Source organism: Halictus rubicundus, chromosome 2, assembly GCF_050948215.1.
Source record: "Halictus rubicundus isolate RS-2024b chromosome 2, iyHalRubi1_principal, whole genome shotgun sequence".
NCBI lineage: Eukaryota > Metazoa > Arthropoda > Insecta > Hymenoptera > Halictidae > Halictus > Halictus rubicundus.
Window position 1 is genome coordinate 26,166,478 of NC_135150.1, and position 280,574 is coordinate 26,447,051.

The 280,574-nt window shown below is 41.9% G+C and overlaps 16 protein-coding genes, 2 long non-coding RNA genes and 1 other non-coding gene across 30 annotated transcripts; 11 read left to right on the forward strand and 8 right to left on the reverse strand.

The window, feature by feature from the left end:
• Positions 1-1,090: 1,090 nt before the first annotated feature.
• Pigeon (gamma-secretase activating protein pigeon) lies at positions 1,091-5,893 on the forward strand. 4 transcript variants are annotated; one of them, XM_076806255.1, is made up of 11 exons: positions 1,091-1,222; positions 1,368-1,469; positions 1,586-1,722; positions 1,786-2,095; positions 2,176-2,438; positions 2,581-3,734; positions 3,919-4,260; positions 4,337-4,551; positions 4,631-4,834; positions 4,917-4,988; positions 5,057-5,893. In XM_076806255.1, exons 2-11 carry the CDS (start codon positions 1,412-1,414, stop codon positions 5,125-5,127), a joined length of 2,826 nt encoding a protein of 941 aa, XP_076662370.1. In that variant the 5' UTR covers positions 1,091-1,222; positions 1,368-1,411; the 3' UTR covers positions 5,128-5,893. The 4 variants fall into 4 exon arrangements, with proteins under 4 accessions (XP_076662370.1, XP_076662369.1, XP_076662368.1 ...); XM_076806254.1 differs by having other exon boundaries at positions 1,107-1,222; positions 1,364-1,469; XM_076806253.1 differs by lacking the exon at positions 1,091-1,222 and having other exon boundaries at positions 1,243-1,469.
• Positions 5,894-6,021: 128 nt separating this feature from the next.
• Positions 6,022-8,120, reverse strand: LOC143365768 (acyl-protein thioesterase 2-like). Its single transcript, XM_076806257.1, has 7 exons — positions 7,926-8,120; positions 7,567-7,598; positions 7,419-7,484; positions 7,299-7,346; positions 6,935-7,181; positions 6,688-6,852; positions 6,022-6,624 (listed from the first exon to the last, which is right to left on the reverse strand). The coding sequence occupies exons 1-7, from the start codon at positions 8,094-8,096 to the stop codon at positions 6,577-6,579; spliced, it is 777 nt and encodes a 258-aa protein (XP_076662372.1). The 5' UTR covers positions 8,097-8,120; the 3' UTR covers positions 6,022-6,576.
• A 1,462-nt stretch (positions 8,121-9,582) lies between these two features.
• Positions 9,583-13,451, forward strand: Akirin (akirin). The gene is made up of 5 exons (XM_076806423.1): positions 9,583-9,760; positions 10,725-10,924; positions 11,047-11,209; positions 11,302-11,358; positions 11,469-13,451. The coding sequence occupies exons 1-4, from the start codon at positions 9,583-9,585 to the stop codon at positions 11,310-11,312; spliced, it is 552 nt and encodes a 183-aa protein (XP_076662538.1). The 3' UTR covers positions 11,313-11,358; positions 11,469-13,451.
• Positions 13,452-13,816: 365 nt separating this feature from the next.
• On the forward strand, positions 13,817-16,406 carry Arr2 (arrestin 2). Its single transcript, XM_076806389.1, has 7 exons — positions 13,817-13,974; positions 14,241-14,362; positions 14,434-14,733; positions 14,817-15,044; positions 15,118-15,306; positions 15,393-15,561; positions 15,652-16,406. The coding sequence occupies exons 1-7, from the start codon at positions 13,908-13,910 to the stop codon at positions 15,792-15,794; spliced, it is 1,218 nt and encodes a 405-aa protein (XP_076662504.1). The 5' UTR covers positions 13,817-13,907; the 3' UTR covers positions 15,795-16,406.
• A 78-nt stretch (positions 16,407-16,484) lies between these two features.
• Positions 16,485-18,660, reverse strand: Tfiiealpha (transcription factor IIEalpha). The gene is made up of 8 exons (XM_076806388.1): positions 18,525-18,660; positions 18,244-18,410; positions 17,984-18,150; positions 17,758-17,886; positions 17,441-17,667; positions 17,161-17,365; positions 16,859-17,087; positions 16,485-16,777 (listed from the first exon to the last, which is right to left on the reverse strand). Exons 2-8 carry the CDS (start codon positions 18,368-18,370, stop codon positions 16,602-16,604), a joined length of 1,260 nt encoding a protein of 419 aa, XP_076662503.1. The 5' UTR covers positions 18,371-18,410; positions 18,525-18,660; the 3' UTR covers positions 16,485-16,601.
• Positions 18,661-18,740: 80 nt separating this feature from the next.
• LOC143365842 (rab-like protein 3) lies at positions 18,741-20,031 on the forward strand. Its single transcript, XM_076806416.1, has 5 exons — positions 18,741-18,880; positions 19,153-19,362; positions 19,443-19,591; positions 19,661-19,774; positions 19,837-20,031. The coding sequence occupies exons 1-5, from the start codon at positions 18,835-18,837 to the stop codon at positions 20,014-20,016; spliced, it is 699 nt and encodes a 232-aa protein (XP_076662531.1). The 5' UTR covers positions 18,741-18,834; the 3' UTR covers positions 20,017-20,031.
• LOC143365875 (uncharacterized) lies at positions 19,836-20,810 on the reverse strand. The gene is made up of 2 exons (XR_013084609.1): positions 20,686-20,810; positions 19,836-19,887 (listed from the first exon to the last, which is right to left on the reverse strand). It is a non-coding gene; the product is annotated as an uncharacterized LOC143365875 (long non-coding RNA).
• Positions 20,811-21,015: 205 nt separating this feature from the next.
• LOC143365823 (putative ATPase N2B) lies at positions 21,016-23,374 on the forward strand. Its single transcript, XM_076806380.1, has 7 exons — positions 21,016-21,403; positions 21,707-21,892; positions 21,967-22,208; positions 22,284-22,452; positions 22,531-22,671; positions 22,752-22,871; positions 22,933-23,374. Exons 1-7 carry the CDS (start codon positions 21,017-21,019, stop codon positions 23,053-23,055), a joined length of 1,368 nt encoding a protein of 455 aa, XP_076662495.1. The 5' UTR covers position 21,016; the 3' UTR covers positions 23,056-23,374.
• Positions 23,375-23,608: 234 nt separating this feature from the next.
• On the forward strand, positions 23,609-25,201 carry Dera (deoxyribose-phosphate aldolase). Its single transcript, XM_076806405.1, has 5 exons — positions 23,609-23,818; positions 23,938-24,116; positions 24,223-24,355; positions 24,445-24,824; positions 24,906-25,201. The coding sequence occupies exons 1-5, from the start codon at positions 23,794-23,796 to the stop codon at positions 25,068-25,070; spliced, it is 882 nt and encodes a 293-aa protein (XP_076662520.1). The 5' UTR covers positions 23,609-23,793; the 3' UTR covers positions 25,071-25,201.
• Positions 25,202-25,413: 212 nt separating this feature from the next.
• Positions 25,414-27,696, forward strand: Rps4 (ribosomal protein S4). The gene is made up of 6 exons (XM_076806407.1): positions 25,414-25,540; positions 25,997-26,255; positions 26,666-26,763; positions 26,854-27,025; positions 27,123-27,252; positions 27,517-27,696. Exons 1-6 carry the CDS (start codon positions 25,538-25,540, stop codon positions 27,641-27,643), a joined length of 789 nt encoding a protein of 262 aa, XP_076662522.1. The 5' UTR covers positions 25,414-25,537; the 3' UTR covers positions 27,644-27,696.
• Positions 26,287-26,427, forward strand: LOC143352184 (small nucleolar RNA SNORA16B/SNORA16A family). Its single transcript, XR_013081873.1, has one exon. It is a non-coding gene; the product is annotated as a small nucleolar RNA SNORA16B/SNORA16A family (small nucleolar RNA).
• Positions 27,697-27,772: 76 nt separating the features above from the next.
• Positions 27,773-35,053, reverse strand: LOC143365810 (putative tubulin polyglutamylase TTLL2). The gene is made up of 10 exons (XM_076806359.1): positions 35,002-35,053; positions 34,759-34,902; positions 31,062-31,184; positions 30,727-30,830; positions 30,518-30,650; positions 29,526-29,802; positions 29,224-29,426; positions 28,876-29,139; positions 28,459-28,760; positions 27,773-28,384 (listed from the first exon to the last, which is right to left on the reverse strand). Exons 2-10 carry the CDS (start codon positions 34,834-34,836, stop codon positions 28,264-28,266), a joined length of 1,605 nt encoding a protein of 534 aa, XP_076662474.1. The 5' UTR covers positions 34,837-34,902; positions 35,002-35,053; the 3' UTR covers positions 27,773-28,263.
• A 7,441-nt stretch (positions 35,054-42,494) lies between these two features.
• On the reverse strand, positions 42,495-120,586 carry LOC143365785 (PDZ and LIM domain protein Zasp). Of its 5 annotated transcripts, none has more exons than XM_076806289.1 (15): positions 120,107-120,585; positions 79,474-79,625; positions 77,964-78,132; positions 75,724-75,860; positions 75,548-75,648; positions 73,719-73,935; positions 70,224-70,409; positions 68,920-69,019; positions 65,875-65,928; positions 64,209-64,347; positions 52,551-56,331; positions 47,812-47,998; positions 46,947-47,067; positions 46,725-46,840; positions 42,495-44,708 (listed from the first exon to the last, which is right to left on the reverse strand). In XM_076806289.1, exons 1-15 carry the CDS (start codon positions 120,209-120,211, stop codon positions 44,631-44,633), a joined length of 5,643 nt encoding a protein of 1,880 aa, XP_076662404.1. In that variant the 5' UTR covers positions 120,212-120,585; the 3' UTR covers positions 42,495-44,630. The 5 variants fall into 5 exon arrangements, with proteins under 5 accessions (XP_076662404.1, XP_076662405.1, XP_076662406.1 ...); XM_076806290.1 differs by lacking the exon at positions 73,719-73,935 and adding an exon at positions 74,381-74,588 and having other exon boundaries at positions 120,107-120,580; XM_076806291.1 differs by lacking the exon at positions 65,875-65,928 and having other exon boundaries at positions 120,107-120,586.
• LOC143365858 (uncharacterized) lies at positions 66,389-177,481 on the forward strand. Of its 2 annotated transcripts, XM_076806439.1 has the most exons (4): positions 66,389-66,401; positions 66,458-66,814; positions 66,986-67,488; positions 177,399-177,481. In XM_076806439.1, the coding sequence occupies exons 3-4, from the start codon at positions 67,144-67,146 to the stop codon at positions 177,429-177,431; spliced, it is 378 nt and encodes a 125-aa protein (XP_076662554.1). In that variant the 5' UTR covers positions 66,389-66,401; positions 66,458-66,814; positions 66,986-67,143; the 3' UTR covers positions 177,432-177,481. The 2 variants fall into 2 exon arrangements, with proteins under 2 accessions (XP_076662554.1, XP_076662553.1); XM_076806438.1 differs by lacking the exon at positions 177,399-177,481 and having other exon boundaries at positions 66,986-67,661.
• Positions 70,418-72,471, forward strand: LOC143365868 (uncharacterized). The gene is made up of 4 exons (XR_013084601.1): positions 70,418-70,590; positions 70,857-70,985; positions 71,640-72,240; positions 72,371-72,471. It is a non-coding gene; the product is annotated as an uncharacterized LOC143365868 (long non-coding RNA).
• LOC143362077 (signal recognition particle 9 kDa protein-like) lies at positions 124,834-124,993 on the forward strand. The gene has a single exon (XM_076801920.1). The coding sequence runs from the start codon at positions 124,841-124,843 to the stop codon at positions 124,991-124,993; it is 153 nt and encodes a 50-aa protein (XP_076658035.1). The 5' UTR covers positions 124,834-124,840.
• LOC143365794 (uncharacterized) lies at positions 128,269-156,266 on the reverse strand. 3 transcript variants are annotated; one of them, XM_076806322.1, is made up of 11 exons: positions 155,003-155,141; positions 153,511-153,662; positions 152,651-152,717; positions 150,608-150,852; positions 149,513-149,828; positions 142,867-143,341; positions 140,709-141,014; positions 137,111-137,169; positions 131,601-131,773; positions 128,718-128,880; positions 128,269-128,637 (listed from the first exon to the last, which is right to left on the reverse strand). In XM_076806322.1, exons 1-11 carry the CDS (start codon positions 155,099-155,101, stop codon positions 128,581-128,583), a joined length of 2,112 nt encoding a protein of 703 aa, XP_076662437.1. In that variant the 5' UTR covers positions 155,102-155,141; the 3' UTR covers positions 128,269-128,580. The 3 variants fall into 3 exon arrangements, 2 of the variants coding, with proteins under 2 accessions (XP_076662437.1, XP_076662436.1); XR_013084590.1 differs by lacking the exons at positions 128,269-128,637; positions 137,111-137,169 and having other exon boundaries at positions 128,836-128,880; XM_076806321.1 differs by lacking the exons at positions 128,269-128,637; positions 128,718-128,880; positions 131,601-131,773; ... (1 more) ...; positions 140,709-141,014; positions 142,867-143,341 and adding an exon at positions 155,908-156,266 and having other exon boundaries at positions 147,966-149,828; positions 155,003-155,113.
• Positions 156,738-159,694, reverse strand: LOC143365769 (gastrulation defective protein 1 homolog). 2 transcript variants are annotated; one of them, XM_076806260.1, is made up of 2 exons: positions 159,543-159,694; positions 156,738-158,948 (listed from the first exon to the last, which is right to left on the reverse strand). In XM_076806260.1, the coding sequence occupies exon 2, from the start codon at positions 158,933-158,935 to the stop codon at positions 156,944-156,946; it is 1,992 nt and encodes a 663-aa protein (XP_076662375.1). In that variant the 5' UTR covers positions 158,936-158,948; positions 159,543-159,694; the 3' UTR covers positions 156,738-156,943. The 2 variants fall into 2 exon arrangements, with proteins under 2 accessions (XP_076662375.1, XP_076662374.1); XM_076806259.1 differs by lacking the exon at positions 159,543-159,694 and adding an exon at positions 159,101-159,508.
• A 32,264-nt stretch (positions 177,482-209,745) lies between the features above and the next one.
• LOC143362841 (uncharacterized) lies at positions 209,746-211,086 on the reverse strand. The gene has a single exon (XM_076803324.1). The coding sequence runs from the start codon at positions 211,084-211,086 to the stop codon at positions 209,746-209,748; it is 1,341 nt and encodes a 446-aa protein (XP_076659439.1).
• Positions 211,087-280,574: the final 69,488 nt, after the last annotated feature.

Sequence of the window (280,574 nt, forward strand, 5' to 3'; positions counted from 1 at the left end):
TGTTCAGGAGACATTTCTGCAACCATATCATGCACAAAAAATGTATTCATAGTAGGAGAAACAGAGAATATTGAGTATTTCCAGAGAGGATATGAGAGTGCTTACGCCCGAAGTTTCGGCGTTCCCGATACAATGCTGCCCCCTACTCTGATTTTTAGCATGGAACAGACCCATGTCACTGACGAGGTACTGTTACCTCGTCGGTGCCATGATTCTGTTCCATGCTAAAAGTTGCCAAGGTTCTGTTCCATGCTAAAAGCTACTCAGGTTCTGTTCCATGCTAAAATGGCGATGTCAGAAAAGTGGGAACGCCGAAACCCCGGGCGTGAGCACTTTCATATCCTCTTTGGTATCTCTTTTAGTTGCAAATGATTCTTGCTAGTTTAACTATATGCCGCAACGTACACAGCGGCAGGAATCACTTGCTGCGTAAAATTTGAAAATAGCGGCAAAATGATCAAACTGTTAGCCACAATCACCGACGAGAAACAGTATCTCGGCGGTGCCACAATTACTGACGGGTCAAATTACCGATCGCAATGTTCACGCCATCTAACGGCGTATGTTGAAACCACAGACAGGAGGGATTTAGAGAATCAAAGAATGGTTGGGACCTATGGAATTTGTCGGATACTTCCTTGCACATCATGTAATGTTACTTTTTCGGTAAATATTGCGTGTAATATTTATTTACACTTAATTCCTACCAATTCCTATATACTTCCTTAACCTTCTTTTCATTCTACTTATGGCGTGTTTGGACTCATTTTCACAGAAAAATATTTACAATTCATATTAATACCATAATTATATTGTTGTATAAAACAATATACTATTGTTTACAATATTGTTTACAATATTGTTTACAATATTGTTTACAATATTTACAATATAATATTGTTGTGCCCGGTAGCCGTTTGTCTGACAATGAGCCACTGAAATGGTTCAGTGTAGATGGCACCACTAATTTAAATGCAGGTCTCACCGAGCAAATGAATCTTGCCAGAATTTGAATTGTATCTTACCGTAAAGAAGGCAAGAATCAATTGTCACTCAAAAATTGATATCATTCAATAATAGTGATTACGAAGGAAAAAGAAGGCAAGGAGAGATAAAATAGATCAGAAGAAGATGAATCAGAGAACATAATAATGGGATGAAATATGTGATCACAATTTATGATATCTTTGTCTATTTTTTCTGCCGACGACTCTCAGATTCAGTAAGTAGCTGACATCTATTTTAATTGTCCATTTTATGGTGGCGGCCATAATAATAGCAGACGATATGTCAAATAATGTCAACTACACGTAAGATTTCTGTTTATTGACAAATCAAAAACAATCGAACATTGTTGCCGAAGAAAGACACTGCAAATTATTAGCCAGTGACCAACAGTCTGTCGATAGATATGGTAGAAAATCTTGCCGCAAAGTTATGCTTACTTTTACCGGAAAAAGCACAGTCAGGTACACACCACGATTTCATAATTTTTTTGTAATTGTACGAACAGTTGATGAACGCGTTGATTTTTACGTCTATCATAAATGAAATGTACTTTGTAATGCGAAAAATTGATTTGTAGCGGAACAATGGAAATTATTGGGACAAGAGAAGGATGGATCTCTGTTGGTTGGATGGACAGAGGAAACCGTAGAAAACGACATATCCACGTCGTATACTGTTGTAGGCCATTACGACCGGATTAACGATAAGTTACAGGTGTGTTACATGTATAAAAAATGTTATTATCCATTTGAAATGACTCGTATTCGTATTACCCAGGTGTTACACAGATTCGGCGAAATGTTAAACATAGTGCAAGCAACGATAAATCAAAGTCGAACAGTTTTTGGCTACGTGATAAAACAGAAAATATGTCCAGATTCCGGCGTGGAATCAACGACAGAAACAGAAGAAAATATATCAGCCGACACTGAAGCGTACGAAGCATACATCGCCGAATTACAAGAAGACAATGTAACAATTCATAACTTAAACACAAAAAGGACCAAACAAGTACGCATACAGTTTTTATACAGAGAAAAAGATGACGGACATCTGGACAAATTTTTATTATTAATTCATCAAGAATGTAAGCATAAGAATGTTTTTGTTAATCGCAATGGAACGTCTTCTGCTAATCGTTGTAAAATAAATTGTATCGTGGTACAGGTATCATAATATATACTGTACTGTTCGATGGATCAGAATCGAATCTTCGAACGATGAAGGAATTGAAATCGGAGCCGCTGGTGAAAGCTTTTATTTGGGCTCAATGGGACATGGTGAATCAGGTTTTATATCATATACATTATCGAAGACTTCCGGTGAGCGTCGTTTCCGAAAATGAGGAAGAGAAGCAGAATAAATGTACTCGAAGTAATCCGACGCTCAGCGGTCTCCAATTTCACGACGATTTACCGCACGAAACAGTGGTAACTAATTTATTAACATATACATACTAACTTGTGTGTCCCAAAGTCGCACGGAGGTCACGATATTATTGGTCGTTGAATTCGACTTGACCTTGACTATTACGCGACGATATCCAAGACTCTGAAGCTTCTTTCATTTCAGTTGAACATACCGCTGAATCTACCTCAATTGTCAACTTCGTCCAACTGTGGAACTTACGAGGACGACGTTATACCTTTAAGAGTTCACGATTGTTCGTTAGATCTAATCGTGGTCTCCGATTCGAAAGGAATGGTCTGTGTCTGCCACCACTATCTGTATCGCCCGGTAAAGCCGCAACAGCATGTGCTTAACTCACTGAGCGAATCTAATACAGTGCACTTTGCATACTCCGTAACGCTTCTTCACCACAGCTGTGTGATCCATTGCGTGATACCAGGCATACCGTGGTCACGTGCCAAACTCATAAGACCAACGTTCGCGATCTACGAACATCACCACATGATCGTTCTGGTGCAAGGTTTATTTACTCACATGCTCGAGATCGGAACGAATCACGAGCCATGCTGTCACATACTCTGTGGCCCGTTAACCTCTATCACGTCGCGTTCTTCTTACTTGGTACCGTTGCTCGAATTCGAGAAACCTAACAAGGGGCCAGGCAAAAAGAAATACGACGCGGCCTCCCTCGAAGGAAGCAACGCGACTACTTGTCCTAATACGAACATACTAACGATAGATCTACCTACGCTAGACTTGGTACAACTAACAATCCCTTCTGACTTCCTCGTCGAAGTGTTTCGCAAAGAGGCGTCGCTCGAAGTGCGTTTGGGAATACTCCACTACTTTCTCTGCCACAGAAACGACATCGACATTATTTCGGAATTAATGTGCTCGATCGCAGAGAAACCGAGATCGTTGGAAATAGTAAGATACATGCAAGAGATTCTTATCGGCGGTTCGTACGCGCTGGTGCAAAAGAATTTGCTAGTCGACGCTGTACCCTTGCTAGCGTTGCTACCTGTCACGACTATGGAAGAGTACACGAGTTTCGAGATCAAAGTGAACGATTTAAGTATAACGCTTAGCCACGAGAAACTCTGGAACACATCGGTAATGTTGCTTTCGCCCCAGCAACGGCTGGTCCCTTACCGTAGCGACTTGTGGACTAGATTGTGGGATCAACTCGGTAAAAATAACGGGGACAAAACGAGATTCAAGCCGAGCAAAGTTGCAGAGAAATTGTTAGTTTCCTTAGCGTGTTACCAACCCGAAGCACTGTCTAGATCCAGTACTCCAATGTCTCCGAGCGGAGGGTAACGCTATTTTTTGTGTTTAACGTTGATTAACAATACTAGATTTGCATGTTCTTCAAACAATATCTATGTTCCACGTTTACCACTACCGCAATTGAACTCGATCGTCCTATATACAGAGAGAGAGAGGAATTGTAAAAGACTGAATGTACATCCTAATCGACTAGAATGAATAATGTTGCAGATTGGTTGTGGCTACGGTATCGCTCGGCGAACTCACAGGTGGTCGCAGCAACAAACTGTTGGATTCTAGTCTGCCGTTCAACGAGACCGAGAGTTGTACAGCTTCGAAACAGGAACACGTCGTGTCCGTGAATTTAAGGGAGTTGTCGATGTATTTACTGAAACATGGTACACAGACATCCGTGATACACGTCCAAGGGTCCTGTACGCCGCTGCATGTTCATGCTATGGCAACTAGACACGTGGCAGCGCAACTAGAAGCGTCTAGAGCTCTCTGTCAAATGTTGTGCAGAGCTGCGAACGTTGATCCCCGACTGGAACAGGAGCGGGGTTTTATATTAGTGTAAGACGACGCATAAACGAATTCAGTTTTTCCATTCTCCTTTCGTCACGCTGTAGGATTGTGTCCTTATTTTTAGGGATCAATTGGACGAAGCGAGGCGGTGGTTATTGTTCATACTACTAGAACGCTACAGGTGTGCGATAGAAGGCTTAGCGTTTCCTGCACCGCAAGGATTCACGTCGTTTTTCACTTACCTCGGCTACAGAACTCTAAAGTATTCGATGTTCCTGCAATATATTAAACGATCGGTATTCGAGTTGCAAGTGGACGTGACCAAAATCATCATGGCTGGTACAATGTTCGCTTTTACATTTCGAGTAACATGCTTATTACTCGGAATTTGTCTGTAATGGTATATTCCATTTTATAGACATCAGCGACACAAAAGAGAACGCTGTTCGTAAATTGACTTTGTTATCTTTGCTACCAAGATCGCGAGCCAAGAGGCTGTTGAATCAATGGTTGCACCCAGTCAGCTTTATGATAAGAGCTCGCGAACACGCCGCAAATATATTGTCCGGCGAAGTTAGTCAAAACCGAGGTAGAACGTCACAGCACAGAAATCATCATAATGGTAATGATACATTATTATTGGAACAAGAAAGAAAATTATATGTAAAATATGCACGTAGGTAAACAAAATAAATTCTTTGCAGGTTTAGCTGCATTTCCCTCAGCAGATCGTTTATCTCCACTAGATACCTTCCTCGATCTACTTACAGCAAAAGGTATGAGTTTATGCTAATCTATCTTGTGATTTTTACATGTAACATTGTGAAATAATATTATTTTACAGCTAGCTTAGCCGAATTAGATTTTGGACTACTTATAGAAGCTACAGTTACGTCTACAGAAGATTTTTTATAGGTAACTGTATTTTAGTCGAATTTTAACTAAACTGAACCGCAGCAGTTATATCTAGAACTTTTTTTTACAATCAAAAATAGTAGTACAAGTAATGTTTTAAACGTATCAAGTGCCATTGCTATCTTCCAAGGTATCCAATGTATGAATGTGGTCGTAATCCGTATTTTCTAAATGTGTAGGTGTTCTGTTCTTAAGAATTCTATACGGTAAACGTTTTTGTAATTTTAATATAACTTTGTACACGGTCGACAACTTTAACCACAGACTCTTTTTATACTACTGCTTTAAACAGTTAAAGTCTAGTGTGAGCCAGCTTACGAACGTTGTAAGTTTGGATTTTTTAATGAATTCTATCTTATATTTTGTTATACATTTACCAGAGCCGTATCCTTGTTTCTATTAATCTTCTATTATTATTACTATTACATTGTTATAGTTTCGTATGGACGTTGTTAATTCTTCTATGAGACGATTATTTATTATAATGTTGTATATTTACCTCTATCCATATTAATCGTAGATAATTTTAATAATTTCATGTGCAATATTTGTGTAACTTAAACGATTTTAAGTTGTTTTAACGTTTGTCGTACTTTATAAAGTCACAAATTTCCGAAATTTGTACCCTGCTTTGTCTTTACACGAACGCATACTATATTGTTAACGAAAATACATATCAGGAGATATGTACAAAAATGCAGCAGTATTAATTTTTCTGTAAATGTGAATATAACGATTAAATAGCAATTGCGTGTTCTTAATCTTCCCCATCATTGTATTATATGTATGTAGTCGTTTTTAACATAACATTCATTGTTTTCAATGTTGTTTCGTGGAGAATATGAAATTATTCGAACAATATGAGATCGGTATTCAGAGTTATAAGTTATAACATCCATCAAAATTATAAAGTTTATTGATTCCAGAACAAATTGAATCGTAAACACAAAATTATTGTTCATATTACAGTTCCTTAAACAATATATCAACATTTGTACATTAGTAACATTTGTACATTAAATGTAACTTACATTAAATGGAAATAGTACAAACGATACATAAATGCTTAGAAACATCATAATGTATAAATTAAAATATTTATATCAAAATATTATTGAGATTGTATTTTATAATGGATATTATATTCGATTAAAAATAATTATTATTTGGCAATAATTATGAACATTCATTGTTGAATGGAAGACAGGAAATATTACATTAATTTTGGCATACGAGGGTAAAGAATATTAAAACTAAATTAGCTAATCCCACAATGGAATATGAATAAATGTTCCACCAAAACGTTCGTTACCATTATCGTTTCTTCCCTTGAGATTTTAAATATTTTTACCTATTTTTGTATTTATTCTATCACAATGTGTTAACACTTAAACATTGTTTGTAACAAGGTTAACACTTAAAACAGTGATATGTTTTTTAGTAGGACCATCACGGGTGCAGTACTTTCTCGAGAAATTTTTTCATATCGCTCGTTTCCTGCAAAAGTAATAATCATTATCGATTAACAATTTTTGTTAAACAACTCGCAGAACGTCCTACCTCATCACAAAATGTATGCATCAGTCCTCTATATGTCTTAAACTCTGTTTGTGTCATAAATTGTTTTAGAAAAGCTGCAGTCATTTGTCCCCACTTATACGGTACTACTGAATCGAAATCGCCGTGACACTGTAGCAATGGAGTGTTTCTATTTCCTATTGCTTCCTGAAAAGTACAGAATCTTTGTGTTAGCAAGTAAACATGATTTCACGTGCTATTATATTTTTTATTATATTTTTTCACATACACCAGGGAACTTCTGATGAAGAGGAAGCCAACACGATAAAGCTACAACACCAGCTAGGGGTTCTGGATATGTAAGAGCACTATATATAGCTAGAGCACCGCCTTGACTAAAACCACCAAGTACAATGCGCTTCGTGGGTATTCCTGCAGCAACTTCTCCTGCAATTAACGAGTGTACCATCCCTGCAGCTTTTTTTATGCCTGCCTCATCCTCTGGGCCATTTGGTTCCAATGTTTGCAAATCAAACCTAGATTTTCCAATACATAATTTGTTTTGTTGATGTTGCTATACAAATCCTTGTGCTTTATTATATCATGTAATAATGCACTGCCACGCGTCTTATAGGATAATTCTATACACTTACCAACTTGGCATCTGTAATCCAAAGTTTAACGTCACTGGCTGCTTGGGCCTATCATAACGAGACTATATTATCTATTTAATAGGTGAGCATAGAAATATTTTATAATACAACTATACATACGCGGAAGGGCAGATTACTTTAACATGAGGTGATCGTATGGCGCTCAATGGACTGGCCCAGCCATGTCTGTGAAACCAAATGGAAATTATATTTACATGTAACGCAACTGTGAACTGTTGCCATAGCATTGCATAATTCATTATCTCACCCTGTATCACCCAACCCATGGAAGAATATTAGCTGCAACAATGGAATAATAAAATTGTAGTATGCAAAATTATGTAAAAAACCCTATTAGTATACGAAAACGCTTTTTACATACTTATTGGTTAACACGTCCCATTAATGTATACATATTTTTTTAATTAAGATGACGCGTTACAAATCTTAAATGCAGAATACGAGCCACTCTAATTCGAACCATATGTTTAAAATTTGGATAACGATAGTGCGACAGAATTAATTAACTTACGGATAATCGAAAATCATTCTGCACTACATAAATAGATAAATAAATAGATAACCAAGAAAAAAACACGTTGCGCAAAGATATACTCTTTTTCTTACCGTTGCCGTATGTTTGGCGGTAGCCGCAATTACAACAGGACTCATCGATGTCATTATTTGTCGTGCTTTTGGACGGGCTGTGCGAAAAACGAGAATGCGAAAAATGAGAATACAAAAATTGCGAATGCAAAAGCTGTCATCAGATATGCAATAGGTGGAAGTCGTGCGCATGCTTTACAAAAGGCAATGTATTTTCAAATCGGAACCAAAGTACAAAGTTAGTTAGCACAAACCTGTTGTACTATTGCTCATCATCAATACCTTAAATGTTACGTACTTTATTACCGTGAAAAGGTTCATGATGATATTCGCAATGTTAATATCTACTAATGATAAGTTGTGGAATCAACTATACTTAGAAAGCTAATAAGAATATATGCTACATAGAAATTTGATATTTACGCAACGATGCTTGTCTAGGATCATACGATTTTAAGAGACGATGTAATTTTACATTTTATTTCTCGAGAATTAAATAATAATCGATTGTAATTGTACTTTTAAAATTTCTAAGAAATGTCGATCACTTTTCCGAGACGGGCGCATACAAATTGTTTATAATTTCTGACTTTTCGATTCTGAGAAGAGAACCAAAGGCTTGAATTAAATTCACCAGCTTTTTCATTCACGATAGGGTACGTTTAATGTAACAACTATAATTAAATATTCGATTAACCTGAAAATATTTAAATATTCATTGACATTAATCGTCCTATCTAGAGAGTAAAGGGTACTCGATTTACATATTTTAATTTGGACATTATAAATGCCCCTTAGCGTCCTCTTAAAATAACCTCCATAACCGGACGCTTCTATCCCCACCACAGTTCATTGCGTGCCCGGTAGTGCGCAAGCCTTAATCATAGTGAAAAAGGAACGAGCAAGAGAGACGGAAACAAAGCAACCCTATGTATAATACTCATTTCGTATTCGTATGAATCCGTATTTTTGCGTCACGTTTCAATGCAAGATTTAACTCGGTTAGTAAACCGAGAGCTTGCAAGAAGAGTATGCGCAGACAAATGATAAAGCGAAACAAGTTGAACCTATGTCATTTATATATCCTTGGCGTTGTCCTTCTTTGTCATCGACGGGAGGCAGCACTGTCGCGGTAACCAGTGGTTAGCCAATGAGAGGCCAGGTAAAAACAGGTTCTCCTGTTCCCGAGTGTATCTCGAGCGATTGGACGGTATAGAGGGTGTTCCCTGAAACAAGTTATAGAAAGGAAATGCACAGGGACACCATCGTGCAACGTCTCGGCCAATCAGAGGCGAGAAGCCAGTGTTCGGTGGCGAGTCTGCGACGTATACATTTTGGAATGCAGAAGCGGTGGCCCAGTGAAAAGATGGTGTTCTGAGGGCTCGAGACATTCGTTCCATGGTCGTTCCTAGCTGACGAACTGTGGTGCCGTGGATGCCAGCCATATTGTTTTACCGCAGTGTTTGTTTTGGTGCAGCCTTGTCCGAGTCGAACGAAATCCGAGGAGATCGGCTCGAGGGAAGCTAGAACAGTCGGAGTGCACTCGAAGAAATTGTTCAGGCGGTGCGCGTACACGGTGGTTTTGCTGTATTTTTCGGCATAATCATTCGTTGCTCGCGGGCTAAGCCCATAATAATCCGTGGGTGTCAGTCGTGAGCCAGGACGGTGAACGGCAGAAATGGCCTGCGCCACTTTAAAGAGATCTTTGGAGTTCGACCCGGTGCATAGTCATGGTCGTCCGAGTAAACGACGAAGATGCGTGCCGATGTGTGTTTCGCCCGGTACATCGACGCAAGCCAACTCCAGGCCACAGAACCCTTCGCCTTTCGGCGAAGTAGCTCACAAACTGACGCCTGGTAATTAACTATACGCTACGGCCATTTTTCTTTTTCTTCCTCTTCTTTTTTCTCTTTCTTCCTTCCTTCCTTTATTTTTCTCTTTCTTCCTTTCTTTCTTTCCCTGTCTCCCCTGCCCCCCTCCCACCCCCTCGTTTCTGTCCATTTCCTCGTTACAATGTGACAGCAGAGAAGGGGTGGTTAGGAGGCCATTCCAGCGATTTAAAACTTGAATTCACGACGTTTGTAAAGGGGGGGTGCGATGAGGTAGGGCGTTTTGCCTAGGGAGGGGAGGGGACGCGTAAATCATATGGTAATGTAGTAACGGACATCGGGGAATCAAACTTATTCTTTTTTTTTTTATTTATTTAGCGCAACCAAAATAAGACATGTTCAATCGAAAATATAGAACATAACTTCTTCGTTCTCGAGAAAATTGAATTCAAAGATTTGTCGAGCACACGCCAGTAGATACAGTAAATCATGAAGAGACGATGGCCATTAGCACGCATGCTTCGTAACTTTTCAAACTCGATTTCCTTGAAAACGGAGCTGCCTACGAAATAATTTCGTTCTATATTTTCAAAATTTTTTTCCAGAGAATAGGCTCCTTTGTCGATTTCCTTGAAAACGGAGCTGCCTACGAAATAATTTCGTTCTGTTTTCAAATTTTTTTCCCAGAGAATAGGCTCCTTTGTCGATTATAATGCTGGGATGTCCTGTTCATAACTCTTTTCGACGTTATTTTAAAACGAGTTTCGATTTATAATGTCGTGCCTTTAAATTTACTCTCATGCAAATTTGTAGTGTAGTATATGGTAGTTTTCGTTTCTTCGAATTTATATACTGAAAAAATTTAAACATTCAATTAGTTCTGGATGTCGCGTTAGGTAACTGCTTTATAAATTCATATGAACTAGGTTAAGTGGAATGACTAAGGGAATAAGATATTTCAAGCGATAACAATTTTGTTTTGTATATATAGAAAAAATGGCCGCGAATATAAGAGAAGAAATCCGAAGACTGCATCGACGCAAACAATTACATTTTAGTCCACAAACTAATAACGGCGACTCTTCGGACATGGAAGGCCCTGCTAGTCCTTCAAGCTCATCTGCGTGCGGTTCAAATTCATATAGTTATAGTCCTAGTGGAAAGGAAAAACCCTTATTCACGTTCAGACAGGTATATATATATGTGATATACAAACAATTTGAGATAAATAAATATGAAGCGCATAGGACTTCATGTTAATAGTGTTAGTATCGTTAGTATGAAATTGGATCTAGTAATTAATTATGTTCAAGGTTGGCTTGATTTGCGAGAGAATGCTTAAGGAACAAGAAACACAGATTCGAGAAGAATATGATCAGATTCTAAATATGAAGCTGTCCGAGCAATACGATGCTTTTGTCAAATTCACCTATGATCAGATACAAAAGAGATTCGAATCTGCAGCAGCGCCAAGTTGTAAGTGAACGATTACATGAAAATATTTCCGAGACAAATATTTATTGTGTTTTAAGATTATTTGTTTTATTTTGATTATTCCTGTGTTTCAGACCTATCCTAAAACAAGATTCTTATTTATAAGAACATGTTTCTGTGAAGAATATTAGGTGAGATACACATATACGCGCAAGCTTGCTTGTTTCTACAGAGTAAAATAAGTTGATCGTTTCTTTAATTACCGTTATACGATTTTGTATTGTTTCACTTGTTATTGTAGATTTCTACTGTGTGAGACAAATTTTGCTTGAAGTTTCAAATGAGGTAAGCAGCATCGCCTCGTTCAAGAAAATGTCTTTAAGAAAATTCATATTATAATTTACATCTAAAAAATCTGTCTGGTAAAAACGAAAAAAAAAAAAATTAGTAATGTAAGTTTAGTAGGTTTGCAACAACAGCAATCATACTACGAAAATCTACAGTGTATACTATTGAATTTACATGAACTAACAATATTTGTACTGGCTGATATTAGAAATGCGCTGGTATCAGGGAACTGTACCGAGATTCTAGTTATGTACAAATGTTAATACATATAGAAGTTGCACACGGTGCGTAACTATGCTTGAAGTCGGGAGCCAAGAAACGTCTTTTACTTGCCCAGGGTTCTGCAACATCACACGCAAATGTTTGGAATTAGATGATTGTTTATTTCTTACAAATTATCGATTAGTCTTACGAACTATCGAAGAATAACGATGAATTACTCTTTGTTGTTTTAATGACACATTGTATTACGTACCGCTCAACTATACGGAATGACAAATACTCTTGTAACGCAAAAATGTGAAAATGTACATGCAAGTATTCGAAGGAGGAAGCACTTTTTACGGAAAGAAAGCTTACGAAACTTTATTTCGGGGAAAGTTGTTTCCGTGGTTTTTTTAATTATACTTTACACGGTAAAGTAAAAGATAACACAAGCACATGCTACGTATTTAGATAATTTTATTTTTACCATTACGAAACTTTTTTTTTAGTTCGCGTGTACGACTTAGTGCATGCACAAACTACCACTGCAAACAACATTCCCCTAAATATTGATATGTTCGAACTTCGCAGAATAAAATTATCAACAAAGCATTTTAACTCGGATACAAGAGACTATCTTAATTATTTCTCTGGAGATTGAACGATCGAACTGTAAAATCTTAAGAACAATTTCACATGCGTCATTTGTTTGCCATAGAAAAAAAGTAACGTTTATTTAAACTTTTGTACGTACCGTTAATTTCTCTTAGTACAATTTTTTTTATTTAAAAAAATTCAAATACGAAGATTTGTAAAGAAAGGGAAAGGAACGTATGGTATATAGCATTGTACGAACCTATTGTCAAGAATGAGTATTTGAAATAAAGATTTCATAAAATTTTGCTAATATTTCTGTTCCCTGGTAGCAACGACTTTCTGTAGCATAATAAAGCAGTAAACAATGAACATATATACCTACACTTTAACTGTGCCTATTATTAGACATATTTATCGCGATAATTCTAGTATATATTACTTAACTGTTATTGACCTTAAAAATTGTTTAGTTTATAGTCATTCGTTTTTATATTGTACCTCGTTTTTCTTGCGTTTAATTTTGGTCTTTTTCTCTTCTTTTTTACTTCAAAGAAACCAAATAGGCTGTATTTAAGTCGAATCAGGTTTTCTTGATTGCTGCATGTATTTTTTGTTATGGCATGAAATTATTCATATCGAGAAAAAAAAATGCATAAACATGAAGAAACATTAATCCGAAGAAGCCATGTCGGCATCTTGCAAATTCGTTTTATTACTATTTAAGAGACGTATATCCGAAAATCGATTGTTTCTCCATTTATAAAAAATACATTTCGAAGAAGGGCATTAGCATTTGCCTTATTCATTCACAAAAATGGTGTCTTTCAGTTACCAGAACGATTTTGGGAACACATTACTAAATAGTGTTTGCACAATAGTGTGTAAATAATATACCAAGTGTTTATTGACTACTGAATGTGAAAGAAGAAAGAAATACAAGTGGCTTTAGTTAATTAACGATATAAGTAATACCTACTTGAGAAACAATAGATATTGTTTACCATTAAGAAAAATTTGTGAAAAATACACCGAAGTGATTCCTCAGTCATTCAGGGGATTTTGATTTCAATTAAAATACCTCCATATTATATTATGTAAGCACTTATTATCGAAATAAATATAAGTCTAAGACTGATCATGTGTACTTCTTTATTTTGATCTCTGAGCGTACGTAGATAGATACACATACAAGTGAACAAAATCTTTTTCCATTTTTTAAAAGAATTTCCATAATTTTAGTATCCCGTGATCCGAATACTCCAGTTTTTATAAATAATTACAAAACAACGATCCGTGCACTTAAGAAGAATACAAATAAAATTTTGCACAACTTTTGAATTTTCTTTGAATCACCTTCCTGGTTGAATGTGCATGAGATACTGAATCAGCTCTTCGATGCACGTAACGAACCACTTACATGTGTATTCTAATCTTATTATCTAACTCTGGTAATAAAATAATGCTATTAGTAGTATGGCTTCAAGAAGCCCTTCCGAGACTATATGAAGTTCCCTGTTCATGCTAAGAGACTGTCACTTCTGGGCGGGAAACAAACTTCTGTTATTTCATTTGATTGGAAAAAAAGTGCCAAATGTTTCCTCTCTTGTTTTTGGCTTACGTTGTAGCCATCAAGGTATACAAGAAGACTACTCCAAATGGTAAGCGATAGAATGTAGTGCTGAGGATATATTATAATTAGACAGAGGATCATTTTATGCAAAGTGAAAAGTTTGCGTATCAATTAAGAGATACAAGAGCTAAGTTAAAATTTCTTTCTTTCATTATAATAATTTTACATCAATCTTTTTACAGTTTTAAGTCGCACCTACTCAGTTTTGTCATGAATGCATAAAACCCACCATATAATTATAATACTCGAAAATTTTGAACATACGCAAATGCTATGTCTTTATGCTAATTGTAGGAAAAGTCACGGTTTATCTTGGCAAAAGAGATTTCATCGATCACCTAGAAAGCGTAGATCCCATCGATGGCATTGTCGTTGTCGAAACTGATTATCTTCAAGGACGAAAGGTTTATGGACAGGTGAAAATTCAAGTCTTACAAATATTAATCCGTCCGAACTTATCTATATTTCGAATATATATATTAATTAGGTGACAACAACTTTCCGCTATGGCCGCGAAGAGGACGAGGTCATGGGTGTCAAATTCAGCAAAGAACTCGTCTTATGCCACGAGCAAATAGTGCCGATTAAAAAAGAAAAACAAGACATGACACCTGTGCAGGAACGTCTCCTGAAGAGACTCGGTCAAAACGCGTATCCTTTCTTGTTCCAATTCCCACAGAGCTCACCCAGCTCTGTCACACTGCAACCCGGCGACGACGATCAGGGAAAACCTTTGGGAGTAGAATATACTATCAGAATATACGTCGGGGAACACGAAGAAGATAAGGTAGCCATAACTATTCGAATTTGATTACCTATGTACTTGCATTCAACACAAACCTTCAAACCGAGTTAAAATGATTCGAACAGGGACACAAACGATCATCTGTAGCACTAGCGATCAAGAAATTGCAGTACGCTCCACCTTCGAGAGGACGTAAACTACCCAGTTCTCTGGTTTCCAAAGGATTCACTTTCTCTCAAGGTAAATTGAATCTCGAAGTTACGCTGGACAGGGAAATTTACTACCATGGTGAAAAGGTGGCAGCGAACGTTATAGTTACCAATAATTCTCGGAAAGCCGTGAAGAACATCAAGGTATTTAATCTATAGGCTGCAACGTTGAAATAGTATCGTCTGAATCATGCATTTAATCATTGTGATTTTTCAGCTGTTTGTGGTTCAGCATTGCGAGGTCACAATGGTCAATACCCAATTCTCCCGGCATGTAGCAAGCTTGGAAACACGCGAGGGCTGCCCAATTACGCCTGGTGCATCTTTCACGAAACAGTTTTATCTTGTGCCATTAGCCAGCAGCAACAAAGATCGACGTGGCATTGCTCTTGACGGACATCTAAAAGTAAAGACGAAAAGACATTATCAGAAATCACGACTCTCTATACTTTATAATGTTCTCACTATGCACTTCCTTTGCATTTGATTCAGGATGATGATGTGAACCTTGCATCTTCGACTATGGTTGCGGAGGGTAAAACTCCTAGCGATGCTATGGGTATTGTCATCTCTTACTCTGTGAGGGTGAAATTGAACTGTGGTACCTTAGGCGGTGAACTGGTTACAGATGTACCATTTAAATTAATGCATCCGGCTCCAGGTAAATACTAACTAATAATGTCATTATGAAAACTAATTGTTTAGCTTATATTGTAAATGTGTAATATATATATATTTTTTTGTTTTTCAGGAGCTGCGGAAAAAGAAAGAGCTATATTGAAGAAGAACAAGAGCGTGGATAGAACACGCTATGAGAATTCTTACTCTAACGACGACGACGATAATATCGTGTTCGAAGACTTTGCTCGTCTGCGTCTGAACGAACCAGAATAAATCATCTTCGAAAAGGCAATTATTTACGTCAAAAGAATCTTAGATTCTAAAATAGATGATATGGTCGACATTTAATTCTGAATCAAATAGAATTGTATTAAAATAGGTAGATAGTACAATATAATGTATATAAATAGAACACGTCGTCTCTAGGATTCTTTTGATGTAAGCTACATTGAAATATCAAAGAAAGAGTAAAATGGTACAGCAGGTAAAATAATATCTGTACCGATAACACGAGCGCGCGGCGTCACGCGGAAGTAAATAAATGTTAATGCGAGAAAAAAAATGTGACAAAAAAAGTACAAAAAAAAGCGAAAAGTACCATACAAAAATGTGTATCGTCTTAAAATTTCTATCCGATGGTGGTGGTCGGCTAGAAATTCTCGTGAAGACAAACAAAAAAACAATAATTCAAAGTAAGCTTAATAAATACTTTATATTCGGCTAAGTTTAAACTTTCCCGCCTTACCAGAAGTGACATGTATGCTATTAATTTTGATTAATTGTGATTATAACGTGTCTGTAAATGTTCATTTATTACAAACTGATGACATTATTGAGTTATAATCTATATATTAGAAGAAAAATATAAATACTGCAAGATGCGGATGTCTGAACTTCATTTCTTTTACTTTCAACGAACGTTTCAACCAATACCCAATAGTCCAAGTGAAAAGAACATGAATATTACCAATCCCAGAAAATTATATATTTGATGACTATACAAAATATTACAAGGATCTCAGTAACCACTCAGTCTTAAATAGCATCGTTAAATAGCTAACAACGCTGACTGTATTCTGTCTAGTCATACATATGAGAATAATATTCTTGATATGCTTGAATGTACGCTTCCTTTTCTACCGGAGTCATCTCTGCGATCAATGTATCGTTTACATCTCCGATTGCAACGGTTTTTCCTGCAACTGATACTGTCGGTACCAGATCATCGTCTTCCGAATCCATCGTGTCCACTTCTCCTAAACAATGATTAAAAAGTGTGTGCATTCCCTTGATAAAACACCAACTTGAAAACATATTGAAAGTATGTTTACACATACCTGTGTCGATCGTTTGCATTTCAGCGACTTCCTCGTTATCGCTGCTATCGCTAGATTCTTGAGGCAGCACAGACTTTATAGCGGCTGCGGCGTTCGTTCCTCCTTTCTTCTCATGTGCCAACAACACAGACATAATATCTTCACCCTGCTTATTATTTGTTATGGTTGCATTAGTGGCAGTGGCTGCAGCTTTATCTAGTATATTCTCTTGCATGTGTACTCCGTCCGGCTAGAGATTAGACAAGCTATTAGCAATGAATTCTAAAAAAAGACAAAGACTACTACAACAATCAGAAGTATACCTGTGAATCAGAATTGATAACTGTGCTTTCCATCATCCAAATTGGTCTTTCCTTTCTCCTATTCGCCGCGTTATCATCGGCGGATTCGTCACCGATTGTAACATCTACTCTGGTATCTTCTACCATGAAACCTGACGATCTTGTAGCTTCGCCAGACCATTGTTCACCAGGTGCCCTTAGACTGCTTGGTTTTCTTGTATCGATACTAGAAAAAAGTTATAAATAAGCTATAATACGTATATTTCTATAAAACAGACAATATAATTAAAAAAATACACACCCCTTAATGGTGTTTATGTCGACTGGTTCCGGTTCTAATATTTCAGGAGCCAATTTGATACCTTCTACTTCCCGTAGTAAAATATAAAGGGGCTCTAATTGTTCGTTAAATTTGGCTAACAATAGCCTCGAATCTTTCTTTGGAAGTGCAGATTGATCTTCCTCCACTACTTCGCGACAATAGGTGCATCTAAATTCACCAGTGGTCATATCAAACAATTGATCTGCCTACATTATATTACATTAATAAATATTTCCTGTTTTATTTTCTTTTATGCACACAATAAACAATGTAGGATTCAAGCATAGCGTATTTACCTCTAGGTCAGTAAATGTTTTTAAACAACTTGTACATTTAAAACTTGCCCTGCTTGTAGCATCTCTTTCCTCTGTTTCCATTCTCTTTCTCATTAAGTCTAGCTTATATTTAACCACATTTACAAAAGTCTAAACAGACACATATGTTTGTGTATGTATATATATATATATGATAATTTCTTTAGTAAGTAAATAATAATGATAGTATATGCTATTTAAAATTTACCTTATAGTTTATAAAATAATAGTTGACTTTTTGTGCTTTTCCGTCCGAACCCGTTTCCATTTTTAATCTCACTTGAATGAATTTATCGTTTCTTAATGTAGATATCCTAGCTCTTAACATTTTACGTTCAAATTTCAAAAGTTCACAAATATCATCTTCCTTCATACCTGTTTGTGTAAAATGTAGAATTTTAATAGTTAAAATATGATTTTATATACGATACTACAAATTTGCAAAGATATATTGAACTTTCTACTTACATGGATTTCTGACTAACATATCAACAATTAATGCATCTTCTATTGTATAAAATCCACGTACTACCAAACGTGCTAATTGTTTCAAACTGCTTGGAACTTCTGTAACAAGTCGTTCTTCGCCACTCATTTTTCTTGTTGTTACATACAATGAAATATTATTGGAATTGCTAAAGATTGTAAACGGAGTTGAAATAATTAAATATTATTTAATATTAATTATATCGAACGTACTTCGCGTTGAGATATTACCAATAATATAATTTATAATTTGGAGTACTAACCTTTAAGGTCTTATAAATAATATCTTTGTCAGAAAATATTTTAAACAAGTGTCAATAAAAGTATATTAAAATATACATCATAATACTAAACATATGTTCCCGCAAAAACACTAAAAAATAAAGCTGCGGAATTCATAATTTTATCAATCGTATTAGAATGATAAAACACTGTCCCGACTGACGCTTGTTTATAACTGCTATTATTTGTGAGGTTATGTACTCGTGATACAAAATTGTCAAATGATTACCTGTCAAACGGTAGTACTGTAGAACAAGTACATCTTCAACTACGGTTTAATGAAAATTATTAATGGCAGCGATAGATAAAGTTAAAATTATCGTTGTTGGTGATTCTGGTAAGAATATATTTGAAACAGTTCTATTGTTCTTGACATATTTATTAGTACTGTTATTGATACTGTAACAATTACAATAATAATATTGTAATCCTTAAGATAACATTATAACATGATTTTAGAACAATATTTTTATTCGATTTATCGTTTATGTCGAATCATATACTACATTCTGCCTTTTGTTATATTTCTTTATTAAAATTTATGCGTTTCAAGGCTATTGCATTTATTTATGAATTTCTAAAGAATTCCTTCGATTTTTTCATTTTCAGGTGTTGGAAAAACATCATTGACACATTTAATATGTCAGCAGCAACCTATTCCTAATCCCTCATGGACTATAGGCTGTTCAGTGGAAGTTAAATTACACGAATACAAAGAAGGAACTCCTAATCAGAGAAGATATTTTATTGAATTATGGGATATTGGTGGCAGTCAAAATCATAAAAATACAAGATCTGTTTTTTATAATCCCACAAATGGTACAAATTCAAAATGTTCGAGGTACATGGTACATTTAGTTTAGAAACTTACTAATTAAATATTGTTACCCATAATGCAGGTATAATACTGGTCCATGATTTAACAAATAGAAAATCACAGCAGAACCTTCAAAAGTGGCTCGAAGAAGTTTTAAGTAAAGACAGCAATTACATGAAAGCAAAACCATTCGATGACTTTGATCCTGAAAAATTTGTGGGTTCTACTCAGGTACTAGAAACATTTTAATAGCACGCATAAAGGCATAATGTCATTAAAAATAACATCTTTCTTTTGCAGATACCAATTTTAGTTATTGGTACCAAATTGGACTTGGTTGCAGAAGTAAGATCAAGCGTCCACAGACGTTCGTCAACTATTGCAGAAGAATGTGGTGCAGATGAGATATTTTTGGTATGTCAATTATACTTTTACTTGAAGGGGTTGGATACTAACGATACTATTTTACCGTGCAGGATTGTCGTCAAGTGAGGTCATTGGCTGCTGGTTCTAGTTCATCTGTAAAACTAAGCCGATTTTTCGACAAAGTTGTCGAAAGGCGTTATTATTCGTCGAAAGAAGGAATTAGTCCTGACAAACGAAGATTACCATTATACAATTCCCAATATAGTACCAAAATTTATCACAATGATTAAATGTTTGTAAAATAATTACAATTTTCTGTTACGTCAATTAATATTCCCATTTCTTATCAACAATAAATTAAAAGCAATTATTTGAAAAATTTAATTTAAGAAATGACAACGTAGGAAACTAATATGGTTGGTAATACGGAAAAGTATAGTGGCGCCACCTAGAAATAGCTAACTAAACATTCGTTGTATAGTAATTTATCGTAGATGGTGGCACAAATCTTTTCCTGATTTATCATCGTTGCATATAAAAAAAACCGAATATTGACTAAAAATAGCGAAAGCTCAAATTATTAATCCACAATATCGATTCTGACAGGTTCAATAAACGATATCACACCTTGAGAAATGGTATAGAATCGTACGCTTGAGATCCTTTACATTTTTCAAAGCGGATTACGCGCTAGCGAATGCATGGGATAACAAAGATGGTTCTCAACAATTTTTTTTATTACGTCACACCGTAGCGCGCGATAGTTAAAAATTTCAAAAACAGCTCTTCGCTACGTTCGAAATATCTGTTCGTCAATGGCGAGATTTATTAAACAAATGAGTTATACTGGAATAATATAAATGATACGACGAAATTGTCTATACTTTAGATATATATTTAGATACGTCCCTTAACTATTCGGATTAATATAATATCTGAACATTATGCTTTACACTTACCTTTCTAAATTTCCTGGTGTGCGTGTTCTATTCTGAGGTAGCCACATATATTGGATTTTCGTACGTAATATAAAGGTTAACACGCGTTACCTGGTTGTTTGTCAAATGTGACTTTTCATTGAATACGCCACTATCTATTTGAGGGCGTATTTATTTGAACATTCGATCACGTGTAATCGATCCGATTAGTTTATTTGAAATTAGAAGTGTATTTGCCGTGTAATCTTCCGCAAAACAGTGAGTAGATGTATATTTCGTTGGTTGGGCAATTAGTAGCACGTGCGCAGGTGACAAATCATGACCTTTTCCTTTCAGGACGTTTTCTTTTAGAATGACGTGTCTAATACCAAAGAAATTTCCGAAACAAGGCTATTTCTCCACCTTCCTGACACGGTTTCAACCCGTAGTTTTCACACAAAATCATGGATACGCTCACGGTATCATCTTGGACAAGGGATCGCTTGGACAAGGTCCGATCGCTGATTTGCAAAATAAAATAGCGAGAGGAGAATTAATGAAGGATGTTCATCAGATGAAAGTTGCCGAAACTTTACAAGGTATTTACAAAGAAATCAATGGGTATAAACCGGAGGAATCTAGTCTAATAGACAAATGGCTTGGTAAGAAGAGGAAGCAGCCTCCTAAAGGATTGTACCTTTATGGGGCAGTTGGTGGAGGTAAAACAATGTTGATGGATCTTTTCTATGATTGCTGTCAGGTATCTTGTTTTACATGACCAGTAAGTAATGCACATGGGGAGCCTTGTTACGCTTTAGCCTTTAGATGACTGATACAACAATTCATAATATTTTTCAGAGTTGTTCAGACAAGTAGTACATAGAATCATTGATGAAGCAAAGGGTTTACTTTATATATATATCAGAAGGAATGTTATAAAGAAAACTCTTGGTCTATGAGGAAGGTATTATTTATATAGCGGCTTTCCATATGCACTACAACACAAAATAATCTTTTTAACCCAAAGTAAACCATATAGCTATTCTCGAATATGCTGTTCCAGATCGAACACAAGAAAAGAGTACATTTTCACGCTTTCATGGCGAATGTACATATCAAAGTACATGAGGTGAAGAAAACTTTTGTACGTGATGTTAGTAGTACAAAACTTCAACCGTTCGATCCTATACCGCCGGTTGCTAAGAGCATTACGGAAGAAGCGTGGCTGCTCTGTTTCGACGAGTTTCAGGTTCAGTTATGGAACGATTAACTATAGAAAAAAGATTTGAAATAATGCATATTAATGAAACTGTTATGATATAGGTAACTGATATTGCAGATGCAATGATATTGAAAAGATTGTTCACCGAGCTTTTCAACAATGGTGTAATCGTAATTGCAACCAGTAATAGAGCGCCGGACGATTTGTATAAGAACGGATTACAAAGAGGAAATTTTCTTCCATTTATACAGATACTAAAAAATTATTGTATCATAAATTCATTAGATTCGGGTGTAGATTATAGACTACAAACTGGACTCAGCGACGAGAAAATTTATTTCATGTACGTCTATTTCATAAACACACTACATGATAAAATATTTATGCAGATAAAGTCTGTATCAAATAATTTTTATAGTAAGGGGAAAGATGCGGTAAACGACGTGGACAAAGTTTTTAAATATTTATGTTCGAAAGAAAATGATATTGTAAGGTCCCGTGTTATTTCTATAAGAGGACGTAACGTTGCTTTCAATAGAACGTGTGGCCAAGTCCTGGATTCAACTTTCGAAGAGCTTTGCGATAGGGTAGGTTCCTTTATCTCTTTGTTCCTATTTGATATAGAATCGAATGTTTCTCGTTATACATTATTTATTTATGCGTAGCCTCTTGGTGCCAGCGATTATCTAGAATTAAGTCAAGTATTTCACACGGTTATTATACGAGACGTGCCACAATTAGACTTCAGGCTTAAGTCTCAAACTAGAAGATTTATTACATTAATCGATACATTATATGACAATAAAGTAAGATTATCGACGAATGAGTTTATATAATTGCATGGGCACAACAACAGTTCGTTTTATGAATAAACTTTTTTTTCTAGGTAAGAGTTGTTATATCAGCAGCTGTACCTCATACAAAACTTTTTGTACCAGGAGGTGACAATGAATATTCGGATGACAAAAGAATGCTTATGGATGATTTAAAAATATCTCACGGTTCTGTAAGTCAAATGAACTGAATTTCAAACAGTAGATCGTACTATGATGTTATCTTGTTTACAGGACGATCACAAATCTAATCTTTTTACCGGCGAAGAAGAACTTTTTGCTTTCGATCGAACCGTATCACGGCTGTCTGAAATGCAAACTGCACAATATTGGGAGCAATGGCAACATCATAGATAATAATAACTTAAATTAGCACGAATTCCAATAGTATTTTTTACTAGTATCTACATTCGATCGAGTCATTAAAATATAAGTTCTTGATACAATTTTTCAACATAGAAGAATATTGATCTAAAATGAATATTTTATTACATCCACTTATACAATAGTTATGATACCTTATACAATAATTATGAAAATTTATGCAGAATCTTTTACACAATTTTAATTATCTATGCCGCTATTTATTATTACTTATTTTGTTGCAACATTTATTTATTTCAATGTGGAATTGTAAAATGAATACGCGAATAAAGAGATATTCATATATTAATTACGATCGGAAATTATTACTTTTCACCTTTAAGAGAGTTGACGAATAAATAATTATTTTTTAAATCCGTTGATATGAATTTAATACTCATTAAAATTGGCAAAATTTGAAACTAGAATAGAATTCGATGTATTCTCATGATGTTATCGTTGTATTACGTGTACGTGTGACCAAATACACGATAACAGATAAAGTTTACGTCCCGCGTCATCTTGCGTAAAAATAAATAATAAATCGGACACGATTGGGATGTTATCAATTCTTATTTTCGAGTGATATTGTTCGTATATTTTTAGTACGTTCACTTACCGTTTCTTTCCATTTTGCGTAACGTTTGCACATTTTTGCGTCGTTAAGTAGCAGTCGAGGTACAATAACATATTTTCTTAGACTTTACAATATATTTAATTAACATCACAACAATGGATATCCAAGAACTGACCAGTGGTATGCAATTTGATATTCTACATAAAGTATTACAAATATTTCACTATATATATATCCAGAATTAATTAATATTTCAATTACTTCTCCATTATCAATATGATTAACAATTTTTCTTCTAGCCACAATGAACTTTGACCAATCATTGTTAGATAAAACAATATCTTCTATACGTACTAAACTCGATGCACTGGAAAAAGATACTAAAATAGCTTGGTTGATGAAAGCAATAAGCTTTATAGACTTAACTACGTTAGGAGGGGATGATACGCCAATTAAAGTTAAAGCCGTTTGTGAAAAGGTGACTCTACTATATAGGATTGCATTCAGAATTGAAATAGTTTAATGTATTTCTCCTGCTTTGTTAAATTGTGTGGTTATATCGAAATATTAATAAATGTTTTTAGGCTGTAAATCCTCTTGGTAAACCCACAGAGTCTTTGCATACTGCGGCTGTATGCGTTTTTCCCATGAGACTTCCAGATGCAGTGACTGCATTAGCAGATCTTGACAAGGACCATAAGATTTCCAGAGCTACTGGTTAGTGATCATTCTATAGCATTAATTCTATGATCCTACTTTAAATTTATCGAATGATAATAAATAATAAATTATTATTCGATAAACAGTAGGTGGAGGTTTTCCATCTGGACAACTTCCATTGGAGACGCGCCTCAGAGAAGTTGAAATAGGCATTGAGGGTGGTGCCGATGAAATTGATATTGTGATCAATCGATCATTGGCTGTAACGCGTCAGTGGGAAAAGTTATACGAGGAATTGAAATTGTTCGGTGACATCTGTGACAATAAAATATGTCTGAAGGTCATACTTGCCACAGGAGAATTAGGGAACTTGGAAAATGTGTATAAAGCCTCCATGGTAGCAATGATGGCTGGAGCTAAATTTATTAAAACATCCACTGGCAAGGAGACAGTCAATGCTACTCTACCTGTTGGAATAGTTATGTGCCGTGCGATTAAACATTACTACTCGTTAACAAAGAGAAAGGTACAGGAGTTGCTTGTAGTAAAGAAATATGTACTATCGTATTAATCATTAATATTTATTATTAATTTCTGTCATCCCCAGGTTGGCTTCAAACCGGCCGGAGGTATTAAAACATCCCAAGAAGCTTTGGAGTGGATGATGTTAGTTCGAATGGAACTAGGGGAGGAATGGTTAACGAAGGATTTATTTAGAATTGGTGCATCCAGCTTATTAGACAACATTGCTGAGACAATAAATTCAATGTGACGTTAGCTCACGTTCGTGGTATCATTTGTGATACTTGTTGCATACGCTGTCAAATTCTTCTAAACGTATACTTGTATTTTGTACTATTTTTTCGTATACTTAAATGAATAAAAAAAAATTGCATATTTTTAGCCCTCGCCTGTATTCTTTGAACACGTAGCAATTAATACCAAAATTTTTATGTTACACGATACAATTGAAACTTCTGAAACTGTTTGAAATGAAAAGGTGAGTTTCCAGAATTTACCACAATTTTCGGCGATTATTGTCATTTTTTGCGTAACATTCGTAATACGAGTAACATTACGCGGAATAATTACTAACAGTGTATCTAAAATATTCACGAAAGTCGAAATCCGTTAACAATACACAACAGTCGCCATATTGGCTGCAGTGGCGTCGCATGCAACTTCCTGATGTGGTGAGAAACAGTGCGGGTTTGTGTCTTTTCCGTTTAGAAAACCAAGATGGTAAGTCCGTCGTGCGTTGTCAACAGAAAATCCGCTTGCATCCAGCTCTTTGTGTACCGTATCGTTTAATACTGCATAAAATAGTGAACAACAAGGATTCAAGTAAAGATTACGACAAATATGTTTCTTCGAATCCGTAAATTTTTATTCGGAAGAATTTATGGTTAGGTTGTGCGAGTACGGTCGGTTTTGCTGTAGGAATTTGTTGACACAATTTGCCCATAAAAAAAACTAGCGTCCGACTCGATATCAATTGCAACTACAATTTTTTCTAAATTGCATGCGACGCATCGAATAACGAAAACATTGTGAACGGTAATTTAACCTAACCGTACACATTGCGGTACCTCAAAACTGATTAAAAGCTGCAACATCGGGTTTGAATTTTCGTTGAGGTTTCGTTCAGTTTTGTTTAGCGTTAATGGTACATAAAGTGATTAATTTATTTATTTTCAGGCACGAGGTCCGAAAAAGCACTTGAAGCGTCTTAACGCGCCGAAGGCATGGATGTTGGACAAATTGGGGGGTGTGTATGCCCCACGTCCATCCACCGGACCCCACAAACTCAGGGAATCTCTCCCCCTTGTTATTTTCCTCCGTAACAGATTGAAGTATGCCTTGACCAACTGCGAAGTCACAAAAATCGTGATGCAGCGTTTGATCAGAGTCGATGGCAAAGTTCGTACGGACCCCAACTACCCAGCAGGTTTCATGGGTAAGCAAGCGATACGTTTCATCTACTTTGTTCATGGCCATATCGAAGCTGCAATATCTTTGAATAGAAGATACTACAGTCAAAAATTGGCCAATAGTAAATAATAGTTCTTTTCTAAGGTCACAGATCGAGTAATTATATTCATTCTGTATTACCCAGAAAGTCCACATTCTTTTATGTAATATCTTGTTCGATTTACGCTGACGATAGTGTAAGTTGAATCGATGTAACAATTTAAAGTTTTAATAGACGTTTATTATTTCGCTACATTTTCAATGCTGTTGCAAAAGAAAAAGGTGATTTTCATTCGCCAATTTGGTGAAAATCAATATTCGAATATATTAATCGTGGTAACCGATTCACGAACCGCTTTGTGTATTAGGATTATTAAGTTTGACGTATCGTTGCAGATGTTATCACTATCAAGAAGACTGGTGAATTCTTCCGACTGATCTACGACGTTAAGGGACGTTTCACCACCCACAGAATCACGGCAGAAGAAGCGAAGGTACTTGTTGTTGGCACAAAAATGAAAATAAAGTTTCAAAATGCGGAATATATCAGTTTCTTTGAACACTGCGGTATTGTCTGTTAACAGTACAAGCTGTGTAAAGTAAAGCGCGTTCAAACCGGACCTAAAGGTATTCCATTCCTGGTGACGCACGACGGAAGGACCATTCGTTATCCGGACCCGGTCATCAAAGTTAACGACACCATTCATTTGGACATCGCCACTGGCAAAATTTTGGACTCCATCAGATTCGATTCGGGTAATGCATAGCTTCTTTTATATATATATGTACATTGTTCTGTTCGTATGTATTTCTGAAAAATATACCTACTCATACATTTTGTTCTTTTAAATAGGTAATCTCTGTATGATCACTGGCGGAAGAAATTTAGGGCGTGTCGGTACGGTTGTCAGTCGCGAACGTCACCCTGGCTCCTTCGATATTTGTCATATTAAGGATTCGCAAGGACATACTTTCGCAACAAGGTATGGTTTTATTGTTCGTACTCGTTATAATCGAAAAATTTTGCAGAAGAGCATCAATTGATTCGCGTATCGGCCGTAATCGAAGCTACGATGATGCGTACATTGTACATTGTAGTCAAAAAATTGGCCAAGATGAAATTCCTTCATATTGGTCACTGATTGCCTTCACATAGGCACCTCAGTATTACCCATTTAGGAGACAGAAACAATTCAGAAAGATGTCGGAACTTTTTGAAATTGATAAATGTGAATTACTCTGCGCAGGTTGAACAACGTGTTCATCATCGGCAGGGGTACTAAGCCGTACATTAGCTTGCCAAGGGACAAGGGTGTCAAGCTATCGATCGCCGAAGAGCGCGACAAGAGGTTAGCAGCGAAAGGAGTGAATTAATGTACATTTTCAAAAAAACATTCAATAAACCGAGAACTTCTTGGTGAATAAAAGATGTGCTTCCACCACCACCACCGCCCTCCTATTGCGTTCGTGCAGGACTCGCTGTTGTTGGTACTGCATTACAGTCAAACGGAACGTTCCGTCGAGCGAACCGTGTCTAGCGTAAATACATTCATTACTAATTACGGTCTCTTCATCGAAAGGGGAAACTTGAGATGCATCAACGGTCGTATTAGATGATAGACGTCCTATGACCCACGTATTTCCCGGCAAAAGTAGAGTAGCCATTTACGAGCCCCGAATCCGTTATCTCGAAAAATAGCTTATAACAATATTAACGATTGGCTATCGAAGAGGTATCGACATAGTCGTAAACGAAATGCGTCGGTGTAAATATCACGATCTGGTGAAGTATGCTTTCATAAGAATTACACCGTCCAACGGTAATTTTGTGTTTCAATAACTGGTAGATGATTCTTCATCTCCGGTTATTGAAACCCAATAAAGAAGAAAGTGAAAATATATCGGACAGTGTTATCAAGGCGTATCAGGTGCGAGAGAGACGTCGCTTTAAAGCCGCGGTAAAGGTGAAGAACATCTTTCACCATCTTTTACGATCACTTTCCTGGCAGCCATATTTCGGTATTTAATTCCAGTGCTTTCCGAAGCATCGCGTTGCATTGTTCGTCTCTATACTTCTCGGACTGTTTCTGTACTTGTTTGGCAGCTTTCAGATACCTGGAAGAGAAAGATTATGGATACATAGGACTGCTGCGCGTTCGATAACACGGAATCGTCAGAAGAGCCAGTACTTTTGTATACAAAGAACCGTGTTTTTCACTTCTTTCTCGACGACCCGCGAAGATTCGGTAGTCGAGGATGGCGCGTAGTCTGCGGAATCGCTAGGCTTCGCTCTGGTCAACGGATAAATACGGACCCATCCACCTTCCTTCGTGCAGGGCGTGTTCCAGTCCTTCCCGTTGTCCCAGACCGACGTTTTGTCGTGGTTCTCCGCGTTGGTACCGCGAAAACCGCGAGGAATGTACTTGTCCACCAACAGAGGGTTGTAACGAGCCCACGAATTCGAACAATCGTGCAGAGTTGATTGTCTAAGCTGGTGGATTCGAGCAGAAATTTTGTAAACGTATAAGATAGCTATTTATTTCGTACTGTGGTTATTATTGAAAATTTTTAGCTATAGTCGGATTGGTAACGATGGACACACGTACAGTAGGTTGAAGATCCGTGCACAGGTTGACGAAACCGTCGGTCTCACGGCCGGTTTTCGACTTCTTCTTCGCGGTCCGTCCCTTGGTAAACTTGGAAGACTCTTCGATCTCGAGGTTGGCGCGGCTGGTCGACCATATCGTGAACAGGGAGAGTCCAGTGTTGCATACCGGAAGACCCAGTAAATCGAACAAGTCGTGCAGCAAGGGTTTCTTCACCTCGGAATCGATCTCGCAGTCGTTGCTTAATGCCGGGCTGAGATTGACCTGTTGGAATGCCGGTTTCTCCACGTAACGAACATTCGTCTTGGTTCGCGTGCAAGCCGAGAGCTCTATAGATATTATATCAACCTCGAGTAACCATGGTTTCAGATCCTTGTCGATCAACACGTCGAAGCCAAAGAACTCGAAGCAATTGGAAGATCTCGGTATACCCGCCGCTTGGCTCAGTATCGTCAGGCTCACCAAGCAGGCGATCCTTTGCCAGAGGAACCAATCGCAGTAACCGGCCTGCTCGAAATATCGCCTCAACTGTCTGAAAGTCCATTTACAGCCTACAACGATTTCAACTCCATCACTGATTGCTTTCGCTTTTCAGATTCGTCGGGAGACTCTACGAGGGAGAGAGAGAGAGAGAGAGGATCAATTATTACCAGAACCGACGCGCTCCTTTTTCTCCGCGTACCCCGGACCGAGCTTGTTCAAAGAGAAGTTGGTCAGGTGTCTGAAAGGATCGTTCAGATGTTCCAACGAGAACTTCTCCGTTGCGAAACGCGTCAGGCCTTCCTTGTAGAGATATATGGTCAAAGGCCGGTACGATGGCACGCACACGTACAGCCTCAGGTCGAACTTGTAGCCCCCGATCAGAAGAGGATTCTCGATGTACCTTTGCACCACCGTCGTGTTGTCGTACGTCAGATCGCTCAGTTTCTGCACACCGTGGAAACAGTCTGCAGTTTCGATTCGGTTCTTTCGACGATCTACAGTCAGTCCCATAAGTATTCGCACGCCCTTAAAAATCGGTAATTTTGTCAATATTGGACCATACTACTGGAATTTTTTTGAGAATTGTTAGAACAATTGGATCAATACATAAAGTGAAAAGAATTTTTCACAAAAATTGCAATTGGTCGAAAGTGCAGAGAAAATACTAAAAGTTGTATTTTGCAGCTTTTTTATGTGGTCTTACACTGAAAACTTAGAAAGTACGATTTGTAGATCTGTATGAATTATACATGTTTTGAGAATTTGCAACGTTGCAATGAGCTGCAGATGTTCCAAATGATGAGAAGGCCAAAATTCTGCGACTTTCGCCCTTAAGTTTTCATCGTTAAACGTTTGTAGCAATGTTGACCGATTTAGATGAAATATTCAGAATATATGTAATTGATACAGATGCACAAAACGTACTTTTTAAATTTTTAATATAAGCCCGCATAAAAAAGTAGCAGAATACAACTTTTAGTACTTTCTCTGTAATCACGACCAATTGCAATTTTAATCAAACATATTTCTCACGTTATGTGGTGATCGAATTGTTCTAAAAAAAATTCAAGTAGTATAGTCCAATATTGACAAAGTTATGCGATTTTTAAGAGTGTACGAATACTTATGGGACTGACTGGACGTATGGGACTGATCTTACGCGAAACAGGAAAATCCCTCTTCCCTGGCTCTGGCTGACCGGCTTGCAGATCCAAACTCTGTCGTCCTTCTCGCAACGATTGCATTCCTCCGCGAATTTCGTGTACTCCGACGGCAAGTTGTACCCTGCGGGACTAACGCGATGCATTCCACATTTGATAACGATCAAACACCCGCTCCAACTGTCGTCGTTCGTGTTCTAGATCGTACCTGAAGTCGTAGACAGAGCCGTGCATCTTCTTCATGCATCTCAGGTGTCGGATCAGATTGTCCTTTCTGCAGATCGAGCTCCCCTTCGGAATCCTATTGACGAACTGTGAGAAACCGGTAACTTCCGTTAGCATATTATTTAGTTCTTTGTTACGTCGTCCCGAGACGTTACAAGGATACGATATGAAACCGGTTAGAGGGTAAGAGATCACGTCCATTATCATTTCTAAACTACCGGCTGGTTAGCTACACGCGGCTTGCGTCCTGTTCAGGGGTACGCGTGCATAAAGTTTCGTATAAATTTCAGGCGAATAGAGAGCCGGGTGCGTTATTACCTGCCAGGGCAACGGCCTGTAATGAGGCGACGGGAAACCACCGGACCGCCACCATAAATTCCATCGATCTTTGAATACATTATTATCGCCAGCGTATTCCCTCCAGCCGCGTTCCGTGCAAACCTGCGAAAAGTATGCGACATTCTTGTACTCTGCAACCGAAGTTCGATCGGTCGCGAGAAACCCGAGCCGGTAGCCCGCGTTTAACACTAGGTTCACAGGACAATATGACGGGTTCTAGAATTATTGATTCACAATTATCGAAATTGTAAAGATGCACGCGTGAGAAATTATTCAACAAATTTATTTCTTTGGGTATATACTGTCAAAGAAATGGCTAGAAATTTGGATAGATACATTTTCGTTATTTTTATAAAGTAACGTCGAACAGGCATATTTCGTGCCCTGTAAACCTATTGTTAAGCTACACAAGAAAGTTTAGGAATTGTTTTCTAAAAATCTATTTATCTATATAAGAATTTTGCACAGATACTCGTTTGCTATTTAAAAAGGCACCGAAAGAAGCACCGATTAAACGCTTCGATATTACGCATTTCGCGTTTCGTGGGGTCTCGGTGGACGCACGCGAGGGAGCAACGGGCGGGGAACACACCCTTGATTTATTTGTCGTGTTATTAGAGCATTAAGCACGACTGTCTCTGGTACACCAGAAGCGAGTCAAGGTCCCTAATTACAATTAAATTCGGCGCGGTATCCCCGTTCGCCGTCACGGTAGCCTACTTTTATTATTCGCCCGGGTATAATGGCCGTGCAACATTTTCTTAAAACCTGCCGATCGATCCGAGCCGCGGAAGGACGTCGACACCATTTTACACCCCTGTTACCCACACGATCCGGTGGATCATTTCATTTTGCTGTTCGCGTTTCGACGGACTCCGGAAAGCTAACGTTCGTTCGACGCTTCCGTCGACACACCGTCGTCTTATCGTTCGAAGCTTAACGAAACGAGGGGTGCCTGGCCTACTCTAATTAGAAAACGATCGACGAGCTCCGCCATCGCGATAGCCTGCTCCCTTTACCCAGAATCGTCGGCTAAATAATTGTGTAACACGTTCCGCGGCCGTGTCGGCGAATACCGTCGTGGATTCCGATCGGTGCGGTCGTATCCTCTTTACGAGAAGCCTAGATAGCTATCTACTCGGGCTAGAATCCACCAGGTGTTATCACAGTGGTTCAACGCGAGACTCGAGCTGAGCAAAATTTCTTTCATTTTTACCTCCACTTATTTATCGTCGCTTGTTACTTGTTTCCTGTGTGCAAACAAGCAGGAAGAATTGGACGCATGTGCGTCACTTAGTAGTCTACGATTGGTTTGCCAACTTTTCGGGAACTGTTCCTCAAAATGTTGTCACGATATCTTTTAACACTAGGTTTACGGATTAAAAGTGAGTATTTTACATTACCTTATCAAAATAAGAAGACTGTGTCTATCCAAGTTTTCAGCCATTTTTTAAATAATATATACCTAAGGAAATAAGTTTGTTGAGTAATTCCACGTAGATGGATCTTCACAATCTCAATAATCGTAAATTAAAAATATTAGAACCCGTCATTTCGACGGGTCCCGTAAACCTAGTGGCCGGTCTCCGTAGATTCGCGATAAGGTAGAGTGACTACATTACCGACAAAAAATGGTTTTACGTGCCTCAACTTTTCGTCCTTAAATAAGAATATTTTGTCGCTGGTAAAGGGCTCGTTCGAAAGAGGAAGGTTCAATCTAGTGCGCCCTGCTCACGAGCTGACAAGATTATGCAGATATTTGTTAATATAAGCGTTCGAAGTAGGCCAAAAATTGAACCAAGACTCTGCAGATTCGCGATAAGGTAGAGTGACCACGTTACCGACAAAAATAGGCGAAAAATGGTTTTACGTGTCTCAACTTTTCGTCCTTAAATAAGAATATTTTGTCGCTGGTAAAGGGCTCGTTCGAAAGAGGAAGGTTCAATCTAGTGCGCCCTGCTCACGAGCTGACAAGATTATGCAGATATTTGTTAATATAAGCGTTCGAAGTAGGCCAAAAATTGACGATGCGCATGCCGTGGAATCCGAGCATTTTTATACCATTGGATGAGTTTTCCGGATGAGATCGAGATCAGCGCGCGCTAGAAAATATCTCCAGCTACAAATTCAGCTATAATTTGTCTTGATTCTCTGCGAAATAAAGCCGAAAAACTTGAAGCACGTTTCTGGCAAGTCAGAATTCATAATATCGATAACACAGAGCAACAAAATGTGACAAGTTTAGTCACAGACTTAACACTAGAACTACCGGACCAGTCAAACTGACTGGTTCCTAATTTTTTCTTTTACAATTACGGAAATTGTAAAAATGTTTTCGCACATGAAGCACATATTACAATAAAACTTGTATGAAGTCTGAATGGGCACAGTCTTGTCACTGTTACAAAGCAATATACGTCAGTCGCATTTATTGCACGGTAGTTCTACTGTTAAGACCCGTGGGTTCAAGACCAAGACGGATCTGTGTCTGAAGGCTGTGAATGGAAATTATTAATTAAAATGTAATGTACACCGGGCTGTGTACCGCGGGCCCTTAATAGATCGTTGTGAAATTTTCGCTGATTCGACGAATTGATTGATAACTTTGCACTTTGCAGCGTAGCGCCGCAGGGTTAGGCCAGTCTCCGAGGGAAGAGGGGTCGGTTGCATAACGCGAGAAAGGGTTACGTCTCCGCGGGATCGTCCTCGTAGGTTCGTGCGAGTCAGGAAGGGTCGACCGCCGCTCTATTCTTTGCCCTTTCATTATCATGCATGTCGCACTTACTTAATAGCTGGCCCGGTGCTGTTCTAAAAGCGGTGCACGCAAAAGCGCGTCGCATCCCGCCGGAGACTCTGCAGGTATGCACGTGCATATGTACAACACCGTACGTACCTTGAAAAGTATTCAGTTCAAGGGCACGGCTAAGTTTGCAACCGTGCCCCGAACAAATTCCGAGCGACATAAAAGCGTGACGAGACGTATCGCCGATATTTACGAGCAGCGAGCTGCTCGTGCTCGTTTCCCGTCGTTCCTTCTTTCTCTGGCGTCTTTAACGCTTCAACTGCCAGACGAGCCATCCTTTTTTTTTTTTAACCAGCGGGTCGCGTGATCGCTTCCAGAGATGCGGCTGTTATTATTGGAACCGATCGAGACGGTCCTTGAATTCAAAGGACACGCCGCGACGCGTCGGACCAGTTGAAACGTCAAAGCCGGAAGTCTGTGCGTTCACGTTGGAGAGCGAAGCGTTTTCTCATTTTTTTTTTTGAAACGCTTACGACGACTAGTCTGCGGATTTTACTCATTCATGGAAACAACGCGTTGGCGAACTTTGAAACAGTGAGGAGATTACGAAAATGTAAGGATGTCGATAAGGGATGAAAGATATTTGTATTCGGCTGCGATTTCTCACAATCGATGAAGAGAATTTTTATTTCGCACAAGGATCCGCAGTCTAATCGCCGCTCTTAGGGCCCGAATGTCCTAACATTCGTGTTGCAGCTGCGATGAACGATCAGAGCGAAGCGTAGAGACTCGACTATCACCTTTTACATTAGAATATCGAGAAACAAACAGGCGAATGTTACTTGTACTGTTATCAACGGGTTTTGCTGTCGTAGCTTCCAGCGCAGCGTCAACGTAAAAGTAGTAGAAAGAGTAACGAAACGCGGATCGTACCTGTACGAGCAAATGCGGTCCCGCACCGTTGTCGTTGAGTCTGAAGACGAAGGGCCCGTCCAAGTATTTCACAGCCATGCCGACACATTGTACTCCGGTATTCCGGCGCGCGATTATTGGACGGAGCGTTGACACGGCTCGCTTCTTTTTTTCCCGGTCCGAGAACAAAGTAACAGAGCGTAACAGAGAGGGAACATATCGCAGCAAAACTGCCGCGAATATTTCACCGTAAGAACGGCTCACCTATTTCCAAGCGGAACGCGATCCTTCGAGCTTCCCATTCATGAAACTTCACGGGAATGTGAAACGGACATGAAACTCGTTCGAAAATAACATCCGAGTCCCGGCATCCGTGAGTCGGTATTCAAATGTTCCGGCGATGGTACGCGTATCCTGTTCTCGGGACGAGGTACCATGAAATTCGTTGTACGGCGACTTCCGTTCGAGCCGAGACGCGACGAACGAGCGATTCTCCTCTTCCGTCGGTGAAGGATTTTTCGGTCGGAACCGCACGCAAACGAGCCGGCCGCCCGATTCTCACTGGTCTGCACCGGCGTGCAGGTTTCGGTCTACGCAATCGCTTTGACCTGGTCGCAGGTGCGCAGGTATTGCCCGTGTGCCGGATCACCTCGTCGCTTTCCGGCTTTTATGGGCTTTCGGTGGACACCCGCGACCACGGCAAGGACACCGGAAGTCTGTGCCGGCTCGGTACCTCGGCTAGCTCTCGCTCCACCGCGCCGATACACCTTTACAGATCGTTATCGCGGGCACGCGACTTTCCAGCGGCGCGCAACGCTCGCCGATGCTGATACACAACGGAACAACCGTGTCAGTGTCGACGGTTCAAGTTTAAACGGCCAGATCTACGTACCGACGAGCACGCGTGTCAAGGAAACGATGCACGGCGTACACCCTGATCGAAACGCCGACCAAGGATCGCGCTGTTCGCAGGTCGAACCGATTAACACCGTCTTTCAAATCTCTTCGATTTTCTTGCCGAACCGTTCGGTCGGACTTGTCATTTCGAAAATCAAGTTCCTCGGTGATTAGATCGGCGAGGAAACCTTTCGGAAAGGGCAAACAGGGAGCAATTTACGAAAATGTTCAAGCGTGTATTTGTGTGTCAGAGATAACAGCTTAAGAACGAGAGAAGTAAGGTGTTCGAACTGCCTAATCTCCTCTAGGGAGCTTTGTCTACTAGACTGTTTATATTAGGGGGACCCATAGGTAATCAATTCTTTTGAAATCTAAAACAAACTTTGTAGTAAATTCAAGCTTTTATTTCTTAATTTAATCTGCATCATTATCGAGGACAGTTTGCCATCTTTCCTGCAAATCTTCAATCCCCCTCTTATAGAAATCCAGGGTTCTGAACCAACGTTGACACTTGTTGACCTTCGAGACAGCTCCATAAACATCGCAAATTTTCTTTGTTGTCACCGTTGCGTTAAATCCCGCATGAAAATGAAAAAGTATGCAATGACGAATATGATCCTCGGACGGTACGGACGCCGCCATTTTATTTCAGGGTTGTAAAAAAAGATTTTAGAATATCTTGAACACAGGCTGCTTCACCGAAAACTGTAAAAGAATACGTGTTTGCTCTTCAACGATCTGGCAAAACAAATTCTTTGCAAATCATTGATTACTTTTGTGGGTACCCCTAATAACAACACGTTAATACAATTTTTAGGTGATTTGCCAATCCCCGCGCGTTACTCAACTGCATTAACACTTCGACTGCCAAACTAGAAACCTAAAAAATTCCATAAAAACAAAGTAAGTTATTTAACGAAATAAAAATTGATATTGAGCAGTCCTCCAACTTTCTTGCGTTTTATATAACACAATCAAATTTGGTACAATTAATATATTAACGTAAACATTCATTCTAAAACCTGGACAAATAATTCCGTCACCCACATATGAGTGACATGGCAGTCAACGTGTTAAAAATCCCCATTGCAGAAACGAAGATTGGGTCAAAGACACCGTCATCGGACAAAATTTAAATTATCTTCAGTCCACATTTAGCGAACGGTGGTTGGTTTCCGGTGTCATTCAGAAATTTCGTAGCTCGTCGAACAACCGGAAACGGTTCTATCGGCGCGTCTTCGAATATCTATTCTCGCGGGTGTATTAATAGGTACAGACAAGCGTTCATTGAAGTCCGCGGCGGTGACGTATCCGATGCGAAAAAGACTCGCCAGAAAAATGTCTCGCGTGTCTGGCTTCAGAGGTAGGAGGTACCGCAAGGTTACTTTAATGACAAATCGATGGAACCGTCTTTGTGCCGGAGAACTGCTTCCTTCCTCCGGTTTTATTCACGGGTCTTCACGTGTCTCGAGTCCTCCGCTTCCTTTCGGGAACCTAACCGCGATACGTCCTGACCAATCGTTCTTTGTTTTCGCGCCTCGCTTCTCTCGGTTCGATCATCTATCCGAAAAGTCTGAACACGTTCGCTACAGCGTCACCATGTCACGAGGAAAATCAAATTAACATTGTGCACGATGGCATTTAACAACTACCGGATGAGTCAAAATGGCTTGCTTCTAATTTTTTTTTAGAAATATTGAGAAATTTTTTAATAAACTTCTCCGTCGAAGTAGATATTTAAACTGATACGAAATCTAGACAAATGCAATTTTGTTGTTATTATAAGGCAATGCATGCCAGTTGCATTTTGTGCTTGGTAGTTGTAGGAATTGTGCGAAAAAATAGAAAAGGTACTTTTTAACACTAGAACGACCGGTAAAGTGAAAATGGCTTGCTCCTAATTTGTTCTTTTAGAAATATTGAGATTTTTTAATAAACTTCTCCGTCGAAGTAGATATTTAAACTGATACGAAATCTAGACAAATGCAATTTTGTTGTTATTGTAAGGCAATGCATGCCAGTTGCATTTTGTGCTTGGTAGTTGTAGGAATTGTGCGAAAAAATAGAAAAGGTACTTTTTAACACTAGATCTACCGGATGAGTCAAAATGGCTTGCACCTAATTTGTTCTTTTAGAAATATTGAGATTTTTTAATAAACTTCTCCGTCGAAGTGGATATTTAAACAAAACTGGTACGAAATCTAGACAAATGCAATTTTGTTGTTATTATAAGGCAATGCATGCCAGTTGCATTTTGTGCTTGGTAGTTGTAGGAATTGTGCGAAAAAATAGAAAAGGTACTTTTTAACACTAGATCTACCGGATGAGTCAAAATGGCTTGCACCTAATTTGTTCTTTTAGAAATATTGAGATTTTTTAATAAACTTCTCCGTCGAAGTGGATATTTAAACAAAACTGGTACGAAATCTAGACAAATGCAATTTTGTTGTTATTATAAGGCAATGCATGCCAGTTGCATTTTGTGCTTGGTAGTTGTAGGAATTGTGCGAAAAAATAGAAAAGGTACTTTTTAACACTAGATCTACCGGATGAGTAAAAATGGCTTGCACCTAACTTTTCTTTTAGAAATATTGAGATTTTTTTAATAAACTTCTCTATATTGTATGAAATTTTGGCACTACTATGGCTACTTTATCTGTGGAATATTTATTTAAACTTTCGGCAGCGAAATTTGATGAAGAAGTTGGTTGAATTGCCTACATCTGTTGAAGGCTTTATGTCAAAAGATGTATATGATAAAGCTCGATTCTATTATTTGGATAGATTAAATTTCAGTGGTATTTAGTAACCGTTAATACAATGAACAATTTTGCAAAATTAATCGGGGATTATATATTGTATGAAATAATAAACTTCTCCATCGAAGTGGATATTTAAACAAAACTGATACGAAATCTAGACAAATGCAATTTTGTTGTTATTGTAAGGCAATGCATGCCAGTTGCATTTTGTGCTTGGTAGTTGTAGGAATTGTGCGAAAAAATAGAAAAGGTACTTTTTAACACTAGATCTACCGGATGAGTCAAAATGGCTTGCACCTAACTTTTCTTTTAGAAATATTGAGATTTTTTAATAAACTTCTCCATCGAAGTGGATATTTAAACAAAACTGGTACGAAATCTAGACAAATGCAATTTTGTTGTTATTGTAAGGCAATGAATACCAGTTGCATTTTGTGCTTGGCAGTTGTAGGAATTGTGCGAAAAAATAGAAAAGGTACTTTTTAACACTAGATCTACCGGATGAGTCAAAACGGCTTGCACCTAACTTTTCTTTTAGAAATATTGAGATTTTTTTAATAAACTTCTCTATATTGTATGAAATTTTGGCACTACTATGGCTACTTTATCTGTGGAATATTTATTTAAACTTTCGGCAGCGAAATTTGATGAAGAAGTTGGTTGAATTGCCTACATCTGTTGAAGGCTTTATGTCAAAAGATGTATATGATAAAGCTCGATTCTATTATTTGGATAGATTAAATTTCAGTGGTATTTAGTAACCGTTAATACAATGAACAATTTTGCAAAATTAATCGGGGATTATATATTGTATGAAATAATAAACTTCTCCATCGAAGTGGATATTTAAACAAAACTGATACGAAATCTAGACAAATGCAATTTTGTTGTTATTATAAGGCAATGCATGCCAGTTGCATTTTGTGCTTGGTAGTTGTAGGAATTGTGCGAAAAAATAGAAAAGGTACTTTTTAACACTAGATGTACCGGATGAGTCAAAATGGCTTGCACCTAACTTTTCTTTTAGAAATATTGAGATTTTTTAATAAACTTCTCCGTCGAAGTGGATATTTAAACAAAACTGGTACGAAATCTAGACAAATGCAATTTTGTTGTTATTGTAAGGCAATGCATGCCAGTTGCATTTTGTGCTTGGCAGTTGTAGGAATTGTGCGAAAAAATAGAAAAGGTACTTTTTAACACTAGATCTACCGGATGAGTAAAAATGGCTTGCACCTAACTTTTCTTTTAGAAATATTGAGATTTTTTTAATAAACTTCTCTATATTGTATGAAATTTTGGCACTACTATGGCTACTTTATCTGTGGAATATTTATTTAAACTTTCGGCAGCGAAATTTGATGAAGAAGTTGGTTGAATTGCCTACATCTGTTGAAGGCTTTATGTCAAAAGATGTATATGATAAAGCTCGATTCTATTATTTGGATAGATTAAATTTCAGTGGTATTTAGTAACCGTTAATACAATGAACAATTTTGCAAAATTAATCGGGGATTATATATTGTATGAAATAATAAACTTCTCCATCGAAGTGGATATTTAAACAAAACTGATACGAAATCTAGACAAATGCAATTTTGTTGTTATTGTAAGGCAATGCATGCCAGTTGCATTTTGTGCTTGGTAGTTGTAGGAATTGTGCGAAAAAATAGAAAAGGTACTTTTTAACACTAGATCTACCGGATGAGTCAAAATGGCTTGCACCTAACTTTTCTTTTAGAAATATTGAGATTTTTTAATAAACTTCTCCATCGAAGTGGATATTTAAACAAAACTGGTACGAAATCTAGACAAATGCAATTTTGTTGTTATTGTAAGGCAATGAATACCAGTTGCATTTTGTGCTTGGCAGTTGTAGGAATTGTGCGAAAAAATAGAAAAGGTACTTTTTAACACTAGATCTACCGGATGAGTCAAAACGGCTTGCACCTAACTTTTCTTTTAGAAATATTGAGATTTTTTTAATAAACTTCTCTATATTGTATGAAATTTTGGCACTACTATGGCTACTTTATCTGTGGAATATTTATTTAAACTTTCGGCAGCGAAATTTGATGAAGAAGTTGGTTGAATTGCCTACATCTGTTGAAGGCTTTATGTCAAAAGATGTATATGATAAAGCTCGATTCTATTATTTGGATAGATTAAATTTCAGTGGTATTTAGTAACCGTTAATACAATGAACAATTTTGCAAAATTAATCGGGGATTATATATTGTATGAAATAATAAACTTCTCCATCGAAGTGGATATTTAAACAAAACTGATACGAAATCTAGACAAATGCAATTTTGTTGTTATTGTAAGGCAATGCATGCCAGTTGCATTTTGTGCTTGGTAGTTGTAGGAATTGTGCGAAAAAATAGAAAAGGTACTTTTTAACACTAGATCTACCGGATGAGTCAAAATGGCTTGCACCTAACTTTTCTTTTAGAAATATTGAGATTTTTTAATAAACTTCTCCATCGAAGTGGATATTTAAACAAAACTGGTACGAAATCTAGACAAATGCAATTTTGTTGTTATTGTAAGGCAATGAATACCAGTTGCATTTTGTGCTTGGCAGTTGTAGGAATTGTGCGAAAAAATAGAAAAGGTACTTTTTAACACTAGATCTACCGGATGAGTCAAAACGGCTTGCACCTAACTTTTCTTTTAGAAATATTGAGATTTTTTTAATAAACTTCTCTATATTGTATGAAATTTTGGCACTACTATGGCTACTTTATCTGTGGAATATTTATTTAAACTTTCGGCAGCGAAATTTGATGAAGAAGTTGGTTGAATTGCCTACATCTGTTGAAGGCTTTATGTCAAAAGATGTATATGATAAAGCTCGATTCTATTATTTGGATAGATTAAATTTCAGTGGTATTTAGTAACCGTTAATACAATGAACAATTTTGCAAAATTAATCGGGGATTATATATTGTATGAAATAATAAACTTCTCCATCGAAGTGGATATTTAAACAAAACTGATACGAAATCTAGACAAATGCAATTTTGTTGTTATTATAAGGCAATGCATGCCAGTTGCATTTTGTGCTTGGTAGTTGTAGGAATTGTGCGAAAAAATAGAAAAGGTACTTTTTAACACTAGATCTACCGGATGAGTCAAAATGGCTTGCACCTAACTTTTCTTTTAGAAATATTGAGATTTTTTAATAAACTTCTCCATCGAAGTGGATATTTAAACAAAACTGGTACGAAATCTAGACAAATGCAATTTTGTTGTTATTGTAAGGCAATGAATACCAGTTGCATTTTGTGCTTGGCAGTTGTAGGAATTGTGCGAAAAAATAGAAAAGGTACTTTTTAACACTAGATCTACCGGATGAGTCAAAATGGCTTGCACCTAACTTTTCTTTTAGAAATATTGAGATTTTTTTAATAAACTTCTCTATATTGTATGAAATTTTGGCACTACTATGGCTACTTTATCTGTGGAATATTTATTTAAACTTTCGGCAGCGAAATTTGATGAAGAAGTTGGTTGAATTGCCTACATCTGTTGAAGGCTTTATGTCAAAAGATGTATATGATAAAGCTCGATTCTGTTATTTGGATAGATTAAATTTCAGTGGTATTTAGTAACCGTTAATACAATGAACAATTTTGCAAAATTAATCGGGGATTATATATTGTATGAAATAATAAACTTCTCCATCGAAGTGGATATTTAAACAAAACTGATACGAAATCTAGACAAATGCAATTTTGTTGTTATTGTAAGGCAATGCATGCCAGTTGCATTTTGTGCTAGGTAGTTATAGCGTTGAAATTATAACATATAGCATAATGTTGGAGAACTTCTCACTTTGATGTTTTCTTGTACATTTCATAAGAGGATGTATTATCGTAGACTGCGGATTCGATTTTGATTTGTAAAACAGTAGAGAGATGAAAGGGACTTGAGAAAACCGATAAACTATTTTCTCCTGTTTCCTGTAATCGATGCAGAACAGTTTTATATCGCACAGAAATCCGCAGTCGGTCGAATTTTTCCGAAGAACTGATCGAAACGACGTTGTTTCTTTCCAGGTGGAACGTGGAGGGAGAAAGTACTCGGGACGAGGGAGACTTACATGAACATTTTATTTTATTGTAAGCAACACGTAACACGGATACAGAGGCTCGTGCGGTTCTCAGCCAGCAGTCGGTCCAATTCGCGCTTCAATTCGGATGTCGGATGTCGAATTCTACGGTTGCTGTCTGCCACGAGCCCGCGAAGATGGCACAGAAATCGGTAACCTTGTCTAAAATAATATGGCAACTGCTATCAAAGAGTGCAAGTTCCTCGATCCTCGAAGCCGATTCTCTCGAATCGCGTTTAATCTACGTCTAATATAAGTATTCCGAGAACGGGAGAGAGAGAGAGAGAGAGAGAGAGAGAGAGAGAGAAAGTGAGAGAGAGAGACGATACAAAATATAATCGTTCCCTGTCCGCGTTTTCTGTCCCGACGAAGGTTCGTGCCGGTGCGGAACGATCGGAGACAACGGACGACGGATGATCGAGCGGGAAAAGAAATCGGGCTCCGTTATCTCGAGATTCCGGTTGGAATCGTTCCGTTCCGTTCCGACTGGTTCCGGTCGCGTCGAATGATTTACGGCGGAATTCGCATGCACGAGGGTATCCCGGTGTCCCGGGGTCTGCTCCTCGATTCGATAATGGTAACAAGTGTCCCCGCGGAAAACGCTTGTTAGTCGACGTGGAACCTATTCGTCGTCTAATCACGCGATCTACGACCGCGAGTCGGGCATCCGTCAATTAGTACCGCCGACGAATCGTGACTAGCAACATTCCTATTTGAATCTTCAATGTTTCGGCATCGAACGATCCCCGATTAACGACTCCCGCGCACAAGAGACTCGACGAGCGACCGTCTCTTTGGTAGCGATGGACGCGAGAAAGAAATCAAAAAGCCAAAAAAGAAAGAAAGAAAGAAAGAGAGAAGACGATGAGTTCTCTTCAGCGCGTCCGGTTCCTCCGTGTTCTCGATCGGAGAGACAATCTATCGTTCGAATCGCTCGTACCTTCCGGGCCGACATTTACGTGACGACGCTCCGGATGCACCTTGGCCCTACGAAATATGTGATAACGCCAGTAATACTAATTGCTCGGGCGACCTTTGCGTGATTCGAACCCGCGAGACCAAAGCCAAGCGAGCCGGCGTGCCCGCGTTCCTTGTATCGTTTTGCAGAATTTACAGAATTCACGGACGCGTCGTCTGCGGCAACACGACTTTCCGCCGAAGCTATTCCGAGGCGTATCCGAGAGGTGTAACCGTCTTCGTGACCGGAAGCCGCGACCCGCGGAGTCTCTTCTGCTTCGGTTTCGTTGGCCGTGGAATGTCGACGGTTCTCCAGAGTTCCGTTCCGTTCGCTCGGATCGGATAACAGCCGCGTTCTAAGTGCTCGAAAACTGGAACAGATTGACTCGATAATAATTCGACGACGATTTGTGTGTCGCCCGCGACTCGTTCAAGCGGCCTCGAACGTTGTCGGTACACACAACGATTAGAAACGGCATTGTCCTGAGCACCGGCGCGGCGGCCGATCACGGAATCACGAGGAAACGCGATCCCCGAAGGACGACACGCCGCTTTCTTCTTTCTCCGCTTTCTCTATATATATTCTAATATATTTCTATGTATACATAATATTCGTTGATCGACCACTGTCGCCGACTTCGAGGAGCTTTTAATTCGCGGCCGCGACCTCTCGTCCGATCGAGAGCAGGTCCGGGCCGCGATCGATAAAGACAATTAGTTTTCTATTAGCGTTTTTTGTTTTTCTTCTTCTTTCCATTAGCGTACTCGTTCGTGATAAACGCCGCTTTTCCATCTCTCTTTCGTTGGGTTAGTGCTTTTCTTTTTTCTTTTTTTTTTTCGTTTTCTGTTCCCGGAGACGTTGCGCGCGTCCCGTCGATCGAAAGTCATACAAGAAGAAAATAAGAAGACGAAGAATAGAAGACGAAGAAGAAGAGGAAGACGAAATCACGGTAAAACAACATCGTGCAGAAAGGAATTTCGTGCTCGTTAAGCTAAGGTACGCGGTATTCTTCGCCAATTTTTTTTTTTTCGGCTTTTTCCTTATTTTCTCGGCTGCCACGTCACCAACCCCCACCCACCCCCCCCAACCCTGTCGTTTTCTGCCCTGCCCTGAATGTCTCCCTAGCTTGTCGTGCGTCGGGCTTCAACGAGCCACGGTTCTAACGCGCATGATTTTTGCAGAACGGACGTCCGCCCTTCGCGTAGAAGCTCTGGCCCTCGAGGTTCTTCTTGCACATCTGCAACAGAGAACAGGAAATCCGTCCGAGTATGCCTAAGATGATCTTCATTGCAAAATAGCAATTGTCCGCATACAATTACGCCAGGCAATGTTTAGATAAAAATATGTTTGATAATTATTTAGAAAGTACCACTCTTCTCCGGTTTTGATGAAATTTGAATATGCAGCTACACATTTTCAACAACTTTTTCCGTTTCCAATGTAGGTGGGTCGCTTTTAGTTTTCGAGATATTCGGAAAAAACTAGTGCTAATAGGGTAAAGGACCCAATTACTGTGGGGGTACCAATGACTGTGTCTATGTTAACCCTTAGCACTCGAATGGTGACTGTGAGGCACCGCTAAAAATTGCTGTATCATTATTCAAAATATTTTTTACATTATTGAGTTTGTTTGTCTTTAATAAATTACTAAACATTTCGGTACTGTACGAATAAATTACTAAACATTTCGGTACTGTACGAATAAATTACTAAACATTTCGGTACTGTACGAGTAAATTCCACCATTTTCGTATGTATAACATGAAAAGAAAGTATATAGAAGGTCGATATTCTAGGTGGAAAAAAATCTTTCGTTTTGGAGTTAAAATAGCTTCGAGTGCAAAGGGTTAATTATACTTATTTCTAATGGATATTAAGAAAGAGATATATGACATATATTAATGGATTTTAATGAAGAAAAGTTAATATCCCTTTTTTAGTATTCATTATGCTTTAAAATTATATACAATTAACACTAGGTTTACGGGAACCGTCAAAATGACGGGTTCTAGTATTTTTAATTTAAAATTATGAAGATTCTAAGGATGCATAGATGAGAAATTATCTAGCAAATTTATTTCTTTGGGTATATATTATTTTAAAAGTATTGGTAAAAATGTGGGTAGCACGTTCTTGTTATTTGTATAAAATAATGCAAAATAGTCGCTTTTAGTGCTCCGTAAGCCTAGTGTTAACACGTTGAATGCCACACGTCATCCATATGTGAATTTTTACGTTGATATATTCATTGTACCAAACTTGATTAGGATCTGTAATATGCGAGAAAGTTGGAGAACAGTATCATACATTTAATTTTTTTCAATTTTTATTTCATTAAATAACTCACTTTGATTTTATGGAATTTTGGGGGTTTCTAGTTCGGCGATCAATGTGTTAATATACAATGTAGGCACAGTAACTGGTACCCCCACAGTAATTGGGTCCCTTGCCCTACTGTATTGAATTTTCCGTATTCTTGTACGCTCCGTGGCAACGTAAGTGGTACTTTCTACATAATTACCATATATTTCTTCTCGTAATAATTTCAATAAGACGAAAATATCGTGACGGTAGTCGTTATTTGTTCGAATGTTTTCACAATAATGTCACGAGTGCAGAAAATCCGCAGTCTAGCATAAGTGGCATAGATGTCGATTTCCTCCGCGTTGCATTGCAACTAGTGTTCCTGATTTTTCAACATTTCCATTTCTCGAGAAATGAGAAATAAGACTATATTTCTCGAGAATTTTTAATAAAATAAAAAAATATTGGGAAACTTATAATATTTGGAATATCGTTAATAATATCAATGAAAATTCATTTCCGAAAATATGTTATAAAATAAACGAGATTCATAAGAATTTTCCTAGATTGAAATTTCTCGAAAAGACTTATAATATTTGGAATATCGTTAATAATACAAATGAAAATTCATTTCCCAAAATATGTTATAAAATAAACGAGATTCATAAGAATTTTCCCAGATTGAAATTTCTCGAGAAGTACTGGAATTTCTCGAAAAATGAGGAATAATCAATTATAAAACTCTAGAAATGCTCGAGAAGGAACACTAATTGCAACTTCAAACTGGACACAAGCAAAACGGACGAGAATACGGGTACTCGGGATTTAACGAAACTGTCAATTCTCGAAAACGAAAGGAAAGTCCGCCGAAGAATCGTTTCTTCGACTTTCTTCCCGGTTTCGGATCGATCGGTTTATTTCGAGAAGCGTTTTCGCACTAATTGCGTACCGTGCAGTTGAAGCATTGGCTGTGGTAATTATTGTTCAGGGCCTCTACCCAGCGATCACCAGCCTCGACGGGGAATCCGCACGCGAAACACTTTGTCGTGAACAGCTCGTTCCAATCTGCAACGATGAAACAGAAACGGGGAAAAGAAACGTGATTATTTTGTCGAGTGAAAAGGGGACGGGGAAACGAGTCTCGGTCTCGGTTTCAGGGTATCGAACCAACCGGCTTCGCAGTATGGCAGTCCTTCTTCGAGGAAGAACGGGCTGTTGCCGAACAGTTTGCCGCAGTACGAGCACTTGAAGCATTCAGGGTGGAAGTGCTTTCCAATCGCGTTCAGGCAGTCCTGGAACACCGAAGAAACGATATTATTAACACGTCGACTGTCGTACGAATTTTATGCGATTAGCGTTACCGATAACAATCGTTTGTTACTTGGTAATGAACTTCCCATCTTACTCTATAATCCAGCTACCTTCAGCTTTAACAAATTGACGTTCGGTGATCACTAAACTGCGGATCATTATTCGAAATAAAAATTGTCTGCGTCCGTTGCGAGCGATGGGAGCCATGATGCATATTTAATTAAATAATTACCGATAACAATCGTTAGTTACTTGGTAATGAACTTCCCATCTTACACTATAATCCAGCTACCTTCAGCTTTAACAAATTGACGTTCGGTGATCACTAAACTGCGGATCATTACTCGAAATAAAAATTGCTGCGTCCGTTGCGAGCGATGGGAGCCATGATGCATATTCAATGAAATAATTTTTAATAATATGTAATTAAATAGTTTTACACGTTCAAAATAGTACATCTTTGTTCTTGAATTATCTCAATTTTTCTCCGTTTTAAATTGCATCAACTCGTTTTTATTACAAATTCATAAAATCCGCAGTGTAATGGTCACCGTGGCGTTCAACGTGTCAAGGTACGCGTAGGTGTCTTTTCGAAAATGTCCAAGGACAAGGAAATCGTACAAAGGGTTAGGAAAATTCTGTAAAATGCCGGGAAATATGAAACGAGCAGGGTGAACCTAAGAGTTTCAGCGGTTTGGATTTCGGTTTTCGGATGGAGTACTCACGCCTTTGATCTTGTTGTTGCATTTGTTGCAGCTCGGGGCGATGAAACGTTCGAAACAGTACTCGCAGTAGAGTTGTCCCTTCTCCTCGACGAACCCGATGTCCTGAAGGGGTCGACGGCATTGCGTGTTCACGCAGACAAAGTGTTCGGGACACCAGATTTGTCCCAGAGCGGTGATGAACGGCCCCCTGAGGCACGCGCAACAAACGCCATTACTTTTCGCGGTCGTTCCACGCGGATTTGGCGAGGTAAAGCAGATCCAAGCACAACAAAAACGACAATCGACAAAAGCCAACGGAAACATGTTCGTTCCGTGATCGTTCGAACACGAAACGGAAAACTATATACAGTGATTTATTACCAGACTGTCGGAGTTTATGCGTTTAAGACGAAAACGAGTAAGTGTAATTATACAGTGACGAGCAAACGTGTAAACACACTTCGCTAGTTTTACGTGAAACGTGATAATACAACCTATTTTTCAATTGAATGATAAAGATTAGGTACTAATAATTACGAAGTGGTAAACAAAACACAGCAGTTTATTTTCGTTAATATTAATGATATACGGAATGTTTATCGAAAATAGGGAATGGAGACAATTTTTACAGTTTTGCACTTTAATTGTGCTCGTGGAAATAAAGTTTTAAATTAATATTTTGTCCATTTCACTTTTTTGTACTGCTTCTAGCCTGCGTGGCATACTATCTATTAAATTTTTAATAATTTCCGGATCAATGTTGTACCATTCTGTCCTTTTCCACAATTCATGAACACCTGAAGGTGGATTGTCATATTTTGCTAGCCTTCTTTTCACAATTGACCACAAATTTTCGATTGGGTTCATATCTGGACTTTGTGCTGGCCACTTCGTCACAGAAAACTTTTGATTTCCTAGCCAAGTTTTTGCTATCTTTGCAGTATGCTTAGGGTCCCCGTCTTGTTGAAATTCTACTTCATCTTCAGCAAATTCGATAGAATTAACTACAGAAGGTAAATTATTTTGCAAAATATTTAAATAATGCTCTTTGCACGTGATACCTTCTATCCGAACTAAGGGACCAGCACCCTTATGAGTAAAACAACCCAAACACATAATTGAGCCACCCCTGAACTTCATAGTTTGTTTTATGCTACTCGCTTGATTACTATTTTCGGATGAAGTCCAGTTCCAAGACCCTCCATCAGATTCAAATCTATTAATTTTTGTTTCGTCGGACCATATAACTCTTTTCCAATCTTCTGTTGTCCACTCTTTGTATGTACGAGCAAATTTTGTTCGTAGTTTAATATTTTTGTCTGGAAGAGCCGGTTCTTGAAGAAGTTGACACCCATCATAGGTTTTCTTTATTCTTGCAACAATCGTATGACTTACACCACATTTTACTGCAATTTGCCGCAGTGAAAAACTTTTATCGCACAATGAAATGATACTGTTTCTTTTATCCGCACTAAGTGGTTTCATCTTGACTTAGGCGTGTCAACTAACTTTCAAATAGGAGAAAAACTGTGTAAACACACCAGTCTGAACGTGTCTCACTATAGTTGGCTATCAGTGTTTGTTGACAATCTCATTTTCCTAGCATTTGTGTACTATCTTGACTCTGACGATACATGCAAAACTGTAAATATTGCTTGACATCCTTATTTTTGCAAAATATTATATATATATTGTTAATATTATCTAACATAAACTGTTATGTTTCGTTTATCACATTCAATTATTATTACCTAAGCTTTATCATTCGATTGAAAAATAGGTTGTATTATCACGGTTTATGTAAAACTGGCGAAGTGTGTTTACACTTTTGCTCGTCACTGTAAGTAGCAAAAATATTGGAAAAATTTAAAGCCACTGTTATATTATTTTGAATTTGCTGAACACAATGAGAAGGAAAATATATGTCTATTTCACTTCGGTTCGTTGCAATTCAGGTGACAAATTTTCATTTTGCATAAAGATCCGTACTCTATTACCGATTTACACAGAGTATGTCTCCCGATACAATTGTTGGCATAATCCGAGAATTCACTGTATATAGTTTAGGAAACGTCAATCGCGGTCGAGTGTCTCTGCTTTTGTATTGTATCCCGTATAAATGGATTACAAACCTTGTACACTGTTTGTCGTTTTTACAGCAGACTGGTTTCACGAGGAGACCGTTCGACTTGCGATTAGTATTTTCCCCGTTGGCTGTTAACATCGTGCAAAGAGGGAACACTGTTAATCACGTCGCAACAAAATCATACAGTTATCGCAGGTATTGAATACTTCGATGCGGGTGCCGAGTATACTCGTCGGAAACGGATGGCCACGTTCCTTGTTCAATGTCCATTTATACAGCTAGGCGTGCTTGCTCTGCTTTCGTCGAGTATACTCGTCACCGCTTCGGGGAGCCCGGGACAAGTTGATTCTTCGAATCTTCCTCTGACTAACAAGCCTCAACTATCTAGCCACACATTGTTCCACGTGTCCAGATAACACTGTCCAACACCAAAAAAATTTTGCAATACCTGTTGGGTGATTCTTGTACACTTTGTCATCCTAAAACCGAATCTGAAAGTAGAATTGCTCCATCACGCAACGTTTTCGAAAAATTTTGGTTTTTGTAAAAATGCCCGATTTTGATACGAAACGACGTGTTACGCAAAAACTAAACACGCGAGAAAGTTCAAATTTGAGTCAAGAGATAGAGGGGACTCTCCTCTACATATTCATATAGTCAATTATATTTTTATGTACTTCCTAATAGTTGTAAATGGTTGTTAAAGTTTGAAAATGTGCCGACGCGGGTACTTTGTACGCTCTATTTTTGTATTTATGTGAAAAATCCTTTATCTAGCAGGAATTTACTATACAGGAATGCATTCTACAGACATTTCTGGTAAAGAAACCATTCACGAAAAGTATTTGGTTCCCTTAATGTACGAGAAGGATCAGAAAATGTTAATTGACAGCGTGTGCGCGACGCGTTCGCGCCAGACGGCCATTGCAGCCTTTTCGCGACTCGCCAGGGCCGTCGCTATGCGTAGTCGACGTTGGTACCACTCAAGTATGTCTTTGCTTACTATGCTTAATTAAATACATTTTTTTTTGTCTTTTTGGGTGCCAATCATTACAAAAGATTATAAAAATACGAGTTATATTCACATTTCATTGTGGAAATGCTTAATAAAGAAAATTGACCGCAGCAATGCGGTGACTGGAAAATTTTATTTTCAGTAATTGTTGTCTTATTTTTGTAATTGTAATACCAATGGACATTCAAGATTCTTCCGATTAAAATAAGTCCAAACACTATGTAAATGGGACAATTTTTATCGCTTTTATTGATCGAAGTACATAATTAAGACATAGATCGCTCTATATTAAATCGATAAAATCTCGCGGAAGTGTATAAATCGGCCGGACTGTTTTTGTTATATTCATGACGAAATTATTTTAAAATCAAAACAAGGAATACAATTCCAGCATTAATCTTTCATCAAGATATTTCAACAATGGAAAAACGTTACAAAGGAAAAGACTTATGTGCGGATGCTTGCTGATTACTGCTGGACACTTATTATTGAAAATCGGGATACCAGGAACAAACGTCAAGCAAGGCGGAAACATTTTTAATTTGTTTACATCAGAAATGGGTAAGTTTTTGTATTCAATTTTCTTTATTAAGCATTTCCATATGAAATGTGAATATAACTCGTATTTTTATAATCTTTTGTAATGATTGGCACCCAAAAAGACAAAAAAAAATGTATTTAATTAAGCATAGTAAGCAAAGACATACTTGAGTGGTACCAACGTCGACTACGCATAGCGACGGCCCTGGCGAGTCGCGAAAAGGCTGCAATGGCCGTCTGGCGCGAACGCGTCGCGCACACGCTGTCAATTAACATTTTCTGATCCTTCTCGTACATTAAGGGAACCAAATACTTTTCGTGAATGGTTTCTTTACCAGAAATGTCTGTAGAATGCATTCCTGTATAGTAAATTCCTGCTAGATAAAGGATTTTTCACATAAATACAAAAATAGAGCGTACAAAGTACCCGCGTCGGCACATTTTCAAACTTTAACAACCATTTACAACTATTAGGAAGTACATAAAAATATAATTGACTATATGAATATGTAGAGGAGAGTCCCCTCTATCTCTTGACTCAAATTTGAACTTTCTCGCGTGTTTAGTTTTTGCGTAACACGTCGTTTCGTATCAAAATCGGGCATTTTTACAAAAACCAAAATTTTTCGAAAACGTTGCGTGATGGAGCAATTCTACTTTCAGATTCGGTTTTAGGATGACAAAGTGTATAAGAATCACCCAACAGGTATTGCAAAACTCGAAAAAAGTTTAATTTTGTTGGACAGTGATAATTACAATTGCATTGTACCAACTCGTCCCGGTCTTTGAAGATGAGCACACGGATGCGTACTTACGAAATTCAATAAAATTGTCCGAAGGATTAATCTCGGTGAAAACAAAAACAACACAGGAACAAAACCGATGCAAGATCGTGTCCCGATCTTCCGGTTTCACCTAGTCGTTGGCCCAACGACGTCGCGACAATGGATCACAATCGAGTTGCGATCGTGAGAGCAACAAGCTGGCAAGAAAACGAACCAGGAGATAGGAGGGGGTAGAAACGGACGGAAAACAAAACAAAACAAAACAAAACAAACTGGAGCGAACAAAGAAACAAACGGAAGAACGCAGGCGAGCAACAGGCAACAGGCATAGTACCTGACGTAGGAGTTGCAATGAGCGCAGAGGGGCACTCTCGATCCCGGTCCGCCTGCTTGATTCAGGATGCCTCGTCCGCGTTTCGGCGCGCTGCTGCCGGCGAACGTTCCGCTCTTGGAGCCAAGGCCACCGACACCGGTACCTAGATCCGGGTGGGATGACAAATTTGGTGGGTCTACTAAACTTTGGGTGTTTCTAGAGGGAGAACAGTGGAGACCGTCCTGGCAGTCATTCTGGGTCTCGCATCGCTTCCCGGATTGACAGCGGGTGTTGATCGAACACTGGCTGCCCGACTGACAGCGGGTCTGGGTGGAGCGGTAAGAGGAGCTCTGGGTCTTGCAACAGTAGCTCTTGGTCTCGCAGCAGCTCTTGGTTTTGCACGAGTCGGTCTGTGCCTGACACTGAGACTGCGGCGGAGCCTGAGCTTGGGCCTGGGGCTTGTACAGTTGAACGGTGGGTACTTTGTTGGCAGTTTTGCAGGTCAGTCGCGCGAGCTGCCCACTCAGGTTAGTGCGAGGCTTGTGGATCGGTTCGAACGGGCTTCTCTGCGGACAGGAAGCTGGAGCTGGAGTCGGATTAGGATTCGGGTCATCGTAGGGGAACGGGATCTGCGGGAACGGAAGTTTCTTCATCGAAGGGGGTAAACCGGGCTTGGTGCAGGGCGCGATGCAGACGGAGCCGTCCTCGCACGGCGCCACGCAGACTCCGGAGTCCGGGCAGTTGGCGATGTCAAACTCGCAGGCGGATTCTCGGCCGCATTGGCCCGAGGGCTGCCCGCAGGTGCCCGGCCCGTCGAAGCAAGGAGACACGCAGACTCCGGAGCGATCCGCGGTCGGAACCACGCAGACTCCCGATTTCTTGCAGCAGGTGTTCGGTCCTTCGCAGGGGACCACCACCACTCCGGCCTTGGTACCCTTGTCGGAGTGCGCTTTGCAGGGCAAAACGGTCAAGCCGGTTTCCGGGCAAGACGTCGAAGCAGGAGTGCCGTAGCTGACGTGACGCACTTCCGTCGAGCTGGTGTAGACGGGCTGCGCCGAGGTTGTCTTCGAGGCTAGAGGACACGGCAGCGAGGGCTTCGACGGGCTGGTCCTGCCTATCGCGCACACGCTCTCCGCCGGTTTCTTCTTCGGCTCCGGCAACGGCCTCGCCGGAGCTCTTCTCTCGCACCGCTCGAAGTCCTCGACGACCTCGAGCGACCTCTTCACCACCGACTGCTTCTGCTCGCTGGTCTCCTCGCTGGTCATCAGACGTTTCTCCTGGAACTGCGCGTGAACAGCGTCCGTTGGTCCGCGATCGAGATCGTCGGTCTGCTTCTCGTCGAAGTCCACGGTCTTGGTGGCCGCGTACTCCGCGTGTCTGTGTCCCTCGTCGGTGTCCTCGTCGACCTTGTAAGAGACGCTCTTTTTCGTGGGGAAGTGCACGGCGGATCGTTTCGCCGGCGGATCCTCTCTGATCCGAGGGGCCTGCGCCTTCACGTAGCAAGGAGGCGGCGTGGGTGGCCCCTGTGCCGGGGACTTGCATCTTCCCGGCGTGGGGGTCGGTGTTCTGCTGGACGGCTGGTACGTGTGACTCTCGACCGCGGTCTTCCTCGTGGCCACCAGGTGTTTTTGGTAACTGGGGATCGTGTCCGGCTTTTTCAGAGCGGCGGTGATGCATTTGCTGCTGGGCGTGGCCGGTCGGGGCGACACCGAGACGTCTCTCAGCTTGAAGTCGGGCGGCGGGGTCGGCAGAGGTCGAGGCTTCACAGGGGACGGAGGAGGTTGAGGATCCCTCGGTCTGCCTTCGCCGTAGAGGATGTCCGACGGCGGAAGATGGACGCTGCCCCTGTCGCTGTAGAGCGCCGGCGTCCCCGGTCTGCTCCCCACGTTCCTGTCTTCCGGTCCGATCTCCCGGCTGAGGGGAGTGTAGGAACGCTCGGGAGCGATCATCAACGCCTGCTGGAACGGCGAGATGGGCCTCACGTCCTCCTTCGGCGGCGCCTTCGGTTTACACCTACGGTTCAAGTAGACAGTCTCCTCCGTGTACACCTCCTTCACGCTGGACGACGTGCTCAGAGGCGTGAACGGTCGATCAGGCGCGGTGGTCAACGCGTTCACCATCTCGGACTTCCACTCTTTAGGCGTGGAGTTCTGGATGGCGGAGTGGGGGATCGGTTTCGGGCCCGTGTCCGTCTGCTTCACGAACTGCACGTGCTTCTTGTTGGACTCCATCACCTCCTGCGTCGGCGGGTACTTGTTGCAGACCTGTTTCGACCTGGAGGTTTGCTGGTCCCGCAAGCTCTGGTGAACCTCGACCTGCTCGCGCAGGCTCTTCTTGCGCTCGTCCTCGTCCACGTTCTTTCTTCTGACGCGCTCCTGCACCAGGACCTCCTCGGTGATCTCCTCGTAGGTCTCCTTGATCAGTTTCTTGCGACCCGGTGTGTCGCTCTCCTCTTCCGTCACCCTCTCTTCGCGCACCACGGTTCTTCCCAGAGGTTGCTCTCGAACCTCTTCGACGATTTCCTCGTCGAAGGTGACGTGCCTGCTGCTTCGTTCCTCCTCCTCCTGTCTTCTACGCTCCTCCTCTTCGCGTCTTCTTCTCTCCTCTTCCTCCCGTTTCTTCCTCTCCTCTTCTTCCTGCTTTCTTCTCTCTTCCTCCTCCTCCTCTCTCTTTCTCTCTTCCTCCTCCCGCATGGCCTTCTCGAGCATCTGCTGCACGTCCACCGCGGACGTCACAACCTCCTTCGACTCGACCACAGTTTTCTCCTCGGACTCCTTCACCTCTCTGTCGACGTGGGTCGCCGTGGTCCTGGTGTACCTCTCCTCGGACTCTTCGATCATCGGAGTGGAGGATCTCGCCGGTGACGGTCTTCTCGGATCGACGGTCTTCTCGAAGGTCATCGTCTTCTTGACGTGCACACCGTCGTGGTCCTCCTCCGAGGTCTCGGTGATGAAGTCGTGCTCCCCGATGCCTTTCTCGTCGCCCTCCTCCTCGCCCGCGATCTCGTCCGCGGCTCTAAGATCGGTGACCTCCTTGTCGATCTCGGTGATCTCCTCCTTCGCTTCCTCCTGCCTGATCGCCGGCTGCGTCGGCAACGGCGGCTTCTCGCAGACGGTCTGCTCCCGTCGACAGACTTTCGAGGAGTAGGAACGATGCTCCTCGCGGAACGGTTGGTTCCTCTCGCATATTCGCTCGCGCTGGCAGATCTCCTTCTGATGGAACTGCTTGCAGACCTTCGGCTGCTCGGTCGCGTAGCTCTGCTCGTACAGGTTGCCGCCGGTGGACACGGTGGCCGTCCACGGCTTCGGGATCGGCTGGGCGATCCTCGTCGGCGTCAACGATCTTCGGACGCTGTCGGTCGAGCTCGGCCTCGAGGTGATCTCGCTTCTGGATTGCCTGTCGGCGGAGGTCGACGAGCTCTCGACCAGCTCGACCTTCCTGTAAACCGGTCCCGGACAGCTGATCCGATCCATCGGGTCGTACTCGAAGCTACCCCAATGCCTGGTGACGGTCTCGACCTCTTGGTCGGTGCACTCGGCCCTCTTCTTCTTGTTCAGGGCCCGCTCGCACGCCTCGATGCAGGCCTTCTTCTCTCTGACCGCCGGTTTACCCCTTCTGTCGAGCGCGGGATTCAGGTCGATGTACAAAGGACTGGCGGTGGGATAGGTGATGTCCTCGATCGGTTTCGTCGGTGGCCACGCGAGGCTCTTCGACTTGACCGAACTCGATTGACGAGCGGTCTTGGTCTCCTCCTCGACCAGCTCGTAATAATAGGACTTTTCCTGGGTCTCTATCGTATTCTCTGGGATTCGAACGTGACCCGTATATGGGACACGGTGGGTTGTGGGACAGGGGGATAGAGAGAGACGGCGGACACGATCGAAAGCGGGATCGAACGTACGACAAACACAGAAACACGGAACAACGTTTTTGTAAGGCATGCGACACGTTTCGACGGCAGACAGGCGACAGATTGATATAACGACACAGGGCGTGTTTCGGGTCGTACACAGGGGGTGAGTTAGAAAGAACGACAACAAAAAAAAAAACAAAGAAATCAGCCGTGAGTAAGAAGCACATTGAGCGGCTCGTGCCCGCGATCCGCTCGCGTCTAACGCGAGATCATCGTAACCGTCGATCATCTGTTGCGAATCATGTTTCAGACTGGGTGGGTCGCGGGCACGTCCAGGATGCCTAAATGAAAAGAAGCGCAACTTAACAAGAAAAGAGAGCGATTTACGGCGGTGAACGTCGTCGCGGAGGCGACTGGCTCCGAACGGACAGAAAGCGTCGGCGAAGCGGGAAGCTCGTGGTTGATGGTCGATCCACGCGGTTTTTTCGCAATGTTGTCAAGCGTTACGTGAGCGAGCAGTCGCATCTCTTTCGGTGATCGATCCGGATCGACGATCAACGGTTAAACGTAGCGTCCGATCGACGCGATAAGTACTCGAGCCCAGAAAATCTGGCCACGAGACCTCCGGAGCGTTAGCATCTCGACCTCGAGTTCCCCTCGAAAGCTACGACGCGAGAGAGAGTGAGAGAGAGAGAGAGAAAGAGAGAGACGAGGAAGGCAGCATGGTTTTGATTCGCGACATATCGTATCTCTGTTTCGGAGGAACTTGAAGACGCGTGCGTCGCGGTTGTCACATGAAATTTGGAGAAAAGGAACAACATGTATCGAGCGAAGAGCTTGCTCGGCTTGGCTGTCGCTTTATTTCGTAATTCCACTTCAAATCTCTCGACACTCTTCGAGGAAACACTCGTCGATATGGTTCACGACGTTACCCATCCCGAAACACGTGATTCGGCTGCAGCGGATAAATCGTTCACGCTGGAACTACCGAACGGTCGAAACGACCGGTTCGCGATCGGTCTCTCTCATCCGGAGAACAGGCGTTCTTCGGGGTTTTCAAAGGCGAATACAGTGATTTCTCTATATACAGTCAGTTCCATAAGCACGCTCTTAAAAATCGCATAACTTTGTCAACATTGGAGTATACTACTTGAATTTCTTTTTGAGAAGTTCGAACAATTGGATCACCAAATAACGTGAGAAGAATGTTTCATTAAAATTGCAATTGGTCGAGATTACAGAGAAAGTACTAAAAGTTGTATTTTGCAACTTTTTTGTGCGGGCTTATATTAAAAATTTAAAAAGTAAGTTTTGTACGTCTGTATCAATTGTACATATTCTGAATATTTCAACTAAATCGGTCAACATTGCTACAAACGTTTAACGATGAAAGCTTAAGGGCGAAAGTCGCAGAATTTTGGCCTCCTCAGATCATGTTGAAACATCTGTAGGTCATTGCAACGTTGACCGATTTTGATGAAATTCTCAGAACATGTATAATTCATACGGATCTACAAATCGTACTTTCTAAATTTTAAGTCCACATAAAAACGTTGCAAAACACAACTTTTAGTATTTTCTCTGCGCTTTCGACCAATTGCAATTTTTGTGAAAAATTCTTTTCACTTTATGTAGTGATCCAATTGTTCTAACTTCTGGCAAGACCCGTGTTGTTGGCATATATCGAGAATTCACTGTATACTGTGCGAATAAGTCGTTGTTTTCCTTTAATCCTAGACAATGAAACAGTCGTACTAATAGTCCAGCGACTCCCGTTACTTTTGCGAATTCGAAATGTTCTTGTAATAATTTGTAGTGTACGAGTCGAACGATTAGTTACAGAGCAACACTGATTTACTTATCTAGAGTTAAAGAGAAATCAGAATTCCGAAATTTTTCTAATTTTTCATTTTCTGGGACATTGCCGACGATAAAGAACTTCTGATCGGCGTACCCGTAAAATAGATGGTGGTACAAGTTCCACTGTGAAAGTATTTCGGAAAAAAAAAATAGTTCGAACCTATTACGCTTGGGTTCGAATTGATTCGAACGTTTAAAGTAATTGAAAGCTACGTGCAAGCGACGTAGACGATTAAAACGAGCGAATTTCTTGCGAGAAGGAAGAAACGTGAAACCGGTCGGTTCGAGCAGGCGGAGGTAATTATGGCGCACGAGTAGTGTTCCTGATTTCTCAACATTTTTCATTTCTCGAGAATTTATGTTAAAATAAAAAAATATTGGCAAACTTATAATATTTGGAATATCGTTAATAATATTTATCGAAAGGGCGAAAAACTTTAACTCGGTGATTAGTCCTGTTCAATATGTACAGGGTGTATAAAAATTATATGTCACGACCACCATAGCGTGATTCTACACCTCTGAATCGGTGGAAATCTGTTAAAAAAATGCACCGCAAAATTCACCTTGACCTTGCAAGACAAGGTCAAAGTGTCGACAAATTTTCTTTTATTGCATCGTATAGTACTCATCACTCAAATTTTTCGATACTTTGACCTTAAGTTTTGAGATCAAAATAAATTTTGCGGTGCATTTTTTTCACAGATCTCCACCGATCCGGAAGTGTAGAATCACGCTATGATGGTCGTGACATATAATTTTTATACACCCTGTACATAAAAACAAGGAAAAAATAGACGCTAAATGTAACCGATTTTATTTCTTTAAAACCAAACTTTTATAAAGTGAAACGTTACGCTTTTGTTTTGAAATGGCTTCTTAAGAAGCATAATGCGTCTAATGTAGAATCAGACAATCTACTTCTTTTTTTTGTAACAAAATCTGTAGCCGTAGAAAAATTTCTTTCATTTTGTGTGGACGTTGGTTTCATCGTATACAGAACATCCAAAAGTTGCTGAAGATTGGGTGTACTTTTTCCAGGGACTCAAAAATTTGGAATTCCTTTGTTAGAGTCCGGAATTTATTTTCTTCCGCCGCTAAACTCTTGACACTAAATTCTCGAAGGCTGTCTGCAATTTCTAATTCTAACTGTTTTTCCAGTGATAGTTCCTCGTTCTGAGAATCTGAAAGTTTTTCACTATTTTCACAAGAATCATTGTTATATTTTCCAAAAAGTCTGCTTGGAATTTGTTTCGCCATTTTATACGTATCTGCCTTGGATGTTAAATAAAAAAATGTATCTTCTGAATCTTTTTGCAGAGATTCTGGATTATGCAGATATTTTATAAGGGATAGAACAATCTTATCTCTTCTTTTAGATATTTCTTCTTTAATAACAAGAAGCTCATTACTCAATTCAGTATTCAGTGTTTCTAAAGTTCTAAATAAGAATTTCAGAGAATTTAAGAATTTATATGTTATCAAATAAATGAGATTCATAAGAATTTTCCTCGATTGAAATTTCTCGAGAAGTACTGGAATCTCTCGAGAAATGAGAAATAATCAATTATAAAATTTCTCGAGAAGGAACACTACCCGAGACTCGAAGAACGCTTTCAGGTTTGCGTGGACCGAATCACGATGTTCGGGACAGCGAGAGGGGAGATCGTGAACGTTGAATATAATAATTGTCATATATAGATATAATCGGATATCGTTCGATTCGGCTGTCAGCACAAGGACGACGACGACGGCGCAGTCGAGAGCTACCGATTCATGCGAACGTGAGGGAGAAGGGTCTGGGTTTCGGGTTGAAAGATGGACCGGCTGAAAAAAGATAAGAAAAGAAAAAATTATGACCCAGGAAAGGTATGCTTTGCTGGTCTCGTAGCACGAATTCAAGATTCCCAAACTGTGCTTATGCTCGCCGCGAGATCCGAGATCGTTAAATAGCGTTGCGCTCGGTGATTTTCGTTCGTTCGATGAAAACTCGAAAGCTCGACTCGCGAGAGACAAGAGAGAACGAGAAAATAGCAACGCGGGAAAAGAACAAAATACAAACACGCGCGGATATTTTTACTCAAAGTGTTTTTCTCTCTCTGTGTGTGTGTATATATATGTGTGACGTTCGTTACGTAAGTTCTCGACGCGGACTCGAATACTCGTCCATTCGCTATCCGGGTCTCGACAGAATCGTCCCAATTTCGTTTCGATCGGTCCGCATCATGGTTGCTCGATACACGTCCGCGTTGTATAAATAATCGTCGACGAAACGTGCATCACCGGTTCCCCGATGAGTCGTGCGATCGTGATCGAGAATGATGAGAATGACATGCGAATGTGTGTGTCGCAGCTCTCAGAACCCGCCGTCGACACGTCGCGCGTCGCTCGTCGCGAGGAACGACGATCGGATGATGCGATTCTCCAGTTCCATTGTCAATTATGAGAGAGAAAGAGAGAGAGAGAGAGAGAGAGAGCTTGCAAATCGAAGACAAAGGCTGATGATCCACGATCCAGCACGGATCGAATCGGATCGGATCGTCCTCGTTGGATGAACCGCGAAACGGGAACGAGATCGATGACGAAGGGGGCTGCGAGTAGATGAAAAGAAAAAAAAGTATGCGAGTACGCAAGCCAAATGGAGCGTGTACATATTAGCCAAAGCTCGAAACTCGGTCAACAGGCTCGCATCTATTCGCCGTACCTGCGAAGGGTGTGCTTTTTGGCTTTGGCAGGCCGGAGATCAGACCTATTTGCAACAATCGAAGAGCAAAGTCAGGCCAAGGATAATAGGCTGGCTCGCCGTCAGGATTACACGATCGAGCGGAGATCGTTCCTCTAGATACCACGGAAAACTCGTGTGCTCTCCGCGCTTGTCATCGGCGCGCGGATTTATTTCCCCCTTGCTTTTCTCCTTTCCGAAAGCACACTGGCGTGCCCGGCGCAATTATCCTGCTGATTGGTCGCCGTATCGCGTCGCGACAACCAATTTCGTGCATGTTCGAGACCAGGCACAAGCACCTGCTACTTTGGCGTCTCTACGAGCCTCTTAAACTAGATTCCGCGAGCACCGAGACCGGGAACCATCTCCTACGGTTCTCACTGTACCAAGCTTTCGGGTACGAGCCCTGTCCTTTCGAAACAAAAATCCTATTTAAGGGAGCCGGCAGGCATTTGGCCTTGACTGTCACGCTATGTTACGCTGTGCCTTTTTCTAGACGTTTCACGTCTTAAATAAGTAAGTAATCAATCAAAAATGCATACCACCGTGTTTGTACATGTCTTTGCTACGTCTGTCCAGAGCCTTTTCTTCGATACGAACACTAAATCTCCCGAAATTAAGAGAATCTCTCTGCGGCAGCCATCTTGTGACGTCATACCTGCTTCAGAAAGCGAGTTTTCTGCCGAATATTACAAATTACTCGACGATGAGGCAGAAATTCGCAATTTGGGCTCCATACAGACGTGGATTGGACTTTTGGGAAACACAAGTGACCACTTTTAAACTGCTCGTTGCAATATTGAAGCGTCAATTTGTCAAGATTTTGACCCTTGCGAGTTCATATACGTATATCGCAGAGAGATTCTCTTCGTTTCGAGAGATTTAGTGTTCGTATCGAAAAAAAGTCTCTGGGCAGACGTAGACTTACTTATTTAAGACGTAAAATGTCTAGAAAAAAAGGCACAGCGTAACATAGCGTGACAGTCAAGGCCAAATGCCTGCCGGCCCCCTTAAGGAGCCATCGTCTTCTTAACACTAGATTTGCGGGGCCCGGCAAAATGGCGGATTCTAATACTCTTAATTCACGAATATTGAGATTGCAAAGATGCATCCGTGAGGAGCTATTTGACAAATTGATTTCTCTGGGTATATATTATTAACACTAGAACTACCACACCAGTCGAAATGGCTGGTTTGACAATTTTATTTTAAAATTCCTACTTCATGTTCTATTTTTTCTCCGCAATGATGTAATGACTTTTGCAGGGATAGCTAAAGGAATAATGTTATAATAAACTTTAATTTTGTTTTATTCATTTAAAATGAAAGTAAATTTTTATCATGGCTACTTATACCAGTACCAGTCAATTTGACTGGTGTGAACTTATTGAACCGTATAGTATGAAGGGAAGGACCATAACAACCGACAATTTTTTTACAAGCTTGTTGCTGGCATATAAATTATTAGCCAAAAGAACCACGAAGGATAGCTTCTTTATATATCAAGAAGAAGGATAGCATTGCTCGCTTTTCGTCGCTGCTGTATCGATCAAATGCGATTACACTCGCAATTTATAAAAATGAGCCGAAGAAGAAAGTTTTTATCCTGAACTCAAAACATAAAACCGTCGAAATTGGAAAACGCGAAAAGGGCCTACCTGAAACGGTCGAATTTTATAATAAAACAAAATTTGTGGTAGATATAGCAGACGAAATGGCAAAAAAATATGGCGTGAAGTCGGGATCAAGAAGATGGCCATTTCAAGTATTTTTTAATATTTTAGATTTAGCTGGCATAAATGCCTGGATTTCATGTAAAGAAACCACAGGTGAGCAGATATCCGGAAAAGATTTTATGTTTCAATTAGCAGATGAACTTGCCGCTGACTATGAAAAATCACGGATAGAACAAAGAGCATCTGAGATCCAAAGTACGTCAAAGAACTCACCTTATTCACGCAATTGGTGTCGGATAGGGTACTGTAATAATAATAAGACTACCACCATTTGCAATCTTTGTAAACAATATGTATGCGGAAAATGCACGCAGAAGAAACTTTACGGTTGTAAGAACTGTGACGAATGATAACTTTTGTACCTAATAATTTAAGTTATATTTGTATTTTATTTATTCTATTACGTTTATTATTATTATTATTATATTATACTTCTTATATTTACCAATGAAAATTTATTTTAATATTCTTGTTACCAAAGATTTTGGTACTAAATATTCTTCATTATTGTACTTATTGTTATTATTCTAGTTGTTATTATATAGTTTTCATGATCTCAGAACATGCAGTTCCTTTTGCAAGACAATAATAAATCAGTAAATATGAAAATATTCTACTATTACGTATTTTTTAAAGACCAGTCATTCTGACTGGTTTTGGTAGAGATAGCTACGTCTCAACTGTCGGTAGTTCTAGTGTTAAAAAAATCGCTACAGATTTTGATAGATTCATGTTATTTTCACAAGGAAATGTAAAATAGTCATTTTTAGTGCTCCGTAAACCTACCGTTAAGAGCGTCCGAATATTATGACAAGCGATTGCTATCAACTTCATAAAACCTGAACGGATCCGAAATGTTCTGAAGCTGAACTGGACATTCAATTCGTTCCCTACGGGTTGGGACGACAGACGACGACGAAGCCTTTGGAGAAGCGGGTCAAAATAGACCCGGACACTGTTGGCAGTTTATCTCTATTTTCTTGCAAACACATGACTGGAGGAAATATAAGCATAAATATAAATTTGATCTATTTTTCAGGTAATGACTGAAGAATTCGTCGTAACTACGAAAGGAGTTGCACTCGAGATTCCTATCAAAAGTTAACGAATAATAGGTGCGAACTTTGGGTAGCCCGTTCTGTTCTAAACCGAAAGCAGTAAAATACAGATTTTGCTTTCTTTCAACGAGCCTAACTCATTTCGCGCAGGCCTCTTCTTTCCGGAAAGCGTGCAAACAGTGGAAACCGTAGGGCGTCGCACTTCGAAAATCCGGAGCGGAATTTTCGGAACGTTGTTCCCCGCGGGGAGCAATTCCTCTGGCGTGCGAGACGGATTCTCGTCGCGCCGACGAGGCGGCCAACGAGGTTGCATAACGGAATTATGCAACTATTGTCGGGATCGGCGGGAAACTTCCGATTCGATTCACGCGAGCGGAGAACCGCCGTGGAAATTCGAAACATTCCCCGTGCCAGCGATACGATTTTCTCCGCGAATGGAGGAGAACTTACCGGTCACGGTCTGACTCTGAGGTCGCGGCAGAGTGCTGCTGCCCGAGTTGATCAGCGGAGGAGGCGACGACAGATTCGATGGCAGAGTGCTGGATCCTCCGAACGGCTTCGGACCAATCAGGTTGTTCGAGGTTGGCGCCTGTGTGCGGTACAAAATTACTTGGTTACTCTCTGCGCCCTCGGCGTCTCGTTAGACCGTTCTCGCATCGACGAACGAACCGATTTCGACTTGGCCGTTCCTCTTTCTACCGTGCATTCCAAATCCAGAGTCAATTCCAATTAAATTTCTAACGATTAAATCAAAGGACCAGCTCTGTTACATTGGAAACATCGGAGAGACTGGGTCTGCAAGAGTTACCCTCAAAGATGTACTTAAAGAATTGTTAAATAAAGACGTACATCAATTTTAAGCATCATCGATACTACAGTTGAGTCCATTCCAATTAAATTTGTAACGATTAAATCAAACGACCAGCTCTCTTACATTGGAAACATCGGAGAGACTGGGTCTGCAAGAGTTACCCTCAAAGATGTACTTAAAGAATTGTTAAATAAAGACGTACATCAATTTTAAGCATCATCGATACTACAGTTGAGTCCATTCCAATTAAATTTGTAACGATTAAATCAAACGACCAGCTCTCTTACATTGGAAACATCGGAGAGACTGGGTCTGCAAGAGTTACCCTCAAAGATGTACTTAAAGAATTGTTAAATAAAGACGTACATCAATTTTAAGCATCATCGATACTACAGTTGAGTCCATTCCAATTAAATTTCTAACGATTAAATCAAAGGACCAGCTCTGTTACATTGGAAACATCGGAGAGACTGGGTCTGCAAGAGTTACCCTCAAAGATGTACTTAAAGAATTGTTAAATAAAGACGTACATCAATTTTAAGCATCATCGATACTACAATTGAGTCCGTTCCAATTCAATTTCTAACGATTAAATCAAAGGACCAGCTCTGTTACATTGGAAACATCGGAGAGACTGGGTCTGCAAGAGTTACCCTCAAATATGTACTTAAAGAATTGCTGAATAAAGACGTACATCAATTTTGAGCATGATCAATACTACAGTTAGAAAAGTGATCAGTCCAAAAAGTATTAGCACGGTAAAATAGAGAATCGCTCGATGCGAAAACGCTCTCGGGCCTGACGATAGGAACAAAAAAGAAAAAGAAAAAGAACAACAACGCATACTGTGTGCATCGCATTCCGACAAGGAAAGAATAAAAAAAAAAAACCACAGACACAAACGCGAATATTCGTTAGGCGGTTAATCAGCTCGGAAACGACGAGACTAGGCGATACTTCGCTCCGCTGCCTTGATCGTGCTTCGATACGCGCACTGACACCATCGAGATAGCTCGATTATATACCGCGCACATCGGATAATCCGCGAGAAATCGTTCGCCGCGAACGGAGGAGGCTTCCGAGACCGGGTGAACGATCGATCGGCGATCGGAGGACCGGATCGCGATCGAGTTTTTCGGCGAGATCGAACATACTTTTCCGGAGAACATAGTCTGGTGGTCAAAGCAGCGGGACCGCGGTGCGCGCGATTCTCATCGGATCGGTAAGGACGTACCTTACGGAGTGTAAGGTTTCGAGTTGCGAGAGGCTTAAGACGGGCCGGGCCGGGCCGCGTTGGGACATTACCTGGACTGATCGGAAACTGGGTGGTTCGACGGGCGATGTGCCAAGGCGGGTGGGCTGCAATGCATAAAACGACAGAACGATGTCACGTGGCGGTGGTAATTAAAAAGGGGGAGAGATTTCGGGGGAGAAGCCGACCGCGCGCAGTCAACACGCACGCTCCCGATCGCGCCAGGCTAATTAGTCACCCGTACCGTTCGAAAAATAGATGATCGACGATCAAGATTGCCAGCCGATGGACCGATTGCTACGTCGAGTCAGCGAGAAGGAAGTCCGCGGATTCGAAGGACGACCCGGTCGAATATCATAACGATGACACCGATCGGAATCGATGTCGCAATCGTCCTACCGTCGTCGTCTTCCTCGAACTTGTTTCTCGTATACTCTTTCTTTCTTTTCTTTTTCTATCTATCTGTCTGTCTGTTTATCCGTATAGGCCGCGTTCTCGTTACGAGACGTGTCCGAACGAGATTAAATCTCTGTCAATCTTGCTCGTCGCGTATCAATTGGCCAACCGGTCGACCGAACACGTAAGCACCGTTGTTATGCGACATGGAAAACCTATGTATACGTCTATCTATTGCAGGTACGGCGCGCGGACGAATTCGGTTCGGTTCGGTTCGGTTCGGTTTGGTTCGAAGGTCCGTAGGATTAGAACGGAACGGTTTGGCCAACCTCTGTGCAACCGGTCTGTATGGTGATCGTGCTCGTAAACGTTTTCGATTCCCAGTGGCACTCGCCGTTCGTGATGCAGCCGTTCCTATTCAGGGACGATACTTGAAGATTCGGGGATCCGTAATCTGGACTCGAGCGATTGTAAGCCTGGAAAAGCGATTAGTGCAAAGCGGAGGCCACACACATACCAGGGTTAAGGGATGATATCGTTTATGGCGACTCGAATTTTCGACAGCGTTGCCGGCAGCGTTTCAGGATTCAAATTCGCGTGAGTACACACTAGTAGTGTTCCTTCTCGAGAAATTTTATAATCGATTATTTCTCATTTCTCGAGAAAAATGCCAGTATTTCTCGAGAAATTGAAATCGAGGAAAATTCTTCTGAATCTCATTTATTTGATAACATATAAATTCTTAAATTCTCTTAAATTCTTATTTAGAAACACTGAATACTGAATTGAGTTTCGACTGAAAGAAAGTCGAAGGTGAGTTTGAGTTTCGATTGAGTTTCACTGAATACTGAATACTGTATTGATTTGACTTTCTTGTTGTTATTAAAGAACTATCTAAAAGAAGAGACAAGATTGTCCTATCCCTTATGAAATATCTGCATAATCCAGAATCTCTGCAGAAAGATTCAGAAGATACATTTTTTTATTTAACATCCAAGGCAGATATGTATAAAATGGCGAAACAAATTCTAAGCAGACTTTTTGGAAAATATGACAATGATTCTTATGAAAATAGTGAAAAACTTTCAGATTCTCAGAACGAGGAACTATCACTGGAAAAACAGTTAGAATTAGAAATTGCTGATAGCCTTCGAGAATTTAGTGTCAAGAGTTTAGCGGCAGAAGAAAATAAATTCCGGACTCCAACAAAGGAATTCCAAATTTTTGAGTCCACTGGAAAAAGGACACCCAATCTTCAGCAACTTTTGGATGTTCTGTATACGATAAAACCAACGTCCACACAAAATGAAAGAAATTTTTCTACGGCTACAGATTTTGTTACAAAAAAAAAGAAGTAGATTGTCTGATTCTACATTAGACGCATTATGCTTCTTAAGAAGCCATTTCAAAACAAAAGCGTAACGTTTCACTTTATAAAAGTTTGGTAAAAGTTCCCAATATTTGTTTATTTCATTAAAAATTCTCGAGAATTCTCGAACGTGTATGCTGTTTCGTCGATTTCCTCACTCTTTGTTTCCTCGAGTCGATCGGTTTGGCAAACGAGCGGCCCGATCGTTCGAAGTGTATGGTTTCAGGAAAGGTATTCGTACGGTGAGCTAATTATAAAGAGACTCCGCATAACGGATACAGATGACGTAATATTTATTCTAATAGTCAAGGTAAGGAAGAGTATACTTTATACAGTGACTCCCAAAAATATTCGGACACTAGCTATAACTAACTTTACGACTTGATCGTTCGTTTGTTGATAAAGCAATCGTCCTGGAAATTGTTTCTGATAAACATAAGTAATTTATTTGAAAACTGTACATACATTCCATAATGAAAATTAGTAGAAGAAATAATGTACCATTTGTGGTTCACAAAAATATTCGGACAAAACTGTGTCGCCCCCATATGTCCGACATTGCAGTCAACGTGTTTCATAATTTGCTTGTCATACGAATACTTTTCGAAGCAGCCAATTAGTAATTCGAAATGGAAAGCTTGAGATGGAAGACCTTGGTGCACGAAACCGGGGAAATTCATCTTTTAGTGAAATTCAACTTGTTGAAGTTTCATATATTAGATCGTCCCATAAGTTCGTGCCGTGGATATGTTTGTATTATTCACTATTGAAAAGTATTTCAATGAAAAACCGCAGAAATTTTATAGATGACGGTACGATGTCTTTGCCAAAAAGGTCAGAAGAGGTTGTGAAATGAAAGGGTGATTACATATTTTATTTTTCGAATTTAACACTGACTGGCAAACTAGAAACCTAAAAAATTCCATAGAATTAAAGTAAGTTATTTAATGAAATAAAAATTGAAAAAAATTCAATGTATGATATCGAGTAGTCCTCCAACTTTCTTGCATTTTACAGACCCCAATTGGTACAGTGAATATATTAACGTAAAAATTCATTTTAAATCTAGGACAAATAATCCTGTCAACGTGTTCAATGGTACAATAGTAAACGGCACGAACTTATGGGACGACCTAATATTTCCGCAGATCCGGTTTTTGCATCGAGGTGTTGTAATTGAACTGTTTCTGCGGCTCGAATAGAATTTGTACAGGTTGATGATAGCAATCGTAAATTTCAGGCAATGGGCAACGTGAAAAGCGGAGCTCTGTGCCGAACACGATAAAAGCGGAGCAACTTGTAACCTCGTCGTAAGGATAGCGATGATACTCACAGAGAATGGCAGCGGCGAGGACGTATGGTTGCTCAGGGGTGGAGACAGCGGCGCGTTCGCGAGCGCAGCGGAAATCGTGCTGGCAGGAGCCCTTCCGCCCCTGGAAATTTCATCGGATTTTTATTGGTGGTTGTCACGCGTTATTCCCATCGCTCTCCTCGCGTTCCGTTCCGTTTCGTTCCAGTGGAATTTCCGAGGGCCCGGTCTCCGTAGATACGCGATAAGGTAGAGTGACTACATTACCGTCAAAACATGGTTTTACGTGCTTCAAGTTTTCGTCCTTAAATAAGAATATTTTGTCGCTGGTAAAGGGCTCGTTCGAAAGAGGAAGGTTCAATCTAGTGCGCCCTGCTCATGAGCTGACGAGATTATGCAGATATTTGTTAATATAAGCGTTCGAAGTATGCCAAAAATTGAACCAAGACTCTGCAGATTCGCGATAAGGTAGAGTGACCACGTTACCGACAAAAATAGGCGAAAAATGGTTTTACGTGTCTCAACTTTTGGTCCTTAAATAAGAATATTTTCTCGCTGGTAAAGGGCTCGTTCGAAAGAGGAAGGTTCAATCTAGTGCGCGCTAGTCAGGTGCTGACGAGATTATGCAGATATTTGTTAATATAAGCGTTCGAAGTAGGCCAAAAATTGACTATGCGCATGCCGTGGAATCCAAGCATTTTTATGCCATTGGATGAGTTTTCTGGATGAAATCGAGAGCAGCGCGCGCTATAAAATATCTCCAGCTACAAATTCAGCTATAATTTGTCTTGATTCTCTGCGAAATAAAGCCGAAAAACTTGAAGCACGTTTCTGGCGCCAGAATTCATAATATCGATAATACAGAGCAACAAAATGTGACAAGTATAGTCACAGACTTAACACTAGAACTACCGGACCAGTCAAAACGACTGGTTCCTAATTTGTTCTTTTACAATTACTGAAATTGTAAACATGTTTTCGCACATGAAGCACATATTACAATAAAAGTTGTATGAAGTCTGAATGGCCACAGTCTTGTCACTGTTACAAAGCAATATACATCAGTCGCATTTATTGCACGGTAGTTCTACTGTTAAGTCCCGCCGGATCAAGACCAAGACGGATCTTAACTCTGTGTCTGAAGGCTGTGAATGGAAATTATTAATGAAAAAGTCACGTGACTACCTCGGGCCCTCTTAATTGCCGGTGCTGAACACGGTCCGCGTATACGTTCTCCACGGTTTGCTTATCTTCGTTAGGGTTTCGCGAGCCGGGATTATTGTTTCAGGCGTAGGAGGATTGTCATAGGCGAAGGCTCGAATACTCACGGCGGCACGGTGATTGGAACCATGCCAGCAGGTGCGTTTTGCCTGGCGACCAGTTTCGCGTGAATGTCGCAGTACAGTTTGTTGTTGATGTTGTAGTAGCCGACGTTCTTCAGGGAGGTGCCGCAGGTCGAGCATTTGAAGCACTCGACGTGCAGGTTCTTCTCCTTGATCCTAACGAACACGCCCCTGCGAAACGGAAACAGGCGAATTCGTTCAGCATCCCGTGTCTTTTCGCTCGTGAGCGCGCTCGGTCAGAGTGGACAGAGTCTCGTGAGTGTTTCGTCCAACGTATGTGTTCGAGAATTTGCTCGCTGGAGAGATGAACTCGTCACCTCGACGACGGAGGCCGAGAACACGTTACTTTCGTGTAGGTGGACGTATGAAACGATGCTGTGTAATGTACCACCCCCGACAGAAAGGTTCGTTCATTTTCGTTATGTGAAAATTCTAAAACGATTTAAACGGCGCGACGGAGCATTGGAATAGAGGTTGCCAAAAAAGTTCGGGCAAACCTTCCATAGATCACTGCCAAAATACACGAGGGCGACGATAAATTCGATCCTTTTTCTCAGGGGTGTGCGGTTTGATATGGTTGAAGGTATTGTAACCCGTGTTTCTCTTTGATCGTTTCAGACACAAAAACCCAGCGACGAGGAATGACGAAAAACTGTGGTCGTCCCGGTGAAAAAGAAAAACTGTGCAAAAACGTGTCCACAAAAATACAGTGTCCGGAAAAAGTACAAAAAGCAATCACATCGACATGTATATATATATATATATATATATATATATATATATATATATATATATATACACATACAGGGTGTTCACGCTATTACTAGCCAGCGTTTTTCTTGTAAATAGTGAATATCAGAAAAAAATGAAAGAGGAAGTACTGTTTCTTATACGCAACACAATGGCGTATGTAATTCTTTTGTGTTTATACTATTTTATTAGATACGAAGGTGACCTTCAATTTTTTAAATGGAATGGAATCTCTGACCTTGCATGACCTCGAAGGTCACCGTGCAGTATACGTATGAATTCGTCTAGACACACGCTTTCATGTGATACAAAACAATATACAGCATTCCATCCAAAAAATTGAAGGTCACCTTCATATCTAACGAAATAGTATACACAAAACAAAATTACATACGCCATTGTGTTGCGTATAAAGAACAGTACTACTTATATTGATACTAATATTTACTATTTACAAGAAAAACGCTGGCTAGTAATAGCGTGAATACCCCGTATATATATAAATATCAAAACGACAAAAAATGATACTGGAAAAACAGTGAAAAAAAAAATACAAAAATGTCACAACACCGAAAGCACGTTCTACGTTTTGCTCCTGCTGGAGCAAGTTCGACGAGTACTACACCGAACAGTATATAAGATGCGATCTAGATGAGAGAATGAAAATAATGAAGAGAACGAGAGAAGACTTCTCGCTGGATGAGATAGGCGAGAGAAGCTTGCACGTGTGCTTGCGCGTGTGCGTGTGCGAATGATCGGCGCACGGCTCCCGCGGGACGATGGAAATCATCGAGATCCTTTCTTCGGGATCGGGATTGGTCTTGTTCGATGGAGATATCGAGACGGGGAGCCGTCCTTCGCCGAAAGAAGCGATTACCGACGACAGAGGCGACAGAGAGGGTTGGTGCTTCGACGCAACACACAGCAAGAAAAAAAAAAAAACGTGCAACAACGGGCTCAGAGATACACACACCGGCAATCCCCAATCTCGATCGACAGAGCACTCCTGACACCGACTCGGTCGATCGATCTACGGTCGTTCGATCAAGGGATGTGCGAGCTGCGCGCGTTTTCGTCCCGATCAAAGCGTCCGACCAATGATACCAGGCGACACCACGACAATCGAGCAATCCAGCCGGCCACGATTCCGCTGGGAACGAGTCCGCGACTTCCGAGACAATAATTAATAACATCTCGTTCAACGTTCCACACTTCACGCTCTGGATACGAAAGGTTCCAGTTCAAGTAAACGGTTAGATCATATTTTTCAAATGAAATTGCACAGTATCCAAGAGGTGCGTCAACCCTTAGGTACTGTTTATACAATTGCGACGTCCCAACGCCTATTCTGTGTTTCAATGACCAGTAGACGATTCTTACAGGCTTCGATCACCCTCAATTCTAATCGCTTCAACACCAGGGGGCACTCAAAGCGTTGAAGAGAACTAGACTATTGGTCGGAGTAACGCAAAATCGGTGTGGGACAATTAAATATCTCAATTGTACGATGTTATAGTGGCAAGAGGTTGATCGTAAGAAACATTGGTTCTAGTTTACAGTCTGTTCCACAAGAGAAATTTGACACCCAATACAGCAAAGATTGTGCCAGTCCAAACATACAATGTCTCCCCTAATACGCAACAGCCCGAATTCTCTTAGTATCATTTCTGTCACCGAGAAGTTCAAGTCATCTCGAGACGAGTGCCGTGTACGCTAAACGATTCGAAGCAGTATTCTTGCGCCAGCACCCGAAACGGCCAAAAATGAGTGTTGGAAATGCAGCAAAATATCTGCACGAGTCTCGCGAATTTGTAAATAAGTGGGTGCAACGTTACAAAGAGACAAATTGCGTCGACGATCTCCCCGATCGAGGTTCGATGCGAGCTACGACGAAAAGGGACGATGAAGCAATTCTGCAGCTTTTTTCGAAAAATCCGACACTCTCCTTACGCAAAGCGCGAGCAATGTTAGCGAAAAAGGGCATAAAAATAGGCATGGTAACGATTAAACGTCGGTTGGAAGAAAATAAAGTTGCACGGCGTAGTACGCTTTCGAAGCCGTTGCTTTCAACAAAGCGCGTCGAAAAACGGTTCGCGTGGGCACATGAAAACGTTTGTCGCGATTGGAGCAATGTCCGATCTCGGTCCCCCGATGGCAATCCAATCGAAAATGTTTGGTCTCTCGTGAAGTACAAACTCCGAGGAAAGCGTATTTTCAAATTGAAGACGCTAGTTCGCCGTATTCGAGAAATATGGAGATCTCTTCCTGTCCGATACGCCGCAAAGCTGGTTCAAAGTATGCCCAGACGTTGCGAAGCAATAATCGCCGATGGCGGTGATTGGACACATTATCAAGCAAGTGCGTATTAGTTCTTTGATTGTACTTTCGACCTATGCAACCTTTTTTACAGAAAAGATTTTTTCATGTTCATGTTCTTGTGGAACAGACTGTATCTCCACGCTCGGACACAATGCAGAAATCTTGTCTCGAAGCGGCGAGCTCGTTCCCACCCACGCAACGACGTTCATTTACGACGGACACAGTTGACAGAAGCGGCGGATAGAATCCTCGACAAAAGCTACAGATATTTTCGATCGATCAACGACCGGGGTGCAAAGAAAGATTGGGCGGGTTGGGGGCGGCGAGGGTAGAGAAGATGCGGAAAGAGAAAGAGAGAGAAAGAGAGAGAGAGAGAGAGAGAGAGAGAGATTTCACGTGGAAAATAGTTACACGATCACTCGGTCACAGTTGCTACAACGGACGATCGACGTATCCGAAGACGGAGAAGAGTCCTGTCGTTGCGGCGCACGTATCCACGAATTTTCATTCGAATTGAAGGCCGGGGTGCCGTGCAGTGCATGGAATAGGGGCGTGGGTGACCTCGGCGAGGTGGCCATGCCGCCAACCGCGTGGCTCACCGACGAGTAAAACTCTGTTCTCGGATGAACTACGACATGGAAGTAGAGAAACCGATCTGTGACTCGACTGGACACCGGCTGGGGACTTTTTAATAGACGCGAGAGAGCAACCAGCTATCCCCGAACGGGAACGGTCTCCGTCATCTGTTGCCCTACGCGCGAGCGGATTTACTTGGTCGAACCGGACCTCTATCTTACATCTGGACATCCGATGAAACAGATACTTTCTCTGGAATGTACCGTACCCGATGATACAAGGTACTAGAGAGGGAATTCACAATGTACGCGTATGGATCTTCTCGATCCGATTCGAGCCGAAGGATCCGCGTCCGCGCGAGGGAGTCGCCTCGTTGTTGTTCTAGGAACCCGACGAAAAAACGCTCCTGTTTCTCTGTCTCGTGTCTCTTCCGATGGCTGAAAGAAACAAGGTAACGGGCCGAGAACGTTTTCTGGTATCTCGGCGCGTCAACTTACACGATGAGCCTCTCGCATTCGGCACAAATGTTCTGTCCGGGTGGAAGGCTCGATTGCGGCGTCGAGGGCTGTTGCTGTTGCTGCTGCGGTTGTTGTTGGTGCTGTTGTTGTTGCTGGTGCTGCTTCGTTTCCGGCGAGGACACCGGCCTCAGTCCCGCCAGGGCCGGCGACGACGGCGTAATCACGCCGCTCTGTGCAGTGGGCTCCGCTATTTCGCAAAGAAGTTATCGTACCGGCTGGCACCAGACTGGCGTTCTTCGAGCCAGCTGATCCACGGACAAAAATCACCGGAGAGCGATCCCTCGAAGCCGTTTATTTTTTTTTTTTTTTTTTCACGGTACGAGACACACCCGTCACGCCGCTGCAGAATGCTGTCTTCATTACCGCTTCCGGCCGAGAACCACTCTTCCGGAGCGTTCCCTTCGGCTGGTGCTTCGTTTTCAGGCGAATCCGACAGCGAGGAAAACTCTCCGGTGATTCTTTTATCTACGTCTACGCGAAACACTGAACGGAGTAGAATGGCGGCCTCGATCACTGCCGCGTTTCAATTCCGCCTTCTTTGGCCGCCGAGAGTTTTAACGAACCTCTTAATAGGCTCGCTAATGACTGCGCCGTGTCTGCAGAAGGCTTGATAATTTTTTCTCAACGGTACTCTCGAGAGAAGCGGTTAGACGGTATCGCACGAGACGCTTCGTTGCTTTGAGATGCGCTTTGAACTATTTATCTTTGGTTTTGAACCCGTTGCTCTGTGATGCAATAATTCGATCTTCCGGCAAAATAACGATTGTTTGCATTGATTGCTGGACACAGGAGCTAAGCGCAAAATTCCTTACTTCTTTTAATCATCCTTTCTAGCTGAATACTCTAATGTCCTCAAATATTTTGAATATATTTTTGTCATGAATAATTAAAATCCGCAGTCCAGTAGCAATGCATATGTAATATCGTGTTCGATTGTAAATTCTAATCAGCGTGGCTACAAAATAGATCATGGTGCAAGGGGTCGAGGACTATGGACACCTAATGCTGTCGATGCTTCTCACTTTATCGAGTCCTTAAATTGTTGAAAGATGCGAAAAACCGAGAGCACTGACTGCGACAGTCATCGAGGCAGCCTTGCAAATATGTACAAATGGATGATCGTCGTCGATTCGATCAGCTACTAACCAGGCTCGGGAGTCTTTGGTTCTTTGTCCGCTTCCTGGACCATCTTGAACACCTCGCTGTTCTCGGCGTTGTAGTTCTTCTCGTTCTTTTTGAAGTTCACCCTGCGAACGATCAAGAATGTCAGTTTAACGGAAGGATATCTCCCGGTGTTCGCAGCAAAGCAAAACGGATCTTACCCGAGGACACCTCCAGCCAGGACCTCCGCCTGCGCGGAGAGCGTCTCCGCGATGGTTTCCTCGCTGTAGATACCCACCGGGCTGTTGTACTGTTTATTCACGATGGACTTGATGGAACCGTCGCCCGTTCCATTCAGCTGCAAAGAGAGATTGTACTGAAGACGAGATTGTATTTGAAGATTTGTACTGTTAGGTGAGCGTAAAAGCGATGGATCTCGTTAAATGTAACACCTGTTAGTGGGGCGTGGGAACCCGAAAATGTCGGGACCGGGACGTAGGCTCCCGAAAATATCGCGAATCCCGAGCATATTTGGGACCTCCGAGAATATTAGGGACTCCCAATGCCTTCGTCATTATATAATATTAGGGATTCCCGAGAATATTAGGGATTCCCGAGAATATTAGGGAGCTCCGAGAATATTAAGGATTCCCGAGAGTATTAGGGAGCTCCGAGAATATTAGGGACTCCCGAGAATATTAGGGATTCCCAAGAATATTAGGGATTCCCGAGAGTATTAGGGATTCCCAAGTGTATTAGGGAGCTCCTAGAATATTAGGGACTCCTAACGCCATAGTCCCGATCCGATGCCTTTCGGGATCGGGGCAGGGCCTTGAAAATATCGGAATTCCAGATAATATTAGGGATTCCCGAGAATATTAGGAACCTCCTAGAATATTAGGGATTCCCAATGCCTTCATCATTATATAATATTAGGGATTCCCGAGAATATTAGGGAGCTCCGAGAATATTAGGGGCTCCCGAAAATATCGGGATTCCCGAAAATATTGGAATTCTAATAAAATAATGGAAAATATTAGGTATTCCCGGGAATATTAGGGATTGCCGAGAATATTAGGGGCTCCCGAAAATATCGGGATTCCCGAAAATATTGGAATTCTAATAAAATAATGGAAAATATTAGGTATTCCCGGGAATATTAGGGATTCCCGAGAATATTAGGGGCTCCCGAAAATATCGGGATTCCCGAAAATATTGGAATTCTAATAAAATAATGGAAAATATTAGGTATTCCCGGGAATATTAGGGATTCCCGAGAATATTAGGGGCTCCCGAAAATATCGGGATTCCCGAAAATATTGGAATTCTAATAAAATAATGGAAAATATTAGGTATTCCCGGGAATATTAGGGATTCCCGAGAATATTAGGGGCTCCCGAAAATATCGGGATTCCCGAAAATATTGGAATTCTAATAAAATAATGGAAAATATTAGGTATTCCCGGGAATATTAGGGATTCCCGAGAATATTAGGGGCTCCCGAAAATATCGGGATTCCCGAAAATATTGGAATTCTAATAAAATAATGGAAAATATTAGGTATTCCCGGGAATATTAGGGATTCCCGAGAATATTAGGGGCTCCCGAAAATATCGGGATTCCCGAAAATATTGGAATTCTAATAAAATAATGGAAAATATTAGGTATTCCCGGGAATATTAGGGATTCCCGAGAATATTAGGGGCTCCCGAAAATATCGGGATTCCCGAAAATATTGGAATTCTAATAAAATAATGGAAAATATTAGGTATTCCCGGGAATATTAGGGATTCCCGAGAATATTAGGGGCTCCCGAAAATATCGGGATTCCCGAAAATATTGGAATTCTAATAAAATAATGGAAAATATTAGGTATTCCCGGGAATATTAGGGATTCCCGAGAATATTAGGGGCTCCCGAAAATATCGGGATTCCCGAAAATATTGGAATTCTAATAAAATAATGGAAAATATTAGGTATTCCCGGGAATATTAGGGATTCCCGAGAATATTAGGGGCTCCCGAAAATATCGGGATTCCCGAAAATATTGGAATTCTAATAAAATAATGGAAAATATTAGGTATTCCCGGGAATATTAGGGATTCCCGAGAATATTAGGGGCTCCCGAAAATATCGGGATTCCCGAAAATATTGGAATTCTAATAAAATAATGGAAAATATTAGGTATTCCCGGGAATATTAGGGATTCCTGAGAGTATTAAGGATTCCCGAGAGTATTAATGACCTCCAACAATATTAGTGACTCCAAACGCCTTAGTCCCGACCCGAAGCTTTTCCATCAGGTTCTCGTGCACCAGCAGCACAGACTCAATATTTTTGATTTTCAGGGAAACGGAAAGACCAAGTGGAGAAGTGAGTCAGAGGAAGGCGCGGTATAGAAGGAGAACGAATTTGGATCGAGGCTGAGATTCGTCGATCCATTTAGCTAATTGACACTAACGAATGGTTTTGGACTGAAGTTGTGGCCGCTGCCGATGTGCGCTCCATCCTGTTTCTTCGCTGCCAACGACGTCTTCGTAACTGGAGTAATGTTGCCCATCGAGGTGGGCGATGGCGACGGCATGCTGGATCCCAGAGGCGTCACGTGCGGCTTCCATGTTCCTCCTCCTCTGTCGGCGCAAAGGTAAATTCGAATTTCATTACTTAGATCATTGGCGATCGTCAAACGACAGGGTTGCGACCGTAAATTCAATTCCACAGACTCTACAGAAGTGTGCAACGTTAAATTCATAGACTGTGCAGTCCCCGTTGATGCACGCCGAGTGAAAGTATCCCGACCGTGAATTCAACTTCGCAGACTCTGTAATGCTTCTCGTTAGCGATCGTCAAGGTAAAGGGTCACGACGGCAGGAAAAAAGAGAAGAAGAACGTTAACGGCGTCCTCTTCTGTAACCGAGCAAGTTTATTCTCGATAATCGCCGGTGGTAATGGGACGCGATATTAAATTAAATTTCATAGACTCTCCGGTGGCCCTGGTCATTGAAATCGTCGAGCAAAAGGATCGCGCCTAGTGTTTTATTTCCCGAGAAATTTCAATTTAGGAAAATCCTTATGAATCTCATTTATTTGATAACATATAAATTCTGAAATTCTCTGAAATTCTTATTTAGAACTTTAGAAACACTGAATACTGAATTGAGTAATGAGTTTCTTGTTGTTATTCAAGAAGAAATATCTAAAAGAAGAGACAAGATTGTTGTATCCCTTATGAAATATCTGCATAATCCAGAATCTCTGCAAAAAGATTCGGAAGATACATTTTTTGATTTAACATCCAAGGCAGATATGTATAAAATGGCGAAACAAATTCTAAGCAGACTTTTTGGAAAATATAACAACGATTCTTATGAAAATAGCGAAAAACTTTCAGATTCTCAGAACGAGGAACTATCACTGGAAAAACAGTTAGAATTAGAAATTGCAGACAGCCTTCGAGAATTTAGTGTCAAGAGTTTAGCGGCGGAAGAAAATAAATTCCGGACTCTAACAAAGGAATTCCAAATTTTTGAGTCCCTGGAAAAAGGACACCCAATCTTCAGCAACTTCTGGATGTTCTGTATACGATAAAGCCAACATCCACGCAAAATGAAGGAAATTTTTCTACGGCTACAGATTTTGTTACAAAAAAAGAAGTAGGTCTGATTCTACAATAGACGCATTATGCTTCTTAAGAAGTCATTTCAAAACAAAAGCGTAATGCCTCACTTTATGAAAGTTTGGTAAAAGTTTCCCAATATATTTTTATTGTAATGCTCGAGAATTTTCGAGAAATACAGTCTTATTTCTCACTTCTCGAGAAATGAAAAATGTTGGGAAATCAGGAACTGTAATCGCGCCGCGCGACCGTAAATTCAATTTCGCTGACTCCGCGAGATACTTCTCGTTAATAATCGTCAAGGTAAAGGGTCGCGACCGGGGCAAAAAGGGGGAGGAATGTTAATGGTGTCTACCTCTGTACGGTGATCTCGAAATTGTTGCCGGCTCTGACGATCACGTCCTGCGCGTCCTTGTGCCTCAGGTTGTACATTTCGGTGCTGTTCACCCTGATAACTGCGTCGCCGGCCTTCAAGCCAGCTGCTTCCGCCGGTGAGCCGCTATTCACCTGAAACGCGTAATATCCTCTTAACGATCACGGCTAAAATTACGCTCTCCGTGGAGAGCGAGAATTCCGACGTCCGATCTCCGAATTCTAATCGCATTCGCCTCGCGTTTCAGAAACGGCTTCCTGCGCGTCCTCGTAGACGCGAGGAACATCGAGGAACGACCATGATTGGATCGTGCCACCCGGATCATCCAAGATCCACCAGCGTTCGGATCCGTCATCGACGCGCGTCTATTTTTGCGGAACACGCGGCTCGACCAGGAAATAATTCTCCTCTCCAGAGTCCAGGCTTCGGACGCTGTATTTCAGGGCCCGGGGTAGTCACGTGACTTTTTAATTAATAATTTCCATTCACTGACTTCAGCCACAGACTTAAGTCTGTGACTAAACTTGTCACATTTTTTCCTCTGCATTATCGATATTATGAATTCGGACTTGCCAGAAACGTGCTTCAAGTTTTCGCCTTTATTTCGCAACAGAATCAAGACAAAATATAACTGAATTTGTAGCTGGAGATATTTTCTACTGCGCGCTGCTCTCGATTTCATCCCGAAAACTCATCCAATGGCATAAAAATGCTCGGATTCCACGGCATGCGCATCGTCAATTTTTGGCCTACTTCGAACGCTTATATTAACAAATATCTGCATAATCTCGTCAGCTTATGAGCAGGGCGCACTAGATTGAACCTTCCTCTTTCGAACGAGCCCTTTACCAGCGAGAAAATATTCTTATTTAAGGACGAAAAGTTGAGGCACGTAAAACCATTTTTCGCCTATTTTTGTCGGTAACGTGGTCACTCTACCTTATCGCGAATCTACAGAGTCTTGGTTCAATTTTTGGCCTACTTCGAACGCTTATATTAACAAATATCTGCACAATCTCGTCAGCTTATGAGCAGGGCGCACTAGATAGAACCTTCCTCTTTCGAACGAGCCCTTTACCAGCGAGAAAATATTCTTATTTAAGGACGAAAAGTTGAGGCACGTAAAACCATTTTTCGCCTATTTTAGTCGGTAACGTGGTCACTCTACCTTATCGCGAATCTACAGAGTCTTGGTTCAATTTTTGGCCTACTTCGAACGCTTATATTAGCAAATATCTGCACAATCTCGTCAGCTCATGAGCGGGGCGCACTAGATTGAACCTTCCTCTTTCAAACGAGCCCTTTACCAGCGACAAAATATTCCTATTTAAGGACGAAAACTTGAAGCACGTAAAACCATTTTTTGTCGGTAATGTAGTCACTCTACCTTATCGTGAGTACTGTACTCCATCATTCGCGCGAAACGAGCTCCGAAAGCGAAATCGAAGGATGCGAACGATAATCGTTTTTGCTTCCCGGAACGATCCTCTGTGTTTGTTCTTCACGATCTTTCGAACTGGCTAAATGCAAGATATTTCCTTTGGATACACAATTTGCGAAACTAACAAGCTTGGTCCTAAACTCGCATCTCAATTAGACCAGGAAATTCGAAATACTAGATTCACTCGCTGTCGCTAGGTTCATATTTTTCATAGTACATATTTTTGTGCGACATGCTGCTGTAATATCAACAGCGGCTTCGTTGGTACTTTCAATTTCGTTTGGGAAGCTTCGAAAGAAGCTCTTCGGATATTATCGATCTACGGCGGAGAAAATCGGTTGTTCTCAACAGATTGCAAGATCTGTCTTCCACTGAGATGATCAGAGGGATCGAACGCGTTGATTAGGCTCGCGCGGGATGACGGTAGCGCGGAGTCGCGACGCTGGTGTGTACTTGTCGCGTCGCGACGCTTTATCTTTCCTCGCGTTGCGCGCCGCGCCGCCCGGCAATTAAGGAAATGGATCACCTCGCGTGATCAACGGGTCGCCGTAAATCATCGTAATTTATCGCGCGTTACACCTCGCGCTCGCAACCTTACGGCCGCGTGATTGCGCGCGAGGTTAATTACGCTATTAATATGTTTGGTAAACGGCGCGAGATCGATGGGGAGCAGCGCGGGATCCTCTCCGCGATCTTGCGAGCGCCGCGATCGATCGAGCCGCGCCGCGCCGGGACAAAAGAGAACGCCAAGTAAAACTCATTAAGGAACCACCCGCGGCTAGATCATGCCAGGTTTTATATCCTCCGCGGTGTACCCGACGGATTCGGGGACAATTAATAGATCCAGCGAGATCGAGAGCCGGCCTCGGTCCCCTTCTATAAATACGACCGGTGATTTATTACCGGTATTTTTATATCGGGAGAGATTTCCAACGACATGGAGCCACGCTCGGCTGCCTCGGCCACTTCGAACAAGCGTGCACAGACGCCTAATCATTTTTCCAACGGCCTGGCGCGCCGGAATGTAGGTCGATGCCCCAGGATCGCAGACCAAAACCTTTTCGATTATCAACTTGCTGAAGACGCAAGATCTCTCTCTCTCTCTCTCTCTCTCTCTCTCCAGAGACAGGGGATAGTGTCTGATTATTGCAGGCTTCAACCCCTTGCGGACCCAGCGACTTTTGTCGCTTTTCTTCCAGCTACAGTCCCGGACAAAATGATAGCACACGCGTGCTATTGAAATTGATAAAATGAATTTTTACGTTGATACACCAACGAGCAAAACTGAGTCCACACTATTCGAAGCAACATGACTTTTTAAAAATTAGATCAAATGACTTGAATTTGATTGAGAAGTTAGAAGGATTAGTTTGTTAGAGGAGGTGTAAAATATTTTTGAAAAAAATTTGAATTCGTCGGAATCGCAAAAGAAATAGTAAAGGTTGGTTTTTTTTCAGCTTTCTTATCTGAGCCTGTATTGAAAATTTCAAGACTGTATTTGGTTCGCTCGAATAAATTATATCCGTGCTGAAAATTTCACCGATATTGGTTAAGCCGTTTACGAGTTATAAACGATTAAAAGTGCGATTTTAAGTCGAAAATCGTGAAAAACGGCAATTTTTCCACTTTTACGCGTTTATTACTCGTAAACGAATTAACCAATCGTATCGTATTCATTTATTGTTCCCCTCAGGGTTACAATCCCATTACAACACATCTCCTTCAACTCGCAAAATCGCAGACCACTAATTACACCGATAGAGAGAGAGAGAGCTACTGTCGCTTTTCAATATAATAAGTATAATAACATAATAAAAACGGACCTAAAAATATAAAATAATAACAATATATCAAAATAAAATAAAACAAATCAACCATAACGCTCGCCATAACGCGCGCCATAAATACAATAAAATAAAATAAAATACATTTAATATATTACATTGTGTAAAATAAATACTTTCTTTATAACTCGTAAACGAATTAACCAATATCGGTGAAATTTTCAGCATGGATATAATTTATTGAAGCGAATCAAACACATTTTTTAAATTTTCAATACAGGCTCAGATAAAAAAGCTAAAAAAAACCAACTTTTACTATTACTTTTGCGATTCCGACCAATTCAAACTTCTTTCAAAAATTGTTTACACCTCGTCTAATAAACTAATCCTTCTAACTTCTCAATAAAATTCAAGTCATTGGATCTAATTTTTAAAAAGTTATGTTGCTTGAAATAGTGTGGACTCAGTTTTGCTCGTTAGTGTATATTCATTGTACTAAACTTGATTAGGATCTGTAACATGCAAGAAAGTTGGAGGATTACTCAGTATTATACATTTAATTTTTTACAGTTTTTATTTCGTTAAATAACTTACTTTGATTTTATGGAATTTTTCGGGTTTCTAGTTTGGCGATCGAAGTGTTAAGCAGTTAGGCGCGTTTGACGTGTATACACGTCGGATCAAATCTCTATTGTTGACGGTAACGAATTGTTCATTTCTTGTTGGATAAAAATGTAATTCTTTCTCATTTTGCTTTACTTTTCTCGTAAAATTTATAGTAGCGGCATTTGGCCTGCGTTCGACGTGTATACTCGTCATTGCTTGGTACTAGTTCCGCGTCCGTGAGGGATTTTTAAAATTAAACTCCGCAGTTAATTGGTTAAGGGAGGGTCTAAGCCATCTTTTTCCTGGCGTTCGATCTCTTCAGGAAATACAGACATTTAAATCGCGCAAGTTTTGCACGAGAACGAGCTGCTCGAATTTTGGAATTTTCGTCTACGAAGAAAATTGTTTCTGAATAAAAATAAAATTCTTGTAGTAGATCGAACCTTCTAGATTGTAATAATTGGCTCGATCCGACATATACAGTCCCGGACAAAATGATAGCACATGCGTGCCATCTTTAATTTCTTGAAGATTGCTTAGTATTTCTGAATTTAGTACAGAATATCATAACTGTTACGATCCGGAGAGACGAAACATGTTAATAAATAAGGTTGACCTTGCTAGCTTTCTGAGCAAGCAGAAGAAATATACAAATGCTTGGGGCGAAATGATAGCACACTTGTGCTTTGTGGTGGCATCTTTCAATAGTTTGTGAGTGTCCAAGCAGTTAACAACAAACGTCAAGTTTTAAAGTTGAACGTCGACATGGGAAAAATATTAAGTCAAACTAAACTGGCAAGGATTATTGAATGAAAAAGTCAAAATGTTACCGTTTCCGAGATTACAAAGATTGCTATAAGAAGTCGCAAGGTAGTATATGATTTATTCAGAGATCCTGCAAACTATGGAAGGAAAAAAAGTTGTAGCCAACATTATCAGAACGGGACAAAAGTGCTATTATTCGTATTGCTTCGAACTGAACATTGACGTTACGTGAAATTGCTCAAAAGCAGGCATCACTGCAAATGTCCGAAGTTTTCGTCGTGTTCCTCAGACGTGTAAGTTTATAATAATAATAATAATAATATTGCTTTATTCAGCCTTACGGCCAAGAATTGGACTCGGTTTACAATAACCTATGAATACAAAAAATAACTATCTTATCCACGCATTAATTCTCTCTCTCTCTCTCTCTCTCTCTCTCTCTTTCTCCCCCCTTCCCTCTTCGACTCACCCATCCCTACCCTGACTACTCTACCTATATTCTGCCTGTTCCTATTCTTATTCCGATTATTGCACCATTTCCTACTCTGTTATCTTTGGTTTACGCTTCCTTATATTACCTTTATATTTCTGCTCGCTTATCTCTCTTCTTTCTGAGACGTGTAAGTTTATTCAAAGATTGAAAATAAAGCAGAAACCTCCGTTAACGAAACATCGTAAGGAGCAGCGATGAACATTTGCAAAAGAGCGTATTCACTGGCAGAAGAAATGGAGACGTATTTTATTTACGGACGAAAAGAAGTTCAATATGGACGGCCCGGATGGATTTCCATTCTATTACCACGACTTAAGAAAAGAGAGAATTACGATGACCTCGAGTCATATTTTGCTTGACGAACCCTGGGTTTCTATAAGAGGGGGATCGAAAACTTGCAGGAAAGATGGCGAACTGTCCTTGACAATGATGGAGATTAAATTAAGAACTAAAAACTTGAATTTACTACAAAGTTCGTCTAAGATTTCAAAATAATTGATCACTTATGGGTTCGATCGCAGACCGGTGGCATCACCTATCCTCCCAACGATACGTCACCGTCTCTTACTGGTCCTGCGAGGACGAAACAATCGTAGAAAACACGTTGGAACCGTGTCTAGGGTGCAGTCCTCGTTGGACACCGCACAGTGTGTCGAGTATATGGGAATTCGGGAAAAAAGTCATAACTCTTAAATTATGAAATTTTCGAGTAAAGTACCTTAATACTTTTTGAAATAAAATGCAAGGGCGAATCGATTGGTATATAAAAAAAAATTTTTTTTTTAATTGCGATAACTCTTATGTTTTAATAAATTCTTATGTTTTTTTACTGCATAAAACGTAGTTTACAATTTTAACGAAAATTTAAAAAAAAAGTACAATACTGTATACATTACTTATTCAAATCTTCACAAGGAGGAATTAAAACTTAGGAATCCTTAAGAGAATTCCTTTATTTTACCTAGAAATAAATAAAATGAATAAATTAATTAATTAATAAATTAACATAGATAATATGTTATTAAATAATATGTGTACGTACTATACTACTTCAGCTTCACTATCATCAGAACAAGTGTTTGAGTTGGAATCTGATAAGTAGGATGTTTCATTTAATAATAAATAGTCTCTTATATCTGCAAAATCCTTTTTTTCTTTTTTCGTATGTTTTTTTTTTATAATGCGCAATAATTGGATCCGACTCCAGTAGAAGACGATTTAATAGGTCTTTATTTGAATTTTCTCTTGATGTCTTGCGGGTATTATGTTCCCGAAAATATTTTATATTTTTATGTTGAGCCTCTAGAGCTTCTTCGGATAATTTGCCAATAGGAACAATTGTATTTTTAATAATTTCAACTGCATGGAAAAGTAATTGATGCGTAGTTACCGGCATCACATACCAATTATAATGTTTTAAATATAATTCTCTAGCTTCTTGAATTATTTCTTGGAATTTAATAATATTTATATTTTCTCCGCTTGAGCAAATGTGAGCAGATTTAAACGAATGCGAAATTAAAGTTTAATGTGCCACCAATTACTGTAAAAAAATTCACGGGTGTACTTTGATGTACTTTCTTTAAAACTCTAATCAAAGTTGATAAATGTTAAACATAAAAAATTAGGACAAACTGCGACAATTTAAAAAAACTTTCTGGGAGATTGAAGGTCTAATAATGCTAAACACAACCTGTAAAAATCAAATGAAAAAACCAAATAGCTTGCGAGGGACGCATGTTTTCAAAAATGCGCGGAATTTGACAGTGAAGTTTCAGCCTCAATTTTAATAACAAATTGATTGATTCAGTTAAAATTTAAGGCGGTTTTAGAAACTACGTTTTGTTACGAACATTTCAGGATACATAAATTTGCAGATCTTACACTTTGATTTTCGGACTTTTTTCCATTGGGCGACACACTGTGCACCGGTCAGAGCGGAAAGTCCGAGAACTCGGAACCCATTCGGTCGATGAGCAACGAACCTCTGAACAGCCGGAGGACGGGGCTGTCCCTAGGTCCGCGACCACGTAGGACGTAAGTCAGGGTTAAGCTTGGTGGGCACCGTGAAAGCCTGCCTCTAAAAATAGTCCTGGACCGGTCTAAAAATAAGCGACACACACGTACGCGCCGCCCCGGCCACACGCACATCGCCCGTACACCTCGAACCGCGAGGTTCGGTCCGAGGGATAGAATGCGCTATGCGCCATCAAGGTGCAGCGCGTATAGTCTTCGGCGTATGACATATCTGGCCGGCCGTTTTCATTCCGCGCTCTCTGGCCCAGCCGAGCCGAGCCGAGCCGAGCCGTCGCAGCCGTGAACCGCGATGAATGAACGAGAGTACGCGCACGTACTCGCACGCGTACTCGTCGACGTACGCGTGTTCCGTGCGAGTACACCATGTCTCGCGGTTCGCCGCGCTCCTCGCGTAATAATAGCGTAAGGGCACGCTTATGTCGGACTCGCGATAGAACCTATAACACCGTCGCACAATGTGTCGTCCAATGGAAAAAAAAAGTCCGAAAATCAAAGTGTAAGATCTGCAAATTTATGTATCCTAAAATGTTCGTAACAAAACGTAGTTTCTAAAACTGCCTTAAATTTTAACTGAATCAATCAATTTGTTATTAAAATTGAGGCTGAAACTTCACTGTCAAATTCCGCGCATTTTTGAAAACATGCGTCCCTCGCAAGCTATTTGGTTTTTTAATTTGATTTTTACAGGGTGTGTTTAGCATTATTAGACCTTCAATCTCCCAAAAAGTTTTTTTAAATTGTCGCAGTTTGTCCTAATTTTTTATGTTCAACATTTATCAACTTTGATTAGAGTTTTAAAGAAAGTACATCAAAGTACACCCGTGAATTTTTTTACAGTAATTGGTGGCACATTAAACTTTAATTTCGCATTGGTTTAAATCTGCTCACATTTGCTCAAGCGGAGAAAATATAAATATTATTAAATTCCAAGAAATAATTCAAGAAGCTAGAGAATTATATTTAAAACATTATAATTGGTATGTGATGCCGGTAACTACGCATAAATTACTTTTCCATGCAAAAAAATGACATAAAAACAAAATTTTTTTTTGCATCGTGTCAGCCCCATTTTACCACTCAACTGTGTCCTTACCATATTTTACGTATCTTTAGAAACAACAAAGATATTTCAGGTGCTAACGTTTGGTGACTCACCCTGTATCTCTCTTTGGAGCGTTCGCAGCCGAGCAGCGCTAATAGTACAGCTTCGCGTTCGCTTATTAATTCTCTGCGCAGGGTGTATAAAAATTATATGTCACGACCACCATAGCGTGATTCTAGACCTCTGGATCGGTGGAAATCTGTTTAAAAAATGCATCGCGACATTCACCTTGACCTTGGAAATCAAGGTCAAAGTGTTGAAAAATTTTCTTTTGTTGCGTCGTATAGTACTCGTCACTCAAATTTTTCGATACTTTCACCTTAATTTTCGAGGTAAAAATGAATTTTGCGGTGCATTTTTTTCACAGATCTCCACCGATGCAGTAAACCCTCGTATGACGCGGAGCTAACATTGCGACGGTTTCTATAAAAGCTTCTACAGACCTGAACATTTCTCGGGATTCCCGAGAGCATTAGGTAGCATCCAGAATATTAGGGACCTCCGAGAATATTAGGGACTCCTAACGCCTTAGTCCCGACCCGATGCTTTTCGGGATCGGGACAGGTCCTCGGAAATATCGGGATTCCAGATAATATTAGGGATTCCCGAGAATATTAGGGATTCCCGAGAGTATTGGGGATTCCCGAGAATATTAGGGACCTCCGAGAATATTAGGGACTCCCAAATTGTCTGAATCCGATGCCCCTCGGGATCGGGACAGGTCCTCGGAAATATCGGGATTCTCGAAAATATCGGAATTCCAGATAACATTAGGGATTCCCGAGAATATTAGGGATTCCCGAGAGTATTGGGGATTCCCGAGAATATTAGGGACCTCCGAGAATATTAGGGACTTCTAACGCCTTAGTCCCGACCCGATGCTTTTCGGGATCGGGACAGGTCCTCGGAAATATCGGGATTCCAGATAATATTAGGGATTCCCGAGAATATTAGGGATTCCCGAGAGTATTGGGGATTCCCGAGAATATTAGGGACCTCCGAGAATATTAGGGACTCCTAACGCCTTAGTCCCGACCCGATGCTTTTCGGGATCGGGACAGGTCCTCGGAAATATCGGGATTCTCGAAAATATCGGAATTCCAGATAATATTAGGGATTCCCGAGAATATTAGGGATTCCCGAGAATATTAGGGACCTCCGAGAATATTAGGGACTCCTAACGCCTTAGTCCCGACCCGATGCTTTTCGGGATCGGGACAGGTCCTCGGAAATATCGGGATTCCAGATAATATTAGGGATTCCCGAGAATATTAGGGATTCCCGAGAGTATTGGGGATTCCCGAGAATATTAGGGACCTCCGAGAATATTAGGGACTCCTAACGCCTTAGTCCCGACCCGATGCCCCTCGGGATCGGGACAGGTCCTCGGAAATATCGGGATTCTCGAAAATATCGGAATTCCAGATAACATTAGGGATTCCCGAGAATATTAGGGATTCCCGAGAGTATTGGGGATTCCCGAGAATATTAGGGACCTCCGAGAATATTAGGGACTCCTAACGCCTTAGTCCCGACCCGATGCTTTTCGGGATCGGGACAGGTCCTCGGAAATACCGGGATTCTCGAAAATATTGGAATTCCAGATAATATTGGGGATTCCCGAGAGTATCAGGGATTCCCGAGAGTATTAGGTAGCTCCTATATGTATATAGATAGAATATGTTTTGTATCTATCCTTCAATATCTGCCCTTGCGTACCTATAATATCTAGCCTTCGGTATTTACAGTGCAATGTAACTTATTCGATATTTTTCAAAATTTCTCAAGGGTTGTGAAACTGGTGATAAAAAATCACAATATTCGCAAACACTCCGCCATCTTAAGAAAGTAAAGGGGTCTTTTGTGCACATTTTTCAAAATTTCTCAAGAACTTAGTCGATACATTTAGTGAGACTAAAAGAATATAAGAAAGATAACAAGATACTTTTAGTATTTTCTCTTCAATTCTGTCCGATAACAATTTTTGCAAAATTTCTTTTTCTCTCCGTGCGATGAACTAATTGATCTAACGCCTCAAAAAATCCAAGTCGTGTGGTTCAGTCTTGCAACAGTTATCATCCTTTTACAACTGTCCGAATATTATTGCGAGCCACTATATTATATTACATTCAAAAACCAGAAGCATAGAAATCCTCCAGACATATTTAGCACATTTTCCATCTTCGTAGGACACAGTGAATCAGACGTTTTCTGTAAAATGTTTATGTTAATTTTGCAAAAACTTCTAAAACACAGGTTGAACACCTCGCAAGCTGACGGGAAAGACTATTTTATTATTTAACCTGATGTTGAAATTAATGACGAATTCCTCCGTTTTCTTTTTACACACGCACATCGCCATTTCTCAATTTTGAGTTGTCAGGGAATTTCCCTGTAAATGCAGAAACGCATAATCCGTGTGCGTCATAGGAGGGTTGGTTATCGTCGATAAGATTGCAAATTTTTGATCAGGGCGATAATAGCAAAGAAAACGCGATATCTGGTTCTCGACGCTTATTTCATTGGTCATCTATCAGTCGGTGCAAACACTTGCATTGCAAAACGACAGGTTATATTTCTTTACGCTTTACTTTCGTCTCTGATCGTTCATCGGATTCGACTCTGTTCAACATTCGATTATTCTTCTTTTGGTTCGCGAACACCTCAGAGAACGTGAAATTTGCTGATTCGTAGAGTACCAGGTTGATACCTTGGCAAATATCTTGTCCAAAGTAGTTGTAATTGTAATTGGTACCTTCAATCTCCTTAAAAAGTATGTATCTACATATCTGTATGTACACTAACGAGCAAAACTGAGTCTACACTATTTGAAGCAACGTAACTTTTTTCAAATTAGATCAAATCACTTGAATTTTATTGAGAAGTTAGAAGGATTAGTTTATTAGACGGGGTGTAAAAAATTTTTGCAAAAAGTTTCAATTGGTCGCTTAAAAGTGGAAAAACTGCCATTTTTCACGGTTTTCGACGGAAAATCGCACTTCTAATCGTTTATAACTCATAAACGAATTAACCAATATCGGTGAAATTTTCAGCATGGATATAATTTATTGAAGCGAATCAAACACATTTTTTAAATTTTCAATACAGGCTCAGATAAAAAAGCTAAAAATACCAACTTTCACTATTTCTTTTGCGATTCAAATTTTTTTCAAAAATTTTTTACACCTCGTCTGAAACTTCTCAAAAACGCTAAAGTTATTTGGACTAATTTAAATATACTCTCTCTCTCTCTCTATATATATATATATAGAAGTATGTTTAGGTTAAGTTTACGTTTAACACTAGGCTTACGGGACCCGTCAAAATGACGGGTTCTAATATTTTTAATTTACAATTGTTAAGACTCTAAAGATACATCCACGACAAATTATTCATCAAATTCATTTCTTTGGGTATGTTATTAAAAAAAAAATGGCTAAAAATTTGGGCAGCACGTTCTTCTTTATTTTATAATGTAATGTAAAATAGTCACTTTTAGTGCTCCGTTTCTTTCAAAAATGTTCTACACCTCGTCTAACAAACTAATCCTTCTAACTTCTCAATAAAATTCAAGTCATTTGATCGAACTTTGAAAAAGTTATGTTGCTTCAAATAGTGTAGACTCAGTTTTGCTCGTTAGTGTATGTCTCATTCCAAAAAACACGACTACAGGCGCTTCGTCGTCGTCTTCTTCTTGCAATAAAAATTTGAATATTTAAATATTGTAATCTCGTCCAAAGTAGTGCAGAAAATATATAGAAATATCCGGACTCTCCAGATTCTGGAAAATGACCCATTGCGGAGAATAGATCGTTCTCGAACAGTGAGCAAAAGACGGGCGCGTTCGCGTGTCGTTTTTCCCCAGTTTTGTTCATTGAATTGTTCAATTGAAAGTATTACGTGGTGGTCGCGAGAAAGATTAGTGCGCGCGTCGAAGATTTTTCACGCTTAGGAAACGCGTTCGAGGACGCGGGTGGAGCCACGTCCGGTAGCTAGTTAGGCTGCCGGGCATTATTAATAACGACGCGTCTAAAAATAGAGCCGAAATATGTGTGACGCGGGCGCAAGTAGATGCACTTGAATGCAGTCGAACCGAGAGGGAGAATACGCCAAGGTGTACGAGGTACGCATTCCAATGGGCGGGTTATCAGAGACGGATCCATCCCACATTCCATGCTGGAATGCATCTCTGCTCTTTTTTCTTTCTCTCACTTTGAGGGCTTAAGGCTCCGTTCATACGTGCTCTCTCTCTCTCTCTCTCTCTCTCTCTCTCTCACTCTCTCTTTCTCTTTTGCTCTCCCTTTCGCTCTTTCTCGGTTGATACAGCCTCGAAAAACGTGGACCGAGCAGAGTCGAGTCGCGGCCGGAGGGAACGGGCCTCGGTCAGTGACACCGGTTCGAATCGGACCGAATGAAAGGGAACGCGTTCGGAAGGATATAAGTCACATTATAGTACTCGCTGCTGTCGCGTCTCTCTCTCCCCTGATAGGTCCTATTTCGCCCTAGATTTTATCGGTGGCCCTACCGGTTGCTCGTCTGACCGGTGCAACGCCAGTCACTCCCGGAAAACGCTTCCGACCGTTGTTAACCCTTTGCCCTACAATATCGAGTCAGACTTCTGACTTGTGACGAAGATTCTGAACAACTTTAATTTTAAAGATCCCCCAAGGGCGCGGATTTGAAATCACACGGAGTATACGCATCAGGTCGAATGCCGCCATTGTCAATTTTAAGAGAAAAGTATAAAACAAAATGAGAAAGAATTAGAGTTTTATTCGATAAGAAATTAACAATTCATGCACCGCAACTGAGTTTTGAACTGACGTGTGTACACGTTGGACGCAGTTAACTGGTTAAACCGAGATAAATTTTGTTGTAGTTGATGTGTATATATGTAAAGAAAGTATACCTTCTTTAGTTTTTGAATTTGCCGCGCGTCTCCTATTTTAGTCACCGATAGATGGAGCGGCGCTTGGTAGAAGAATTGAGGAGAGATATAGTCATCACGCAATAGAGCACACGTGCAAAATATAAAGATTAAAAGTTATTATTTCCAAAGATTAGTAGTGTAGATAAAGAAGTGATAATAGTAAACTTTAATTGTCGTTTCTTTGTTTACAGGTAAGGTTGTAAATAGTGTAAATAATTGTTGTTGAATAATGAATAAAGACAAAATTTACTTTGTTTACAGAGAAACATATTTCCGTTTACTTTATCCCACCGAATAATTACTTGTCTTATATATATATATATAGGCATAGAGTAAATATAAACTATCTTTTCTTTTCTATGAAATTCTGAACGATGAAGAGTTTCTAATCATTATAATCACAGAATAAATAGTAGTGCAAGGGGTTAGCAACCGATAGCGATTCGGTATGTTTATTTACACGCTTGTTTAGCAATTTTACTTTCTTAGGACCATTCGCAAAATTGCTATGAAATCTGAATAAATTTGGTCCCGTTGGTATTATAGAGAAATATACACTAGTCTCATTTAGGGCTCCAATGTTAAATATTCATAGAAGAATAGAATTTCAAATTCGTCTTAGAAGGGAGACAAAGCATTCATATTTAGTAGATTGCTGACTCGTTGTTATACGGCGATGGGTTAAAAGAATATTTGTAAAGTGATTTGAAAAAGCTAGTTGGTACTATTGGGTTGTTCGGAAAGTAATTTCGTTTTTTCTCAACAGAGGAGATAATTGTATTTTTTTCGCAGCCGACTTCACGCTTAAGCCGCATTGTCATTATATATTTTAACAGCTGATATAGCAAGGCTTGTTCGTGAAAAAGTTTGTTTCTGATTCTGCGCAAAATAGTTTTTGTTTGGTACCCTATCGAATATGGAAAGTCGAAAGCAGTATTTTCGGCATATTTTAAATTTTTGCTATCGAAAAGGTGAAAATGCTGTTCAAGCAAGAGAAAAATTATTAGAAGATTTATTGATAGAACGCCAGTGCCAAAGCTAGTTTGCAAAATTTCGTTTCGACAATTTTGATTTTGAACATGCACCATGTTCTGGAAGGCCAAAATTGGGTAATTGGGTACTTTGGTCTTGCACCAAAATGGAGAATATGTAATTAAATCAAATATTTATACTTCTGTGTAAGCAAGTCATTCATTAACGAGTTGAGACTTGAGAGTATGGCCAATCATTTGATCAAAACGACACTTGGGCGATGTACCTTGTAGGTCCTCTAAATTGATCCTTCTGTGTAAGCAAATAAAATATTTATACACTGTAAGAAAATCGTCTTGCATTTTTACCAAAAGAAAAAACGAAATTACTTTCCGAACGACCCAATATGATGCAAATTCCGACGTGGAACATCCAGCGAGTAGTGTTCCTGACTTCTCAACATTTTTAATTTCTCGAGAAATGAGAAATAAAACTATATTTCCCGAAAATTCTCGAAAAATATATTGGGAAACTTTTACCAAACTTTCATAATGTGAGGCATTACGCTTTTGTTTTGAAATGACTTCTTAAGAAGCATAATGTGTCTAATGTAGAATCAGAAAATCTACTTCTTTTTTTTTGTAACAAAATCTGTAGCCGTAGAAAAATTTCTTTCATTTTGCGTGGATGTTGGCTTTATCGTAAACAGAACATCCAAAAGTTGCTGAAGATTGGGTGTCCTTTTTCCAGTGGACTCAAAAATTTGGAATTCCTTTGTTAGAGTCCGGAATTTATTTTCTTCTCCGGCTAAACTCTTGACACTAAATTCTCGAAGGCTGTCTGCAATTTCTAATTCTAAATGTTTTTCCAGTGATAGTTCCTCATCCTGAGAATCTGAAAGTTTTTCACTATTTTCATAAGAATCATTGTTATATTTTCCAAAAAGTCTGCTTGGAATTTGTTTCGCCATTTTATACGTATCTGCCTTGGATGTTAAATAAAAAAATGTATCTTCTGAATCTTTTTGCAGAGATTCTGGATTATGCAGATATTTCATAAGGGATACAACAATCTTGTCTCTTCTTTTAGATATTTCTTCTTGAATAACAACAAGAAACTCATTACTCAATTCAGTATTCAGTGTTTCTAAAGTTCTAAATACGAATTTCAGAGAATTTCAGAATGTATATGTTATCAAATAAATGAGATTCATAAGAATTTTCCTAGATTTCAATTTCTCGAGAAATACTGGAATTTCGAGGAGGAACACTACCGACGAGGATAGCCGATGCCGTAAAGCTCCTTCTACGGGTACCGAAGTGCCGAAGTGAATAGTACCGAATACCGATGACGCGATCTCGCCTCGAGAGATTCGAGGATTTTTCGCGCGAGGAAGGATAGCGATGGTCGCGATGCGATTTCGATCTGTCGCCGACTCCGGTCGACCGTGGGTTCGAGCGTGAAAATGGCTTCGGGCGAAAGAGAAGAAGAGGGTCCGGTTGCCGTGGCGCGATTCGCGAATTCGACGGAAGTGGGACAACAGGGAGGTACCATCGGCAACAGGGGACGCGGGCGGTTTCTTCTTGGAAGCGGGCGGAGGATAGTGGATATCGGCGGGGAAACGGAAACGAGCGTGTTCCCGAAAGCGGATTCGATTCCCGGAGGCGCTGCCGATTAGATCCGATGACACACTCGGCCCGGAAGCGCGTAGACGCTCGTCGACGAGCGTAAGCGGCTCTCGGTTCGCCACAAAGAGTCCTTGTGCATCGAGACGATACACTTCGGTCGATGACGCGGCGCACGAATCGCCGGGAATGAGCTCACCTCGCCTCTTCGTCGACTGATAATCACGTAGACGTCGAAGCGCGGTCTTAACGACGTCGATTACGGTTATCGGTAGCACTAACCCCGCTGCTACCGTTTTATATCCGTCCTCTATAGCCTCTCTATCCGCCCTAGGTCTACCTGCAATACTAATCTCCGATTTGGATGATTTTTGGATATCTCGTCGAAACCGGAATTTTCGACAACCTCTTCCTTTGCACGTTTTAGTTTCCGCTTAGTTTCCAAGATATTCGCGTTTTAAGCTTGGGTATTGGTCGTCGGCCATTTTGAAACGAGGATAGAACGAGCTTAAAGGACCCGTGCGCAACTGCATGCGCGAGGCTGAAAGAAACGACCGTTACAACTCGATTAAAAATGCGACAATTGTAACAGATATTTCCCGTGCCTAAACAGAAGATAAGTGAGACGTTCATTTTGAAAGCGGCCTAAGTCCATTTGTCAATTATTTTCTGTTGCCCGTAATTACGTGTACAACTTCAAGTCAGCTATCATAAACAACATATATATATTCAGAGTATATACGATTATTTTGGATACACATAAGTTTTCGCGGTTAGTTCAATAATTAAAACCATCACTTTGAAAGTGGCCCAAGTCCAATCCATTATTGATAATGTCCGTGGGACATTAACAGAAGGTGCCGGGAAGGTAATAACTTTATTCTAAATGAAATGGAATAAGAGGATTTCGTGTCGAGAAAACGTTTGGAGGACGCAGTTTTGAAAAGGGTGAAGAATTCTAACGGGGAAACAATAAATCGGTTAAAAATATGCTGGATGCGTTTTTTGAGAGATCAATCATCAATGGATGAGAATGCAATGTTTAAAATCCTGGACTACCACGTCGGGGTAGACCAAGAAAGTTCGAAAATATTTTATTGGCACCACTTTATAAAAATATAATACGAATTACAGCAGCGAAATACAAGGACATGATGGACTTGCTATGATACATACCACCGGTGCACCATGACTTCTTCAAATCCCTTAGAAAATGTTCTGAATTGCATAAATTGTGTTTTTGAAGTGTCGCAAAGATATACAAAGTAAATTGAGCATTGTTTTTTCAATTTGGAGCATTTTAAATGATGTCGAATGGACTTTTGCAAATTTTACAACGAATCTGGTTGTTAACCCTTTGCACTCGAGTGGTGACTCTGAAGCACCACTAGAAATTGTTGTGGCATTATTTCAAAGAAATTACAAAAAATATTACAAAACATTTTTTACAGTACAAAATTTCAATTTAATAGATTACTAAACATTTAAATATTATACGTAGAAATCAGATCAGTTTCGTACGAATAAAATGAAAATATTGCAAGACGGAAGAAAAATTTAGTTTCAGATTGAAACTAGCGCCGAGTGCAAAGGGTTAACTTTGAAAGTGGCTTAACTCCATTTTTGATAAGAAAACACATATTATTCACTTAATAATTCCCATTATTTTAATAGGAACTGTAAATTTAACTCTTTTGGATACACTCAAGCAGTATCACACATTCCTATCCTACGCGTATATTTCCAATTTTATTGAACCACAAACCCTCAAATATCTCAATTCAAGTATAAGTGGACTTAGGTCACATTCAAAATAAACGGCTCGAGTGGCCACCAATACTGACGCGTGCGCCTACACGGACGCACAAGTACAGAGTTCACTGTACCCGAGAGTTTTTCGCGAATATCTCGGAAACTAATTGTAAGCGGTACACCGTCGTCAAACGTTGAGATTTGTGTCGAAAAATGATCGAGATCGGAGGGTAGGTGGCTGTCGTTCACCCTCCTATCGAGCCGCGGAGCTATTTTCATAGTCCACGGACCGCGACCGAGGATAGATAGGCTCCTCTTTTCTCGAAACGATTATTCGTCTACTTACGCGAAGATTCGGCGAGGAGGGAGTGGCGTGCGCGAGAAACACTCGGTGACGCGCCGCTATCAACTATAACGGATAATGTCGTAATCGGCTCGGCGATTACGAGAATGACTGCGGGGTGTCGTGTTACCCGCGACGTGGATTCACGAGAAACGCTACTCTAGCACACGGCCGGACACACAGCAGGGAAGACTGATTTCTGGTCAGACTTTTGGCAAATTTCCCGCAACTGCCTCCCACCGTCGCCCCCCCTCTCCTCCTCTCCTCATTCCCGAAATCGAATCGGCATTTACGATGGCGCTCCTAAATCTTCGGACCTCGTCATCGAGATACAATTTCACTCCGCCTTGTCTGGCTTTTCTCGGCCGTTCCGCTGACAACCAGGCGGAAACACGGATAAGACAGCGTCCGGGGAATATTCGCGATCCCCCGGATGATCTATCCCGGCAAACGAAACCGCATTCTTTCGACGCCGAGCGATCCAGAATCCCTGGCCAATTTTGCAAAACCACCATTTTCTCAATCCTTGTGGCCCACTTCTCGATTCTTATCGAATTCTAACGGCCTCTGTTTTGCAGCTTGCGAAAAGACGGCGTCTTTACTTCCGTAAAGATGGCCTCCGACGGATTCATTCTTGGGCGTTGCTGATCGGAGCTGAATCCTCCGTAGATCAGAAAAGCACCGACGCAATGTATCACCTACAGTTTCTATCTCCTGCGGTTGGTTGTTACTGATATTCGAATAAACTCTGTTTCACAGATTCGAGGGAGGGTTCTAATCAGTCTTTCTGAATAAACTCAGCATTCTTTGGCGTTGCTGATCGGAGCTGAATCCTCCGTAGATCAGAAAAGCACTGACGCAATGTATCGCCTATACACCTTCTATCTCCTGCGGTTGATTGTTACTGAAATTCGAATAAACTCTGTTTCACAGATTCGAGGGAGGGTTCTAATCAGTCTTTCTGAATAAACTCAGCATTCTTTGGCGTTGCTGATCGGAGCAGACTCCTCCGTAGATCGCAAAAACAACAACAGTCGGCTCAAAACCGGTACGTGAACTCTCTTGTTCCATATATGCGACGATATTTGATCAAAATAATGTAAATGATAATCCTCGAACAAGTCTGACGGGACGAAACATCTTTCATCAATAGACTGCGGATTTTTACGCGAAATAAAAATTCTTACATAACTAATTTTAACAAATTGACAATTTTCAAGTCATTTTAATCCCTCTGCTGTGTTTCAAAACGCGCCCACTCATTTTTGTTGTATTGGGTTGTTCGGAAAGCGATTTCGTTTTTTCCCAACAGAAGACGTAATTGTATTTTTCTCGCAGCCAACTTCACACTGAACACTAGGTTTACGGGACCCGTTAAAATGACGGGTTCTAATATTTTTAATTTACGATTATTGAGATTGTGAAGATCCATCTACGTGGAATTACTCCGTCGTACTTTTCTTCCACGTATCTTTTTTTTTATTACCAAAAAATAAACAGCCACTACGATTACAAAAAAAAAATGTAGAATGCATATAAGAGTAATGCCATAGTTCAGTAAAATAGTGACGTAACAATCGGAATTCTTAACGCTACGTGGAATTACACAACAAACTTATTTCCTTAGGTATGTGTTATTTAACAAATGGCTGAAAACTTGGATAGACACATTCTTCTTATTTTTATAAAGTAATGTAAAATACTCACTCTTAATGCTCCGTAAACCTAGTGTTAAGCCGCATTGTCGTTATATATTTTGACAGCTGATATAGCAAGGCTTGTTTGTGAAAAAGTTTGTTTGATTCTGCGCAAAATAGTTTTTGTTCGGTGCCCAATCAAATATGGAAAGTTGAAAGCAGCATTTTCGGCATATTTTACTTTCTTACTACCGAAAAGGTGAAAATGCTGTTCAAGCACGAAAAAAATTACTCTTATTAGAAGATTTATCGACAGAACGCCAGTGCCAAAGCTAGTTTGCAAAATTTCGTTTCGGCAATTTTGATTTTGAAGATGCGCCACGTTCTAGAAGTCCAGTTGAAGCTGATATAGACAAAATTGGGTACTTTGGTCTTGCACCAAAATGGAGAATATATAATTAACCCTTATCACTCGAATGGCGAGTACAAGGCGCCACTAAAAATGACTGTATCACTATTCAAAATATTTTTCACATTATTAAATTTCTTTGCATTTAATCAATTACTAAACATTTCAGTACTGTACGAGTAAATTGCACCATATTATAAATATTCTATAGCTGTTCTATTATATTATAAATATTCTACAGCTATTCTATTATATTATAAATATTCTACGTCGGAAGAAACGTTTCGTTTTCGAGTTAAAATGGCTTCGAGTGCAAAGGGTTCAATAAAATACTTATACACTGTAAGAGAATCGTCTTTCATCTTCGCCGAAATAAACAAAAAAAAAAACGAAATTTCGTTTCCGAACCACCCAATAAGCGCCTATGCGCTTACTCTATGTCCGCAGTCCGGTTATCAAGTTTCGCGTCCAAGATCGAAGCTGCTTCCGCGCTAATCATTCCGGCTTGTATCGTTTTGCTCGGCGAGCGGAGGAATTATTCTCGGATTTTAATGAACTCTGTTTGATAGGCTGGAAGAAGGGTCCTGTGGCGTGCGAGCGTGAAAAGAAACGGTTCGTCGATGGAGGCCGACTCCGCGCGGCGCCGCGCGAGGAGCACGAGAGAGAGAGAGAGAGAGAGAGAGAAACTTTGAGGAGGAGAGGAAGGACGGGGAGGAGGAGTAATCGTGTAAAATAAAAGGGAGCCATGGCGTCGGGAAAACGGTAAAAAAGACGGGTAGTCGGGAGGACGCGGAGAGAAATAAAAGCGATATTTTTATATCCACGGGTGTAAGCTCGTCGGTGGCGGACGCCACCGGGCCTCGGCCTCTATTAATATCCACGGGCCGGGCTTCCTTTCGGCCTCCGCAGCAATTCTCTTTGCACCGGCGAACCAACGATCGGCCACCGGAAAGATAGCGTTCGATCCGAGGAAAAAAGCAAAGAGTGTTAGACAACGCCCTCGGACTTCCGGCAACTTCCCGAGTTCCGAAGTTTCTAACGAACAGCTGATCGGAATATCGATATCTTCTCTATGGTAATGCATCTTTTCGGGAACCGTTGCATTCGATGAGACGCGTTGACAGCGAACGCGTTCGCTACTGTCAATTAACAATCACTCTTCAAGCTCGATAGACCGTGATCACCGGTTCTAAACGGCGTAACAGCTGTTATTAAATTTTTCTGAAACGATAACCGTGTCCGCCTTGTCTCCGGTTGACGCTTCGACGGTCGCACGTGACTTTGCGCCGCTATTCTCACATGGCGTATCAAAATGATTTCGTGTCAAGGTTTTCGCAGCGTCCTCTGATAACAGCGGTTTCCCTCGATCGCGTCTTTCGATCGTTATTAATCGCTAATTGCGAAAATCTTCCGATTCACATTCTTATCGAAAGACATTTTCACTTTAGAAGAGGCACGTTTCGATCTAACGTCACGGCTGAACAGTCTGAAGATCCACAGCTTAACGCTAGAACTACCGAGGAATAAATGCGACTGACGTACACATATATCGCTTTGTAACAGTGACAAGACTGTGCCCGTTCAGACTTCATGCAACTTTTATTATAATGTACATAAACTTTTATTAAAAAATTTCCGATGAAAACGTTTTTACAATTTCAGTAATTGTAGAAGCACAAATTAGGAACCAGTCATTTTGACTGGTCCGGTAGTTCTAGTGTTAAAGAATTGCTACTGAGCGTTTTCTGAATCGCAAGACTTCCGGCGGGCAAAGTTTAGTGGAATCAAATCTTTTTTCGAAAGTCATCGAACGTCCGATTAAAATGGTGCGAGTGCAACCGAATTCTGTAGAAAGATGAAATTTTCGAACTGCTCGAGCTCGGAAGCTAGGAGACGAAAGCGTCGAACGTCTTTATCGCGAGGCGGTCGTCGGTGCTCGTGTCCGCGAATGCACGGCCGGCCGCTGCGCTGGCCTTGACTGCATTTGCATTTGCGCGCAAAACGACGGAAAAAAGTATATCGCGAACGAGTTTCGTTGCCTTCCAGCCGGACAGCTCGAACAATTGAACTGGTACTGGTGGCCGCGGTGAAAAACTTCTGTTCGTGGATCGGCCGGGTCTCGAGGCGCACGATCCCGCTCGGAAACAGGACGTGGAACACGGGACAAACAACAAAGTTCACGATATGCTGAATCGAAAATATTAGGGGGGCCCATAAGCAATCAATTATTTTGAAATCTAAAACAAACTTCAGGTTTTTATTTCTTAATTTAATCTCCATCACTATCAAGGACAGTTTGCCATCCTTCCTGCAAGTTTTCAATCCCCCCTTATAGAAATCCAGGGTTCAAGCAAAATATGACTCGAGGTGCCTCCTTGCATCTTGTACAGAATGTTTTATTTCTTAAATAATGCTCGAGAGATCTGAAAAGATCAGAGGGAGCAATATCCGGTGAGTACGGGGGTGCGCTAAAACTTCCCATTGCAATTCTTTGATTTTTTCCTGAGTGAGTTTCGCTGTACGGGGCCGGGCATTGTCAATTTGCAGTATTACACCTTTTCTGTGGACTAAAGGTGTCCTCTTTTTCAATAGTTCTGAATACAGCCGTTGTAATTGCTGACAATACAACTCGGCAGTAACTGTTTCTCCAGGTTTCAACAACTCAAAGTGAATTATGCCACGACAGTCCCACCAAATCCACAATAACACCTTTCGAAGTGATAAGCTAGGTTTAGGAGTTGATATTGCGGTTTGATTTTCAGAAAGCCATTGCTTGGAACGCTTTATGTTATCATAAAGAATCCATTTTTCGTCTCCGGTAACGATTCTGCTAAGAAATGGATCTCTACGAAATCTGGATAGCAATAAACTGCAAATTGATGAATATTCTTGTTGGTCTCAGATAATTGATGCGGTACCCATATTCCTTGCCTATATGGCTTTCCCATTTCGAGTAGGTGCCTTTGTATAGTTGACCATGTGGACCCGAGGCTTCTCGATAATTCTTCTATACTTAATTTTGAATCAGCTTCCACTAGAGATTTTAGGGTGTCATTATCAAATTCAACGTCCACTTCGAGGCCTGTCAGGGAGATCATAATCACCAGCAGCAAACCTTCCGAACCAACGTTGACACTTGTTGACCTTCGATACATCTCCATGAACATCGCAAATTTTCTTTGTTGTTACATTAAATCCCGCATGAAAATGAAAAGTATGCAACGACGAATATGATCCTCGGAGGGCACGGACGCCGCCATTTTATTGCAGGGTTGTAAAAAAATGATACTTTTTAGAATATTTTGAACACAGGCTGCTTTACCGAAAACTGTAAAAGAATACGTGTTTCCTCTTCAACGATCGGTACAGAATTAAAGGCAAAACAAACTCTTTGCGAATAATTGATTACTTATGGGTACCCCTAATATACAGGGTGGGTCGCCACATTTTGCCATCTAGATTTACGCCATTATTATTAAGCATAGCAAACAATGTTTCAGATGATGTTGAATGGTTTTGTAGGTGGACGTATAAAGGACATATGAAGGTCATTAATGTTCTTTTAAATGGAATCATATATTTTTTATTGCATCAGCTGATGCTCCTTCATATTCTTTACAAAAAAGTATTAATCTATTTGTGTAAAAAAATCATGCTGATGCAATAAAAAATTGCATCCATGTTGCAATGATACGCATGATATGCATTTTTGATTCCATTAAAAAAAAAACATTAATGACCTTCATATGTCCTTTACACGTCCACCTACAAAAAAAATGTACCATCAGAATGTGCCCCTCTCAAAACCATTCAACTTCATCTGAAACATTGTTTCCTATGCGTAATAATAACGACGTAAATCTAGATGGCAAAATGTGGCGGCCCACCCTGTATAAAGGAGTCAGTCACTTGAATCGTTCGTATCTTTGACACTAGAACTACCGAACCAGTCAAAATGACTGGTTCCTAATTTTTTCTTTTACAATTACTGAGATGATAAAAATGTTTTCATCAGAATTCTTTGAATTAACTTTTTCACTGAAGCACATGTTAGAATAAAAATGGTGTTAGGTTTCAATAGATGCAGTCTTGTCATGATTACAAAGCAATATTCATCAGGTGTATTTATTACTCGGTAGTTCCAGTGTTAAAACTATCGAGTGACCGCGGCTGATAGTTGACACGTGTCGTTATGGACCTCGCCGATAAAAAGTTCGTAGAAATCTAAGTATTAGTTTGGCAAGAAAGTAATTTCGGTTTTCACTAATAGGATGGCTTTATGTTTTGTTTGATTGACGTCTGTTAACATTGCATTTGTTTTCTTTCTGACATTTCATAACTGCATCTTTTAGGTTACTTTTGAAGCAAATTACACGTAATTTTGATTAAAATTGTTAGTTCTGTGTCAATTTGAACATGGAGTGCAAAAACGAACATTATAGGCATATATTGCTTTTTTATTTCCGTGGAGGTAAAAAAGCTGCCGAGGCTCGCAAAGATATATGTGAAGTTTATGGTGTGGATTGCTTAACAGAACGCACGTGCAAGAATTGGTTTAAAAAATTCCGTTCTGGAAATTTCTCACTTAAAGACGACCAACGTTCTGGTCGACCATTTGAAGTTGATGATGACCAAATGAAAGCCATTATTGAATCGGATCGTCATATAACTGTCCGAGAGATTGCAGACAGGTTAAACGTCTCGCATACAACTATAGAATATCGTTTAAAAAGTCTCGGAATCGTTGAGAAGCTCGATATTTGGGTTCCACACGAATTGAAAGAAATTCACTTAACGCGACGCATCAACATATGCGATATGCATCTCAAACGAAATGAAATCGACCCTTTTCTGAAGCGAATCCATCACTGGTGATGAGAAATGGGTTGTTTGCAATAACACAACTCGAAAACGATCATGGTCCAAGCGTGACGAATCAGCCCAAGCCACGCCGAAAGCTGAATTGCACCAAAAGAAGATCATGTTGTCAGTTTGGTGGGATTACAAAGGTATTGTGTATTTTGAGCTTCTCAAAAGGAGCGAAACCATCAATTCAGATGTTTATTGTCGACAACTATCAAAACTGGACATAGCAATCAAAGAAAAACGGCCAGAATTGTCAAATCGCAAAGGAATCGTGTTCCACCATGATAACGCTAGGCCACACACATCTTTGGTAACACGTGAAAAGTTATCGGAGCTTGGTTGGGAAGTGATGTCACATCCACCGTATAGCCCCGACATTGCACCATCAGATTATCATTTATTCCGAAGTTTACAAAACTCTTTGAATGGTAAAACTTTCGCTAATGATGATGGTCTGAAATCGCAGTTGGATCAGTTTTTCACCGAAAAGGATCAGAAGTTTTATGAGCGCGGAATTATGAAGCTACCAGAAAGATGGCAAAAGATCATAGAACAAGATGGATAATATTTTATCGATTAAAGTTCATTGCTTTGATAAAAAAGATTGGATTTTATTTCACCTAAAAATACCGAAATTACTTTCTTGCCAACCTAATGGAACGGTCGGGGTGCTGTCAGTCGAACCGAAAGCCGAAACGCATTCGAGTGCCGTGCCGTGTGCAACCGGTTGGTTTTCCCGCGACCCCTTCGCCTCTCGAAACTTGTATCTCCAAAGTATCTAGGCCAAAACACCCACGGCCACCCAATTTCCGACCGCGTTCCCAACGCTGTCTCTGAGCTAGCGAGCTCGATCGCTCCGAGGACCAGTCCACAGACTTTTCCTCGTACGATTTTATCGTCCAGTTAACGCTCCAACGGCGGAAAGTTGCTCAACCTTTCGACAACATGACGTTCTATTTTTTCCTCAACTACAATATCGACGAGCATCGATCTCTCCGTTGCGCCTAACAGAAGAAAATGCCGACGCGCGAACAATTCATGCACGACTACCGACCCGATAAGATTAATTGTCCGATGTTCGAAATAGACCGCGGATGTTTACGCGAACCTCTATCACAGTGTTCGAGCATCGAGAGTTCAAAGTAAAATAGAATCTGCCGGCGGTGGAGCAGCAGATTCTGGTAAAAGATCCGTTCTATTCTTCGCCGTAGATCTTTTTATAAGCTGCGAAGAGCCACGGGGATCTAGTTGGAAAACGATATTAGCTCTGTCCCCGTTGATCGTGAACTCTGGTTCTCGTATTTCTGACCGACAGCGCATCTGCCGCGGACGCAAACTGTGTCAAGATTTAATGGGATCTATTGTTTGCAGGTCACTCGGATCTATCTCGCGGAGGATCGTCTGCGGTACTTTGATCGCCGCAATTTTTCCCAGCCGTGGATCACGCCGATCATCGACAGGCGTTTCGATCACGCGTGTTGACAGTGGTGCGTTTTAGGGTACAGACACGTCAGTAACGATCTCCGGACCTCTATGCAAAATAAAAAGTTGGTACATCCGTTGCAAGACACAGGAGCTAAAGTATACATTTATATTTCCCACTAATGATTTTAATGTGCTAACGTATTGATACGCTCAAAGTGTATTAATCTTTTCACTGTTTTAAATTGCACCTACTCGTTTCTGTCATAAACGCATAAAGTCCGGAGTCTACGCATTACTATCGCGGCACGTGGAAACAAGCAATTTCACGTGACATTCTCGGACACTGAGCCATTATATGCATTATTATTTCCTGTGTAATGCAACAGGATAGTAATGTGTACCTTCAAATTTTGGGCCAAACTAGCGAATACTCGTTTAAAAATTCAACGGATGCTCGATTGAGATTACATTTGCTGCGATCATTGGGTTACGAGTAAAAATATTTTGTCGAAGCGCGAGGATACCGAGTATCCGCCGGATTGGCCTAAACGCGCCGTAACGAGTCGAATCAGTAAACAGCGTTGGCCGCGACACGGTCGCAGGTGGAATCGGCGATTGGCAAGCGGATCGGTGGAAGGTGTTGCGAATCGGTTGCCAGAGGATTCCTCGGCGACCGTCGACGAACCACCGGCCGATTGATACGAGAATTTATTGGCTAAATGGAATGATTTCGAAGCGAGCCGCCTGGTCGCGAGGCGTCTATCCGCTCGGAGTTATGTAAGCTATGTACTCGTGGTATTTTGGCGAGCAGCGCGTGCAGCTGCGGACGCTGGCGTTCGCCGTCGAGACCGAGCGATCTTAAACAAACCGAGAGCCTGTTTCGTCATCGTCGGCCAATTGTTATTCCGCCGTTGTTGAATCGGGTTCCGTTCGGCTCGCACTTGGCGGCAACGCGCGTCGCAACGTGCCGATCCGGCCACGCGAGAGAGTTCGATGCACAAGTCCCGACGAATCTAGCCTTCGTGGAAACCGTGGCTCCCACCCTCGCCCCCCTTTTTGCTCCCTTTCTATCGTTCGGAATTACGACGTTGCAGCCGGCGACGTTCTGCACCGGATTCGGATTCGGATTCGGATTCGGATCAGCTATCGCCACCCTCTCGCGAGTACAGGTTGCGCCAAAACAAACGTCCCCAGACTAATTTGCGTTTACGATCGTCCGTCGACTGCTCATCGCTCCGTTCGACGTCCATCTATTCAGCTAAGTGGGCCACAGATTTCACGCCCGTTCAAATCGGCGGCAAACAAACCACGCCCATTCGGAAAGGGAAACATTCAGAGTTATTACGATTATTCAGAGCTAGATGGTTAGAGGATGATTGAGTTTAAACACCAAACTCAAGTCTGAGCAACGAAGCCACGCCCATTCGAACAGGGAAACATTCAGAGTTATTACGATTATTCGGAGCTAGGTTGTTACAGGATGCAAAGTTTAAACACCAAACTCAAGCCTGAGCAACGAAGCCACGCCCATTCGAACAGGGAAACATTCGGAGTTATTACGATTATTCAGAGCTAGGTTGTCAGAGGATGCAAAGTTGAAAGGTCAAACTCAAGCCTGAGCAACGAAGCCACGCCCATTCGGAAAGCGAAACATTCAGAGTTATTACGATTATTCAGAGCTAGGTTGTTAGAGCATGCAAAGTTTAAAGATCAAACTCAAGTCTGAGGAACGAAGCCACGCCCATTCGAGCAGAGAAACATTCGGAGTTATTACGATTATTCAGAGCTAGGTTGTCAGAGGATGCAAAGTTTAAGGTCAAACTCAAGTCTGAGCAACGAAGCCACGCCCATTCGAGCAGAGAAACATTCAGAGTTATTACGATTATTCGGAGCTGGATTGTCAGAGGATGCAATGTTTAAACACCAAACTCAAGCCTGAGCAACGAAACCACGCCCATTCGAACAGGGAAACATTCGGAGTTATTACGATTATTCAGAGCTAGGTTGTCAGAGGATGCAAAGTTGAAAGGTCAAACTCAAGCCTGAGCAACGAAGCCACGCCCATTCGGAAAGCGAAACATTCAGAGTTATTACGATTATTCAGAGCTAGGTTGTTAGAGGATGGAAAGTTTGAAGATCAAACTCAAGTCTGAGCAACGAAGCCACGCCCATTCGAACAGGGAAACATTTAGAGTTATTACGATTATTCGGAGCTAGGTTGTCAGAGCATGCAAAGTTTAACCCTTTGAGCGCTGAGTTGTGTGAAGTTAAGCGTGTGCTGTGGACCGCCTACTTTTTACGACGAATCACTCACTGGGCTGCCTACTTTTTACGACGAAGCGCATGCTGGGCTGATGAAAATTTCATTGCAAAATATGTTAATTGTAGCTGAAATAATTTGAGCAGTGACCGCAAAAACCTTAACAGTACCATTTACTTCATTAAGCAATAATAACATGAACAATATAAAAAAAAATAAATGGCCCAAATTGAATGGCTGTGTGAGAACCCATATATGTGTTCATGGCCCAAATTGAATGGCGGTGTGGGAACCCATATATGCGTTCATAGCGCTCAAAGGGTTAAACACCAAACTCAAGTCTGAGCAACGAAGCCACGCCCATTCGTGTCATTCCACACAGAAAGATTGTTCTACGGAAAAGTAACAAAAGAGTTATCCTGCTCTTCAGATTTTCTCTTTCTAGTCCAGAGTCCAATGATTAGGCACACAAATTCTACGCACAGCTCCGACCAAAGTCAGGAGCGAATAAACCACGCCCACTAGAACCACTCTCCATAGAAAGGACAAGACTGTTCTACCGAAAAGGGAAAAATTCCGAATCGATAACGATACTAGTCATCGGTGCTACATTTTTCGAGATCGTAGAGTCTACGGATCGAACACGCACTGCTCCGTGGGGCAATGGCTCCGTTCAAGTCAGGAGTAACGGAAACCACGCCTACTCGGAGGGGGCAAGCCAAGATAGCTTGCTGGGACGTGCTCTAGGACTTTTTAGCGGCCGTTGCCCGTGCTTGTAGTCTAATCTCCGGTTCCGTCGTTCGATTCGAAACAATTACGATCGATCGAGTATTCGGGCTCGATAGCCCCGAGAACCGACGATACCGCGCGGTTTATCGTAAATCGGAAGATATTCTTCGAACGCGGCGTTAACCGTTAAAACGTTGCGATAACTTGGGCCGAATGGAATGGCGGCTTACGCCCGACAGGCTCGACGATTTTAAGCCGTGATTACATTTCGACGCGAAACGGAGCCGCGTGAAATCGGGCCTGCTAGACATAAACAGAATTCGCGAACGGTGACTCGACGCGGCGGCTTATTTTCGATAATGACGAAAATATCGCCGGTCTCGACACCATCCTCTTCCTCCCCCATATGCTCCCCCCCCCCTCTCTCTTTCTCTCTCTCACTCACTCATTCTCTCTCTCTCTCTCTCTTCCCCCGTTCGCGTTTCGTTTTCGGGCGAGGAGGAAAAAGAAAAAAGGAGCGGAGCGAACGTGCAATAGCATATATTTCCCGGCGTAACGACGCTTCTTTTAATAGAGACCGTCCTCCAACAGATATTTACGAAAGTTTGTTTCTATGTTTAGCGGGAATGATGTGTAATTTACTTCGGATTCGTTTCTCGCGCCGCGATACATACTTCATTTTTCAGCGGCGATCCGGTAAATCGCTCCCTTCCCACGCGCCTGGCAGAATCCCAGATGTTGCCACATCCGCGTGTTAACCTTTATCGGAAGGAAGTCCCTGGGGTTCAGGGTGTACGCGAAGGTATTTTCGGCCGAGGTTGAGCTACCTGTTAGCGTCAATCGTTGCGCAATATTGTTGCCGGCCCGAGAACTGTCACGGCCCGGGGCCGCGATTTTGTTCGTTTGTTTTCCAATTAACCGCGCTCTCGATCGTCCATTTTCCATTTTCCGATTTCGACAAAATCGGATTCAAGATCAAGGAACTTTCGATAGGAATGAGGTAGAGCGATGAAATTTTTTTTAAATGGAAGCTGCGACTTTGTAGAATATGGGAAAATAGAGAGATTGTGGTACGAACGTTTTTTAACCTCGAGAAAATTCGTTAAACGCGCACAAATTCAAGAAAATTTTCGTTTTTCCAATACCACGCGCGGAACAAATTCTTTTTCAACATGCTACACACCATTTCCCATAGATTTCTTCACGCTGATTTCAAATCTGGTCTGAAAATTTGTCTACGACCTCAGGATTTTGCAAAAGATAGATTTTTCTGACAAAAACTAATGAAGTCATTTTTTCGTTGAAACGATTGGATGGTAATGATCTCCCTATTTTTCCCATATTCTACAAAGTTGCAGCTTTCGTTTAAAAAAAATTTCATCGCTCTGCCTCATTCCTATCGAAAGTTCCTTGATTTTGAATCCGATTTTCTCCAAATTGCCCACCGTGCGACGCTCCTCGCGATCGATCATCGAATTCGTCGCCTTCGAGACTCAGTTTCAACTGGCACGCGCGCGATGATAAACAAACAATCTTTGTTACTTTTCCTTTGCGCTGTACGATTTCTTCCCCTGATCGATCTTAACCAGTGAACTGCTTTAATTAATTTTAAAATCCCCCACCGGCGTGGAATCGAAAACAAGCAATGACGAGTATACACGTCGAACGCAGGCCGCTACTTTGACGGAAAAAGTAATGCAAAATGAGAGAGAATTACAGTTTTATTCGATAAGAAATTAACAATTCGTCAACCGCACCGCAATAGAGATTTGCGTCACAAGGAAATATGAAAGGAAGGCCTTTGTCACCAAACTTTTTTTTTATTATATTTGACAAGGAAAATTGAGCGTATATATACGCTAATGATGCAAATGAGTTAACTGGTTAAATCATCGTGTTAACACTGGAAAAAAAGCAATTGTTCAATAGCAATTTCCCCTGTATCAGGAATGACAAAATTGTGTTAACTCCTTGCACTATTATTCATTTTGTGATTATAACGATTAGAAACTCTTCATCGTTTAGAATTTCATAGAACAGAAAAGATAGTCTATTGTATGCCAAGGTTTTTTCCAAAGCGTATATACAGGGTGGCCCACATAACTCTTAACAGCTCGTTGTCTAGCAAACTAGTCGGTCTAACATCTAAAAAAAAATTCAAGTCATTTGGACCAATCCTAAAAAAGTTATGCGATTTTTAAGAGTGTCCCCGACTGTACAAATCGAAACTTCAAACTGTTATATCTCATTATGGAAACATCTGACAAAAAACGTTTCCGACAACTTGTTTTTTCCTGTAGAATCTAAAATATGTAACGTTTTATAGTGGGTTCTATTGAAAATTATAAAGGTACCCCGGCCCCTTCAAAGGGAAAGGGAGGCGCCACTTCAGGTTTATGTAATTAGAAAGGCCCTTCAGATCCACGTAATTTAAGACGAAGAACTTTAAAATCGATGGCATAGTTTTCAAGATGAGCTGTTAAGAGTTATGTGGGCCACCCTGTATATCATCTATTGTACAACAAAGTACAATTTTATTTCGGTTTAAAGGAAATTAATAACATATTCATTACACTCAGAATCATCATCGCGAGTGGGACTCGACATTGTATAGCAAAGGGTTGACACTGGAATGGAAAAAGGAATTTGTTTTCAGGCATAGTGTCGCGCGTTTATAGCAAAGGACAGCAGATTGAGATCTCGCTTTAACAATTGTCTTTTGCATTTCACTGCCAGGACGATTCGGGAACGAGAGATCGACTGTTACGGGAAACGTGTTAGCAGGATAACTCGTTGTAACGGGAAACGCGGCGAACGACAACGATAATTAAACAATTGGCAGCGACGACGATGCAGGCGAGGCGTCTTATCGGTGAAGCACGCGAACCAGTTCTCGTTAAAATCGCATTTCGTTCGAAGGGAAATTCTCCGGTCATAGGCAGGCCGAAAACGGTAATTAACCCGCTAACAGGAAACAATGATGAATTTCCTGCGAGTCGGTGGCGCGCGTCCTTGCCGCTCGTTATCCTAGCCGGCAATTAGACGCGGGAGTAGCGAACGCTAACGATGGAAACGCACTGTATCGACGGAACGTTGTAATCGGCTAACGACACGCGGAATTTATGCCGAGTCCTTGCACGAAGCGATAAACGCATGCATCGTACGTGCGACCAAATATCGTGTAACACCCACGTTGCACCGAGTGCATCCAGTGCAAACAGCGCACACGACAATAGCGGAACAGAGGAAATTCTTTTTTGCAGATATGCGATCATGCGACGAGCCCGAGAACGCGATCCGCCTCCATTGTCCTCGAACAGAGAGATCAACTCTTTCCAAATGGATTCTCTTTCGACGGAAAACTGAAAGAGCAATTAGTAGATTGCGAGTCTTGTTGCACTTGCGGTTTTGGGAAGCGTAAGAGATCGTTTAGAGTAACAGTAGATTTACGGAACCCGTCGAAATGACGGATTCCAATATTTTTAATGCTCTTATTATTTTTATGCTTTTTGGGGAAGCATAAGAGATCGTTTAGAGTAACACTAGATTTGCGGAACCCGTCGAAATGACGGATTCCAATATTTTTAATGCTCTTATTATTTTTATGCTTTTTGGGGAAGCATAAGAGATCGTTTAGAGTAACACTAGATTTACGGAACCCGTCGAAATGACGGATTCCAATATTTTTAATGCTTTTATTATTTTTATGCTTTTTGGGGAAGCATAAGAGATCGTTTAGAGTAACACTAGATTTACGGAACCCGTCGAAATGACGGATTCCAATATTTTTAATGCTTTTATTATTTTTATGCTTTTTGGGAAGCATAAGAGATCGTTTAGAGTAACACTAGATTTGCGGAACCCGTCGAAATGACGGATTCCAATATTTTTAATGCTTTTATTATTTTTATGCTTTTTGGGGAAGCATAAGAGATCGTTTAGAGTAACAGTAGATTTACGGAACCCGTCGAAATGACGGATTCCAATATTTTTAATGCTTTTATTATTTTTATGCTTTTTGGGGAAGCATAAGAGATCGTTTAGAGTAACAGTAGATTTACGGAACCCGTCGAAATGACGGATTCCAATATTTTTAATGCTCTTATTATTTTTATGCTTTTTGGGGAAGCATAAGAGATCGTTTAGAGTAACAGTAGATTTACGGAACCCGTCGAAATGACGGATTCCAATATTTTTAATGCTTTTATTATTTTTATGCTTTTTGGGGAAGCATAAGAGATCGTTTAGAGTAACACTAGATTTACGGAACCCGTCGAAATGGCGGATTCTAGTATTTTTGATTTACGAATATTGAGATTGTGGAGATGCAAACGTGAGGAATTATTCAACAAATTGATTTCTTTGGGTATATATTGTTAAAAAGATGGCTACAAATGTTGACGGTTACATTCATGTTGTTTTTATCAAGTAGTGTAAAATAGTAATTTTTAGTGCTGCGTAAACCTAGTGCGCTCGTCGTCTCTTTCCAAAAAAAGCCACTAGAGTGGCTCGTACCGTTCGAACTGATGTTTTCCACGAAAACCACTATAGTGGCGTATAGCACTCAACTGCTTCCGACGTGTTTTCAAAATACCAAAAAAGATACCTTTCAGCCAAGTTTTAGGCAATTTTCAAAGTCTGGACGATGTTTCTCTGAACGTAGGAATGTTTAATGTTACACAATATATTTTTACGATAACTATAAGTTAGTTTGTCACGGAAAAAACGCCGAAAAAAGTGGTTTTTATTTTTTCCTACTATGACGCATCAAACGCAGGAATTTGAAAAAAATTGAGTATAATACTTAGGACAATATCTCATTGCCAAATTAATTCTGTTCCAGTGTCTCTTCGATTTCCATATGAAATCCGCATTTTTTCGATTTTTTTCGTGTTTCTCGATTTTTACAACCAGAGTTTGCAACGGAAAAATCTGAAAACGACTCGAAGTGTGTGGTTTGGTATCCGAAATGTGTCAGATTTTTTTCATTCAATGGGGAAAATGGGTCAAAAACTGGATTTTCGAATTTCCTCTACAACTACCCTTACAGACGAGCTATAGGGCTAAAACTTGGCTGAAAGGTATCTTTTTTGGTAGTCTATCGAATGGGGCAAATTAGAATAAAATACCTTTCAGGGTAGATTTGACCCCCGGCTATAGCCTTTGCTAAATAATTTCTCATGTACGCATCCTTAGAATCTTAATAATTTAAAATTAAAAATATTAGAACCCGTCATTTTAACAGGTCCCGTAAACCTAGTGCTAGGACCATCGATAAATGCAACATACTTTTATTTCGCACAAGAACCACCGATCTCGAACCTTTTATTTCAGCGGCATCAATTCGTGCATTGTAATAAAAATCTAGTTGGTCGCGTTGTTCGCTAGTTTTATCGTCGAGAGAAGACTCGATCGCCAGAGAATAAGGTTCGCGGATCACGCGAGCGGAGCTCGTTTCGAATTTCACGTAGTCCGGAAAGAAAAAAGCGCGCGAGAATCGTCGACGACGAGCCGAACCGAGCCGAGTCCAATTCTTCTTTTCTTCTTCTTTTCTTGTCGTTGCGACGACGACGGCGGACCCGACGAGCACGGAACAGAGCACGTGCGCTCGTCGATCGGTATTTTTATCGATCGACGCGAGATCGCTCCCTCCGGAGGAAAAATTTATTTTCGCGGTGACCAACGCGGCCCAGGAAGCTAGAGCCCGCCGACGACCACGATCGTCGTCGTGGTCGTGGTCGTGGTCGTCGTCGTGGTCGTCGACGGTGCCTTCGTCTTCGTCGTTGTCTTCGCGAGCGGGACTCGACCCGGCTCGCGCGTTTCGCAAAGGCACCTTCTAGAAATAGAACGCCCAAATAATTTGCCTCGGATTACCAGCGACGCGTCGCTGCTACTCCCTCTCCCTCTCTCTCTCTCACTCTCTCTCTCCCCCCTTTTCTCTCTTTTTAAAGCACCGCATCAATTTTTTCAAAAATCCCGTCGATTCCACCGTCCCTTATCTTGGGAAAATTTGGAAAAGGGACATCAATTGCGTTTGCATCGCTTAACTGCCATGTCACATGTGACCGACAGTGACTTTTGATCAGGTTTAGACATTCATCTTTATTCCAGATGAACCGAATTTTATTAAGGTCTTTAGAATTCGAAAGGGTTAAAACAACATCCCCTATACTACAGTCTGTTCCACAAGAGCGTGGACGCGATATCTGAGTGCAAATAAATCTCTTCTGTGAAAAAGATTGTATAGGTCGAAAGTGCATTCAAAGAACTAATACGCACTTGCTTGATAATGCGTCCAATCACCGCCATCAGCGATTATTGCTTCGCAACGTCTGGGCATACTTTGAACCAGCTTTGCGGCGTATCGGACAGGAAGAGATCTCCATATTTCTCGAATACGGCGACCTAGCGTCTTCAATTTGAAAATACGCTTTCCTCCGAGTTTGTACTTCACGAGAGACCAAACATTTTCGATTGGATTGGCATCGGGGGACCGAGATTGGACATTGTTCCAATCGCGACAAACGTTTTCATGTGCCCACGCGAACCGTTTTTCGACGCGCTTTGTCGAAAGCAACGGCTTCGAAAGCGTACTACGCCGTGCTACTTTATTTTCTTCCAACCGACGTTTAATCGTTACCATGCCTATTTTTATGCCCTTTTTCGCTAACATTGCTCGCGCTTTGCGTAAGGAGAGTGTCGGATTTTTCGAAAAAAGCTGCAGAATTGCTTCATCGTCCCTTTTCGTCGTGGCTCGCTTCGAACCTCGATCGGGGAGATCGTCGACACAATTTGTCTCTTTGTAACGTTGCACCCACTTATTTACAAATTCGCGAGACTCGTGCAGATATTTTGCTGCATTTCCAACACTCATTGTTGGCCGTTTCGGGTGCCGGCGCAAGAATACTGCTTCGAATCGTTTAGCGTACACGGCACTCGTCTCGAAATGACTTGAACCTCTCGGTGACAGAAATGATACTAAGAGAATTGGGGCTATTGTATTGGGTATCAAATGTCCACGCTCTTGTGGAACAGACTGCGCATTTAAAATTTCTAGTTTCGCTTTCGTTAATTAAATCACTCTGATTTTGTAAGAATCTCTGGGAACGATGCGTGGCAGTTAACGTGCTAATGAGTTTATGGCTCGTGCTCTGTTCCCTCTGGTACGAGAGCTTTCGAAAATGGCTCCGTCTACCCTCTTGCGATAGAACTGTACTCCTTGATAAGGATGGCAGGCTATCGACGCGTTACACAGCGATAGTTTGAATAACAGCATTGTCCGAATTGTGCTACTTTTGTAAACTTCTGACTTGGAGTGTGCAGTGAATTCTCGATATATGTCAACAACACGGGTCTTGCCATCGTCGTGTATCGTCCAGGAGACATACCTGAGCCGTGTTATGTTTACGCTCCTCGACGTCCGAGGCCTCTCGAGCTTCGCGACCCCTCGCGGGGTATACCCCGCGGTATAGTACTCCCACGTAAGATAAATCCGCACAACTGTTGCCATTAACACTAGGTTTACGGAGCACTAGAAGCGACTATTTTACATTGCGTTGTGAAAATAACGAAACTGTAGTTATTTAGATTTTCAGCCATTTTTGCCGTAATATGTGCTCAAAGAAACGAATCTATCGAACATTTCTTCGCAAGTGCGTCCTCGCACTCTTAACACTAGAACTACCGAGTAATAAATACGACTGATGTATATTGCTTCGTAATAATGACAAAACTACAGCTATTCAAACCTCATACCATTTTCATTCTAACCTCTGCTCCAATAAAGAAGTTCAGTCAAAAATTTCTCTCATTTCAGTAATTGTGAAAGAAACAATTAGGAATCAGTCATTTTGACTGGCCCGGTAATTCTAGTGTTAACAATTGTAAATTCAAGGATTTCGGGATTTCGTCATTTTGAAGGGTCTCGTAAATCTAGTGTTGACCCCTTGCACTACTATTTATTTTGTGATTATAACGATTAGAAAGAAAAGACAGTTTTCTCCAAAGGATATATATCAACTACAACAAAATAACAATTTTATTTCGGACTCTGTTCGGAGTCTTCATCACGAGATTCTGTCTCGACATCGTAGGGCAAGGGGTTAAAGATGTCATCGAAAGGAATCTGCGCTTGTAGTAGATTTCCTATGAAGGTCAACTCGAAGCAACGAGTCCGATAAGCGTCGAACGATGTGATCAATGTGTCACGGGGCCGGAAATGTCGCGGCTTTTCCGCGAGTGTTAGCTGGCCACGCGAGGACGCGATCTATAAATCATCCGGACGGTTACGGCGACGAGATCGCGGGAGCTCGGTTCTCGCAATTACACGCGATTAATTCGTAATCTCGTGCCGGTGGTGGCGTTTGACGTCCGGAGGTCTCGCGTTTCTCTCCTTTCCGAGAAAGCGGAGGTCCCCCTAATCGCAAACGCGACCGGACGTCGCGTTGCCATTCGCGACCTCGTGAAATAAACGGAGCACATGGCAGCGAAGAGGGCCAAGTTCGGGGCGTCGATCGCAGGATAAAACTGATCGACGCCGTTTCTGGATAGGATCCACTGGTGCGTTCGATCGCGAGGTAAACTCCGATCGAGCAGAGCCGCGCGGAACAGATTCGGAGCGCAGCTGCGCGGCTCCGTTTTCTCGAAACTATCGTCGAAATAGCTGGACCGCGGATCTCCGTGAGATCTAGAATCTAGCGGATCTAGAAGTAGACGATCTTTTTCTTTCTTTAACACTAAACCTACCACCGCCGGTCGAAATGACCGTTCCGTATTTTTTATTTTACGATTACTGAGATTGTAAAGATGCTTTCCTGGGAAATGATTCAATAGATATATTCAGGAGAGCATTGTATTAGGTTTATATTTGATAATATTAGGAGAGCAGAGAAGCAAATAAATTCAATCTCGTCGTTTTTATAAGACAACATGTATTGGTTACTTTTGACGCTAGAACTACCGAGCCATAAGCGTGACTTAGACTTATCCCTTTGTAATAACAGCGAGATTGAATTTGCTCAGGTTTCATACGGTTTTTATAGTAACATGTACTCCAAAGAAGAGATATATTAAAACATTTCTCGTGAAAACGTTTTCATAGTTTCAATAATCGTAATCATTTTGACTGGTTCGGTAGTTCTAGTGATAATACACCAACGTTTGTAATTACTAGACTGCGAAGTTTATGCATTTATGACAAAACTGGATACGTACAATTTAAAATAGTGAAAAGATTTTGACTGGTTCGGTAGTTCTAGTGATAATATAGCAACGTTTGTAATTACTAGACTGCGAATTTTATGCATTTATGACAAAACTGGATACGTACAATTTAAAATAGTGAAAAGATTTTGACTGGTTCGGTAGTTCTAGTGACAATACAGCAACGTTTGTCATTACTAGACAGCGAATTTTATGCATTTATGACAAAACTGGATACGTACAATTTAAAATAGTGAAAAGATTTTGACTGGTTCGGTAGTTCTAGTGTTTAGGCTCGGTAGGTTCAGTGTGAACACGTCGATTGTCACGTCGATCATATCTGGGTGACACAATTCTGCGTCCATCTTTAATTTTATTCATAATACAATTGCTTGGAGCGAACCCCATTGAGATTTGCACGATCTCCAAGAGTTCAAAAAGTAATTCCAACGATAATCTTTAATTTTGCACTTTTCGTTACTAGACTGCGCATTGTGCAATTTGAATCAGTAAAAGGATTAACACTAGAACTACCGAGCAATAAATGCGACTGACGCATATCGCCTTGTAACAGTGACAAGACTGTGCCCATTCAGATTTCATACTTTTATTGTAACATGTGCTTGAGTGAAGAGGTTCGTTAAAAAATCTCCGATGAAAACATTTTTAAAATTTCAGTAATTGCAAAAGACAAAATTAGGAACCAGTCATTTGGACTGGTCCGGTAGTTCCAGTGTCAAACAATTATGCTAATCGCAGTCTATTCGGTACAATGACTAATATTACTTTGGTCGCATGGGATTTTCGAGGGGTGTCAACGCGTGAGTAGTGAAAATTTCACCTACTCTTGTCGTAAACGCACAAGATCCGTAATGACCGGTCTTTCTGCGAAGTTACTCGTCGATCCAGCGTTTGTTCGTTATTGTTGTTCGCGGAGAAGCGAGAAGAGAGGAGCACAGTGTGCGGAGATAGGTGGCTACAGACACGGTATAAATATCGCTCGGGACAGACAAAAGGCGACTGTGAAGCACAATGTAAGAAACGTTTTACTATGTCTGGCGATTGAAGGCGTTCCAACCCCTTGAAATACATCGGCCGAAAGATCGCGTGCGTTTCTCCCCCTCTTTCTCTTTCTCTCGACGAATAATAATAAACATGGCAGTGAAAACAGATGGACGGCCAGGGGAGCGAAACATCGACCGCGAAATTCGACGTAATAGACCGCTCGAGATTTCGTAACCGGTTGCGCGTCCCGATCGAGGCGAATCCGCGCGGCCGCGCGAAGAAAGTTTGAAAATCCGCTCGAAAGCCGTGGCCCGAGGGTAGCCAAAAGCTTCTCGTGTTACAGCGCGCCTCGTCGCCAAAACACGCCGGCGACGACGAGCCGCGCGTTTCGCACGTAGTTGGCAACGATTTCTACCGATGCGCGTGAAATAATTTGGCGTTCGCCGTGGCCTCCCCGTTACGTAACCGCGGCTCCGCAGACACCGTCGGAGCTCGTCTCGATCGGATCCACGGTTCTCTCCAAAATCATCCGGACGAGCCGCCCCCGCTCAAACCTCGCGAACGATCCGCGGAAATTCCCTGTCAGCGGATCAACCTTGAAATTTGATAATTCGCAGCACGCGCGACGAAGTTACGAGTAATCGCAGCGATAGATTAGCGTCCGATACACCTGGGAACACGTACGAGTAACGCTCTATGCGATTTTGAAGAACGATTCCTTCGCGAGAAGCGTTTCGTTGCTTCGCGAGAAGTGGCGATAGATTACGCTTGGAGATACCGAAGAGCGTTTATCGCATTGGTTACCCGATCAACGATAACGAGACGGACGATGCACCGGCGTCAACTTGAAAATTCCAAGACCGACTTGTCAATCTCGAAGTTTCCGGACCCGTCGCGATCGAAACCGTTAAGATCCACGGGTGGCACAGAGCGAGGATCCCGGCGGATCCATCGGCACGATCGTTCCCAGTCGTCGAGAACACTGGATCATGGTCGGATTAGAACGAAGATCGGCGCGTTAAGAATCCGGCTATCGCGGCCGGTGGATCTCGATCGTGGGAGGACGCTTCGCGATCGACGATCTTCGGCGCGGCGATGCGACGAAGACCGCGCGCGCGTGTGCGTTTGTCCCACGTTCGGATAAACACGAGGATCACTCTGGGGACGGTGCGTGCGACACTGATCGTGGATCTCGCCGGAAGCTGTCAAAGCGGAATCGTCGGGATCTCTCACCTTCTGTACGACGAGCGGGGTGCCAAAGTCCTTGCCGCCCTGCAGGCGGAATCCCCACGGGGACCCGTCGAACCTGGAGAGCTTGACGCTGATCAGCTGGGCCATAATCACTGATTATCGTTTCACCTGGTCGGACGATCGACAACCGACTCTCCTCTCTCTCTCTCTCTCTCGGGAGAAAAACTTGGCTCGAAGCAGCAATGACAATCGACGCGAAACGGAGCAGGTCGAACGGAACCGAGCGGGGAACCGAGCGATTTGACGGCGCGGATACAACTGAAAAGCGGAGACGAGAAAGTCGCGAGGAGGTTGCACCGGTCGGTCACGGTTGACGTCTGGCTTGGCGAGGAGGCGGAATCGCGCGCAGTTTAGCTAGAACCGAACCGAACCAAACGGAACGACGACTGCGAAGCACCGCGAGCAGAGGCGAGGCGAGGCGAGGCGAGGCGAGGCACGTACGTGCTCGAGGAACGCGCGGACCGGAGTAAAGGTACAACGAGACGAGACGTCGAGGACGGTCAGTCGGGCAGCGGGGCCTGCCTGCCTGCCTGCCTGCCTGGTTGCTTTGCTTCGTTGCCTTGCTGCCTTCCTTCCTTCCTTCCTTCCTTCCTTCCTTCCTTCCATCCGATTCGACTGTGCCGCGGCTACGACCATGGGGCGGGGATGGGGATAACACGCGGCAACGAACGAGACCGCGATCCGGAATCCCCTGGCGGAGGGGACAGGGTGGGTGGAACAAACGCGACCCACCAGAACCCACATGGTACTAGGGCTGTTACCAGAGTTGGGCAAAATATTTATCTAAATAAAAATTTCGAATAACGAATAAAAGATAAAAATATTTTTATTCGTTATTCGAAGGTTCGAATAAAAAAAGTATCTTTATCCGACGAGTATCGGATAAATACTTTTATCCGACGAATAAAGATAATTTTTTTTATTCGAAGCGGATTTATTCGAACTTAAAATAATTTTTTCATCTTTTATCTGTATCTTTTATTCGAAGGCTTCCAATAAATCTTCGAATAACTTTTGCCGAGCGCCGAGCATCAAAGACCCAGCGACGACAGACGACATACAATGTAAGCGGATGGAGAATCGCGCACGAATGAAAGTTTAAACTTTTAGATTTTTCAACATATCCTCATAAAATTGTGACGAGCGAATGGAGGGGATTTTCCTGATGAAAATGAGGTCAAATTCGAGTGTAATCGAACAAGTTTCACTGATACCTAATTTTACGATAAAAATTACAGTCTCATTAAAGACAGTCGAAATGATGTCGTGTTTGGACTCATTTCGATCGGAACAAGCTCTACAACTCGTTCGTCTTAACAATATTGTTCTGATGAAAAACATACAAGCATAAATTGCCAATAATGCACCATTCTCCATCTGTTTACATTGTAGGCTGTTGGTCGGTCGCTGGTCTTTGAAGTTCCGAGCTCGCAGAGCGCGCGATATCGGTGTGAAACAACTACCAATCCAATTGCAAAACTTCATTGTTTTTCATGATTTTTTATGGGACTTGTGCCAACTAATTCGTGGCATTCTTCTGATTAAAATGACACTAAACACGGTACAAATTGGACTGTATTTAGCATTTTTATCCGTAGATTTATTCGAAGCCTTCGAATAAATCTTCGGATAACTTTTGCCAGCTCGACGAATAAACGGCGACGATGGCCGACGAGGACCGACGAGCGCCGAACGTCGAAGACCCAGCGACTGCCAAACGGCACACAATGTAAGCGGATGGAGAATCGTGCATTATTGGCAATTTATGCTTGTATGTTTTTAATCAGAACAATATTGTTAAGACGAACGAGTTGTAGAGCTTGTTCCGATCGAAATGAGTCCAAACACGACATCATTTGGACTGTCTTTAACGAGACTGTAATTTTTATCGTAAAATTAGGTATCAGTGAAACTTGTTCGATTACACTCGAATTTGACCACATTTTCATCAGGAAAATCCCCTCCATTCGCTCGTCACAATTTTATCAGGATATGTTGAAAAATCTAAAAGTTTAAACTTTCATTCGTGCGCGATTCTCCATCCGCTTACATTGTATGTCGTCTGTCGTCGCTGGGTCTTTGATGCTCGGCGCTCGGCAAAAGTCATTCGAAGATTTATTCGAAGCCTTCGAATAAAAGATACAGATAAAAGATGAAAAAATTATTCGAAGTTCGAATAAATCCGCTTCGAATAAAAAAAATTATCTTTATTCGTCGGATAAATTCTCGTCGGATAAAAGTATTTATCCGATACTCGTCGGATAAAGATACTTTTTTTATTCGAACCTTCGAATAACGAATAAAGATAAAATATCTTTTATTCGAATCGTTGTTTAAATAATTTTTTATCTAAATAATGCCCAACTCTGGCTGTTACTTTGCTTCGAAGGTCGAAGATTTCGAAGCTTCGAAGCTTCGAATATCGAATCTTCGATTGCAGAAAATTCGAAGGTGATGAATATCGAAGGATCGAAACTTCGAACCTTCGATTCGTTTCCAGTTAACGGATAGAAGGAATAAATTTTCATAATTTGTTTCTATATTCACCATCTGAATTATTTCAATAATTTATTGTTAAGATAATATATTTATTATTTGAATTATCATCTCGATAGTTCACTGATGAAATGATTGTTTAAATAAATAAATTGTTACAATTTGTTTCTACATTCATTATTTGAATTCTTATTTCAATTATTTATTGTGAAAATAATGGTTTAAATGAATAAATTTTCAAATTTTGTTTCTACATACATTACGTGAATTATTTCAATATTTCATTGTTAAAATAATTATTTAAAGAATGTACAAAGTAGAGTGGTGACTCTGACACACCACTGGATATTGTTGTGGCATTGTTTCGAAGAAATTACAGAAAATATTACGAAATATTTGTTACATTACGAAATTTGTACTTGATAGATCAGTGATCGTTTAAATATTATATGTGGAAACCGGATCAGTTCCGTATGAATAAAATGAAAATATTGTAAGACGGATGGAAAATTTTGTTTTAGAGTGAAAACACCGCCGAGTGCAAAGGGTTAACTCACCGACATTTTCATATCACCGACAGTCATTTTGCCCGACAAATGGTTTCGTTGATACCGAGTTTTGCCGAGAAATGACTGTTGGTGAAATAACTGTCGGGGAAATCATTGTCGGGGGAATAACTGACGGTGATTTGAAAATGTCGGTGAGTTAACCCCTTCCCGTGCCATTGAGTTCGACGAAATCCGGGCCCAAACGGTAGGGGTGAATGCGCGGTAAACAGACCAGAGTGATGCTCGGAAGCAGTTGCAATACTAGCCGAAATGGAAATACCTGTGATATAGCCATTTGTAAATCATTCCGGGAGTCTGACTCGTGATTTTTACGTTTGGCCGGAATTTCATTCCCCAAGCCTTAGTCGTGATCTTTACGTTTGTGGCAAAATCTTCATCACGAGTCAGATTCGTTAAAGTACGGGAAGGGGTTAATATTGTCGGCGAAGTTAGGTGTCGATGAAGTCGTGTCGGTGAAACGATTGTCGATGAAATAATTGTCGGTGAGGTGACGGTAACTGGGTACTGGTACCCTTCTAATGGAAAGAGGAAACTGTTCCTCCACTTACAGCTATTTCTCATCCTGTATCGCCTCGCAAAAAATCCATCGGGTCGCCTCGATTTTTAACACTAGAACTACCGAGCAATAAATGCGACTGACGTATATCGCTTTGTAACAGTGACAAGACTGTGTCCATTCAGACTTCATACAACTTTTATTGTAACATTTGCTTGAACGAAGAGGTTCATTAACACTTTGACTGCCAAACTAGAAACCTCCAAAACTCCATAAAATCAAAGTAAGTTATTTAATGAAATAAAAATTGAAAAAAAAAATGTACGATATTGAGTAGTCCTCCAAGTTTGTTGTATTTTACAGGTCCTAATCGGTACAATGAATATATTAACGTAAAAATTCATTTTAAAACCTGGCCAAATAATTCCGTCACCCATATATGGGTGACATGGCAGTGAACGTGTTAAAAATTTTTATTGTAATTGTAAAAGAAAAAATTAGGAACCATTTTGACTGGTCCGGTAGTTCCAGTGTTAAACCTTAAGTCCTCTGGAAAAAACTCTATGGGGACCGTCACAATAGCCGTATGTCCAGTTTGACAACACGCGATCGACAAGAGTTCTTTCGAACAATACAACCACAGTCTCGTGTTTTTTTTTTTTTTTTTTTGACGTACTCCCATTTCAATCTTTAGACCGTATCTTTGGGAGCTGGGGAATTTGCATGTGGGCGGCACAGTGTGCTGAAAGGTGCTCCTACGTTTCAAATTGTCCCAGTTGTTCCTGCAAACTGTCCTGGTCACTTGGTGGTTGATGAGAGTGACCGGTGATGCGTTGTTTAACAACGACCTTCCTTTTTAAATTAGTTCCTCCCAATGAACTATCTATCAGAAAGTTTTTCGGGAGTGTGTATCGCAATTAGACTGCCGGATCCTCGTGCAGGATGAAAACTTTCTGAAGGAATTGCAGGAGACAGGAGTCACAAATAAAGTTGCGGTTCAAAGAATTTTTGCAACCGAGCCTCTTCCTTGTTTTACAGTCTGTTCCAGAAGAGCGTGGACGCGATATCTGAGTGCAAATAAATCTTTTCTGTAAAAATGGTTGCATAGGTCGAAAGTACATTTAAAGAACTAATACGCACTTAACACGGTATACAATGAAATATTGCCATAGTAAAGGTGTTCTATGTTTAAAACTTACAGACAATCGGACGTGCCTACAGTATAAAACAGAGATAGCACAGGACTTAAAGAAGATGGAAAAGTTTATAGGAAATCTGATGAGGCACATGGCGTCTAAAGAAAGCTAAGTTCGTGGGAAGAATTCGAGAAAGGCGCTGAGAGGTTATACCTTCAGGATCCAATGAAAACTAATACGCACTTGCTTGATAATGTGTCCAATCACTGCCATCAGCGATTATTGCTTCGCAACGTCTGGGCATACTTTGAACCAGCTTTGCGGCGTATCGGACAGGAAGAGATCTCCATATTTCTCGAATACGGCGACCTAGCGTCTTCAATTTGAAAATACGCTTTCCTCGGAGTTTGTACTTCACGAGAGACCAAACATTTTCGATTGGATTGCCGTCGGGGGACCGAGATCGGACATTGTTCCAATCGCGACAAACGTTTTCATGTGCCCACGCCGACCGTTTTTCGACGCGCTTTGTTGAAAGCAACGGCTTCGAAAGTGTACTACGCCGTGCAACTTTATTTTCTTCCAACCGACGTTTAATCGTTACCATGCCTATTTTTATGCCCTTTTTCGCTAACATTGCTCGCGCTTTGCGTAAGGAGAGTGTCGGATTTTTCGAAAAAAGCTGCAGAATTGCTTCATCGTCCCTTTTCGTCGTGGCTCGCTTCGAACCTCGATCGGGGAGATCGTCGACGCAATTTGTCTCTTTGTAAGGTTGCACCCACTTATTTACAAATTCGCGAGACTCGTGCAGATATTTTGCTGCATTTCCAACACTCATTGTTGGCCGTTTCGGGTGCTGGCGCAAGAATACTGCTTCGAATCGTTTAGCGTACACGGCACTCGTCTCGGAATGACTTGAACCTCTCGGTGACAGAAATGATACTAAGAGAATTGGGGCTGTTGCGTATTAGAGGAGACAATGTACAGTAACGAGCAAAACTGAGTTTACACTATTTGAAGCAACATAACTTTTTCAAAATTAGATCAATTGACTTGAATTTTATTGAGAAGTTAGAAGGATTAGTTTATTGGACGAGGTGTAGAAACGCTTAAAAGTGGAAAAATTGCCACTTTTCACGATTTTCGACTTAAAATCGCACTTTCAATCGTTTATAACTCGTAAACGAATTAACCAATATCGGTGAAATTTTCAGCATGGATATAATTTATTCGAGCGAATCAAATACACAAAAAAGCTGAAAAAATCAACTTTTACTATTTCTTTTGCGATTCCGACCAATTCAAATTTTTTTCAACAATTTTTTACAGCTCGTCTAATAAACTAATCCTTCTAACTTCTCAATACAATTCAAGTCATTTGATCCAATTTTGAAAAAGTTATGTTGCTTCAAATAGTGTAGACGCAGTTTTGCTCGTTACTGTATGTTTGGACTGGCACAGACTTTGCTGTATTGGGTGTCGCACAGACATCGCGTCCACGCTCTTGCGGAACAGACTGTATATTTTCGCACACCACGCGTAAAATCCGCAGTCTAATCGTAATAGTGTGCGAGGATGGACGGAAAAGCTGTGAAAAACAGAGAAGCCCAGAAGAAGTAGCAGGTGGAAGCTAACACCAGGCAAAATTCGCATGATCTCGGATCTTCTAAATCCGGAAAGCTTCGGAATCTCACGACGACCTTCCCGTTTCAGGTGGCACCGGAAAGAAGCACCTTGCCGGGTACTCGATCCGCCCATACGATTCTCGACGCGATCGGAAGGACGATCGATCGATTGGCGGGCAGCGCTCGCTCGGCTCGCTCGCGTGTCCTTGGCGCGGACGTTCGACCCGCCGCGCTTCTTCTTCTTCTGCTGCTGTGTGATGCGAGTCCGTTAACGCCCCGTCGAGAGCCGAGTTCCGATCGATTGTCCTCGGACTAGCGGGCATCGTGGATGATGCGAAGCGTCGCGCAACCAAAAACGACGGATTCAGATTTTCGTTGCGCCCGAGCGGTGTGACTGCATTTTTTACGGTCGGAAACGGACGCGTGGGCGCTAATTAGTTAGCGACTGGAAAGGATCGTGGGACGGGATGCGCTGCGCTGGCGAACGCTGTTTCGCGCCGCACCGCGCCGGATGAGCCGAGATTTTCGTGGTTGTCGAGCGGTGTGACTGCATTTTCTGCGCCGGTGGCGGTCACGAGGGCGCGAACTAGTTCGTGAATCATGCCTAGAATGCTTTACATAAATTGCTCGGGGCCGACGTCACGTTCTCGGAGGCTGCGAGAGAGCACGAGAGAACAGACCCGGCGCGGACGACGGAGAAGAGAGAAAGAGGGAGAGGAGAGAAAGAACGTTCTTTGGCCAGCAGGCAGACGTGACTCAGCCTCTCCCGGGTACGCGCGCGGAACACGAGACACGGGACACGGGACACGGGGCCGTGGTGCTACACGGGACACCGTAGAATAGAGAGTCCCGTGTCCGTGGCGACTCGGAAACTCCGGAAAGGTGAAAGCACGCTCGCGACTCGTCTCCGCGAGCAGATTCGTCCTCGGATGTCCGTGTCGATTTCCGCGAAACGATTCTACCGTTCGGCTATCTCGTTGCGTCAACGGGATGATGCCAGAAAACGTGACCCAGATGAGACAGCGCTTCCCCCGTGATTCAGAATTCCGCGCGAACCTCCGCGCTGAAACTCAAATCTATCAGGTGTACGAAAAGAAAGTCGGTTGCACGGTTTTTAACTGTCTCACGCTCTTTAGCTCGTTCTCTCTCTGGACCATTCACGTGTATGTATTATACAGGAAACGTTTCGTTGGTCCTCGAGCAATCCTTGGTATGTACACAGGAATCTCGACGAGCGTAAAAGCTGCTTAGTGTACGATAATAATCTTCTGCAGCCGTTACGAGAAACGGGAGCTGAACAGAATCTTCTTACTTCTTTGAGCGCTTTGAGAAGTTGGATATAACAGTAGAACTATCGAGCCCTAAACGTGACTTAGACTTGTCCCTTTCTGATAACAGCAAGATTGAATTCGCTCAGGTTTCATACGATTTTTTAAGAAATGAAAGTGAAAGAAGAAATCGTCCACCAGCCATTTTCACTGGCTCGGTAGTTCCAGTGATAATGTAGCAACGTTTGTCATTACTAGACTGCGAATTTTATGCATTTATGTCCAAACCGGATACGTACGATTTAAAATAGAGAAAAGATTAAGATATGTTAGAAAGACAAATGTATTATTTTCAACTTACTAAAATTATTACGGAATGAAAGATCTTTTCAGTTGGTTCCTGGTTCTCACAATCGATGCACAACATTTCTATTTTGCAGAAAAATCCGCAGTCTAGTAAATTAATAATGAATTTAAGCTGACCTCTTTCTGTATACCTAATTTTACCGGAGGCGAGGGAGTTTGCGCTCGGCAGAGATCAAGAGCAGACTGTATTACGAAAATGATTCAATCCTTTTTATTAACGGCTTAATCTTCGCAATGATTTTGACAATGCTCGCACCTCGAGACGTGTATGCATGTATATACGGCACGCAAACATACCTAATGATTCACGTTACGCTCCGTGCTCGATGCTCTCGGTCGCAGCGCGCACAAGACGTTCGCATCGTTTTATCTTATAGCCGCGAAAGCGTTCGCGTTTGCTTCTCGGTTCGGTTTTTTCTTCTTCGTCTTTTTCTTTTTTTTTTTTCGTCTTTGGTAATCGAGAGAACGAATTGTTCGGTGGTGTTCCGGTTCCCGGAGCTTTAATGGCTGACGCTTCGAGTACTCCTGTCGTCCGCGACGCTCAACGCTGGTGATTTCTGAAACGAGACGAGCGGAGACAGGTGTGAGACGATGTTTCACGCATCGTTCACGGGAACGACCATAAACGAATACGTACGACCCTCTCGATTATGTCCTCCGCGGCGTTCACTTTCGCGGGTCTCGCTGGAATTCCTTTCCTCGGCTCCTTGTCCATCTTATGAATCATCTTGTACACGCTCGAGTTCATCAGGTGGTCGTAGTTCGGCAGGGCAGTCTTCTCGTACTTCTTGAAGTTCACTCTGCGCGGATCGATCGATCAAATGGTGTGTTAGCGGTCAATTTATTTTGTCGGGCGATCAAGAAAGTTTTCGCGTTATCGAACCGTTCGTTTGTCAATTAGAAGCCGAGCCTCGAATGATTAAACGAGAGAATATGCGATGGAGAAGACTCCATTTTACGCAGCGTTCGCTTCTGTCGATTGAAAAATGGTACGAACTTTCTTGGTCACCTGCGGATAGTGTTCCTGATTTCTCAACATTTTTCATTTCTCGAGAATTTTTAATAAAATAAGAAAATACTGGGAAACTTTCACCAAACTTTCATAAAGTGAAACATTACGCTTTTGTTTTGAAATGACTTCTTAAGAAGCATAATGTGCGTCTAATGTAGAATCAGACAATCTACCTCTTTTGTTTTGTAACAAAATCTGTAGCCGTAGAAAAATTTCTTTCATTTTGCGTGGATGTTGGCTTTATCGTATACAGAACATCCAAAAGTTGCTGAAGATTGGGTGTCCCTTTTCCAGTGGACTCAAAAATTTGGAATTCCTTTGTTAGAGTCCGGAATTTATTTTCTTCAGTCGCTAAACTCTTGACACTAAATTCTCAGAGGCTATCTGCAATTTCTAATTCTAACTGTTTTTCCAGTGATAGTTCCTCGTTCTGAGAATCTGAAAGTTTTTCACTATTTTCATAAGAATCATTGTCATATTTTCCAAAAAGTCTGCTTAGAATTTGTTTCGCCATTTTATACATATCTGCCTTGGATGTTAAATAAAAAAATATGTCTTCTGAATCTTTCTGCAGAGATTGTGGATTATGCAGTCTTGTCTCTTCTTTTAGATATTTATCTTGAATAACAACAAGAAACTGATTACTCAATTCAGTATTCAGTTTTTCGAAAGTTTTAAATAAGAATTTAAGAGAATTTAAGAATTTATATGTTATCAAATAAATGAGATTCATAAGAATTTTCCTAGATTTCAATTTCTCGAGAAATACTGGAATTTCTCGAGAAATGAGAAATAATCGATTATAAAATTTCGCGAGAAATGAGAAATAATCGATTACAAAATTTCGCGAGAAATGAGAAATAATCAATTATAAAATTTCTCGAGAAATGAGAAATAATCAATTATGAAATTTCGCGAGAAATGAGAAATAATCAATTACAAAATTTCGCGAGAAATGAGAAATAATCAATTACAAAATTTCGCGAGAAATGAGAAATAATCAATTACAAAATTTCGCGAGAAATGAGAAATAATCAATTACAAAATTTCGCGAGAAATGAGAAATAATCAATTACAAAATTTCGCGAGAAATGAGAAATAATCGATTATAAAATTTCGCGAGAAATGAGAAATAATCAATTCTAAAATTTCTCGAGAAATGAGAAATAATCAATTCTAAAATTTCTCGAGAAACGAGAAATAATCAATTACAAAATTTCGCGAGAAATGAGAAATAATCAATTACAAAATTTCGCGAGAAATGAGAAATAATCAATTACAAAATTTCGCGAGAAATGAGAAATAATCAATTCTAAAATTTCTCGAGAAACGAGAAATAATCAATTACAGAATTTCGCGAGAAATGAGAAATAATCAATTACAAAATTTCTCGAGAAATGAGAAATAATCAATTACAAAATTTCGCGAGAAATGAGAAATAATCAATTACAAAATTTCGCGAGAAATGAGAAATAATCAATTACAAAATTTCGCGAGAAATGAGAAATAATCAATTACAAAATTTCGCGAGAAATGAGAAATAATCAATTACAAAATTTCGCGAGAAATGAGAAATAATCGATTACAAAATTTCGCGAGAAATGAGAAATAATCAATTACAAAATTTCGCGAGAAATGAGAAATAATCGATTATAAAATTTCGGGAGAAATGAGAAATAATCAATTCTAAAATTTTTCGAGAAATGAGAAATAATCAATTACAAAATTTCGCGAGAAACGAGAAATAATCAATTACAAAATTACTCGAGAAATGAGAAATAATCAATTATAAAATTTCTCGAGAAGGAACACTACCTGCGGATCTTTATGCACAATGAAAATTGTCTAAATGAATCGTACCAAATGGAAGATATATTGACACGTATCGTCTCTTTTAATTGTCTCCACCCTTTGCACTCGAAGCCATTTTAACTCTAAAACGAAACATTTCTTCCGACCTAGAATATTTCCCTTCTATATATATTTGTTCATGCCATACATACGAAAATGGTGCAATCTACTCGTACAGTACCGAAACGTTTAGTAACTTATTGAATACAAACAAATTTAATAATCTAAAAAACATTTTAAACAATGATACAGGAATTTTTAGTGGCACCTTCTACTCGCCATTCGAGTGCTAAGAGTTAAAAGTTCGAAAGTGGTGTAACGATGTCCCTAAATTCTTCTAACGTCTTCTCAATTTCGAATTCCCATAATTTTACGTCAGAAATGTGCATAAAGTCCGCGGTCCACCGCAAACCAACTGAATCGTCATCTATCGTACGATTCTCGGAGAAGTCCGGTTTCCGTGGATCGATTCCAAAAATTCGTGGCACGCTTCGATCACCGATGAATCATGGAAAAAATTTCCCGCGTTGAATGATCGCTTCGCGGCGAAGCGGACGATGAGTCAGGCGTGGCTCTCGCGGCCGATTTCGAGTGAAAGGAGCTAATTGAAACACGGGCCGGATTCCGATATGGGGACAATGGTGCTGTTCAGCTTACCCTAGGGCTCTGCCTCGAATAACTTCCGCCTGGGAAGATAGAACCTCGGCGATCATTTCGTCGTTGAAGAAATCGTTCGGACACCTCCATCTGCGGCCCAGAGTGAGCTCGACCTGCTTAGCCTGCGGCCACAGGTCCTGCGAGGATTTCCTTCCTTTCTGCTGCATTCTCTGCTGCAAGATGCCAGATCTACCGTCATTCTCCTGGTCCAGCGGGGAACAACGCGCGGAGGGCTCGAGTTATGCTCGCGCGACAACGATTACCGGAGGAGGAATTCGCGTTTATGCTCGCAACGCAAACAGATGGAACTCCGAACACCGTGCCTGGGGCACACGTACATACACACGTGCGTGACACGGATACCTTCGCCTCGCGAACTATAACCCTTCGCGGTCACCGTGTCGACGGAGAACAATTTTTAGTGCCAACATTGCTTCTGCAACGATTTCAGGTAACACTGTCCAACACCAAAAAAATTTTGCGATACCTGTTGGGTGATTCTTATACACTTTGTCATCCTAAAACCGAATCTGAAAGTAGAATTGCTCCATCACGCAACGTTTTCGAAAAATTTTGGTTTTTGTAAAAATGCCCGATTTTGATACGAAACGACGTGTTACGCAAAAACTAAACACGCGAGAAAGTTCAAATTTGAGTCAAGAGATAGAAGGGACTCTCCTCTACATATTCATATAGTCAATTATATTTTTATGGACTTCCTAATAGTTGTAAATGGTTGTTAAAGTTTGAAAATGTGCCGACGCGGGTACTTTGTACGCTCTATTTTTGTATTTATGTGAAAAATCCTTTATCTAGCAGGAATTTACTATACAGGAATGCATTCTACAGACATTTCTGGTAAAGAAACCATTCACGAAAAGTATTTGGTTCCTTTAATGTACGAGAAGGATCAGAAAATGTTAATTGACAGCGTGTGCGCGACGCGTTCGCGCCAGACGGCCATTGCAGCCTTTTCGCGACTCGCCAGGGCCGTCGCTATGCGTAGTCGACGTTGGTACCACACTCATGTATGTCTTTGCTTACTATTTACATACATTTTTTTTTGTCTTTTTGGGTGCCAATCATTACAAAAGATTATAAAAATACGAGTTATATTCACATTTCATTGTGGAAATGCTTAATAAAGAAAATTGAATACAAAAACTTACCTATTTCTGATGTAAACAAATTTAAAATGTTTCCACCTTGCTTGACGTTTGTTCCTGGTATCCCGATTTTCAATAATAAGTGTCCAGCAGTAATCAGCAAGCATCCGCACATAAGTCTTTTCCTTTGTAACGTTTTTCCATTGTTGAAATATCTTGATGAAAGATTAATGCTGGAATTGTATTCCTTGTTTTGATTTTAAAATAATTTCGTCATGAATAGAACAAAAACAGTCCGGCTGATTTATACACTTTCGCGAGATTTTATCGATTTAATATAGAGCGATCTATGTCTTAATTATGTACTTCGATCAATGAAATCGATAAAAATAGTCCCATTTACATAGTGTTTGGACTTATTTTAATCGGAAGAATCTTGAATGTCCATTGGTATTACAATTATAAAGATAAGACAACAATTACTGAAAATAGAATTTTCCAGTCACCGCATTGCTGCGGTCAATTTTCTTTATTAAGCATTTCCACAATGAAATGTGAATATAACTCGTATTTTTATAATCTTTTGTAATGATTGGCACCCAAAAAGACAAAAAAAAGTGTATTTAATTAAGCATAGTAAGCAAAGACATACTTGAGTGGTACCAGCGTCGACTACGCATAGCGACAGCCCTGGCGAGTCGCGAAAAGGCTGCAATGGCCGTCTGGCGCGAACGCGTCGCGCACACGCTGTCAATTAACATTTTCTGATCCTTCTCGTACATTAAGGGAACCAAATACTTTTCGTGAATGGTTTCTTTACCAGAAATGTCTGTAGAATGCATTCCTGTGTAGTAAATTCCTGCTAGATAAAGGATTTTTCACATAAATACAAAAATAGAGTGTACAAAGTACCCGCGTCGGCACATTTTCAAACTTTAACAACCATTTACAACTATTAGGAAGTCCATAAAAATATAATTGACTATATGAATATGTAGAGGAGAGTCCCCTCTATTTCTTGACTCAAATTTGAACTTTCTCGCGTGTTTAGTTTTTGCGTAACTCGTCGTTTCGTATCAAAATCGGGCATTTTTACAAAAACCAAAATTTTTCGAAAACGTTGCGTGATGGAGCAATTCTACTTTCAGATTCGGTTTTAGGATGACAAAGTGTATAAGAATCACCCAACAGGTATTGCAAAATTCGAAAAAAGTTTAATTTTGTTGGACAGTGTAATTATAAGGTCGGTGCGCAAAGTTCGTGCCCGATTTCTTGCTGTGGTTTAACACTTCGAACGCCCAGCTGGAAACCCCCAGAAATTCCATAAAATCAAAGTTATTTAACCCCTTACACGGGGCCAAACTGTGCACACTCGAGATAATTCGAGCGGCGTTGTACTCTATGCTGCTATAATTTGTCACACTCGAGTATAATCGAGGATTGAAAATAACAATGTGAAAGCAAAGAACAAAAATCGTTTTACTGATATTTATCATTTACATGGGATTGTAAGCTATAACACTTATTTATTCAAGAATAAAACATAGCCTTTTTCCATGGAACAAAAGCGCAGTATATCAAACATTGATTTTTTTTGGCCGGTTTTTTAACAAAAACTGTGCGTTAAGGGGTTAATGAAATAAAAATTGCCGAAAATTAAATGTACGATACCGCGTAATCCTCCAACTTTCTTGCATGTTACAGATCCGAATCAAGTTTAGTACAATGAATATATCAACGTAAAAATTCATTTTAAAACCTGCGCAAACAATTCCATTACCCACATATGGGTGACGCGGTGACGAACGTGTTAATACTAGATCGGGCACGAACTTTTGCACTGACATAATATTTATGTCGGTGCCGATGTCGGTGATCTGTGTACTGTTGTCCGAACACGCGAAATGTACAGGGTGTATAAAAATTATATGTCACGACCACCATAGCGTCATTCTACACCTCTAGATCGGTGGAAATCTGTTAAAAAAAATGCACCGCAAGATTCACCTTGACCTTGGAAAGTCGAAAAATTTTTCTTCTATTGCATCGTATAGTACTCGAATGTACGCGCTCTGGATTCGGTAACTTTATTACAGAATCTTTGCGTAAATCCTCAGAATTCTGCAAAAAGTGCAGATGGATCTCATTTGGTTGCCAATGTATGGTTTGGTGGAAGACCAGTTTGTGCTGAACTTTCACCAGTTACCGACATTAGAGAAGCTTGTTGTCTCTCAATATGAAATGGGAGAATGTACGCGCATCGTATAGTACTCATCACTCAAATTTTTCGATACTTTGACCTTAAGTGTCGAGGTCAAAATGAATTTTGCGGTACATTTTTTCACAGATCTCCACCGATCCGGAGGTGTAGAATCGCGCTATGATGGTCGTGACATATAATCTTTACACACCCTGTACCTGTGTACCATCGGATCCCGTTCGGAACGTTGACCTTGACCCGCGCAATCGGTGGCCAGTACCTGAAAACGATGCTGCTCGCCGATGAGTCTTTGACAACCTGTCGCCTGCGTTTGCAACGCGTGTCACTCTCCTGCTGGTACGACCGTATTCAAATATAGCGTGGACCAGCTGAAGCCGGACCGCAAAGGGTTAAGGACAAGGGCAGCTCAAGGGCAGCGATCGGTGGTTTTCAGGATCGGACAGTTTGCGCACGGTATCACCGGGGACGTTTAATGGACGGCTGTTAATTCTTACGATGGGAGTTCGCGTAGAATATCTGGGAGAGAGAGAGAGAGAGAAATCGGGGGTACAGTTCGAGCAGCGATTACGGAGGAATCCACGGGGCAACATCGATGCGATTAAAGGTCGATGCACATCTCACCGGCCCGGCCGGCCGGCTCAAAATTATAACCCTGGTTTTGGCCCTAGCGTTTACTGGCGGCAACCGTGTCAGGCTTTGGAACCGAATTTCTTCTCTGGCCTCTCGACCCTTTCCAGATGGCCTTTCGAGAGCGCGTTGACAGTTCCCTGCTGTGCGTGGCACAAAAAAAAAAATGTTTTTAGAGGCTCCACAGCTCCTTAGGTAATCTATCCGTACCTCTCCTTTACAACACCATGGAAATAGGAAACGTTCCTGGCACTTACAATTAGTGAAACAGCATCGCACATCCTTATACAGGGTGGTCCACACAATTGTTTCAAGTCATAACTCCGTTATTATTGCATTTACGAAAAAATGATAAAGGAGAAAGATAAATGGTTCGAAGAGCACTACATCTGTAGGCCTTTAAATTTTTTTTAGATGCTGCAGTGCATGTGCAATTAACAATTGCATCATTTCTTTAAATAGAATAGATTCTTCCTTTCATTCTACGTAAAAAATGATTAGGGTACCATGGCAAAAAAATTATTAGATCTCGAGATATTTTCAAAAAATGTCTTTATTGAAGAAGATACTCAAACACTTCATAACTATGTTGTAAAGGTAAACACCCTTTCGACATTGTTATCATAACAGAAACCGATTTGTACGAGTGAGCATTTTATAATTCAGTAGCAAGTCACGTATCGTAACTCGAGTACGAAAACTAAGATTTTGAAAAAGTGTAGCTGTATTTCACTAAATACAAGAAAATGTATGACATTTTTTGAAAATATCTCGAGATCTAATAATTTTTCACATTCAACATGTGTTTTTGATTCACAAGAAAAATTACCTGCCTATTTAAAATACGACAGATGTTCCCCTCAAACCCAACAAATGGTAGCTCGAACCTATAGCTCCGAAAGGGAGTACCGTATTATTAATTATTCTGGTAGCTTTTTCCTAATAACGCTCAAATTCCTTAACAAAGTATTCCCCATCTATTACCACGAGGGACTCTGAAATGTTCTAGTTAACAGCTTTTGAAATAAATAATGACGAATTGTTTCACCGCACAGATTGTCAGATGATATTCTTTCTTTTTCGTTAGCGTGGTAATAAATTGTTATTTCGTTTGTTACAACGTTCAAATTCCTTAACAAGATCTATTACCACGAGGAACTCAGAAAAGTTCTGGTTGATAGTTTTTTAAATAAATACAGCATGTTCATTCTGTCTTCGTACTGCCACGCTACGAGCCGGCCGGCTAGCCTGCGAACATTCTCGTCGAGAATGCTAGCCGGCTAGCCGGCCGGCTCTAGCATTGGGCAGCGAACCCCTGGGGTTCTGGTAGCAGAGGACACGCTGTGCCTTTGTTCCGAGCTTCTCGAACCCTCTCTAATAGCTGTCCCGGACCCCAAAATGCTTATAAACGGGGAAAAAACGGCCGGTCGGCCGGCCGGTGAGATGTGCATCGACCTTAAAACGTAGTAAATCGACGGGGTGGGCCTGCGCGGGACGGTACGAGAGACACGGGGCACACAAGATGATCACGCATTCCACATCGGTTTCCAGAATACCTGCAACTCCTGAATAACTTGATCTTTTGGCGAGAGTTTTGGGTCGGGTTCGAAACTTCCTACAAGTTGTTGGACAATCGGTAATTATCATCTGTACGATAGAGGCGGTCTGTTCGCGACAGATCGAGTCGCCGCGCCGCCGCACGGTGGGCAATTTCGACGAAATCGGATTCAAATTCAAGGAACTTTCGATAGGAATGAGGTAGAGCGATGAAATCTTTCTTAAATGAAAGCTGCAACTTTGTAGAATATGGGAAAAATAGAGAGACTGTGGTACGAACGTTTGTTAACCTCGAGAAAATTCGTTAAACGCGCACAAATTCAAGAAAATGTTAGTTTTTTCAATACCACGCGCGGAAAAAATTTTTTTCTAACATGCTATACATCATTTCCCATAGATTTTTTCACGCTGATTTCAAATCTGGTCTGAAAATTTGTCTACGACCTCAGGATTTTGCAAAAAATAGATTTTTGTGACGAAAAACTAATGAAGTCATTTTTTCGTGAAAATGATTTTATAACACTCTGGTTTGAAGGTATATTGTATTTTCATATATAAAATTCAATAAAAGTAATAATAATGACGTATTTGAACGTTTTGAGTTACTTACGAAACATGAAGATCTTCACATCTCGTCACCACTTGACGTATCGCTGTTATTGCTACTGGCACTTTCTGCAAACTGTCTGTGGTTGTAATGTAGTATAAATTAGATATCTATTGTCCATAATGATATTTTCATTTACAGAGGAAGTAAGGTAAGTATTTAATCTTTTTAACTTACGCATTTTCTTCGACGAAGTTTCTACATTCTGCTGCTATTTTCTCTCTTCGGTACAACTTTAATCGATCTTTTAGTAATATGATAGAAATTTTCGGGTCGGTTAAGTGCATTGCGCGATTAAAAACATCTAAGATTCTATTTTTTCGACCATTTTGTCGTGAGTGAAGTATCATGTTTTTTCTGTACAGTTTATGCCACGATTCATTTGCATCTTCTGAATAATAAGCTATTGGCAATAGAAACTGTTTTGCTATCTCGCAACCATGCTTTAATAACTTATGCAAGGTAGGACTCATTCGAGCCCACGGAAATAATGTATAATGAAAACAATATGTCTCCCAACAGAATTCTTCGAGCTCTTTTATTTTTAAGGGTTGCTTGCATTTGAAGACTGATAATATTGTAGCAATATTTTTTATAAATTGCACGTCGATCTCCAAAGCTTCTGCAAATATTGTCGGATTTTCGAAAATATAATTATGGATAATAGATATCTAATTTATACTACATTACAACCACAGACAGTTTGCTGAAAGTGCCAGTAGCAATAACAGCGATACGTCAAGTGGTGACGAGACGTGAAGCGCTTCATGTTTCGTAAGTACAGTACTGGACAAAATAAAGTACGCACCTCGAATATTTTTACAATTACGTTTATAACTTCGTAGTTTTGACAGGTATAATAATTATGTATTTGCACAAAAAGAAGGTTTCTTAGTCTACTTTTAGGTTTTAACAAAAATAATTTCAAAAACATTTAACATTTTTCAATAGACAGGTCCGTTACATTTATAAGGATATTTTCTTTGGACAAAATACAGTACGCATGTGATAATAACAGTCAAAATTAAGTTCTACTTGAGAACTAGTATTTTGTATGGCCGCCCTTTGCTCGTATGACCTCTTGCAAACGCCGAGGAATGCTCTCGACGAGATTCCGGATGTGCTGTTCGTCGATGTTTCCCCACGCCTTTTCCAAAGCTTCGAATAACTTTAATTTATTGGTTGCGTCACTGTGGTCAACTTTCTGGTCCAAAATGGACCACAGATTTTCGATTGGATTTAAATCCGGCGATTGTGCTGGCCAATCTAGCACTTTGATCCTCGAAGCACGAAAGAAAGCAGCAGTTTTATGCGCGGTATGTTTAGGATCGTTATCTTGTTGGAAGATAAAGTCATCTTCCAGACCAATCTTTAGCAGAGATTCCTCTAAATTCTCGTTGAGGATGTCAATGTATTTGTCTGCTGTCATAATACCATCGATTTTGACGAGATTTCCCACACCCGACCACGCAAAACACCCCCACACCATAATACTGCCTCCTCCATGCTTGACAGTTGTTTGGATATTTTTATCCAGAAGCTTCTCGCCGGGCTTCAGCCAAACCCGTGTTCGTTGTTTATGACCAAACAAGTCATACTTACTCTCATCACTCCAAATAATCTTTTTCCAGAAGTCCACTGGCTTATCGACGTATTTTTTTTGCAAATTGGAGACGTTTCAATTTATTAACTTTTCGAATTAAAGGGCGACGCTGTGCAAAACTGCTCCGCAGCCCAGCTTCCCGAAGTCTCCTGGGCACGGTTCGTTCAGAAATGTTGAGTTGCACATTTTCCCTGAATACACGACTAGTAACAGTCGGATTTTTCTTCGTTTCCCGGATAATTCTACGATCCTCGACTGAATTTGTCTTCCTCTTCCGTCCGCGACCGATCTTATCGGCTACTGTGCCAAGCTCTACAAATTTTTTGTAGATCTTTCTGACCGCTGCTTCACTAACATTGTACTTTTCACCGATTTTCCTATTCGAGAGACCCTTTTTCCGGTCGTTAACTATTAATTTTCGAATTTGTACGGAAATTTGTTTCATTTCTATGTTATTCGCAATTGAATGATACAATCTTGCCTCTAAGAGCACTGATGGGTAACTGAAACTGTATTAATACGTTTATTTGTAAACATTCTTGTATCTCCAACGGCAAGAAAAGGTATCCTACATGCCATTATTGCTGAAAGTAAATAAACACTCCAGTGCGTACTTTATTTTGTCCGAGGAAAATATGACAACAGACGTAACGGGCTTGAATAATGTACGATGTTTCATGTTTTTCGAATTATTTCTCATTGAGTTTAAAAGTAGACTAAGAAACCTTCTTTTTGTGCAAATACATAATTATTATATCTGTAAAAACTACGAAGTTATAAACGTAATTGTAAAAATATTCGAGGTGCGTACTTTATTTTGTCCAGTACTGTAACTCAAAACGTTCAAATACGTCATTATTATTACTTTTATTGAATTTTATATATGAAAATAAACAATATACCTTCAAACTAGAGTGTTATAAAATCATTTTCACGAAAAAATGACTTCATTAGTTTTTCGTCACGAAAATCTATTTTTTGCAAAATCCTGAGGTCGTAGACAAATTTCGAGACCAGATTTGAAATCAGCGTGAAAAAATCTATGGGAAATGATGTATAGTATGTTAGAAAAAAATTTTTTCCGCGCGTGGTATTGAAAAAACTAACATTTTCTTGAATTTGTGCGCGTTTAACGAATTTTCTCGAGGTTAACAAACGTTCGTACCACAGTCCCTCTATTTTTCCCATATTCTACAAAGTTGCAGTTTTCATTTTAAAAAAATTTCATCGCTCTACCTCATTCCTATCGAAAGTTCCTCGACTTTGAATCCGATTTTGTCGAAATTGCCCACTGTGCGCCGCGTCGCGAACAGAATAGAAGAGAATAGATCGGCAGGCGGCATGGCGCATGGCGCGGCGATCGAATGAAAGATAAGAGGAGATTTACCGTGAGACGGAGCCGGGCTCGGCGACTTGAGAACTTTCGTCTCGTACGAGACCACGAACTTCTTCACCCTGCTGCCCTCCTCGCTCTTCACCGACAGCGTGCCCTCGAGCTCCTGCGTCTCGGTGTCCTCCTCGTCGTCCTCCTCCACGGTCTGCTCGACCACCCGCTCCTGACGCTCGTCGTAGTAAGCCGTGTACGAGAAGTCCTCCGTGAAGTCGGTCTCTTCCGTCTCCTCCTCGTGCTCCACCTGTTCTTCGTGGTCCTGCTCGCGCTCGTCCTCCGACTCCTTCGCCTCCTCTTCGGCCTCTAAACCGACAATAAATTCAGACTTATGAGAAGTGGCTCTCGAGAAAGAGCCTTGTCCAAAAGGAATTTGTTCCCAACGTTTCGACGTCATTGCAGGCAGGGCCCGCTCTAGCGGTCACGACGCCCCGGGCAAAAAAACAAATTGCCGCCCCTTTTTGGGGCACAAAGCACCGCGCTGAACAGAAAGACCTTTTTTTTTTAGCAAAATTGTCTGGCAAGGGTAGTCAGTCATTTCCTATTAACTGAGTATTTAAAACGTCAATATTTTTCTCACACTTACAGCCAAAGCCGAAATGGCGCCCCTAAATTTTGGCGCCCCGGGCAAATGCCCGGACTGTCCCCCCCCCTAGAGCGGGCCCTGTTGCAGGGCTGGCTTCATCAGGGGTGAAGACACTCTGAGACTGGCGAGTGTCAAGGAAAATTGAGGTTATGTAGGGCTGGTCAATATTCCGGAACGGTGATCACCAGTAGTTTTTAATTGTTCAGCTGGACAATTATAAAAAATGGGAGGTGCTCTTTCACTCGATACAGTGATCGGACCGGAAACACGACATTGTTTCGAGTTCGGGACGGGTACCCGAGAATTTCGAGATTCTCGAAAGCGTCGGGATTCTCGTATTTATCGGGATTCTAGAAATAATTATTTTCAAGAGCGTCATATGGTATTTTCTCGAAATTTTCGGGAACCCGACCCGACCTCATTCCGACTTGCCCCGACCATCGGGTTCTCGCACAACCCTAGCCGCCATATACTGTCACTTTTACTTACTGGATCCAATGCGTATATGGCGGCAAAAATAAAATATAAATATATATATAAAATAAAACATAAATATTTTCCTTTCTATACTTGATATAAAAATGTTGAGTCCACAGTTTCTCTTCGTATGAAACACAGCTTGGACCTGGTGGGAAGTAAACTTGGAATACTTCCGGACCATAATGCTTTAAAAATAAAGTACAATTAATATAGGGTCACAGCAATTGGTACCCCCACAGTAATCGGGTCCGTCACCCTATTAATTCTTCAACTGAAAAATTTCTTCCGACCTAGAGCATTTTCCTTCCAAAACGATTTTTCCCATTTCATGCATTCGACATTGTCCAAATTGACTCCAACAATACCTGAATGTTTAATAATTCATAAGATGCAAACAAACATAGTGATGCAAAGAAGTATGAGCCGAGAAAGCGACATGGCGACCAGGAGACCACGGTGCAGGCCGTTCTTGTACCATCGATCGCTTTTAGGCGAACGTCCAGAATTATGCGCACAGCATACCGTGCTCGATACAGTTTTGTTTCAAGTTTAATGAAACTGTTTACAGCCAGGCGTCGGTCGTGTCTGACAGTAGAGATCGAAAATGGGTCATTTGGCCAATCCGTTGGCTCAAAACACGAATTGATCTAACGCGCGTACGGTGCCAATATTCTCACTGATTGCGAGTCTCGTTATTATTTTTATATTGCGGCTCTTCGTCGTATAATGCGCTAACATGTACACGGTACATATCTTCCGAGAAAACGAGCCTTCGGTTCAACGTTGCTTTCAATGGATTTTTCTGTTGGAAAAATTTCACTTTGATACTTTCGTTTTGTAAAAAAAAAAACTACGTATAGTCACGGTGCGCGTCGCACGCGATCGAAAATCGCATAACAACCGCAGGCTATAAATGCGAGAATGACACAGAATCGACAAAGACCTGGCGCTTGCGACATCCTTGGCACCGTTTCAAAAACCGAAATCCGTGAAATTCGAAAATATTCCCGCGACAGAGAGCCGTACCGATCGAGGCCTGCACCACGGCGAGTACATACCACGAAGAGATGCAACGTTAGCCAGCGAGCTTACCTCGCGAGGTCTTCTCGTCGGTGGCGCCATTTTGCGCGCCGTTCTGCACGCCGCTCAGCTCCATGATCTTCTGCAGTTGCTCGGAGACGATTCTCAGGTGACACTCGATCTCGCTCGGTAGCTGTTTCAACGAGAGCAACTGCCGCTGGACGTTCTCCAGCTGCTTCTCCAGATCGATCTCCGTGCTGACCAGCTCCTTGATCTTCTCCCGGTCGACCTTCGACGCGATGTCTGCCATCTCTTTCTCGATCTTGTCGAGCACGGACTCCCTGGTCGATTGCTGTTTGCTGCACGGCTCCTCGTCGATAACAGCTTCCGGTTCCGGGGTCGTGTGTTCGCCGATTTCCACTTCCGGACTCTGCTCGGCCTCGTACACGTCCGGCTTCAACGACTCCGCCTTCGATTGCGGACGCGAATCGATCTCGCGTTCTTGATCCGATCGATAGCCGGGCTCCGGGGTCGCCGACGGTGTCGCCTAAATTCAGAGAAACCGCTACAGACACATCCGAACGCCGCCATAGTGGTGCCAAGGCGGCAAAAAATCCATTTGATAAATTTTCAATCTTTATAAAAAAAAAAAAAGAATTATCTTTGTGTAGCCTAATAGTGCGTGCATGATGTGCCAAAGTCCGATTAAAAAAAAATATTTTTTACGGAGATGTTCGCATGGTAATTCTTCGCTCCTGGGAATTCATCGGTTTTGAGTGCGATAGTTATGTAATTACTCCGCCTATAATTGAATACTTAGGGGTCTACAAATCATATGGGTTATTGCAAGTGGCTCCAACTATTAACTGGGAAAAAATTTTTCAAAACAAGTTGTTTAACATTAAGTCATATGGGCTAGCCTCTTCGCGTTACGCTCATTTTTAATTTATGGAGCTAATCGTTTTGGCAAGTTGTTGTATTGATCTAGCTGCGCGCAAAAAATCATGAGATACTTCGAGACACTTTCGCCGCAATTTCCAAGGAATTTCCAAGAATGATCGCGCGGGTGTCACGATTATTTGATGTTTGAGGTGAAATTTTTAAGGGATACATCACATAAAAAAATGTGACATTCGTACATATAAAAAAATATTTAATAACAATTTTGTATGTTAAATGAACAAAGTTTTCGTTCACCGGACCACTGTCGCAAAGATGCAACAGGTATTTTTTGGTAGTGCTCCAATGAACGCTATAAAAATAATGTATGTAAGATGAAAAAAATTGTTACTAAATATTTTTTTATACATACAAAATTAATAAATCTCGTATGCACTTCACATTTTTCTTCATTATTTAGAAATATTCCGAAAAAATTTCACCTGGAACATCAAATAAACGTGACTTCCGCACGATTCACTCTTGGAAATTCTGAAAGTTGATATTTAAACTTAAATTGCGACGAAAGGGTCTCATGATTTTTTGCAGAAAGTCAGATCGATATTACACCTTGCCAAAACGATTAGTTCCAGACGAAAATCTATTAAAGGATTTGTTGTATGGTTGCATAAATAAAAAATGGGCAGGAAACAGAGATTTCCGATTAGCCCATATTACTTAATGTCAACAACATTTTACAAACATTTTCTTTTGCCAAACAAGCGTTGTACCTGTGGCAATCTCTCCACAAATTTTCAAACAGATTCGTTGGATAGTTTCGTTTTCACAGATTTGTTGCCGTTTTTTGGCCATTTGGCACCACCGTGCGCCGTGTGGTCACCGGTGCTCCCGGCGGCCATCGTTTGTTTGATCGGCCGCGCAAACCAACCGAAATGCACACAGAAACTTTCCTTTTCAACCTCCGCTTTCGACTTTCTTACGTTCGCGTCGCCCTCCGGCGACGGTAACCATTTTGTGTAACGTCCAAGCCGGATTTCACGAGGACTTCGAACAGAATCTGCCTTTTCGTTCGAGTCGAAACGAAAGTCTTCACTGTTTTAGCAACCAGAGTAAACAATGGCGGACGGCCATCGACGGGTTAAGTGGTAAGCTCATTCCGTTTAGGTTAACCACAAGCAATCGTTCACATTTATTCAAGTATCTATCGATAGCTTCCCGTGGAATCACGCTCGAGATTTATAACATAAAGAGAAACAAAGTCCCATTGATTAACCATCAATTTCCTATTCCTGTGAATGTAAATGTCGTGGTTAACAGTAGCACTACCGAGTAATAAATACAACTGATGAATATTGCTTTGTAATCGTGACGAGACTACATCCGTTCAAACCTGATACTTCATATTTCAATGAAAAAGTTGATTCAAAAAATTCCGAAGAAAAATTTGTTATAATTTCGGTAATTCTGAAAGAAAAAATTAGGAGCCAGTCATTTTGACTGTAGTTCTAGTGTCAAGGCGTTATGCTGTTAGATACCACCCAACCCAGACTTTTATTCCATCCTTAGATTTTTATACAAACGAATCGAACCCCCACTGAACCCGTGATAAACTTTCGTTGCTCTCCACAGAATTATTCACGACATAGAAATAACAATTGCCGAAGCTACAGAAGGCATCCGCGAACATACATACTTGCATGGGTTAACATCCGCGAGCATACTTTCTCGAGGCAGAAAAAGAGAAAAGGAGATACTCACTGGTGCATTCGGGTTCGTTTCCGGAAAATCGGACAGGATATCGGGATAGATGATCGTTTCCATAGAGCTGCGTTCCAACAGCAGCTTCGATCGGTAGTCGTTTAGGGGTTTATCGAGATTCTGTGGCACTGGATGCATCCAGACATATGCATTTTATTTCGAACGTACTGGGTACTCTTTCTTTCTTTCTTTCTTTCTTTTTTCATTTCTCGACAATCCATTCATGTGTGCGCGTACATTGACAATCAGAGTGTGCGTGTGCGTGTGGTGTGAGACAGACATTGTACATGCATCGATCCGACATTCGAGGAGTTCTACTCTGCGCTCGTTCGGACAAACGCGGAATCGAGTCAGCTACGAGTATACTGCGCTACGATTATACACATACTTTCCGGGCCGCGCGAAGGATCGATCCAACACCGATTCGAGAATCGTCGGACACGATGTTATTGCTAATGTTAGAAAACGAACAAGACACCCTCCGCTTTCGGCTCCGGGAGAAAGTACCGTTGCCTCTAGCTACGAGTAAACACGTTACTACACGTTACACTGGACAAGAAGATACAACAACAACAACAACAACAACAACACACATTACGAGCAACGTTTTTTGCTTTTCCTTCTATCGGCGAGATGTCGAAGGTGAATCCTACAGGTGTGCGTGCGAGGAATCCGAAAACGTCGGGTCGGGACGGGTCGAGAATTTGATTCGGGATCGGGGCGAGGGTTCACGAAAATCTCGGGATTCTCGAAGGTGTCATGTTTCCAGAAAATATTAGGGATAATCGAGGATATTATGGTGGATAGAGAATAGTAGAAATTTTCGAGAACCCGATTCGACCCGTCCCGACCATCGGGTTCTCGCACACCTCTGTTAAATCGGTAAAACTGGGACTCCCTTTACGCGATTCTCCGCGCAGTGGTCCTAATCGACGAATTAGGAGGAAAAAATACTAAAATCATTTTTTCTGTTGGGCACAATACCATTATTTATAGATCTTTTCATTCTAAATTGAACGAGACCATGACGAAGTCGATGCGATTAATAGTTTTCGAGATGTGGTGATGCAATTTATGATTGAAAAATTTATAACTTACTGGGACAAATGATTATTTTTCAGTTCAGTATTCCTCTGATGATAATTCAGTGTTCTACTTGCCCGCGGGCACCCGTTCCACTTGAACAATTTTGACCTCCTGTACGTTCTAGCTCATTCTCCAAATACTTTACGAGCATATGACGATTCTTGGTCATAGTCGATTGCATGAGACCTAATTGCTTCAGGTGAATAACCATGTCCTGACGAGTTGTAGCGCGCACTCTGTCTACAAAAAGATTATTTCTCACAAGATGGCAACCAAAGGTGAAAAGCTATTGAATTTATGAGACGCGTATTAGAGATTTCTATAAAGAGCATTCACGATATTTGCAATGTTTTTTGTGCATAAATGTCATATGCATTTTGCATATTTCTCGTGCATAAACTTCCGCAGTCTAATTATGAATGTAAAGGTATTTATAATTGCCAGGTAATCAGAACGCACGTTTTCATATACACTATTTCGCGACGAGCGATCGAGTAACCTAAAACAATTATGCGTTGCGACGCGATATTCGCGTTAGTCATTCGTTTCATTGTGAATCAGCCTAATGCCAGGGGTCACTCTGCGTCTCTGTGGGATGTATAGTACATTAAAAATTCACTGATAAGGTGCAGTGGGGTAAATCCGTACACGAGGCAAATCCGCACTAAGCCCTTATTTATTCGAATATACGTTGCATTGTACCAACTGTAAGGTAGAAATCAAAGGATCAAAAAAACAAAAACAATATGAATGTGAGAGATGTCTTGACGATGATTGAATAAAAATTTGAATTTTCATTTTTATGTTATTTTATTACTAATAACAATTCCGCTTTTGCCCCGTAATATAAGGAAACAAGATTCAATAATTTTTAAACAGGCGCCCTTTAATTTATTAAGAAAATCATAAGTTTCAGAAGATATTTTTGATCCAAATTAATGCAACTGAAAGAATAAACCACGCGCTAAATAAAAACCCCAAGATTATTAGGTTTTAGTGGAATAGATAGAAAATACATCAGTTTAACACTTTGGACGCCCAACTAGAAACCCGAAAAATTCCCTAAAATCAAAGTAAGTTATTTAATGAAATAAAAATTGCAAAAAATTCAATGTACGATACTGACTAATCCTCCAACTTTCTTGCATGTTACAGATCCTAATCAAGTTTAGTACAATGAATATATCAATGTAAAAATTCATTTTAAAACCTGCACAAATAATTCCGTCACCCACATATGGGTGCAGCGGCGACGAACGTGTTAAAGTAAACTTTCCAATTTTCTCAGTCGGTTTTACCCCACTCCACCTCACGTGTTTTTCTTTACCTTTAATTTAGAACTTTTTCCCTCCTAATTAGGACCACTGTGCCCCGTGAGACCCCATTGGGGTCACACGATCGGAGAATCCACGCACAGGGAGTCCCACCATGATCGGTGGAACGTACGATCGATCGAGGATCGAGCCTCTCACTTGTACATGTAAAGCAAGATGATCGAGGTGCAGGGTACGAAGGCGTACGCCACCAGCCTGGTGAAGTCGACGCCGATGCGGTTCGTCAGGCCCTCGTAGAGGATCGTCGGGACGAAAGACAACCTGCGACCGTCGCGATCCACGTCGTGGCTGGCGGCCTTCTTCTCGGCGATCGTTGCCGGATCGACGGTTCGACCGGTGACCTTGGTCGGCAGCCGATCGAGGACAAAGTCTCTTAGAAGAGCGATCGCGCTCGGCTCGGAGACGCTGGCACGGCAGGAGGATCTCGAGAGACGCCTGCTGCCGCGATGGAACACCTCGGTCGAGATGAAATCCTTCGAGGAGCGGACCAGCTCGGTGAACGCGTCTCGATCGTCTCGATCGGATAGCGAGGAATCGGAAATGGCTCGGAGGATCTGGCCGCGGAGGTAGCCCACGATCAAGCCGAGCGACTCGAAGTGCTTCTTCAGGATCCGCTCGGCGTAGCGAGCGCGAGCGAGCAGCTTCCTCTTCGAGGAGACAGCGACAGTAGGAGGACGCGTCGCGGCGCGGGCGAACAGACACTTCTCCACGTAACGACCCTTCATTCTGATCATCGCCGAGCTCCTTCTCCTGTCGCGACGCGGCCCGTCTCTCGAGGACGAGACGCCCTTCAGGTAGTCGATCAACCGGACCACGTTCCTCCAGAAGATTCGCTGGAAGTAGCGACCCTTCAGGTAAAACCGCTTGCGGATCCTGCCGAATCCGGTGGGATTCAAAGCGTCCACGGAGCCGCCCCGCTCGAGGTAAGCTAGAACGTCCGAGCGGAGACGAACCGCGACGAACGCGACGCTACGCGCGAGGATCTTCTCCGCGTAGCGGGTCCTTCGCCAGGAGACCTCCTTGCCCGCGACGAGCCTGTCGAACAGCTTGCTCGAGGAGAAGCTCTCCGGCTTCTCGATCAGCCGGTCGACCATCCGCCTCATCCAATTGTCCTCGCGCTTCAAGTACGTCTCGAGATAACGACCCTTCACCCTGCACCTCGTCGTTTTCTCGATACTACCGCGGCGCGACGCTTCTTCCGGCTGTTCGAAACCGCGCGACACATCCTCGGCAATGTCGCGCGCCTCCGGCGTGTAGTCCTTCAACGAGGACCTGACTCTGTTGGATTTCCTAGGCTCCGTGGCTGCGAGGCTCTTTTTCCCGAAGAGACAGCGCCGGAAGTAGTGGCCCTTCGTGTAGAACCCCTTCGGCTTTCGTTTGTTCAATGGCCGCCGCGCTATCACCGCGTTCTCCCTGCGCCTCGACGGCTGCGCCGGCGCAACCTCCGAGCGCAAGACGACCAGAGCTTCCGGTTCGACGGGCTCGACCAGTTCCGGAGAGGACGAAGCCGTGGAAAACGGCTTCGAGTCCGGCTCGAGCTGCTCGAGAGGACACGGCGAGCACGACTCGTCCTCGAGAGAACTCGCGGGGACGATCGTCTGATCGATTAGCGCGACCGTTTCGCAACCGGCCATGATTACCTCGGGGGTCGGGGGCTCCGGGGTCTTTTGCTCTTCCGGCTTGAGCAGGCCCTTCTCCAGAAGCCGGTCGGTCACGCTCCTCTTCTTCTGCTTCTTGATCACCACCCGGTAGGACTCGACCTCGACCTCCTCCGCCGACTCCTCCTCCTTCTTGCGCGGCTGCGGTATCGGTCGCTGCGGCTTCTGCAGGAAGACCGAGGTGCGTTTCAGCTGCTCGACCAACGGCGGCTCCGCTGTCGCGATGTTCTGCAACTCCTCGATCACCTTCGACTGCTTCAGCACCGTCGCACGCGGCCGCAGCTTCTTGAAGTTCACCCTGGAACCAGGTCATCGAGATCAGTCGCGGATCCGCCGCACAAAGCGAACAGAATGAAAGAAATCAACCGGAAACGGGAAACGGGTAAGCTCTCACTCTGAGGCAACCGCGAAATCCTTGCCCTGTAATATAGCGTTAACTATGGTAAGCGTACACTTTCTGTTAACGTTCTATAAGGCTCGAGTCGTTGAAGCTTCAAAGCTCAGTCTTGAAGACCAAGTTTCTCAGTCTACAATTATATAAAGCTTAAGCTCTCAAAGCTTTAAGACTCGAAGCCTCAACGCTCAGCTCTCGGCGTTCCAATAGGAAAGAGAAATAGACAACAATTCTATGTATACGTCGCATCCAGGCTGTGTATACATATTACATCGGAGTATTCAAGAACGTCCTGACAATACAGAAGACTCGAGTCTTCGAGTTTCAAGGTCGAGCGTTGAGGACTCCAGTTCTCACAGCTCGAGGTTCAAACCTGGAAAGCGTTTACGGCTGAAGCAGCGACTGGAGCCTTCAAAGCTCAGGACCCGGAGCTCGTTTTCACAACACTACTTTCTATAGGATCTACGCTGTGGATAGAGTAAGTAGTGTAGCGTGTGTTATGTCATTTTAATCACACTGTTGTGGAATAGTGTGGCACAAGCGGTATCGTGTAGATAAAGTGAAATGCTGTAGAATAAATGAAACGTGTCAATGTATTCATCAAACACGGTCCGTTAGTCCAAGCGTTTTAGTTTGGGGGGGGGGGGTGAAAGGGTTAAGCGAAAGGAAGGACGAATCTCTACCCCAAGACTCCCTTCGCGTCGAGAAGCTCCTCTTCCTCGAGAATCAACTGAGCGATCTCGTCGTCCGTGAGATTCTGATTCGGCACGATCTCGCTGTTCTCGTCTTTTGGCTTGTCCGGGAGCGGTTCCACTTCTGGCTTGGCCTCCTCCGCGGTCGTCTCCACGTACGTGGTCTCCTCGTACTGCTCGATCACCGTCTCCTCCTTCAAGATCTGCTCCGGGAATACCGGCGGCAGTTCCGCTAGCTAACAAACGAACCAGCTGCTGATCAACGGTCTCGCCACGAAACTGGGTTTTGGGCTAGGCAAGGACCGAGTGCTCGAGATTATTCTTAACCCGTTACTCTATGCCCTAATTGAACGTCGCTGACGCGCGAGCAAACGCGCGCGCGCGCCCGATAGAGTCGTGTTGTCAATTCGGACGGGAACGCGTAACGCGGTTTGTTTGTTTTTATCGCGCTTGCGTTGGTCGATCGGCCAGGAAGGACAACAACGATTTCAGCGACGTTTAATCGGGACACGGTGTTTTCTTCTGGATCGTCAGGAAGGAACAGTTGTAGAATATTTTGTCTTATCGAGTTCCGTTGATTCGCGATAAGGTAGAGTGACTACATTACCGGCAAAAAATGATTTTACGTGCTTCAAGTTTTCGTCCTTAAATAAGAATATTTTGTCGCTGGTAAAGGGCTCGTTCGAAAGAGGAAGGTTCAATCTAGTGCGCCCTGCTCATGAGCTGACGAGATTATGCAGATATTTGTTAATATAAGCGTTCGAAGTAGGCCAAAAATTGAACCAAGACTCTGTAGATTCGCGATAAGGTAGAGTGACCACGTTACCGACAAAAATAGGCGAAAAATGGTTTTACGTGCCTCAACTTTTCGGCCTTATATAAGAATATTTTGTCACTGGTAAAGGGCTTGTTCGAAAGAGGAAGGTTCAATCTAGTGCACCCTGCTCATGAGCTGACGAGATTATGCAGATATTTGTTAATATAAGCGTTCGAAGTAGGCCAAAAATTGAACCAAGACTCTGTAGATTCGCGATAAGGTAGAGTGACCACGTTACCGACAAAAATAGGCGAAAAATGGTTTTACGTGCTTCAAGTTTTCGTCCTTAAATAGGAATATTTTGTCGCTGGTAAAGGGCTCGTTCGAAAGAGGAAGGTTCAATCTAGTGCACCCTGCTCATGGGCTGACGAGATTATGCAGATATTTGGTAATATAAGCGTTCGAAGTAGGCCAAAAATTGACGATGCGCGTGCCGTGGAATCCAAGCATTTTTATGCCATTGGATGAGTTTTCTGGATGAAGTCGAGAGCAGCGCGCACTGGAAAATATCTCCAGCAACAAATTCAGCTACAATTTGTCTTGATTCTGTTGCGAAATAAAGCCGAAAACTTGAAGCACGTTTCTGGCGTCAGAAATCATAATATCGATAACACAGAGCAAAAAATGTGACAAGTTTAGTCACAGACTTAACACCAGAACTACCGGACCACTCAAAATGACTGGTTCCTAATTTGTTCTTCTACAATCACTGAAATTGTAAAAATGTTTTCATCGGAAACATTTTAATGAACCTCTTCATTCAAGCACATATTACAATAAAAGTTGTATGAAGTCTGAATGGGCACAGTCTTGTCACTGTTACAAAGCAATATACGTAAGTCGCATTTATTGCAGGGTAGTTCTAGTGTTAAGACCCGTCGCATCAAGACTAAGACGGATGTCTGTGTCTGAAGGCTGTGAATGGAAATTATTAATTAAAAAGTCACGTGACTACCCCGAGCCCTTAACACGTTCGTCGCCCAATGAGAATCGGTCGAGTTTCTCGTGGGACGCAAATCCGATAGTAAAAACCTATAAAACATCTATAAACCTATTTAACCCGACGAAGAAGAACGTCACCCATTTGCGAGTGACGGGACCCCCGCGGAAACATACCCGTCACCCAGATGTGGGTGACGCGGCGACGAACGTGTTAAAGGGATCGAGCAACGATCGACGAGAAAGAGAAAAGAGCGATCTCGGCTCGAGGTACCTACTGGAATCTTGTACGGAACGATGTTCTCCTCGGACAGCCCCTCGAGAGCCTTATGTGGATCTCCTTCGCTGCGGCAAGAATCGCGTCGATTAATGGCTGAATCGATGACGGGATGATCTTGGTTCGCCTCGACGCTCGACCGTTTTTCCGTTTTCGCTCGCGGATACAGCGGAGAAGCAGCGAACTTTGGAATTGGGAGCGGGCGACGATTTTAACTCGGTTTTCGGCGAGCCTGGCCGACTACGAGCCGGTTCACGCGCGACACGGTAATGAGTGGGATCGGGGAACAAACGCGCGAGGAGTAAATGCCAGCAATAAAATCGCCGACCAATGATAAACAGATTTCATTCTGGGTCACCTATTTATAAGTGTTGCAATCCCGTTGCCTCACGTTGCCCGTAACGCCGGGATACTATGGCCCCGACGTATTATTATAATATACGAAGCCGTACAGGGCCACCGCGCGGACACATTCTCGAAGATCGTCATCCGCGGAAACGAAATATTACGGCGTGTCGGTCGAATCGGTTAAATTATCTGGGGGAACGCGCGATGGAATATTATTGGTGACGCGCGCCCGTTCGCGGTCGCCATCGCGTTCTTCGTCGTAGATAAATTCGCGATAGCCGGCCGGGTGAATCATCCGAGAAAATTCTCGCGAGCAAAAGTAGTTCAAGTTAAGCTTCACGGTCCAAGCGGACCGAACGACGACGCGCAACGTGTCGTTGACATTGGGACGAGGACCGTTGTTGCGTCACTATCGATCCGACGAACAGCTTCCGGTGCTCCTCGACGATCATTCAGAATTCCCGCGGACATTGTTGTCGGTTTCGAGCGCACCGGCCGACGCGAGTTACTCACCGCTGTATACCTAGAACGAAATTATTGCCTGCTCGCATCAGCTCTTCGTGCGCCTGACCGTGGGTCAAGCTGCCGATCGGCTGGTCGTTTAATCTGACCACGACGTCGCCGACCTTCAAGCCCATGCATTCTGCGAGGCTCCCCTCTGTCACCTGCCAAACACGTTCCATTTACGTTCGTCGCTGTTTCATCGTAATCGGCTCTTCACTCTCGACGAGAAACCAGTAAAACAATGAGAAATACTTGAACGGCTCTCGGAACAGTAAAACAATGAGAAATACTTGAACGCTTGTTCGCTTTACCCTCGTCCGTTCCCCATTTTTCCATCGTTATGTACTGCCTTCTTTTTTTTAACAATTTTGAAAATTATTTTTAGTCACCTTTTGTGGTACTATTAGTCACATGAATTCAGTAATTAACCCTTTACACTCGGCTATTTTCATTCTAAAACTGAATTTTTCTCTTCCGTCTTAGAATATTTTCATTTTATTCATACGACACTGATCCGATTTCCACATATAATATTTAGATGTTTAGTAATCTGTTAAATACAAATTTTGTAATGTAACAAATACATTGTAATATTTGTTGTAATTTCTTTGAAATAATGCCACGACAATTTCTAGTGGTGCTTCAGAGTCACCACTCGAGTGCAAAGGGTTAACACTTTGATCGCCAAACTAGAAACCCCAAAAATTCCATACAATCAACGTAAGTTACTTAATGAAATAAAAATTGAAAAGAATTAAATGTATGATACCGAGTAGTCCTCCAACTTTCTTGCATGTTACAGATCCCAATCAAATTTGGTACAATGAATATTATATCAACGTAAAAATTCATTTTAAAACCTGGACAAATAAATCCGTCAGCCACATATGAGTGACGTGGCATTCAACGTGTTAAATCGTGTTTTTCCCTCCGAGTCAAGGTAGACCTTCGAAAGGGTTAACAATTGACAGCTCTTTTAGCAGTTTTCTTTGGTCAAACAATTTCCTTCGGAGTTAGTATTCAGAACAAAATTATCAAGTTTCTTTTAGTCATATAGCAGAGTTATTGAAAGGCTGATTAATCGATTTCGTAAAGTTTTTCTTCGAACATAAATATTTGCGGTGTCCGAAACAGTCTGTAAACGGTCCGTTATCGACGAAAAACGTGTCGCACCGATGCCAAGGACGAGGGCAAATACAAAATATGTAACTCGTTTAAAATCTCGCAAGAATTCCCGCGGAGCTCGCGCAATCGGTAACGTAGAGCCTTTCAGGAGAAGACGATAAAATCCCTACTTTACCGACGCAACAGCAACCCCGGATAGCATGCAACCATCCGTGCTAGTGCGCATTTATGCGGCCGCCGGTCAGGGTAACGCGGTATCGTTAGTTGTTCAAAGTATCAGCGACGTTGTAACGCGATCGAAACTATGTTTCACTGTGTTTCAAATATCGATGGAGAGTACACTCGGAACAAAGTGAAATCAACGAGAAGTACGTACTCTGATGACAGTCAGTGGCTGCGGGAAGTCGCTCCCGCCCGCCAATCGAAATCCCCATGGTGTGTTGTCGAATTTCGTGAACTTGATGCTGACAGCCATGGTGTTCTACATCTGTAAAATCGCATGATCGCGAAATAACCCATGGTGACACGTACTCAGTGCCTGCGGTGGATCATCCGCGATCTCGACGACGGGGGGTATTCTATTCGATTCGAATCGATTATGTAACGCGGGAGAAACGGAATTGGGTGCGGGCTTAAGTTACGAGGTTTATTTACGAGCTTGTGTTTCCTCGAATCACAAACGCACTAAATACCGCGCGTTCAAGCCGCGCTATTCGAACCCGGGAGCCTCGATCTTGGCGCACGATCGATGGATCGCGCGAGTTCGCGGTCATCCGCCTCTCTCTCTCTTTCTCTCGCGCGCGCGGCTGCTTCCGACTCTTTTTTTATTCCGTTGAAGCTATAGCACTCGAAGAGTTTATATTTCACGCTGTTCGGAAATAGAAGAGATTCGAATTCGACAGACGAAGGACGATACGGATGATCGCGAACGTATCGAAAAATTGTAGTTTCCGAGGTACGTTTTCTTCGGGAGATCGGCTCTCGTGATACACCGCGGCGAACGCCGTTTCTATCGAGGGGATCGATGACAAAAGACAGTAAAAGAGAAGCAAGAGCAAAAAGGCAACGGTACGCGGCGGCGGCCGCGAGGAATTCATAGTATGTACGCGGAAGTGGCCGCACGCGTCGTCCGAAACGAATATAGTCGAGCGGTGCGCGAATTTTCTCAATGATTTCGGCTCCGTCCATCTCTTTCTGTCTTTCATTCTATCTCTCGCTTTCTCTTACTCTCTCTTACTCTCTCTCTCTCTCTCTTGCCGTCGGTTACTCCTGATTACTTGCCAGTAAGTATCGTGCGAGGGATCGTCGCGGGGAACGATGCACCAGGACGCACAGGGTAATTGCACACCGAGGGAAATTAGTATATCACAAGAATCATCGAGCGCGGAACCGAGTCGAGTCGGATCGGTTACGGCGGAAACGGACCCGATCGTACGAACCGGCCGACTCTCGAACACGCACGAAACGGTGTCACGATAAAGTTTGCCAGAAGGCGATCGCAACTGCCGACTCGAACGCCACAAATACACGACCCCTTCTCCCCCCAGCAACCCTCCTCTAATGCTCCCCTTGCTATCCAATCGGAAAACAGCAGGAAGCAGGCTCGATCTATTTACTGATCGATTTATTTAGATTCGGGTCCTCGATTTCCTCCTCGTCCTACCAACAGATACGTTTCGCTTCGCCATACCGCGCTTCTTGCCCGCGCCGATCAACGTTCATCCCGTCGCACAGTGGTCCCAAATCGCCAAAATACGACCAAAACCTGAAGACGCTCCTGGATTTCATGGAAAATTCCTGATCTAAAGTGTTCAAGGTCATTATGAATTTCAAGTTAAAACCTCTAACAAGAAAATTGCCGATCCAATATGGCGGAAAAGTATTTGAAAACATAAAAATTGGTAATGCTCTTGGCATCTCCGATTACGAATCTGACCTTAGAACGACGCGTCGCCACTGTTCCACGATTCCAACAGGATCACTTCCGGAATCATTCGTTCTCCCTAGCTAACGCTGGAAAACGATTTGTTCTCCGATCATAAAACGTACTTCTTCGAACTGTAAAATTATAAAAGGAACAAATAAACGATCGATAGTTCATCGAAAACATACTTAAATAATTCCTCTTTAATTCCTCGATTCAAGTGAATATACACTGTGCATCGAAACGTTCGGATAGACATCATGCTCGTCACGTATTACAGTATAACATACTCCAACAACAACTATTTCTAGTAGAAGATCGTTCAGATTTACTCCATCAAGAACTATTTTACCCTAATGCTCCGAACAGTGTAACCAGGTTGGCGCGAACGCTTCAAGTTTTCGGTTTCTTCGCGCCGGACGGTCCGTCTTGTTCGTCCGCTTGGAAAATCGTTTTCGGTTGCGTCTTCTTGTACGCCGGGGCGATCCAGTATGGATTCTCTTCGGCCACTTTCGCGTACTTGAGGATCGCCTCTCGAGGATCTTGATCGTCCTCTATCCTCTTGCTCAGGCCCAAATTACGGATTACATAAGAACTGAGAGTCCCTCCGGAGGAGGCGACTCTTCCCCCCTGACCGGAAGTGATCGGTAGATCCGGTCTTCGCGACTTCACCGGGTCCAAACGGTCCTTCTCCATCTGCTTGCGCACGGATTTCGGTCTGTCTTGCCTGAACAGTGGGAGAGCGTGCGGCGTTATGATCTGCTGCGTGGACATCACCTCGATGTGCTTCTGTTTCATGTGCGTCTTCACCACGCACAGTTTCGCGCCCCTCAAACTCTTCTTCGAGTCATAGTACACTTTGACTATTCCGTTTCCGCAGCCGACGAACACCTGGTTCAACTTCGGGTGCCACAACGTTTTAATCACGTGCGAGTTCGTTACGTCTATCTCGTTGACCAACTCGAACGTCTTCGTGTCGTAGAACAATACTCTGCCCGTGGTCTGGCCCCTGTTCAACGACTCTCCAGTGATCACGATCGAGTCGTCCGGATTGAACATACAGTCGGTCGTGTCATAGCGAGAGTACAAGTTCCGAGCCTCGAAAACTGGAGACTTGAACGCTCTCAAGTCCCAGAGCTTGAGCGTATCGTCGCAGCTCCTCGTTGCCAGCATGTGTCCGAGATACGAGAAGCTCAAGCTCGATATCTCGGAACCTTGCGCGTGGGCGTTTCTCTGGATCAACGACGGATTCACGAAATTCTTCCTGTGATCCCACATCTGTATCGAGCCGTCCACGCAACCGCAAGCGACCACCGTGCCCTCGCGACTATAACCGCAAGTGGTCGGTATAGTTTTCACACCGTTCTGCGCCCTGCATTTGATCAGATACTTGTGAGCACGTGGCCTGTACAAGATCCATATCCTGCAGGTACTGTCTTGGGAACAGGTCATGTATTCTTCTTTCGTGAAAGGATGCCAACAGCCGCAGTTCAATCCTGCCGTGTGACCTTTCGTACGCGCCATGTCTGTTATGTACTGATCACCTTTCACCGTTTCGCATTTCTCGAATCCATCGCGGTCCAGAACCTTTGCTTGTGCGGAGCCCGAAATTACTAATATAACGTCGCCGGTCATAGAATACTGCAAACATTTGATGGGATGGTTCTCGCAAGGTTGCAAAGTCCTGAAACTCCGCATGGAGGAATCCATACCTGCAAAGTCCCAGAAACAAACATCGTAATCGATAGAACCGGATGCTAATCTCGCTCCAGAGGGATCCGCTGCAATAGCTGTCACTGCTTTTGTACCATGTGTCATTGCTACTTCGTGGCTGCACGGAATCTTATCTCTTAACTCAGTTTCCTCCGTATCGGATTCCTCGTCTTCTTCGTCGCTCTCGTCCTTGTTCTCTTTCGTTTTCGACGTTTTATCGGAAGGTAGCGGACTGTGAAGGTCGGCAGGAACCGGAGGTCCAACTAAATCCTCCTCATCCTCATCCTCATCTTCGCTATCTTCCTCGTCTTTGTTATCGTTCTTAGGTTCTTCCTCCAAGGATTTATTGGCAACTTCCGTGCTCTTTTTATCTTTTTTGTTGCCAGCCGGTTTGTTGCTATTAATAGTTTTTGTAATGTTGTCTAACATTTCTTGTACGTCAAAGGATTTCGCTTTCTTACCAAAGCCGGTTATACCCATAACTTCCTTCAAATTATGAGTTTCCTCCTCATCCTCCGGCTTGATCTCGTTCATCTGGATTACATTAGATTCTGGTAATTTCTTACCAAACGTGCCAAATCCGGAGATTACATTTTCTCTGTTCTGAGAAGATTGCTTCTGATTTAAGTCCTTGCTGATTTTTCCAAACGTTATAACCTTTTTTGTACTCATGTTTTCTGGTTATCTGCAACATTTTATAAACACGGCATTAAACATAATGATTTCATTTGTTATCTATAATACGGTCACCTCTACAAGGGAAGAATTACTGGATATTTTACTAAAAATAACGTAAACAGAAATGCAACATGTAAACGTATATAGAGGTTATGTTACCTTATTTACGTCAGTTTGCTGCAATACTTCATATACCACACAATCAGTTCGTACAATTCAACATTTTGTTGTTCGTGTAGGGTGAACAACTTTTTTTTTTAGCGAACTAAATTGTGTTTACGTTCATCACAGTAATCTTTACATACGTAAACAACGACGCACATCGAGATGACAAGAACATGTGTTCGACGCTGCGTTGACAGCAGTCAGATAAACACACTTATACATTTATCGCACAGTACTTATTATTCAGAAATTACGAAGACACAATAACTAATAATTGTCAACGTAACAATTAGTGTAAGCACTTTGCAAACATACAGAATGTAACACTACAAATTCTCGACGCAATTTTCGTTAAAAATTTGTGTACATTACTATCGAGTTGTTCGTAAATGTTCTTCAAAACATATTTTTTATGAATAACTAATTCGATAATAACCCTTCATTATGAATATACACGAATGATTCTTCGTTTTTGTCATTTTACGCGATACAAATTTCGGCAAGATTGATCTGCTTCGCAAAATCTGAAAATAGCGCCATTCAAAAATAGCGTTGTGCCAAAATACTCAAACCGATAGACAAATAATACCGATAATTTATAACTTTGTATTTTTCTTTTTCTTTTTTTATTGAGAGAGAGAGAGAGCTTTGGATCGTATGCCATATATATATATATATAAATGTATAACTACATATAAACATTTACAAAATTAACTATTGTTATAACAGAGAGGAAATGGGAGTGCTCACGCACGGGATTTTAGTGTCCCCGGTATAGTGCTGCCCCCTAGTCTAATTTTTACCTTGGACCAGAACCTGCATCATCTTACCTGCATCATTAGCAGCGGATTCCAAATAATGCCAAAGTGGATGCTACTTCTATGTTAAAAGAGGGTCTTCCATGTAATCTCTGATCCAGCCTAAAAGATGATGGAGGTTCTAATACAGGCTAAAAAGTTGATACAGGTTCTGTTCCAGGCTAAACTGTTGATGCAGGTTCCGTTCCAGGCTAAAAAGATGATACAGGTTCTGTTCCAGGCTAAAAAGAGGATGAATAACATCATTATTACATTCGTTGAGAATGTAGAACGTTGTGAATGATATCGCTTGTACCAGCAGTCGGATTTCACGTCCACCGTTGGTAGAATCATCCCCTTTCCATAGTAAACTGCGCTTACCCCTGACCCTGGAACCCTGTATCTCCTCTCTGTCTTATCGACGAGGGACAAAGTAGGAACCGTTTGTCACGGTAGCCAGTCTACGGTGTCCCTTAAAACGCGCAGCCTCCACAAAAAATTCTTATTTCACTCGGAAGTAATTCCGATCGTGAAACGATTCAAAATCCCGGCAATGTTTGCCAATGGGCGAACGAAAGAGCGGTGAATCCGATTGGGCAATCAGGCGAACGCTGGTCCGTAGGTGCACCCTCGCAGGGTGGAAATCTCCGAAGGGTGGCTCTGGCCGCGTGACAGACGACTTCGCGGGGACGCGTTATTCAGATTTCTCTATTCGATTATGCAAATTAATGTGAGACACATAAAACTGTCTGCGGGGCCGGGCGGAGAGCGGTAGGCGGTAGTCTAAGGAAAACGAGTTTTATGCGTCTTCGGAAACAAAAGTCTGTCGGCGCCAATCTTTCTTCCCTGTTGGTTCCCTAACTCGCAGGTTTGTTGTTCCCTTCTCCTCCGGTTCGGGAACGTCGTAACTTCTGGCATGGTGCCTCTCTGCCACCGGGGTGAAAAACGGATGAAAAAGGGGTTGCGTCTCGCGTTGGTTCCCTTCGATCTCTCTCTGTCTCTCTTCCTGTCCGTGCATATGTCTCCCTGTAACGGGAAATATTGCGGCCGAGATCGGTCGCGATTCCTCCACGACTTCGGTCCTCGGGCAATCGAACTTTCATATCGTGTTCGATCCGATGTCTCGTTCGAGAAACACCGAATCCCTCTGTTTATGCATTTTCCCTGCTTCCCTTCCCCTTTCCCTTCCTCGATCAGTCACCGCCGCGAAAACGGTCCCCCAAGTTGGTGCTACCTCGAGATTCGAGATCAGCCGTTTGGTAAAAAAATAACACAAGCGTTCCTTTAGCGTCATACGATTACAGGAAATTGCTGCCATCTTAAATCCTTGCACTATGCGCTTCTTCGCATTTCTCAACGATTAGGACTTCTTCGCCGTCTGTAATTAATTGTCTTTATTGGGACGCCGCCATTTATTACAGGGTTGTAGAAAAATTATACTTTTTAGAATATTTAGAAAACTGTAAAAGAACTAAAGGCAAAACAAATTCTTTGCAAATAATCGATTACTTATGGGTAGCCCGTAATATTATATAGAAACACGCGAGTCCTACGTTCCCCGAAGGGTCAGCTCTCGAAAAATTCGTGGTAAAATCGCGAAACGGCGTCGCGACGGGAAAAACCGAAAGGCTACACGAATTTCAACATTCGGCGAAGTATCCCGCGACAGGCAGTGCGGAGCAGAGGTTGGCGGGCCTTGTTGGCAGCGTAATGGAGCACCGTGTATTTAGATTGCTCCCGGTAAATCGAGTTGTCGAGGAAGAGCGGGGGACGGCCACCGCACCGGCAGACACCGTGAAAGGGCGAAAACGGAGGACTGAGGGGTTGTTTTAACGAAATCGCGTTGATGCCATGCAAATGGCTCGGTAACAGCTTCCGCGGCTTCCTGCGCCCGCCGCCGGACTGCACCGCGGCTTAACTCGATTCCATACATATTTTAACACGGCCAAAACCGTAAGAAAATTGCTTGGATATGCATAAACGACTTCGCAAACTAGGTTACATCACCGGCGGAGCGGCATCACCGCCGGCGAAAATCCTCGCACCCCGGAGTCAGTTTTCGACGGTCGTACGTCTCGGAACGCGTCGAACCCGATGATTGTTTCGCGGTCCATTCGTTTCGAGGTACGGTCCACCTTCGGAGGTAACGTTGCCGGCCACTCGCATAATTTTCCGTGGGTTATGGCCCCGATAAAACCGATGCGACCGCCGAACAATGGCCCGACGCGTCGATTCGCGTCGAACTTACGATGCAACGGTCACGGGACAGCACCCGACGACGACGACGCTGTAATCCGGACAGATATCGGGCCGGCACGGTAAAACACCTCGCCCCGTGTCCATTACAAATCATCCGAGCGAAATTACAATCCCGCTCGTTCCGATGCATTCTCTCGCGCCCGGCCGAGATATTTATTCGCCGACAGGCTCCATCGAACCCCTATTGTCACCTGTCACTCGTGTCCGCGCGACCGATCACGATCGAACGCTGCCCGATAGCAAAAACCTCGCCGGTGTTCCGACGGTTTCGAATTTTTAACGTTTCAGGATCGACGGGGCTCGATCTCCAGCAAAAGGATACCCCAGGGGTGGCCGAAGGAGCGTCCAAGCGCCGGATAAAAGCGACGCCGGCCGACGTGCAGCGTGCACATTAAATTATCTATCGCGCAATTATTCATTTATGCTTATTCGCCTTGATACACCCGCGGATCTTGAATTATTACCGGCTTAACCGGACTTTTTAATTCTAACGTATTACCATACTTATCGTACCGTACGAGCGATTCGCCGCTCTGCCGCTCCGCCTCGCCCCCCCCCCGCGACTCTGTCGCTCGACTTTTTGCCCGAGGAGAGACCGTCCACCATGACCGCCATTACAAAATATTCGCGATCGTTCGGCTCTCGCGAACAACCGCAAACGTTTTTCGCCAACCGCCCGAGATTTACGAATCGAACCCGCTTTCTGAGAAACAGAGAAAGCCTCGAGACAATAGGGGATGCTCAAACAATAAAAAGTTCATTAACACGTCCCCTACCACAATTCGTCTCGGGGCCTATCGTCGTCGTGAAAATGCTTCCTAAATAAACTTTTCGATGCATCTGCTATACCTAAAAGAACCGTAACAATATTTTCATGGAAATATTCCGAGGAACGGAGACGGAGTCAAGACAATAGGGGATGCTTTCAAGAAATGCAACGTGACCGTTTTAGATTATTGTACCGGCTTCGCGAGCAAAAGCGTTTTTCGAGATCTTTGCGAGATTTGCGAATCGAATCCGCTTTCTGGGAAACAGAGAAAGCCTCGAGACAATAGGGGATGCTCAAACAATAAAAAGTTCATTAACACGTCCCCTACCACAATTCGTCTCGGGGCCTATCGTCGTCGTGAAAATGCTTCCTAAATAAACTTTTCGATGCATCTGCTATACCTAAAAGAACCGTAACAATATTTTCATGGAAATATTCCGAGGAACGGAGACGGAGTCAAGACAATAGGGGATGCTTTCAAGAAATGCAACGTGACCGTTTTAGATTATTGTACCGGCTTCGCGAGCAAAAGCGTTTTTCGAGATCTTTGCGAGATTTGCGAATCGAATCCGCTTTCTGGGAAACAGAGAAAGCCTCGAGACAATAGGGGATGCTCAAACAATAAAAAGTTCATTAACACGTCCCCTACCACAATTCGTCTCGGGGCCTATCGTCGTCGTGAAAATGCTTCCTAAATAAACTTTTCGATGCATCTGCTATACCTAAAAGAACCGTAACAATATTTTCATGGAAATATTCCGAGGAACGGAGACGGAGTCAAGAGAATAGGGGATGCTTTCAAGAAATGCAACATGACCGTCTTAGAATATTGTGTACGAATCGTACGGGCTTCGCGAGCAAAAGCGTTTTTCGAGATCATTGCGAGATTTGCGAATAGGATGCGCTCCCCGGAGAAACAGAAGAGGGCTCGAGACAATAGGGGATGCTTCCAAGAATGCAGCGAGACCAACTCGGCAACGAGAAGCTGTGTTTCTCTTCCAGGTTCCACGGTCGGTTCGCGGCCAAGGCATATTTAGTACATAAATCAAAGCGCGAGTGGCCCTCGCCGGGGGCTACGAGTTTATATGCTAATATAAGGTGGAGCACACTGCGCGCCGGGACGCCATCTTGACCGTCCCGCAACGTCTTGAGGATTCACCCCCGGAAGATCTACACGCTGCGTTATCGCGATACGACCCTGACCCCGTTCTTAACGAAAAATACCCTTACACGGTAGCGAACATGCTACACTCCCCTGGAAATCCTTTTCGATCGTCTCTTTCACTGTATCGTTCGCTCTTGCGTGTATCTTTTCGTTGTTGAATTAATAGAGCCCTCGAATTTTCCAGGATTAAATATTCGTCAAAGACAAAGAACGGCTCAACCCTTGGGCACCGTTCAAGAAATTGGGGCATTTATATTTCGAAAATCGTGATTGGATCACGGTGCTTAAGTTTTAATTAATAGGGACAAATGAAACAAATTGAAAGCATAGCTAACATTCCGGACAACCTATGTACACTCTGCAAATCGAATCCTCGGAGAAGGAAACGCTTCGGACGAAGAATAGAATCCAGCGGAAAAGATTTCTAGAAACTGAACGGTCGGGATAAATCCGACGTTGAACAGAGTTTCCGGAAACTCGGTGAAAATATCATCGATTCTGTTCACGGGACGGTGGATCTCATGATTCGTCAAAAATCCTCTGATCCAGAATCCGAGGAATCGACAGACAGCGACGGGGACACGGTTGTTCGAGCGGAGTATGCACGCAGGCCGAAGAAGCGGTGTCTGAGAGCCGGCGGAGCGAGCTTGGGAATTTATATGCAAATGGAAATCGGAGTGTACCGTATAGAATCCGCCATCTTGACCGCGATAGAGAGGGCCAGGGGGGTGGCTGCGGGCGAGGGTACGCGGAAACTCTGGCAGAAATATTCTCCGTGCCCGGGATTACCAATATGCACCCGACACGGCGGGTCCATTCTTTCTCGGTGAACGGAAGCGGAATCAAGTTCCCGGAGCCGATCGCGCCGAAACTTCTCGCTTCCTTCTAGATACGTCGGCGATGTAAACTTGCGAAGCACCCGCAACCCCTTCCCCCAGAAACTTTTCGAGTTTCGGGGTTGCTTTCGCCGAGGCCGGAATCAACGAGTCGCGTTCGGCTCGTACGTTTCGCGGCCGAACGGCGTCCAAGCGAATCCGATTATACGTGTTGCGTTCCCGAAGCGGAATTAAAGAGCACGATCCGGAACTTTTAAACGCTTCGTTCGACGATCCTGCAAAGTTTCAGCCACGGCCGACGAAAGCCGCCTTTGTCGCGGTGCCTGCGACCGACGGAACGCTTTCGCGCGAGGGAAAATGAATTCTGCACGGAATTGTCTGCTTTTGAAGGAGGCCGGCTTCAATATTGCAATGAGCAGTTTAAAAGTGGTCACTTGTGTTTCCTAAAAGTCCAATCTACGTCTGTATGGAGCCCAAATTGCGAGTTTCTACCTCATCGTGGAGTAATTTGTAATATTCGGCAGAAAACTCGCTTTCTGAAGCAGGTATGACGTCACAAGATGGCTGCCGCTGAGATTCTCTTCATTTCGAGAGATTTAGTGTTCGTATCGAAAAAAAGGCTCTGGACAGACGTAGCAAAGACATGTACAATCACGGTGGTATGCATTTTTAATTGATTACTTACTTATTTAAGATGTAAAATGTCTAGAAAAGACCAGTAGTAAATGAATCGTGAAGTTAGCAAGCAAAAATGTTTAGATCTCAGAAACGGTTCACCTTTCGACCTATGTTTACTAAAGCTTTTTTACTCAGCAGAGTGTGTTCTATTTACCATATAAATATTGAATGTTTTTTTGAGCACCCTGTATACGCCCTCACAAGTCTATCCATATATTACACGAAAGACGCAAATACACGGCCTGCACATTTTTCTTACTGTAACACATGGAATTTATCGTTGCACGTAAAATAGCAATTGAATATCGGCAATTGTTTGAATATTGTTCAGTCAACTGTCTTCATATTGTTCAGTTCAAATCTCCGGGCACCGTTTTTTTGTCAGTACAGTGATTTCTCTATACAGGGTGAGTCACCTAACCTCAAATATCTTTGTTGTTTCTAAAGATACGTAAAATATGGTAAGGACAAAGTTGAATGGTACAATGGGGCTGACAGGATGCCGTAAAAAAATTTTGTTTCTATGTCATTTTTGTAGAGATATCAAGATCACCTTGACTTTTTTCAATGCAACCACCCTTTTTTAAACGCCTACAATGATAGACTCTTTCATTAGGAATTCAGTGACAATAATTATTCCAAGGTCATTCAAGGTCACAGACAGACAAAACGTATAAGATTTAGAATATGAACACCTTACACTCAAGATACATTATTGGATATTTTTTAATTATTGGTTTACGTAGCAAGTTCATTCCTATTTACACGTGACATCCATAAACCAATGACTTATCTTAAGTAATGCAATCTGATAACCTCTTTTCAGAGTATCTACCGGTGATTGTAAAACGCAATCTATCAAGATTAATCCTTAGAAAGACACGAATCTTGGACTGCGGATCTTTATGCAAAATGAACATTGTTTGCATGAATTGCAAGTCGTAGGGACCAAATAGACATTTACACTACCGCTCGAAAGTATCCGGACACCTGCGAAATATGTATATTAGCATTGCATAAAAGTTATTTCAGTACCTAAAATAGGTACTTCGGTGACTAAAATCGATTTCTATTAGTTTCTTATGAAATATCTAACGTTTTAAGTTAGAGATTACGTATGTGGATCTTACCAATATTACACTAAAATTAAACACGAGATTCGTCGACGTATCCACCGCGGTGTGTCCGGATACTTTCAAGCGGTAGTGTATTATACAATTCATCTGTTCACTGTTTGAAATCACGCTCGCCTATTATCGCTGTAAACGCATGAAATGTAATTATGACAGACGCTACTACTAGAGACGAAATCGAATAGCTGTTATCATCCTCACTATTTACAGTAGATAACATTCTTGACTGGGAAAGATGCGTCTGGCGCGAACAGACGGGTTCGTAGGTCTAACAGCATTAATAGGCTGTAGCGAGGTGGATTCCCGTAAGGTAAATTCGTAATATGTCGGATCCCGATGCTCGAGAGCCCCGAAGGGGTCGAATGGTTCCCGGCAGGCCGCTTTATCGAGGGATCGACGGGAATACTGATCTCGAAAGATCCGTGGGGGCGGAGACGCGGTTTCTTCGGCGGCCTTTAGTGGCACCGTAACGGCAAACATTTAATTAAACTTGTAAAGTTGCGGCTCGCGTTGCGCGCAAAAGGGGGCAGCGCCATAGTCTCTCTACTGGCTGGCTGTTGTTATGCGCGGAGCGTCATCCAACCCCGTTCAGCCGTATCGCGGCGTCGTAAAGGCGACTGCCGGTTCGTGTTTCGTAAATGCGGGCATCTTCGTGGTCGTGTTACGAGCGTCGTTTCCTTATCTCGAGGGCGCCGTGCTCTTTCGGGGTGAACGTGTCATCTGCTCCGGAGATTCTTGTTCGGGGCTCACCTGTGCCTCCGGCACCGTCGCCGACAACCATTCCACCGGATAAAGGTAGTCCCACACAAGACAGGCAAGATGCCGAAGTTGCTTGGTAGATTCAAGAACACGGGTTAGAAATTTCCCGGCCGAAGAATGATCTTCGTGCCAGAATTCTTTTCCGGCCTCGTTGGGGCCATCACTTTTTGAACGTCTTATTGCTTCCACGTTGAAAATTCTCTGCTGTGCATGGAACAAAAAAAAAAAAAATGTTTTTAGGGCCTCTACAGCTCGTTAGGTAAACTATCGGTAACTATCGTCTACAACATCGTGGGGATAGGAATCGTCCCCGTCTCTTGGTGAAACGGCATCACGCATCTTTATATTGTACGTAAATGACACATTTTTTTAAAGGAAATATCCAAATTAGGAAGGGGATCATTCCATGTGAATTAAATCATTTTTTCGGGGCCATGTTGAAAACAATACAATCCAATTGGAAGAAACAAAAGAAAAATGAAAAAATCCCAAGGTTCTTCCCAATTTGGATGAAACTGAAATATGTTGTGTCGAGCCATCATTTTGTAATCTTCGAAATTGTTTGAAGGATACAGACCATCAAACTTTGCTATTTTGGACGAGTTTTACGAGAACTGCCTGCACAACACATTTTATACCACAGTTATTATTAACACGTTGACTGCCGAACTAGAAACCACAAAAATTCCATACGATCAATGTGAATTATTTAATGAAATAAAAATTGAAAAAAATTAAATGTATGGTATAAAGTAGTACTCCAACTTTCTTGCATTTCATAGATCCTAATGAAAGGTACAATGAAAAGTTCAAAGCATTGCCGTTTCTGCAGCAATTTCGAGCAACTTTCTCTCACTTTCATCCGGTGGAAAAAAAGAAGAAGGCAAAACGGGAGACTTACACGGACGTTTAGGGACTTCTTTTGGCGAAACAGTGTCGCAGAGTCTTGGTTCATCCGGGACCGCGGAACATCCGCGTCATTTCTGCGAGATCGAAGGTCGTTCGGCACTTGGAAGGAAGCGGAGGCCAGGGATGATCCGGTAACGAGCCGCGCCAAGGTCCCGGGGAGCTTGTTCGCGGAAGAAGCCTCGGTCCTTGAATCGTATTAAATCTAAACGACGCCGACGGTAGGACCGAAGGCTAGCCATTTCCATTTTTCATCAGGCCGGCCGTAATACGGGGGCGAAACGGGTAGCCGTAGGGGTAGGAGTCCGGGAGGAGGAACCTCTGAAAAAGGCGAAACGGGTGTTGTATAAAACCGCTCGCGACATTACCTCCAATATTCGCAAAACGGATTCTCCGCACTCCGGCGGCGTTCTCCTCGTCCTCCCCCTGGTTTCGCAACCCCTTCCACGGCCGCGCTGGATGTTCTACAGGGGGGTGAGAGAGGGGTTGCGGCGCGGAGCAACGGCTGGTAATGAGGTGGTTTCAATTCTGGCCTCGGGGAACAGCCCGACCCGGTGTGTAGGTACATCAGCTATTGCCATGTAAATGTCCGAGCGAGAGGGAACGAGCCCGACGAGATTGATAGGAGGAACAGGGGGTGGGGGTGGGGGGCGTACCTGTGCGTTCGCCGGCCGCTTTTCGTTTTTTATCCTCTCTCCGGGAAATTTTCGAGCGAATCCCGACGATCTGCGGGATCGCGCAAGCGCCACTTCCAGCGACAAGACCCAAATGGCACAAGGACATCTTAGGTACCGTCGTTGTGCGTCCGTGCCGGATGTTCCGTAAATGTCGTGGGAAGGTCCTATTTACAAAGTGGGACGTCCTGTGTAACGTTCTCTGAACGTTTACAGAACTGTAGGAATATTTGCATGGAAAGTCCTACGTCCTAGGTGTGACGTAACGGGTGGAAGCGATCTCATACCGATTTCACTATGATACTTCATTCTACTTTGACAACGCTACTCTCAAACTACAATTCAATATTCGATGTCTCGTCAACTTGCTCGCAACTCTCGCTCTACTAACTCGCTCTCTACTGACTGACTGACTGACTCTCGACTGACACAACATCTTTTTTTTTTATTTTTTAAGCAGGACTAGCCGATATTCTGATCATTAGGGTTGAGGTAAAGATCCCTTGAGCAAGTGCTCACCACCCTTTAACTTGAGGAGGTTATATCGTTAGAATGTCTGAGGGGCTATATTTGGCTTGCGCCGTTTTTGGGTTGGGGAACTATAAGAAAATTTTCAAAAAACTTATAGACGTCATCTGCAGGCTCTCGACTGACACAACATCCCTCGCATTCGTCCCTTTTATCCAAGGCCCACTTTCATTCTTCCTCTCTCGCACTCTCATTCTCTCTCTCTCTCTCTCTCTCTCTCTCTATCAGTTTCACATCCATTCGGAAAAGCTAAACAGTGACGTACGCCCTGCGATTGGCGCCCCTAAACACTTTGCTCTTGTCACCGAGACCCAAACACTCTTCTTTCACACTTCTACTTTCACTTACACTTTCACTTTCACTACACTTCACTCTTTCACTTTCAATTCTGATACAGTGTCTTATTCATAACCCTACAGAACTTTTAAGCCACGAGAAATGGACGTTCCTGGAACACGCAAAATATATGTCTTGAAGACACCCGTACGTAATTATGAACATAACACTGAACCTTCGGTACGACAACGACTGTCTGTTCTTGACATCCATTCGTTTCTCATTTGTTTACTTCACTCACGCAGCACACACATCCAGACGGGACACACACGTTCGAAACGGACGTGCCTGGAACGTACCAAAAAGTCCCAAGAACATCCGTAAGATTTAACACCAGAACTACCGAGTAATAAATACGACTGATGTATATTACTTCGTAATAATGACAAGACTACCTCACACCATTTTTATTCTAACCTGTGCCCCAATAAAGAAGTTCAGTCGAAAATTTCTGACGAAAACGTTTTAATCATTTCAGTAATTGCGAAAGAAACAATTAGGAACCAGTCGTTTTGACTGGCCCGGTAGTTCTAGTGTCAAGAAATGGACGTTCCCAGAACGTACGAGAAAGTCTCGCGAATGTCTTCGGGACGTTCGAACAGGACGTAGGACGTTCGGACGTAAACCGAACACGAAACGGACATCCTGTGGATATGCCGCGCTATTTGGGTGAAGTTCTCCGGGACGAAAAAAAAAAAAGGAAGCAAGGAGAAACAGGAAAGCTCGGCGTCGAAGTTGCGCCGGAAATCGTTCCAACCCCTTCCCGAAAAATCTCGAAGCTCGAGATCCTCCCCACCCCCCGGGGGCGACCGGTAACGATATAAAACATGAGCGTCCCGGTCCCGCGAATGTTTTATGTCATCGCTGCCCGATGAGCGGGCAATATCTCAGATTCCTCGAACGCTCCCGAGAACTTTTCACCCCGTTAACGTCCGTAGTTCCGCGAAGAAAGAAACTTGCCCGAAAGCTAAAGGCGGGGGCGGTGTGGGGGGGGGGGGTGGGAACGGCGAAACGAGGCTCGTGAAATAAAGCAGTCTAGGTGTCGCTCGACGTTGTTTTACGGGTACACGGGTATGGAGGGCTTGGGGGTGACGAGGGGAGCGGTGCGGGGTCAGTGGGATCGACGGGGAGGCACCCCTCAAAAATAAATCGCAAAGGCGCCGCAGCTCGTAATTTAAACTAGCGCAGTTTCGGTAACTAGTTCCTCTCCACCCCCGCCCCCTGCTCCACTTGGACTTTCAACGACAAAGAAACGATCGAAGGGTGAAATGCGCTGCGAGATGAGGACGCAGAGAGAGAGAGAGAGAGAGAGAGAGAGAGAGAGAGAGAGAGAGGGCAGCAGAACGGGTGTCGTAACCGAGACGGCTGTAAAGCGATTCGCAGTAAACCGCGGAATGAGTTTATTGCGCTTATTGGCCGAACCGCGGAGCAGAAGTGTGCGCGTTAAAATCGCTGCTAGACAGTTTGCGCCAGTTCGCCGATGTTCGAGGAGATTCGCGGTGCGTCGTCGCCACCAATATGGAGGCAATGAGCGTTCCACCACGGGGCTGATCGTTCCGTTTCCGTTTGGTTTCGGAGCGTCCGACACCTTTTTCGACGCAACGCCGCCGGATCGAACGACTCGAGGATATGAATCTCGGTTAAAATTAGGGATGGGATCAAGTTCAATATGTACTCACGAATCCCAGTCAAGTTGAATAACCAAGTTTCATTCCATGGGTTTCGATTACTACTTGAGGGGGCCGGCAGGCATTTGGCCTTGACTGTCACGCTATGTTATCCTGTGCCTTTTTTCTAGACATTTTACGTCTTAAATAAGTAAGTAATCAATCAAAAATGTATACCACCGTGTTTGTACATGTCTTTGCTACGTCTGTATGGAGCCTTTTTTCGATACGAACACTAAATCTCTCGAAATTAAGAGAATCTTTCTGCGGTAGCCATCTTGTGACGTGATACTTGCTTCAGAATTCGAATTTTCTGCCGAATATTACAAATTACTCCACGATCAGGAAGAAATTCGCAATTTGGGCTCCATACAGACGTAGATTCGACTTTTAGGAAACACAATTGACCACTTCTAAACTGCTCGTTGCAATATTGAAGCGGCAGTTTGTCTAGATTTTGACCCTTGCATACGTATATGGATTTCAAACCATGCCGGCCCCCTTAAAAGCAATTAATGTTTCAATGATTGTACTTGAAAAGTATTCCTTGTGTACGAACAGTTATCGAACCTCGGAATGAGTACTTGCAAGTTTCGAAAAGATACTTATAGGCACTTCGATGTTGAAAGGAATCGGATCTTTCACAAGTAGTACTCGAATCTTGGAAATCAGAACTGCATGGTAAGTTTTAAGCACTCTCTTTATTAAATTCGTAACTATTTAAGAATAATATTTCATTTACAATACTTGGTTTTATCCTATCTCCTTTTTCATCGATGATATTTCCTGCTTTTGAAAAAACTCTTTCTGAAGCTACAGAAGTGGCCATTATACGAAGATAGTCGCGTGCAATTTTTGATAAAATCGGGTACTTCAATGAATTTTCACGCGAAAATAATAACGGGTCTTCTTCGCGTTCCAAATATTGTTAGATAATACTTTCTGCTTTTAACTTAACTTCATTCTCAAGTTTTCCATCTTTAAATGCACTCAAAACTATATATATATGGTTTTGAGAAACTCTTTTTACTCCTGTACTATTTCTTTTAGAATTGTTTATACTTTGTGCTTGAAGAACTTTCGTGCTTGTGAGAATACTTTCTGCCTTTAACTTAACTTCATTCTATATTGTTAGATAATTTTCCACTTCTAACACGGCAGACAATGAGACAGGTATCGCATTATACCGAGCGCGCAGGAATACGGAAATTCGTAACGATATTCATAATAATTTCGAAAGTGTCGAAACTGTTCGACCAAGACTCGAGTATACTTGCAAGTATTATTTACGTTTACCACAATACTTGTAAAGGGTTCGAAACTGTCTGACAAAGGTTCGAGTATACTGGAGAGTACTATTTTTCTATTTTTTCGAAGTACTTACAGAGAGTTCGAATTCCATCAATCAAGGTTCGAACCTGTTTGCGAGGTACTTGATCCCATCCCTATATACAGGGTGGCCCACATAACCCTTAACAGCTTAATATCTCGCAAACTATGCCATCGATTTTAAAGTTCTTGATCTTAAATTGCATGGATCTGGAGGGCCTTTCTAATTACATAAGCGCGAAGTGGCGACCTCCTTTCCCTTTAAAGGGGGCGGGGTACCTTTATAATTTTAAACGGAACCCCCTATAAAACGTTACGTATTTCGATGTAACGTATAATGTCACCATCACGTCCATTACCAATCAAGCGACTCCAACTGATATGTATCTATTACGTTACCTTCACATTAGTATAAGGTTATTATTGTAATATTATGTGTGTAATACAGACTGCAGAATAACCTCTCATCGGAGGTTACAACTGTACAATAAAAAAAAAAATTTTTCTCGAGAAATCAGAAATAATCAATTATAAAATTTGGTGCCTGGCAAAGGTTCGTGTATACTTGGGAGTACTATTTTTTTCTTTTTCGAAGTACTTATAGAGAGTTCGAATTCCATCAATCAAGGTTCGAACCTGTTCGCGAGGTACTTGATCCCATCCCTAGTTAAAATGTTTTTCCACCGTCTGCTTGGCCCTTCGCGAGGCGGCCATTCGTCTCCCGGCTCTGGTTGTTTTGTTTCGAAGGGGGTGCTCTCTATTTCTTCGGCCTCCGGTCACGTAGCCTCTACGGAGGTGTCCGCCGACAAATGGAATCGCGTGGGACGGTATTTTTTCCTTCGTTCCCGAGTCGATCCCACGGCCTTTTAATTCGAGGCCTCTCTAACGAGCACTAAATTTCCCGGTAGGCAACACCGGTGAGCGAGACTGTGCTCCTCCGACAGGGCCGATCCACTTAGTTTTTTCCCCCCTTAACGGCGCGGCGGTGGCGGCGCGAACCGTGGCCGCCTCCCCTCTCCGTATTAAATACTAATTCCATTAAAACCGTGGAAGGGTTGCGAGCCCATATCTCTGACCCATATTTCATGCGGAAAGCTTTTCAATCTGAGAAAATACTTATGGATCCGGCGGACCCTCCGCGCGCGGAGCAGGCACGAAAATATGGAAGCGGGATCGCGCGAGGATCGATCGCGGGGGAATTATAGTTGAAAGCTTTTGTTTGTCCATCGGCGAGTCGTCGAGTCGTAAAGAAAAAAGGAGCCGCGATTTCCTCGCGCGAAAATAACAGATCTATTCCGGAGAACGGGCCGAGGCCATCGCGGCCGCAAAATTGTCTCCGGGATCCTAGCAATTTCTCGAGCCGTGCGTGGGAGGCACTCTAGCTCCTGTAATTATTGCTTCGGATTCAAAATGCATTTTTCTGCCATTACATCGAGTGTACCACTTTTGCCAACTTTCTACAAAATGATCAAATCTGGACGGGTCAATTTTTATTTAAAAGAAAGTAGAAAAGATGCACGAATATACTGGGTGTCCCACGTAACAGTTTTCACGATTTTTCAAGCACTTGCGATAATCTGAAAAGAACAATTATTTACAAAAGTTGATCAGTTTTCGATTAGCTATACATTGCAGTATAAAAAGTTCGAGAAAGTTTTTCTTTTTTGTATTGTCAAGGTCACCTTCATTTTTTAAATGGCACTTTGTATTTTTGATTTAACAGTATTATAGCCCGAGGCACTCTATCTCCTGTAATTATTGCTTCGGATTTAAAATGCATTTTTCGGCCAATACATCGAGCGTATCACTTTTGCCAACTTTCTGCAAAATGATCAAATCTGGACGGGTCAATTTTTATTCAAAAGAAAGTAGAAAAGATGCACGAATATACTGGGTGTCCCACGTACAGTTTTCACGATTTTTCAAGTACTTGCGATAATCTGAAAAGAACAATTATTTACAAAAGTTGATCAGTTTTCGATTAGCTATAAGTACATTGCAATAAAAAAAGTTCGAGAAAGTTTTTCTTTTTTGTATTGTCAAGGTCACCTTCATTTTTTAATCGAACTTTGTATTATTGATTTAACAGTATTATAGCCCGAGGCACTCTATCTCCTGTAATTATTGCTTCGGATTCAAAATGCATTTTTCTGCCATTACATCGAGCGTACCACTTTTGCCAACTTTCGGCAAAATGATCAAATGGATCTAATGGACGGGTCAATTTTTATTTAAAAGAAAGTAGAAAAGATGCACGAATATACTGGGTGTCCCACGTAACAGTTTTCACGATTTTTCAAATACTTGCGATAATCTGACAAACATATATTTTCAACACAAATTGATCAGTTTTCGTATGGTTATACATTCCAATAAAAAGAAAGTTCGAAAAAAAATTTTTTTTAGTATTGTCAAGGTCACCTTCATTTTTTTAATAGCATTTTGTATTTTTGATTTAACGGTATTATACCCCGTATCAACACGAACTCAACGACCATGACCTTCGGATGGCCTTGAAGGCAAAGAAATGAAAATTTCACCAAGAAATGACAGTCTGCTTGAACGGGTGCTAATAACTTGTGTCTATTATTAAGACTCGAAATTACATACAATTCAGTTTTCGTGAAAAAGTCGCATCAAATGTTCGAAACGTGATCCACGTTGTTGTAGACACGATTCCGTTCTACGTTTGCGTTGGACCTGATGGGAAGTAAACTTGAAATACTTCCGGACCGTCAAGTGTTAATTTCCTTAACTTAAAGTGTTAATCACCTTCACAATAACCGCATAAATTCTGTAGTCCACTCGACTCGACTTCAAGATCGAACACGAGTGAAAATTGGAGGCGGTTTCACAGACCGCCGATGCGAGTGCCAAACGAGGTAAAAACGAATAGCGAACAACATCGCGACCGGGTCAGGAGGAGGTTCCGCGAGTCGACCGGATCTCGGTTGATCTCGATCGAGGCTGGAAGACTCGGTTAATTTACGATCGGTCTACCTAGGCGGTTCTGCGATAAGTTCGGGTGCGAACGAGTCCCCGATCGAACGATATCCGCGGCTGCAATTTCATTAAGTCGGTCGGGCCGCGCGGCGGCGGAGAGGATCGGCTAAAAAGGCGGGGAGCACGTTCGATCGGATCGGATCGGATCGGATCGGATCGACGAGTCCGCGAGAGATCGCGCGAACTTCTTGCCGGGCAGATAAACGGTTGCCGGCGCGATGCAATCACGTAGAAGGCCTCGATAACGGAGTTTCAATTACGGGCTATTCGCCTGTCCCCGGTTAATAGGGCTCGCGAGGATCCGCGCGACGCGATCCAAGATTAAAAGCCGATCGCGTGGATCGGGGCGTGTCGGCCCGATAATAAGAGTGCCGCTTCGGCCTCGGCAACTTCCGTCGGACACTTTCCAACTTCTTCCGAACCCTTCTTTCTCCTCCTCATTCTCGTTTCCGCGTGCTCGTTCCTCTTTCGGGGGCGAGTTGCACCGGACAACCGGTGGCGAGAAAGTTTCCCTTCAATTACTTGGACGCTCCGCGACGCTCCGCGCCGCTCGGTGGCGTCGAGTTATCGCGCGATAACTCAATCGACCGGTCAGATGCATGGCTGCAATCGCTAAAAGGCCCGCGATACGACGCGATCGCGAGCCACCGATTACACGCGCGAGCGTCTTTACGAGTAATCGGTAACCTCGTAAATCGACCAGCCGATCGCCCCGAAGCTCGGTTCGCTGGTGCAGCCTTCAAGTTTCGAGTACAGTGAATTCTCGTTACGAGTAGCGTTCCTTCTCGAGAATTGCTCGAGAAATTTTATAATTCATTATTTCTCATTCCTCGAGAAATTCCAGATTCATCGGAACGATTCCATGATGATTTCATGTTCCCATGATTCATCGGTGATCGAAGCGTGCCACGAATTGTTGAATCGATCCTCGGAAACCGGACTTCTCCGAGAATCGTACGATAGATGACAAAATTCAGTTGGTTAGCGGTGGACTGCGGACTTTATGCATTTCTGATGTAAATTGAATCAAATTCTAAATTGAGAAGACGTTAGAAGAATTTAGGGATATCGTTACACTACTTTCGACCTTTTACAACAATTAAAAGAGGAAATACATGTGAATATATCTTTCACTAGGTACGATTGATTTAGATAATTTTCATTGTGCCTGCTCGAGAAGTCTTCCTCGAGAAATTTTATAATTGATTATTTCTCATTTCTCGAGAAATTCCAGTACGTCTCGAGAAATGTCAATCTAGGAAAATTCTTATGAATCTCATTTATTTTATAACATATAAATTGTTAAATTCTCTGAAATTCTTATTTAAAACTTTAGAAAAACTGAATACCGAATTGAGTAATGAGTTTCTTGTTGTTATTAAAGAAGAAGTATCTAAAAGAAGAGACAAGATTGTTGTATCCCTTATGAAATATATGAAAGATTTTGTTACAGAAAAAAGAAGTAGATTGTCTGATTCTACATTAGACGCATTATGCTTCTTAAGAAGTCATTTCGAAACGAAAGCGTAATGTTTCACTTTATAAAAGTTTGGTAAAAGTTTCCCAATATTTGTTTATTTTATGAAAAATTATCCAGAATTTTCGAGAAATATAGTCTTATTTCTCATTTCTCGAGAAATGGAATATGTTGAGAAATCAGGAACACTAGTCAGTTGCGCCGTTCTGGTGACTGACTCTTAGACGAAATCTGAGGTTGTCGACGAAACCTAAGAGTCATATCCGTCTACAAGTCATAAAATCCTATGACTACTAAGCGACAGTGACAGGAACACTGACAAAATGTCTTTCTCCGATACAACGTTGCTCAAGAAACGGCTCTCGAGCTTCGGCCCCTCACCGCAATGGCGTGGGTAGTTCCACTGACTCCAAATTGTAAGGTTGGCACTGACTCCTAATGAGAATTCCCTGTAAAATGTCTCAAGGCCGTCACACACTTATCTTGTCGGCTCTTTCGCTTGTTCGGCGGCCTTCAGGAGCACCTTTCAATTCTGGTTCACGATCGTATAAAATTATTAAAAAAAAAAAAAAATAAAAGTCTGCGTAGCTTCTGCATCTCGAACTGAATACTGACGATTTTGATTTTGCATAAAAATCCACAGACCAGCATCCCGTTACCCCTACAACCGTACCAAGTTTAAGTGAATTCAATTTCTAGAAGGCGTTTTCAGTTTCATATGTGTTGTGTGCTCGGTGGGTTTAGCGTTGAAGCAAACGATGTTGTCGTTACGGTATCGGAGCCGGCCAAATCGGATGGCCGAACGAAAATCTGATGAATCGGACGAAAGTTCCGTCGGTCTGCGTGGATCCGGTTGGCAGCCGAGCTCCGATAGAGATGAAATTCCCATTTCGCGATGAAAACCGCGGCTCAATCCGCGACGAATCCATATGTCGAGGAACGAGAAGCGCGCCGTCCAATCTGAAAGTGGCCGGTTAACGCGAACAGCTTATGCGCCATACGTTACGGCAGCTTCGCTCGTGATTCTGTCCGGAACCGACGGAAACCGCCGATGGGAATGAACGCCGCGGCGATCTGACCTCTATCTCCATCGGTCCCCATCGTTCCCGCTTCCATTTTGCTGTCTTCGCGGACGACAATGTCCCGGTGATATTCGGAACCGTATGCACGAAAAACACGGGAGCACAAAGGAGACAAAGTTTCATCGTTGAGAGTTCGATAATAATTGGGAGTCTCGAGCAAATCGGTCTCCAGAAAATTCCGATGTTAGGTAGTCGAGAATGGAACTGACAACGAATTTTGTTAGGACCAGGGTTCCCCAATACTGCTCGTTTGGATCTACTATGCGAGGGTTCCTTTTGACCCAGAATTATGAAAGTTAAATCGAAATTCTAATTCTTTAACACGTTAACTGCCACACGTGAGTCATCGGTGACTGACAGTATAAAATACGATATGAAACTACAAAAATTAGATTTTTTTAATAAATTTTAAGTAATTTTAGGAACGTATCGTTAATGTACTTAACGGTAGAAATACCGAGCCATAAACGTGACTTAGACTTATCCCTTTATGATAACAGCAAGATTGAATTTGTTCAGGTAACATGTACTCCACAGAAGAGATATATTAAACAATTTCTCGTGAAAACGTTTTCATAGTTTCAGTAATCGTCAAAGAAGAAATCATCCACCAGTCATTTTGACTGGTTCGGTAGTTCTAGTGTTAAATATTTGTTATCAAAAAATTTCAATGGACTTTATTGGAGCACTGTAAACAAAAAAGAACGGTTGTCCTTCGCAGGTGTCACAAAATGTGACAACTTAGATGGTCGGACGTGAATGCTATAGCATTCATTTTCATAGTGATGCAAAATTACATGAATGCTATAACATTCAAATTTTAAAGCCAATTTTTATTCATTTCATTTTATACAACCTCAAGTTTTTGTAATTAATATACATTTCACAGTAATGACCAACTGCTATTACTAATGACAGTTAACTTATTATTATTGTTTATGTATAATCAGATTTCGGATAGTACAACTAGTTTCAAGAAAAATTGCCTGTCTATTTTTGCAGCTCACTGAAATTTTTACTGTCCGTGAACGTGTTAACGTGTTAAACTGCTAGCTATTTCTGTTAATACTAAACTTACCGACGCTTCTTGTATACCTGTTCCTACCGTGCGTGGTCAAAATGGCCGGTCCTTAAAACAAGTTGTTGTTAATATAATTAAACGTAGATAATAGTCAATTTGTTGGTGAATGAATTAGTGGATGAACAACTTTTAGAAAATGACGATACAAATTTATTTTTATATAATTTGAATTATACAAAAAATACTGCGATACTCTCTCTCCTCAATTTACAAAATTGTACTGTGTCGTCCACTTTAGCGATTTGCATCGCATAACTTTGTCAATATTGGACTATACTACTTGAATTTTTTTTTGAGAAGTTAGAACAATTCACTACATAAAGAGAAAAAAATTTTTTACAAAAATTGCAATTGGTCGAAAGTGCAGAGAAAATACTAAAAGTTGTATTTTTAAACATTTTTATGTGGACTTACATTGAAAATTTAGAAAGTACGATTTGTGTTTCTACAATGTCGACCGATGTAGATGAAATATTCAAAATATGTATAACTGATACAGATGTACAAAACCTACTTTTTAAATTTTTAATATAAGCCCACATAAAAAAGTTGCAAAATACATCTTTTACTACTTTCTCTGTAACTTCGACAAATTCCAATTTCAATCAAACATTTTTCTCACATTATATAGTGATCCAATTGTTCTAACTTCTCAAAACAATTCAAGGTAGTATAGTCCAATACTGACAAAGTTATGCGATTTTTAAGAGCGTACGAATACTCACGGGACAGACTATAGACCGGAAATATTCCAGGTCGGAAAAAATGTTTCGTTTTCGAGTTAAAACGGCTTCGAGTGTAAACTATTAACTCCCAGCCAATCAGGAATGTGTAAAAATACGTAGAACTTCAACTAGTACAATTTTCCTGAAAAATCGTCGTGTTTTCGCAGGGAGATCTTCGTATTCGCGAAGCTTGTGCGGCAATGCTTAGCGAAGTATGACAGTTCCGAGGACATTCTAGAAGTCCAAGGAGGAATTTGGAAATCTCCGGCGACCAGGGCAGAAGAGTCGATGAGTCCATAGAAGTTCGATTTCGAAAAAGTTCGGGCAGATTGGCGACGGGTATATCGGGTCGCAGGATGGAAATTGGCCGGTCGGCCATATGCGTTCTCTCTGACGTGCGCGCACAGAGAAAAGCTGGTGGGGGTGGTTCGGGGCGCGGGGGTTGGCGGGGGGCGGTGGCGATGGGCCGCATTACAAATTTAATCTTACAAATGGATCCGAAAACTTGGAAACAATGGAATATATGAAATGCGGCCGCGTATATCACGACGCGGTAGACACGGGGTGGTTCCAGCGGCAATATTGTCAGGGCCGATCCATATTCTCCGGGAGCGTGGTCGGGGGTGGAGGGGGTGGAGGGGACCAGGCATCCAGGGGGTTGTTGCGGGGGTGTCAAGGGGGCAGAGAGGCGACGCTAAACCCGGGGAACGAGCCGAGGACCGGCAAAACATCCTCTTGGCACGGCAAGAAGTCGCGAGACGCACGCACGGTTCCTGTCGCGTTCGAACCGCGGCGCGTGGCACAACTAGCTGTGGCTCTTCAACCGTTTCCGGTTCGCTCTGGTCGATATACACGAGCCTTTCGATTTTGATCGGGTCGAAACAGGTCAAGTTTCCGAACCAGAGCTTCCTCCACCTCTTTCATTTCTCGTTTTCATCAGTGGACCAATTGCTGCAGATCTCAACGTGCCACTTTAACACTAGAACTACCGAAAATCACTGGTTCCTAATTTTGTCCTTCAGAATTACTGAAATTATAAAAATGCTCCCATCAGAATTGGTTGAATCAACTTCTTTATCGAAGCACGTGTTGGAACCAATTGCTACGGTACAGATCTCAACGTGCCACTTTAACACTAGAACTACCGAACCAGTCAAAAGGTTCCTAATTTTTTCCTTCAGAATTACTGAAATTATAAAAATGCTCCCATCAGAATTGTTTCAATCAACTTCTTTATCGAAGCACGTGTTGGAACCAATTGCTACGGTACAGATCTCCAACGTGCCACTTTAACACTAGAACTACCGAACCAGTCAAAAGGTTCCTAATTTTTTCCTTCAGAATTACTGAAATTATAAAAATGCTCCCATCAGAATTGTTTGAATCAACTTCTTTATCGAAGCACGTGTTGGAACCAATTGCTACGGTACAGATCTCCAACGTGCCACTTTAACACTAGAACTACCGAACCAGTCAAAAGGTTCCTAATTTTTTCCTTCAGAATTACTGAAATTATAGAAATGCTCCCATCAGAATTGTTTGAATCAACTTCTTTATCGAAGCACGTGTTGGAGTAAAAATGGTATGAGGTTCGAATAAATGTAATATTGTAATTATTACAAAGCGATAGACGTTCGTCGTATTTATGACTCGGTAGTTCTAGTGTTAACCCTTAGCACTCGAGCGGTGACCCTGAAGCACCACTAGAAATTATATATATATATAATTGAATTGTTTAATGTTGCTTCAACATCAAAGGTCATTAGCAACACGGTACATTTTCTTACAATATATTATACATATTTGTATCCTTCATATACTTGGCAAGACCGGCGATATACTCCTTAGAACTTAACAGAATGGGTAAGGATCTAGGCAACTTAGCATTTTTCCTTTCATTCTCACATTTTTTGCATTCTATTATTAGGTGGTTTATTCTATTATTAGGTGGTATTTTCTTTCTTATTTAACAAAAATGAATGGGTTATTTCTGAGTGCCCAATTCTAATTCTAGAAATTGAAGTGTGAATTTGACGATGTTTAGTCTGGTATAATGGGTGATTTGTTTCATTTTTGTGTTGCAGGCTGCTAATTTGGCTGCTGTTGTGGCATTATTTCAAAGAAATTTCGAAAAATATTACAAAATATTTCTTGCATTACAAAATTGGTATCGAATAGATTACTAAACATTTAAACATTGTATGTGGAAATCGGATCAGCTTCGTACGAATAAAATGAAAATATTCCAAGACGGAAGAGAAAAATTTAGTTTTATAATGAAAATAGCGCCGAGAGTGCAAAGGGTTAAACGCCAATGAAACACTTGCCTGCTCGAGTGATCGATACGATTCAACCTGGGACCAGAGATCGCGATGTAACTCTGGCCAGTGTTGAGACAAGTTTCCAAAAAACCGGGACTCTGAGAGCTCTTGCGACGTTGGCGCATACGTCGCTCGAGATTCCGCGAGCTGCCAAGGCCGAAGAGATCGGGGAGAGACAATGGAATCGCCTCGAATCGTTCGGGTATCTCGTGAAAGGGAGAGGGGAAGAGTGGGTAGGGGAATAGAAAAGGGAGAATAGCGTGGTTCGAGGCAGTCTACCCGGGCAGATTAGCATAAATATGGCGTCTTAGAGCGGGGCAGTTTGTCATCGTTAGCAAAGCACACGCTTCCTGGGACTCGTCGAGTCACACTCGTGCGAGCTGGTTTCATTGGGACACCGAAGAAGGGTCCCGCAGGAAGGAAACCACCGATGTAGGTTGCTGGATACACCGCGGCTAACCGTACGAGTTTCCTATTCGCTGTACAAACGCCCATGGAAACTAACTCGGCCCTTCGTCGACGACGCCCGCCGGAGACAGGTAGACTTCCCGAACCCAGATTTCGCCGTGGAAATTAACGCGTTCCGCGATTAACGACGCGTTACCGGAGGAGTATCGTCCCGTGGAGGTATCGATCGAATAAGTTGGCCGCAACAGTAATATTCCTCGACACAACTTTTGTTCAAGATTCTCGGTGGGATCAAGTACCTCGCAAACAGGTTCGAACCTTGATTGATGGAATTCGACCTCTCTGTAAGTACTTCGAAAAAATAGAAAAATAGTACTCCCAAGTATACACGAACCTTTGCCAGACACCAAATTTTATAATTGATTATTTCTGATCTCTCGAGAAATTTTTTTTTTTTATTGTATAGTTGTAACCTCCGATGAGAAGTTATTCTGCAGTCGATATTACACACATAATATTACAATAATAACCTTATACTAATGTGAAGGTAACGTAATAGATACATATCAGTTGGAGTCGCTTGATTGGTAATGGACGTGATGGTGACATTATACGTTACATCAAAATATGTAACGTTTTATAGGGGGTTCCGTTTAAAATTATAAAGGTACCCCAGCCCCCTTTAAAGGGAAAGGGGGGCGCCACTTCGCGCTTATGTAATTAGAAAGGCCCTCCAGATCCATGCAATTTAAGATCAAGAACTTTAAAATCGATGGCATAGTTTTCGAGATATTAAGCTGTTAAGGGTTATGTGGGCCACTCTGTATATAGGGATGGGATCAAGTACCTCGCAAACAGGTTCGAACCTTGATTGATGGAATTCGAACTCTCTGTAAGTACTTCGAAAAAATAGAAAAATAGTACTCTCCAGTATACTCGAACCTTTGGCAGACAGTTTCGAACCCTTTACAAGTATTGTGGTAAACGTAAATAATACTTGCAAGTATACTCGAGTCTTGGTCGAACAGTTTCGACACTTTCGAAATTATTATGAATATCGTTACGAATTTCCGTATTCTTGCGCGCTCGGTATAATGCGATACCTGTCTCATCGTCTGCCGTGTTAGAAGTGGAAAATTATCTAACAATATAGAATGAAGTTAAGTTAAAGGCAGAAAGTATTCTCACAAGCGCGAAAGTTCTTCAAGCACAAAGTATAAACAATTCTAAAAGAAATAGTACAGGAGTAAAAAGAGTTTCTCAAAACCATATATATATAGTTTTGAGTGCATTTAAAGATGGAATACTTGAGAATGAAGTTAAGTTAAAAGCAGAAAGTGTTATCCAACAATATTTAGAACGCAAAGAAGACCCGTTATTATTTTCGCGTGAAAATTCACTGAAGTACCCGATTTTATCAAAAATTGCACGCGACTATCTTCGTATAATGGCCACTTCTGTACCTTCAGAAAGAGTTTTTTCAAAAGCAGGAAATATCATCGATAAAAAAAGAGATAGGATAAAACCGAGTTTTGTAAATGGAATATTATTCTTAAATAGTTACGAATTTAATAAAGAGAGTGCTTAAAACTTACCATGCAGTTCTGATTTCCAAGATTCGAGTACTACTTGCGAAAGATTCGATTCCTTTCAACATCGAAGTACCTATAAGTATCTTTTCGAAACTTGTGAGTACTCATTCCGAGGTTCGATAACTGTTTGCATACAAGGAATACTTTTCAAGTATAATCATCGAAACATTTATTGCTTTTAAGTGGTAATCGAAACTCATGGAATGAAACTCGGTTATTGAACTTGATTCGGATTCGTGAGTACATATTGAACTTGATCCCATGCCTACCGGAGTCCCAAAATTGTCTCTTCAACAGTTAGCGACGGAGTGTCCTGGCAACGTTTTTGAAAAACCCTCTGGAGGAGGTAAGAAATGGAGGAGGGGGAAGTAAGGAGAGGAAAGTGAGAAGTGGGTAGTGAGGAGATGAAACTAAAAAGAGAGGAAAGCAAGGGAAAGATGGCACCGCCAAACCCAGGAGGAACGAAGGACCACGTTAGGAAAGAAAGAAGCAATCGCGGAAGGATGCTATGAAACGGAAAAAGCGGAAAAAGGCAATCAGGAAAGGACCCCGTAAAAAGGAAAGGTTCTCCAGGGCCTTTCCGTTGACCTTGAACCAGGCCTAAGCGAGACCTGGAAGAGACGAAAGAGAGGATCAGGTCTGCGTGGGTCTGGTCGCTAGATGTGAACCAGCACTGACCAGGCCCGCGCAGAACGGAGAACAATGGTAGCGGCGATGTCCTACGGCTCCAATCATATTAATTGAATCGCGGCCCGACATCCGGCGCAGCGTTTCTTCGAGTCGGCTCGCGTTATTGCGACCTCGCCCCTCCCGGTATCGTCACCAATCTGCTAAAACGCATCGCCATACTTCATAAACGCCCCTGCGCGACCCGCAAGACGTATTAGCCTCCAGATTCCCGGCCGGAGAGAGCGGCTAGGGTCCACATCACTTTTCTATTAGACCGATTGAACCGGCGAAACAATCGATACCCTGCACGCGTTTCCGCTCGATGCCTCGAATCCTGCTCGAAACTCGCGCGGTTACTTTTCCGCGAGAAAACTAGGAGCGTCAGAAAATCGTTCTATACAGAACGAGATTGGAAGGTCGTTGACGATACTCTATCGGGAAAGCGAAATGAATGTTACACTGTTGCAAACAAATATTTGATTTGCGCTCTTTTATTCGGCCACCAGAGGATAAATATTAAATTCAAGATCGGAGAAAAATGTTTGATTGAAATTGGAATTTGTCGAAGTTACAGAGAAAGTAGTCAAAGTTGTATTTTGCAACTTTTTAATGCGGGCTTATATTAAAAATTTAGTATTTCCTCTGCGCTTTCGACCAATTCCAATTTTTGTAAACAATTTTTTCACTTTATGTAGTGATCCGATTGTTCTAACTTCTCAAAAAAAAAATCAAGTAGTATAGTCCAATATTGACAAAGTTATGCGATGCAAATCGCTAAAGTGGACGACACAGTACAATTTTGTAAATTGAGGAGACAGAGAATCGCAGTATTTTTTGTACAATTCTAATTACATGAAAATAAATTTGTATCGTCATTTTATGGAAGTTGTTCATCCACTAATTCATTCAGCAACAAATTCACTATTATCTACGTTTAATTATATTAACAATAACTTTTCTTTAAAGTCCGGTCATTTTGACCACGCACGGTAGGAACAGGTATACAAGAAGAGTCGGTAGGTTTAGTGTTAATAAAAATAGCTAGCAGTTTAACACGTTAACACGTTCACGGACAGTAAAAATTTCAGTGAGCTGCAAAAATACAGGCAATATTTCTTGAAACTAGTTGCACTATCCGAAATCTGATCAGACATAAACAATAACAATAAGTTAACTGTCATTAGTATGACAGTTGGTCATGACTGTGAAATGTATATTAATTACAAAAACACTTGATGTTGTATAAAATTGAATGAATAAAAATCGGCTTTAAAATTTGAATGCTACAGCATTCGTGTCATTTTGCATCGCTATGAAAATGAATGTCCGCGAACGTGTTAATCACTCTTCCTTGTCAATGTCTACATTCTCGTTTGAACGGCCCACGTGTTCGAAGCTGCAAAGCAAACGGAAGGGGAAAATCGGCGATGACCGATTGCCCGCGAATCGCTCGAGTCGAGTCGAATCGAGACGAATCGGTCGACGAGCGAGGAAAATGATCGGACCGGACACGCAGCAACGTCTACGAAATCAGTGCGGATAGTTAACGACAGTCCAGAGAAACCGAGTGAACGTCCGTCGAGTGTTGCGCCCATTGTGCTGCTCTTTCTCTCTCTCTCTCTCTCTCTCTCTCTCTCCCCCTCTCCCTCGACCCCCTGAGACAACGGGGTTCGCACCCTATTGCCTCCGACACGGACGTCTCAATTAAATGTATACGAGGCAAGTGGGGTTGATAAAGCGTTCGCCCATAAATATGAATTATCCGTGGTAAACGCTCCCTCGAGGACCCCGGGCCTACGATTCGCTGCATTCGAGAATCTGCACTTCGAGATTCTTCCTTCGATCGAAAACTTGACCGTCGATACATTTTACCCGCTCTCCATATTATCCTGTATGTTCACTCTTGTCCGAAGTTATCTTTGTTTAGCCGCTTGGGAGAGAAAGAAATTCGAAATTCTCTTCGCAACAGATTTTCGTCCTCCTCTTTTCTAAATCTATCCGTATACAGGGTGTCCCGTAACTGGTGGTACAACCGAGCAGGGGGTGATTCTAGATGAAAGACTGAGTCGAAAATATAGAATACAATTTTTTGATACAACGATTTTTTTTTTTGTAGACGTTTATTTTAAAGTGGTCGCATTAACAGCTAGGTCATTAGCGACCACATCAGATACAACGATTTGTTTTCGAGAGAAATGAGTTTGAAAATTTGTCTAGTGCGCGTGCACTCGGCTTAGTGAATGTGAATTGTTATAAATTTGTTTTTTTTTTTGCTGCCCCCGTCACAATGTAAACATTAACCGTAACCCTCTTTGGAAGTACATGTGTAAAGAAAATGTATTTCTTTAATTTATCATTTGGCGGCACATCTTCAAGTGACGGTGAAGTAGAGAACGTTCCGGACGGTAGAGAGAGAGAGAGAGACAGAGAGAGAGAGAGAGAGAGAGAGAGAGAGAGAGAGAGAGAGCTGAAAAGTTGTGTCAAAACGTTAACCAAAGTAACTAATAAAGAATCGTTGGTAAAAGGGAATCGTCACTTGGAGAATAAACTTTAAATATCGTTTCTCTATTTCAGGTAAAACGTTTGTGTATATAATGTAAATAATATTTATTTGAACCAGATTAAATTCTCTATTTCAGAGCAACGCACACGTGTTTACTTCTTCTGCCAATTTCCCAAGCCAATAATAGAATAATCTTACACACGTAAGATATATTTCATCGTAAACCATGTAGTCGCTAATGAAACCATAAATAAAATTCTATTTTATTGTAGTTAATATTCAGCCACTCGGGAAACGTAGTGATACAATAAACATCTCGATCTTTTCCGTCTTGCGTCGCAACTTTTTTTTTATTTATTAAGCATTTGAAAGCCTTTTGGGTTTATTTCGCTTTACAGGAATAATATAAGTGGGTACAATAATATAGGATACAGAAATAAAACAAGAAGAATACAATAATAATACAAGTGAATATAATAACAATGTCCGTTAACACTAGATATGCAGATTGCAATTTTAGAAAAAAGAATGAATACTGAGACAAGCTTCAATATTTAGCTTCGCTATGAGTGTGTCTGCATTAAGAGGTCATGTGAAACCCTTCTGGGTTTATTTCGCTTTATAGGAATAATACAAGTGGGTACAATAATATAGGATACAGAAATAAAACAAGAAGAATACAATAATAATACAAGTGAATACAATAACAATGTCCGTTAACACTAAATATGTAGATTGCAATTTTTGAAAAAAGAATGAATACTGAGACAAGCTTCAATATTTAGCTTCGCTATGAGTGTGTCTGCATTAAGAGGTCATGTGAAACCCTTCTGGGTTTATTTCGCTTTACAGGAATAATACAAGTGGGTACAATAATATAGAATACAGAAATAAAACAAGAGGAATACAATAATAATACAAGTGAATACAATAACACTGTCCGTTAACACTAGATATGCAGATTGCAATTTTAGAAAAAAGAATGAATACTGAGACAAGCTTCACTATTTAGCTTCGCTATGAGTGTGTCTACATTAAGAGGCAGTCGATCTCCCATACTAAGTAGTTCATTTGTTAGCTTGCGTCATTGTGGATTACACAATTCGCATTGCCATATTATACGACCAAGGGTTTCGCAGTCCCGATCGCATTCGCACTGGCTATCACTGATAGCGTCGCAGCTTCTGACTGCACAAGCAAAATGGAGGACAAGACGGAGCCGCGTACGGCGGCATTGAAATTTGCGAAACCACTGCGCGAAGAGTTTCGGGGGTTATCATAATTCGTTTGGTTTCGACGGGTGGAGGCAGCAAAACGTTCGCATCGGTCAGGATGCGGAACATGTCGAGCAGAGCCGGCCACCTTCGCGCTGCCCCGGAACAGAACAGAACAGAACAGAACAGAACAGAACGGAACAGAGGATGGTAGAGCAACGCGGGTCAGCGTAGAACAGACGAGAACAGAAGAGAACAGCACGGCGGGGCAAGCGTGCTCGGGCAATTATACCGCGCGGGCTCTGCGAAACTTTCATAAATTTCGTCACAGAGCGGGCAAATGGCTTCCGGTCCAGCGGTCGGACATTGTCGATAACAGGCACGTCGCCAGGGGCGAATTCAATATCGCATTCGCACCGTTCTCGTCGAAACTCCACCGGGTTTCTGCGAACCGCCCTCCCACCCCCACCCTCCACCCCCCTCTCACCCTCCCCGTCGCTCTTTGTCCCGTTTCGTCCCGTTCACGCTCGTTCCATCCCCATTCGCGGGTGTCCCCGGTAACCCTCCCCCGTCCTACGTGCACGCCAAACCCCCACACCCCCCCTCCACGCACCCCCTCGCATTGTACCCTCGTATTGTTCCGAAAGTTTTCGGCGGAGCCGCGCGCGATTACCATATGAATTAAAGTAATGTGATATACGGTCACGGGGATTGTCCCCGGGCCGACGCGGATTTCCAGAAGACGAACAGACTAAGACGAGAAGGAAACGCCTGGGACCGGAAACGATCTCCGGTCGGACCGATCGCGACCATCTCTTCACCACCCTCATCGTGCGCTCACGCGCGCGCGGAAATCTACCCTCGCGCAAGGAACCGCAAGTTTTTACACCGAAAGTTCCGCTCGCTCGAGAAGCGCGAGCGCGCGCCGACACTTGCGAAAGCGATTGATTCGATCGAGTTTCTCGAATAAAATTTTACTGTCCCCCCTCCCCCCCCCCCCCAACCCCTTCACCTCGTTAACACCCACGGAAAAACTCCTCGCTCGAGGAGACCTTTATCGAGCTGTTAATAGTCGGAATAAATTCAGACGTTATTCCAACGTCGTTTTCGGGAGATACCGGGAATAATTGGTAATCGCGTCGAACAGTGTTTTATAATTTGTTTTTTGCTGCCCACATCAGAATGTAAACGTTAAGTAGTAACGTGTCGGATATGTTTGATTGCGAACCATGTGGTCGGTAATGACCTAGAAGTTGGTGCGACCACATTAGCACGTTTGAATGCCTGGACACGTTGAAACTGGGGGAAACTGTGTTCAGAAGAATTTTAAGGGGGCGAAGAGCCTTTTGCGCGACCATGGTTTTCCGAAACTGGTCAAGCCCAATACGGTGATTGCTCTATATGAGCCGTTAATTTTGAAAGTGGCCTAAGTCCACTTATAGTTAACACGTTGAATGCCACGTGACCGATATGTGGGTGACGGAATTGTTTGTCCAGGTTTTAAAATGAATTTTTACGTTGACATAATACTCAATGTACCAAATTTGATTAGGATCTGTAACATGCAAGGAAGTTGGAGGACTACTCAGTATCATTTAATTTTTTTCAATTTTTATTTCAGTAAGTAACTTACTTTGATTTTGTGGAATTTTTGGGATATCTAGTTTGGCGATCAAATAAACCATAAATGAATAAATAAAATATTTTTACAATTACACAAAGAGTAACATTACTTAAGAACGAGCTTGGAAATCTTCTTTTGAAAAATAAATCCTGAAAGAAGTTGTCAACCACTTCCCGTGTGTTATGTAGGTCGACGATATCCGGGCCCAAGTGGTAGGGGTCAAGCGATAGGTGAACAGACCAGAGTGATGCTCGAAAACAGTTGTTTTAGAATTGTAATTAATTTGATTTTGAAACAAAATACTAGCCGAAATGTAAATACCTGTGATATAGCCATTTGTAAATCATTCCGGGAGTCTGACTCGTGATCTTTACGTTCGGCCGGATTTTCAGTCGACGAGTCAGACTCGTGATGGTTACGTTTGGGCCAAAATCTTCATCACGAGTCAGACTCGTTAAAGTACAGGAAGGGGTTAAATTATGTTAACGGGGGAATGGTTTGTCGGTTCACGATAGAAATTGCTACTGCTATTCGAAATTCTATTAGAAGGTCGTGAACTTATTATTAGACTGTGCATTTCTGACAAACATGAATAGGAAAATGTGGGGTCACTAGAAAAATCTAATAATATTATTCTATTATTTTTGACATATCGAAAATACATTGACAGTTACCTCCTGTTGTTTGCAATCAAGTTAGACAATTTTTATTTTGTTTCTCAATTTTTATTTTTGCAATCAAGTTAGACAATTTTACTTACTACGTATTGGGCGATTACAAAAGTTCGTGCCCTCGAGACCTTCTTCGAAGGACGACGCAGTTCTTCCGAAAAAGGAGTCCACCAGAAATCGGAACGTTGAGAGACAATTGTAGAGACTAGCTGTGACTATAATCGCCTGTGTTTTATATTCTAATCGAGTGCAGGAACCTCCGAAGTCTGATAGATTTCCAAAAATGACAATCGTCGGTAGATGATGAATCAAGTGTGAAGGTTGAAATCGAATGGGCCGGAGTTGCCTCGTCTGCTTAATTCTTTCGATAACGGAGCCCCGGACGAAGAAAGCTCTCCCCCCCCCCCCTGGCCCCAAACAAAACGATGCGATGAATTTTGCGGTTTCCCGATAACAAAGTCCGTATTCTCTCGATCGAGAGCGGAGGTTGCACGGCGCAGCAGCGTGAAATGGCGCCTCCCATTCGCTTATCCGGAAAAGAAACCGCACGCTCGGTCGGTCGAGATCCGTCCCGGATAAGGGAGCTCTCCTCGTCCCCTGGAAAATGGTTGGCTGGTTTAAAACAGAGAGCAACCCCGTCGTAACCCTCCCCCCTGTTGGATCGTGGGCGATCTCTCTCTCTCTCTCTCTCCTCGGCCCGATTTCAGAGCGGTTTCGGGACTCGGGAACGCCGCACAATGGCTATCGGCTTGACGGCGCGCGTAGCACGCGTCTCTGGTTTCTGGCCGGCGCGATATCTCGATCGCAATAAATTCACATTAACCTATCTGCCGGTGTGTGGCCGTGGCCGCAGCTTTAATACATCCCATCGGCTCGCCTCCCCCCCTATATCGGCCGCGGATCCGCTTCGTTGTCGGCGCCGATTTTCATTTTCCAATTTTACGAGCCTCCCCTGAGCGATCCACCCCCCACCCCCGATCCATTCCTCCTCCCGTTTCTCGATATGCTTCTTCCCAAGCATAGGTTGTTTCGTGTTTAACCCTTTTAGTGCCAACGACGATGTATCGTCGCGTATCCGGTGGTGTCTTGCTATTCGCGAGAAAACTCTATCTCTAAAATAAATTTCTGAAACGTTGTAAATAATCGAATTTCATTGCGAAAGAATGGAAAAAATTCTTGAAATTGAATTTTGTAAATATCATTTTTAGTTCTGTTAGCAAAACTTAGAAAATTCGTCAGACTTTCGCTCGGCAGTAAAAGGGTTAACGCTAAACCTACCGACACTTCCGGTATACCTGTTCCTACCGTGCGCGGTCAAAATTACCGAACCACAAGAAAAGTTTCTTTTTTTTTTTTTATTGTACAGTTGTAACCTCCGATGAGAGGTTATTCTGCAGTCTGTGTTACATGCATAATATTACAATAGTAACCTTATACTAATGCGAAGGTAACGCAATAGATACATATCAGTTGAAGTCGCTTAATTGGTAATGGACGTTATGGTGACATTGTATACACAATCCACAATCTTTCAGGAAGGAGCACAAAATCTTGCATAGAGTGTTTGCAGGTCTGTGGAGTAGTACATTGCACGACACGGGAAGAAAACAACCCCGTAATCTCAGGTTGTATATAAATTTCAATCTGTGCGTGTCATATAGAGGACATTGCCATAAGACGTGATCAATATTCTGTGTCTCATGACCACATGAACAGCCAGGGTTATTTACCACATTGATTTCAGCTAGAGAGAAGTTAAGACTACAATGACCAGATCTAATTCTGTTAATGGTCACAATGATTTCTCGAGATCAATTTTTCCCCGTGTACCAGGGTTTCCTTCTTTCGTGGTGAAAATGTTCAAAATAGTTTCTGCCCTTGAATCGTCCTTCAGTAACTATATATTCATTGGTGTTATTGAAAGCACGTGATTTAGAGATCTCCCTTAAATCAGTATACGGTATTTTGAGAGAGCAATCTGGATCAGCACTGTTCCTGGCAATATGGGTTAATTCATCAGCATTTTCATTACCATTATGGGTATTTACCCAGATGGGACGGTATCCAGTAAAATTGAATTTCGTTGGAATCAGGATATTTTGTGCGGTGTTCATAAATTTTATTCTTGATAGAGAGTATGTAAGGGTTAAGGCTGATATTAGTGGAGGGATATCTAAGGGATGTCAGACAGCTACACACAAGAAAAGTTATTGTTAACACGTGAAATGCCGGAAGTCGATCCCAGAGATTCTTACAAAATCAGTGTGATTCAATTAACGAAACGGAAACTAGAAATTTAAAATGTATTATAGGGGATACTGTCTGAACCCTCTGCACTCGAAGCTATTTTAACTCGAAAACCAAACATTTCTTCTGACTTGGAATATTTCTATGTGTACAAGAGCCGTCGGACCAATACACCCAGTGGAACTGAAATTTTTCTTCTTCAGTAGGACTTTGAAATTATGATTTGTTCATTTTATAATATACAAACGAATTTAATACTGCAAACGATATTTTTAATGGCGCCTCAGAGTCGCCGCTCGAGTGCTAAGGGTTAACCCTTCTGAATTCTAAAGATCCTAATAAATTTCGGTTTATCTGGATATGTCACAATAAAAATGAATTTCTAAACCTAGTCGAAAATCACTGTCAGCCATATGTGACTGACGTGGCGGTTAATAGTCAATTTGTTGCTGAATGAATTAGCAGACGAACAACTTCCACAAAATGACGGTACAAATTTATTTTCGTATAATTACGATTATATAAAAAATACTGCTCTCTCTCCTCGAGTTACAAAATTGTACTATGTCGACCACCTTCGGACGCATTCGCCATGAAACAGTATTATCAACCAGGCAAGTGCGCAACTCGTTAGCGTCCAATTCAATAAGTCGACTCATTTATTTTGAGTTGTCCATGCCACAGTGAGAATAGCCTTTCTGTTATACTAATTGTTTAAATACCATATTATCTCGCGCGGTCAAATTGACCGGCCGGCGGTAGGCAGGACAGGCTACAAATATTTCTCGGAAAAGAAAAAGTAGAACGAGAAATAAATACTGAAAAATAGATTGTTAACGCTGGAAAATACAGCTTTCAGGTTTTCCGCTCCGCAATCCCTCGCTCCGAATAAAATTCTGTTATTCTGTTACCGATACTTATCCGCCAGAGTACGCAAGCACACCTCATGGACATTGTACATTTTCCATATCCTCTAGAAGCTTCCGAAACAAAAAGCTATTGTGTTCAACAAAAAGCTGCAATCAAGGGTAAGCGAGACTAGGAACTGCGCGCGTCAAATTGTTTTGCAAACTTTTTTACCACACCGAGAGTGTGTAGGACACTATCTAGAACGGAGTGTTTCTATTTTGTTAAGCGATAGGAACAAAGCTGTTTATCGAGAAACTACGGGATCCTAGTGTCGTAGGGGAGACATAGGGATGCGTCGAGACACGTGGCGGAAGGGTTCGGTCGGCGAGGTCACCGAGATCGAGGGGACGAGGAAGGTGTCGCGATTAACAGCGTAAAAGCAGGTAAACGCGAGGCGGGTTAAACGACGCGACTCGCGATGACCGGTGTAAGGCTGGCGCATTAATTTCTGGTAATTATCAGAGGCGTAATTCAGCAGGGTAGGGTCGCGGGTCGCGTCCGGGGTCGACCGGCGCGTGTTAACGCCGTTGTTATGCCCCATTATATTGTCCTGCGTGCACGAAAGGGGACGACCGCTCGCGTCCCACCGATCCGTTTCCAAAAATCCCACCCCTGTTCACCCTGCCTCGAGAATTATGCCTCGCGAGAATCCTCTATACCGGGGCTGCTTAACCTCTTTTCCGCCGCGAGCCACGCGAGAAATTTTAAGAAGTCATTTCGAAAGAAAAACGGAATGTTTCGCTTTATAAAAGTTTGCTTTTAAAGAAATAAATTTATCGGTTGTATTTAGCGTCTATTTTTTCTCTGTTTTTAAAGTTATCTGCATATTGAACAGGAATAAACACTGAGTTAAAGTATTTTGCCCTTTCGATAAATATTATTAACGATATTCCACATATTATAAGTTTCCGAATATTTTTTTATTTTACTGAAAATTCTCGAGAAATCTACAATCAGTCCCATAAGTATTCGTACGCTCTTAACCCTTAAATGCATGAGCGGGGTCCGCAAAGGACCCCAGCGTTGGATTTTGTGTTAACATTTTTAGCCGCGCCATTCGTGAACTGAGAGTTCAGCCATTTGTTTCTGTCAATATTTAGGTTATTTTTAACGTGTTCACAGAAATAAATTGTTGCTGTAGTCAAAGTTAGCAAGGAATTAGGTAAGTGGGGTCCTCGATGGAACCCACGTATGAATTCGTGTTCTTAATATTTAGTTTGCCTATGCACTTAAGAGTTAAAAATCGCATAACTTTGTCAACAGTGGACTATACTGCTTGAATTTTCTTGAGAAGTTAGAACAATTGGATATAAGCCCGCAACATACAACTTTTAGTATTTTCTCTGCACTTTCGACCCATCACAATTTTTGTAAAAAATTTGTCCACTTTACGTAAACTTCTCAAAAAAGGTCAAGTAGTATAGTCTAATATTGACAAAGTTATGCGATTTTTAAGAGCGTACGAATACTTATGGGACTGACTGTGGTCTTATTTCTCATTTCTCGAGAAATGAAAAATGTTGAGAAATCAGGAACACTACACACGACGCTCCCACCATTACCCCTCTCGGTTCTCACCCCTACCGGGGGGTACACCCTTGAGACCCCACGAAGGTCGCTCGCCGAATAGCGCAAAATTGTAACGTGAATAGTGCAAAATGAGACACAGCTACGATTCTTTCTACCCCCGTGACTGTCCAGCTTTTGGGAAGACACCCTGTCGTACACAGCGGGGCTTTTTTGTCGAAAGTCGAAAGTAGACGAAAGAGTTAAGCACTCGTGCTCTATACATGTCTCTGGCATTGTCGAACGAGTGTATTAAAGTTCGTCGAAACGTAATCGGGAGAGATTCGATTCGTCGAAGGTTCCCGCAGGCGGCGAGAACGTTCCGGCGAAGCTTATCGTCCCAGGAATATCGCGAGAGGTGATTCATCGCGGTTCAAAGTTGAAAACTCGGGCAATTGTGCCACGGAACAATGGTGAACGCCGTCACCGCGTAACGAATCGCCGCGAGAATTGATAAAATATTATTAAATCCATCCCCACCCGGCGCGGGGTGGCCGGCTCGGCCAGGAGATAGCATTACTAATTTATTTAAATGGACTTATCTTTCCGAACGCCCTGATAGGAATGTAAATTGAACCCCAACGAATCAAGGGAGTAATGGCACGAGTAAGATAAAGATATTTTATTGCTTTGCGGTCGGACATATTTAAGCAGGGTGAAAAACTTTTCGGACCACGTGCCTCGCTCTGACCCGACCACCCTCCGCGCGCGCAAATTCTCTTCGATCTTTTACAAAATATCAAACGACGGAACGTCCCCTGTCTAAATCTACCCTCGGTATCTCTCGAAACGACCCCTATTTTTAGTAGATTTTTATTAGGGTGACGGCCTTCGCAGGTACAATTATTTCTCTATCTGAGGATACCGTGAATTGCACTTGCAGGACATCGAAGCATTGGATGCAGACATTTCTAAGTTGTATTCATTATATCTTCGTTCATTGACACTAGAAAAATTCCGGTCTGAATTTACAAGAACAGCAGCGACCACGATTCTAATGTTGTAACAAGGGTCTACAGGATAGTATTGGACAATTTATAAAAACGTTACTACCTAGAGGATGTTATTAAAAAATTTGGTACATGTAATTCAACATCAAAACTATCTAACAAAAAGTTACGAACAGGGACAAGCAGCGGAAGGTTTTAAAAACATATTCTCAAAGTTCCGTCTCGCTTAGAAGTGGCAACTCAAAGTCGAGAAAGTAAACTTTAACGTTTACAGTTTAGAAATGATTAATTTCGACGACGTGAATAATTAAACAAGAGTTGAGAAGAATGTTGTATTTTCGCAAGCGTGCGAAAGGCCGTTGAAAGAAACATGGTTGCTCGCCGGAAGGGGTTTGGACAAAGTCGGATTCAAAATCAAGGAACTTTCGATAGGAATGAGGTAGAGCGATGAAATTTTTTTTAAATTAAAGCTGAAACTTTGTAGAATATGGGAAAAATAGGGAGATTATGGTACGAACGCTTTTTAACCTTGAGAAAATTCGTTAAATTTGCACAATTTCAAGAAGATTGTGGTTTTTCCAATGCCACGCGCGGAAAAAATTTCTTTTTAACATGCTATACATCATTTCCCATAGATGTTTTCACGCTGATTTCAAATCTGGTCTCAAAATTTGTCTGCGACCTCAGGATTTTGCAAAAAATAGATTTCTCTGACAAAAACCAATGAAGTCATTTTTTCGTTGAAACGATTGGATGGTAATGATCTCCCTATTTTTCCCATATTCTACAAAGTTGCAGCTTTCATTTAAAAAAGAATTTCATCGCTCTGCCTCATTCCTATCGAAAGTTCCTTGATTTTGAATCCGATTTTCTCCAAATTGCCCACTGTGCGCCGGTGTCGCGGTGGTATTTTCGAAAACGCGAGGGTGGTGGGGGCGGTTACGAGGTGGGGGCATCAAGGTGGAACGTGCAACCTTGACGGTGACGCGAAAAGCCGTCGGTGGAGCGTTGCTGGACGAGTTGTGACGCGAACCGGAAGCGGCCGGCGGACGCGATCGCGCGGCTGGACGTTGGGAACGTCCCTCCGTTCCGAGAGGGATGAAACAGCCCTTTGGGAGGGGGTCTGCCGCGGAACGTGGAGAGGACGGGGGGTTGGTGGAAGGCGGTGGCTCCTCTTCTGCACCTTGATTTACTGTCGGCGATATTTTCTCGTCGGCGTTGGTTGGCGCCTACCGCACCACCGCACCCGACAATGGCGGTCGCTTGACATTTTGTTTCGAATTATTGCCCGCCTGGCCGGTCCTTTCTATTTCGAGCCGCGGCCAGCTCGCTTCTGCACCGCACGACAGCGCTTTTGTTTTTTTTTTCTTTTTTTTTATTTCGTCGTTCTCTCTCCCGCCCTCTCTTTTTGTTTGTTTTGTTTTTTCCATCCAGACAGGTCTTTGTTGCGCCGCGCGGTATCCGCTTCGGATTCGGCGGCTGTCCGCTCGCCGCGGATTTACAGCGCCGCGACAGGACAGAAGGATTCCGCGATGTCGGCGATATGTTGGCGACGATCACGACGACGACGCGCTTTCTCCCTCGGACAGGCTTTTCTCGACGATTCGCGATCCCGTAAGGCCAACCACAGAATTTTTGGATCGTTTTCTGGATCGAGAAGTGTCACTCTTTAGCGTCGCCGTCGTCTCACAGCAAGTTCGATACGACTCCGTCTTTAGCCAATGACACTTCTAGTCTCTCTGGCAAATAACAATGGAAAAAGGGGACTATTGTTCGGTAGCACCGCCCTGCCGTTCCTGAAACTTGTAATACTAACAAGAAAACGTGGGCTTTACTTTATCTTTGACCACGGAGTCGTCACATAACCTTGCCAATGTAACGCACGCCCCAACTGAAATTCAAAGGTCGTTAGTTTACAGGTGCCATCCGTTTATTATAGGTAAAAATTAGGCACTTCATAGCCCCCAATAATTGTAAACAGGGGACCCTACCGATCGAGAAAATTCTGAAATACCTGGAGTTACAGTTTTATGAGTACGACCCGAAAAATGGCGACAGAGAGAAAAAGAAAAAGGACAAGACCACGCGCGTCCACCGTTCACATTTTTACACGACTGTCGTTACCGCGATCATTGTACACCATATCTTGTTGAAGTTTGAAATTATATTATGTGAATCGAATCATTCTGTTTTACGTCAAACACCCTATCAGCCCTATCCCTATAATTAGTGACAGGGTGCAACGCGATTCGCGACTTCGAAAAGGTCTGCGAAGGTCGGTGACGAAAAGGTCACGCTAAAGCTGTGTCCGCACTGGAGCAACGTTTTGTCGCCTTCACTTATGTGGAAAGAAGAGGCGACGCTAAGCAAGGAGAATTCCATATACTTTGTTTCAGCCGTGGCTAGAATGAGGAACGAGGAATACGTGCATCACTCGACAGCGTCGCGCCGCGTTTCCCTAAATCACGCGCGCACAACGAGGGAGTATCGTAATTAGAGAGCTCCAGCGTGTGAAAAAGCAACGCCCAGGAGAATCGGAGCATATGCCCGGGAAAAATGGGATCGCGAACGGTGAAAATCGGTTAGCGACGCCTGGTCGAGATCGAAACGCCGAGACGGGGATCATCGTGAGACCGATGTAAGCTGCGTGTTCGCAGTCAAGTTACATAATCGCGACGAAGCACCGTGGCTAATCGAGAATCGGGGTGACCGGGCCTCTCTCTGATGATCGGGGATCATCTTTCCAGCTGATGGAAGGATAATGAATAAGTCCAGAATAAAGCTCGTTTACGCTTTCGCCAACATCTTTTTCACCTAACTGAAATTATTCGGATCGGAGTGTCTGCTTGACGCAGAGAGTCAACTGGAGGGAACTGAACGTGTTCCTGCAGAAGAATTTCAAAAAGACGCAGAGCCTAATAGAGTGATTTCTTTATATGAGCCGTTAATTTTGAAAGTGGCCTAACACCTTATACTTAACACGTTGAATGCCAAGTCACCCATATGTGGGTGACGCAATTATTTGTCCAGGTTTTAGAATGAATTTTTAGGTTGATATATTCATTGTAGCAAATTTGATTAGGATCTGTAACATGCAAGAAAGTTGGAGGACTACTCAGTATCATTTAATTTTTTTCAATTTTTATTTCATTAAATAACTTACTTTGATTTTATGGAATTCTTGGGGTTTCTAGTTTGGCGATCAAATTGAGATGTTTAAGGGTTTGCGACTGAATAAAATTAAAAATATACGTACAGGATAGCAATGTGTCATACTGCTTAAGTGTATCTAAAAATGTTAAAGGGCATAGCCGATTAAGATGGTCAAAACTGCCCTTAGAGGTTTCTCAATGATTAATGAACCATTCGAAAGCTGACCCAGAAAAACCCCTCCGAGCAAAATTTCAACCCCCTATCTTGCCCGTGAGGGTAGTTACAGGGTAAATTAGATTTGGCGCTTTTCCGCGCATTTCCCACACTCTGATGCTTCCTAAAATTCTGAAAAAAATGTGGCATATTTTGGATCCTAAGACAGATTTTTGAGAATTTTTTCAGATTTGTTTCTTGCAAACTGTGGTCGTAAAAAATGAAAAACCTCAAAAAAATCGGAAAAATGTACATTTCTCAAAAATATGAAAACATGCTGTTTTGCTGTTTAGTGCCCCGATAAAGTACCATAACAGGCAGTGTCCTCAATTTTTTTTAGATTTTTTGTTGCGGGAAGTCCTTGTCAAAAACAGGAAAAACCGAATTTTTTCGCCGTTTCTGCTATTAGTAGGAAAGTTACCTCCTTGTTGGTTTTACCGCAGGTATATATTAAGTCATTTTAAATATTATTACATTGAAACAAGGCCCTTTACAGTTCCTATTAAAATAACAGCAATTGTTAACTGAATAATACGTGTTTTCTGACCAAAAATGGAGTTAAGCCACTTTCAAAGTCAACAATCATACGCAATTTACTTTATATATCTTCGAAGAAAATAAATTCCAGACTCTAACAAAGGAATTCCAAATTTTCGAGTCCACTGAAAAAAGGACACCCAATTTTCAGCAACTTTTGGACGTTCTGTGTACGATAAAGCCAACATCCACACAAAATCAAAGAAATTTTTCTACAGATTTTGTTACAAAAAAAAAGGAAGTAGATTGTCTGATTCTACATTGGACGCACTATGCTTCTTAAGAAGTCATTCCAAAACAAAAGCGTAACGTTTCACTTTATAAAAGTTTGATAAAAGTTCCCCAATATTTTTTTACTTTATTAAAAATTCTCGAGAACTCTCGAGAAATATAGTCTTATTAAAAATTCTCGAGAATTCTCGAGAAATATAGTCTTACTAAAAATTATCGAGAATTATCGAGAAATATAGTCTTGCTTCTCATTTCTCGAGAAATGAAAAATGTTGGGAAATCAGGAACACTAGTTATACAGCAAACGGAATCGAGACGTTAAAGGACGAGTATCGAGACGAGTATCGAGACGAGTATCGAGACGAGTATTTCGAGGGGGTTGAGTCACGTTCCGTCCGATCCGTTGAACCGAGGCAGTCGATACACAGCCGAAGGGAATGGATCCGGTGATCGACGTCCTTCGATGCTCCACGGCGAAGACGTGACTCGTCTGGCGAGGATCGGCAAACCGAGAAGTTAATGTCTCGGAACGGACGCCATATTAGCATATCCGCGTCCAATCGTCGCCCACGTGGCTGGGTCGCCGTGGCGAATCGGCCCGGAGCTATGACATTGTCATTATTTCACTGACAGAACAAGCATGCGCGCGATTCGACACGCGAGAAGTATCGCTAACAAGGGTGGGAAGAGTCCGTCTCGTCCAGGGCTAAGGGGAAACCGACCGACGACCGATGTGCTCCTTTTAAACCGTACCACCAAACATAATGGTCCGCGTCTCTCTTTCAAATCCACTTTCGTCCCTCGCGTTCAGATTCGATCGGTCGCATTGTCTCGCGCACGGGGTCATCCCGTTCCGATCTTTCGACAACATTAACGGACCACAATGAACGCGCTAGATGCGCTTTTCTTGGGAGTCGAGAGTTTTCAGTGTCGATCTCCGATTCGTCCTCGTTCCATCCAATGGCCCGTGTCCATTTAACGCTAGGTTTACGGAGCATTAAAAGCGAGTATTTTACATTACTTTATGAAAGTAAGAAGAACGTGTCTATTCAAGTTTTCAGCCATCTTTTAGATGATATATGTACCTAAGGAAATAAGTTTGTTGAGTAATTCTTAGTAAATCGTAAATTAAAAATATTAGAATCCGTCATTTTGACGGGTCCCGTAAACCTAGTGTTAAGAATAAATTCGTCATTGTACACGCTGTTGGGAGTGCTGTCGGAGAATGCTATTCCTTTTCAAATTTCACTCTCAAATGGTCACGCGTCCTTGCAAAATACAATATTAGTTGCTCAAAGAAGCCGGGCAATTTCCTTTTGCGTAATAACCTCGAGGGAATACGATTTATTGAAAAATTTCAATTAGCAGAAAATTCTCAAATGTTGCCCACTGATTTTTAAAGCAATCGTTGCCCAACGATATTTCACAATTTATAAGTTAAAGATTTATTGCGATACGCGAGTGACGACTACGTCAATGTTCAGGACCGAAAGTTATTTGCTCGAGGAATAATTTAAAAAATATTGTGTCCCGATTCTGACAACGCAAGGAGCGACGTTAATCGTTTAGAATTTTTAATTACGAGGGGAGAGGGGATGGATTCAATGCCGAGACGGTGAGAGAAGGGTGACGATAACAAGACAAACCATAGTGGAAACGGAAGCGTTGAACTCGTTAGGAGGGAGAGAGGGTAGCAGGTCATGGCTGATAGGGGTGGTAGGGGACGAGGGGTAGTTCCGATGGGGTTCTTCCTAGTTTTATATAAGGGATACAACTCTACTCCCGGATCCCGGCGTGGCTGCTTCGTGTTATTTATCTTTATGGACCTCGGGCAGAGGGTAAGTACACTTACCGTGAGGGGTTGCGGGGGGTTAAGGGGCAGAGTTAAGCCGGAACGAGGGCGGTAAGAGATTGTTTGTCGTATTGGCTGCGGTTTCGACCGGCTTAGCGTTACCCGTTTAGGGGATTCCACTGTATTTTTCTCTCTGGAGACACCTATTCGAGAGGCCTTCTTCCGGTTTGTTCCATTCAACAAGTCGACGTCGAATCTGGCGATCGATCCCAAGTTAACTTTAGAACTGTTTCCGGAATTGGTGTAACTTCTCTTCGAAACGTTTCCGTTTGGAACGCATAAGTTCAAGTACCTAATCGTACCGCGGCTCGGCAAGGGTATAACTCTTTGAGGCACACGCTTTCAAAGAAAATAGAATATAATAAAAAGAAAGAATAATAGAATAGAATAGAATAGAATAGAATAAAATAGAATAGAATATTCCTTAGTTGCACAGAATTTTGCGAATCCGCTGCGTCACACAATGCGCCAATCACAGCGGCACACACAACTTACCGATGCGTTTTGATTTGCATACATGTTTTTTCCACTTATTCACGCGTTCACCATCGGTGCATAGCATTGCCGACTGAATGACAAACTTTAAATAAAATATCAAACTGTCTGACCGTGAGTAACTTCAACTTTTCGAGGTGGCTGACACCTACCACGGTCAAATGACCGGTTTAATATTTTACAATTATTGAAACTATGCAAAATTCATTTATGGAGATTTCCTCGTCCAAGCATTTATTATATTGAAAATTACGGACAATCTCAATAGATTCAGGGTTGCCATTTTTACAAGACAATATTTACCAGATACTGTGAATGCTTGGTTGGTTTAGTGTCGAGAGATAGAAAAGGACTCTAGCGAAATCGGTATGAGATCACTCTAACCGATACGTCACACCTGAGACGTAGGAGTTCTCTTAAAATATTCCTACAATATTCTGCTGGCATTTGTTTTCTCTCTTTGTTACTAATTCGGTATTCCTAGCCAGATCGGGATCCTTTCTAGATCGGGAGGGTTGTGGTTTCCTTCGGGATCTCGAAAACGAAACGTTTCGCAAACGGGAGCCGGCTCGAGCGGCCAGGAATTAATCTATTGCCGTGTAATCGGCTTCCGTTGATACGGGGACAATCGGGAACAAGAGGGCAAAAACGCGCGCGCCGCGGCGAATTAAATCATTCTTTTCCGCTCGGCCGCAAAGAAACGACGGAATAAACCAAAGAGCAGAGAGAGAGAGAGAGAGAGAGAGAGAGAGAGAGAGAGAGAGAGCTGGAGAGCGGGTGTTGTGGTGTTGGCTCGACGGTTTTTCAAAGCCGTTCTCGCGGATACTTTTTCCTTTTTATTCGTTAACAACGAGTCCGGATACATACAGTGCTTATTTACAACAGTGATATTTACAATCGAGCGATAAATAATTCTTACAAAACGAAACAGAACGGTGTGTCCTTAATCCTAGAGCACGAATGTACACAGTTCCCTTGGATCGTGAAACAATGCGACCCCGCGGACTTCGGTTACCTATAGTATGCACGTAGCTGTCCGTGATCGAGATCGTTATCGGGACGAGCAATCTAAGAGCAACGATCTTACAACGCTAAACGTCTCTCCTGGACCAAGTCCGAAGCTTGCGGATCGACGGCGAGTATTATATACACGCTACTGGTAATTATTGCTGTACAGAATACTGTAGTCTTTTTTTTTTTTTTAATTCTACCTCCTATCGATTTTATCCGGCCGTGGCTCCTATCGCTTCGAACTCTTCTTCGTCGAGGAACCATCGCGATCTGATAACATCCCATAAATTGTCGCGTTCCTTATTGCACTTCCGGTATACGAACGTCGATATTTCGTTCGAGCCGTGTTTTTCTGAGTTGTCAATTTTCCATTTGAAGCGTGAAAATGGAACACAGCTTATGGGACGATCCTGTAGATCTGCAGTGCTAAGATAGTCGCCGGAGGAATCCCTAAGTTCCCTTCGCCCCTACGATCCTATAGTGCGTTCGATGATGCTCTGGTGCCTCCAGATTCGTGTCGCATTAACGAGGGAAAACTCGACGAATTAGGATCGGGGATGGAAAGGGTGCAGAAACCAGCTGTCTAGTGCAGACCAGCGTCTAGGTTGAGCCTAAAGTACAGTGAATTATATGTCAACAACACGGGTCTTGCCAGCGTCCTGTATCGAGACATACTCGAGCCGTGTTGTGTTTACATTCTCGGCGTCCAAGGCCAAGATAATCCCGCGACATATCAGAAACATCACTGTACCGTTAATAGCATCGTAATCGTTTTTCTTCTGAAACATATTCACCCGAACTGGACCGTAAAAATCATTTCAAAACACGTGGCTCAACCCAGGGGAAGGTTACATCAATTTGCACCTAGATTGAGCCACCTCATCTCGAAACATGCTTGGGCTTAGCTCAATATTTTTCAGGAGAAAATTAGATCCAAGACACTGGTCCAAATTTACATATTTTTCCTTAAATAGAGAAAAAAATAGTGTAAATTAACCCTTAGCACTCGAGTGGCGACTGTAAGGCGCCACTGAAAAATTCCTGTATCATTATTCAAAATATTTTTCACATTATTAAATTTGTTCGTATTTAATAAATTAGTAAACATTTCAGTACTGTACGAGCAAATTGCACCATTTCCATATGTACACTAACGAGCAAAACCGAGTCTACACTATTTGAAGCAACGTAACTTTTTAAAAATTAGATCGAATGACTTGAATTTTATTGACAAGTTAGAAGGATTAGTTTATTAGACGAGGTGTAAAAACATTTTTGAAAAAAAATTTCAATTGGTCGGAATCGCAAAAGAAATAGTAAAAGTTGGTTTTCTCAGCTTGTTTACCTGAGCCCGTATTGAAAATTTCAAGAATGTGTTTGATTCGCTCGAATAAATGATATCGATGCTGAAAATTTCACCGACATTGGTTAATTCGTTTACGAGTTAAAATCGTGAAAAACGGCAATTTTTCCACTTTTAAGCGTTTTTTTTTTCAAAAATGTTTTTACACCTCGTCTAATGAACTAATCCTTCTAACTTGTCATCAAAATTCATTGATTTTCAAGTCATTTGATCTAATTTTGAAAAAGTTATGTTGCTTCAAATAGTGTAGACTCGGTTTTGCTCGTTAGTGTGTAGCGTGAAAAAATATACAGGGTGGTTGGTACCACTGGTGGTACAAGCGGAAAGGGGGTGATTCTACGCGAAAACAGAAGTCGAAAATATAGAATAAAAATTTGTCGTTTGAGGTTTTGTTTTCGAGAAAATCGAATTTAAAGATCCGTCGGGTTCGCGTGCTTTGGTATGCGCAGGAAGTAGAATTGGTAGGTGATGATCAGACGCAGCAGACAATCCCTCATGAATAACACGCGCGTTGGCTGCATTTTCAAACTCAATGTTCTCGAAAACGAAGCTTCGGATGAAAACATTTTATTCTATATTTTCGACTTCTTTTTTCGGGTAGAATCACCCCCCTTCCGCTTGTACCACCAGTTACCAACCACCCTGTATATAGAAGGAAAATATTCTAGGTCGGAAGAAATGTTTCGTTTTAGAGTTAAAATGGCTTCGAGTGCAAGAAAACTTTACAAAGAGTAAAGAATTTCGAGCGAAAGGAGAAACGGACACAGAGCAAGGATAAAAATGATGGTTGTGCGCAGGTGTGGGGTGCGTGGGAGTATAACCAGACGATCGAGGGCTGGGAAATATGCAGAGATTAAGCCCCGGTGACGTTGGTGGGCGATAAGTCAAGCAATTCGGGGCAATATTAAGCCACTCCGGCCGGTCGGGCAGGTTAACCCTATGCTAAGCCGTACGTCGACAGGAATCGCAGGGTTGGAACGGCGGGGGTGGAGCCCCGGCGGGGGTGGCTGGAGGTCGCGTGTATTTAAAACGCGAATGCGCGCCAGCCGATTCACTGTTTGAAGTTAAATGGAGTGTAAATGGCAGATAACAAACCGGCACTGTTTCCGATTACGGCATTCATTGTTTCCTACCATTATGCGCGCTCCGACGGTTCGTGTGCTCGCCCGGGGTACGGTTTACGATCTATTTATTGCCGTGCCATCGCCGACACACGAACAAACGCGGCTTACACCCGCGCCACGTTCCCGCCCCCGTCGCGTACAGACCGTTTCTACACCCCCAACCCCCCACCTGGTCGTAGCCACCCCTCCGGATCACCTGCCACCATGCTGAAACAAGGTCCGAGCCACCCCTCGACAAACGCGGGATCGTTTAACCCCTTGCACCACGATCTTCTTTGCGCCCGCAACGATTAGAACTTCTTTTACACCCCCTTGCCTTACGATTTCCCTTGCGACCCTCACCCCCTCCCTCCTCCCGTAACTACAACCACTCTGTTACCGATCGTGTTCTACACGAAAATGAAAATTTGTACTTGGAGTATTCCCACATTTAGTCTATACGTCGATAACCAAAAATATTGGGTCAGTGCTATTGAAATACGGACTTTTGCACTGACCGAAATAATTTTATTTATTCCCGGACTCGATATTATAAGGCAAGGGATTAATTTTCTAGAAGACCGAGAAATTTAGGATTGTTCGTACTCCTGTGTTTATTTTTACCAACGATTATGCACCGATAACAGAAAAATCGAATTTCGGTTCAGTTTAACAGAAATTAATAACGCAGATATTTAATAGACCTTGATACAGGGCAAGGGGTGAACGTTCCCGGCGAATTTACAATCCTCTATAGGTATAAGGAAAGGTAGCCTGATTTGGCGTAAGCGCCTAGGTTGAACCATCGTGTACCATCAGAAAGAAATAGCGTTACCGAATCTTTCAGTATTTTATTTAATTTGGAAAGTGCGAAATTATCGGAAGGATTAATGCTATCAACTCACTATGGATTATGATTTCAGTCTGATTAAGGATACCAGTTGATTGCGAATTATAAATCAGGTACAACCTGGGTGCTGTTCCAAATTCGGCAACTCCCCCATCTTAAGTTTACGATAGAGTCCGAGTTATTTACAAATTGTCTCCTACCTAATATTGACTAGCGAGGGAATATCCTGATCGCAGACCGTAAGAGAGAATCTCCTATGATAATTCTTACATTAGCGCCTGACCGTACACGTATACCACGTACATAAATGACGTATTAATTACTCTCGATATCGATTAAGTTCGTTCGTTAAAAGGGCGTGCAAAAAACTGGTTGACATCCAGCAACAAGGACTCTAGTGATAGTGGACTACGGTATCGTTATCGACTACAGTTTCCGAACCTCTTCCGGCTCACAGCCCGCTTTTCAAAGTTTCTCTTGCTCAACGCCAGTGTTCCTTCTCGAGAAATTTTATAATTGATTGTTTCTCATTTCTCGTGAAATTCCAGTATTTCTCGAGAAATTTAAAACTCTTATGAATCTCATTTATTTTATAACATATAAATTCTTAAATTCTCTGAAATTCTTATTTAAAACTTTAGAAAAACTGAATACTGAATTGAGTAATGAGTTTCTTGTTGCTATTAAAGAAGAAATATCTAGAAGAAGAGACAAGATTGTTGCATCCCTTATGAAACATCTGCATAATCCAGAATCTCTGCAAAAAGATTCAGAAGATGCATTTTTTTATCTAACCCTTAGCACTCGAATGGCGACCGTAAGGCGCCACTAAAAATTGCTGTATCATTATTGAAAATATTTTTTACATTATTAAATTTGTTTGTATTTAATAAATTGCTAAACAGTTCGTGATTGTACGTGTAAATTGCACCATATTCGTATGTATAACATGAAAAACAATATATTGAAGGGAAATATTCTAGGTCGGAAGAAATGTTTCGTTTTGGAGTTAAAATATCTTCGAGTGCAAAGGGTTAACATCCAAGGCAGATACGTATAAAATGGCGAAACAAATTCTAAGCAGACTTTTTGGAAAATATAACAATGATTCTTATGAAAATAGTGAAAAACTTTCAGATTCTCAGAATGAGGAACTATCACTGGAAAAACAGTTAGAATTAAAAATTGCAGATAGCCTTCGAGAATTTAGTGTCAAGAGTTTAGCGGCAGAAGAAAATAAATTCCGGACTCTAACAAAGGAATTCCAAATTTTTGAGTCCACTGGAAAAAGGACACCCAACCTTCAGCAACTTTTGGATGTTCTGTATACGATAAAGCCAACGTCCACGCAAAATGAAAGAAATTTTTCTACAGATTTTGTTACAAAAGAAAAGAAGTAGATTGTCTGATTCTACATTAGACGAAGTCATTTCAAGACAAAAGCGTAATGTTTCACTGTATAAAAGTTTGGTAAAAGTTTCCGAATATTTTTTGATTTCATTAAAGATTCTCGAGAAATATAGTCTTACTTCTCATTTCTCGAGAAATGAAAAATCTTGAGAAACCAGGAACACTGCTCAACGCTCGCTTCGGGTAAACCACCCCGCGATAAAAATCTCCGAGAATGAAACGAACCAACTCAAAACATACAAATTCAAAGTCCCCCTGTACCACTTGTACCTTCCAAATCTCAAACAGAGTGGAACAACTCCGGAACATACCCGACAAAACTCAACAACCGAACAAAACTCGCACCGATACTCACGCGGCTAGCATATTTTCGAAGACCCATCTCCGTAATAAAACAAAAAAGAAAACTCGGAAAACCGAAGAAGGACCTCGCGTCTGCTCCCCAGGAGAAGAAGGACCTTCGGTTCTCGAAGAAGACCTTCAGTTCTCGAAAGTGTAGCCACTGGCGAGGATCGTGGGGTCTTCGGTGGCGGATTTCTTTCGTCACTTGCTGTGCACGGTGGTGGCCCGCCTCTTGACCTCTACCTGGTCGACGATCGCGTCGCTCTCCTTGTCCTGGTGCGCGGTCATGTGCCTGGTCAGGTGGTGTCTCTCCCTGAAGCTCTCGTCGCAGACGGGACACCTGAGCTTCTCCTCGCGGCGTCTCCTGGCCGCCTCCGCTGAGTTCTCGTTCTTGTGATGGGAGCGCATGTGGTAGACCAGATCGGACGTCATCCGAAACGAGAGGTTGCACTTGGCGCAGACGTTCTGAGCCGGCAGGGTCAAAGCTGCGAACGACGGTGGTAGCAAACCTGCCACTCCCGCGGCCGTCGCGAGGAATCTCGGCCTGGTCAGCGCGTCAGCCATCGGCGGGAAAACGGAGATCGGATTGTACGAGAGGTTCGGATAAACCGGTGGAATGTCTGGCCGGAAGCTGGCCATCTTCGGGCTGGGGACCTTGGGCGGCTGAGCGATCTGCGGGATCTTCAGGTTCTCCAGCAGGCCGGGTTGAGCGCCCTCCGGGCTGACGAGGAACGGGTATGTCATCTTGGCGGGGAACGGCGCGTATTTGTATCCGGTGGCAGCGGTTAGGGGTACGACCGGAGGACTGACGCTGCTCTGGTAGCTGGCCCGGTCGTCCGGAGAGATGGAGGACCTGGGCGAGGTTTGCCCGTCGTCGTTGAAGCCGTTCCTCTGGCTGGCGAGGTTCACCTTGGTGAACGCGCTGCGTGACTCGCCGTGCCGCTCGCTGGGACAGGGTATCACCGTCTCGTAGATCTTGTTGCAGGTCAGACCTGTCTCCACGGACTCCGGGCAGCCGGACAGAATCGCTTGATGAGCCGCGAACGACGGCGGACTCGGCGTCTTTCGAAGCCGGGAGCCGGAGACGTATCTGCGGGCGTCGTTGTCCGGAGAGAGACCCGGAAGAGTCGGCGTCAGGGTCCTGGGTGAGATGTACGGAGGACTGAGCGAGTTCTCCGTGCAGTGCAACGCTCTTCTCCTATCGGAACCGCCGGAGTCGTTCTCGTAGCTCTTGATGGTCAGGTTCTGTGGAAGTCTCTCGTGGTCGAGGATGCTCTCCGACGGTATCTCCTCTCGCTGGCGCTCTTTTCTCGCCGAGACCATCCGCAGCTTCTCGCTCTGACGGCGCGCCAGGTTCTCGTCCGGTGCTACCAGGAACGCGACGTCGAAGGTACGCTTGCTGGCCCGTTGCAGGGGGTACGAGGCGTCCGAGGTGACGTCGCCGATCGACGAAGGGCTCGACGATGTCAGCGCCGTGGTAGCCGTCGTGGACGTCGCGGGGGCGGCACGGTCGATGCCACCCGTGCGATCTTCCATTGTCATCGTGCTCGTTCCGGATGATCGACCTGCGACAATCACGGCCGACGGTCAATTTAGCCGGGCAACGGGCTGATGGATGGGAGTCGCGCCACCCTACACCCGGACCAGGTGTCGCAGCTACGCTGTACATCGGGATAATTGGGTCAATCGGATTCGCCCGACGAGTTCGCCACTGTCAACGCGCGTTTACAGACGTTCACGGGGACGTCTAGGTTAGGGACAAGCGTTGGGAACTAGGCAGTTGGGCAGAGAACCGGTGCCGGAATCTCGAAGACAGTCGCACGGCTCGATCGTCCTTGACACTGGATTTACGGGACCCGTCGACATGACGGATTCTAATATTTTTTAGATTGCGAATATTCAGATTGTACAAATGCACCCATCAGCAATTATTTAACAAATTGATTTCTTTGGGTATATATTATTTTAAAAATGGCTACAAAATTTGATCGATACATTCATGTTGTTTTTATAAAATAATGTAAGTCATTTTTAGTGCTCCGTAAACCTAGTGTTGAGGGAACTGGCAGGCATTTGGCCTTGACTGTCACGCTATGTTACGCTGTGCCTTTTTTTTTTTCTTGACATTTTACGTCTTAACCCTTTCGGTGCGGAAGAGCTGGCCGGCGGTTATACATTCGTGGTACGAGAAAGTTAGTAATCATATAATGGAATGATTAGAGCAACCGGCAATTTTACACACAGAATAGTCAAGTAATGATACTGTAGAGAGTGTCGTTAGATAAATGATACTCTCTTTCCGAGAATGCTTTCCGTGAATGCCGATTTTAGGCGCGGCGGTAGTACCCGGAGAATGTTTGGTGGATGCCGCCAATGGCAGTAGTACCGAAAGGGTTAAATAAGTAAGTAATCAATTAAAAATCCATACCACCGTGTTTGCACATGTCTTTGCGAACACTAAATCTCTCGAAATGAAGAGAATCTCTGCAATATACGTATATGAACTTGCAAGGGTCAAAATCTTGACAAATTCACGCTTCAATATTGCAACGAGCAGTTTAAAAATGGTCACTTGTGTTTCCCAAAAGTCCAATCTACGTCTGTACGGAGCCCAAATTGCGAATTTCTACCTCAGCGTGGAGCGATTTGTAATATTCGGCAGAAAACTCGCTTTCTGAAGCAAGTGTGACGTCACAAGATGGCTGCCGCAGAGAGATTCTCTTAATTTCGAGAGATTTAGTGTTCGTATCGAAAAAAAGGCTCTGCACAGACGTAGCAAAGACATGTACAAACACGGTGGTGTGCATTTTTAATTGATTACTTACTTATTTAAATGTCTAGAAAAAAGGCACAGCGTAAGATAGCGTGACAGTCAAGGCCAAGTGCCTGCCGGCCCCCTTAACACTAGCTTCACGGAGCACTAACAGCGACTATGTTATATACATTAGTAGAGAGCAGATCTTTATGGAAAAGGAAAATTTTCTAACGGAATTGCGACAAACTGGCGCGAAATTGAAATTTATTTTCTCTCTTAACAAGTTGAATGCCACGTCACCCATGACGGAATTATTTGTGCAGGTTTTTAACACGTTCACGGACGGTAAAAATTTCAGTGAGCTGCAAAAATAGACAGGCAATTTTTCTTGAAACTAGTTGTACTATCCGAAATCTGATTAGATATAAACATAAACAATAATAATAAGTTAACTGTCATTAGCAATGACAGTTGGTCGTTACTTTGAAATGTATGTTAATTACAAAAACTTAAGGTTTTATAAAATTAAATGAATAAAAATTGGCTTTAAGATTTGAATGCTATAGCATTCATGTCCGCGAACGTGTTAAATGAATTTTTACGTTGACATATTCATTGTACCAAACTCGATTAGGATCTGTAATATGCAAGAAAGTGGGAGGACTACTCAGTATCATACATTTAATTTTTTGCAATTTTTATTTCATTAAATAACTTACTTTGATTTTATGGAATTTTTGGGGTTTCTAGTTTGGCGATCAAAGTGTTAATGTGTTTCGGTATTTCCAAATTCTTCTAATGTTTTACTATTTCAAATTTTTTGCCAGAAATGGATAAAATCCGTTGTCTATACGTTACTTGAGACAAGTAACGAGAATGTGTCTGTCCAAATTTTTAGCCATTTCTTTTCGTAATATATACCGAAAGAAAGAAATTTGTTGGATAATTCCTCACGAATGCATCTTGAAAATCTGAATAATCGTGAATATAAACATATTACACCGCGCCCCGCAAACCTAGTGTTTAAAATTCAGTTTCCGTTGTCACCTTCTCATTGTCAACTCCCGAGCTCCCAACAATGACAGCCACCGGGCAAAAAAATTCTAAAATCCCCTCGAAGTTCTTCCGAAACTCCGAAGACACTTTTTCACGAAGTTCTGGTACAAATTGCATCGTTTCTTCTTCGCGTCATATTGAAATTGATTATTTGAATTATTGTATTATTGATTGCATTGTATTAATGGATTGTATTATTTGAAAGCTCGGAAGTCGGCATAAAAGCGGTACAAAGGTGTGCGAGGCAGTCCCAATGAACTCGTGTAGCTTCTTTCTGTGTGTCTGCACGCAAACCGTCCTTAACCCCTTGCCCTACAGAGTCGAACTCGCGACGATTTGAATATTTCCTGAACCAAAATTCCACTTGTCTCGATATTCAACCATCGGTGAAAATATGGGAATACAATGCAAATATTCTTTCTCCTCTATGGACCCAATAACTGTGGGGGTACCAATTACTGTGCCTATATTAATTATATTTATGACATATTTGAAGCGTAAGGAGTATTAAAAAAAAGAGATATTAAATTGTTTTCATTAAAATCAGTCATATATGTTATCTCGTTTTTAATAGACATTACGCTTTAAGAATAAATATAATCAATGTAGGCGCAGTAATTGGGTCCCTACGTAAATACCAAACGACAGAAACGCTCCGATCACTGAAAACGGACAGAAAATCGTAGCGCAAGGGGCTAATATTTGGACCAATCACAGCCTCTGCAAACTTTCGAGCTCCCAACGACAGATTCCTCAACCTCTCTCCTTTGACCGCGGGTCTTTATGCAAAACAGAAATCCTCTGCATCGATTACAACAAAGTCGAGTTACGCAAACATCGATTTCTTCTTTCGATAAATAAACTAATAATGTACCAGCAAGGTAATTGACCAAATAAGTAAATAATGTACCAGCAAAGTGAAACTCGTCCGACGTTTTCCTCTATTTCACAAAGTCCGCGATCTATCCGTCCTCGACGGCCCGCGAGGACGCTCGCCACGAAAATGGGTCAAACGACGATTCCGTCCGCGTGCTAATGGCGTAATCGAAAGTGGTACTCACCGGACCAGTCGGCCAGCAGGAGGATCTTCTTCTCGGGCAGTCTCGCGCTGTATTCAAGCAACCGGTTCGCACTCGTCCATATCGTCGGGGAACAAACGTCTGTCTCGAAGCACGAGAGTCCATCCACTGAATCCGGCGACACAACAAACACCGAGGGTATCGAGATAGCGAAAGAGAGAAAGCCAGAGCAAGAGAGACGAGAGAGAGAGAGAGAGAGAGAGGAGAGAGATGTATATATATATATATATATATATATATATATATATGTACAGTGAGTATGAGAGAGAGAACGAGCGAGAGCACAGCGAGAAAGCAAAGAGGAGAGAAAAGGGAGGTCGAGGGCGCAGCAGCAGCGTGCGTCGACGGCGGACCACGTTCAAATGAAGTAACTGGCCGCGCATCCCCTATATTTAGGGGTAGAATACCGCGGAGGGAAGCTCTGTGTGGCAGGTGGAGGCGCAACGAGGGTGGTACCGGCCAATGGCAGCCGTTCCAGGGTTAGACGGGGGTGGAGCGTACGAACGGGGTGAACATATTCGGTCGTCGGGACGCGTCTGCTAGTCCCATCCAGACCACGCCTACATATTTCAGGTTCGACACATGTGCCCGGGACCGTCGTTCCTAGTCGTCGTCGTCGTGATCGTAGTCGTCGTCGTCGTCGTCGTCGTCGTCGTAGTCGTCGTAGTCGTCGGGACGACGAGCATCGTAGTCGTAGCCGGCCGTCGACTCTTTCCTCTCCTCTCCGTTCTCTCGACGTCGCGGCGTTGCGCATCGCGTTCCGCAGGATCCCGTTTTACCCCGTTATCACTTGGGACTCGGGAAAAACGGGATTTGAGGGGGTGAGCGACGAGGACATGCCATGCCACGGCCACGCCACGCCATGCCATGCCACGCCACGCCACGTCCAGCCTGTAATTCAGCCTGACAAACGATCTTGAATATTTTTAACGCCCGCGCGCCAGCATCGGCTCTCTCTCTCTCTCTCTCTCTCTCTCTCCTTTTTTATGGCCGACCTCCTGAATATTGGACGTTCGGCAGACTCGTCGAATCCGCTGATGGACCTCCACCGCTCACGATTATCCCGCGAACGATCATCGTTCGTCCCGTCTCCTCGAACATTCGTTCCAACGAGCTCTATTCGGGAAATCGGTCTCTCTCTCTCTCTCTCTCTAGTTTGTTCTCTTTATCTCTCTCCGTCTCTCTCTCTCTCTCTCTCTGTTCGGTGATCGTAATAATACCGCCCCTGAAACAGTACGAGGAACCGACGATGCACTCTCGCAAAGAGCCCCGGCTCGGGTCCAATAGTAATTCTTTCCTTGCCACACGGGGTCCAGCCAATATATTATTATTACTAAACCTAGATGGGCAAGATATCGTGCGCGGAAACAACGACGCCATATAGAAATGGGATCGAGCTCTTTTTATGTATACAGGGTCATCGGTTTTGAAACGGCCAAACGTCAACCAGCTATAGAGGACCCCAAATGGAACAACTTTCACCCGTAACACTTCATTTGATTCGGTCTTGATTTTTAGATAATTGCAAAAACCCGTCATTTTTTGCGTTCACTTAAGATTAAATATATTAGGACTGCAGTTATGTATCTTGATGATTTTTCCTTTGTTTGGTTTACAATAAATAGGGGCATCTTTTTTATTCAGTCAACTTTTTTGTATGACCTTTGGATCTTGGTTTTTTTGACATGGGGCACGCCGTGGAGACTGAATGAAATAACTTCGAATCAAGAAAAGTGTTAGGGGTGAAAGTTGTTCCATTTCGGGTCCTCTATAGCTGGTTGACGTTTGGCCGTTTAAAAACCGATGACCCTGTATATATATATATTTTTTTTATTGTACAGTTGTAACCTCCGATAATATGTATTACATACATAATATTACAACAATAACCTTATACTAATGTGATGGTAACGTAATAGATACATATCAGTTGGAGTCGCTTAATTGGTAATGGACGTGATGGTGACATTCTATACACAATCCATAATCTTTCCGGAAGGAGCATAAGATCTTGCATAGAGTGTTTGTAGGTCTGTGGAGCAGTACATTACACGACACGGGAAGAAAACACCCCCGTGATCTCAGGTTGTATATAAATTTCAATCTGTGCGTGTCATATAGAGGACATTGCCATAAGACGTGATCAATATCCTGTGTCTCATGACCACGTGAACTCTCTTTGTATTTTTTAGATTTAACCCTTAACGGTCCCGAAAGTATTTCAACTGTGGTCTCAACATTTTGATGTCAAGTATAGAAAGGAAAATATTTATATTCTATTTTCTTTTTTTATGTTTACCATCGGACCCAGTAAGTAAAAGTGCCGTGCCGTTTATATGGCGGCACTGGTCCGTTAACAAAATATTTTACCGTATGAATCGTAGAGGAACGGGGTAATAAACAGGCGTACAATTTGGTATCGAATTTATGTATTTTGAAAAATATGGTTGACGTAACTGGGCTACACTGACTGAAGTACCGAACGTTTTTGCGACGCTTTCATAGAGAAATTGTTAAAGAGCGAAAATAGCTGTACAACTATTTGATTAAGCGAGGACAAGCGACGCACCGGTGTCGTCGTTGTTTGTTCTGGTCAGGCGATTGATAATAATCGAGGCTCCCTCGGTTATGGTTGCTGGAAGATAGGTGGTCCACCTTGCGGACACCTCGTTGCCGGAGAGAAATGAGGCGCGTTAAATCGACCGCGTTGGACAGAAGGTGCCAGCAGATCCGCAAGGGATCATCATTCCTCGGATTATCTTCCTGACGAATTCCCTACGATTTCTCTGCGGCTCTATCGGAGCCATAGATCGTCGCCTAACCACAGAACGCCTCGACAACATCAACATCGACATATGTATTCACATGATTAAACGGGTGGCCACAGTTGCGAAAGAAATCATGAGAATAGTCGATGTGACCTTCACTCGATACAAATTCTTCCTTTTCTTCGAGGACAGACGCACAAATTTCATGTAAGGGAGTTTCGTAAATGGCGGGATTAGATTCCTAATGCTTAGAGCAACCAATTAAGCGACTCCAACTGATATGTATCTATTACGTTACCTTCACATTGGTACAAGGTTATTATTGTAATATTATGTATGTAATACAGACTGCAGAATAACCTCTTAGAGCAGAAAAAAAGTTGTACTAACATGGGTCCGGAGTTACAGTGATTTCTCTTGTATACTACCGCGAGGTATACCAAGTGAGGGGTCAAGAAGCTCGAGAGACCTCGGACGCCGAGGACTGTAAACATAACACGGCTCGAGTATGGCTCCTGGACGATACGCGACGCTGACATGACCCGTGTTGTTGACATATACCGAGAATTCGCTGTATTCAAGTTTTTGTGCCACAATTCTTGTCACATTGTCTTAATGTTCAATATGTCCACCTCCTTTCTCAATACAAGCCTCAGCTGGTCGTCTCATTCAACTCCGACCACGCTCCTAAATAAAGTATAAATTGTAAACAAGAGTAACGACAACGTGATTCGATAACGTGAACATAGACCGGCGATTGCCTCAAAAATATTGTTGATGCCTTTAAACGGGCCTTTATGACGATGATTCACTGTTTTCCACATCCACATTGTTATTAGTCCCACTCATCTTGATTGTAACGGTATAATATTTATATCTTTAAAACCACTGACAAATTGAAATAATTGTATATGAGTAATGTTGAAAAGACTGAAAAAATATGTAGCCCGTGTAATGTTGGTAAAGTATACAGTAGAAGTTAAAACATACCCAATTGAGCTTTATTCTTAATAATAATTAATTTGACTTCACAAGTACTTGATCCTGCGGCAATTAGACTGTAACTGACTAATTTATTTTACTTTAATTCTGATAAGACGGCACTAAAAAATTTACCGTTATCATTCAGCGCTTGCTAGTGCATTTGAGTTGCATTATTGCAACGAGTTACATTGGAGTACGGAGTTAATCAAAATGGCCTCTGAAAGAAATTATTTATTATTCAATCGCCAAAAGAATTTCGTTGTTTAATGGTGTTAATCTTTATTATTCAGGAAAGTTATTATAAGTATAAAAAGTTATGACTATACCAAGTGCTTTGACACTTAAATTTAAGATTTTTCAAAAAGTGGAGTTAATCGATTTGTGCAGTGAACGGCTCAATGAAGGATGCAGTGTTCTCGCTGCAACTACGTGGAGACGGTCGTTGTGAAACGGCCGAGGAGTCTAAGGGAAAATGCAGGGCTGGCCGTAATGCCGGGCCACCGGACGGTAAAAATAAGGCGCAGGGTGAATCAGATTGGAGTTGGATGGCGGGGCAATAATTCCCGATATCGCGGAAGAAACGAGAGGAAAAAGGCTGGCCGGGCCGCGGAGCCAATAGCCGATCAATCATAAGCTGGCGATCTATTTCGCCGGGCATGTGAGAGCCGTCGAGTTCTTGCTCCGGTTCCGGGCAGCCTCCGCAGGCTCCGCAAACCTCCGCGGGGAACGTCTCGAGGTTAAAGGACATTAACTTCTTGATTGAGTCGGCAAAAAGTTGTAATGACTTTTCGATTGGGCTCCGGCTTCCGAGCGTTCGCGGAACACCGACGGGAGAGCCCGGCGAGCAACTTTTTCCGCCGGTCTCCGGATTATTTCTCAACCGATGGATTAACCCTTTCGTATCCTAACACCGACCACACTCGGGGTTCTAACAAGCTTTAAATGCTAGAGTAGTCGCTGTAATCGGCGATTAATTCTGCGGCATATTTTATCCACAGATTGGGCCGTCAGATATATGTGTATTTGTATATACAATAATGTACAAGAATATACCATAATATACTAGAATATACCAGAATATACTAGAATATTCCGGAATATACCAAAATATAGCAGAATATACCAGAATACACTAGAATATAACAGAATATACAAGAATATACTAGAATATATGAGAATATACCAGAATATAAGAGAATATGCCAGAATATACCAGAATATACTAGAATATTCCGGAATATACCAAAATATAGCAGAATATACCAGAATACATTAGAATATAACAGAAGATACAAGAATATACTAGAATATTCCGGAATATACCAAAATATAGCAGAATATACCAGAGTACATTAGAATATAACAGAATATACAAGAATATACTAGAATATATGAGAATATACCAGAATATAAGAGAATATGCCAGAATATACCATAATATACCAGAATATACTAGAATATTCCGGAATATACCAAAATATAGCAGAATATACCAGAATACATTAGAATATAACAGAATATACAAGAATATACTAGAATATATGAGAATATACCAGAATATAAGAGAATATGCCAGAATATACCATAATATACCAGAATATACTAGAATATTCCGGAATATACCAAAATATAGCAGAATATACCAGAATACATTAGAATATAACAGAATATACAAGAATATACTAGAATATATGAGAATATACCAGAATATAAGAGAATATGCCAGAATATACCATAATATACCAGAATATACCAAAATATACCAGAATATACAAGAATATACTAGATTATACGACAATATACCAGAATATACTACTATATACCAGAATATACCAGAATATACCAGAATGTATTTATTAATGTACAATTATTTTGAAATATAAAACAAACTTTATAGTAAATTCAAGCTTTTATTTCTTAATTTATTATATAATCTCCATCATTGTCAAGGACAGTTTGCCATCTTTCCAGCAAATTTTCAATCCCCGTCTTATAGAAATCCAGGGTTCAAGCAAAATATGACTCAAGCTGCCTCCTACCATCTTCTACAAAATGTTTTATTTCTTATATAATGCTCCAGAGATCTGAACCAACGTTGACACTTGTTGACCTTCGATATATCTCCATAAACATCGCAAATTTTCTTTGTTGTCACCGTTGCATTAAATCCCGCATGAAAATGAAAAAGTATGCAATGACGAATACGATCCTCGGAAAGTACGGATGCCGCCATTTTGTTACAGGGTTGTAAAAATGAATTATACTTCTTAGAATATTTTGAACACAAGCTGCTTTACCGAAAACTGTAAAAGAATACGTGTTTCCTCTTCAACGATCGGTACAGAATTAACAGTCAAAATGACTGGTCTTTAAAAAATACGTAATAGTAGCATATTTTTATATTTATTGATTTATGATTATCTTACAAAAGGAACTGCATGTTCCGAGATCGTAAAAACTATATAATAATAACAATAAGTACAATAATGAAGAATATTTAGTACCAAAATCTTTGGTAACAAGAATATTAAAATAAATTTCCATTGGTAAATATAAGAAGTATAATACAATAATATAATAATAATAATAAACGTAATAGAATAAATAAAATACAAATATAACTTAAATGATTAGGTACAAAAGTTATCATTCGTCACAGTTCTTACAAACGTAAAGTTTCTTCTGCGTGCATTTTCCGCATATATTACATTATATATAAAATAAACTTGTCAAACCAGTCATTTTGACTGGTGTGGTAGTTCTAGTGTTAAAGGCAAAACAAATTCTTTGCAAATAATTGATCACTTATGGATACCCCTACTAAAAATGTTCCGGATCCGTTGAGAAGAGCATCACCTACAAATTTTCTCGGTCTTTTAATAATTTTCAGAAATTTGGGAGGCTCGCAGAGCCGCTACCGCGAGAGCTTTATTACAGGATGATTTTCGCTTCGTCCGGCGATTAAATCGGCGTCAAGCGATCGCTCTTGAGAGCGCGTCGATGCCAGTCACTCGGATGATTAACGACGCATGAATATTTACGCGTGCCATTAATTTGTGCCGTTCGATTGGCGGTTCGCCGCGGTGCGGTGCTTGTCCCGCCATAACTCGCGTACCGCGTGTTTTACAAATCGTCGAGCGAATTCGCTCATTCTCGGAGGGGCCGCGACATTTTCCCGGGAAAAACGGATCGGATCGGATCGGATCGGATCGGATCGGATCGGATCGGATCGGATCGGATCGAACTGAGCCTCTGAGATTCGAGGGCGTCGGTAAGGTTCCCGGTGGCGGTCGGTTCGACACTTAAATTCCGAAACTTCTCGCCTAGGCGGCTCACGTTTTCCGCTCGCGAGGCGCTAGATAGCGGCGTCCGATAGCGGCCCGGTTGGAAGTCGCATTAATTTCCCTCCCGGTGCTCTTCGAGCAGCTCGCTGCCAACCGTTCCAGCTCCTCTCGCGAGAGAGCCAGCGAGAGAGCTGGCGCAGTGGGGACGAGAGAGATTGGTTCGCCGGGAAACGGGGCAACGGAGACAAGAGAGCGGAGAGTGCCACCCTCCCCGGGGCGTTTAGGTAAGGTATTCACGTAACACATAAGCAACCGACGCCACAAGCAGCCCACCGTGTGCACAGAGATAAGAGCGGAAGGTGGCATCTTAGGTGGCACTTCGAATAGAATTAAATTCCCGCAGCAACCGCGACCCGATATCGCCTTCGGATGATATCAACAAACTTCTCCGGCTGGCGTGCACACGCGAGGAAAGTCAATTCCGAATTCCGGCGCAGCTCGAGCCTGCTCCGGATCCTCGACTTTCGACAGAGCAGGCTCGTTCCGTAGTCGATCGTAATGAATCGCAACCCAATTAACCCTTAGCTCTCGAATGGTGACTGTAAGGCACCGCTAAATATCGCAGTACCGTTATTCAAAATATTTTTCACATCATTACATTTGCTTGTATTCGATAAATTACTAAACACCTCAGTATTGTACGAGTAAACTGCACCATTTTCGCATGTATGTCAGCTGGAACCTTCAGCTCCCCGAAAGTATCTTTCTCGATACGAAATTCCTTGCCTTCACCAAATTCCTTATTCACTTCCGCTGCTGCTTTTTTTTTAATATACCCATCGCCGGAATAACACCATAGGGCATGCGTTCGAAAGTATCACCAATGGGAAAATTCAGAACCGATCGCATGGTCTGAGCTGCATAGTATTTGTCAGCATTTTCGCCTGTACACTACCGACCAAAAGTAATTGCCCACATATAAAAATCGCATAATTTTCTTAAAATTGAACCAAACGAGTTGAGATTTCTTGACACGTTAAATGACAAAGTTTACTAAGTAACGGGTAAACGAAATGTTGAAAAAATTGGTATCGGTCGGAATTGCGAAGAAAAAAGTTGAAGTAAATTTTTCAACTTTTTTATCCAAGCCTGTAATGAAACTTTATTCGATACGTTTTGTAGATCTACGTTAATTATGTGTATGGTGAAAATTTCATCTAAATCGGTGAACGTTGCTATGAGCAATAAACATTTCAAGATGAGAGCTTAAGAATGAAAGTGGCAGATATTCGGCATTGTCAAGGAATTTCACCCTTATGTGATCACAGTTCAATGTTTATAACTCATAACGATATTAACCGATTTGGATGAAATGTTCACCGTACATATAAATGACGTAGATCTACAAAACGTATCGAATAAAGTTTCATTACAGGCTCAGATAAAAAAGTTGAAAAAATTTACTTTAACTTTTTTCTTCGCAATTCCGACGAATACCAATTTTTTCAACATTTCGTTTACCCGTTACTTAGTAAACTTTGTCATTTAACGTGTCAAGAAATCTCAACTCGTTTGGTTCAATTTTACGAAAATTATGCGATTTTTATATGTGGGCAATTACTTTTGGCCGGTAGTGTATGTATAACATGGAAAAAAATATATAGAAATATTCTAGGTCGGAAGAAATGTTCCGTGACCCATAGGTGGGTGACGGAATTGTTTATTATGTGTTGCATACAAAAATTCTAAACGATCTTCGAGAAATTAAAGATAGCATTAATGGTGCTATCATTTTGTCGGGGAGTGTAGTTTCCCAGGCAAAAATTCGTAAGCGTAGAAGCTCGTGTTGTATCCAACAGAGATTGATCGACGTTTAATTGAGCGTTGGTTCTCACATTTTCGATGAAAATGGAGTCCTGCACCGTGGTCGAAGGATAAAGGTAGTTCGTTTCAAGTAGGAAAGAACCTCGAAGGAATAAATACTTTTCGAGACAGCGAACGGCGCGAAGGAGTAATTAATAAGTTTGCGAGATGGCGATCTAGCCGGGCGTATCCGCTCGCACCCGCTCGCGCCGTTTTTCGAGGGGTGACTCGGGGAATTAAGACACTCAGAAACATTTGATGGCTCACTTGGTATGCATGGTCTGGGTTATAAGTCAAGGAATTGCTCAAGCGCCCGTAAAATCTAAATCTCTGGCACTCGTCGACGGTGCTCGCCCGCGCACCTAACTTCCTCCTCCCATGGAGGATGTATACATCACGCTTGGTTATTTCAAGAATCCTCTGAACTCATCACACATTCAATTTATCAGCGAGCCGGGTAGACACCGTCCGCTGCTTCGAGAAGCGCCCAGATTCTTTCGTCCTCTCGCTGTTTCGCTAGCATTTCAACAATTTAAACATACCATCATATTATTTTCGACCTATGAAACATATCGAGCAGGAAATTAAATATTTATTTCGCCCCAGTTTGTCGCAATTCAGGTAGAAAGTTTTTATTTTGCATAAAGATCCGCAGTCCATTATGTGAGTGGTGATTGTTTGTATTGTGTGTTCGAGCGCGCGTGCGCGAGAGAGACGCCGGGAATGAGGTTATGTTCGTAACACGTTGTGCGTAGCGTGTCTGTGTGTGTCCGGATGTACGCCATGTGACTGAGAATGCAAGAATGTTATTGATACATTTAAATGTATATCATTAAATACATTCTATATTAAAATCGAGGTTATCTCCCATTCTTTTACCACACATTAATCACAGAAGGAAAGACTGCGTTACTAAAAATGACTTTCTGGAAGGGTCAGAAATCCTCACGTTAAAATACGCGGTTTTCACGAACAATATCTTCTAACCCTTTGCACTCGGAGCCATCGATTCTAGACTCGTAATGTCCCGTTAGAGGGGACATCCGAGGGCAAAGGGTTAACACACGGACTGCCGGGTCATGATGCCAAAGATCTTTCCCAAAGTCAAAAGAATTGATAAAACCAAAACTCGAACGGCAAAATTTAAGAATTTACAAACTTATTAATTTAGTTTACTTGGTTATAGATCAGTGTCACAGAAGGAAGGACCACGCTGCGTTACCGAAGATGACTTCCTGGAAGGGTTCAGAAATCCTCACGTTAAAATATGCAATTTCGACGAACAATATTTTTTAACAAGCAGACAGCCGGGTCATGATGCCAAAGATCTTCCACAAAGTCAAAAGAATTGAATTGATGACACCAAAACTCGAACGGCAAAATTTAAGAATTTACAAACTTATTAATTTAGTTTACTTGGTTATAGATCAGTGTCACAGAAGGAAGGACCTCGCTGCGTTTCCGAAGATGACTTCCTGGAAGGGTTCAGAAATCCTCACGTTAAAATATGCAGTTTTCACGAACAATATCGACGAACAATATCTTAACACGGGGACTGCCGGGTCATGATGCCAAAGATCTTCCACAAAGTCAAAAGAATTGAAATGATGAAACCAAAACTGGAACGGCAAAATTTAAGAATGTACAAACTTATTAATTTAGTTTACTTAGTTACAGATCAGTGTCACAGAAGAAAGGACCACGCTGCGTTACCGAAGATGACTTCCTGGAAGGGTTCAAAAATCCTCCCGTTAAAATACGCAGTTTTCACGAACAATATCGACGAACAATATCTTTTAACACGCGGACTGCCGGATCATGATCCCAAAGTCAAAAGAATTGAATTGATGAAACCAAAACTCGAACGGCAAAATTTAAGAATGTACAAACTTATTAATTTAGTTTACTTAGTTACAGATCAGTGTCACAGAAGGTTGGACCTCGCTGGGTTTCCGAAGATGACTTCCTGGAAGGGTTCAGAAATCCTCCCGTTAAAATATGCAGTTTCCACGAACAATATCGCCGCAGCGAATCTCGCGGAAAGTAGGTAGCCCCCGAAGGCAACGCGTCTTGGCTCTTAGGATCCCGACGAGGAGGTTCGCGGGACGCTTGGATCGAGTCGAAATTTTAATTGGCTGGGATAGAGATTTAACCGAGATTTAACGGAGATCGAGCGGGATCGTTGGATCGAGCCGGAGCGATTCATGGTCCCCTCGCGCTCCGACGAAACGCAATCCCGCAGATTATGGGTTACGGTTCGGAGCAAGGTTCGGCAGTTCCATCATTGCGGGAGCGTATCTCTATCGAGTGTCGGCCACCTCTCGCTATTCCTCTCGCCATTCCTCTCGCCATTCCGCGCTGTTCCGCGCGTCGCGTTGGTGGAATATTTCCTTCGAACGGCGGGCTTGTATGCGACCAATGTGGACGTCGGATTTTAATGGAAAATCGAGTGCGCGGGGAACCCCGGCGGAAGAGAATCGCGATGATTCCGTGAAATATGGAGGCAGGAGCGAGCAGGTTTTCGACGGAGCTGCTAAAGCTGCACGGGAACGCTGGGGCTGCGTTAATGGCTGATTGATAAACGACCGTCTCTCATCAACGCTGCATCGGCTGCGTATTTATCACCGTACAGACTCAGCAGAAACGGCCTCGCCTTTCGTCCGAGCTCGTAACACCGGAACCTCTTATCTAAGAGATGCGGAAATTACAACGGACGATCGCATGATTCAAAGCCGCGTGTCTAACCTACAGCCTCCGAAATGATCAGTACTTTAACCGTTGACCGGTGGCTCTGGCTCTTCGGGTCAGTTTCACGCAAACGCAGATTTATTCTTTATCCGCAATTCTAATTTTTCCTTGTTTGTATTCGTTTTCCTTGTTCCAGAATTGAATATCGTTCCTGATCGAATTTCCAACATAGGGTTAATAGAATGATAATCCTGGGATACACAGGGCGTTAAAAAAACCATACAATATTTATATGGTATATAGAACACACTGAGTAAAATAGTATATATATATATATCATTTATTGATTCCCCTCGGGGTTACAATTTTAATTACATACTGAGTAAAATAGTAAACCTTGGTAAACATAGGTCGAATTTACCACTGGCCTTCTAACCCTTAGCACTCGAATGGCGACCGTAAGGCGCCACTAAAAATTGCTGTATCATTGTTCAAAATATTTTGTTCCATTATTAAATCTGTTTGTACTTAATAAATTACTAAACATTTCAGTACTCTACGAGTAAATTGCACCATTTTCGTATGTAGAGCGTGGAAAAATATATATAGAAGGGAAATATTCTAGGTCGAAAGAAATGTTTCGTTCTAGAGTTAAAATGGCTTCGAGTGCTAAGGGTTAATGTTACGTTAAGTATTATCGTATTAAGTTAAGTTTACTGTCGGCACTTGAAGGACATTCAGAACGCGGTTTGTAAACACTGAAGTTTGGAAGTAAGTGAGTTGGTCATAATGCTAACAGAAGCAAACAAAAATGTTCATATCTCAGAAACCAAGGTTATTTTACTCAGCACACTGTGTTCTACATACCATATAAACACATTGAATGGCTTGTTTTGAACACCCTGTATATGTATATATATGCACTTGTGCCTTCATGCTGGTTACATTACTGGCGACTTATACTGCTCGATACTTTTACCATTATGTATTAGGCAATATGATTTCATTAATATCGGAGTGCATCGAGAATGCCATAAAAGAGATTACATAACAGTTCCATCGAATTTTCGGTGACGATGGCTTCTTCTACTGCGGAAACAGGAGGCGGAATTGGATGCATCGTGCAGCAGCGCTGATTCCGAGTAATCTTGCGGAAATATTCGCATAATTCACTGTGGCTGCGGGGGTCGGCCAATTCGCTCGAGTCCGAAGCCCTCCGCAAGGTGTCCTTTTGCCGCAGAACGCTCGGTTGTCAGCGTTAACAGCCCCAACGCAGGATCCAGTGTCAGTGCTAACAGCTCGCGCGTGTCGGCCACGTGCCGGTTCGCTCGCAACCCTCTGCGCGTTTAACTTGGACGAATTGGGCGCGTCTCGCGTCGCGACGCTGCCCTCTCCAACTTGTAGAATAACAGGCACAGATGCCCGGAGACCTGCAACCTGGAAAATTCTCACGAGCTCTCGTTCCCGTCCCGATTTCTCATGAATGCCACATTATGTCGATGACGACGGAGCAGTTGAGAACAAAGGCTATAGCCGGGTTTGGTGTCGGACATGTGTCAGATTTTTTCAGAATTTTAAATTGTCATTAAATGGGGAAAATAGGCCAAAAACTGGATTTTCGTTTTTCCTCTATAACTACCCTTACAGATGAGCTATAGGGCTAAAACTTGGCTGAAAGGTATCTTTTTTGGTAGGCTATCGAACGGCGCAAATTGAAACCAAATCCCTTCCAGGGCACATTTGGCCCCCAAACCCGGCTATAGCCTTTCTTACGATCCGAAGAGTTCACCGAGTTGGCATCTTCAGTTGACACGAACGGATCAGAAAGTTGCAATTTTTCCTGTAGAACTTCTCCATTACTTTGCACCCTGCTCATTTCTCACGGAGCCCTAAACGGGACAAGCGTCTCGATTCCCATGAAGCTTCTTCACACGTGATGTCTCTCCTCAGACTTCTGCTTCCACAAAATTTCGATCAGCAAATTGCCATATTCAAGACAGTTTTCATATTATGAAATTCGTCCGTATTCTTTGAATTGCTACAAATCCAAGCGCTCTATGAGAAAACAGGTTCAATATGCGAAACAGATTACGTAGAATAAAAATGTTCTAGGTTGAGAGAAATGTTTCGATTTTGGAATTAAAATTGAAATTATTCAATGTATGTAATAATGTATTAATAATGTATTTTTTACATTATTAAATTACTAAACACTTCAGTATTGTGCGGGGTAAACCGCGCCATTTTCGTATGTACAACATCAAAAAGAATATATACAGTGACTCCCATTAATATTCGGACGCTTTTAAATATCGTATACCTTTGTTAACATTGAACCATGCGACTTGGATTTTCTTAAGAAGTTAGCACAATTGGTTTGCTATATAAAGAGAAAACAAATTTTTACAAAAATTGCAATTGGTCGACATTGCTCAGAAAATACTAAAAGTTGTATTTTGCAACTTTTTTACGAGGACTTACATTGAAAATTTAGAAAGTACGATTTGTAGATCTGTATGAATTATACATATTCTGAGAGTTTCTTGAAAATGGTCACATAAGGGCGAAATTCCCTGACAAGGCCAAAATTCTGCGATTTTCACCCTTAAGTTTTCATCGTTAAACGTTTGTAGCTCATTGCAAGGTTGACCGATTTAGACGAAACATTCAGAATATGTATAATTGATACAGATGTACAAAATGTACTTTTTAAATTTTTAATATAATCCCGCATAAAGAAGTTGCAAAATAAAACTGTTAGTACTTTCTGAGCAATTTCGCCCAATTGTAATTTTAATCAAATTCTAATTTGCAATTTGTAATTAGTTGTAATTTGTTGTAATTTGTAATTAGCCCAATTGTAATTTTTTTCACGTTATGTAGCGAACCAATTGTTCTAACTTCTCAAAAAAATTCAAGTAGTATACTGCAATATTGACAAAGTTATGCGATTTTTAAGAGCGTCCGAATATTAGTTGGAGTCACTGTAGAAGGGAAATATTCTAGGTCGGAAGAAATTTGTTTCGGAGTTAAAATAGCTTCGAGTGCAAAGGGTCAAGGGTTGTCCGCGACAACGGTGGCCATTGAAATACTTCCAAGAGTTCATTCTGCTGGCTATTTAGAAAGACGGTTAAGGAGGGGACGGGGATAGTCTACGAGGCGAGGTAGATACTCGGCATAAAGTAGAATTAGGGCTCGACGTGTGAGTCGGCGAAGCGGGTTCGCTGGGACAGGATGCCACGATCGGCAATAAATATGGTTGATAAGCCGGGGATGGTCGGCGCACGATACTGAAGCGTTCCGCGGCGTCCTGTCGCGCGACGCGTGTCACCAATAACAACCAAAGCAGACCCTGCGACTTTACGACCGCGAATTTCGATTAGATTCGGCTGCGCTCGCTAGATATCATACGGTTCGTCGGCCACAGATTCGTTTTGCGAATAACTTTTCCCTGGAGCCCGGCTGCAATTTGTTGCGTCGTCGAAAACGATAGAAGAGCGTCGCCTTCGAGGGGACTCTAGCAAGTTGCTAGGTCTAACCCTTTCTCCACTGCACACGTACTCGCGAGTATGGTTCCACTGTTCTGGGAACCGAATCTACACTTTACGCGGACACGATCAAATCTGTGTACCTTATTGATAAATAAAAATAGAAACCGTAGGGAACAGAACGTGTTAGGAGCACCCATAAGTAATCAATTATTTGCAAAGAATTTGTTTTGCCTTTAACACTGGAACTACCACACCAGTCAAAATGACTGGTTTGACAAGTTTATTTTATATATAATGTAATATATGCGGAAAATGCACGCAGAAGAAACTTTACGTTTGTAAGAACTGTGACGAATGATAACTTTTGTACCTAATCATTTAAGTTATATTTGTATTTTATTTATTCTATTACGTTTATTATTATTATTATTATATTATTATATCATACTTCTTATATTTACCAATGGAAATTTATGTTAATATTCTTGTTACCAAAGATTTTGGTACTAAATATTCTTCATTATTGTACTTATTGTTATTATTATATAGTTTTTACGATCTCGGAACATGCAGTTCCTTTTGTAAGATAATCATAAATCAATAAATATAAAAATATGCTACTATTACGTATTTTTTAAAGACCAGTCATTTTGACTGTTAATTCTGTACCGATCGTTGAAGAGGAAACACGTATTCTTTTACAGTTTTCGATAAAGCAGCTTGTGTTCAAAATATTCTAAGAAGTATAATTTTTTTACAACCCTGTAACAATATGGCGGCATCCGTACTTTCCGAGGATCGTATTCGTCATTGCATACTTTTTCATTTTCATGCGGTATTTAATGCAACGGTAACAACAAAGAAAATTTGCGATGTTTATGGAGATGTATCGAAGGTCAACCAGTGTCAACGTTGGTTCAGATCTCTGGAGCATTATTTAAGAAATAAAACATTCTGTAGAAGATGTTAGGAGGCACCTTGAGTCATATTTTGCTTGAACCCTGGATTTCTATAAGAGGAGGATAGAAAATTGCAGGAAAGATGGCAAACTGTCCTTGATAATGATGGAGATTAAATTAAGAAATAAAAACTTGTATTTACTACAAAGTTTATTTTAGATTTCAAAATAATTGTATATTAATAAATATATTCTGGTATATAGTAGTATATTCTGGTATATTGTCATATAATCTGGTATATTCTTGTATATTCTGGTATATTTTGGTATATTCTGGTACATTATAGTATATTCTGGTATATTCTCATATATTCTAGTATATTCTTGTATATTCTGTTATAGTTTAGTGTATTCTGGCATATTCTGCTATATTTTGGTATATTCTGCTATATTTTGGTATATTCTGGAATATTCTAGTATATTCTGGTCTATTATGGTATATTCTGGTATATTCTGGCATATTCTGTTACATTCTAATGTATTCTGGCATATTCTGGTATATTTTGGTATATTCTGGAATATTCTAGTATACTCTGGTATATTATGGTATATTCTGGTATATTCTGGCATATTCTCTTACATTCTGGTATATTCTCACTACTTATGCGTCCCCCTAATATTTTCTGTAAAATAAAATATTCGGGTGACGGCTCGTTGCAGACCTCTAGGCAGCTACGGTTCTCAAAATGTTAAACGATTGAATGAAACACACGACGCGATCAAACTAGCCGTCAATGTATTTACATTCCCGAATTTATACGTCCGGACGTTTCGTAATCTCGTTCCCAAAATCTCCACAAAGATCCACAGTCTGCTTGCAAGCAACGTGTCTCGTGCATGACGAGTCGCGTTCTATCGAGTACCGTGCAGGTCAAACACAAGCGAAATAAATCTGACACGGTAGATAAGAACGTGACAGTCGAAGACAGAAGGTATCTCACGCGACAAAAATTCGTAAGCGTAGAAGCTCGTGTTGTATCCAACAGAGATTGATCGACGTACAGCACATCGAAGCAGAACAATGGGAAAACTGATTTCAGATTCGAAATTGTTACGCGTGATCGCAGTCCGCCGCAGAATTCCATGCAGCAAAACGCGTTAATATTGCGGATCTGTCGGAGCCGGCCAGATGTCGAGCATTTTCCGGCATGCTTTTTGACAAAAACCGCGAGCGCAGGAGGAAGAGAAGAGAGAGAGAGAGATTTCTCTAACGGAAGCGTCGAAGAGACTAGGACCAGCGCCAGCCAGAGAATCTTGTCGGAGGCGTCGGGGGCCACGGTTTTCACGTAGTCGCGACGGCCTCGTCGACGGCTTTACGATTATATTTGCCGAAATCTTGGGCGGAGGGGTGACCGTTCAGCGAGCACGGGTTCCCTCGGGTTGCACGGAACGAGAGAAACTAGTAAAACGAGCAGAACGAACAGAGCCCGTAGGAGACTCTCGGAGAGAATCGGTGGAACGGCGTCGGAGGCTCGAGGAGGCAGCCGGGAGGAACGCGGATGGGAGGGAGTTATTAGAATGGTCCGGAAAAGATGGCGCGGAGTCGCTCCGTATTTTTATACTGTATGGCCGCTGCTTTGCATAATCCCGCACTTAGCTCGCTCGTCCCGAGATGCCGGCTCGCTATGCAGATCTCACTCTCTTTCCCTCCCACTCTCTCTTGCTCTCTTTCCATTGCTACGAAAACCCGAACCTACCGAGCGTTTCGTCGTTCCGACGAATGATGGACGACGCCCAGACCCTGCGCGACCCGAGGACCCTCCGGAGAGTTAACCGGAGAGACTTCCCTCCTCCAGGAGCCGCTTCCTGACGCGCCAAGTGGAACCGTATCGGTGACGCTTCGTCGAGACCTTTCTCGAATCATCCTGTCTCCCCGAGGGCTCCGAGACCGATTCTCCTCGTTGCTGAGCCTGCTACACCTCCTCGAAGAGGATTCTGCTGTCTCCTCTTCGGCCGAAGCCATCGTGACTTACCGTTGCCGTGTAACAATGCGGTGGGAACAGAAATGAAAAACTGTAGGGTTATGAACGAGACACTGTATTAGAATGATTGTTTAGAATGTGTGTTGGGACCGGTGCGAAAGGGAGTCTGTTTCGGGAGTCTGTTTCGAAGTGTGAAAGAAGAGTGTTTCGGTCTCGGTGACAAGAGTAAAGTGTTTAGGGGCGCCAAGCGCAGGGCGTACGTCACTGTTTGGGTTTTCCGAATAGATGTGAAACTGATAGAGAGAGAGAGAGAGAGAATGAGAGTGCGAGAGAGGAAGAATGAAAGAGAGCCTTATCATAAAAGGGACGAATGCGAAGGATGTTAGGTCAGCAGTTAGATAAGCAGCATCGGGCATTTCAACGGTCAAGACATCCCATTTAAAAACATCTCGAAAATTACCAGAAGACTGGTGCATTCCTAAAAACATTCCCCCCCCCCCTCACATGCACATAGGTTTTTTGAAACATTTCCTATAACCCCACTAATGTCCACAAACCCCACACCCTCCAAAGAACCAAGTAATCCTCATTCTGTTCACAGGATATCCAGGTCAAAGGGAAACTAGGACTCCCCAGGTACTGGAATAAACAAACTCCAGGGAAACCCTAAAAAAAAAAAGATGTTAGGTCAGTCGGTGGAGAGTCAATCAGTAGAGAGAGAGTCTGTAGAGCGAAAGTCGCGAGCAAGTAAGTTGATGAGATATTGAACATTGTCGTTTGAGAGTGGAGTTGTCGAAGTAAAATAAAGTGACTGTAGCGAAATCGGTACGAAATCACTCCGCCCGTTACGTCACACCTAGGACGTAGGAGTTTCCTTTAAAATATTCCTAGAAAACTGTACGGTGCCCCGAAGCATTTTCGAAGGCGTCGAGCAGATGACGTTCACCTTTGATCAGGGCGTTTTGGATGGAGTTGCGTCGATGTTGCGGAAGCTATCGATTGTTCGGGACAGGAGGTTCGAAGGGAAGTTGAACGGTTTAATTGCGTCGAAGACGACAGGAATGACGGAGAATGTTCCGGGAGCGACGCGTCCCGGAGCATTTGTCAGCGGGCACGGACGAGGTCGAAACTGGATTCCCGGGCGGAGACGTCTCATTTGCACGGAGAAATCGCATCTTCTACGGCCGGAAGCGAGAGAATGCCGGGAAACGGTGAATAAAGCGCGCGGGAGGCGTCATCAATCTTGCTGCGAAAAGACCCAGGACGACCGTGGCATCGTTCTAGACGTCACAGATGTGACTTTGATTCTCTTTCGGCGTTCCCTGGAGGAACGGGGAGGCTAGATTAAGTCTGTCCCGCGTGTAATTTGTCCGAGTCCTGATTCCCGACACGCGGAAAAACCAAACGACACCTGGGCACTCCGGGATAACGTCGACAACCTCGATTCGGATCGACGAATTCCTTCTAGCGATCCGTCAAACGAAGAATCGATCGGCGAGAGGGTTCGCGACTCTCGCAACGAATACGATTAAACGTCGAGGAACATATTTCAGCGACACGCTAGTTGCCGAGCATATGTGCCAGGTATCCAATTTCGCTATCTTTCGATCCGCCGATCGGCCGTTCATCGCCCCTAACTGCGCTGTCAGAAGCAATCATGCTAGACAACCCCCGGACGGACCCCCGGTCGCCGTTATCTCTACCTGATCGGTCCATTTCGCCTCCAAAGAGTTTATGCAAACATCGATACGGACTGGCGAACCCCCTCGACCAGTACCGAGCCTTCCGAAGATGTTTATCCTTCGGACAACCATTAATTGCAGGTTGGCCCATCAGTCGCGTCGTTGATTCGCGCTGCAAAATGCAATATTAGTTTCACATATTAGCATTTAACACTCGAATGAAGGCGTCACTAAAAATTACTGTATCATTATTAAAAATATTTTCTACATTATTGAATTTGTTTGTTGTACGAGTAAATTCCACCATTTTCGTGTGTGTAACATGAGACAAAATACAGGGTGTCCCACGTAACACTTTCCACGATTTTTCAAGTACTTGCGATAATCTGACATAAACAATTATTTTCAACAAAAATTGATCAGTTTTCGATTGGCTATACATTGCAATAAAAATAAAATATTTTTAGTATTGTTAAGGTCACCTTCATTCTTTTAATTTCACTTTGTATTTTTGACTTGACAGTATTATAGCCTGGATCAAGACGAATTCAAAGACTTAGCATAGCATGACCTTCGGATGACCTTGAGGGCAAAGAAATGAAAATTTCAACAAGAAATGGCATTCAAAATTACATTCGATTAGGAAATTACATTCAATTCGGGAACCTTGACTAAATGGATGTAAACGATTTCGTGAAAAAGTCGCATCAATTGTTCGAAATGTGATCCATGTTGTTGTAGACACAATTCAGTTCTACGTAGTAAGTTTCTTTGTTTGTTTGTTACCTGTGGAGTTTAATTTAAAAAATCCCTCAATTTCACTTTATTTCCTGAAAATTTTCTTACAAAGAAAAAAAAAATCATTTACATTCTTTTTATTCGTCTAACCTGATATTACGCGAAGAAAATTTTCAGGAAATAAAGTGAAATTACTCGTTAATTATTAGGTTCAGGGCTAATGAAGGTCAATACTTTTTTACTCAGAATTCGACATTCTTCCATATTTTGGTATAAAAAACATAGTATTTCATTTAAAAAAAACAAAGTCGACCTTAAAATCTCCGAAACACTTCCACCTGTAAAACAAATAAATACACTAAATTGTGTACCCCTTCAGACCATGCAACTTCTGTACACAAAACTTTTTCGCGTAACGCATCCTTTGGAAGTTATATAGGTGTGCAAGTTGCGTGGACCACCCTGTATATAGAGAAATCACTGTATCTCGTATTTGACAGATTCTACCGTTTGTCAACGCTTGATACATCACTTACAAATCCAGGCAAATAATTCCGTCTCCTATTTCTGGGATGCGCGGCGCTTAAATGGGCCGGCAGGCATTTGGCCTTGACTGTCACGCTATGTTATGCTATGCCTTTTTTTCTAGACATTTTACGTCTTAAATAAGTAAGTAATCAATTAAAAATGCATACCACCGTGTTTGTACATGTCTTTGCTACGTCTGTGTAGAGCCTTTTTTTCGATACGAACACTAAATCTCTCGAAATTAAGAGAATCTCTCTGCGGCAGCCATCTTGTGACGTCATACTTGCTTCAGAATTCGAATTTTCTGCCGAATGTTACAAATTGCTCCACGATGTGGTAGAAATTCGCAATTTGGGCTCCATACAGACGTAGATTGGACTTTTAGGAAACACAATTGACCACTTCTAAACTGCTCATTGCAATATTGAAGCGGCAGCCATCTTGTGACGTCATACTTGCTTCAGAATTCGAATTTTCTGCCGAATGTTACAGATTGCTCCACGATGTGGTAGAAATTCGCAATTTGGGCTCCATACAGACGTAGATTCGACTTTTAGGAAACACAATTGACCACTTCTAAACTGCTCATTGCAATATTGAAGCGGCAGCCATCTTGTGACGTCATACTTGCTTCAGAATTCGAATTTTCTGCCGAATATTACAGATTGCTCCACGATGTGGTAGAAATTCGCAATTTGGGCTCCATACAGACGTAGATTGGACTTTTAGGAAACACAATTGACCACTTCTAAACTGCTCATTGCAATATTGAAGCGGCAGTTTGTATAGATTTTGACCCTTGCATACGTATATGGATTTCAGACCATGCCGGCCCCCAGGTGTTAAACGAATCCGCAACGCCGACTTATTACTTTCGATATTCGAATAGATCAGGGTGCGGATAGAGAAAGCTCCGACGTACTTAGCTTCCGCTCGATGTCTAGATCATCGTTTCCAGTCCTGGCGTCTGTGGATCGTTTTGACTGGATTTTCCCGTGGAACCGGGACCAGGGGCGAGGCGGAGGTCGGTTCGAAGGAAAAAGCGGAGGATAGTCGGGCACCGAGTATCTGGCCGCGTTCCGAAAGTTTACGCGCAGCGTATTCCGTAAGGGCAGCGAGTGCGACGGACTCGGTCACGGTGGATGCACCTCCGACTCTAACTGCGGTTGCGACTTCGTCGTAGGAACCGGAGGAGCCGGGGTATAAAACCTGTGGCCCGTTGCAGCGGCGGACTTGTTACGAGGGCCACGATTATACCGGGGGTAGCAGGGGGTGGAACCGGCAGCATACCTTAGTTGTCCGCTCGTAAAGCAACCCCGTATGCCCGCGAGTGCGTGCCCGAGTCTCTTTCTCTCTTTCTCCGGTTCCACTACATTCCCTCTTCTTCTCTCTCTCTCTCTCTCACTCTCTCTTACTCTCCTTCAGTGTCCCAGCTCCGGTTCTCTCGCAAAGGCCGCGTCTCCGCAAAAGGAGTGTTTGTTAAACCGCAGGAATATGCATGAGAGGGCCAGCCGGCACGGAGTTATGCTACGATGATCTTAACGGTGCTCGCGACCTTAAATATGTATATGAGCCACCCTGGACAAGGGTAATCGAAACCGAGGATCATCCCGAGGGGCCAAACTGTGCTGTACCCTGTGTTCGACGGAAGACGACCGTCCCCGCTCCTGTAAATCGCACAATTCTCTCGACATACCTCTGTAACAATGATCGACCACTAAACGCACCAATTACCTCGCAGAAAACGCTGTTCGTGTCCGAGAATCGATCGCAAGGAAACAGAACGACGTAGAGCCAAGGAACATTCTGAAACTTGTTCGGACATGATTCATTTTTGTTGTGCACCGTGTTTAACACTAGATTTGCGGGACCCGTCAAAATGACGGATTCTAATATTTTTAAATTGCGAATATTCAGATTGTAAAAATGCATCCATGAGCAATTATTCAAAAATTGATTTCTTTGGGTATATATTATTTAACAAATGGCTACAAACGTTGATCGATACATTCATGTTATTTTTATAAAGCAATGGAAAATAGTCATTTTTAGTGCTCCGTGAATCTAGTGTTAACACGTTGACTGCCATGTCACACATATGTGGGCGACGGGATTATTTGTGCAGGTTTTAAAATGAATTTTTACGTTGATATATTCATTGCACCAAATTTGATTAGGATCTGTAAAATTCAAGATAGTTGGAGGACTACTCGATATCGTACATTTAATTTTTTTCAATTTTTATTTCATTAAATAACATCGTTTGATTTCATGGAATTTTTTATGTTTCTAGTTTGCCAGTCAAAGTGTTAACGGTGCTCGTTCCAGATACGGTTGACTGTCGGAAGAGACGGCCTCCCATTAAAAACAAACAACAATTCTTTTCCGGCCAGCCCATAAGCGGTGACGTTTCTTTCCAACAATCCTTTGAAAACTGACTTAAAAGACTAAATAACTAAAAGAGAACAAAAGCGCTGTTTCGTCACGCTCGAAGCTAGCATTGAAAAATCACTGACCCATAAACCTAATAATTAGACAGCGGATTTTACGCGTTTATAATAAAAATGGCTACCTGTTGAATCAGCAGAAAGATTGTAAAAATGGAAGACGTGAAAATGGAGGAAGTAAAAATCCAAAGTGGCTGTCGTTTTCTATACCACGTGCAGACAATTTTGCATAATGATCCTCAGTCTACCAATAAATGTTCGCGGGCTTGTCCACGCCCGCGACTATGCGATCTACAAATATGGATGAGGCGTATCAGGATCGCTCCTCTCGGACCTGGTCGAACATCGAGTGACATATTCTCGTCGCGGTGGCGCGGCGCGGCGTTTATAGTTGCGCGCATATACGTACGACATATGGTGGTTGGCACGGTGCTTGGCCCCCATACGAGGACTCTGCCGAGACTTCTCTGGGGCAGGGTTCAGCCCTTGGCTCACCTCCCCCAGGCCCACCCCCACCCTGAGAGTCCTCATGAGTTTTCAATGAGATTAGCGGCCCATCTGTGCGCGGACCGACCCCATCGTCGTGCTGATCGCGTCGAGCACGGACAAAGCTAGTCAACCTGCTCAGTGCCCGTACGCTGGCTCTCTCGCCATGGGGGTCTCCTCTGCTCGATGGTGTACGCGCGCATCGCCTGCACTTGCCGCGCAAAACCGATCCCCTTTGCCCCCTGTTCAACAACAGCCTTCGGCTCTCCCGCCGGTGGTTATAGAAAATACCGAGTTTTTTTCGCCGGCCCCATCATATGGTCGCATTTAAAGTCGCCAAAGACCGCAATGCTTATGGGAATCGGTGAAACCCGATAGACCACTCGACTCGTCCGCTCTCCGCTCGCGGTCGAATAATTTCTTGAATTTCCTGAATAATGACTTGTCTCGATTAACACTTTGATGGCCAAACTAGAACCCCCCAAAATTCCATAAAATAAAAGTAACTTAAATATTTAATGAAATAAAAATTGCAAAAAATTAAATGTATGATACTCAGTAGTCCTCTAACTTTCTTGCATATTACAGATCCTAATCGGTAGAATGAATACATCAACGTAAAAATTCATTTTAAAACCTGCACAAATAATTCCGTCACCCGCATATCGGTGACGTGGCATTCAACGTGTTAAAACATTTAATCGAAGGTACAGGGTGTCAAAAAATTATATTGTCACGGCCACCATAGCGTGATTCTACACCTACGATTTGGTGGAAATTGACATAAAAAAACTCCCCGCGAAATTGACCTTGACCTTGAAAATCAAGGTCAAAAGAACAAAATTTTTTTATTTTAATCGTGTTCTACTGGTCATAAAGATCAACTTTGTGAAAGAAACCATGGGTCGCATGTCAACAGTTCTCTTAAACAATGATGTTGCATTTCTTATAATTTTTGCAGCCTCTTTATTTGTAAATTTTTTACATCCAGCGTCAATATATAAATGTAAATAGCGTACTATCATACAGCGGGTACCATCAGTAAGCTATCTCGTTGGGTATGAAATTATGATAATCATGATACTCCTATTTCCCTAACTACAGAATGAAAGAAAGAAGCTGCGAAAATTATAAGAAATGCAACATCATTTTTTAAGAGAACGGTTGAGACGCGACCCACGGTTTCTTTCACAAAGTTGATCGTTATGACCAGTAGAACGCGATTAAACAAAAACAAATTGTTGTTTTTCGACCTTGATTTTCAAGGTCAAGGTCAATTTTCCGGGGAGTTTTTCGTGTCAATTTCCACCAAATCGTAGGTGTAGAATCACGCTATGGTGGCCGTATAATTTTTTGACACCCTGTACAGAAAGTTGTAAAGCACTTTTCCTAGGTTCTCCTTGAAACGTGGAACTTTAAAAAAAAATCGCGTCATCGAGTCCAAGGAGAACAGACCAGTTCTTTTAGCTCGAACAGAAGTTATGAAATATGTTTCTAGAACAGTTTCTGTAACACTAAAATATCCGTTCCACGAACAGAGAATAAATTTTAATGAGAGTGCTGTTATGTCAGCAATTAGGAAACAAGAAATTATGACTTGGTGTTTAAATTAGATGACAAGTTGGCACGTGCGTTAGAGACGAAGAATGGTAAGTGGCATTCAGATATGAAGGTAATCGAAGGCGGAAGTGGTAATGGTTAACTTTCAAGGTTCAGGCGTGATCCGAGCTGGCGCGAATGTAAAGCAACTGGGAAAACATTGCGGAAAGCCGCAGAAGCAGGCCGATTAAAGAGCGAAACGGTATCGATCCCCATAGAGCGGGGGGCACGGTGCTCCAGCTCCGGGGGCTTCGTATTTGGGTCCATGGTGGCCCATATGGAGCCTGCCGAGCGCATATGTTGCGACAACGCCGCTAACGACCTGCCTTCGGCCTCCGTAATGCTAAACTGCGGTTCGATTCTCACCCCATGAAACTAAATAACCATTCGATTGTCATTGGTAAATAGATAATCAGGGCCGTGTCATCTCGAATCCGCAAATCCTTCGAATCTGCTCTCGTTGTCCATCGAACCGAAGAAATCCGATTGCCATCCGTCCCAAAATTTCACCACCGCGGTTTGAACAATTTCAACATTCGATAAAGCCGTAAATCATTCCTGAAGAATAAAGTCGAATCCCGAGAGGCAAAGGCGAACGGTCAGGTGAGGGTAAAAGCGTAAAATAAATCAGGGAGGCAAAGTGTCCGCGATTTTCGACGAAAGTCGAAGAAGAAGCAATCTTTCGGGGGTCCCTTAAATGATTTGGCCAGGCGAAATCCCGCGACGGCATCGCCCTACTCGCTTTTTCGTGAACCTGCGGGTCTAAACGAGTTACGTATTATAGCTCGAGGGGGCGGAGGGGGTCGTCCATGGGGTGAACTGAACTAGCACTCGATATACCAGGTTGTATGTTCTGGCCGTGCCATCTGGCGCGCTATTATACGAGTATTTTAATTTAATTAACTCGGCCGCTCGCCGATCGATATTATCGGCGCTTTCCCGGGATTAAGCTTGTACGCGGACCACCGGCGAATTCGAATCTGCCGTTTAATTAGGATTTCGGCCGGCAACGCGAGCAACAGATTTTATGGAAACGAACCACGCGCGCCATGCCGAGCCCAGCCGAGCCGAACCGACCTGCCATCGGGATTCGATCGAATCACATGTTTTTTTCTTTTTTTCATTCATCCGCTTTGCCACTCGATAAACGTCGATTCGCTCTTTTCTACTCTCTCCGGAGCGTCTCTTTCTGTCATTTCGAAGATCCTCACGGAGAAACCGAAGTTTCTAGGATCTCAATCAACATGGTTTGTATTCGTATATCTTTACGCAAAGTAAAAAGTGGTTTAACACTTTGAGCGCCCAACTAGAAAGCCCAAGAATTCCATAAACTCAAAGTAAGTTATTTAATGACATAAAAATTGCAACTTTCTTGCATATTACTAATCAAGTTTAGTACAATATATGAACGTAAAAATTCATTTTAAAACAAACAAAAAAGCACAAATAATTCCGTCACCCAACTATGGGTGACGCGGCGCCGAACGTGTTAATAGTGTTCTAACATGTTGCGAACAAATAATTTATTTGTGTGCATTAGCACAAGACTCTCATTTCTCCCGGTATTGATGACTTTGATATATGATTCACTTCAGTGAGAAAAATATTCTCAGTATTTTTAAAAAACCCTCGACGGCACAAGGTTAGTCCTTGCATCGTTTGAAGTTACACTCGTCCATTTTTGTCATAAATCCATAAAATCCGCAGTCCACTAATTAGTCTTTTCGCAGTGGTGGCTGTGCAATACAGTGATTTCTCTGTATATGTCGCCAAGACTTGGATGATAAACGTCGCGGAATTATCCCCACTACCGCGGGGTATACCATGTGAGGGGCCAGGAAGCTTGAGAGACCTCCTTATGTCTCCTAGAGGACACACGACGCTGACAAGACCCGTGTTGTTGACATATATCGAGAAATCACTATGGTTGGAAGTAGTAGTCACTCTCGGCACCATAAACCTTGGCATTTCGATTTTTATTTCAATACGTTACTTCGATTTTGTGGCGTTTCTGAGTGTCGAGAGAAGCCTCCGATACTTCTTTATATTTTTAACCCTTTCGAAGCTATTTTAACTCAAAAACGAAACATTTCTTCCTACCTGGAATATACAGGGTTCTATATACTTCTATATACAGGGTGTCCCACATAACACTTTTCACGATTTTTCAAGTACTTGCGATAATCTGATATAAACAATTATTTTAAACAAAAATTGATCAGTTTTCGATTGGCTATACATTGCAATGAAAAGAAAGTTCGAAAAGAATTATTTTTTAGTATTGTCAAGGTCACCTTCATGCTTTTAATTGTACTTTGTATTTCTAACTTAACAGTATTATAGCCCGTATCAAGACACATTCAACGACCTAGCATGCCATGACCTTCGGATGACCTTGAAGGCAGAGAAATGAAAATGTCAACAAAAAATGACAATAGAAACGCTCTGATCACTGAAAACGAACAGAAAATCGTTGCGCAAGGGGCTAATATTTGGACCAATCACAGCCTGTGCAAACTTTCGAGCTCCCAACGATAGATTCTACCACCTCTCTCTTTAGACCGCGGGTCTTAAAATAAAAATCCTCTGCATCGATTACAACAAAGTCGAGTTACACAAACATTGATTTCTCCTTTCAATAATTTTAATGTGTTGTAAATAATGTACCAGCAAAGTGAAACTCATCCGATGTTTCTTCTATTTCATAAAGTCTTCTTGAATGGGTAATAATAACTTGTGTTGTTGACAAATATCGAGAATCCACTGTACAACGCAAAAGGATAAATGCTTCGACCGGTGCGAGATCAAGATTACGTAAGCGGGGAGATCAAGATTACGTAGGAAGCGTGTCTCGGAAGTGTTTTCCGTCTCCGTAGTGTCGCGGTCGAGAGAAGGTCGTTTACGGGGGATCCTCGGAGCATCGCTCGCCTGCTCTCCCCGTGCAGACACACACACTCGGTGTATTCCTGTATTTACAACATATTTGCGGGAGCGCGAACACAGCTCTTTGTCATAGCCGAGTGATTCTTCGGGTCGGCAATGGTCCCGCTGAAGAGAGCCAGTGCGCCATTGTGCGCTCTCCGGGGGTCATTGTGATCGACTGTGCCCCCGTCCATACTGTGCAACGCACTTCCCCTGCTCGTGCATCTGTCCTCAATCAGCGGCCCACGAAAATGGGATATACGTCCGTCTCGCCGGCGAACTATTGACCTCGCCGCATCTAAGAACGTGTTCGCGTTGTCTGGTTTTACGTCGTCCCGTGGAACGAACAAACAATGTTGCTCGATTATCATTAACCCTCTCGAGCCGATTGGTATTCATATGTACCATCGGTGCTTCGAAAAACACTGACTCTTCTGTTTTGCATTATTCGTGGCTTTAATGTGTACCAGTCCGTTCGGTAATGTTTAAAAATACCGTCTTGAAATGGTTAACGCCAACTCGTCCCTTACACCGTTTATTGCGTCTCGAATCGAACAACGAGCAAATTGCACGTCGTTATTTGAAATTGTAATGCACAGCATACAACGCTGGCAAGTAAATGAAGATATACGTATAGGTAAGTTATTTGATATAAGTGTTTAAGTACATATGTATATACCGCTCAAAAGTATCCGGACACTAGTGAAATACGTATCGCATAAAAGTTATTTCAGTACCTAAAACAGTGACTAAAATCGATTTTCATTAGTTTCCTGCGAAATGTCTAACGTTTTAACCCTTGACGCTCCGACTTTTAATTCGAACTTATTCTCATCATAGTTCGACTTGCAAGTTTTCAAGTGTCGTATTTTAAATGCAACAATGACGCGTAAATAATAATATTAACACTAGATTTACGGGACCCGTCAAAATGACGGATTCTAATATTCTTAAATTGCGAATATTGAGATTGTAAAAATGCGTCCACGCGCAATTATTTAACAAATTGATTTCCGTGGGTATATATTATTTAAAAAATGGCTACAAATTTTCACAGATTCATTCATGTTATTTTTATAAAGTGGTGTAAAATAGTCATTTCTAGTGCTCCGTAAATCTAGTGTTAAAGTCGTTCAAAACAATCTTTACTCATCTCAGAAGTAATATAACTTTGATTACAATATTTGTATTAATCGGTCGCACATCGGTGATGCCTGAGAGGCACGCTCGGTGCGTTAAGGGTTAAATTAAAAATCACTTGTGTGGAACTCACCGGTGCAACGCTAAAATTAAATACGAGATTCATCGACGTATCCACCGCGGAAAGAAATTTCGTTAACAATTCGTCGGAGGGTTGAAGCGACCGTGGAGCACAGCAAGAAAAAGACGGAGCACCGTGGAGGACAGCTAGGGGAGGATTCTGGTCGTATCATTAACTCGTCCAGGATTGTTCTTCCTCGTTGAACCGGTTCAAAAGTGAGGAGAATCGCGAGCGACAGGACACGCCCGGGACAAAAACAACCCCGCCTAGGCCAGTCAAGGGCGAGGGGGTTGGAGGGGTGACCGGGTGCAAGGAAGAATAGGGCGCACTTAACTCGGGGCTGCTTAAACAGTTGTTTGATCGGTATTATGCATTAGCATGTGGCTGGTGCCACTGCTTATTAGTGGCGCGGTGTCGGAAGAAGCGCGCTATACACCCCCTGTTGCTATACCTGCAGGTGCTCCCGGCGACCTGCTTGTATCTTCCGCATTAATGTGTCGAACGCTATTACGCTTGACATATCATTCACGCGGTGTCGTCTACTATTAAAACACAAGCGAAAGATAACGAGCCGCACAAATTGCGAAATCCCAGGTCGAACGCAACGAGTCACACATAAGCAGTCATCTCTAATGTTGTTGTTGGGACTAAGAGCATTGAAATCCTGGACCAGACACATTTTACTATCTTTTCACCATTAACCCTTTGCACTCGAAGCAATTTTAACTCCAAAACGAAACAATTCTTCCGACCTAGAATATTTCCCTGCTACAGGTTATACATACAAACATGGTGCAATTTACTCGTACATTACTGAAGTGTTTAGTAATTTATTGAGTGCGAACGAACTTAATAAAGTTAAATATATTTTGAATAATGATACAGCAATTTCATACGCTGCTGCTTTTTCAGGTTATACATACAAACATGGTGCAATTTACTCGTACAGTACCGAAGTGTTTAGTAATTTATTGAGTACGAACAAACTTAATAAAGTTAAATATATTTTGAATAATGATGCAGCAATTTTAATACGCTGCTGCTTTTTCAGGTTATACATACAAACATGGTGCAATTTACTCGTACATTACTGAAGTGTTCAGTAATTTATTAAGTACGAACGAACTTAATAAAGTTAAATATATTTCGAATAATGATGCAGCAATTTTAATACGCTGCTGCTTTTTCAGGTTATACATACAAACATGGTGCAATTTACTCGTACAGTACAGAAGTGTTTAGTAATTTATTGAGTACGAACGAACTTAATAAAGTTAAATATATTTTGAATAATTATACAGCAATTTCATACGCTGCTGCTTTTTCAGGTTATACATACAAACATGGTGCAATTTACTCGTACAGTACAGAAGTGTTTAGTAATTTATTGAGTACAAACAAACTTAATAAAGTTAAATATATTTTGAATAATGATACAGCAATTTCATACGCTGCTGCTTTTTCAGGTTATACATACAAACATGGTGCAATTTACTCGTACAGTACAGAAGTGTTTAGTAATTTATTGAGTACAAACAAACTTAATAAAGTTAAATATATTTCGAATAATGATACAGCAATTTCATACGCTGCTGCTTTTTCAGGTTATACATACAAACATGGTGCAATTTACTCGTACAGTACCGAAGTGTTTAGTAATTTATTGAGTACGAACGAACTTAATAAAGTTAAATATATTTCGAATAATGATGCAGCAATTTTAATACGCTGCTGCTTTTTCAGGTTATACATACAAACATGGTGCAATTTACTCGTACATTACTGAAGTGTTTAGTAATTTATTAAGTACGAACGAACTTAATAAAGTTAAATATATTTCGAATAATGATACAGCAATTTCATACGCTGCTGCTTTTTCAGGTTATACATACAAACATGGTGCAATTTACTCGTACAGTACAGAAGTGTTTAGTAATTTATTAAGTACGAACGAACTTAATAAAGTTAAATATATTTCGAATAATGATGCAGCAATTTCATACGCTGCTGCTTTTTCAGGTTATACATACAAACATGGTGCAATTTACTCGTACAGTACAGAAGTGTTTAGTAATTTATTGAGTACGAACGAACTTAATAAAGTTAAATATATTTTGAATAATTATACAGCAATTTCATACGCTGCTGCTTTTTCAGGTTATACATACAAACATGGTGCAATTTACTCGTACAGTACAGAAGTGTTTAGTAATTTATTGAGTACAAACAAACTTAATAAAGTTAAATATATTTTGAATAATGATACAGCAATTTCATACGCTGCTGCTTTTTCAGGTTATACATACAAACATGGTGCAATTTACTCGTACAGTACCGAAGTGTTTAGTAATTTATTGAGTACAAACAAACTTAATAAAGTTAAATATATTTTGAACAATGATACAGCAATTTTTAGCGGCACCTTACAGTCGCCATTCAAGTGCTGAGGGTTCAAATGCTTACCTTGGTTGTGAATTGAGTCAAGGACAAAGGTCTGCCTAGATATTCCCAGAAAACTGGAATAAATCTCTGGAAACCTGAATGAGCGACAGCCCTACGAGACGCAGTGCAGTTTCGTTCTTCCATTTTGTGTAGATAAACCTAAAAAAAAAATTTTGAAACAATTGCCCACGGAATCGAGGAAGCAACGGGGCCAGAAGTAACCAATAATCCAGACGTGAACAATAATAATCGCCGTAAGGACCGGCGCGGCGTTTCACGTGTTAGCTTCGCGGTTCTTTCCCGGGAACGATGGGAGGAAAAAGGGGATACTGGCTTCCGGCCACAGGCAATCTTCCCGGATCCTCGCGCGGGAAAAATGAGGAAACATACACCTCGAGAAGAGCAGCATCGCGACGATCTAGTTGAGCACGTTCGCCTTTGTCGGGTTAGCGAGAGAGCGAGCGAGAGAGAGAGAGAGAGAGAGAGAGAGAGAGAGAGAGAAAGGTCGAAACCTAGGTATAATATTCCGGATATTAAATCGCTTTTAAATCGGCTTAGCGTTAACTAGTGGCACTTTAAGCTGCCCGGTGAAATGATTATCAGGGCTTCCCACTCCGTCGACCCGGCTAGCTGTTATCGCCCGTTGATTAATTGTTATGCAATATGACGTCACACACGCCCGCCTACCCGGATTAGAATCCCGCGGTGGAGCATCACGGCGACTGCCACGGTCTCTCCCACCCCCTATCGTTCTCAGGCTACCTCTCTGTCTCTCTCTCTCTCTCTCTCTCTCTCTCTCTCTCTCTCTCTCTCTCTCTCTCTCTCTCTCGGACGTACGCGCCCTCCGACATAGTCTTCGTCGTTCGTTCACGTGAACCGCGTTGCATATAGAACCGGAGGGAGAGGCGCGAAGTTTCCGGCTAATCCTACGAATTTGAGCCAACCGAACATAGGACGCTGATGAATATTGATACAGACGCGGCGGACACCTACCCCCTGTCTGCCTCGCCTATGCCTCGCCTCTGCCTCGCCTCGCACCTGCCTCGCACCCGCCTTGTCCTCCAGAACGTGCACCTGAGAAACGCAAGGTGTCCAAGTGCATCCGAGATGCACGCCGACGAAAGACACTCCTCCCGCCACTCGCTGCGACCTCGCGACCTCTTCGTCCCTCCGGAACAGGGCCGGCTCGCTTAGAGGATCACTGTTGTAGATCATCTACCAACCGATGCACGTTTTCTCATGTGCTTCTGGAAGGTGAAACGCAAGAACCGTAATCGCTAGAGCATCTTCACGGGAGATAATTGTTTGCATTGATTGCAAGACGTAGGGATCTCTATTCCGGTGGCCTTGATGCCACGACTGAACGTCGTCACAATGACGGATTCTGATATTTTTAATTTGAGAATATTGAGAATGTGAAGATTCAACCATGAGGAATGATTTCACAAATTGATTTCTTCGGGTATACCGGGTGGTTCACGAGAAACAGGCCACCTAAATAGCTCCGTTAGGCTTAGAGATAGAAGAAAACGTTAAAGAGAAAAGTTGTACTGTTAAAGGGGGCAAATATGGTGATATAAAAAAATGTTCCGATTGTAGTCGTTTTCAAGGTCTTTTCAGGGTCATTGATGATTTTTAAATACTACCATATATTTTTAACTTCAAAATAAAATTATTGCACATTTTGAAGTTATCATTGCTTTATCATAAATTTTATAGTTGAAGGTCAGTTAAAGGTCATAGTGCACTACATCATTGTACTCATCTTGACATCAGCTACAACACTGTGAAGTTAAAAATATATGGTGCTATTTAAAAACCATCGATGACCTTCAAAAAAACCTTGAAAACGACTGCTATTGGAATATTTTTTTATATCATCATATTTGCCTCCTTTAACAGCACAACTTTTCTCTCTAACATTTTCTTTTATTTCTAAGCCTAAAGGAGCTATTTAGGTGGCCTGTTTCTCGTGAACCACCCGGTATATTCATGTTGTTTTTATGAAGTAATGTGAAATAGTAATTTTTAGTGCTCCGTAGATCTAGTGTTAACGGACAATGATTTCCTCAACAGTGTTCACATCGGCGATACTTCGCCGCGGTATGTTTTCAGCGACATTGTGATTTCACAAGACATCGGTTTTCTGGTGTCACCCGCATTAGTTTTCATGGACGTTATGTTTTTGTCTGTTCAAAGAAGATCATGTTGTCAATTTGGTGGGATTACAAAGGTATTGTGTATTTTGAGCTGCTCCCGAGGAACCAAACCATCAATTCAGATGTTTATTATCGACGACTATCAAAACTGGACATAGCAATCAAAGAAAAACGGCCAGAATTGGCAAATCGCAAAGGAATCGTGTTCCACCATGATAACGCTGGGCCACACACATCTTTGGTAACACGTGAAAAGTTATTGGAGCTTGGTTGGGAAGTGATGTCACATCCACCGTATAGCCCTGACATTCCACCACCAGATTATCATTTATTCCGAAGTTTACAAAACTCTTTGAATGGTAAAACTGTCACCAATGATGATGGTCTGAAATCGCACTTGGATCAGTTTTTCACCGAAAAGGATCAGAAGTTTTATGAGCGCGGAATTACGAAGCTACCAGAAAGATGGCAAAAGATCATAGAACAAAATGGAAAATATTTTATTGATTAAAGTTCGTTGCTTTGATAAAAAAATTGGATTTTATTTCACCTACAAATACCGAAATTACTTTCTTGCCAACCTAACAACTTACTTTGATTTTATGGAATTTTTGGGGTTTCTAGTTTGGCGATCAAAGTGTTAAGCGGAACGGACCCCACGGCTGTGACTGTTTGCCACGTGCTGTAATTCTAAGATCGCCGAGTGTGCTATCTCGGAGAAATTTGATCAACGGTTTCACACCGTTTTATTTCGTTTTATTTCTGCTCCCGTTTGCGGTAACAGTCACCGAACGCCGGTCGAAGCTTGGACGTGAACGATCGTGAAATGGTAATCTGTTTGAGAAGCGAATAAAGAAGGTGGATCGCGGAACGGCCGGGAGACTGAAGAGCGAGGATTCGAAGCGTCGTACAGGCCGGTAACCTTGCTCTATTATTCCCCTAAATAAAAGAAACCATAAATCGCGGGTGTACGGGGCCGTGGAGGAGCCACGGTGCGGGGCTCCATTATATCTTTCGCGATGAACGGTGCCCTTCTTCGTCGGCCATTATGCCGCGGAGAGATAGTAAGGAAGGAGCCACCCCTTTATCTCGGCAGACTCCGCGGAGAGAGAGAGACTAATGCCCGGAAATCAAGGGTTAATTCCTCGGCGTCGTAAAGCATTTTATCTGGCCCCGGTTTCTCGGCTCCTGCGCTACACCGTGCGATGCCGCGCCACGCGGGAAATATTAAAATATAGCGATACAACGGCAGAGACTAACGTGGCCGCTCACTTTTTTCGAAATGGCGGACAGCGGGCGTAATCTCGCGACCATTCGCCGAACCGCTGCATCCCGAAAATGTACCGGAGACAATTGAAATGTCGTTCAATTGCGGAAACAACCTTGTCCGATATTATTCAAATGGAAATATCTTCCTCAACACGTGAACTGCCACGTCAGTCACATGTGACTGACAGTGATTTTTGATTAGGTTTAGAAACCGAAATTTATTAGGATCTTTGGTATTCAAAACGGTTAAGACAGCATCCCCTGTAATACATTTTACATATTTCTAGTTTCGGTTTCATTAATTAAGTTACACTGATTTGGTAAGAATCTCTGGGATTGATTTCGAAATCCGGAGATACATTATTTATCATTCCAACCAATTGCAATCTAAAAAAAAACAATTGTTTAGTCATTCTCTAGCAAACTAGTTGGTCTAACATCTAAAAAAGATTCAAGTCATTTGGACCAATTTTCAAAAAGTTCCGCGGAGACTGTATATCCATGAATCGATAGCATACTATATATATATATATATAGATATGGATATATAGATATAGAATTTAGAGATACTCAGGAACGAAGATTTATTATTTTTCAATCTATAATTTCACAGAGTTGCGTACCAGAACTCCGAGTAGCTATTGCACATCTCGGAAAATTTTCATTCGCAATGCAATCTGGGGATCGAATTTCGACTTACCGTACAAATCGAATAAGAATTCAGACCAGCACCGTAATTAGTAGACTGCGAATCTTCATGCTTTCAATGTCTCCACTATTTTATATTTACACCATCACGTTTATTTTCATAAATGCATAATATTCTTGTGATCAGCAATAAGCACACCTACGAGACTCTACTGCGGTTCAAAAAGTCGTCAAGTTGCTAAAAAGATGGCGAAAGAACGACAATAACGATGGATCGACAGCAATGATGAATATTTTCGATGATCCTAGAATTGTTTCCGAGTATATACCGATTGTAATATTGAGGTTTCCAGTTATATTCAGTCGTGTTTCAAAGATTCTAAATTATCTATTTAAATCAGAATTACATCTTGCAACATTGTAATACCAACCTGCAAAATTGTAATACCAGTAAAGTGAAATGGACTCATTTAAGGGTCTGAAGAGCTTCAATAAAAAAAGAAAAGAAAAATTGTTTCCGAGTATATACCGATTGTAATATTGAGGTTTGCAGTTATATTCAGTCGTGTTTCAAAGATTCTAAATTATCTATTTAAATCAGAATTACATCTTGTAACATTGTAATACCAACCTGTAAAATTGTAATACCAGTAAAGTGAAATGGACCCATTTAAGGGTCTGAAGAGCTTCAATAAAAAAAGAAAAGAAAAATTGTTTCCGAGTATATACCGATTGTAATATTGAGGTTTGCAGTTATATTCAGTCGTGTTTCAAAGATTCTAAATTATCTATTTAAATCAGAATTACATCTTGCAACATTGTAATACCAACCTGCAAAATTGTAATACCAGTAAAGTGAAATGGACCCATTTAAGGGTCTGAAGAGCTTCGATAAAAAAAGAAAAGAAAAATTGTTTCCGAGTATATACCGATTGTAATATTGAGGTTTGCAGTTATATTCAGTCGTGTTTCAAAGATTCTAAATTATCTATTTAAATCAGAATTACATCTTGCAACATTGTAATACCAACCTGCAAAATTGTAATACCAGTAAAGTGAAATGGACCCATTTAAGGGTCTGAAGAGCTTCGATAAAAAAAGAAAAGAAAAATTGTTTCCGAGTATATACCGATTGTAATATTAAGCTTTGCAGTTATATTCAGTCGTGTTTCAAAGATTCTAAATTATCTATTTAAATCATAATTACATCTTGCAACATTGTAATACCAACCTGCAAAATTGTAATACCAGTAAAGTGAAATGGACTCATTTAAGGGTCTGAAGAGCTTCAATAAAAAAAGAAAAGAAAAATTGTTTCCGAGTATATACCGATTGTAATATTGAGGTTTGCAGTTATATTCAATCGTGTTTCAAAGATTCTAAATTATCTATTTAAATCAGAATTACAACTTGCAACATTGTAATACCAACCTGTAAAATTGTAATACCAGTAAAGTGAAATGGACCCATTTAAGGGTCTGAAGAGCTTCGATAAAAAAAGAAAAGAAAAATTGTTTCCGAGTATATACCGATTGTAATATTGAGGTTTGCAGTTATATTCAGTCGTGTTTCAAAGATTCTAAATTATCTATTTAAATCAGAATTACATCTTGCAACATTGTAATACCAACCTGTAAAATTGTAATACCAGTAAAGTGAAATGGACCCATTTAAGGGTCTGAAGAGCTTCAGTAAAAAAAAAAAGAAAAATTGTTCCCGAGTAAACGCAATTGTTCCATCATTGGTAAGTGTATGAGAACGCGGCACACGGAACAGAACGGAACGGAACGGAACGCGAGGAGACCATAATGATTTCACAGGCGCACAATGCGAACACAGCCAGGCTGGAAAGGGGCGCGGACCTTCGACACCTGATCCCCACTAAAGATCGTATCTGGAAAATTGGATTCGGTGTCAGGGTGACCGCTGAAACGTATAAGCAGCTCGTAAAATACTTTTTAGCGCCCGACCGACTTCGCCGCGGAGGATTAAGCTTTGCGGACAGATAAGAATTCCGAATCTGGATCGACGAGCATTTATTCACCCCCTGTCCCCCCACCCACGGAGGATCGTAACGATTAACCGACGGTCCCCGACTCGACTCGAATATTCAATCAGTACCGATCTTTCTCGTCCACGAAACTCGGAGCAGGATTCCACGATCGATCGAGAACGATTCTCATTTTTCTCTAACCCTCGTCCGTTCCTCGTCTCAGTTTCACGCGATTCTTCTCGCTTCTTGGAAAGCTGTGTGCGAAACTGAGAGAAGATTGAAGAAGTCGCCAAAGTTCGTTAAATTTTGCTGCACAGGATATTGTGCTCGTTATTGTAAAGCCCAGCTATGTCTAACAAATAAAAATTGCGATCTTGTGCTCGCTCTTCGATTTCTTATTCAGAGTTCAATTAACCCTTTGCACTCGAGTGGTGACTCTGATGCACCACTAGAAATTGTTGTGGCATTATTTCAAAGAAATTACAAAAAATATTATTACAAAATATTTGTTACATTACAAAGTTTCTATTTAATAGATTACTAAACATTTAATTATTATATGTGGTAATCGGATTAGTTTCGAATGAACAAAATGGAAATATTCCAAGACGGAAGAAACATTTAGTTTTAGAATGAAAATAGCGCCGAGTGCAAAGGGTTAACACTGAACCTACCACAGGCCTGAACCTACCCTGGGTTTCCATTTCACAATTATTGAAATTATGAAAACGTTTTCGTAGGAAATTACTGTATTGACTTCTTCATTTAAGCACATGTTATAATAAAAGTCATACGAAGTTTAACTAAATCCAATCTTCTCCCTTCTCACTTTTATGAACGCTTTTAAGACGTTTCACTTTTACATCATGTTTTGTGCTTGGTACTAGGTTTAGTATTAAAATGCAAAGTACCAAGAAATTCTTTGTCCGGGACCATTAGGGCGACAAGAGATCTTGTTTCTTTATTTTCAATAAAGAGATCGAAGCGACAATTTCCGAGAGATCGATTCTTTTTTAGAGCCGCGTGGATTTGTCACGACGGAATAAACGAAGCTGGAAAAATAAGGGACGAACGAGGGTTAAAGGCGGAAGATTCTCTGTGGATATCGCGGGACCCTTTAGAACGGGCAACCAGCAAAATATCGCCTCGGAAAGTCATTCTTTCCATGGCAATGGAGTCAATTCGGGTCAGCGAATTGCCTTATTGAGGAGCAGGCCGGAGGGACCTTCAGCGTCTCAGATGGAACGCAAAATCGAGTTACGTCGACGCCATCGCCGCTGCAATAAGTGACGTAGGAAAGGTGCCGAGGCGGTATACGTCGAACGATGGCTATTACCACCCCCGGTTCACCCGGTGAATTTTCGTCTTTGTCGAATATGGAATTTTCTCATCTTCTAATTTACCCCTTATCGCTATCGTCTTCGCCGTGCTGTCAAACTTGAAACACAGCAAATACTAAAGCAAAACCTAGGAAACCATTCAGCCAACAATTTACAATCAATCTCTTTCTATTGGGAAAACAATCTCGATATCTCACTCGATTTTTATTCCACTGTTTTCTATTACCGGTGCCCCACGATTCGACGAACTTTATTATTCGAGAAAATCGATTCCATTTTAACTCTCAATAGCAGTAGGGACCGCGACGTATTATAGCCGGTAATATTGCGAGAGTAGTCGAAGATTTCATGGTGTCTCTATTAACGGGAAATATTAAACTGTCTATTAAAGCGAATCGTAAAGCGAAATGGTACACGGTAAGGAAAAATGGTTGCGAAATGGATCGGCGCTCCCGCTGCAGAATTCAAAGGTATACAAGGGACGGGAAATGAAATTGAGAAGCCGGACGAGCACGTTGACGGTGTGGGAAACGGTGTCGGGGTGTCGGGACAGCAGGGTGGTCGGCCGATGACGTAAAAAAGCGCCCCGGGGACGACGCGGTCGCTGGGAATAAGGCGCGGAGACGTTTATTCGCTCGGACAGGAGCCGAGTGACCGAGTCAAGTTGAACGTACAGCTTGGTCACACTCGGTTTCATCTAATAAAAAGGCAAGACTTCTCTATCCTTCTGCGATTCCCCCGAAACCACCCCCCGGAGTCCCGAGTGTGCTCCACTTTCGGCTCCACGATTCCAGCCGGCCTCGAGCTTCGTCTCCACGAACCCGAAGAGTATGTTGACATCTTTTCAAGCGGAATAACTTTTTTAATATTGGTCCAAATCCGACTTGAATCTTTTTTAGATGTTAGACCAACTAACACATTACTCAATAAGTCTCCGGTCTAACGAAGAAAAACCAATTTTTCGTTTCTCGAGAAATCAGAAAGAAAACTATATTTCTCGAGAATTCTCGAGGTATAAATTGGGAATTATTATACAGGGTGCGGCGCAAATTAGTCCCCCTCGATTTTTCAGCCCCTTCGGATGGTCGGGCAGAAAAGTGTTTGCAATATTTTAAATTTAAAAAAGAAAAGAAAAGAAAAGAAATTGCAATATTTTAAATTTAAAAAAAATCGATTCTCAACAAAAAATCAAGGTCGCTGTGATATCTTTTAATAGAACTGGGTATTTTTAACTTGATAATATTGTAGGCGACGTCGAAACGAATTCAACGACCTGTTGTACGATGACTTTCAGATGACCTTGACGGAAATATCGACGTGAATCGATTGCCCGAATATTCGAAATATTTCGACGGTACGTAATAGCAACGCCTCGCATTTAGAGGTAAACATTGCTTCGGAACTTAACTAACAAAAAACCAAATTTATACGGAGCATAGTAATATAATGTTCCGCGTGTAACATTGCAGCTTGTCGAGCATTTCCTCTGCACTCGTGAAATATTTTTAACATATTTATTTTGTCACTATTAGCGTACCGGTTCATTGTTGTAACGTGTCTCACAATTTCATGTAATGAACTAACAGATCTTGCGACACAAACGGACAACAGTTGAGGAAATGAGCATTCAGAATGTTTACGTTCATTTGTTTACCTCTAAATGCGTTGCTATTACGTACCGTCGAAATATTTCAAATATTCTGGCAATTGATTCATGGTGGTCTTTCAAGGTCATCTGAAAGTCATTATATAGCAGGTCGTCGAACTCGTTTCGACGTCGATACCCAGTTCCATCAAAAGATACGACAGCGACCTTGATTTTTTGTTGAAAATCGATTTTTTTTAAATTGAAAATATTGGGTTCTCTCTATCTCTACGGAGACGGACATACACTCGCGCCGAAGAGTATGTTGACATCTTTTCAAGCGGAATAACTTTTTTAATATTGGTCCAAATCCGACTTGAATCTTTTTGAGATGTTAGACCAACTAACACATTACTCAATAAGTCTCCGGTCTAACGAAGAAAAACCAATTTTTTTTTTAGAAATTCCACTTTATTCGTCAACATACTCTCCTTCAAGGGTGATACATTCATTCCAACGAGCATTGAAATCCTGGAGACCAGACACATTTTACTATCTTTTCACCATTAACCGTTTGCACTCGAAGCAATTTTAACTCCAAAACGAAACAATTCTTCCGACTTATACATACGAAAACGGTGCAATTTACTCGTACTGAAGTATATGTATATATAATTTAATTGTTTAATGTTGCTTCAACATCAAAGGTCATTAGCAACACGGTACATTTTCTTACAATATATGATACATATTTGTATCCTTGATATACTTGGCAAGACCGGCGATATACTCCTTAGAACTTAACAGAATGGGTAAGGATCTAGGCAACTTAGCATTTTTCCTTTCATTCTCATATTTTTTGCATTCTATTATTAGGTGGTTTATGTTAATTGGTACTTTACATATATCGCAGTGTTTAGTCATTTATTGACCACTTTCGGCTCCACGATTCCAGCCGGCCTCGAGGTTCGTCTCCACGAACCCGAAGAGTATGTTGACATCGTTTCAAGCGGAATAACTTTTTTAATATTGGTCCAAATCCGACTTGAATCTTATTTAGATGTTAGACCAACTAACACATTACTCAATAAGTCTCCGGTCTAACGAAGAAAAACCAATTTTTTTTTTAGAAATTCCACTTTATTCGTCAACATACTCTCCTTCAAGGGTGATACATTCGTTCCAACGCTCCTCTAACTTTTCGATGCACTTTATGCAAAACGATTTGTCTTTGCTCTCAAAATAAGCCTCAGTTTCGGCGATCGCTTCTTCATTTCAGCCAAATTTCTTTCAGGCGTGTAGTGGTGGATCCACGTTTCATCCATTGTCACATACCGACGCAAGAAATCCTTTTTATTTCGCTGGAACAGCTCGAAACAGCGCTCTGAATCGTCGACGCGTTGTTGTTTCTGGTCCGGTGTGAGCGAACGCGGCACCCACTTCGAAAGCAACTTGCAAAATTGTAAAGATTAAAAAAAATTGTAAAGTTCTAAAATTCTAAAAATTCTAAAATTGAAAAGACACTACCTTCTGATATCTTCAAGGTGTCGGCTATCTCACGCAACTTCATTTTACGGTCTTTTAAAACTATTTTGTGGAGATTTTTTATGTTTTCCGGAACAACTGCCGATTTTGGGCGGCCAGAGCGTTCTGCGTCATCGGTGCTTGTACGACCGCGTTTAAATTCAGCATACCAGTCAATAATAGTTGATTTCCCTGGTGCAGAGTCCCCATAATGCTTATCAAGCCACTGTTCGACTCCAACAGTATTTTTCCCCATCAAAAAACAGTGTTTAATCAACACACGAAATTCCTTTCTATCCATTGTCTTGAAAATTACAAAACTGGGACCACTGAAACGACTGTAACCTCTAAACTAACGGTCAGAATGCCATGAAATTTTGACACGTACTGTTTGAACGTTAGTACTACCCGGAAATCACGTGGGTCTGTCAACAATGTTGCCGTATATGTGTCACACCGGGGACTTATTGAGTGATGTGTTAGTTCGCTAGAGAATGACTAAACAAACATTTTGCAATGAGCAAGATTAGCTCATTCGCAATGAGCTACAAACGTTTCAAGATGACCACGTAAGGGCGAAATTCCCTGGCAAGGTCGAAAATCTGCGACTTTCACCCTTAACACTAGGTTTATTTTACATTACTTTATAAAGATAAGAAGAATGTGTCTATCCAAGTTTTCAGGCATTTTTTAAATAATATACAGGGTGCGGCGCAAATTAGTCCCCACGATTTTTCAGCCCCTTCGGATGGTCGGACAGAAAAATGTTTCTTGCCGAAGTTAATCAGTATTTAACCGACAAGAAATTGCAATATTTTAAATTTTAAAAAAATCGATTTTCAACAAAAAATCAAGGTCGCTGTCATATCTTTTGATGGAACTGGGTATCGACGTCGAGACGAGTTCGACGACCTGCTATATAATGACTTTCAGATGACCTTGAAAGACCACCATGAATCAATTGCCAGAATATTTGAAATATTTCGACGGTACGTAATAGCAACGCGTTTAGGGGTAAACAAATGAACGTAAACATTGTGAATGCTCATTTCCTCAACTGTTGTCCGTTTGTGTCGCAAGATCTGTTAGTTCATTACATGAAATTGTGAGACACGTTATAACAATGAACCGGTACGCTAATAGTGAAAAAATAAATATGTTAAAAATATTTCACGAGTGCAGAGGAAATGCTCGACAAGCTGCAATGTTACACGCGGAACATTATATTACTATGCTCCGTATAAATTTGGTTTTTTGTTAGTTAAGTTCCGAAGCAATGTTTACGTTCGTTTGTTTACCTCTAAATGCGAGGCGTTGCTATTACGTACCGTCGAAATATTTCGAATATTCTGGCAATCGATTCATGTCGATATTTCCGTCAAGGTCATCTGAAAGTCATCGTACAGCAGGTCGTTGAATTCGTTTCGACGTCGCCTACAATATTATGAAGTTAAAAATACCCAGTTCCATTAAAAGATATGTCAGCGACCTCGATTTTTTTGTTGAAAATCGATTTTTTTTTTAATTTAAAATATTGCAATTTCTTTTCTTTTCTTTTTTAAAAATTTAAAATATTGCAAACACTTTTCTGCCCGACCACCCGAAGGGGCTGAAAAATCGAGGGGGACTAACTTGCGCCGGACCCTGTATAATAATTCCCAATTTATATCTCGAGAATTCTCGAGAAATATAGTCTTCTTTCTGATTTCTCGAGAAACGAAAAATTGTGAGAAATCAGAAGCACTGGATGGACCGGGGCGCAGATTTCTGCGGTGCTCGTTGTCGCGGCTCGCTCGACAATGGTTAATTGCGCGGCGAAGCGCGGGCGTCGAACGAATGTGAACGCGAACACGCGGATGCGCCGATGCACTCTGGGATTTCATCAGACCGGACACGGTCTATCGTCGGTCGTGTCGTTACGTTCGATCGGTTCCGCGGCCGCAGAACGGAGCGGAACAGAGCAGAACGGAGGCGGCTGATAAATCCGACGTTGTTGCCCCTATAAATCAATTATAATATTTCACGGTTGGGTTCGGGTATCGATTATCGGGAATAAATGCTCGGCGAACTTTACACCACTTGGAGGCCTAAGCGAAGCGGCGCGGCGGCGAATGAATCTCCGATTTCGCGCTCTCGGCCGCGTCGCGAACGCTCCGCGTCGAAACAACGCGCGAAATGAATGCGAAATGCGAAACGCGAGCAACGACACGGCCGGGCCGCCCACGGTCCCAAGCGAAACCGGATGCGGTATGGCGGTCCATCGTTCCTCCTCGTTCCATTCGATCGGCCCGAAGAGCAGAATTCAACGGAGGCGCTGATAAATCCGACGCCGCGCATCCTTCCCCCAATAAATCAATTATAATATTCCACGGTTCGCTTCGAGTATCGGTTATTAGTAAAATCCGTCGTGGCTGCGGAAGGCGGCCATATATTCACGGGTGTTTCTCTCGATTGCAAATTTCCCGTTTCAGACCCTCATCCTCCTCCTCCTCTCTCTCTCTCTCTCTCTCTCTCTCTCTCTCTCTCTCTCTCTCTCTCTTTCTCTCTTTCTCTCTGCTCTCTCCTCGCCCTCCTACGCTGATTGTGAGTGCTCTTCCTTCTCGTTCCACGAGTCTTATTCGTTTCCCGCCCTCTTGTTCGTTCATCGTTTAACGCGTTCGCCGGCGACCCGGCGATCTCCCAAACTCCATAAAATCGGAGCAACTCATTTAACGGAACGAGAATTGAAAAGGTAACATGTGCGATGCCCAGCACTATTATTTCAGTCTTCTTGACATCTTGCAGATCTTGACGTTTTTAAACTTATAATTATTTAGAGTACAATGACACGCTCGTGAAGAATTGTGCAATAGACTCGTTTCTTTGATATTACGATAAAAATGACTGGAAATCTAAATTACGACAATTTTGTTACTTTTACAACGCAATGTAAAATAGTCGCTTTTAGTGCTCCGTACGTGTGTTAAGCAAATTTGCACGCTGCATGTATCGGGGTAAAAATTCTAACCGTTTAAGGTCCGAAGTGTTTTCTCCGTTTTATTTTAGAACTTGCTGCGACATCGTTACAATTCGATTATATTTCCATTCGCAGTTTCACTGGCCTATCTGGATTAGCTGAGACACACAATTATCGTTACGTATCACGTAATTGTGAATGTCCGCGGCCTCTATTCCTCTGTCTTTCCCTGTAACAACTTTTCAAGATGGCGTTGACATTCCCAATGACGACTCTAGTTCGCGTCTACTTTTTACGATTCAAAAGTCGGCATACGACTAGGCTCAATTCAACGACGGAGGACAGTTTGCTTGAGCAAACTGCCAATTATTAAACCTACAATCATTCAGAGTGCAATGACGCACGCGTAAAGACGATTCTTTGATATTACGATAAAAATGGCTGGAAATCTAAATTACGACAATTTTGTTACTTTTACAACGCAATGTAAAATAGTCGCTTTTAGTGCTCCGTACGTGTGTTAAGCAAATTTGCACGCTGCATGTATCGGGGTAAAAATTCTAACCGTTTAAGGTCCGAAGTGTTTTCTCCGTTTTATTTTAGAACTTGCTGCGACATCGTTACAATTCGATTATATTTCCATTCGCAGTTTCACTGGCCTATCTGGATTAGCTGAGACACACAATTATCGTTACGTATCACGTAATTGTAAATGTCCGCGGCCTCTATTCCTCTGTCTTTCCCTGTAACAACTTTTCAAGATGGCGTTGACATTCCCAATGACGACTCTAGTTCGCGTCTACTTTTTACGATTCAAAAGTCGGCATACGACTAGGCTCAATTCAACGACGGAGGACAGTTTGCTTGAGCAAACTGCCAATTATTAAACCTACAATCATTCAGAGTGCAATGACGCACGCGTAAAGACGTTTCTTTGATATTACGATAAAAATGGCTGGAAATCTAAATTACGACAATTTTGTTACTTTTACAACGCAATGTAAAATAGTCGCTTTTAGTGCTCCGTACGTGTGTTAAGCAAATTTGCACGCTGCATGTATCGGGGTAAAAATTCTAACCGTTTAAGGTCCGAAGTGTTTTCTCCGTTTTATTTTAGAACTTGCTGCGACATCGTTACAATTCGATTATATTTCCATTCGCAGTTTCGCTGGCCTATCTGGATTAGCTGAGACACACAATTATCGTTACGTATCACGTAATTGTAAATGTCCGCGGCCTCTATTCCTCTGTCTTTCCCTGTAACAACTTTTCAAGATGGCGTTGACATTCCCAATGACGACTCTAGTTCGCGTCTACTTTTTACGATTCAAAAGTCGGCATACGACTAGGCTCAATTCAACGACGGAGGACAGTTTGCTTGAGCAAACTGCCAATTATTAAACCTACAATCATTCAGAGTGCAATGACGCACGCGTAAAGACGTTTCTTTGATATTACGATGAAAATGGCTGGGAATCTAAATTACGACAATTTTGTTATTTTTACAACGTAACACAGAGAGAGAGCTTCGAAAAGGGGCAGTGAATCACTAGAACGTTGGAAGCCTCCTCTCCCCTCCCTTCCCCTCCTTGCTTTTGGAAAGTTACACAGGTGCATGAAGAGGGGGACGTTCGGTTCGGGGCGCGATGGGGAGGAACGCGCGTTATTTTGATCAGGAGACGCATATATTTTCATATCCGAACGAATACAGCACGGGAATATTGTAATTTGCATCGGAGACGGTGGAAAGAACTAAGTCCTGGTCTGGGTGGGCGAGACCATGGGGACAGAGGGGTGCGGATGAGGGGCGGGGGAGGGCAGGGGGCAGGGGGCAGGGGGCCAGGCGAGGAAAGCATTGAAATCGGTGGTGTATGCAAATGCGGTGCCGGCGGTGCCTTCCAAATCTTTAGATCTGGACGAATAACTCGGAAGTACCGGGCCAGTACCCTTCGCGCGGCCATATCGCGGCCGAGACGAACCGGAAGATGATCCAGAATTTCAGACAATTACGGATGATCATCGGAACGACGTGACGCGAAACGGTTCTGGCCATGACTTCGCGTCATTCTTGCTTTACATCGTTCCTACAATCTTGATCGTTCTTTCACCAAATAACGATAATCTAAATTGACGATCGAAGGTGTCGAAGTAGACCCTTTCATCGTGTGTGGAAATGGCGACCTCAACACACGAACGTAATTGAACTACTTATTTTGCATAGGGTGTTCATTTGAAAATTTTCCAACCGAATATCTCGAAAAGTATGACAGGTGTTAAAAAAGTGTGAGACACGTGTCCAAGGATTTCGAGGGGGAAAGAGGGGGCAGTATCAGTTTTTCATTTGGGTGGCGTTTTCAAGGTCATTTGAAGGACAACTTTGTTCTTTCAAACGGAAACCTATATTTTCGATTATAGGATCTTATTGTACGTAAAAAGACCTGCAATTTTTGTAGGTCGTTCTTTCACCAAATAACGATAATCTAAATTGATGATCGAAGGTGTCGAAGTAGACCCTTTCATCCTAGATTACCGAGTTGTCGTGCGTGGAAATGGCGACCTCAACAAACGAACATAATTGAACTACTTATTTTGCATAGGGTGTTCATTTGAAAACTTTCCAGTCGCCGAATATCTCTAAAAGAATGACAAGTGTTAAAAAAGTGTGAGACACGTGTCCAAGGATTTCGATGGGGAAAGAGGGGGCAGTATCAGTTTTTCATTTGGGTGGCGTTTTCAAGGTCATTCGAAGGACAACTTTGTTCTTTCAAACGGAAACCTATATTTTTGATTATGGGATCTTATTGTACGTAAAAAGACCTGCAATTTTTGTAGGATACTTTTTTTTTATCGGCGCACTAGTTTCGGAGATATATAAATATTTATCTATAAGTGATACAATATCTTCTACATTGTGCGCGTGAAATTAAGAAAAGAGAATTTTTAGCAATTCATTGGATACTGATGAATGTAATACTATGAGAACCGTTTTGAATAATGGTTTGATGATTTTTTACATCGTTCCTACAATCTTGATCGTTCTTTCACCAAATAACAATAATCTAAATTGATGATCGAAGGTGTCGAAGTAGACCCTTTCATCCTAGATTACCGAGTTGTCGTGCGTGGAAATGGCGACCTCAACACACGAATATAATTGAACTAATTATTTCATATAGGGTGTTCATTTGAAAACTTTCCAGTCGCCGAATATCTCTAAAAGAATGACAAGTGTTAAAAAAGTGTGAGACACGTGTCCAAGGATTTCGAGGGGGAAAGAGGGGGCAGTATCAGTTCTTCATTTGGGTGGCGTTTTCAAGGTCATTCGAAGGTCAACTTTGTTTTTTCAAACGGAAACCTATATTTTCGATTATAGGATCTTATTGTGCGTAAAAAGACCAGCAATTTTTGTAGGATACTCTTTTTTATCAGCGCACTAGTTTCGGAGATATATAAATATTTATCTATAACTGACACAATATCTTGTACATTGTGCGCGTGAAATTAAGAAAAGAGAATTTTTAGAAATTCATTGGATACTGATGAATGTAATACTATGAGAACCGTTTTGAATAATGGTTTGACGATTTTTTACATCGTTCCTACAATCTTGATCGTTCTTTCACCAAACAACAATAATCTAAATTGATGGTCGAAGGTGTCAAAGTAGACCCTTTCATCCTAGATTACCGAGTGGTCGTGCGTGGAAATGGCGACCTCAACACACGAACATAATTGAACTAATTATTTTGCATAGGGTGTTCATTTGAAAACTTTCCAGTCGCCGAGTATCTCGAAAAGTATGACGGGTGTTAAAAAAGTGTGAGACGCGTGTCCAAGGATTTCGATGGGGAAAGAGGGGGCAGTATCAGTTCTTCATTTGGGTGGCGTTTTCAAGGTCATTCGAAGGTCAACTTTGTTTTTTCAAACGGAAACCTATATTTTTGATTGTGGGGTCTTTTGGTAGGATACTTTTTGTTTATCAGCGCACTAGTTTCGGAGATATATAAATATTTATCTATAACTGATACAATATCTTCTACATTGTGCGCTTGAAATTAAGAAAAGAGAATTTTTAGCAATTCATTGGATACTGCTGAATGTAATACTATGAGGACTGTTTTGAATAATGGTTTGACGATTTGTTAATGGCGTCTCAGAGTCCCCGTTATTTTTACGAATGGTTGGTAGTCGTCTATAATTAAAGAGTGCCAACGAGAAGAAACCGACAGCGTGCTTGAAAACGGTGAACGGGCTAAATCGACGTTGAACGCAGCCCATGAAATATTCGGAGGCTCAAAGAATCGTCGCTGCACCGTCGAAAATCCATTATCGGCGATCCTCTCGCGCCTTTAGCTCGTCCCGTTGGTTGCAATCGAGGGCGAGGTGGCTGGATTTATGCGGTTGTCGGTTGTCGCATCGGTGGAAGCGCGCGTTGCACGTCGCGAGGCGTCACGGCAGGCCGCGCATCGCACATCCTGGCGGAAAAATCGGCAAATCCAATAAAGGGTGAATAATGCTGCGCCGAGGCATCGATCAGTCGGTCCCTGAATTCAGTCGAATTCTCCTCGAGCGAGTATACGACCGAGATAGCCTGCATGAGCGATCTGAACGCGCTGTTCGATGCAGTATGCAGAACAAAGTTGCGGCGAGCAACGTCGACAGTGTGGAAGAACAATTAAGACTCCGTAGATTCGCGATAAGGTAGAGCGACCACGTTACCGGCAAAACTAGGCGAAAAATATTCATTATATATTTATTAATATTTTGTCGCTGGGGAAGGGCTCATTCGAAAGAGGAAGGTTCAAACTAGCTCGCGCTGGTCACGAGCTGACGAGATTATGCGGATATTTGGTAATGTTAGGGGTACCCATAAGTTTTAAAATGAATTTTTATGTTAATACGTTCATTGTACCAAATTTGATTAGGATCTGTAAAATTCAAGAAAGTTGGAGGGCTACTCGATATCATACATTTAATTTTTCTCAATTTTTCAAGACTCTGTAGATTTGCGATAAGGTAGAGTGACCACGTTACCGACAAAAATGGGCGAAGAATGGTTTTACGCGCCTCAACTTTTCGTCCTTATATGAGAATATTTTTCGCTGGGAAAGGGCTCATTCGAAAGAGGAAGGTTCAATCTAGCGCGCGCTGGTCACGAGCTGACGAGATTATGCGGATATTTGGTAATATAAGCGTTCGAAGTAGGCCAAATATTGACGATGTGCATGCCGTGCGATCCAAGCATTTTTATGCTGCAAGCATTTTTTTCTCGATGAAATATCTACAGCTACAAATTGAGCTATATTTTGTCTTGATTCGAAATAAAGCGAAAAACTTGAAGCACGTTTCTGGCGAGTCAGAATTCATAATATCGATAATACAGGGGAAAAGATGTGATTACTAAACATTTCAGTACTCTACGAATAAATTGCATCACTTTCGTATGTATAGCATTAAAAAATAAATATAGAAGGGAAATATTCTAGGTCGGAAAAAATGTTTCGATTTGGAGTTAAAATGGCTTCGAGTGCAAAGGGTTAAGTCAGTGGTCGAAGGCTGTAAACGGAAATTATACAGCATTCACCGACCTGTTGGCTCTTAACGCCACTTGTTCTCCTTATTACGTTATTATTGTCTTGTTATCGTTACGTTTGTAAAACCCGATCGGCCTGTTTGATCCAGCTAATTGCGGAGACGTTCGTTTGCGCACCGATTGATCCTCGAAGGGGGTTCGCGGAAGCTCCCTTTGTGTGTCTCGCCGATTATTCTGTAATCGTGGAATCATTCGAGAGAGATCGCAGAATCCGATCGTGGCTCGCATATTGCGAATCCGGTTACGTTTCGCCGAGGGTGAGGATCGGATAGGGTGGGCCTGATTATGGCCAGAAATAATATTCCCTTAGGGCGACTCGTCCTCGAGTGTCCTCGATACGCTATTACACTCTGTTCTCGGGGATTCTCGAGCAGGAAAATCGTTCGCCCGCGGCGGAACGAATTCGTTCGTCGCGAGCGGACTTCCGGTGGCTCGGGATTCAAAATTTCGTGGCTCGAACCGGTCCACGAGGATAGGGATCGTAACCGCTCGGGAGAATAATGTTTCCCACGCGACCGATACCGCTGCTCACGCCGCGAACCCGTTCCTTTTTTCTTCCGTAGCAATATTTAGATAAACCGCGGGATACGTGCGCGGACTGCGAGCCAACCGCGGATACACGCGGGAAACGTTCCGAAACGTTTTATTCCCGATTCCTTTCCCGCCGCGTTTAATCAGTTTTCGGAAGGGCCACGAGCAAAACGTTCGATTTCCAATTAAACACCGTATTCGCGATCCCGCGGTGTCTCTCTGGAATAGACGGTTACGAAGAAATATTTCTCGTTCTGTAGCTTCGTCGGTCAATTCGCTTCTAAGGAAATTTAAAATCATTTTTCTCTTTGCTCTATTCGAAGGTGCAGCATAAGAGTTCACCCGCATAATCTTGGCTGTGTTATAAACTGCGGTTGTCTGAAACGAAATGTATATTATGTGCACTCGATCTAATCAGAATAATTAGGAAAGAATAGGAAAATATCGGGGCACCGAACAAATTGTACCCCGCCAAAAGAAAATGCCACCGGCTTGGTTCTGAATTCAATTCAACTTTGAAACTCCGCAGGTAAATGTTGGTGACGTTCGACCCTTTGCACTCGAAGCTATTTTAACTCCAAAACGAAACATTTCTTCTGACCTAGAATATTTCCCTTCTGAATATTTTTTTTTTCATGTTATATACAGGGTGGCCCACATAACTCTGAACAGCTCAATACCTCGAAAACTATGCCATCGATTTTAAAGTACTTAGTCTTAAATTGCATGGAACTGAAGGGCCTTTCTGACTACATAAACGTGAAGTGGCCTCCCTTCCCCTTTAACGGGGTTTGGGGAGGTACCTTTGTAATTTTAAATGGAACCCCCTATAAAATGTTACATATTTAGATTCTACCGGAAAAAACAAGTCAATTTTGTCTGAAACATTTTTTTGTCAGATACTTCCATGATGTGATATAACAGTTTGAAGTTCCGAGTTGTAGGTACTTGAAGCGCTCGGAAATAGCGTTATGGAATTATACGCGCTTGAGTCCTTTGCTTATTCATGAAGAAACACAAACAATAATATTTACAATTCTTGAGTTTGACTCACTTATCTATGAAAACGTTTTCAGTTTAGAGCTGTTGTTCAAGCAGTAACATTGTGATTATGGCTACTTTTGACACAGAAGTGAATATGTTATTAACGTTAGGTGAATGCCAAAAAAATTATCGGCGTGCAGCAGTGATGTTTTTTGAACGTTATGGGATCAAACAATGTCATGCAACATTTCATAATTTAGAAAAGCGGCTTCGCGAGCACGGTGAATTGTGTAAAAAAAACTCGCAATAAACCTAAAGCTGTCACTAATGAAAATAATAGTGCCAGTATTCTTTCTGCAATTACATTAAATCCTCATATTAGTCAACGTACACTTGCACAAACATCACATATTAGTCGTTCATCAATTCAACGAATTTTGAAACGGCAAAAGTATCATCCATATCACATGGTTTTATCACAAGAGCTTTCGATAGCAGATTACGATCACCGCGTAAGATTTTGTGAGTGGCTGCAGGGTGTTGTGGAAAATGACTTTTTGTGCAAAATACTTTTTTCCGATGAGGCCACTTTTATGAATTCAGGGCATGTAAGTAGACATAATCTGCATTATTGGGCCGTGGAAAACCCAAATTGGATGCGATGTGTTCCCTTTCAACATCGATGGTCTTTAAATGCTTGGTGTGGCCTAATAGGAGATTTTGTGATTCGACCTTATTTTTTTCAAGAAACTGTAACATCTGCAAGTTATTGCGATTTCTTAAAAAATCATTTGCCTGCGCTTTTGGAAGATGTGCCACTGCACGTTAGAAGAGAAATGTGGTTCCAACAAGACGGCGCTCCTCCACATTTGGCAATCATCACCAGGCAATTTTTGAACGAAAAATTTGGGAACAAATGGATAGGTCGTGGGGGACCTCGTCAATGGCCTCCTCGATCCCCCGATCTAACACCATTAGATTTTTTCTTATGGGGATATGTAAAGGACAAAGTTATGTTTGAACCACCGACGACAAAAGAGGATATGAGACAAAGAATACGTGACGCTTGCGCTTCAGTGACTCCCGAAATGTTAAAAAATGTTAGAACAACTTTGATGTTTCGAGTAAATAAATGTTTACAAGCCCGTGGTGGACATTTTGAACATTTCATTTAAAGTACATTTTATTTCTTCACGAATAAGCAAAGGACTCGAGCGCGTATAATTCCATAACGCTATTTCCGAGCGCTTCAAGTACCTACAACTCGAAACTTCAAACTGTTATATCTCATCATGGAAGTATCTGACAAAAAAATGTTTCAGACAAAATTGACTTGTTTTTTCCGGTAGAATCTAAATATGTAACATTTTATAGGGGGTTCCGTTTAAAATTATAAAGGTACCTCCCCTCCCTCGTTAAAGGGGAAGGGAGGCCACTTCACGTTTATGTAGTCAGAAAGGTCCTTCAGTTCCATGCAATTTAAGACTAAGAACTTTAAAATCGATGGCATAGTTTTCGAGATATTGAGCTGTTCAGAGTTATGTGGGCCACCCTGTATACGAAAATGGTGCAATTTACTTGTACAAACACATTTAACACGTTCGTCGCCGCGTCACCCATATGTGGGTGACGGAATTATTTGTGCAGGTTTTGAAATGAATTTTTACGTTGATATATTCATTGTACTAAACTTGATTGGGATCTGTAACGTGCAGAAAAGTTGGAGGATTACTCCGTATCATACATTTAATTTTTTGCAATTTTTATTTCATTAAATAACTTCCTTTGATTTTATGGCATTTATGGGTTTCTAGTTGGCCGTTCAAAGTGTTAAAAATGTAAAAAATATTTTGAATAATGATACAGCAATTTGTAGTGGCGCCTTACAGTCGCCGTTCGATTGCCAAGGGTCTGTTGTATTTAATGTGGTAAAGAATAGTTATATATTTATACGATATACTTATATTTAACAAAAGAATATAACTTAAGACTATTTATGAGCTATCTTCTCTACGACTACGGAACGAATCTAATTATGTGTTTATCTCTTAACGATTTCGGAGCGACTGCCGAATTACGCCGGGCGTCGGTATGACCATCCCCACTCTAACTACGGTGCTCATCCTAATACTTATTACATGTGCGTATGTACGTGTAATTGCCTACAGGGTCAAGTACAAGATCGTGCGAGAGAAATTTTGATTCGTTCAGCCTGTGGCGCTAAGAAGACCCGCGCGTAAAAAGCCTTCCGACCGAAAGAGAGCATCATCGTCTCCCGCGTGATCGACGATCTAATTATTTTCAGTCTTTCCTCGTTAGCTGCGGTCCCCCTCGCACGTCCCCCCTTCCCCGGGGGCAAATCGCCCCTTTTGTACCGGTGTCGCGTTATCTAAATCGCGACGAATATTTCCGGGGTGGCGCACGCTCGGGGCTCGGTGCTCGCCGGCGCGGCGTTCCCGTTAAAAAGCAACTCGCGTATCAATTTCACGGGACAACGCGGTGCATCGCGGGTAATCCGCCGTGCTGTATCGTCTTTTTGTTCCTGGCCGCTTAATATTGCTTGTCCCGCCGTAATCTCCACCCCCGACACCCTGTTTCCCCCAGACCACCGCCCGTCGCGTTTCGCTCCACTACCCCTGGCCACCCCTTTCGGTCACAGTAGCGTAGCCTAAAATATTCTCCGACCGCAAGCAAGGAGACTTCCTTCCACTCGCACAAAACATGCTCCTTTCTCCCGACGGGCGGATTTGATGCGTTTCGAACAAAATCGAGCGGCCGATATGTGAAACGTTCACCCTAGGGATCCCTCCCCTCCCACGCCCATTCTACGCGGGATAACTATGCTAAAATTCTCCGGAGAAACCGGAGGGATTAGTTTAGGGGATGATGAGCGGGCAATTTTTTCGGAAAATTGCATTCGGTTGAAACGGCGAGGAAAAATAGAGGTTTTGTAACCTCCTCGTCTGGACCTGCAACGAAAATTTAAGGAATACTGGAAAAATGATTCTTAAATGTGACTAAATAACTGCTCTGTTATCCGAACGTCCATGACCTCGTGGTTAGTGGATATCGACAGAAATGTTTTTTTTTTAAGTCTTCGCGAGCAGAGTGACGTGACGAGAGGCGACGTTACAGGGCAACGGGTTAAGTGCGAGGTAAGAAATTGCGAGGGAAGGGACGCGGGATAAAGTTCCGAGGGAATTATCGGGGGATGGGTCGAAGGAGAGCCCCGCAAGGCCGCGCCAATGGCGTTCTTTCGGTGGTTCGTTCGCTCGCCATCGCGGAGCGCGGCCTGGTACTTAACGTAAGTACGTCGAGTTCGGCGGAGAAAATAAAGAAACCTCTCGAGTTTTCGCCTCGTCCACCCTTTTTCCAGCTTCCAGCGAGTGTCCTCGGGGCTGCACCGACGCCCGGGACAATGTTATTTTACGGCACGGTGAGTTTGAGCCTCTTTCATCCGGCGACACGGTGCTCGTGCTGCGATTCCGACGGTAATGGTTGGCGTTGTTGGCGGTGACGGTGGTGGTGGTTTCCTATAGCGAACCGCCACACCCTCGCGGATGCTGCCTCCGGTTCGGTTCGGTTCGGTTCGGTTCGGTTCGGTTTTCGCCCTCTGCGCGCCGTTTAATCTGATCAACTACGGATTATATCGGACAGCACCCTGACGAGCGCCACCGAGAAAAAATCACGACGACGACGACGACGGTCCGCGACGATCGGAGGACTCCCAAGAGGGTTTCCGAGCGCACCCTCGACACCCCTCATACACAGACAGATCTCCCCGTTAATAGGAACACAAGTGCTCGCGGACTTTGCTGCGTCCGGAAAACATCGAGCCTGAATTCGAACGTTCTCAAGAATTTGATTGACACACCGGCATGTTTTTACTCGTTGCTCACCTCCGTTGGTCAAATATTTGATTAACCCGTTAGCGGCCATTGTACTCGCTTGAGTACAGGATAACAAGATTATATTTGTTTTTGCTTATAGCGCCATCGAAGATTGACTAGATGTTTTGTCCATCGTTTGCAAGTACTCGCTCAAACATGTAGAAAGCTGTATTACTAATGGTTATCTCTTTTTTACCGACCATACATGAGATATTCGCACATATTTTGATTCTGCAGTCCGGTACACTGCGAGTCCCTGCACGCTCTGTTGATATCCGTTCGGCACAGTGTAGAAAACGATAGTCATATGAGAGTGAGATGGGCATGCATTAAGTGTAAGGTTACATTGTGTACCGAAAGAGACTGTTTCATCCAATACCATTCATAAGTCCATTGTACTCGATTGAGCACATATATATATATATATATATATATATATATATATATATATATATATATATCGCTTCCTGTTATTTTGTTTCTATTACTGTCATATATGGATTTACTTCTAATAAATATCTAAGTACAGTTATGTGTGTTTTATTCATTTTATTTGAAAAAAAATTCTTGGGCGTTAATGGGTTAAACGCGATGTACATACCACCTTTATGAAATATTGGAACAATTTAGCAGAAGTCGTGGTATCTCTGGATACAGTGTTCACTCTACATATGTCCCAAACGCCTAGCCGATAAAAGTCCCAGAATTATCCCCACTGCCGCAATGTATACCCTGTGAGGGGCCACGAACCGAGACCTCTAGAGCTTCGCTGTCCTCTTCCACGTTCGGCGTGGATCAAAGCATAGTGTAGTAGTCTCCTTGCCGATATATGTCTCTGGCTAGACATACAGTGGCTCACGAAAGTGTTCGAACGCTTACGTTTACAAATTTTAATGAATAAAATAAGACGTACCAAACTGATCTGTATAGAACAATTTGGTATCTGTAGTAAGGGGGAAGTCTCAAGATTATGACAATAAAATTTCAAAAGGATTCAACAGCGTAGGCAGAAGTTATGATATATTTATTGGAAACACGCGTAATAAGTGACTCGCAAAAGTATTCGAACGCTACGTATATTATTACATTATTATTTTGTTGGACAAAGTAAAAACTGTATATAAACACTGTATCATGCTATGCACCGTGACCTTCAATATGTGCGTAACTAATAAAAATTAATTTGAATATTTAGTTGAGTAAACCGCGAGATTCTGGACTGCACATACCTGTCTGTGACGGTGACAGCGAAGTGTTCGGAAACAGCCGGTGGCGTTTTCGTTCTAATGAATTTCGTTATAGCTAATGTGGTTACTATTATATCGGGAAGGCCACCGACCGAGTCGTTGCCCTCTCACCGGAAACAAACGCCGCCGCGCGCCTGAACATGAACGTTTTGCGTTATACTTGTAATTTTATCTCTGTCAAAGATGAAGAGACCATACGTGCATACGTATTATATTATTACATTAATCGCAGTATTACACATTAGTCAGTATTACACATTACAGTATTACATTAATCCCCGTGCAAGATCTGTTAGTTCATTACATGAAATTGTGAGACACGTTATAAAAATGAACCGGTACGCTAATAGTGAAAAAATAAATATGTTAAAAATATTTCTGTAAATATGGCTGCAATGTTATATGCGGAACATTATATTACTATGCTCCGTATAAATTTGGTTTTTTGTCAGTTATGTTCCGAAGCAATGTTTACGTTCATTTGTTTACCTGTAAATGCGAGGCGTTGCTATTACGTACCGTCGAAATATTTCACCGTTGGGTTTAATTTCTACCGGTAGCAGACCTTTGCTTCTAATTCTAATTGCTATTTGATCAAGCGGACGCATTGCGCGTGGACCAGCTCTTTTTCCGAATCGGAGCGTGCAAGGAGAAAACAGTGTGAGAAAAGGGCCGATGCGCGATGCATCTTGGCGGAGTTTTGACAATACCGGGAACGAGGATCGTCGTCCCCCGGCTCGAATTTCACCGGGGACTGTACTCTCTGATTTAGTTCGGAGCGATTCGCCGGGAAATCGAATTACCTCCGCGGCGAGCACGCGGAGCAACCTCGAATTAAGAAACACCAAGACTTGCGGAAAATATCGAGCCGATATAAATCAAGGCCTCCCGGAAACCTTCTTTTTCTCGTCCGCGATTTCGCCGGGAATTCATTATCGCCGGGATCGATGCTCGATGCTCGTTCTTACCAAACAAACGCGTCGTCGCATAGTCTGCGCCGGCACCACGACTAGAAAGAAACCCGGCGAGGACTGTTTCATTAACCCTTTGCACTCGAAGCTGTTCTAACTTCAAAACCAAGACGTTCCTTCCGCCCGAAAATATTTCCATTGCACTTCATTTTTTTAGCAGATTGTTTAATTTGCAATTACTGAAATTCTAAAGATGCTGTCGTGGGCAATGATTAAATAGATATATTTCGTAGAGCATGTATTATAATACGAACCGCACGAAATGCAAATAAATTCAATTTTATCATTTCTATAAGATAATATGTATCAGGTACTTTTAAGGCTCGGTAGGTTTAGTGTTAATTTGTGCTTGCAACAGTCGATCAATTTCGTAGATACAAAACTTGGTGCAAGTACAAATTGTTCTAACCCCTTCCCGTACTTTAACCAGTCTAACTCGCGATGGCCCAAACGTAAACATCACGAGTAGGACTCGCCGAATGACTTACAAATGGCTACATCACTGGTATTTACATTTCGGCTGGTATTGCAACTGTTTTCGAGCACCATTCAGGATTTCGTTGAGTTAAATGGCACGGGAAAGGGATCAATAATAGATTAGAGTCGCCATTCGCGTGAAAAGGGTTAACACGTTAACTGCCACGTCAGTCACATATGAGTGACAGTGATTTTCGACTGGGTTTAGAAATTCATTTTTACTATAACATGTCCAGATACACCGAATTTTATTGGAGTCTTTCGAATTCAAAAGGGTTAAGACAGCAGCCCCTGTAATAATACATTTTAAATTTCTAGTTGTGGTTTCATTAATTAATTTACTCTGATTTTGTAAGAATCTCTAGGGTTGGGCGCTTAACGTAGACTGCGGATTTTCTGCATTCACGGGAAAAATGGATAGATGCAATTTGAAAGGGTACAGAAATCAAAAGAATTTTCAGAATACAGATTGTCAGCTTTTCGAAGTTATTGAAGGGGGAAAGGAATTACTGCTTGGATTCTTACAATCGATGCGAACCATTTTTATTTTACACAAAGACCGGCCAGTCTATTTATTAATTAATCGCCGGTGGAGGGAGCGCTGAAGGAAACGTGTCCTGCTCTCGCGGAGGACGCCGATGGGATTCCCCGGCGGTTTATGTCCCGGAAAGGAGCATCTAGACAGTTAAAAACTTGGTTCGATTACCCATAAAGCGTGGATCGTTCGGCATTCTGTTCCCGAGGTACTTAGCTAGACTTTATTTCGCGTGCTTTACGACCAGGACATCTCCTCCGTCGCGCGAGTCGATTCGGGACGCGCGGATTTTCGTGCATACGTCTTGCCGGGCAATCGACACGGCTTCCGAGAATTTTTAATAAAATAAAAAAATATTGGGAAACTTTTACCAAACTTTTATAAAGTGAAACATCACGCTTTCCTTTTGAAATGACTTCTTAAGAAGCATAATGCGTCTAATGTAGAATCAGACAATCTACTCCTTTTCTTTTGTAACAAAATCTGTAGCCGTAGAAAATTTTCTTTCATTTTGTGTGGATGTTGGCTTTATCGTGTACAGAACATCCAAAAGTTGCTGAAGATTGGGTGTCCTTTTTCCAGTGGACTCAAAAATTTGGAACTCCTTTGTTAGAGTCCGGAATGTATTTTCTTCTGCCGCTAAACTCTTGACACTAAATTCTTGAAGGCTATCTGCAATTTCTAACTGTTTTTCCAGTGATAGTTCCTCATTCTGAGAATCTGAAAGTTTTTCACTATTTTCATAAGAATCATTGTTATATTTTCCAAAAAGTCTGCTTAGAATTTATTTCACATATCTGCCTTGGATGCTAAATAAAAAAATGTATCTTCTGAATCTTTTTGCAGAGATTCTGGATTATGCAGATATTTCGTAAGGGATACAACAATCTTGTCTCTTCTTTTAGATATTTCTTCTCTAACCCTTTACACTCGATTGGTGACCCTGAAGCACCACTAGAAATTATTGTTGCATTATTTCAAGGAAATTGGAAAAAATATTACAAAATATTTGTTACATTACAAAATTTGTATTTAATAGATTACTAAACATTTAAATATTATGTGTGGAAATCGGATCAATTTCGTAGGAATAAAATGAAAATATTCTAAGACGAAAGGAAAATGTAGTTTTAGAATGAAAATAGCGCCGTGTGCAAAGGGTTGATAACAACAAGAAACTCATTACTCAATTCAGTATTCAGTTTTTCGAAAGTTTTAAGTAAGAATTTCAGAGAATTTAAGAATTTATATCCACCAGTTCCAAGCTATTGTTCGTACGAAGAGGAACTCTGGACTCAACAATCTTTTTTATCAAGTATAGAACTGCATGTTACTAGAACCTATTATTTACTAGAACCTCCGCTGCACGATGATAACCATGATAACTATACGAAATGATCATTATAAACAAGAACTTTTATCAAGTATAGAAAGGAGAATATTTATATTTTAGTGAAAATTTATTAATATACAGGGTGAGTCACCTGGCGTTTGCACCTCAAATATCTTTGTTGTTTCTAAAGATACGTAAAATATGGTGAGGACAAAGTTAAAGGGTACAATTTGCCTGTCAGGATGCCATAAAAAAATTTTGTTTTTAAGTCGTTTTTTTAGAGATATCAAGGTCACCTTGACTTTTTTAAATGGCACCACCCTTCTTCAAACACCTACAATAATAGTCCCGTTCATTAGGAATTCAGCGACTATATTATTCCAAGGTCATTCAAGGTCAAGGACAGAGAAAACGTACAAGATTTAGAATATGAAAGCAGAATACGTTTATCACGATTGATACTTATAGTAAACAGTAAACATACTATAGTCGTAGTTAAAGTGAACATACTAAGGACCTTCAATGTTATTGTTATTCAGCATTCTTATTTACTATCCGTATGTTTCCAAACGCGATTCCGCTATGTCTTATTCAATGACTGAAAAGTGTGATACGATTTACTGTGAATGTAAACAAAATGCAGTGCAGGAGTACAGTCTTTTCCCGATATATGTCGCAACTACCTTGCTGATAAAAGTCGCAGTACTGTCCCCAGTACCGCGGGGTATATACTCGAGAGGCCTCGGACACCGAGGAGTGCGAACATGATACGGGTACGAGAAAGAATAACAGTATCTCCTGGACGATATATGTCGCTGGCAAGACCCGTGTTGTTGACATATATCAAAGAAAACACATGGCAGAGTCTACCAGGTATATTTCTTGCTTTTCGCAACGCTGACCGGAACCACCTAATGATTTCTTAATCGAGCTGGCTGGTGTATGTTAGCACTCTGCGCATTATCGCGCGTTCCCTTGCATATTGCCGACGCGATGGCGGAAGATAAGCGTCTGAATTTGATCAGAAAAACGTAACGGACCGTGGCGACTGTGATATTTATCTTTCTCTCGGGCGGCGGTCGTAAAATTACCGAAAGGACGAATTGATGTGGGGTGTGAGGGGGTTGGGGGTGGGGGTTAGAGGACATGGTGGAGCGGTTCCGTCGGGGAACCGATCTCTTTCACCTCTTGGCGAATTTAAAGACCCGGCCACTCGCGGACGTGCCAAGTTCGGAGAAAGTACGCGTCGAGTGGCGGGACGGCGTCCTTTACAAGGATCCTGTGCTTAATGGCGCTGAATCACAGATTGCGCGCACCCCTAAATTTGAATTTATTATCAACCCTTGCCCGTGCCGAAACGAGCGCCGTGCCGTCGCTCGGATGGCGATCGTACGGTCGAAAGAATAATTCCCTCCCGTCGATCGGGGAGACCGGCTTCCCCGCGCATGCTTTCCGCCCGGAAACGCGCAATCGTCGCGCAATAATCGCCGGTTTCCGGCGGAGACCGGCATGGGAACCACTCGACCTCGATTAACTCTTCATTCGGTGGCCCGCCACGATTCGGAAGAACAAAACGACGCGACGACCACCACAGAAAGACCCTGATCGTCCGTCTTCGATTTTTTAACGGGGTCTTCTTATTTTTTCTTTTTTTTTTTTAATGAAGCTCTTTAGACCCTTAACCTTCCGTTACTCGCGGCTTCTGCCCGACAAGTATAGTCTGTATCTCTCAGATCACATATGTTTACTCAGAAAAACATAACAAATTTATGTGTTTAGAGTGTCGAATCATATGTGATCATGTATATGTGTGTCGATGTGATACTCTCTAAACAAAACACAAACACGAGCTCGATCCCCACCACAAGTTACCTACCACTTTAGACGTATTCGATGCAAGCCGTGTATCTGTGAGATACGCGCGAGTAACGGAAGGTTAAATGGGTCCATTTCACTTTACAATGTGGTATTACAATTTTACAGGTTGGTATTACAATGTTACAAGATGTAATTATGATTTATATAGATAATTTAGAATCTCTGAAATACGACTGAATTTAACTGCCTTAATATTAGGTTCCGCTATGAACATGTCAATATTTAGAGGTAATCGGTAGCCTATTTTACCTAAAGACGTGGCTTAAAGCCATATGACGTGGTTTAAAGTTTCGTCACTTTGACCACAACTACACATACCGTCAGACATTATGCTAACGCGGGCCAACGAAGCGGCTAAATGATAGTCTTCTTATTTTCGACTTTTCCGAATTTCTTTCAGAGAAACTATCGAACCTTCTGCGTTAGGATTTTGCACATATATTCATTTGTATATTTTACACGCGTGATTCTCTTCAATCAAAATCGCAAGAGTTGCGTGAGCTAGCACTGACATCAAGATCATTTAACACTAGGTTTACGGAGCACTAAAAGAAACCTCCTTTTGTTTTTTAAATCGATTGATATATATAAAATGTTATAAATTTGTTTTTTGCTGTAACCCATCACAATGTAAATATTAACTGTAACTTTCTCTTTTATATTCAATTGTAATCGATGTGGTCGCTAACGATCTAGCTGTTAATGCGACCACTTTAAAATAAACGATATATCAAAAAAAAAAAGAATGTGTCTATTCAAGGTTTTAGCCATTTCTTTTTAAATAATATACACCCAAAGAAATAAATTTGTTGAGTAATTCCTCGTAGATGGATCTTCACAATCTCAATAATTTCAATAATCTCGATAATGAAAAATCTTTAATTGAACGTAAACCTAGTGTTAATTCCTTAATGTATTATTCCTAATACGTATTAGGTGCGAATTTGCCCAATATTGTATGCATTCGGATCTGGTTCTCCGAGGGAAATATTCTGAAGTAAATAACCAAAGATGAACAAACTGTGTAACATCTCCGTCAGGTAAAGGGTTAAACTTGTCGCGAGAGTTTAAGGGGGGAGGGTCAAGTAAACAAGCGTTTCTTCTCGAATTTGTTTTGAAGAGAGCATAATATCTCTTTATTTACAAAACATTGTATGTTATTGTGTAGCATCTGGACAATCTATATCAATTTTGAGATTATACAAATATTCATAAATAACTGAGCAGCACGCTTTGCATGAACCTAAATTTAAAAGAAAAATTAAAAAATTACAAATTCTGCGCCACTTTGAAAAGAAGTCACAATTTTTTTTTTATAAAGAAATGGTTATAAACATTGTTAATTTCAATTTTTAAAAAAACTTTTAGGTTCGTGCAAAGCGTATTATTATATATCAACGAAAAACTTTTGGATTTGCGATTTCAGATAATTAGAGCGACCTGTGTGTTGCACAGCGCATTTTCGAGGAGCCAAATCCAAGCAGCTGTTGCTCAGTTATTTATGAATATTTTTATAATCTCAAAATTGATATAGATTGTCTAGATGCTACACAATAACATACAATTTTTTGTAAATAAAGAAATATTATGCTCTCTTCAAAACAAATTCGAGAAGAAATCGAGAAGAAACGCTTGTTTGCTTGACCCTCCCCCATTAACGAAAAGCGACGAATAAAACTCGGATTTGAAATCCATAAGTAATATAAGGAAGTCGGACGCCCTGGTCGGACCTCCTGATGCCGATAAAAATTTCCCGGCTCGTATATTCCACGATCTAAGAACAATTTCTGAGAAACGAGTCCTCTCGGAAAAGTCCCCTGTATTTTCGGAGATTTCCCCCGTCGAATCGGATTCGAGGCGATGCTCGGGCCGCATGTGCTCGCGGATGTTCCGGGCGAAGGACGTTGTCGGGAACCCGCGGGAACTGCGACACGACAGCCCGAAATACGGCGCTCGGGTTTTTACACGGCGATCCTTCCGGTGGCTCGGTCAGCCATATTCCCGAAAAGGGTCAGAATCCGGTCGAGGGATATCGATACTCGAAGCGGGAGGGTAGCCCGGCGTCGTGCTGCGACCCGCTGATAACAAAAACCTCGAGCGAAGCGTTTCAGTCAAGCGGCTCGGAGCGAACCGGAGGACGTCTTCCTCGGGGAAGATCCACGAGAACAACATAAGGACGTTGATCTGAGAGCGATCGATCATCCGATAATCCCTCGCCCTTGCCATTTCATTTCGATCTTCCCGGCCGAAACTCTCCGATGCTCTCCGTACACAACGATGTAAAATAGTAAGTACAAAAGTGATTTGCTGTGTCTTGGAATCAATGTGTGAACTGATCACGCCGCCATTGTACATGTTACATGTTTCGGTGACGGAATTATTTGCGCAGGTTTTAAAATGAATTTTTACGTTGATATGTTCATTGCACTAAACTTGATTCGGATCTGTAACACGCAAGAAAGTTGGAGGATTACTCAGTATCGTACATTTAATTTTTTGCAATTTTTATTTCATTAAATAACTTACTTTGATTTTATGGAATCTTGATGGTTTCTAGTTGGGCGTTGTTAATTTACGAAATGAACTTCTTGATACTCGATGGTAGCCCAGGCGTAAATTTTCTTGGGAAAAGCACACGAGTAACCCAGAAGAATGCTACAGTGAACTCTCAATATACAGGGTGACCCACGAGCTCTGTCCACTTGAATATCTTGAATATCATTTCAAACAATACGAGAAAATGTTACTTACAGACGTTGTACGGTTTAAGAAACTACATAATAAATGATATTCTTGCAAGTGGAGGCGTAGAGAAGATATAGAGGTCACCTTTGTTTTTTGAAATAGACTGTCCAATCTTTTATGCTCGATTTCGATGGATCGGCGTATTCTGAGTATGAAAGTACTAAAGTGTATTTGTTCGAGAACTTACCGTTGCTGAGATATTACGACTGCAAATTGTAGCGGGGACAATTCCGCGATGTTCAGTCCTCGGCGATACATATAGAGAAATCAATGTATTTGGTGTACAGATTGCTTCGTGGCTTATGCGATTAATCGATTGCAACTTTATCTTGAATTTGAGTCTTTCAAATTGATGGTGATTATTCCAAACGGTAGAAGTGAAGAAGAATTTCTTTGTCTGAAAGACACGATTTCCGAGC

What these genes read in the sequence shown, in the direction of transcription:
- LOC143362841 (XM_076803324.1), bottom strand. Translation starts at nt 211,086, where the DNA reads ATGACAATGGAAGATCGCACGGGTGGCATCGACCGTGCCGCCCCCGCG.
- LOC143365858 (XM_076806438.1), top strand. Translation starts at nt 67,144, where the DNA reads ATGAAATATCTGCATAATCCAGAATCTCTGCAGAAAGATTCAGAAGAT.
- Pigeon (XM_076806255.1), top strand. Translation starts at nt 1,412, where the DNA reads ATGGTAGAAAATCTTGCCGCAAAGTTATGCTTACTTTTACCGGAAAAA. An exon ending in CCAATGTCTCCGAGCGGAGG is followed by an intron (nt 3,735 to 3,918) that starts GTAACGCTATTT and finishes ATAATGTTGCAG; the next exon opens with ATTGGTTGTGGCTACGGTAT. An exon ending in GAGCGGGGTTTTATATTAGT is followed by an intron (nt 4,261 to 4,336) that starts GTAAGACGACGC and finishes CCTTATTTTTAG; the next exon opens with GGATCAATTGGACGAAGCGA.
- LOC143365794 (XM_076806321.1), bottom strand. Translation starts at nt 155,101, where the DNA reads ATGGCTGTCAGCATCAAGTTCACGAAATTCGACAACACACCATGGGGA. An exon ending in AGCCACTGACTGTCATCAGA is followed by an intron (nt 153,663 to 155,002) that starts GTACGTACTTCT and finishes CGTGTTTGGCAG; the next exon opens with GTGACAGAGGGGAGCCTCGC. An exon ending in TCGTTCCGTACAAGATTCCA is followed by an intron (nt 150,853 to 152,650) that starts GTAGGTACCTCG and finishes TTCGTTTGTTAG; the next exon opens with CTAGCGGAACTGCCGCCGGT.
- LOC143365823 (XM_076806380.1), top strand. Translation starts at nt 21,017, where the DNA reads ATGACGTGTCTAATACCAAAGAAATTTCCGAAACAAGGCTATTTCTCC. An exon ending in TCTGTTTCGACGAGTTTCAG is followed by an intron (nt 21,893 to 21,966) that starts GTTCAGTTATGG and finishes GTTATGATATAG; the next exon opens with GTAACTGATATTGCAGATGC. An exon ending in ATACATTATATGACAATAAA is followed by an intron (nt 22,672 to 22,751) that starts GTAAGATTATCG and finishes TTTTTTTTCTAG; the next exon opens with GTAAGAGTTGTTATATCAGC.
- Akirin (XM_076806423.1), top strand. Translation starts at nt 9,583, where the DNA reads ATGGCCTGCGCCACTTTAAAGAGATCTTTGGAGTTCGACCCGGTGCAT. An exon ending in AGCTCACAAACTGACGCCTG is followed by an intron (nt 9,761 to 10,724) that starts GTAATTAACTAT and finishes TTGTATATATAG; the next exon opens with AAAAAATGGCCGCGAATATA. An exon ending in CCTTATTCACGTTCAGACAG is followed by an intron (nt 10,925 to 11,046) that starts GTATATATATAT and finishes ATTATGTTCAAG; the next exon opens with GTTGGCTTGATTTGCGAGAG.
- Tfiiealpha (XM_076806388.1), bottom strand. Translation starts at nt 18,370, where the DNA reads ATGAGTGGCGAAGAACGACTTGTTACAGAAGTTCCAAGCAGTTTGAAA. An exon ending in TATGTTAGTCAGAAATCCAT is followed by an intron (nt 18,151 to 18,243) that starts GTAAGTAGAAAG and finishes TTACACAAACAG; the next exon opens with GTATGAAGGAAGATGATATT. An exon ending in GACATAAACACCATTAAGGG is followed by an intron (nt 17,366 to 17,440) that starts GTGTGTATTTTT and finishes ACTTTTTTCTAG; the next exon opens with TATCGATACAAGAAAACCAA.
- LOC143365810 (XM_076806359.1), bottom strand. Translation starts at nt 34,836, where the DNA reads ATGGCTGTGAAATACTTGGACGGGCCCTTCGTCTTCAGACTCAACGAC. An exon ending in GACCGCATTTGCTCGTACAG is followed by an intron (nt 31,185 to 34,758) that starts GTACGATCCGCG and finishes TACTTTTCGCAG; the next exon opens with GTTTGCACGGAACGCGGCTG. An exon ending in TGAAACCATGGTTACTCGAG is followed by an intron (nt 29,140 to 29,223) that starts GTTGATATAATA and finishes GCATTCCAACAG; the next exon opens with GTCAATCTCAGCCCGGCATT.
- LOC143365842 (XM_076806416.1), top strand. Translation starts at nt 18,835, where the DNA reads ATGGCAGCGATAGATAAAGTTAAAATTATCGTTGTTGGTGATTCTG. An exon ending in AATTTGTGGGTTCTACTCAG is followed by an intron (nt 19,592 to 19,660) that starts GTACTAGAAACA and finishes TTTCTTTTGCAG; the next exon opens with ATACCAATTTTAGTTATTGG. An exon ending in GTGCAGATGAGATATTTTTG is followed by an intron (nt 19,775 to 19,836) that starts GTATGTCAATTA and finishes TTTACCGTGCAG; the next exon opens with GATTGTCGTCAAGTGAGGTC.
- Dera (XM_076806405.1), top strand. Translation starts at nt 23,794, where the DNA reads ATGGATATCCAAGAACTGACCAGTG. An exon ending in TATCCAAGAACTGACCAGTG is followed by an intron (nt 23,819 to 23,937) that starts GTATGCAATTTG and finishes TTTTTCTTCTAG; the next exon opens with CCACAATGAACTTTGACCAA. An exon ending in ACTCGTTAACAAAGAGAAAG is followed by an intron (nt 24,825 to 24,905) that starts GTACAGGAGTTG and finishes TGTCATCCCCAG; the next exon opens with GTTGGCTTCAAACCGGCCGG.
- LOC143365785 (XM_076806289.1), bottom strand. Translation starts at nt 120,211, where the DNA reads ATGGCCCAGCTGATCAGCGTCAAGCTCTCCAGGTTCGACGGGTCCCCG. An exon ending in CCCCGCTCGTCGTACAGAAG is followed by an intron (nt 79,626 to 120,106) that starts GTGAGAGATCCC and finishes TACGCGTTTCAG; the next exon opens with GTGAATAGCGGCTCACCGGC. An exon ending in GTTCCAATCACCGTGCCGCC is followed by an intron (nt 69,020 to 70,223) that starts GTGAGTATTCGA and finishes TGAAATTTCCAG; the next exon opens with GGGCGGAAGGGCTCCTGCCA.
- LOC143365769 (XM_076806260.1), bottom strand. Translation starts at nt 158,935, where the DNA reads ATGAGTACAAAAAAGGTTATAACGTTTGGAAAAATCAGCAAGGACTTA.
- LOC143362077 (XM_076801920.1), top strand. Translation starts at nt 124,841, where the DNA reads ATGAAATATTGCCATAGTAAAGGTGTTCTATGTTTAAAACTTACAGAC.
- Arr2 (XM_076806389.1), top strand. Translation starts at nt 13,908, where the DNA reads ATGTTTCCTCTCTTGTTTTTGGCTTACGTTGTAGCCATCAAGGTATAC. An exon ending in CAAGAAGACTACTCCAAATG is followed by an intron (nt 13,975 to 14,240) that starts GTAAGCGATAGA and finishes TGCTAATTGTAG; the next exon opens with GAAAAGTCACGGTTTATCTT. An exon ending in AAGCCGTGAAGAACATCAAG is followed by an intron (nt 15,045 to 15,117) that starts GTATTTAATCTA and finishes GTGATTTTTCAG; the next exon opens with CTGTTTGTGGTTCAGCATTG.
- Rps4 (XM_076806407.1), top strand. An exon ending in CTACCCAGCAGGTTTCATGG is followed by an intron (nt 26,256 to 26,665) that starts GTAAGCAAGCGA and finishes GTATCGTTGCAG; the next exon opens with ATGTTATCACTATCAAGAAG. An exon ending in TCACGGCAGAAGAAGCGAAG is followed by an intron (nt 26,764 to 26,853) that starts GTACTTGTTGTT and finishes GTCTGTTAACAG; the next exon opens with TACAAGCTGTGTAAAGTAAA.
- LOC143365768 (XM_076806257.1), bottom strand. Translation starts at nt 8,096, where the DNA reads ATGCGCACGACTTCCACCTATTGCATATCTGATGACAGCTTTTGCATT. An exon ending in AAAGTAATCTGCCCTTCCGC is followed by an intron (nt 7,347 to 7,418) that starts GTATGTATAGTT and finishes TCGTTATGATAG; the next exon opens with GCCCAAGCAGCCAGTGACGT. An exon ending in TTCATCAGAAGTTCCCTGGT is followed by an intron (nt 6,853 to 6,934) that starts GTATGTGAAAAA and finishes TGTACTTTTCAG; the next exon opens with GAAGCAATAGGAAATAGAAA.